Consider the following 288358-nt stretch of genomic DNA (forward strand, 5'->3'; position numbering starts at 1 on the left):
GTACTGAGCACTTTTAAAGTATTTTCTGCGTGATTAATACATGTACACCGTTCAAAAACCTGATGCCCTGTAAATGGATACCGTGACCTGTGAATGACAGAACAATATTTCCATCAACCTCTTGGAAGATTTCAGCACGAAATATACCAATTCTTGTGTTTATTACTGCAGTTACATCGCATTTCACTTCCTGGATGTTAAAACATAGGCAGCTGACGTCTTGTGTGCAGATAGTGGTAACGATTTCAGATATCGTTCTTTTGACTTAGTTATAGAAATGTTACACAAAATGATTATCTGTAATGTTAGGACAAGCCTACAAAAGTTTAAGATGAAGTTTTTTTAAGAGAAGCTTAAGTTTAGATTTCATTTTCTGCTTACGTGATTAGTGAGGATAAATTGCGTAAAAAGAGCTACAAAACTTTGCTAATACTATGGTGGAGGTCATGTAATTTCTTGGATATAAAGCGATATGTTGCGGGGTGCGGAAATAAAACAACACGTTCATGCCTCGAATTGAGGCTTTGCATTTCTTTTTCGAAAGGTGTGGGAAGTGTCGCACGTTTTTACACGTCTTTTTATTCAGAAAATGCCCCTCTCGAAGATTTTTACGTAATCTACGTTGACTGTATAAGCTGCGCTGTCATCCGCCATCGCTATGCTGCAAAAGGTGAGTGCTAGAGTGCTAGACAATTCTGAATAAAGTTTTGAAATGGCGACCACTAACCGTGATTACCACCAATAGCATTGCTTTGATAAACAGCGCGTGTACCCTTTTCATCTCGTATTGGGCCAAAAGTAATGATTCTTCCCTTACTGAAAGTACTTCACATTGCCCAGATACAAAGAGGACCAGATTCCAGGGCAGAATTCAAAGAATAGTGTTCGCATTTAAACAAACACAGCCTGAATATTTTTCGGCCCGTGGGCCAAAATAAAACACGTGCTATCACCAACTATGTAGGACGTTGTGGTAGAAGCTACGGTATTCTTTTGAGAGTAAGTAAGACTCTACGCAAAAGTTTCATGCAGATGCTTTTCTTTTTTGACATGCCTTAGCACATGTTTCTTTATATTAATGCAGATCCCAGAAACAACGCCATATAGATGGCTTGGTTTTAAATTATCTGCTGGCGGAAGCGTAACAGAATGTTTAGGTGCACCGTCATATGTAGAATCAGCATAATGGCCTGTACTGGTGTTCATTGTACGGTGGCCACCAAGTACGAAGCAGTTTTGTTTATCACCTCGAGTTACGGGACGTGGTGCTGTTACGATATTTTTTTTTTGTAACAGCGGCCTGCACTGTAGGGACCACATTGATCTTGGAGTCTTTTGGCGTATTACAATCAGCAGAGAAATATGACCGCATTCGTCTTTCTGCTTTCTTGTTAGCCCAGCTGAAACTATAATCTAATACATCAAGAATTTGTTGGTAATGCAGTTTCCTAGAAAGTTGGTCAGGAGTAGTGCGAAAAGGCTAATTCACTGAAACAAGACGACTGGTCTAAGTAGTTCAAAAGTAAATAAATTTCGACTGGCAACTAGCAGGACCATCCCAATCAACTTTCTATGTGACAAAAGCGAGTCTTTTCGCCACGTACACATGATCCCATGAATACCAATATATATAGATGGTCCTGCCCACAACAAACGACGCCTGAAACTATGGCGCGTCTGTAAGGTGCATGCACCCTTTGCAACCCTCTACAGCAGCGAGTTATGCACTTATTTTGGCATGCACGTTTTCATCAGAGAAGTATCATGTTCAACCAAACTGATTATTAAACACGGGTGTGAACGCTGACGTCTGTGAAATCGTTTATCTGACTTTTGTGGACAATTAAATAGTTTTCGGCATTACAGTTATGGACATCACGACCAGGTCACTAATTGTTCACCAGTCTATCACAGAGCTTTTCAAAAGAATTTCATCGAAACAGCTTAATTACAATAGGAACATTACCTAAAGGTGCTAGTTAGTGGCACGAACCGTGTAAACAATGCTACTGCAGATTTAGGGCATGAATGTGGGAAATTTTTAGAAAACAGAGAAAGGCCAGTAGATTTGCGATCATCTCGCTAAAATCTGCTTTGTTACTTTCACTTACTTCCTTCTGCTTAATTTCTTTAAATCTGGCTTTACTTGAATAGGTCATGGATGTTCGCTCTGGCGCCGTAGAGGAAATCTGCAAGAACCAAACGACTCCTGCGACTTCATTTACGACGAGAACTGTGGCTCTTCGCCCAAGTACCAGGTTTAAAACACTCGGACATGCGATTTCTAGCCGGAAGATTGCTTCAAAGACAGTGACGGCACATCTGCTGAGATTCGAGCTTATAGCTTCCCTATTGTATTAGTTGTCATTAAGCTTTCATTGTATGTTCTAAGTTTTACGAAAATATTTCTTGGGGCGCAATATTCCAAATACTAAACTAGATGATTTTTCTAATTCTCTCACCGTGTGTTGTTCATTTCAAGTATTTTACCTTCATGTCATTATTCTTCAAGCAAGATACGAGTAGCAGGTAATCCAAGCCAAATACGTCTGCATTTTTGACATGCATAACAAAGCTTAAAAATCTGACAACTACGTTACTTTCTAAAGCGAAATTTGAGTGCAGCTCATCTACTGTTTCAGCTTTTCGAAAGATTCAGGCAAAGAATTCGAGCAAGACATATGAGTGCAACTGCAGACAACTTGTTATTTTTCACACAGTTTCCTTCTTCAAGAAACACTCCACTAACAGTACTTAATTTTCAAGAAGCCCGCGGTCGGAGAAATACATGGATATACTCGACTTAATGCGCCAATGCCTGGTTCTTAAAGACGAGATCTGTGCAAGTATTTCGTGAGGTTGTCACAGCCGTCGGAGGTGTTACGAGCGAGAGGAACGGTGGTGGTAAACTTTAATAAATTTTGAGCCGTATCTTAGGCTATTCTTGGATTGGCTCTTGGTCTGGTAAAGTGGCCGGCAGTCGGTGACGTCCGGCGACTTCTAAAGCCCAGCCCACCAGCTGTTTTTGTAGAGCTGAGTCGGAGCTCGACACCGCGACCTTCTATCGCTCGAGTTCAGTGAGTTGCCACTCTGATGGCGACTGAAACGGGGAGTATATGTAGAGTATGTGGTGGAAATCAGATCTTGGGGCTCCACATTGGGCACACTTTGCGGAGAACAGCCCTGGTTGCAGTAGTGCTAAATGGGCGGCAGAGAAAAAGCTGTGAGATTGTAGATGGCGCCACATCACCTGCTCTAATTTATTGAGTGATCTATGAGGCGGAGGTTGGTGAAGTCGTTGCTTCCGCTAGTGGAGGGAAATCTCGTGGTATGTGATCATTTGCTCACGGGCTCTCCTTTTCTCGGCGGCCCAGTGGTTGGCTGAGAGGAATTGAAAATTTTTAAGGGCCACGGCATGCGTTCCCCCTTTGGCGAAGCTGCTGATCGCTGTTTTTGGGTCACTAAATACGAGTTTGGCAGTGGTGGAGGAGACTACAAGGGCAATTGCAGCTTCTTCGGCTTCTAGCGAGGTGTAGGTTAAGACCAATAAAGCTGCTAGAGGTGAAAGATTGTGGCCCATTGCGCTAATGGCGAAGGCCGGTTGAGTGGTGTATGCCGCGGCATCTACGTAGACAGTCTCTGTGTGTTGGTTATATCACTTTAGTATTGCCTGGGCTCTTTCAGCGTGTCAAGCTTGTTGGTTGACTGGGTGCATGATTTTGGGAGTGGATGCACTGTTATAAGCTTTTGGTTGACCCCGGGGGTGGGCTATGTAAGTCGGAGAGTGCTGATGGGGTTAAGACCCAGGCTCTTAATGATCTTGGCTCTTAATGACTGCTCTTAAAATAGAAAGCAAAAATCCAGTTACTATTTTGTGCACAATATAAAAAGGCGCATGGCGGAGCACATATGAACGTAGATTTTTCACATCCCCGTTCACCGCTTTGCCCTTGCAGCGATTCAAGTGCAGCTGTGGAGCACAGTTACAGTCGTCGCAATTCAAGCTCATCGTTTCTGGAGAAGAACGTGTGTGTGTGTGTTTAATATTTCAAGCTATAGCGCGCTGTATGCATTGCAGAAAAACTTCACCACGCACTCTGCTGTCAGAGAACCGTCAGTACAACGTTCGTTTTGAACTTTATGCTTCAGCGTGAAAAATTCGAGGACCGAAACGTTTTCCTCCTGAACTATTCTAGCCAGCACGTACGAAGCGGGCATACCTATTCCAATTTTTGCGGACTGTATTCTTCACAGAAAATTTTTATATTCCGCAATTTCGTGAACTTCCGCGTATTTTACCGGCGCAACTTTCGTCTGATAGGCGTAGCATTACAAAAAATTCTAGGTACTGTACCCGCACACCTCATTTCTTCGTTTAGACCTCGTTTAACTACCGGAATCTGTTCTCGTTCTGCACTGGAGACTTCCGTGTGCGGACTTCCCGGTCGTGGGTACGGCTACTCAACCACGGTTACTCCGTGCTTCTAGGGCGCTTCCATACCAGTTCACTTTTGACTTCCGCAGGTAACTGAGGCTTCAATTCCTGGTAATAATCAAGAACGGTTCATTCCCTGAAATTCTAGAACATGTTTATTAGTGCAAGAATATTCTGATGTTACTAATTTAAGCATGTGGCGAGAAATGGACTTCGCTTTAAAAGTTACACAGGTACGTGACCTGCTGATTATGAACCAAGTGTACTATTTTGTTCGTTTATAGCGAAAGCATTGCTAGAAATATTACAAGAAAAGTCGGTTGCGTGCCCTCGCGTGCGTAAGCTCGCAGATGCGGCAGAAAAAACGCAGCGATGTTACACTTCAGGAAATAAGGCACTACAAAACGCACGATACGAAAGAGGACGCCGATACAGCCCCAAACTTCAAACTCTTTATTCATAGAACGAAGAACATGCATTTATACAACGGAGAACTGCCCACATTCAATTCTTTAGGTGTTTTTCAGAAGCAGCCACTTATCATACCGCACTAGAGTGTTAGCATAGGAAATAAAATTCCCCCAAATACAGGTTGGTTGACAGATCCCTTACGCATATATCAGGCTTTTTCTTGACGCGAAACGCCTCAAGCATAAGCCTCGCCTTTTTGTTCTTGCTCCTGCCTAGAATCCTCGGTTCTCCGAGTCGTGCCTCCCACTTAGACGTGCCAATATCGTGGAGCAAATTAACTAAATTTGCACCATTTTCTACATTTTCGTCCTGCTCCCTAAGGCGGTCCTCAATGCATCGCTCCATTTGTCCAATATACGACATTTTACAACTCAAGGGGATCTCATGCACCACTACTACCACGCAGCGAACGCGGGCTGTCTCATGTTTTATCATGCAGCCGGACACTTCCGCGCGCAGATCAGAGGTTTCACTCTCAACAGCTTATTTGAGACTTAAAATAGCAACGGTACCTTGTGCCTATTCGCAACTTTCTTCAGATTATGCAAAGCTCTGTGCATACACGGCATACCTTCAAGTTTCATCATGGTCTGCCCATCTTCTAGCCTTTTTAGTTTCTGGAGGAGGGTTTCGGCTACTGCAGTTCAGACCACCGAAGGGAAGCCAGCTGCCAAAAGTTGGCCAACCTGATAATACAGAATATCCTGCATTTGGTGCTGCCATTACTTGGAGACGCTGACTGCAGTTATAAAGATACGATCGCCCGCTTCACAATTTTCGAATGGGCTGAGTCGAAGGGTAACAGTTCCCTGCTAGTTCGGGGGTAGTAGCCCCAACAAAAATTTCCCACCCGGACTGCAAGTTTTAAGTCTACGAACTACACCTCCTTTCTAGTTGGTAGCTCATGCGTAAAAATTCGGGCACGGCTTTTCTTGTTGCAAGCATTTGAAATTCTAGAAACCGGGATGAACTCCACAAGGGGCGGTACTCTCACCCCTGGTGTTCAATTTGGCTGTGAAAGATGTACCAGGCCTTCTCTCCGAAATCCCGGGCATGAAACACACATTGCATGCGGTTGATATCACTGTCTAGTGCAACTCCGGGAGTGACGCCGAGATCGAGGAGCGTCTTCAAGCAGCAGCGCACACGGTGGACCGGTACGCCAGAGAGTGAGGCCTCCAGTGTGCGCTGGAAAAGTCCGAGTAGCTAGTTCTGAGGAACCCGAACACTTCCCTAGCGAAGAACATCACGGTGTATATAGACAACCACCCAGTACAGAAACCCAAAGAGATCAAGATTCTAGGGGACTATATCCGGCAGGGGCGACAGAACACCACCACTATGAAGAAGCTTACAACAACCACCTAGGAAATACTCCGGAAGATACATCGTACCCGAAATAAGCACCATAGAATGAAGAAAAGGGATACCATCCGCTTACTGCAAACTTTCATGATCCATCGCATATTGTACGGCACGGTATTCCTTAAGCTCTTAAGGTCGGAAATTGAAAAGTTGAAATTGTAAGTAGGGAGTACTGTACAGTACACGGCTGAAGACAAAGGCATGAATGAGGCGATATAGGTCACGCTCCTTCATGCCTCTATGATGTCCCGAAACCCTGCGGATGAGGTGCGATATCGCGCCTGCAACCTGATTGAGTTTCTAGAGGGTAGTGGTGTTTTTACCATCGTTCTGGATGTGCAGGCCCAATACACGGAGGATGCCAACCACAGGTACCGGGTAACCATTCAATTCAATGACAATGGGGAGCGGGGAAAGCGGTGGTTCATAGGCCGGATGAGGAGCAGTTCGCACTTCTCTGGGGAGCAAGAGAGTCGAATGGTTCGTGGGTAATTTTGGGTGAGGGTGGCTGCTTCCTGTAAGGTGTTCTCTATGTCGCCGTCACTGCCGTGGGTGGTCCACAGGGTGATATCGTCGGCATAGAGAGTGTGCTTGAGGTGGGGAATAGTTGCCAATTTTCGGGCGAGGGGTATGAGGTAATGTTAAAGACAAAGGGGGAAAGGACGGACCCTTGAGGGCTGCCGATACTCTGAAGTGTGTAGGAGGGGGAAGAAAAAAGGCCGAAGTGTATCTCAGCCGTGCAGTCAGTCACGAATGCTTTGTGTAGGCGTACGTGCGCACACCCACATTCAAAGGGAACAGAGCAGTCATGATGGCCTGATGTTCAATGCAATCAAAAGCTTTGGAGAGATCCAAAGCTAAGACTGCCTTGGTGTGACCTGGAAGAAGCGGGTCGAAAATGTCGTGTGTGAGTTGCAGCATGGCGTCCTGTGCGGTTAGATGGGGGCGAAATCCCACCGTGCTATGCGGGTAAAGATTGTTGTCCGCCATGTGACTTGTGAGTCTCGCTAACACAACACGCTCGAGGAGCTTCCCGAGGCATGAGTTTAGCGAAATCGGGCGAAGGTTCTGGAGTGTAAGTGGTTTGTTGGGTTTAGGTATGAATATTGCCTTCGCGTGGCGCCAGGACTGCGGGAGGTTACCCTCCCTCCAGCACTGGTTGAAGTATTTCGTAATGTGGGTGATCGATTGGTCATCCAGATTACGGAGCATGGAGTTTGTGATTTGGTCTGCACGAGGTGCGGAGTTGGCGCGGAGAATCAGGAGGGCCGCTCTGACTTCCGTCTCCGTGATGTCGGTGTTGAGTGTGGGATTTGCTTGTCCTGTGTAGTGGGGTAGAGGTGTGGGGCCGCCTGGAGATCTGTACATGTTTTGAAGTGTTTCTTGGTGTGTCTTGTTGTGTGTGTGTGAAGTGTGAAGTGTGTCTTGCTGTGTTGCTGATTTGGTGCGCGTGGGGTCAATGAGGTGTCGGAGGAGCTGCCGTGCGCGTTTGCTGGACAGGTTTATGGCGATGCTGTCACATATCTGTCCCCAGTTGTATCGTCAGAACTCCTCAGAGTGCTGTTGGATTTTTGTCTGCAGCGCGGCCAGCCGCTTTTTAAGCGTTCTGTTGTGCTTGGTGCCTTTCCAGTGTTCCAGGATGCTGTGATAAGCCTCCCAGATGTGGGCTAGGCGTGTGTCAAGGGTAGGTGTTTCGGTTCTAGTTTTAATGTGTCGCGTGTTGTGGCGAACGTAATGCTTGAGTGACTGCACCCATGGATCGATGTCTGCGATGGGAGTGTCTGGGAGGGCGGTGCGTGCAGCGCGAAAGGCATCCCAGCTAATGAGTTTGTGTGTTGTATTTGCGTGACGGGATGGTTTATGCGGGACAGTGATTTGTATAATGTAATGATCACTGCCCAGTGTATGTTGTGTTCTGTTCCAGGTAACGCCGAGGATACAGCAGCTCAGCGTCAGGTCCGAACTGGTGTCCATGCTGACACTGTTGCCGATCTGCAGGAGCAGCTAGAGCCTGCGACCTCGGTGTGTGGTGGTTGTGTATCCCCAGTCAGTATGCTGACTGTTGAAGTCCCCACCGATGAGTAGGGGATGTTTCCCTGCTAGATGGTGCAGCTTTCGCAGAAGTGATTCTAGCGGGGCCATCGGCGGGGACGGGGGGTTGTATATGTTTCCTATAAATATAGAAGGAAGTGAATGTGTGTGATGTATAAGTTCCGTGATCAGCAGGGCGTCTCAGACGGGATGTCATGAGTTTTGTAGGTGAGGCTGCGGTGGATGACTGTGGACGCTCTGGGAGTGTTAGTGGTATCCGAGTGAGTAGATTTGTAGCTCGAGAGGGTTGCCCGGTGTGCAGTCTCCTGGAGAAGAAGTATGTGGGGCGTGGCTGTGATGGTGGGAAGGAGAAGTTGCAGAGGTGCGCGGTTTTCCCGGAAGCCGCGGCAGTTCCAAGTTAAAATGGGGAGATAATTGGTGTCCCCCCCCCGCCATATTGGATGGTGGAGGGATTGAGGAGGGTAGTAAGACGGGTGTCAATTGGTATGTGTAGCTCAGGAAAGGTGGTTTGTGCTTGCGGAGGCAGAATGGGGGGAGTGGAGGGGGTTTGAAGTTGGGTGAAACGATGGGTAAGATTATGTTCCAAGAGCTCCATTATCTTGGTAAGCATAGCGTCCATGTGCTGCTCAAGTTTTTCGGTGAGGGTGGCAGCAAGGTGATTGAATTTGGCCACGAGGCGGGCGTCTAGCTCTTTTAGTTTATGGTCAAATTTTGCATCGAGTGCTGCTAATTTAGCGTCTATTTCTGGGGGCACGGGAGGGGGTGTGGCGTCTGGGGTGCGCTGTTTCTTTGCAGGAGGGGTGCTCGAAGTGTCTGTTGATGATGAGGTGGGGTTAATGACAGGGGGTGCGGGTTGAGGGGGCATGGAGGGGGATGGGGTGATTAGGAGGGAGGAAAGGAGGCTTACCTCGCCACGCAAGGCCTTGAGTTCCTGGTCTCTCGGATCTGCCTCGGAGGACTGGGGTGGTGAGGGTTGACGGGTTGTTTTGCCGGAAACGCGGTCTGCCTAGGTGAGACGCGAGGCGTTCTTGCTGTCATTCTGCCGGGCTGTCAAAGGCGATCGGGAAGCCGTCGAGTTGCGTCCGCTGGCTGTGCTTGGTTGATCGCAGCGGGAAGGCCGCGATGTATTCGGAGGAGAGAGAGCGTTCCTCGGGGACGCTAGTTTGCGGCCCCTTGCCTTCCGGTCATATATTGACGAAGACGAAGCTGGCAGTGGCGTGGGACGGAGCGCTCGCGCTAAGCCAGCGGCCATTAAATCATCTCTTGTTCATGGTTCATCGCGCCTCATTCTTCGGCTTCCCGCCACGTTACATTTGGTGTGAGGTGCTGGGGTCCCTTCATCGCCATCCTGGTCGCGGAGCTTCTGTGTCCTGCGCCTGCCGTGACGTCGGCCGTGAGTGCCCTGTCCGCGCCGCCCGGCCATGCCCCAGCCCGCCAGACCTGAACCGACCTCGCCGCTCACCCCAGCCCCGTCCCCCGCCCGGACCACAAGACGCGACGACCCAAGACCCAACGGACCCAAGACCCACAAGACCCAAGACCCTGCCCGCGCATGAGGACACCGATCCCCTGCCCCTGCCGTTCGGTGCGTCCAAGGGCCTCGGCCGTCAGCTCCTGGCACCCTACGGCCCGGATGCTTCGTGGACCGGGACTCATTCCCTCATCTGTCTCATCGTGGCGGCCAGCACTGCACCATCTTCTACATACTGTTCAACCCCGCACTCAAGACCATCGCCACTTCGCCGTCTGTTCGTCACCGATCGAGACGATCGCCGGAGGCCCCGGGTAGTGTGACGAAGACGAAGATGGCAGTGGCGCGGGAGGGAGCGCTCTCGCTAGGCCAGCGGCCATTAAATCATCTCTTGTTCATGGTTCATCGCACCTCATTCTTCGGCTGGCCGCCACGTTACAATATGAGAGCCTCCACAGAGAATGCAGCTGGGGGTGCATGAGGGCACATCTTCCTTTGGATGGGACTGCCCACAGCGGGGGCACTTATGGGATCTTGGGTGGACGCACACATCCGCCCGGTGACCTGGGACGCGGCAGTTCGTGCAGGCGTTTATATGCCCTCGGTACGGTGTGCACCTGTGGAGGGCTCCTCCATAAAGAACGGCGCGTGGGACAGGTCCAACTACTGCGTACTGCGTACTAAGGTAGCTGGTGAACGCTTCGGTGGGTGTTCCGGCCGCCGGCTTGCGTCGGTGGCCGGTGTTCGAGCTTTGGACGTGCCCTATTGTTAAGGTGTCCTTCGGCTGGCGGGCGCCTCAATATGGTGAGCCAGCCACCTACAAAGGCTCTTGCCTTTGATGTTGTCGTCCCTGAGGGGGCTAGTCCGCAGGATGTCGTCGATGCGACAGCCTCCGTTGTTGGATTGGAGGAAGTGTACTGCGTCCAGCACTTCGGTGGACGCAACTACCAAGTGACCGTGAAAAGTGAAGCCGCTATGGCTACAATCGTTGAAGCTTCCTGCCTCACCATCGGCAAGGAACGCGTCGCCATCGTTCCCCTGAGCCCGCAGGTGACCCAGGTGACTGTTCTTTTTCTGCCCGCACGTGTACCCAGTGACGCCCTTGCCAAGGCTCTCTCCCCTTTTGGCAAGGTGCTGCACATTAGTCGCAGCGTCATGGGATCGCGTCCCACTGTCACCACCGGGACCCGCTACGTGCGGATTGAAATGAAGCGAGAGTCACCAGTACCCAACTACATCAAGGTCGCGGGCCACCGCGTCACGTGCGACTACAAGGGCATGCAGCGCGTTTGCCGGCGTTGCGGGTCCACTGCGCACTTCAGGGCACAGTGCACGGCTCCTTTCTGCGCCCGCTGTGGTGTCTTTGGGCACCAAGGCCAGGGTTGCGTGCTGCCATGTTGTCGTTGTGGTGATCCGCACGCTACTGTGGCGTGCGCTATCAAGCCCTCGTACTCGGAAGCTGCGGCCCGCCCTGCGCCCCCGCAGGCCGCTCAGGGAGCGGTTGAAGCCATCAAGGAGACCGGCGGATCCAACACCGCCGCCGTTACGGGTGCTTCCAATGCGTCTCAGCGTCGCTGCGTGGAACAGCCGGAGTCTGCTGTTGATGTGTCCAGTGCTGCACCAAGCGAGCAGACAGTAAAGGTACCTGCTGCGTCAGCCTCAGTCTCTCCGAGCGTCCCTGATGACACAGGGGCCGAGCCTACTGTGTCCCTGGAAAACTCTGAGGCCGGGAACGTGCCACCCTCGGATCCCGCGCTAGAACCCGCGGCCAGCGTTGCGGTTTTGAGCAGGGACGCCGACATAGCTGAGGTCGACGGTGACGACAGCAGCTTGACGTCCTCGGCCTCTTCAGTCAACCTCGTCATTGACGAGACTGTCATCGCGCCTGAGGAGGACCCGACGCCGCCGTCGCCGTCTTCGTCATCGCTTTTACGGGAGCCAAGATCATCTCCAGACGCTGACCCTGTGCAGTCGCCGTCCTCTTCTACATCGAGGATCAGCGCTAACACTTCTAGCGAACAGTCGTTGGATATTGAGATGGTCGCTTTAAGTTCGAGCTTAAAGCGTCCACATGCGTCGACTACGGACTCGGACAATTCTGCTGGTCGGCCAAGGAGGCCTCGTGCCTCCTCTGGTCCGACCCTCCGCAAAAAGTGAGGTGGTTTAGCGCCGTTCGCGGCGCGCTTTGTATTGCCTAAGCATCACGACTGTTCAGGTTTCATTTTTCATTTCCAAAATGACTAACCTTCAAATTATTACTCTTAACGTGCAGGGGTTCCGCAGTGTTTTGAAGCAGGCAACGGTGGTCGCATTCGCTCGTTCCTCGGGTTGCGATATCGTCTGCCTGCAAGAAACCAATTTTTTTCGTCTCAGTGACGTGTTGAAATACAAGCGTAGGTTTGGCGTCGATGCCTTCTTTTCGTACGCCAGCACGCGTTCTAGCGGCGTTGGCGTTCTTGTTTTGAACCGCTCACTGTTGCGCGATCATGTTATCTACGATGCGCTTGGACGCGTGTTGGCGTTCGACTGCACGTTTAACGCACTTCACTTGAGAATTCTTTGTATTTATGCGCCTGCGCATTCCAATTTTGTAAACGCATTCTTTAAAGATTTAGATGTGTATTTTCTTGGAGGGCGTAATGTTGTGATGTTGGGCGATTTCAACTGCGTGCTCGATACGGTGGCCGATGTGCAAGGCCCTGGTAGGGGTAGGCCAGGCTGGAATGCGCGTGAGTTGCGCCGCTTAGTGAACCATTTCATGCTCACGGACGCGTATGAGCTCCTCTATGGCAACGTCTTTGTGTGGACTTGGCGTCGCGGGTTATCGTCGAGTAGGCTAGACAGGGCGTACGTTCCGGCGAGCCTTTCGCGGTCAGTGTGTGTAGCTAATGTACTGACGCTGCCATCCTCGCCGGTGCACATATCAGTCCACCGCCCTTTTCTTCTATCAGTCACGGTTCCGACGCCTGCAGTATCACCTCATAGACCGTGGCGGTTGGATGTACGCATACTTCACGACGCCAGCACTAAAGACGGGCTCACACGGGTCTTGCGTTTTTCGGTTGTTGGGGCGGCGCCTGGTGACTGGGACCGTCTCAAGGAGCAGTGGCGTCACCATTGCGCCGCATCTGGTCGAGCCCTTAGGGCTCGCGTGTCAGATGAGGTGCATGTGGTGACGGCGAAGCTACGTATTGCTCAACGCACCCCGTCGCCTTCGTCGCTTATGTGCGCATGGAAAGAGGAGCTTTCGGAGCGCCTACAGCGTCTTTTACGTGCCTCCTCTCTGACAGCGGCTGCATGGCGTTGTCGACGCAGTCCAAGTGCTCATCCCGAGGTGCTTCGGTTGGCCCGCCAAGAGCTGTTGTACACTCAAGGTGCCCCTGCGTTTACATCTTCCGCCCGGGCTACGTCCCAACCAGGTGGCAGGAATTTCAGTGCGTTTTTTAGCCATTTCAGGAGTATTGCTCAGTCGGTCATTCTAGTCGATCGCAATGCCGTTTCCGCAGCCCCATTTTTAGCAGGCTTGCCGCAGGTTTCCACTGAACTCCATGACGGCCTTCTGGCTGTGCCAACAACAGATGAAATCAAGGAGGCGTTGGACTCCATGAAACGAGGCTCAGCGCCTGGTCCAGACGGCCTTCCTGTGGAGTTCTATTTAGAATTTTGGGATATTGTGGGCCCTATTTTCTCGGAAGTATTAAAAATATGCTTTACTGAGCACGTATTTCCTGAATCATTCAAAAGAGGCCGCATTGTCCTTATTCCTAAAAAGTCTCCTATGTCGACATGTCCGGCAGATTGGCGCCCTATCACCCTGCTAAATTCAGATTACAAAGTATTAGCAAAATTACTCGTTCGTCGTCTACGAGCTCTCCTCCCGTCACTTATTTCCTGCCACCAGGTTTGCTCCATTCCAGGCCGTGAAATACATAGTTTATCTTCTGTAACGCGAGACATCCTAGCGTATACTTTACGACGGCGCGCACAGGGTCTTCTTGTTTCTCTTGATCAGGAAAAGGCGTTCGACTTCTTAGAACACGAGTACATTTACGGGATGCTGGATGCTTTCGGCTTCCCACCTTCTTTCGTGCTTCTCATTAAAAAGATGTACAGAGATATTTCAAGCACTCTGTTCCTCGATGGCCGGGAAAGTACCGCATTTGATGTTCATGGCGGCGTCCGTCAAGGTTGTCCGCTCTCCCCCTTTTGTTTGTCTTAGCATTAGAGCCTTTCCACTTGGCAGTCAATCGCCACTCCTTTATTAGAGGTCTGGCTTTGCCAGGCAGCGAAGCGGTACGCGTCACTGCTTATGCAGACGACATCACTCTGTACTCAGCTGATGAACGCAGCCTGCTTGAAACTTTAAATGTTTTCCGTGAGTACGCCTCCTTGTCTGGGGCTGCTCTTAATTACTCGAAGAGTTGTTACTTTTTTGTGGGGTCTTCCCAGACTCGTATTACATCTTCAATACCTTTGCAGTGGTGCGCGCAGATGCGCATTTTAGGTGTTACCTACGACTGTGCTGGAATATGGAATGGTGTGTGGTCTTCGGTCGTCGAAGACATTACAGCTCGTGTGCGAAGGGCGCAGACATTCGAGTTGCCTCTGCTTGAGAGGCGCTACCTGGTTCAGTCCGTCATACTTGGTGCCTTCTGGTACCTCTGCTATACTGTTAAACCACCCCTCCGTGTCATAAGGCGAGTGCAGACTACAGTTTTTTCGTTCTTTTGGTCAGGCGGAACCGAGCTTGTGGCCCGTGCTGTTCTTGGACAACCACGAGAGAGAGGAGGGTTTGCCTTTCCAAATTTGTCCGTCACGTCCTCGCTGTTAGCGTTGAAGAGTATTTTGCGTATCCTGCTAGGAAACGCGTCTCCGGCGCGAATCCTGGCTCGGTACTTTGTGGGCCCTTCTTTACGCTTTTTGGATCCGGCGGCCCCTGTTAATCATGGACCCCAGTCAGAGCAACCCACCGCTTTCTACGCTTCATCAGTGGCCTTTTACAGGCATGTGAGAGCAGTAGCACCTGCTGTCAACATCGTTGCAGACCGTGTGGTGGACATTATGGGCACGCTATTGTTACCTGTTGTGCCGGCGTCTCGCCGCTCACCTATGCGCCGCGTTCAGTGGGCGCGTTTAGCGTCGACACCTCTCCCAGATCATCTACGTGACTTTGTCTGGAAACTTGGCTGGGCAGTGTTCCCTACTTGTGATCGGTTAGAGCGGTGGGGTGTGTTACGCTCCAGTACCTGTCCGAATTGCCCGCTCCCGGAATCTAATCGCCACGCTACAGTCACCTGTGTTGTAGCGCGTGTCTTTTGGCGCGCGGTTCATGCGGGATTTCGTGGGCAGGGCATTTCGTGCTTCGTCTCCCGCGGCCGCTTCCCCAGCGGCCGTTTTGCTCGCCTGTTAATAGTTGCAGGTCTTTTTAGTTTATGGCGCAGTCGATGCGCCGCGGTCGCTAGTGGCTTTCGACGCCGCGCTGTGTGGCCAATTCTCGGCCGTCTCCGACGGGAGCTGATCAGTTTTTTTGTCCGAGGAACTCTTTTTCTTGGATGAGGAAGAGTTTCTCCGACAATGGTCATGCCCATTTATTTCTGTTAATAACGGTCGTCTTGTCTTGGTTTTTAGGCCAAACTGGCGCTAAGGTCAACTTTTCAATGTTTCAATGTCTAATTATCGACTTTTCGCTCTTCTGTCAATCGGTATATATGCATTCCTATTTTACATTGCCCATTCCTGTTAGTTACTTAGAAATGTTTATGGTACCTCTTTAATTGGCTCACCTTACATGCTTAATGTCATGTGTTTTTGTAAATGTGAATGTATCCCGTAACCTTGGCATGTGCACATATGTAAATAAATTTTTTCTAAAAAAAAAAAAAAGTCCAACTCGGAAAGTGATTAAGATGGAACGCGTGGAGCCCATTTGGCGGGCGTCCACGATGGGGGTGTCTGGATTGCCGGTGATCAGGTCTTGCAGGAGCTCGGTCGGGGTCTCATTCTGATAAGCATTGGAGATGATTCCGCGTACTGCTCCATCCGGCGGGGCTATGTAAGCTGCGACGGCGATGTCCTTGCCTCGGTTTTTTATGCTTGTTACGCTAACCAGGCCAAGCGCGTCAGCTTTCAGGGGCGTGCTTACGGTGCACGTATTGTTTACGTGGTGTACCCTGATTTGTGTACGCGTTTGTTCGTGGAGCTAGGACGCCGCTTGGAGGATGGCTTCCCGTAGTTGTCGGGATGGAAGTACGTCCAGCTGCAGGCCGCCTCGTGATCTGAACACGACCTTGCAGTCTGCAGCAGGAAGCGGCGGCTGCTGCCGCGAACGCTGCGCAGCTGTGCGCGTTGCTTGCAAGTGCGCTGACTTTTTTAAGGCGTGCAGCCTTGGAGGCACCGGTAGCAGAGGCTGCGGCCTCCTGGCTTCGGGATGGTGAAAGGACATCCTTGGAGCGGACAGGAACACTAAGAATGTGCGTCCAGTCCCTTGGGTCGTAGTCGTGGGGGTTAAGAACCTCTCCCTGCACCTGCACCTCCACGATGGTGTTGGTGGAGGAAGCGTCCGACGCGGTAGGCCTAGCTCCCAGCGGAGCGAGGCTTAGCTCAGGCGAAGAGGTCACAAAGGAACGGCCGTGGGTGGCCGAAAAATGGCGTAGTCGGGCCAAAAATTGATGGTATGTGGCACTCACATTTGTAGTTCAGTGGGTGGTGAAATTTGGGCCGATGATGCTGGCGATTGGCGAATTCCGCTGTCCTTGTGCGGAGCCGATGTGGGGTGCGTCTCTACATTGGTCACGAACTTGCGATTTAGCTCTGGCGGTGCACCAAGGAGGCACAGAGACTGACCTTGAACCAATGCCTTTTTAACCCTTTACCGTTTTTTATTGGTCCTCTCAGAAATGGTAAAAAACATAAAAGAAAGAGAGAGGGTGCCTGGATGAGCAGATCTTTGCCAGGCTTAATGCCAGTTCCAGATAAAGGAAAAAGAAGTAAATGTGCAAAGGAAGAAGAAAAAAAATCACAGAAAATCAGAGCAGTAAAAAAACTCAAATGAAGCGGAAAAAAGGAACATCTATGTAAAAGTTAATCACAGGCAGACAGCCAAAGCACAGCGTGCAGTCCACAGAATAAATAATAATAAAAAAAGAGAAAGCCGAAGTCACAGCATAGTCATGGTCACAGTAACAGTCTAAACAAAGCACCGATTGCCGGCCGCAAAGGAAATCAGAAAAGTAAAAACATAATCCACGCAAAGCAAGACAAAACCAAAGTCACAATTACACAGTCAAGGACACACTCACAGTTTCACAGTAAAGAGCAGTAACCAGCCCACCACGAAAGCGCCTATGCCCTATAAAGGAGCACGGGGCTCTCCTGTGTGCAGAGCTAGTTGAAGATAAATTAAAGAAATGAGAGAATTCACCGTGAATAATTGTTTTGGTTTGGTTTATGGGGTTTTACGTCCCAAAGCGACTCAGGGTATGGGAGGTGCCGTTGTGAAGAGCTGCGGAAGTTTCGACCACCTGGGATTCTCAACGTGCACTGACATCGCACAGTACACGGGCCTCTAGAATTTCGCCTGCATCGAAATTCGACCGCGCGGGCGGGATCGAACCCGCGTCTTTCGGGTCAGCAGCCGAGCACTATAACCACCAGAAATTGTGCTACTTATGAGGTGAACCATTTGAAGGGGAAGAGCACAAGCAGCCGGGTCTCGGAGAAGGGGGATGTAAACAGCCGCGGCTGGCGGACGCCGCGCGCTCACCGCTCCATCTTGCATGACGTCACCCCACGCGCCTCGCCACGTAGCCGCCGCCGCCGTTTGGTATGACGTCACACCACTTGCCTCGTCGTTGCGCTCGCTTCCGCACGCTTCGCCAGCCGTGTCGCATGCCTGCTTTCGCTACGTATATTCTGGCATAGCCGAGCTAAGGCGCTGCCAATTTTTATTGCGAAAGCAATACTGCTAGCACTTTTCTGCCGTCGTTGGAGGTTGTTCCTTCGCTCCGGAGCAGCTGCGGCGCACGACCACGTGTCATCGTGACGTCACGACCAGAGGAGAGCAGGGGCCCCAGCTCGTCTCTTCGGCCGTAGTCGTTCGTTCGCTCAGCGCGGCGGCTACCACGTGACGGCCTCCTGGCCCGCCGCGTGTGGGCGCTCGCCAGGAGAGGGGTGCTCGCCAGGACAGTCACTCTTTCTGAGGCCCTAGGGTTTAAAGATAACAATGGTCATGTAAATAAATCTGCAGTGGAAGTCAGCAAAAAGCGATTGGAGGGTTGGTGGCTGAAAAGCAAAGATGTGGCATAAGGTTAAAATTGTAGGAAACCGTAAGTAAAGGTGATGGCGAATCTTAATGAGAATTGCCAACACAGTAAAGAAAAAAATAAAGAAAGAAAAGCTGAGCATGGTGGCAATCGCCACCACCCCGTTTCAAAGGGGGCGCTGCTTTTCATCCATTCATCCTAAACGGGGCGCCGCAGGCGCGCTCCGCTTAGTCATGTCTGTCGAGTTGAACAGTAGAAACCACGTTGTGTCCAGAGTAAATCCTTTAGTTGCACAAAGGGCGAAGCCATGCTAAACCACCAGCAGAGCCAAGCGCAGCCAGGGAGCTATTGCTTTCGCAATCACTGAGGCTTAACCAGAGCTAAACCACAGTTAATTTTTTTGAAGGAATTGGTGAGCGCTATAAAAACACGGAAAAGGGGACGAACACAAAAAAAGGGAACGAACACATTTTTTTTTTGATTGGGAGCTAGATAAAAAACATGCAACACTCTGGCGTAGACTGCAGACAAACACACTCTCCCCTCACCCCTTAGCCTAGCCCACTATCACCCCTCCTTTCCCACTTACTGCTTGCGCCCTATGCCTAGAACCCTTCGCCTCTTCTCAACACATCCTTTCCCTCTGCTCGTCGGACCCTCCCCCGCGGGACCTAGAGAACATCAAGACCTGGGAGGACTGGGAGACCCTGCGGCGCTCAGAGGACCTGGCCGTGCAGACCATCGCCACCGGCCGGGCTGCCAGTGTTGTGCGGGGACCCTGGGGCGTACCCCGAATCCCTGTTACAATAAACATTTTCTCTCTCTCTCTTCGCTCGCGTTTGCAATTGTGTTTACCAACACCCCCTCGCGCGCCCCTCAACAACCTCCTCGCAGTTGGGCTCAACCACGAGACTCGCCGCTCACCCAGGGCGGCGCCGCTCAAGCTAGCGTTAAGCCTGGATATCTCGAAGCGAAAAGCTGCTGTGATCCGCAATAAACACTAGGTAAATCACCAAATCACCACATTTTACAAATTCAGCCGCATGACACTGCCACCACCACACAGTATCTTGTCGCCCTTATCCAGCGCCACATGGCGACAATTACAGACAGGCTGTTTTATTTCCCCCACCGTCTCTTATGCTTTCACCCCACGTTTCCTCCTGATTGTACCACTGTGATGCCACAAGCGCCCTGCATCACTAGCGGCGGTTTGACGCTCGCTTGGAAAAAGAAGAAAAGAAAAAAAAGGAGAGACACGAGGCATGGCGGAAGCGGCGCGAGGAGACGAGCTCGGGGAACGGAGCAGGCGAGGTCACGGCTGAACGGCTTCTTGAACCCGGGTGACCAGGCCTGGGGAAGCTGTCCTCTCCCACAGCCCGTTGTGCTGTAAGCGGTGTGGGCAGGGCACTATTATTTTTATTTCTTTTGATGGCCCACACTAAAGCTTGTCCTCTCCCAGTTCAGGGCAACCAGGAGTCTGCTGTCTCCTGTCTCCTGCCTGCTTCTCGCTGCCTCGGAGAGCGGGCGCCGTGCCGGGCACAGGCAGGTGCTGCCTGCCCGGGGATCCTACCGGCCTTGCTGTCGGGTCGCGCCAGCCGTCCCGTGGCTGGAACCCCCTGCGGTGAAAGGGTGCCTTCCTGGCCGTGCCCGGGTGTCCAGACCTGGGCGGCCGTCTCCTCTCTGGCGCGTCGTCAGCGCCACTGGTGCTGGTGCTCTGCGCCCGACTTTCGGCCCCAGGGAGAACAGCCCTGCGGAGGTACTTGGCCCCGGCGCCTTTCTGGCGACGGGCAGCAGAATCTCACACCGGAGCCACTCCTGGACCCTCGGCCACACAGCTCCCTACCACTCAGTGACTGCTCCCCCGTTTTAAGTAAAACCTTTTTTGTTACATCCACAGACGTGCTCGGTCTGGGACGATTTTCTGGATCCTCCGGGGCCCCACCTCGGAGGACGCTCGAACCTGCTGGGGCCTTTTCTCCTCACAAATTTGGCGTCCGCTACGACAGGACCAGGCCGAGCAGCGTTAGCCAGTTAATGAAGTCTGTGAGACAGAATGAGTGCTGCGGATTTCCTCGCGGTAGGAGAGCGCTTGGGTTTGCAGGGACGCGAGTTGCGCGAGTGGGTAGAGGAGGAATTGCGCAAGGCACGAGAAGAGAGAGTTGCCGATCGGGAAGCCACAAAGCGGCGTTTGGAGCTCGAAGCACAGAACTTGGCGCTAGGAGCCCAGAACTTAGAGCGAGAAGCACAGAATTTAGAGCTTCGAGTTAGACCAGCGGAAAGAGAAAATCGTCCTCCTAATCCTAACGCTGAAAGTGCGGAACGCAGTGCCTCAACCGTTTTTCCCATTAGCCCACATGGCCTGATACCAACGTTTAATGAGGGACGAGATGATTTGGACGCGTATTTGAAGCATTTTGAACACGTCGCCACAGGGCAAGGGTGGCCGAAGGAGAAGTGGGCCACGGCCTTGAGCCTCTGTCTCGGCGGGGAAGCTCTTAAAGTCTTTGGTCGATTATCTCCAGAGGACTCCATGGATTATGAGAAAGCGAAACATGCCCTGCTACGAAGATTTCGTTTTACCGCTGAAGGCTATAGGGAGAGATTTCGGCAGAGCAAGCCTCACGATGACGAGACAGCCTCCCAGTACGCCACGAGGCTTTTCAGTTTCTTTGACCGCTGGGTAGAAATGCGGGGAGAAGGCCGCACCTTTGAGGTGGTGCGCGATATGATTGTTGCTGAGCAGTTTATGAACAACTGCCACAATCGTTTAGTATTTTTTTTACGAGAAAGGGATTGTAAAAAGGTTGAAATGATTGTTGATGCCGCCGACCATTTCCTGGAGGCTCAGAACCAGAATAACCTTGCAACTTTCAAAGACCGGAGTGAGCAGGGTTCAGTGAAACCTACCAACACGGTTCCTAATCCCAAGTCGCAAATTCTATGTTTCATCTGCGAGAAGGTCGGACACAGGTCTTCCGATTGCCGTTCGAAGCCGAAGGCCCCATATTGCACATTCTGCCGCAAGTCTGGACACGCCTTACAAACTTGCCGGCGCAGCAGTTCAAGTGACCGGGAGACATCCGCATGTTTCATGTCACCCCAAGGTTCTTGCCCTGATCAATAGGCGGAAAGAGAACGTTTACATGTCCAAGCAGCAGATTCTGTTCACAGACCCACTCCGCCGATTGCCAGTATGCCGGTGGTGCACGGGGAAGTGTTTGGACAAGGAGTGTCAGTGCTGCGGGACACTGGAAGTAACAGCATCGTGGTGCACCAGGCACTCGTGCCCGAGGCAGCTTATACTGGGAAAAGAGCGACATTGATTTTGGCGGATGGTTCCACCATCGAAGCTCCTAAGGCGGAGGTGATCCTCACATCACCGTACTTTACAGGCAAGGCCATTGCAAGGTGCCTACCGACGCCTTTGTACGACGTGTTAATTGGCAATGTCCCGGGTGCACGTGTTCCTTTCTTGGAGGACTCAAATAATTGTTCAACAGTCTTGGCGGACCAGGGGACCAATTTTTCACCGGCTACGCAGGCCAACGCTCCATGCACAGCTGTGGCGGCGAAAGCTTCAGAGCCTATCTTGGATCCCTCTCAGAGCGCGATCCACGTGTCTCGACCGGCGTTCCGCAAGAAACAAGAAGAGGACACTAGCTTAGACGTGCGTCGGAAGAAACTGGGGACAACCTTTTCTGGGAAAGCAGAGACGACCCACAACTTCCATCTGGTTGACGGCGTATTGTTCCGGACGTATCAAGTGTGCCCTGGCAAAACAGTTGAACAAGCGGTGGTTCCGAAGAGCTTGCGCCCTCAGGTCCTTGTGCAGGCGCATGAGAGTGCTCTCGCCGCTCATCAGGGTATGAAGAAAACTACAGCGAGAGTACTAGCTGACTTCTACTGGCCAGGGGTACAAGCCGACATCAAACGTTTTGTGAAGTCATGCAACGCCTGTCAGAGGACTGTGCCGAAAGGAAAACTGGGCAACGCTCCATTAGCACGTATGCCTATTATTTCCACACCTTTTGAGCGGGTGGCGGTAGACATCATTGGACCTTTAACTCCCACCTCATCTAGAGGGAACCGATACATCCTCACGTTGGTAGACTTTGCCACCAGGTTTCCCGATGCAGTAGCCCTTCCTGCCATCGGTTCAGCCACTGTGGCGGAAGGCCCTCTGGAAATGTTCTCCCGTATTGCGTTCCCACTGGAGGTTCTTTGTGATCGGGCTTCGTGCTTCACATCTGCACTTATGCGAGAAGTGAACGATTTGCTAGCTATAAAACATTTAAGTTCGACACCATACCATCCCATGTGCAACGGGCTTGTGGAGCGGTTTAATGGGACCTTGAAGAGCATGCTACAGAAGTTGCGCCAAGAACACCCCAAAGCATGGGACCGTTATCTTGCTCCACTGCTCTTCGCCTACAGAGAGGCACCACAAGCTAGCCTGGGGTTTTCCCCATTTGAGCTCATCTACGGTCGCCAAGTCCGAGGGTCACTCACCATTCTAAAAGAGCTCTGGACCGCCGGAAAACTGTCTGACACCGTCAGAACAACGTATGGTTATGTGCTAGACCTGAGGGAGCGTCTAGAAGGCACGCTGCAGCTCGCACACCAAAATTTAATGAGGGCGCAGAGGTCGCAGAAGATGTACTACGATAGACGCGCCTCTAATAGGAAACTGAAGGTTGGTGATCGAGCGCTGATCCTTCTACCCGCTTCCAATAACAAGCTGATCATGCATTGGAAAGGACCTTTTGTGGTCACAGGCCAAGAACGAAGTCGACTACTAGATCGACGTGGGTTCCAGCAAGAAGTTGTTTCACATAAACATGCTGAAACGCCATGAAGAGCACCAGCCAGTGAATGCCCTCCAAGCGTCATCATTCGTGGTCGTTGAGGAAGTGGAGGCAGAAACTCCACTGCCGACCCTCAGCAGAAATTGTGGTCCTGGTATTGGAGCTATCAAACGAGCTTGTACTTGTAACGAGCTCGGAATGAGACGCAGTTAGCCGCACTACATAGATCGCTGGAGGCTCACAGCGACATTTTTTTAGAGGTACCAGGCCGTACTCATTTGATTGAGTGCCACTTGTAATTAACGCTTGTCTTAAGAAACATGACCCTTTGAGAACTCTGTCGCTGTGACGTTCTTTTGACTGGTCGGGTAACCAATCTTTGTGTGTGAACTTCTTTCGGTGGTGTCTGTGCAGTTATGTTTTGTTGTGTATTTTGTGTGTTTGAAACACTGTCGACAGCCAGTGAACGGTGGTGCGCGTGTGAAAGTGTTCAGTGTGGTGTGGTGCAGTGCGCCGAACAGTGCTTTGTGCAAAAGTTTTTTTTTGTAAAAAAAAAACTTCTCGAAGGGGGGCCATATTTGTGATGCCACAAGCGCCCTGCATAACTAGCGGCGGCTTGACGCTCGCTTGGAAAAAGAAGAAGAGAAAAAAAGGAGAGACACGAGGCGTGGCGCAAGCGGCGCGAGGAGACGAGCTCGGGGAACGGAGCAGGCGAGGTCACGGCTGAACGGCTTCTTGAACCCGGGTGACCAGGCCTGGGGAAGCTGTCCTTGCCCAGTTCAGGCAACGAGGAGCCTGCTGTCTCCTGCGTGCGTCTCGCTGCCTCGGAGAGCGGGCGCCGTGCCGGGCACAGGCAGGTGCTGCCTGCCCGGGGATCCTACCGGCCTTGCTGTCGGGTCGCGCCTGCCGTCCCATGGCTGGAACCCCCTGCGGTGAAAGGGTGCCTTCCTGGCCGTGCCCGGGTGTCCAGCCCTGGGCGGCCGTCTCCTCTCTGGCGCGTCGTCAGCGCTACTGGTGCTGGTGCTCTGCGCCCGACTTCCGGCCGCAGGGAGAACAGCGCTGCGGAGGTACTTGGCCCCGGCGCCTTTCTGGCGACGGGCAGCAGAATCTCACACTGGAGCCACTCCTCGACCCTCGGCCACACAGCTCCCTACCATTCAGTGACTGCTCCCCCGTTTTAAGTAAAACCTTTTTTGTTACATCTACAGACGTGCTCGGTCTGGGACGATTTTCTGGATCCTCCGGGGCCCCACCCCGGAGGACGCTCGAACCTGCTGTGGCCTTTTCTCCTCACAACCACCTGTGGCGTGCCCAGATCCACACTTTTCCACTACCTTTGGGAATGTCCTTCCCCAAAGGCAGTACCCCCCCAACCCCAATCCCACTCATTCTTCCTGGGAGGCTGCTTTACGGACAGCTCAGCCAGCTGGCCAGAAATGGCTGGTGGATCGGGCTTTACGTGAAGCAGAAGCCCGTGGACTCCTGGACCAGTAGGGGACCACCCTGGAAGATTTTTGTCTTGTAATAAAGTTGTTTCCATCCATCCATAACAAAAGGCAAGATAACACTTTTAGTTGTTATTGTAAGCAAGGATTGTTAGTGAAATGTTTGCGTAGGATTCTTACAGAAATTTTGTGTAAATCTATATCTGATTTGTGAAATGAATTTGAAAGTGTTGGGAGTGTATATGGCACTTTTTGCTAGAATAACTTGCCCGCGCAGGGACCACCTTCCACGGTTCTTTGTAACGGGTAGGGTGGGAATGTGTGTTTTTGTCGAGCTTCACGGATCGATAAGGAAGAGTGTGGCGGTAATCAGTCAGCTAAGTAATTTTTGCTGCGTGTAGTATTCCTCGACAGTGTGTTTGTACACCCTCACCGCCTGTTCCGTCGAAGGAGCCGTCCATGGGATCTCCGGCGCCCGGTGTATAGTATCTCTGGCAGGCTGGTGAGCCACCTATCACCACCATCGTGGGCTCAGTAGTATGAGGGTGGCATCTAAGGCCGATCGGGTAGGGAAGGGGAGTACTCTTTTGTGGAAGTCACGCAGAGCTGCCTGCGAGTCTGTATAGACAACGTATGAAGGGATGAGGGGTTTATAGAGTAGATCGCGTTTTTGTTGCGTCTTGTCTCAAAATTCACATGCTTGTAATTACACATCTACGCCGGAGCACAATTCGCGAAGTAAGTCGAAATGCACCACGCATTCACTAGGTCCACTTTTATTACGTTCCAACCAACGAGCATTCGCAGCACCGGAGAAAGACGAAAGACGGCGGTCCTTTCGTTATTACGAAACAGGGTATACATCTCAGTCTGTCGAACAGCTGTCGGCGTCTTATTAGTTGTGAGTTCCTCGCGTCGTTAAATAAAAATTCACGGGGGCACTTTGTTGCGCTACAGCGCGGTAAGGCGAAAGCATTAAGCGTGGTGTGGCTGCTTGTGCCACTGACCTGTGATTCAAATGTTAAGCTTCGCCTCTAAAAGTGGAACGCCACAGCGTCTTGCAACGCTGCCAGGGAGTCCACAGAATGCCATCGCCCGTTCGGCTGTACGCTTTGCTCGTCGGTAAATTGGTCTTTGGGAAACGGAAATGTATCTTTTTTTTATTCGAGCTGTTTGCCATTAGGCATAATGAAAAAGGGAAAGAAAGTTATAAAAAATGGCTGAGGCTTAGCTAAGGTTAAGCCTAATCAGATGCGAAGCATATTGATGGCTAGGCTTGGTAAAGTTCCTCGCTTTGTTCTTCAGTTGTTGTAGAACGTTGTCGCCGAGCCGCATATTGAGCACGCCGCTTAGCCAGACGTTCATCCCGCTCTTCTTCGGTCTCTGTGGCACGCTGAAGCTTTCGCTTCTCGTTCAAATCAGCCTTGCTTCTAGGCGGCATCCCAACACCTGGCCGCCTCGTAAGTGCCCGGACAGCGAGGCAAGCTCAGCTTTACACCGCTGCTGTAGCGTCACGTGGTCAGCTGCAGCGCCTCTGATGTGGAGCCTCCACCGCCGCGGCCGACCGCGCGAGCAGGCAGCCCATCTCTCCTCTGCTGTGACGTCATGTTGCCACATGGTGTCACGTGGTCACGCTAAAGGTCAATGGTAGCTCCACCGCCGCGCTCGGCGGGCTGTAGTGTAGCTCTAGTAATATGCTTCGCATAAAACGAGTACAAACAAGCCTCGCTTAAAAAGCGGCAAAAGTTCGCGGTAAAGCGGAGGAAACGTATCCGTCTCGCATATCTAGGTGGACACCTGAAATACACCCTAACGGGAAGGGAATAAGATGGGAGTTAACGAAGACACCGCATTCACTACACGCGCCTTTGTTCATGCCACACCATCGAGCTCGCATGGCGGAGTGGTTAGCGTGCTCGTCTCGCACTCCGGAGACCCTGGCACGATTACCCAATTCGACCAATTTCCTACTCGGTTATATTTATTTATTTATTTTACCCTCAGGGCCTTGCAGGCATTACGGAGGGGAGTGGGCAGAAAATATAGAACAAAACAATGGAGAAAAGGGAAACGGGTACATAAAAGATTAGTCCTGTGTATACAATGTTAGCTAGACAAAATACATTAGTGCAGAACAAAATAGAGTTTACACAACACCCGCCAAAGCTTTGCGAAAGTTATTTACGTCAGTAATAGATACAATTTCAATTATTTATGTGGTCTGAGTAGAAAAATTAATTAGGCTAGTTGCTTAACTACTATCACTCAGTTAGTCATCATATCTCATGCAGTTATCATAGAATGCCTTAAATCACGTTTCTATATCATTCGAATGCCATCGATTAAGTAATGATTCACATACGCCCATATAAGGCACGTAACCGAAACGCGGGCACATCTGCCGACACGGCTGCTAACAGCAGTATGAGGCATTAAAGCCTTTCGCCTTAAAAAATCGTACCATGCCAACCGCTTACCGCATAATAATCGGATTGCTGTAATGCAATTCAGCGTTTCGTGCGGCATCAACCTACTGCGTTAAGTTAGAGCCTAGCTCATGGCAGTAATTCGAACCGGCAACCTGTGATCGGGGGAACCGTCGACTTAAAACCGGGGGCTGCGTATCATGTGCCGTTCGGGTGTCCGCCAAGGCAAGTGAGACTGTTACTGCGTCATTTGCTTTAGATCTGGAGAATTGGTACATTCGTGACGCCCTTGCATTTGACGGAAAGGTTGCTTCCAATGCAGTGGAGCCCTGAAGAGTTTTAGACATGGAGTGGATGCGAGCTTTGAATAAAAATGTTGCCATGACTCTTGCTGATGGCGTCACTGTTATTGACGTGCCTCATATTTCGGCAGTTTACGGTCTTCAGTGTCTAGTGTTAGTTCTAGGAAGGCCGCCCTTGTGTCTGCATTGCCGTATGGTCGGGCATATACGCAGTCACTGGCATACTCATTGATGCAATGACTGTCGGCGTTTTGGTCATATTACCGAGAAGTGGTTCCGCTTGGTTTGGTTTGGTTTATGAGGATAAACGTGTCAAAGAGATCAGGGCTATGAGAAACGCCGTAGTGAAGGGCTCCCGAAATTCCCACCACCTGTGGTTCTTAAACGTGCACGGCATCGTACAGTACACGGCCCCCTAGAATTTCGTCTCCATCGAAATTCAACCACCGATACAGAGGAGTGCGTCGTGTCGTACGCTTATAAACTCCACAGTGGCTCCGAAACCGTGCATGAAACATTGCAGGAGCATTTGCTGGTTTTCACATCGGTTTTGAATGCTGCTGGTGGCATGTCAGCTGTTGCACATATTGAACTAGCGACTTCTAGCTCTGCGTATGGTGTCGTTCCTGAGGTGCTACGTAAGCCCATCCAGTCTTCACAGATAGGCGACCTGTCTGCAGATGTCGATTGTCAATACCTGAAAAACAAGCATCGGAAATAAATAGCGTCACTGATGACGCTCTTGGTGTACGGGCCTTCGTTGTGCATGTGCCGCAGGAAGTATAAGCTGGAGGCGTAGCTGCAGCTTCGAGTCACTGCATTGCTGAGGTTCATATTACCACTGCGGTTGGTTACCATGGCAAACGTCCAGTAGTTGTTCTTCGAAACACTCAACATCTACAGGTTCCGGTATAGACAGAAACAGTTAAAGCTGCGCAGATTTCTTTTTCTGGCAGCCAGCTATACATTATCGCTGTTCAAGAGACTAAGTTAGAAAGTCAATTTGATACGGAGGCATCCCTGCAGCCCTTCTTAAATGATTGCAATGCATCTGTGTCGCACTCGGCAGGCTTTCGACGGGTTGCTTTCTCTTAGTTAAAAATAGTCTCTGTTTCTGTCTTTACGTACAAGGCTGACACAGAAGAGCTTCTGATATGTTTTGATTTTCACCTGCATGACAAATCATGGAGGTTCGTTAAAGTATATGCGTCCAATAATAAGTTGTTAACGAGCAGTTCATTCAAGGTATAGCAACACTTCTAGACTGTGATTGGTATGCGCTACTCATGGACGAATTTAACTGCGTCTGCGGCCCATGTGAGCGTGCAGGGGCCTAGCGAAAACGCCATTGAGAGCCCTGGTTTTTCATCAACGTTCACTGGAAATGCATGTCTAATTTTGCTGGATTGTCATCCACCTTCAGATACTACCCTTCATTTTTCATCCACCTTCAACTAAAGAGGAGCCTCACATTCACGTCTGGAGAGGATTCACGTTTCCGAAGATTTCCTTAAAAAGCGCATTTGTTGTGATACAATGCCTATCTCTTTATCCGTTGATGCCATGGTCAATGGCCGGATTGGAGACTGGCCACCCCAAGTTCCAGCCGCAGTGCGCACTATGGAAGCTTAATTATTTGTTGCTATTCTAGGAAGACTTCATGCAGCGAGTCAGGAGAGCTTTGATGTCTTGCTTGACCTTCAGAGTGCTAATATTTGGAGCATATGAGACATTTAAACAAGAATTTCGCGCCTTAGCTATTGAGATCGGCTCAATGAGGTCGTATTATAAACACGCTAAGGAGAAACGGTTACTTCAGAGCTTATATAATCTGCACGAAGGAAATGCAACTTTTAAGTGTCAGCTTCAAAATTCCGATGCGCAACACTTTCGTGTGGCCCGTGTTCAATCCAGCAGCAATTGTGCTTTGCACTCTGAGGAGCCAACTAGACAGGCTTTGGGGACGAGCGTCGCCACGTGGCTGCCAAGTTAGTCTCTGAGTTCTAATGTGTTGGTGTACCGGTACCACCTACAGATGCATTAGTGAATGAGCTCGCAAATCATTACGCCTCTTTTGTGCTGCCACTGCAAGCACACTTGATGAAGTTCATGTTGCGCGTTGGTTGTCTATGGTTACTCCACCTTCTGAAGATGAGCGTGCGGCGATAATGGTCTTTTAACCTTGGGTGATTTGGAAGTTGTAATTGATCGATTGCCCTTTTCAAAAACTGCTGGACCTGACGACCTTTCAGAGCACTTTTGCAAGACATTTAAATATGTTTTTCCTCGGTCCTCCCCAAAATGTTTGAGACCAGTATAAATATGGGATTTTTGCGCCGTAAGTTACCAAAAGCCACGTTGTCTTAATACCAAACACCGGTATAATGGGAAAACTACGATTCGTAGAGGGCTACAGGAAGATGACGCTTTCTAATGATGGTTACAAGATTTTCACATAATTGCTCTCAAATCTGCTACAGCTTCCAATGTCTACCTTGATTGGAAGTCATCAAATACGTGGCTTGAAGGGATGGTCAATAAATCTAACTCACATGTGCGCACACGGCGTTACAGTATTGCAATGAAACTCAAGAGGAACTAGGCGCTAGACGGAGTGTATCATTCACTCTTTTTTTTAATTACGTCAATATTCATTCAATCCTTTCATCTGGGCCCCCCGCGGTGGCTGAGTGGTTAAGGTGCTCGGCTAATGACCCGAAAGACACGCGTTTGATCTCGGCTGCGGTGACTGAATTTCGATGAAGGCGAAATTCTAAAGGCTCCTGTACTGTGCGATGTGAGTGCACGTTACAGAACCCCAGCTGGTCGAAGTTTCCGGAGCCCTTCACTACGGCGTTCCTCATAGCCTGAGTCGCTTTGGGACGCTAAACCTTAATAAACCAAACCGAACCAAACCTTCCTTCTGGGACACTGCTTTGTTACGAAAACTGTTCCAGGAGCTTGATTATAAATGGCTGCCCTCATAACCAGTCTCTATTCATTCATCTGTGAACGAATGCACCTCTCCAAAGTAGAGGACCATGAGGGACAAAAGCCTCATCATAGCACTGAAGAGCTGGCATGCGGCCTTTCCAGTAATGTGCACTATGCTTATAGGTACTCAAAGGAGCGCCAAAGTAATTGAGTGGCTTCCGTGTCCATTGCATACCAGCATATAAGGCATGTGTCGATCCCCACATTTCGGATCAGAGACCGCAACTCTTAGAAAGATCAATCTGAGCTCCAGACACTGTACCAAAGTCCTCCGTTAAACGAATAACCTCACTGATGCTTGGCTCATAGCAGAAAAACGCGAGGACATCAGCATAAGCCAATAACTGCAGTTCGTGAAAGATGATATATAATTCACTGGAGGCTTTACAGTTTAAAACACTGATGCAAACTGGCTCGAAGTATAGTGTGAACAGGAGCGGAGTGAAACACCGGCTAACTTTCGTTCAATTTTGGTGATTTCAAAGCGCACCTAATGGAATGTGTCCTTGATTACAAAAGCCATGTACATTGCAGGGCAGCATAATCAGCTACGAAGCATCAATGAGCATGCAGTGCAGTTGTTATTTCTTCAAACTATTCTGTGAATTCGCATTTCTTGATAAGATTATAAGCCTGATTATGCCCACTTCAGTGAAAATGCCTTTCCCATGTATCTCCAATTAACCCTGTCCTTCTACAGCTGCGGCCACCCTATCCCCGCAAAACAAGGTACAAGCAAGAAAATTTAAGTAAAATACTTCAACAATATTACTTTAGTTGCAAAATATAAATTGTAGGCTATAACAAATGGCAGATAGGGGGAATTTGAAATTATCTGGGGACCTTGTGGTTTCTGCCATGAATTTAAATCAGCGATAGATTTATTAAAGCAGGAGTTCAAACTACCTATCAACAGCCAAACCATTTCTTGAAAACACCTTCGCAGTTTCTGTCATCTCGATTCCTTTAAGATGCGAGCATTCTTTTGTCACAGAAAATGGGTCACGGCAAAGCGCTGCACAGCCTGCATCCCCAACAATAGCGCTCGTTGTAGATTGTAACGCTGCGATGAGAGGACTTGGAGCATGAGACGTGTTTTTCATCACATCGAGCATGGCAAGAGGTGGTGGTGGCGGTGAAAACCTTTTTATGAGAAGGCTTAAAAAAAACAAAATTATGCAGCAGCATTACGGGCGGCCTTCAGGCTGCCAGTTGTGGCGTCCAGGCCGTGCCGAGTCGCGACGTCCTCTGCCCAGGTCACCAGCCGCAGATCGAGATTCGGCTCGGTGCTGGACAAAGCAGCCCTCACTGCTGCACACTGCTTAGGTGCCAAGAGGCAGGGGGCAAGTGTGCTGGCCAAGAGAATAGGATATGATCGTAGTCGGCTCTTCGGCTGTCACATAAGCGGCAGGCCCGCGAGCATGCTCCGGGGTGGAGGAGGGCAAGACGTGTGAGGGTGAGAAAGGTGTAGGCCTGAATATGGCGCCACATGCGTTGGTGGTGCTGGGAAAGGGATTTGTGCGGAGAGGGCAAAGTGAGACGTGAGAGGCGGTAGTGCAAAGTAATGTCATGGTACGTGAGGAGCGCATCGCGCTTATCCACTCCCGGCGGCGGTGGGCTTGCGATCTCGATCATATCGCGAGCGATATAATTAGCCGCCTCGTTGCCAGGATGGGCCGCGGGAGCAGGCACCCAAACGATTTGGATTGGGCGAAAGGGGATGGTGTTTGAACGTCAGATGCCGATGACCGAGGGTGCCACCCGTCCAACCGCGTAGTTGCAGACCGCAGGCTTGGTGTCACTGAAAATGTATTCCGCGGAAGTCTTCGTGATGGCAAGGGCATTAGGTACCCCCTCGGCGTCTACAGAGGTCATAGTGTAGACTGAGGCAGTCAGAATGGGTCGGAGAGAGTTGTCAGTGACTGCAAGGGCGTAGGCTGGGTAGCGGCTGTACGGGGCTGCATCCACATAAGCCACGGCAGGTTTCCGACCGTACTCACGCCAAAGCGCGGAGGCTCGCGCTGCTCTGCGGGAGTGGTGGTGTTCAGGATTCATATGTTTAGACAGGAAATGAATGGTTAGGAGGGTGACACATGCGAAGGGATGGGTAGTGAGGTGGGAAGGAGGATAGGGGGGGAGGGCTTAAGGGAGGAGAGAAGTGCGCTACCTGGACAGGTGCGGGAGAGCTGTGCCGTACGATGGGCCTTCGTCAGCTCCGTAAGGAAGTTGTGGACACCCATGGTCACATGTCGAGCCGTCGAGGTAGCTATGGAAAGGAATAGGGCCGACTTATAGGCCTGGCGAAGGAGGATGTTGACTTTGCCCTCCTCGGTGCCAGAAAGGAAGAGGTAAGGAAGTGAATAGATGAAGCGGCTTAGAACAAAGGCCTGGATCAAGCGGCGGCGGTCATGTTCGCGCATGTCGTGGTGGCGGCTGGCAATGCGGCATATGAGGCGGATAGTCTGGTGGTCTTCGGGAATGATGGAGAAATATCATCCGTGACTGCGGCGACCTGAAGCAGTACTCGGAACGGGCAAGCAATACGTAACAAAAGGCTTTTCGAAAAGCGCGATGTGGTGATATAGCAATAAAAAGAAGTCTAGGAAGCCAGCGTGGTAGAGGGGAAATGTCGTGTGGCATTGGACGTAGTAGTCCCGCTATGTGACCTGCTAGGCTTTTGGTCGGGAGCGTGCTAGCGAGTGGGCATTATCAGCATGGTTAATCGAGACGTTTCTTATTCTGAATGAGGAGCAGCAGCGCTCCTCATTCATAGGACAAATGGCGGTACATAAGCAAGAAAGGTGAATAACTGACAGTGACAAGGCGAATGGAGATGTGTGCGAATATAACATATGGGGGAGCAATATCCTAGTCACTCTAGGCCACCAAAACGTACGCTGCGAGCATGTCTAAAAGAGTGCGGTTGAGGCGTTAGATTAGCCCGTTTGAGTTGCGGCCATATGGAGTGCTAATGTTTTGTAAAAAAGGAGAGGACAGTGTAGTCAATTTGAGAGCCAACGCGAAGGCAAACTGTCAACAACAGGTTTAAGGGAAGGGCTATAAGATAGAATGCAGTGGTTCAGAGCAAGTCGTTACGAGGAAAGTCGCAAGATCAGTAAGAGTCTTGATGGAAAGTGATGGTTTCATTGCATAGCGTGTAGCAGACTCTGTGGCAAGGGCAACGCATCACTTTTCCAAGGTGGACTCAGAGAACCGACTAAGAAAGTTTAAGCCGGAACGGTAGAAAGTTTTCGCTACGAAGAAAGCAGTTTAGCATGCACGCTGAGATAGTTGCGAAGTGTTTTCTCTGATGGCGAGCGCAGTCCTCGTGAGAATTATAAGTTCTCTTGTGGATGCGTTGATGAGCGGCCAGAGGCTTTCATTTCCTGCGATGTTTCAGTTGCGATGTTTGAGTTCACGCTCACTCAGAGAAATCCCCTTTTAGGGTAAGTTGTTAAAAGCTGATTGCCTATTAAAGGTGTTGCCCGCTCAAAACTTTCATAGTAGTAGAAGTAGTAGGGTCGTCAGGCGGGTCTATTTAAACTTGAAGCGTGCTAGCTGTGTAGTGCCGTAGCTTATAGCTACGAATCGCAAATACGAGGTAAAATTAATTTTTAGAACTTAGCGTTTCTGTTGTACAAAGTAGCAGCATGGTAGGACAGGTACTGGCGGGTGGAGTGCAAAGTAAGTGCGATTTTGTAAGAATTAGGCAGTTCACAGTATTTAATATTTCACTCCTATATTACGCTCCGAGTAGTAACGACTGATATCTATACCTCTCCTTTAGTTGTAGCAATTTCAGTTTTAGATATTTATAGTATTCTATTCCTGTCGTCGCTGATGCATAACAAATTCTTGCCCATGGGATGTTTCATTGAACGGACCCAAAACTATGTAGGCAGATTTCACTTTGCTAATCTAGTTAAACAATTGTCATTAAGTTCAACCTTGAAAAGTTTCTTCCACGCTTACTACCACCCGCAAAATATCTACACCTTTCTTCTTTTATAAAGTCTATCACATTTTATCCCCTAGGACAGCAGTAATCATGCCACTTCACCTGACCTCCAGCCGGATCACGCACACTGTAGCTGTTTATCTCTCATATGCCCGAACGTCAACCAATCCCAACTTCCTTTTTGGGAGGAAAGCCACAATCTTGAAACATCTTTCCGCAAACATCAACCTTCACTGTAACCTCACCTACTTCAAACCTGAATCGAACAACATTCTGTCAACCACTCATAGCCCACCAGTTATGTAAAACCCACCACCAATGAGGAACGTTGCGCCTCTGGGAATTGTTCGTCAATTTTTCTCTCACGGGCAACAATGCTATCGACGACGCCAGATTTTCAGCGACATGGAACCTTTGACGCAATCGCATCAGTTCATAAATACATATTCAAAATCACCCGGTCACGGAATCGCACAAAGATCCAAATGGCACTCAGCGGTGCATCTCTCTTGCGACCAGCGTTTCACTGCGGCTTATTCCTTACTGTTACTGGCGTTGCAAGCCTCTTCTGTCCCTGACATTAATTTGTTAGGTGACCACTTTGACTGGTAGAGGTCGCTGGTGAATGAAAAAGATTCATGTCTGGATAATCTCTTCTATTTAAATTCCACCAACTGGCGCTATCGGACTTTTTACTGCTGTGAGTTTGCTCCACAGGAAGCATTTTTGAAAATAATACTTCTGGATTACGTTCCAAACATATTTATTCTTGCGCAAAGATGAGGGTGTGAAGACAGAGTATTAGTAGAAAAACAAACGATTTTGTTCTTGCCGTACTTTAGTTATATTTGGTCTCCCTATAAACTTCCGATTATTTATCATCTGATCTCCGATTTATTAAGAACACATCACAGCTCGTCCACAGCATTTCGGATAAGGACCACTTCCGATAAATACCTGAGTGCATTTCGGGTCATCAGATAAGTGGCATCTGCAAAAAAGGCACAGTCATTACGCTGTCAGAACCGAAGGCACATGCCGTTGTTTAAACTGCGTTTTCTAATCGAAGGGGAGACAGAGTATACAAAATTCACAAATGTTTCATCAATTGCTTAGGGGACATTTAAATGACTCCTTTGCGCTTTGCGTTTCTTGCCCATGAACTCGGCATTTCGAACTGCAATTGCTTCAAGGGATGACTAGACAATTAAAACATTTTCAGTAATCGAAACATCAAATGCAGCCAAACTGGTCGCATACTTGTAGCTTTATATCGTTAATTTATAAATAATTGTATTTCCAGTTATGCAATAATGTTTTCGAGTACTTGCAAATAACGCTACGCAAAACAACAGTGGCGTAAACACTTTGAAAGAAAGTGCGGAAGCTTTAAGCCTCACTTCTGTGCAATAAGGCAATTAGGGTAATTTTAGTTCCCTGTCCTCATAGAAGTAAGTTGAATTCCAGCATGCAGAATTACATCAAAACTTGCCCTGCAAAAATTTTCTAGGCACCATTGGTAATCTACGACGAAAATTCGACACCTTAGTTGTGCTTGTCAATGTCTCAGAATTCACTTTCAAACTATAAACCAGACAAAGGTGCTTTGTTGTGGAATTCGAGCGGATGCGAGGCAGATGTCGTCCAGAGAGTGCAATGTGAGAAAATCAGAATAAAATTTATTCACTAGACTGCGTAATTTATCGCTAACTATGCTCTTGATGTTCATCACAAAAAGGCGGCACTGCAGCCAGCACCAACATTGACGTCACCATTTCATTGTAATGCTATGATGATGGTGCTCTGCCATGCGAATCACACGGAATCCTCCATGCGATAGCTGCACAACAAACACAATTGACTCACCATTTTACGACCACTGCAAGGAAATAAAATGTAATTTTCCTAATTTACAGGCCATATTCTGCTCCGATTGTTTGAGACGAGACAGATGCGGACCCGTGGATTACAAAAAAAAATTGAAATTAAAAGTTTTTAGGCTTGCACCAGGCAAGATATAATTTTGCAGTGGGTAAAGCTTTGTCTATTTCGCAACACTAAAACTGGATATCTAAAAAGACATCTTATGTCTCAAGAATGCAACGTGCAGAAACTTAATGTTTACGATACCTCTCTTGCAGCACAATCTACATTCCATCAATATTTCGTTATTATCTTTGGCAATACGAGCTCGCCTTAAAAAATAATAGCAGTTGGTACAAGTATCTATGTCCTGTTTGCTAGAATGTGCGTTTGATCACCAGCATGGCGAAGGCGGTTAAACAAGCGCACGATCATCTCGAGTACTCGTGCACCCACACCTTCCAGCATTCTCTATTTCCTTAACCATTCACCTCGTATGCAAAATTATTAAACTGCTAGCTGCGCGAATGCGCAATCTTCGTTCTGCTGAAAGCTCTAGGGTACATACATTAGCTCAAGGGTATAAGCTAGCGTGTCGGGGCAGCCGCCGCTGCCGTTTGCTCTCATTACTTCTCCCTCTCTCCTCTCCGATGCACAGTAGCGGTGCACAGCTAGAGTGTCGGGGCCGCCGGCACGCCAGCTGTGCGTAGTGACGTCACTTGCTCCTCGCGCATGCTCAGTATGGTCGTGCAATAGCACGCGAAACGGCGAGAGTGGGCGTCGCAGCTCACCCAACAATATGTGGCTACGCGCAGATGCTACTTTCGCAATCCTCTAGGTTCAACCAAAGCTAAACCACAAAAAAAAAATGTTTCTCTCTCCCTTCGCGTTTCTTTCCTCCCTGCGATCGCAGACCTGGGTAGCGGGCGGCGACATTTACTCTCCTCCCTCCCTGTTCCGCTTGAGCATTTTCTTTCTTTTTTTTAGGTGCTCTTCCCTCCCACATCGTTTGCTTGTTGGTTTGTTTCGTGTGTTTTGTTGCAGGAGGCTAGCGGCTCGGTGAAATTACCAGGATTTAAGACATTTACACAGCCAGAGATTGATCGAGGGGGCGTATCGAGCGTCTTCACGGCCGTGTTAGTCCATCGCAACACCACAGTGATTCAACATACCATAGATAGCAGCAGGGAGGACGACGTCCTGCTGGAGATTTTGCCCAAAAGAAAGGACGATAAGAGTCTATTTGTTCTTAATGTATACTCTTCTTCAAAAGATAAGGGGGTGGGCTTGCCAGACCTTCTGATAAAGACGCAACGGCTAGCGGCTAGGTCTCAACTCATCGTGGTGGGAGATTTCAATGCGCCTCATCCGGAGTGGGGCTACATCCGAGCCAGCCCGAAGGGAAATAAGCTTTGGAAGGTTGCCCAGGACCTGCGATGGCCAATCTTGAACAACCCGCTAGATCATACCAGGATAGGCAACAGCGTGAGCATAGACATCTCTCCACACCTCACATTTGTGAATGGTATCAGGGATGCAAAGTGGGTAAACACGGGACAGCCACTAGGAAGTGATCACTATATCCTTTCCACGATATTTAGTGCTGCTAAGCAGAAAGACACGGTGAAAGGAACTCGAGTGACGGACTGGGACCGATTTCGGCAATACAGGAATGACACAGTGAACGGGGAAATCGAGGACTTAGGAGCCTGGATTGACACGCTCAAGCAGGCCGCGAAGAGTACCGCAGAAGAGGTTCCGACGGAGGAGGAGGGCTTTACGGCGGACTCTAGATTGTTACACATGCGGGAAGCACATGTGAGTCTCCTTCGGAGGTGGAGGAAACAAAGGCATAATGGTGTCCTCCGTAGGAAGACGCCCAAGCTAGAACGAGAAATCGAAACCTACACATTGGAGTTGCAATGCAAACAGTGGGGCAGATTTGTGACCGGATGAATGGGCAATTCGGATGCAAAAAATCATGGCAGTTGTTGAGGCACCTTTTAGACTCGACGGCAACCAAATCTGCGCAGAAGGGGCAAATGGCTAGGTTAGTGCATCGGTATCAAGGCACGATTGGGGAATTTATACATGAACTCCGAAGTCGTTACATAAACAGAGAGGCGGGCGGTTGCTTGCCGGATTACTCGGGAGAGGAAAACCTTGAATTGGATGCAGACTTTAAGGTGGCGGAGGTGGAGTTTACAATGGGCCAGCTTCGTACCACGTCAGCAGCGGGTCCAGACGGGGGTTACTATTAAAATGCTGAGGAACCTGGATTTCAAGTCAGTGGGGGCACTCACAAATTTGATGAATAAATATTGGGCGGCCGGGGAGATTCCGCCAGAGTGGAAGCATGCTAGGATTACATTTATTCCTAAAGCAGAGAAGAAGCTCTGCATTGAGAATCTGTGTCCAATCTCGCTAACGTCGTGCTCGGCCAAATTGATGGAGCATGTAGTCCTGAACAGGCTTCAGGGTTATGTAGAGGACAGTGAGTTGATACCTGAAACAATGATTGGCTTCAGGGCTAATTTATCGACGCAGGACGTCACGTTACAGCTCAAAAAAGACGTGGTTGATCCTGGGTACGGCACGGGCACCAAGGCTATCTTGGGGCTCGACCTCACTAAGGCCTTTGACAATGTTACCCATGAGGCAATATTGAGGAACCTATCGGACATAGGACCGGGGGGTAGAACCTTCCGGTACATCAGATCGTTTCTGGAGGGTAGGACTGCGGAGATTGTAGTCGGAGAAATAAAATCGGATCCCTTCCCATTGGGGGACAGGGGGACAAGGGTCGGTATTATCGCCCTTCCTATTTAATCTCGCCTTGATCAAGATACCACCCAGGCTGCAAGGGATATTGGGACTTAAACATACATTTTATGCGGATGACATTACTCTATGGGTAACAAGAGGCAGTGACGCACAATTGGAAGAAACTCTACAACAGGCGGTGGATATTGTGGAGGAGCTAGCAGGGGAAGCAGGGCTCTCGTGCTCTCAGCCCAAGTCCGAGCTTTTTGTGCTGAGGGATAAACCAAGAGGGATACATGCGAGGCACTTATGCCGCCACCACCTTTAGAGGTGAAAGTGGGGGAGCACCGGTCGCTGAGGTCCAAACGATCAGGATCCTTCCTGGGTATGTATCTGCAGACTAACAGGAAGAATAGTGAGTCCTTGCAAAGGCTTAAAAATACGGTCAATGCTACCGTGCGGCTAATCAGGAGAATCGCCAATCGTAAGAGAGGTGTTAAGGAAAAAGACTTGTGTAAGCTAGTGCAGGCATTTGTGCTCAGTAGAATAGTGTATGCGACGCCTTATTTGAAGTTGGACGCGGCGGAAAAAGGAAAGATGGAGGCTCTGATTAGGCAGGCGTATAAAGCGGCCCTTGGGTTGCCTCAGAATGCGTCTACCGAAAGGCTGCTGGGATTAGAGGTGCACAACACCCTAGAAGAACTACGGGAGGCGCACTTGGTGATGCAGCTCGGTAGGCTTTCAAAAACAAAAGCAGGAAGGGACATATTGGAAAGGATCGGCATTGGAGTTGACGTTCCAGCCGGTGACACGAAAATTCAGATGAGGCGGGAAATGCACAAGGGCTTGTACATAAAACCTTTGCCCAACAACATGCATCCCAATCATCATGAGGACCGCAGGAAGGCAAGAGCCAAAGCTTTACATTCTAAGTACGGGAAGTACAACGGGGCAGTCTATGTAGATGTCGCCGAGTATAAAGACAAGGATGCATTTGCAATTGCGGTGGTGGACGGGCGGGGACGCTTGATCGCCTCTGGATCAGTCAAAACCCGCTCCCCAGAAACTGCAGAGGAAGCGGCGAAAGCACTCGCTATGAGTAGTAGTAATGCTGACCTGATCTTCAGCGATTCAAATACAGCCATCCGAAATTTGGCAAGGGGCAGAATATCTGTCACAGCAGCGCGGTTGCTGAATCGGGCCACGGAGCGAGGGATTACGGATGCGGAAATTGTCTGGGTACCTGCACACTCTGGGAACCCTGGGAACGAGACGGCTCACATGAATGCTCGAGGTTTCGTCAGCCGAGTAGGTGAACCGGACGTCTCGGGAAGGTCCACGAGAGATGCGCTGGTATCCTTTCATGACATTACTAATCATTTCAGACTTGAGCGGAGGATTTACCCACCCCCGGACAAGCAATTGGTGAAGGCGCAGGAATGCGTCTGGCGACGATTGCAGACTAGATGTTTCTTCAACCGATACGTGTTGAGCAAAATCTACCCGGACATTCAGCCGGAGTGCAAATGGTGTCACGAATTGGCAACCTATGACCACATATTATGAAGCTGTAGCATAGCACCGCCACCGGCGGGCATTATGTGTGATCCTTCACTCGAGCAGTGGGAGGCCGTGTTGGCCAGCTCAGACCCGGTCGTCCAGACCAGGGCCGTGGAGTGGGCCACCCAGGTCGCCGTCAGCCATGGGTTGATGGCCATCTAACACGGACTCGTCCACACATGCTCTGTGACGAAAATAAATTTTTTCCATCCATGTTTCGTGTGTCGAACACCTTTGTCTCTCTCTCTCTCTCTCTCTCTGTGTGTGTGTGTGTGTGTGTGTGTGTGTGTGTGTGTGTGTGTGTGTGTGTGTGTGTGTGTGTGTGTGTGTGTGTGTGTGTGTGTGTGTGTGTGTGTGTGTGTGTGTGTGTGCGTGCGTGCGTGCGTGCGTGCGTGCGTGCGTGCGTGCGTGCGTGCGTGCGTGCGTGCGTGCGTGTGTGTGTGTGTGTGTGTGTGTGTGTGTGTGTGTGTGTGTGTGTGTGTGTGTGTGTGTGTGTGTGTGTGTGTGTGTGTGTGTGTGTGTGTGTGTGTGTGTGTGTGTGTGTGTGTGTGTGTGTGTGTGTGTGTGTGTGTGTGTGTGTGTGTGTGTGTGTGTCCGCTGCACCACTTGGACAGGAGGGGTGGGGAGACACAAGGGTCTTTGAATGGAGAGATTGCACAATTCCGTATATAATGTTACGCGGCGGCCAGCCGAAGAATGAGACGTGGTGAACCATGGCTATGAGATGATTTAATGGCCGCTGGCCTAGCGCGGGCGCTCCGTCCCGCGCCACTGTCAGCTTCGTCTTCGTCACACTTCCCGGGGCCTCCGAGCGATCGTCCCGATCGGTGACGAACAGACGGCGAAATGGCGATGGTCTTGAGTGAAGGATCGAACAGGATGTAGAAGATGGTGCAGTGCTGGCCGCCACGATGAGAGAGATGAGAGAATGAGTCCCGGTCCACGAAGCATCCGGGCCGGAGGGTGCCAGGAGCTGACGGCCGAGGGCCTTGGACGCACCGGACGGCAGGGGCAGGGGGGCGGTGTCTTCACGTGTGGGTCTTCGGTCTTGGGTCGGTAGGGTCTCGGGTCGGTGGGGTCTCGGGTCGGTCGGGTCTCGGGTCGGTGGGGTGTTGGGTCGTCGTGTCTTGTGGTCCGGGCGGGGGACGGGGCTGGGGTGAGCGGCGAGGTCGGTTCAGGTCGGACGGGCTGGGGCATGGCCGGGCGGCGCGGACCAGGCACTCACGGCCGACGTCCGCGGCAGGCGCAGGACACCGAAGCTCCGGGACCAGGATGGCGATGAAGGGACCCCAGCACCTCACACCAAATGTTACGCGGCGGCCTGCCGAAGAATGAGACGTGGTGAACCATGGCTATGAGATGATTTAATGGGCGCTGGCATAGCGCGGGCGCTCCGTCCCGCGTCACTGTCAGCTTCGTCTTCGTCACAATATGAACATTAATCCATTTTCGCAATCCGAACAACAGCTATCCCTGAGAACGATTTCAAGACCCGAACCATAGAGAAAGGCGCACCTAATTGGCATTTGGCCCAGCCAGGAAAATTGGCCATCATTTTTTTTGCCGCTGATGTGCGGGTGCTCTTGAGACGCGGGCTTTCAGTTGCCGTCGGGACGCGGATCCGCTGTCGCCTACCGGCCGGAGCAATGAAGAGACGGCGGGTGGATAAGGAGCAGCGTGAAAAAAGGTATATGTATTCGCATAATTACTAGCAGCGAGAAGCACAATACATGGCACGATGTAACACAAGAGGAAATGACACAAAGGAGACGGGAGCCCTTAGAGTCGGCACAGACTCCCGCCCCTTTTCGTCAAATCAGGAGCGTCCAGGTGGCTTATGGGCCTGGTTGGCTTGAATACCATCCCTGTTAATTTCCCTGTAGCTGTCCGGCCTATACGCACAACGCGCTCCACGAATTCGACGCGCGGGATCGGAGATGCAGGCTTGGACGCCATCCTTGGGGAGCGTCTCGGTAGCTGTCCGGCCAAACGCGCAACACTCTCCACGAAGACAACGCGCAGGCTCGTTGAGACGCAGGCCTGGACGCCATCCTTGGGAGCGTTCCGGTGTTGGAAAACCACGTTCACAACAGTGCGTAGCTTTCTGTTTCCCGTTTATTTGTAATACCTGGCTACAATTGCTGCCATTCCAGGATATTCCGCCGACTTGCCATACTTAAAATTGGAAGTTCTTGTTACCGCTCTCTTTTTCACCTAGCAAAAAGACCTGGAAGTTTACAAGCTATAAATTTGCGAGGTAGAAGCAGACCTTGGTCAGGAGCACAGTAGTTGACATTTTTGACGTGCTGCCTGCAGTCTTCGTCATTTGCTGCGAACGATCGACGCTGTTCCATATATGAAGCAACTTTTAAGTCTCGCGTTTTAGTTTCCCTTATTGAATTGCTAAGCGAAGTGATGCCAGTATCGAACAAAGAATTATTTCTTACAGAACATCAGTTTGATAAAAAATGACAGCTCTTTCTCTTAGATGCGAGTAGGAGAAGTCCGATAGAGTAAGGGGAGGACGACTCAGCCTCTACGATCGCAGCACTGAGAAGCGTGGCTGATGTCGCAGTGGATACCGTATGAATGTGTCCTATCGCGTATGTTATAGAAGACTGACAGACCTGTTATTGGATTGACGGCGCGTTGATGATAGAGCAGCCTTCATGTACTGCGAACAGAAAGTGTCATGGTGTGAGAAGTTGCAGGAGTGTTATGACAGGAATGATTTACAACCGCAAAGGACACAATGTAGTGGTGAGTTAAGTGAAGTGTTTGCGTTCACTTTTTTTTCGTAGAGATCATGCGAAGCTTCTTTCACGTCGAGGGGGTGAAGAGAAAACTGATATTCGAATTTATTTTCGTGGCCATCAAAAGCTTCAGGTTTGACCAATCGCTATCAGTTCAGTAAACGTCATACATCTTGAAGGTTTCCGGTAACCATACGATGCGAAATAGAGCAGCCTGGTCTTATCGCGAGCGTCACACTGTCAGCAGACTGCCAAACGCAGTCAACTTTAAATAACGGTTCGGCGGTCGACAGAATACTTTCGCACTTGTCAGTGACCCTAAAGGAAACATTTGCCACCGTTGTTTCCAATGTGCTTTATTTCCAGAGAAATTTAGGCGACCAAACGTGAGTACGTCAAGCTCATATCTTGATTCATTCGAGCAGATTTTCTATAAAGTTGTCTTTTACACTGAATGCGGCCTTGTGAGACGAATTTTTCTCTTCAACTGCAAGTTATCGTCCAGATTTGGTGCTAATAGAAAGTACTATCAGTGCAGCGCACACTCGTTAACGCTGATAAAATCTGGCCTTTTGGCTAGCAGATCATATATTAAGAAGCATTTCGCACAAGGTCTCAAAAATAACCAAACAAAATGTCTTACTTTTTTGTTAAGAGAACTCCGTCCCTGCACAAATATCGCACACATGGACTAGAAACGTTGATATTCATTCCATTTTCCAAAGAGGTGCTGTCTGGTAGCTTGCAGTCGACTGCAACAACAGGAATGCAGTATTAATTTCATTAAATAATTATTAATATCCCAAACGCCCCTAATAAGGTATAACCTCTCAACTTAACTCATTCACAAAGAAATGCAGACTGGAAAAGGAACCGTCAACTTCACCAGAAATCTCCTATATATAGCGAAGTAAACGCTTCGGACCGATGTTTTTCTAGAGTGATTTTCCTTCACTGGTGTTTTCCCTTTTTATAGAGGTTGGACAAAGATTGCGTAAGCGAGAAACGAACAATGAGCACAGAAATAAGTAGTTAGAAATAAAAATAAAAGCAAACATAAAGAAATCAGCATGGGTAGCAAAAAAAGGGAAGCTGGACCCGCACGAAAAAATAGAGTGCGCAGAACATGTGAGGAGTGGGAAATACAGAGAGAGAGAGAGGGGGACTCTTTAATGAAATACAGAGAATTTAGCCGGCGTTTCAATATCGCTGGCATGCTACTCTGCGTAGGGAGGGGAATTTGGGAGATAGACAGAAGGAGAGCAGCGTGGAAGAGGGAAAAGAAAAAAAAAAACGAAGATAAAATGCGGTCATGAAATGGGTACTAAGGATGCAATGGCGAGTATTGATGTAACCTATGGAGTGATGGAGTGCATAGTCCGATAAATGGGCTGACGAAGTTCACTGCATGAAGAATGCATGAAGGTAACGTACAAGTGAATTTAGAGCTTATCGAGATGTCCAATGTTCTTTAAATATGTAAAAAGAAAGTTCATTGCAAGTCTCTGTTGCCTGAAGCAGGCTAAGGGACCTAAAACTTCGTCTATTGTTAGGGGCACTGAGCAGAGCTTCTGCATGCAATGTTCATAGTACGCACGCTCGTTAGCATACGAAGGGCATTAAAGCAGGATATGTTCCACATTTTCTATCGAGGCACAGTTGTCACAGTGCGGGCTGTTCATTTGTCCAAAACTGTATCGCAAGCCGTTTGTATATGCAGCATTCGGACGAAGTCGGTGACAAAGTGTTTCCAGTTGTCGAGGAATTCTGGGTGAGAGTCTTGATCTAAGATGTGGGTCGATTGAGTGAAGAAATTGGGACTGATGTGTCGGCAAACTCCAAAGCCGATACGTTTCTAAGCAAAACTTTTAGCCATTTGGGACGCATCAGATTTCAATATTTAGATGGGTCCTCTCCTTTGTTAAACTTTATATGCTTGCTAACTGACTGGCGTGTCGAGCTGAGTTAAGGTGGTCGAGAGGGTGCATGGCCGTGCAGCAACCTTAGTGGAAAAATGTGGGAACTTGTCACTCCTCCTGGCCTCGAGGGCGGAGGGTAAAAATCTTGACCCAACAACAGAGGGAGCAGAAGAAAAACAAGCCTAAAGTAGTGTGTTTTGTCTGCATTGGGCAATAGTGTACCCGCCACTAGTATAGCCGCTGATGTTGGACTGTGAGATGAAGCGAAAAAAAAATCAAGGGTGTGAGGTACCCGAAGGAATGTTACCAGTCAAAAGGCAGGAAATAGAAATGAAAAAAGGAAAAAAAGAGAGAGCTATGTGGCCTTCGCGAGGTCACAAGATGAGGCAAACGGGGGGCTGGAATTAACTGCCCACATGTGGCATGCTGAAGAGGTACGACCTCAGACGACGTAGTAAGGGGTTATTTGTGTATTTCTGTAAGTCTGCGGCCTATGAGGTGAGGTGAGATGAGGATGCAGAGCCTTTCGTTATTCGTTAATGCCCCCTCGCATAGTGTTAAATTTATCAAAAAATATCATTCTCGTTGCTTGCGCCCATAAGCAACGAGTGCACGCCCACACAGGCACACACGCACGCACACATCCTGGCTGCATCCTCCGAAAATACATGTGGTACTGAAAGTACGCAGGAAAAGCAACCTTTGTAGTGGACGTAACTAGGCGAGAAAGCCAATTTTGTCGAGCCACAGCGCCATGGGTGTTCATGTTTTTGAAGTTCTAAAAACTGATATGGCTGTTACTAACGGCCGGCTACAGATCTCTAAGTGCCATCAGACGCCAAACTCGAATAGTTAAAAACTTAATTATTAGAAATCAGTTAACCAGCTTAATAATTAAAATGATTCACCGGTTTTCTGCTGTCCGCCAGCCTGAAAATCTCATACCGCAAAAGACATAATTTTATTCTAGAGTGCCTATTGTTGAAAATTTTTGAACGGGTTTGCTTATAGACCCGGTACATCTATCCCGACTGTGAAATTACAATTCTTCTCATTTCAGTTGCAGAAGTACTTCCCAACTTTATACTTTTATTTTTTATAATTACTGCCTTTTCACACCAAAATATAGTCACAACCGAAATATTACTCACAGGAGCCGCGGCAAAACGTAACCATCACTGTAAAGCTCAGAAACGTCCACAGCATTTTTGGTTCTTCCTCACTGCCGCATCTTTGTCACCTGCACAAACAAGAAAAATTTATGGTTATCCATTCTGAAGCATCGCTAAAAGCGCACCCGAAAAAGCAGCGTGATATATATCCAAAAATTTCTTAAACCATATACTTCTTTTTAAATATTCTTTGTCTCTCGCGAGAGCATGCTCATTTACGCAACATAGGCTAGCAGCGCTCATATTCAACACACCACACACGAGGCAAATATCTGTGCGCCGACTCCCAATCAAGTGATAGCAGTGACGCACCCGCATCATGAACCACTTTTTCGAGGAGTGGTGAAACTGCCTTGCATTTGCGCTCATGTCTATGTTTTGTTTTGTGTTCTGCAGTCGTCGCTACTTGCATTTTGAAATCGCTCGTAGGAGGCCTCAAGAAAAAACAGCTGTCGGTACGAGAGCCATACTCACGCACGTGCCGTCGGAATCAGCAGGGTACGGACCATGCTACTAGGCCTAATTAGGTATAAAAAGACCCATAAAAACGCAGCAGGCAGCTGTCACACAAAACTTTAATTAAGATCTCATATCTTAACTTAGTGACAAGGAAAGTAACTTTCTCCTGCATGCATTCCGCCATAGCACTGATGATGATGTTGAATTTTAATGGCGGGTAAGGAGCTTGAGCCAAAAATCGCAGTGGCAGAAGAAAATTTTCTTTCGACTATGTGTGGACACTGGCCAATTTTTCATTTATTTAACCGCAGAGAAGCCGAGAACTGGACAAAGAGTAAAGTGGGGTCCAGGTTTTCGTGGCTGGCCACCCTGTGGCGCTGCAGATTGAAGCCCGCATTTGAGGCGGATGCACTAACCACGCAAAAGAGAAACTGCCTCCGGTTCATGTGGCAGCATCCTAGTATACCCAGCACTGAAATAATACCTCTTACAACCAGTTACATCTTCTTTTTCTGCTTCAGTTAAGTCTGCAAGGTCATATGACCTGTTACTGACATTTACGAAGCCCACGAACGCTCTACCTTCCCTGCGGCGTTCTTTACTCAAGTTTTATCTGGGCTTTATGATTGCAAACATGTACATAACATCCTAAAAGGCCGAAACAATCCCTGCTAATATGCGATACCCCGCGTCCTTGAGCTCGTTCGCCTGGAGAAGGAAAATTCCACCTTAATTTTGCATTAGTTACGGAAAACAGGGGTTTCAGTAGTATCGACAACGCAGATCCAGTGGCAAATTGTAAGTGTAAATTGGTTTTTGAAGAATGGAAATTGTGCAGTACCTATCTCACAAACGTCGGTGGACACCTGAACCGCGCCATAAGGGATGGGAGGAAGCGGAGATGTGAGAGAAGAACTAGACTATAGCTAATGTCTATACCATGTCTTCTCATTTCTGGACAGGGCCCCTTCTACTTTCCCTTTTTTGCCCAGCCCAAGAGCGAAACTCGGCTGTAGTTTTGAATGGACGCAGTCGAACTAAACGAGAGCTTTCAAAGAAAACTGGAGGGTACACGTGTTATTTTTAATGTCTTAATGCCCCTATATGCGCAGTTGGCTGTTCATAGATCATGGGAGTCCTCATGCTATTACTGGCGCACTTGTGCACCGTATGAACGACGAGTCATTGCCCTGCTATGGCACGTGCTGGCACCAGCGGAGCTTGTAAGACTGAACCTCTCGCGTCCAGTCAGTTATATATTTTATTGCTATCTGCCATGGTGGTCAGATTGCTCACAATCCGGGGGGCATTGATGATGCCGTGAGGTCGCATGACCTACGGTGGCCCACATAAATCTCTTCTCCGCAGATTATCGCTCACAGCGCCGCCGACAGCGGCGTCGAATTTTCTGCACAGGAGGAGATTTCATGCTGTTGCATTAAAACATAAACCATTTCGTATTATGCACTATCCTCTGACCTTCTTGCTTAGTAAAAGAAATATAGCAGCTTGACGGTACAGTACGTTTTCTTAATGGGAGACGAAAAAATATTTGGGGTTGTCCTTCACGTTACAATGCAATGTCAGTAGATTTCACTACGACGTCGATCATAGACCGAGTCGCTTTGGGTCGTTATATCTCTACAAACTGAAGAACTAGCATTTTGAATTCTTTTTTTTTTGTAAGATGCGATGTAGAGATCTGTCCCACACGGTTTTCCAACACAGGAGAACTTCATTTTTGAGGAAAGGAAATCGCGAAGGCTTTGTCTCACATCTCAGTGGGCAGCCTAACCACACCGTAAGAAAAGGGCGAAGGTGGGAATGAAAGAAAAGGGAGAGAGAAATTGCCTCACATTTCGGTGGACGCCCGAACTGAAGTGAGCAAGGTGAGAGTGGAAGAAGAGAGAAGGAGTTGCTGTAGTGGTCGTGGTGGTGGTAAAAACATTTATTTAGAAGGGACAGGAGGTATGTTTAGAGGAGCCCGTAAAGGACCGATCCTTACAAATACTAGGTGGAGGTCTTTAGTTTGGGATCCCAGTGGCGGTGGCCGCCGGCATGGCGCGCCCGACTAAGGCTCGTTGGGCCTGTAAGTCGCGGCAGACGATCAGGGTCGCCTCCCTGTCCTCCCAGGTTGGGTTGTGGATGGGATGAATGGCTAGGTTGGAGGGGAAGGCCCACACCATGTCATAGGTGTTATAGGTGTCATAGGTGTCATGTCATTGAGCCCCCCGTTAAAGGAGGGCTCAAAATGTTTTACTGCTTCCGGGAACAGCAATGTATTTGTGAGAAGGCGAAGGAGCCAGTCATCAGATCAACGTGTAGTGGTCGTGGTGGAGGTGAAATTTTATCGAGAGAGAGTTTGTAGGAAAAGATGTCCGTTCACATTAGTGGAGTCCTTAGTCCAGGACCACGTACTCGCGCCCGTTGGACAGACCTATTTGAGACTCCAGCCCCAAGTCGTTGGCATGGCTGCTTCAGTAGCCTCTAGGGAAGAAGTGTTTGGGGTAAGGGTTGGATTCTCCTGACAAGCCCAAACCATTAAAAAGCTGTCGGACACTTCCCCACAGTGAGGGCAACGCCCATAAATTTTCTGGTCAAAATGTTTAGCTGTTCCAGGACACAACTAATTGTTGGCCTGTAGACGCCTCACATTCGCCCATCGGCTATAGTCAGGCCCCTAGCAGCGACCGGATAAAGTCGATGCCGTTCGCAATAGTATTCCAGAACTTCCCTAACAGCAGAAGCGGTTGCCCAGCCTCTGATATAGAGGGGCCTGGATGGCATGCCCGGTAGATATGCTCTAGGGCGGGCGCATCCACAGCCTCGTCACCGATAAAGCCGTGATGACCCGGAGTGCAAATTATGTGTTTGAAGTGTCCGATACCCTTACTGCCAACTTTAGAATATAGTAGGCTAAAACTGAAACCTCGCCAGCCAGGTAGTGTCAGACGCACATCTGTAGCGATTACATTTGAATTCTGGTCCGATGCGTCAAGTGCAATGGCCACCTCCTCGCCCTGCGCTCAATTTAAAGCTCGATATCAGTAGTTCACCGCGACGAACACATTAACGGCCTCCCATATCGGGCCGCAGTGGAGGGCTCCGGTATAATTCTGACCACCTGAGGATTTTTAACGTGCACTGACATCTCACAGCACAAGGCCACCTTTGCGTTTCACCTCCATCGAAAAGTGGCCTCCGCGGTCGGGTTCGAACCCAGGTACTCCGGCTCAGAAACAAAGTGCCCTAACCAGTGAACCACTGCGACGGTTTGAATCCAGGTGATAATTGTATTTGCGGCAGAATTTTGTTCCCACCTCAGCCCCTAAAGAAATGTTTTTCGATGCAATATTTTCTCTCGCTGTCTCCCATGACGCCCACGCACAACCTGGTTACCCTTTCTGCCTGTCTGAAGTAACCTTCGTATACCGCATCTCTACACCAGAATAGGTCTGGTATCATTGCACTTGGCGTTAAACCACGCACATCTCTGCTCTCATGGTTTACTGAATACTTGGCAACAGTATAATTTCTGTCCTAGATGGATGGACGGAGGCTAAGAGAGTCCACTGTGGGGCACCGGGGCCACAGGGGACTTTCACATGGTCCCCTGTGGCCAGGGATCCAGCAATTGGCTCACTGTCGGCCTTTCTCTTTCCTCTATATTTTCCAGTTTGTGAGATTGTCTATAAATTTGCTATTTTCAATTAAATACTTTTTTTTGGACCCCCAACTGCTAATCTTTCATAAACGCCCTCCTGTGGAAGCACCAATATTTCAATTGCTTATGGCTTAACTTCTGTCCCACATTCATTCACATAACATTCGTTATCTGAAAACTCTAGGGCACCTGGGAGAGTGACTGCGCCTGCATTGACATCCGGATCGGTACTTCCACATTCTAGTATAAGACGTTTAATAGCTTCTACAGATTCATTGCTCTCCTATGCGACGTCAGAGCATGTCGACGAACCCCAGGTGGTCGAAATTTCCGGAGCCCTTCACTACGGCGTCCCACATAGCCTGCGCCGCTTTGGGAAGTTAAGCCCCCGTAAACCATAAAACTCAAATAAAGCGAGTGCCAGAGCAAAAAAAAAGAGTTTAACGTAGACATGAAGGGGAGCGTTCTTTCTTTTTCTTTTACTTTCTTGTAGAGCGTGAGAATTTCGCAGCTAAGCACGTGTGGGAACTGCGCCGACAAAGCACGGGCGAAGGAAAGGACAAGTCGACACGAGCGATGAATATAAATAATAAATATTGCTCCGGGAAAGAATATATTTACGCAAGCGAAGGGAACAGCTGCGAGCGGCACCGAACACAGCCCAAACTTTGTTGTCTTCGTCTCCGTCTACCCACTTCAGGACCCCGGCTGCTGAAACGCCGTTTCGGCATTAAGGTGGCAAAGTATGAGCGTCTCGGTAAGGGTTAAGGTGGCAGACGTGGGCGATGTCGGTGGTGGGGCCAGAGGACGGTGGCAGGGACGCAAGGGGAGCAATTTCATAGTTCACGTCGGTGACGCGGAGCCCCACACGGTACGGGCGACGGTACTGAGAAAGAAGCTTCTAGGAGAGACCGACGCTGCGAGACGGCGTCCAGAGAAGGACGAGTGATCCGGAGTTATATTCGACTGCCCGGTGGCGGCGGTCGCAGGCGACCTTCTGGGAAGTTTGAGAGGCATGGAGCCGCCTACGGGCTATTTGGCGCGCCAGAGTGGCGTGGGCGATGCCGTCCCGAGCGTAAGCAGTGGTGGTGACCTAAGAAGGCTGCATGAGTGTGTCCAAAGGTAAAGTGGGGTGCCTACGAAACAAAAGGTAGAAAGGGGAATAGCCTGTTCTGGCATGAAGGGAAGAGTTATACGCAAGCGTCACCTAAGGCAAGGCTGCGTCCTAATCTCGGTGGCCTGGCGAGACGTACATGGCTAACATGTTGGTGAGCGTGCAGTTAAACCTGTAGTTCAACCGTTGCGGTTTTGGTTGAATATGTTGCGAGAAAGAATATATTTACAGATATTTACACAGTCGAAGGAAACAGCTGCGAGCGACACCGAGAAACAGCCAGAACTTCGATGTCGTCTTCGTCTCCTCCAACTCATTCCATCGCTCATTCTACCGCTTCAGTTTTTCAGAAGATGAAGAAGTAAAAACAAGGGGTTTTTTTATTAGTAAAGATTTATACTTTCACAACTGAAAGAAATAGGTCGGTATTTAGGCGCAAGCGGACTGAACAGCAATGATGACATAACGTACTACATTGTAGACCTCAATGATACTTGAAATCATTTAATTAAGTAAGTAAACTTTTTATTTTGAATTGAGGGAGAAAGTTGTAATGCGAAATCAAATGTCGTCAGTAAAATAACTGACACTGCACTATCTCTAGAGCAAGGTTCAAAATATTTAACATCAACAATACCCATCCGGGATCTCGTTGACTTGGCTTTCTCGGGTTCTTTCCCGATGTATAAATAAAGTGTCGGTAGCATTTCTAAGGAAGAAAATACGAACTACGTTTGCAAATTAATGATACTGTAGCAGCTATCTTGATTTCGGTAGCGATACTATGCGTATCGACGCTATTTTATAAATATGCAACATTGATAAGGCCCCTCTAATACCTTTGAAACGTGTAAACTCGACGTTCGATATTTCGACCGCCATTGTTCAGAAAGAAAATATAAAAACCAAGCTCACTTTTAGTGATAAAGGCGTTCAAGTTCGCACTATATTCTTGCGGCCAAACATTCAAAATTAGCTATTATTGCGTTTTCATCAAATAACTTTCTGTATAATGAGCGTTATCAACTACATAATGTCCGCCTTTCCGTACAGTACACCACCAGAGTCCAAACCGACGTATACCCCCCAGTTGTTGAAAGCAAAATCTGAAAACTCTATGAAATTACCTCTTTATACATTTATAATCAATAATAAACAAAAAAAGAGGCTCTATCTAAGCCAACATAATGGAGCCTAAAATAAAACCAGAAAGGCGGAATTATTAAACGTTTCAACACGCCAACTGTTTCTTAGTGGGCTGGAAAAACTGCCTGCAAGCATAATGAGAATAGATATTTGAGATTTCTGTGGCGTAGATTGCCTCGTGCACCTACGTTTCTGCGTGCTTCTAATGGAGAGTGCAGAGCTTGGATTCCGGCAAATTACGGGCATGTTCTTAAAACCGATCGCATTTTTCGCAAATGAAGCATCAAGCTGGCAACGTTTGTGAACTGAATCCTTCTAAAAAATCAAACTGTACATATATGTGTTATGGGCAGCTAGAATGTCTGGCTTCGCTTCAAAAGACATCACTTTTTTTTATTACTAGTACTTTTTAATGGTAGTATCTGGTGAAAAAGCGTGCACTTTGTCGAACTGCGCATTTGTCCTTACTCTCCTCAGGCACTGATCGCATCTGACAAGGAATGCTATTTGTTCAATGCTGCCGAGTGATCGTGCCTACCTCACAAATAAAGCCCAGGCGAAGAAAACGAGGAAGAATTCGGCATGATGTCACTTATTGAAACTCTCCAAAATATTGAGTGCCTCGGAAAGACAGGAATGCGTTAACTGGTTCGCAGTAATAACTATGTGCCTCAAATAGCACTGACGGAGCCGCGCCTATTGGCGCGTTCGAAGAAACTGTTGAGAGGAATGCACGCACTTTCAACTCCAACCTCTTTTTGATGAAAGAATGTGCTAAGGAATTTCCTTTTCATTCTAGTTCTAATTCTGCCCTCGATTCTATTCCGACTGGCCTTGGGCATCGGCAGCATCGTGTGATCAGCGCGCAGGTTTTTGAGGCTCATATGCTTGCTAGTGAAACGAAAGTGTAATACTGATGCCATAGCTATTAATAATGTCGTCGTTTCAACAGCTCTTCCATCAATACCCCGATATCGAACCAAAAGGCGCTTCGTCTGTGGACTACGCTGCTCTTGTTCACTGGAGCGACTCAGGGTGATATCGCATGGGCAGCGCGCATCCTGAACTACGTCCGTGAAACTGGCCCGCTACCGCCGTATGTACAAGCCTATAGCGGCCACTGGCTTCCCCCCTTCAGCCACAAGCTTGAAATTTGTCATTTGTTTAAAATTAAAGTCTTTGTGGACTAGGCAGGGAATCTGCATGAAATGTTCGGAACTGCGAAGCGCTTTATCGTTGGAGCGAAAGAGAACTGCGCGAAGACGACGGGAAAAAAGAAGGCACAAATGCACACACACAAAGCGGAGACTTTCAACTGACTTTATTTAGCGAAAGCAGGGTGCTTATAAAGGCTATCACAGCAAACACGCTTTTATGTTCAAAAGTCCGGAATTTGCATTGGGTCTTCAGTTGCTCCAGTGCTGTGTGACGTTTTTATGCCTTTTTTAGACAGACGCTTAGAAAAAGAGCTTTTAAAGCACCCTGTATCACGTGTGTTTCGTTATGTCGATGACTTTCTAGTAATTTTAGAAAATATTTATAGCCATGACCTTGACAGTGCTGCCATTAACATTCTTAACACCTTCTCCTCGGAGGGGCAAGGCTTGCTTTTTACTCATGAACTGACAACGGACAACCGCCTGCTAGTAAAACGTGGCATCATCATGTCTGCCTGCCTCTCTGCCCTGCAGAAATCCTGTACCCACACCATGTCATCCAGTTTTAAATGTAAAGTTGAGCGCCTTCTTTCTGCTGGCTATCCCCGCCATCTACTTCTTGGCACCTGCGAAAGCCTGCTTCAAAGACTAAAATCTTCACATGAAAAAGATAAAAGACGCTCGTAACTCAAGCCACCATTTGTCATGCCGTATTTTCATTGCCTTTCCCATAACATCAAGAAGGTAGTGGAAAGGTATGGGATTCGCGTTGTTTTTTTGGCACCCTACGAACTGAAAAAAGTGTGCCCTCTACTGACTGGAACAAGAAAGGAACCCATCACTTGCAAGAAGAACCACCGGAACAAGTTCACAAAATGTGTTTCCGAAGTTGTTTATGAAATACCTCTGTCACGCGGTCGTTCCTACATAGGCCAGACTGGCCGTTGTTTTAATGAGCGCGCTTTGGAACACAGGCGATCCCTCAGCAGCGGCACTGGCAGCAATCTACCCTTGCATTGTAAGAGCTGCGACACCTGAAACTGTTCTCCTTACCTGGAAGAAACAAAGTTCCGTTCTAAGCCCAAAACAAAAACCGAAAGAGAAGTTATAGAGGCTTTCTTCATTTCCAAAAGGGGCGATAAGTGTGTTAGCGCGCCTCCTTTATCTCTTTCAAGGCAAGAGATCAATTTCATAGATGGACACATCCGAGCTATTCATGGGTCGTAACCATACGTGGTCTTGTTGACACTGTCATTGCCATACGCACGTTGCCTTTTCTTCTGCTTGTCTCCTTGTTTGCTGTGATAGCCTTTATAAACACCCTGCTTTCGGTGAATAGAGTCAGTTGCAAGTCTGCGCTTTGTGTGTGTGTATTCGTGCCTTCTTTTGTCCCGTCGTCTTCGCGCAGTTCTGTTTCGCTTTAACCACGAACCGAGTAGCCCAACATCATGTCTCGCTTTATCGTGGGATATCGGAATATGCACGGAGCTAAATATTTTCATTCAGTCATTGCGCTTTTCAATCATTGCACTTATAGAGCTCATAAGCCAAGATGAAATAATTTGAGACCATGAAAGGTTGGAACGGTAAAAAGAATTCCGTGATGAAATCAGTTGCGTTGTTACCTCAAGAACTTCCACATTGCAATTTTCTCGCAAGTTTCGATCCTCGTTAAAAGAAGTGGTTCGGTCATACCAGTGTGCTTATGTAGACGTGGAAATGTTGCATAAACCCAAAACTAACTAGCTAGTTTGCATGTGCAAATAATTTGGGAATTTATACATCCCTACCTTTACACTCCTAATAGTACAATTGCATCCGGTTGTGAGGCCCTGCTTTGCGGAGACCTGTAGACAGAAGACGATATTCCCTCCAAAATCGCGATATTACCACTGACCATTTGGTGAGAATCAAGGTTAAGTGCATTTTGCAAAGCCTGCAGCCCGCAAGACGGGACACGACTAATATCCAGTTCATTGTTTCTCCACGGCCATTTATTTCTATTTGGTATTAATACAAAAGCAGGCATAAAACCTAACAGGCGCACCTTTTTTCTCTATACAATTGCCGCATGCAAGTACAGCTGTGATGCAGCATCTGCTTCATGAAGTATGCCAAATCATAGTCTCTCATGCCCTTTTTTCCGGGTTCAAAAGTTGCATATACTTTGTATTCACACAACTAGGTTAACACCAAGCTAAACTTGGCAACATACAGGAATAAAAAAAATGACCCAGAGTAAGCAGCTGCTTAGAAAAACAGCAGGATATCATGGCTTAGGGTAACTGACAATAACTTCACTTCACTTCACTTTATTTCCTTAAAGACCCCACTTTGGGGGTATTACATAAGGGGTGGGAGTACAAATATAGGTTGAATATGATTGCTTACATGATATTTATGAAATGCATATTTAAATTGTTCACAAAACTTGATTGGCAGGTGATGGCATCAACGTCGTGGGGAAGGCCATTCCAGTCTTTAGCAGTGCGAAGAAAAAAGGATGCGGAAAAAGTGACGGTGCGGGCGCGTTGGCATGACACTTGCAGTGGATGGCCGGTGCGATGAGATATGCGAGCGGGCGGTGTGATATAGGGTTGCTGTCCGAGGGAACTGTAAAAAAACTTATGAAACAGACTAAGAGAAGCAATGCGACGACGATGGGCAAGAGTTGATAAACCTGATTGTCGTTTAAGTGACGATACACTGATGTCGTATGAATAGGCAGAATGAATGAACCTTGTGGCGCGATTTTGGACAGATTCTAGTGAACTGATGAGATATGCTTGTTGCGGGCTCCAGATAGCAGATGCGTATTCTAGTTTTGGTCGAATGAGTGATTGGTAGGCGAGAAGTTTAATACTTTGAGGGGCGTGCCGTAGATGACGTTTCAAAAAACCCAATGACCGGTTAGCTGATGCGATGATGTTCGTTACATGAGAACGCCAGGAGAGATCCTGGCACAAGGTGACACCTAGGTACTTGTATGAGTATACAGATTCTAGTGGAACGTTAGCAACTGAGTAAGGGAAAATATGGGGGTTACACCGGCGGTGAAAAGATACGAGTTTACATTTGTTAGGATTAAGCGACATTAGCCAGTCATCACACCAGGCATGCACTGTGTCAATGTCGTTTTGGAGCTGTGATTGGTCAAAGGTGTTAGAAATCGTGTGGTAAATAACGCAGTCGTCTGCAAACAGACGAACATTCCAAACCAGGTTTGAGGGTAAGTCGTTAATATATATTAAGAATAGGAGGGGAGCAAGTACAGAACATTGGGGTACGCCTGATGTTACTGGAAGAGGGTTGGAACTCTGGCTGTTAACGAGAACAAACTGGGAGCGGTTAGAAAGGAATTCTTCGATCCACAATAAGACGTTAGGATGCAGTTTTAGCATGGTTAGTTTTAGCAGTAAACGCCTATGGGGAACTTTATCAAATGCTTTAGCAAAGTCTAGAAAAATAGCGTCAGTTTGTAAATTTAGGTCGAGGTTAGAGTGAACGTCATGAAGAAAGACGGCCAGTTGAGTTTCACATGACAAACCCTTGCGAAACCCGTGTTGTGAGGGATGAAAGAAGTTGTTAGCGTCAAGAAAGTCCATGATTTGAGAATAGATGACGTGCTCCATGATTTTGCAAGGTATGCTGGTTAATGATATCGGACGGTAATTTAAAGGAGAATCTTTGTTACCGGACTTAAAGACGGGAATGACCTTTCCCACTTTCCAGTCATCCGGAATGGAACCTGTAGAAAGCGACTGTGAAAATAATAACAATAAGTACATTGCAGAAATATTCTTAGTGTTGCGCAGTATTTTGGAGTTAATTTCGTCGACGCCGGCCGATGATGAAGTTTTAAGGTGTTCAATGAGCGAAGAAATGCCGGCTTCAGAAAACGCGATAGCAGGCATGCTGGACTCTATATTGACGGCGAAAGTTGCAGTTGGTGGGTGAATTTCATTAGTGAACACAGATGAAAAGGCGTTATTAAAAATGTCAGCACACTCAATGTCATCAGCTTCTTCTCCAGACTCTTTAGTTAGAGTGATGGTATGTGCCGGGTGTTCACTTATGACCTGCCAAAACTTTCTGGGATTGGAAGTCAACAATTTGGGGAGGTCGTTGTGAAGGAAAGAGTATTTTGCGTTGCGAATTGCTGATAGGTAGGTGTGTTCGGCTGTATAGTATTTTTCCCATGCGCACTCGTCGTATTGCTTTAATTTTGCCGCACGGAAAAGGCGCTTCTTTTTATTGTCGAGTCTTTTTATCGTTTTGGTATACCATGGCTTCTGGCGGTCCGAGTGGAAACTTATTTTGGGGATGTATCTATCGGTTAGTTCGCTAACCTTTTTCTTAAAACGGGACCAATTATCATTTACTGAATGATCGTGAAAAGATGCTTCAAATGTTGTGAGATATTGGTTTAATTCAAGACTAAAGGCTTCATAGTTTCCTTTGTCGTATAGGCGAATAGTTTTGTTTTGATTCTGGCGTCGTGATGGGTGGAACTCAAATGTGGCGTGGATTACTTTATGGTCGCTGATTTCGCGTAGATAAGTGATAGATGAGAGGGCTTCCGGGTGGGTAGTCAGGATTAGATCTAGGATGTTTGCAACGCGGGTCGGTTCAGATACCACTTGAGTTAAGTTGAAGTTTAGGCAGACCTCGATAAAATCATTCGCTTCCCTGTTGCCGACTGCTGTCTGTGTCTGCCAGTTGATTTCTGGAAAATTGAAGTCTCCAAAAAGAACGATATGCGCTTTTGGGTATTTCCTCGTTAATTGGCTGATCACGTCGTTAAGAATTCGAGAGAAATCGGAGTTGGTATTTGGCGCTCTATAACAAACGCCCAACAGTACGGTTTGGGGCGCAGCGCGACAAAGTAGCCATAGTATCTCAAGGTCTGATGGAATATTAATAACTGTACACGAGAACTGATTGTTAACTGTGATGAAAACGCCTCCACCTCGAGCGGATGTGCGATCTTTGCGAAAAAGGTTAAAATTCGGTAAGTCAGCAAGAACTTCAGTATCGGTGATGCCATTAGTGAGCCATGTTTCGGTAAGTATCAGCAAGTTACTAGCAGATGAACACACAAGATTGGAGATGATTTCGCGTTTCGGAAGAAAACTACGTATGTTTGTGAAAATCGCCGAAAAGGAAAGATTAGGCTGGGGGGTGGCAGGTATATGAGCGGCTGGGGGCTGGCGGCGCAGCAACCGCTATGGTATCTCTTTTACAGATTGCGATGGTTCGTCGAAGATATATCGTCGGGTACCGATGAACAGGGTTTTGTATCGCAAAGAAAAACGGTTAGTCTTGCTTTTGGCAAATGTAACTAGGTGTTTGCGCACATTGCGAACGCGGCGTGAAAAATCTTCACCGACGGAGTAGTCAGTGTCCTTGAATTTGCGGCCGTTAGCTAGAATTTCGTCCTTCGTTTTGAAAAGTGCGAATTTGGCAATTAACGGACGACAGCGATCAGGTTCGTGGCGCCCAAGACGGTGAGTGCGGTCTGTTGTTTTGGGGTCGAGGGTGATGTCCAAAAATTCAGAGCAATGGCGAATTAGTAGCTTTTCAGAGTCGGCCCACGTTTCAGATGGGTCAGGGTCCGGAATGTTGTAGAATATGAGGTTGTTTCTTCGTGATTGGTTTTCTGCTTCGTCTATGCGATCCTCGAGATCGCAGAGCTGGCGAGTTGCCTGGGCGGTGTGAGTAGTTAGGCCTTCAATCTCTGTGCGTAGTGACTGTATGGTTTGGTAATGACCTTCAAGAGCGCTGATGCGCCTGCTTAGATCAGAAATAAGATTGTCTGTTGTTAGTAACTGGTTTTTGAGGTCTGTAACTTCCGTGATTAATGTCGACTGACCGGCGGACAATTTTTTAAGTTCCGTAAGTACAGTTTCGAGTGAGGCAGGGCCGGGGTTAGTCTCTACGTCGCCGGACAACAAAAGCAAGGAAATAATGACATCAGAACACTCAGTGACAATGGCAAGGCAGCACTGCGGGCTCGGCAGCTGTATCAAAAAGTAATCACTAGATTTCTTAGCGTAAAGACAACATGGCTTACTAACCTGCATGGCGAGGCAGAACGGGTTAAGCGACCGCATTGTAGCACAGCCACCGAGCACACAAAGCGACGCCGGTGGCCGAAGCTGCTTAAAAGCTGGAGCGGAAGAGGATGTTGATGGCGATGGTGTTTCCAACTGTCTGTCGAGGGTGCAGCGCACTGGTGAGGTCAGCGCACGATCGGGCGAAGCGGTGATGGCGCAAGGCTGGCACATATCGGGTCGGTTGAGAGCGGGCGTCCATTCCGGCGAGATGTCCGGTGGACAGGCAGCCAGAGGGGCGGGGAAAAGCATGGTAATCCAGAGGGGAGCGATCACCTGCATGGCGAGGCAGAACGGTTTAAGCGACCGCATTGTAGCACAGCCACCGAGCCCACAAAGCGACGCCGGTGGCCGAAGCTGCTTAAAAGCTGGAGCGGAAGAGGATGTTGATGGCGATGGTGTTTCCAACTGTCTGTCGAGGGTGCAGTGCACTGGTGAGGTCAGCGCACGATCGGGCGAAGCGGTGATGGCGCAAGGCTGGCACATATCGGGTCGGTTGAGAGCGGGCGTCCATTCCGGCGAGATGTCCGGTGGACAGGCAGCCAGAGGGGCGGGGAAAAGCATGGTAATCCAGAGGGGAGCGATCACCTGCATGGCGAGGCAGAACGGGTTAAGCGACCGCATTGTAGCACAGCCACCGAGCCCACTCGCGTGAAAGCGAAAAACCTCACCCTTTTCCTGCTCACCACGCACAAAGCATGAAGTCCTCCACATGTTCCGTTGCGCGGCACGTATTATACGCTTAGAACATCTCTATTGGATCTCGCCAACCATAGTTAAGTGTAGCCGAAACACAGGTTAGTACCTCGCTGCTCGGCACAAATACATTTCCTTTCTTGCATTATACTCTCACTGTCGACCGACTGCAAAGGGAACACTACATCGCTTTGATAGTGAAGTACTCACCACTCTTTACCTTTCAAGTTTTCCTGCTCGCAGAATCGCCTCTAATCCGACTAATCTGGAAAAATCTGAATTCTAAACGCTACCAGATGCGACCCGCTTGGAAAGCCTGACGACACCGACGTTTCGGGGTGACCCCCGACAGATCGGTTGGCAGCCGGCTCCATGTAGAACGGCTTACCCCTCTACGACAGTTGGATAAGCGGGATATATGCTGGAACCCGGCAACGCTTTTTCTTCAGATAAAACTCAGATTTCAGAATGAAGCACTGATCGTTAACGTTATTTCAGGCCACCTACATCGATAACCCCTTACACTGTAAAAGAGAAAAATGGCGTACTGGCATGTCACATACACTCGTTTCCGAGTTTTTACGTGCAGGAAAAGAACAGCCCTCGGCAGAAGCAACATGCTGTGAGCGCTTTCTCGAAGCGTGGAATAAAATTCTAGTCCGCCTGGTAGCAGTCAAGAGAGAGTGCTTGTAACTGTACTTGAGGCAGTCTAGATCCTTTAATTTGGCAAATAAGTAAACAGGACTGACAAAAGCGCCCTATAGCAGTGTCACGGCTCGGTAAGCGCCCCAGGATTCAGCCCGTAAGGAACCGATCCGTACAAGCACTAGGTGCAGGTCCCTAGTTCGGGACCCCAGAGGCGACGGCCGCCGCCCGGGCGCGCCCGACTAAGGCTTGTTGGCCCTGTAAGTCGTGGCAGCCGAGCAGGGTGGCCTCCGAGTCCTCCCGGGTTGGGTTAGGGATGGGCGAAATAGCGGGGTTGGAGCGGCAGGCCCACACCATTTGATAGGTGTCCGAAGACACTGCACTACAGTGCGGGCAGCTGCCGCTAAAGGAGGGGCCAAATTGTTTAGTACTGCCGGCACAGCAATGTATTGGTGAGAAGGCTGCAAAGGAGCCCACGTACTATCGAGAGCAAAAGTAACAGACCCCTGCCAGCGCGTGCCGATCCGCGCCGAACTGCATGCGAGCGCCGCCTGACGAAGCGCTCCTGGTGACGAGACCAGCGCAGCGGCGCGCGCCCATCCCGAGGAGCGCACGCATTGCGCCCACTGCGCCCATCTTGGCGCCCATCTTGGCGTTTCGATGGAGGCGAAACGCAACAAACTGGCTGTGGCTTAGCTAAGGTTAAGCCTGGATACCTCGAAGCGAAAAGCTGTGGCGATGCTCGTGGTTTTTCTTAAGGTTATACTTACGGTTACACTTACGGTATAGCTTTCTGGTTTCTTCGAAACCTATTGCCTTAGCTGCACGAAGTTTGTACCGAGGCGGAGGAGGAGACACACGTGTAGTAAATACGGTGCTGTCTTATAAGGTTGTTTCAGAGACACGCACTGTGGTGGACATTCTTTTCGGGTGTACACAAAGATAGAGACAGGCATTTGCTTTCTTTAAAAGCGATTTTCATTTTATTTCATTTTCTTTAGGGCGGTGGCTCAGTGGTAAGGCGCCCGTCTACGGAGCCGGAGTACCCTTGTTGCAACCCGACCGCGGCGGCCGCGTTTCGAAGGAGGCGAAATGCAAGAGGCGCCCGTGTGCTGTGCGATGTCAGTGCACGTTAAAGATCCCCAGGTGGTGGGAAGGAAGGGAAAACTTTATTTACACTAATGGTTTTTCCTGCTGTTTGGGGTCATCTTCAGAGACGTCTTGGTTCTACCACCAGGAGCCTTCTCTGTCGAAGTCGTCCGCCTCTAATCAGTGGTCGGTTGCCCTCAGTCCAGGGCTCCGCTGGCCACTGCCGCCCGTTGAGCTCGCTGCACCAGACCTTGTTGGTCTTCACAGCGCTCGCTGGACAACAGTCTGCCGCACTCGTGTTTTGTATTTTGGGGACCACGTGTATGTTTTGGCAGGCCCATGTGATGTGGTATAGAGTAGGTTTTTCGTCGCACCAGGGACATTTGTCCATGTATATCGTAGGGTGCATTTTGTTTATTATATGTAGGCTTGGGAAAGAGCCTGTTTGTAAATGTCTCCAAGTGACAGCTTCCTCTCTGCTGAGAGATTTGTGCAGTGGGGGATATCGCATTCTTCTGCCTCTATAGTTGAAGTTATTCCGGAGACTTTCACTACGGCACCTCTTCCTCTCTTTCTTCTTTCACTCCCACCTTCCTCCCTTCTCTTACGGCGCGGTTCAGGTGTGTGCCGAGATATGCGACACATATACTGCGCCATTTCCTTTTCTCAAAAAGCAATTTCCCATTTACCCTTACGGCGTGGTTCGGGTATCCACCAAGATATGAGAGAGACAGGCGTCGTTTACGACGCGGTTCCGGTGTCCACCGAGATATCTGTTTCCTGGCGCACTGTTTGTCTTTCATTTATTTTTTTATTTCTGAGATTTTCTTTCCGTCACGACTTTTTTTTTATTTTTTGTTTATGTCAGCGGTGGGGGCGACAACGGCGGCCACCTGCGCCGTGCATGGCGTCACTCGGTTTCGCGCATGCACAGAAGTGGAAAACCTGGGCTCCGGCTCACGCGAAGCGCGGTGTTGACTATCCTAGTGAAGCTTTTCGCTTCAAAACGCCCTTGTTCTTAGTTTGGTTTATTGGGGGCTTAACGTCCCAAAGCAACTCAGGCTGAAAGGGACGCCGTAGTGAAGGGCTCTGGAAATCTCACCACCTGGGGTTCTTTAACGTGCACTGACATCGCACAGTACACGGGCCTCTAGAATTTCTCCTTTATTGAAATTCGGCCACTGCGGCCCGGATCGCACCCAAGTCTTTCGGGTCGGCAGCCGAGCGCCGCAACCACTGAGCCACCACGGCGGGGCGCGCTCTTGTGCTGTGTGGTGTCAGTGCCCGTTAAAGATCCCCAGGTTGTCGAAATAATTGAGACCTCCACTACAACACCTCTTTCTCTCCTCCTTTCCTCCTACCTTCCTCCCTTCCTTTCCGGTGTAGTTCAGGTGTGTACCGAGATACGTGGAACAGGTACTGCACCATTTTCTTTCCCCCTAAAAAACCGATTTTCGAACAAAAATTGGCTCTGGTTTGACCGATGGCCATCGTGGCAGCATGGCCAAGCAACGGCGCGGCCAAGCAACGGACGGCGGCATCTCTGAGTCACCCGCGTAGCGGAGTAATCGGCGGTGGCCTCAGCGCCGCAGCTGTGCGCCACGTAACCTCACACCTCCTGGAGAATGTACTGCTAGCGCAGCGCCGGCGGAACCTCTGAGTCACCCACGCAGTGGAGGAGTCGGCGGCGTCTTCGCGCTGCCATGACGTCACTCGCTGCTCGAGCATGCGCAGTTGGGGCTCTCCGGGGCTCCTTGAAATCCCTCACACCTAGCGTAGTGTTGCTTCCGCAATAAAATTTACCTTAACGGCGCCCGATCAAGCATCGGCACTGAAGTCGCCTTCCATAGTGATGGAGTGGAAGGTTATCCCTACACCGTTTGGCTTGAACAGGAAAATTCTGATCGCAAAACTGGGCACTGCGGCTGAGCTCACTATGTTACTATGTTCCGGGCAATGTCACTACGTTGCGCTCTACTCTTAAAATAGGAATTATTTTCAATAACAACTTTACGCGGAAACAACTTGCAGTGCTGTAAATTTTCTCTCCGGTGCTTTCATTAAAGGGATTTCAAATTCTGGAAGAAAAAATCGCACCCAGGCCAGCAAGACCTGGTACGCTGTTTAATATGAAGAGCAGCGCCAATATTAGTTCACGTTGTCTTCATTAACAGTGCACATCCGGAGCTCACGAGGCTGCCAGCCTTGCAATAGTAGACTCCTTTCAGTGCCTTTTGATGTATTACTTTGTTCATTTTTTGTGTAAGGCCGCATGAACTGCGCATTTGAGTGCTGCATTCCGTTTTTTTTTTTTGGTGTTTAGCAGCTTTGCGTTGTTGTTAGTCTTTGCGTGCTACCCCACCCCCACTCTACCCGAGAGGACTGGGAGGCTGCCCTGCTCGGCTGCTCAACTCTCCAGGACCAACGAGCCCTGGTGACAAGAGCCCGGGCCGACGCGGAGGCCACAGGGTTCCCGGACTAGGGATCCCTCCTAGAGATTGTGAGGGCCGGGCCCTTCAGGCACGGTCCAAGCAATACCTCTCTTGTATATAGTATAAAAAAATGTTTTACGCCACCCCCACCCACCCGGCATATTGTCTATAGGCCAGTGTATTGTGTATAGTGTATAGGCCAGATTTGTGTATCTGCCGTAGCTATCTGTGTCTTGCAGTTTTTATCAGTGCTTTTGTATCAACCCCTCCGAAGGGAGGGGGGGGGGCGCTCTGCCGGTACACAATAAACTTCTCTTTGTGTACTACGTGTTTTGGACACACACGTTGCTTGTGATTGTGTGTGTGCGCATTGGGCGACATCTGTCACCGTAATGTGTTTTAAGCATGAAATGCTTTTAGCTGCCGTTGTCGGCAGTGTGGGGACTTCACGCCGAGACCGAGAGCCAACAGCCGGGCAATGAATTCCACTCATCCGGGAACAGAAACGAGATCATCCGGGCCTCGTACGAGATTTAACGAGACCTTAAGCCCTCCTACAGGACCGGCATAAAAGCGCCGGTAGCTTCGCGCCGAACGGGTGGTGGCGTTCATCCCTTCCTTTACGGTGTGGTTCGGGTGTCCACCGAGATGACAGAGAATTACTGCGCCATTTCCTTTCCTCAAAAGCCTTGCGTTCAAAGGGCAAGACATCGCGCCGAACGGGTGGTGCCGTTCTTCCCTTCCTGTACGGTGGGGTTCGGGTGTCAACCGAGGTGACAGGGAAATAGTGCGTAATTTCCTTTCCTCAAAAAGCGTCGCGTTCAAAGGGCAAGGCACCGCGCCGAACGGGTGGTGGCGTTCCGTGGACTGCCTCGCAGCGCTAGAACACGGTGTCGCGTTCCACTCCTCAAGGCGTAGCTTAAACGTCATTAATTAGTAGTTAATTAGTATTTAGTCATTAATAAGTAATTAGTCACTAATTAGTAATTTGTCATTAATTATTGATCAATTATATGTGACTATATCCAATGGTGACGTCACCAGTGTCACATACGCCTTGTGGTACAAATAACCGAGGATTGAAAACGACGATTACAAAGATGAAAGGCATACAGAAACCGGATACAGCTGACGAGGCAGGGCGGCAGAGATTCCCCAGACACTCACAGTCAACGATTGCGTCCACATGGACCAGTGCACAGAATGTGTAGTGTGGTGTGGTGTGTTGAAAACTAGACCCATTTCAAGATTTTGACTAGTAACATCTACAACCAATGTGTTATGCCCCTAAACATTTCATGCTTACTCTACTCTCGGTTACGGGAGAGCAGAGATTTTTTCTGTTTTGTAGTGGGACGCCTATCCCTTTTAAGCTCCTGGGTCCAAATAAACTTCTATTCAGTGACCTTACATGCTTAGTGTTATGTGTTGTAAATTTCAATGTGTCTGGTAACCTTGGCATGTGTAGCTATCTAAAAAATCGACTGTAGTTTAGTTCTAGTTAAACCTAGAGGATCGAGAAAGTAACAGCTGCGCGCAGCCATATATTGTGGCATGAGCTACATTGCCCACAGTCTCCCTTGCGGCGCACGCGAGCTCTCCTTTTCAATTCTCCGACATGTTATCAGGCATGCGACAGAGCTGGCGAAGAGACCGGAGGCGAGCACAACGACGATGGATGGATGGAAAAAACTTTATTGTCAATAAATTGGTGTTCGTGACCCCTACGGGTCACTGGGCGCCGTGGTCGATCCTTGGTTCAGGATGCCGCACTTGACTGCTGCCATCGTGGCTCGGCGCACAAGGAATCGTTGCGCTTTCTCGTCCTCGCTGGCCAGCAAGTGCTCCCACTGCATCACACTCGGGTGAGGCAAGCGATGTTACGTCATACCAAACTGCGGCGGCGGCTCCGCGGCAGGCGCGCGGTGTGACGTCATGCCAGATGGCGCGGCGAGCGCGGCGTCCGTCAGCTGCGGCGGTTGCTAGGCAACGGCTCAGCATCGGTCTCTGCGCCTCCTCGGAGCACCGCCATAGCGAAATCGCCCTGTGGGCATTGCGACCAAGCCCGCTTGCACCCAGAGCTGAATTGGCGCTGTACTGCGCCCTGCGCAGGGGAAAGGGATGCAGGGATGCAGGAAAGGGATGCGCCCTGCGCATCCCTTTCCTGTCCTCTTTTCGCTATCTTCCTTGGAATTATAGCTTCAGATATCACCACAGCTACGCGTCGCCTGTCCACATCCGCGGCGGTGGCTCTCTGGTACAGGCGCTCGTCTATCCTCAAGTCTTGAAATATACACCCTGGCGGTTGAAAAGCGACCTGACCGTGGCGTTTGTAAACAAAACGTGGTCTGATTAAAAACGGTCGTGACACTGACCCGACAATGTTCTAACGTCGAAAATAACGAGAACGGGATTATTGAAACGCGAGTGCGAGCACACAGGTCACATGCAGCACCGGTTTCAGCGGCCACCGATGAAGACGACACCAAGGAGGATCCTGGTTGGGCCCTCCATGCCCTACAGCATGTTCGTTACCAACTAAAGGGAGCTCTTACCGCGATTTGGAACTGAAAAAAACGCTGCTATTGGAATGTTGCGTGCGGCTCAGTGCTCTTCTCGTGTTTCATATGATGTTAACAAACGGCAATGGAAACGAAAATTCAAACATTTAAAGGGGCGCTGGTACCTTTTTTTATTTATTTATTTATGAATACTGCGATCTTGTACACAAGATCATAGCAGGTGGGAAAAAATGTATTAAGATACAAAAATACAGACACATACGAACAAAACAGAATTGCACATAGAATTGCACATAGAACAAAACAGAATTGCACATAGAAAAATCAGGAAGAAAAATACCGGGGCAAATACCTTGTGCTTGCTCTAAAGTGAAAGTCCGTTCAGAAGTTATACTGTGGCATGTAACTTCCTTCATAGTATGCTTGGTTTGATGCACCGTTGATTACAGCGTAATTCACAGCGAGCATCGAAGCTTCAGAGATAGACAGCGAAATTTAACTCCATCTGTAATTCGCTGTTTTAAGAGAACGGCATAAAAGCTGGAAATTTAAAGACACAAGCGTTTATTATATAAACCGAAAACTTCAGTTTACCTTACAATCCGCGAATGACAATTTCTTGAGCAGAATCAGCTGAGACCGGTCATTAATGCGACTCACAAAACGGAAAGTGATGCAAAGGCTACGGACGAAAAATTTTGCTGAATGCGACGCGCGTACAGCTACAATAGGCAGGCATAGACAATACGCCCGACAGGACAATAGGCGGGCATCCGTAGAACATGCCGCCTCATGTCGTTATGTCTCCGGCGCCCGAGAGCGTGCGCACGCCGACGCAATTGAGAGTCCTGAACGAGTTCTCCTTGTCCTCCTTTAGCTGTCACTTCAAACTTTGCCACGACCTGCCGCCAAAGTTGAAGGAGAGCATAAAAAATTACGAAGAATAAGAAAAAATGGCACAAAACTAGATGTGTGAGTGATGAAGAACACGCAGTACCTATTAAATATATAGCCTTGACGTGCCGAAATGGGCAGGAGCAATTTCGAGCGGCATATGAATGGCGACGATCAATACTGTGTCCTGAACGTGTTCTGGAGCAGGCGTTGAGCGCGGACAACACAGCTCTGAATCGGAAGCGTCGTCTTGTGCACCTGCCTGCTCCATACTGCACCATAGCTCCCAGAGGTAGCTTCGAGATTTGCCAAGGCCGAGCCTGCTTCTACCGTATCAACGGCTTCATAACCTCTGGCCCTGCCGCTACGCTCCGACGACCGGTGACGCCATTCGACAAGGTCGACGTTCGCCTGTAGGTGTGAAACTCAGTTGGATTTCTTTTCAATTGTTTCAATAATTGAACAGCGCTGGTCATCATTATATACGATTCTTTCGTTATGTTTTTTTTTTTTGAAAATGAAGAATCGCTGTTGTATTTCTTTTTGCAGGTCTTCTGAGCGTGAGTATTCTTTGCACGCGTAGCAGCGTGCTCTCATTTACTAAGTGTTCGAGTTTCATACCTCAGTATTGCTTTCTGTGAGTGTCTGCGGGCTAACACTGTAGGTCATGCTAATTCCCTCGCCAGAACGGCTTGGCTGAACCTCGAAACAACCAAACCAACCGATAACCTAGCTTTCACGCGTACTCTTGCATGGCGCTACACGACGACCACGCCGAGCCTATTGCTGAGTCCCCGCACCCAAAAACGTTTCTGCACGGAACTTTAGTCATCCGCTAAACAGGCTGCTGTGCCTGCAAGATCGACAGAGGGCTGAAAATTGAGTAGAAAATAATGTTTGGCGCAAACGAACATGACGCATTTTTGTTTTGAAAAGCTCTTTAGCGCAGCACAAGACGAAAGTGCAAAGATCAGGAGCGAACAGTACGGTCGCTATTTCAACAACCTTTATTCATCACGAAGAGCTTATTTATGCGCCAGAAAAAAAGACATAATGGAACAGTGACTATTAGTTACACAAGCGAGTTTTTATTGTAGGGGAAAATGGACCGTGTGCCTACACACGTGCGGACTCAACCATTTAGCTTTGATCATCTCACGCGTTATCCTTTCCCTTCTCTTTCCTAAAACAACAGATTTTTCAAAAAGTGGCTTGCAGTTTTTTCACTCGCACGAGAGTAGGTGATCGACTAGTGTTCATCCTCGTCTGTTTGTGGTGTTGCGAGCATGTTCTATGAGGCGCTGGATTAAGCATCTTCCTGTCTGGCCGATAGTTTTTTATCTCAGATAACAAGGGAATCTGATAGATGAAGCTTTTCCCACACGTGGCTAAAAATTCCGTGGTTTTGTTGTGAATCCAAGCACAATTCTGTTGCTAGTTTTTCCTAATTTGACATAACGTAGCAAGTTTTTTTAGGGCACAGAACACGACAGAGGTATTCGTTCATTGAGCATTTCTTCTTCAGGCCCCGCCGCGGTGGCTCAGTTGTTACGGCGCTCAGCCGCTGACCCGAAAGACGCAGGTTCGATTCCGGCAGCGATGGGCGAATTTCGAACCAGGTGAAATTCTAGAGGACCGTGTACTTTGCGATGTCAGTGCACGTTAAGGAACCTCAGCTGGTGAAAATTTCCGCAGCCCTTCACTACTGCGTCCCTCATAGCTTGAGTCGCTTTGGATGTTAAAACCCTAATAAACCAATTCATTTTTCTTCAGATTGTCGGAAATCTTGTGCAGATAGGGAAGTACAACAAAACACTTCCGTTCGCAAGGAAGCTGGGGTGTATGACAGTGTTTTTCCGGTTTAAGTTTGTTGAGCAGCTTTTCTGCAGTAGACGCCCTAACATAATCAGAGTAACCAGCGCTAACTACTGCGCGTCTTCGTGTTTTCGTCTTCTGCTGCGCTACAGTGTTGTATAACACTATGAACCACAAGAGTACAAAGCCACACTACTGTATTTTTGTTCAGCACTTAAAATAAAAACCTAAATATGTGCATTTCATAAAACTGTAAGTGTAATATCTCCTCTAATACAATATCTTAAGTATTATACCAGGACATTAGTGGCTTCATTTGACGGACTATGCACTCCATCACTCCATAGGTTACATCAATACTCGCCATTGCATCCTTAGTACCCATTTCATGGCCGCATTTTATCTTCGTTTTTTTTACCTCTTCCACTCTGCTCTCCTGTCTTTATCTCCCAAATTCCCCTCCCTACGCAGAGTAGCATGCCAGCGATCTTTAAACGCCGGCTAAATTCTCTGCTCTTCATTAAAGAGTCTGTCTCTCTCTCTCTCTCTCTCCTTTGGCACGCGTTTGGTTCCTTCTTAGGGCGCTCTACATGGATAGTGAAGAATTAACGTTGCTTCTAGCACGTAACTGCATCAGTTTGCGACACATGGAGCATTACGCACTTAGTGGCGATTAAAAGTTCCGACGAAGGTGTGCGCTGACCGATCACAATTATTTATTTCTGAAATTGCGAACAGATTTTGCAACGAAATTTGTTTGCTCGCTTAAAGAAATACCTCACAGAAATAACGGCAGACTTTGCACCAGAAACCTCCTAGATTACTCGGCACTATCAGTTCAAGTACTGATTGACCAGGGGTGGCGTAATCAGTCCAATCACAGCCGATGGACGTTGTATTTTCGTAGAGACATTGTCCCTTCGATTGTAACCAGATGTCCGTATATTACGTCCCTAAGGTTATCGCAGTGTTTTGATAAAGCCGTGTACAGTCGAAAACCTGATTGAAGTGGTTCTGAAACGAATTCCTTATCGGCCTGACTTGCGACCACAAATAACTGGTTTACTCAGTGCCGGCTGCAGCTACAAACGCGCTCTGTGGTCGACGAAGCACAGAATCATCGCCGCTATTGGCAGCTCTCAGTATAAATCTGGCGTAGAATTTTCGGGACACGTCGCGAAGGGCAACCACAACAAGCTCGAACAACGTACAATCAGCGCGTTCGGCTCTGATAGTTCGAGATGCATTGTCATGCATCACATGTCACAATAAAGTGATAAAGCCGGCTGCGCCCTCTCTATGAAGCGTAAAAGAATATTGTGCAGCATCGGCTTATTACTGTTTGTCTCAGACGGGTCGGTCCGATACTTCATAACGAAAACAAAATGTGAATAAAAACCTCCGGGACAGAAACACATAGTCTGCAATAGCGCACATGAAATGGCTTTAAACGTATGTACGTACGTCATGCGCATCTTTTCGTGAGCGCCGTCGATTCGATACTGACTCTCCATCAGGAACGACTTCATTTCCTACTTCACCTAATTTGGATGTCCCGTGTATGGGGAAAAGTTATGACACAAAAATTTTTATCTGTCTCAGCGGCCGTTCAATTAATTCGAAACCAAGCTACAAACGCTTGGTTTTGACACTGAGAAAAAGCAGCGTGTTTGCCATGTACAAAAGTATGTAAAGCTCATTTCAAAGGGTTACACTTCCGAAACTGCATGCCTTTCGATATGTCAATATGGCCTGCAGATTTTGGGAAATGGTACATGATTCTAGTTACTTTTTTTTATAAAGCCATGTGAGGGCTTCGATATGTTAATTCTCTAACTTTTCTCTCCTCTACCAGTGCCGCTTTGCCATCGTTCCAGAGAAGATGATCGTCAAGGCACCTGTCATTCTGCTTGTTGCCACCATTATCGTCATTACCGAGGCTTATAAATGTACTCCCTCGGGATGTCGTCACTTCTGTCGTCCATTCGGTTCCAAAAAAGGGTGGTGCGTTCATAACAAATGCGTGTGCGTGAACCCTCCTATCAGTCGAAGAGATGCCAGTTTCCGTTCTTTCAAGCGCCTCCCTCTTGGAATTAGCCTAAATAAATGAAATAACAATAAAGAACCAGCTTTTTCCTCACTCCATGGTTGGCTGCTTTTCTAATGCTTCTTTATTTTGTGCATAAATCCTTAAATATAGGGTAGAAAATCACAACAGACCACTCGAACCTCTTGAGTGCGTGTCAAGAAGAGGTGTCGCAATTTTGACAGGAAAAGGTGGTACTGGTTAAAGACATTCAAATTCAATTTCTTTATTTACATTTCAAAGCACAAAAAGATGTGTCCAACATTCTCTGGACCCGTAGCCGTAGGCTAATCATGGGTCTAAAAAATTAAATACTATCATGCAGACACTCCAATACAATACAATTGTAACTTGTAACAGCAGGGGGAAATACATATACATGAATACAAGTGCAGATATTAAAAGAAAAAGGCATCACAAGGAGATATCCTATAATTAAAAAATCGTCGTTGATGTCCAAGAAAAGAAACAAAAAGAAACGAATGCTCGCAGCAGGTTGAGTAAGCGTTAGCTTACAGTATGCATGTGCCGAAAGATTCTTGCAGCATGTGCCAAGCTAGGTGCACACTAAAAAAATCGATTTGAGGGCTCCGTCGCTGTTGACAAGCATTGCCGAAGACTTAGTTTCTGTGACCTGAACCCGTTTGCCAAATACTCCATCGAACCCTCTCCTTGACCGCTTTTTCCGCTACACCCTTTCTGATGAGACGATATGACAAATTTTGCAAAATCTAAAAACCAAATCTGAAACTGGTTAAAATATAGCGCAAATGCATGGTTTTTTCTCTTGGTCACTTCAGTTTGAAATATATTGCTACATAGTAAGTAATCAGCCCGTCTTAATTATCATCATTCTACACCGAAAATGTGTCGATTGCAGAAGAAAGACCTCTCTGGGTGACTTACAATTAACCTTTCCAGGACTTCTACCCGTCTTTCAATCGCCCCAAAGTTACTAAAAAGCAATCCTCGACCGTACACAAGGCACACTTCTGTTACCTGCTCATTATTGCGGGATCCACACCGCTGCCCTGTCATATTGTTGCTAACGTTATTTTGCCAGCCCGTAGTAATAAATCGATTCGTTATTCATAACCTGATCTTAATACATTCGTCTACGGAGAGCCTTCTGTTCAATAGCACGGCTACGCAGCGCCGCGACAGATAGTGATACACCTTCCTTGAAGTAGACAAGTTCATGCCACGACGCATCACGGCCAGCTCGCCTGAATACTTCACTACTCCGTACTACGGACTGTCGAATGATGCACCAGGCTCCTCTTCTTGACCTAGGTAAGCAATATGCTCCCCGAAGAATTTGAATACTTCGCAAACCGCGCTTCAGGAAACAGTTGTAATGCAGATGGCAGACAGCGCTGGAACTGTGTCTCCGAGAACAGGAAACGCATTGGCATGAAGCACCGAGACATCAATGAAGGTCGACAGAGCAGTTACTGAAGTTGACCGTACTGCTGTAAAAAGACAATACTTTGGGTAATGTGATGCGTAGAGCGTGGCAGCACCATGAATTTAGTACTGAAGACGTGGCCAGCCATCACTACAATTAAATAATGCTGGCTACATTTAAATGTACATAGTCACTACATTTACATAATATGTACCAAATAGCTTAGCTCTCTGTTTTATTAATATTTACGTAACAAAAACAAATTGTAACATATGGCTCTCTCCCGTCTCCCCGAAATATCACAGCACTATCCCTACAGATTATTATTTTCGGACTGAGACGATCCTCCAAAGCTAAAATCATCACCGACTCTGTGGCACAAGTCTCCTCAAAAGCCAAACCGTAATTTCTGCCAGCTAAAACTTCAGGCCGGTTCTCTAACATAGTGGCTTGTAGAGGAATTGGCAATACCGATAACCTTGCAAAAGCAACACCATAGACCCCACCTTCTAACTTAGCATTAGCGGTGAACGACGTTGAGGAAAAGGGGCTGTTGGGAGTGTCGAGTAGTGAAGGTCAAGCTTCCGCATTTAAAGTGGGGCGAGGATTTGGCTAATGTTCATGTTAGCGTGAAATATGATCCCGGTGGCGCCAGAAGCCAGAGTATCGCCCAAATGATTCACCGCAAGTAGCCTACAAAAGCGTTAGCGTTTAGTAGGGGCTAATTGAAGGACACAAAATATGCAGGAAAACAAATGCACTCGCTCCGCGGCCCAAGGAAACTCAACGCTCAAACTAGGGGAACAACACAGTAGCATTCGCACTCAGCAACAAAGGGACACAAGACGCTCCAACAAACTGCGCGACAACATTCGATCCTCAACGCTATACGAATAACACGGCCGGCTTTCTTGCAGCCACTAACGCCAGGTGCTGTAACGCTGCCAGTAGACCCACGTGAAGGAGCCTGGAATGACGCCGCTCCCGCAGACTGGATACCATCGCTGTCTCCCCATCGGCTAGCTCGTGCCGCACGAACCCCGAAGTAGGCGTTCAGCGCTCCCGCGCTGGTCTCCCCCGTGGACCCGTGTGTTAGTAGGCAGTGTTAGCTGAGCATTTTTACGGCCAGCGGGGCGGAGCGGGCGAGCGAATACACCAGCGGAGAAGCGCGCTAGAAAAGAGTTTTAGCCGGGCGGATCGCCCGTCTTCTAGAGCGGACTAGAGTCGAATTGCTCTGCTTCTCCACCTATCAGTCACAATTCAAGTTAGAATGAAAAGAATATCAATTAAGCCAGCTAATAATGCGCTGAAACTTTTTAGTAAAGGTAGATTCTGCCTATCACTCTCTGGAGAGGGCTTCGCTGCGGGCGTAAGCTCCGCTCCGAAAAAACGCTGTCCGGCCCAGCGACGAGCGCATGCGCAGTGGCGTCTTCGCTCATCCGCTCCACTCCGATGGCCGCAAAAACGCTCAGCTAAAACTGTCTAGTCACTGGGGCTTTATGTAGCTGCTCACGGGATCGCACGCGGGCCTATCGCGCGGCGGGCGAAGAACTTGTCTGACATGCGCGGTGTTGTTGCACTTGCACGCATTACAATAGAATAGATTATCTCTTCCGCCGAGTATCTCTTTGTGCTCCCAGTGCTAGGCAAGCGACCTCGATAAGATTATTTTCGCGCCAGGCGGTGCAGATGCTCAAATGCAGCGAAAGTACTTGTCAAAACGTGCATCGTAGTATCTTCAGTAACTTGATGCATTTCGAAAGAGAATTGCCAGATCATGGGCTGTTGAAGGCCGGCGGGCGTTTCCATTCGTTTTTTTTTGCGTGTGTGAGGCTTCTCTTCGCAAGGTCTGTAGCGCAGCGTTAGAGCATACCAACATTAGATACCCCACAAGTGTAGTCGCATGTTTTAGGCACGCAGTTCGCAAGCTCTCCACCTACGAAGACTCGAATCCTGCCAGCCAGAACCGAAAAGAACGGCGCCAGTGAACAGCTTGCGGCCGCTATTACGTTGACAAAGGGTGCGCGTTTCCTCCAGTCGAGGAGCATAGGGAACCATTGAACCGTGAGAAACTTAAGACAGCTCCTGAAATGGCTTCTAAGATGGCGGCTACGCAACTTCTAAATCTCGACTTTCTGCTCGTCGGCTACAGCCCTGGTCTACTGGCACGGCTGGATAATGAACGCGTATCGTGGCTGCCCAGGCTGAAAGAAACGCCGCCGCATAATGTCGTTTGTGCTATCTTCAACGCTGTGCAAGCTGCTGAAGGCGATGAATGTTGCCTCCGGCGCGTAGCTTGGCTGCGCTGCTGGGTGTTGCCGTTTCAACGCCTGGAGGCGCTGAAACTTCATCTCCTTATGACTTTGCCGGTTTGGGACGAGTGTCTCGGGCTGCTGGGGAGAATGGCGGCTGCGTTGGGGGTCGGTGAACGCAAAGCACCACTCGGTTGGAGAATGCATGGAAAGGCACTCACTGCCTGCTTCTTTATCGAAGTGCCGGGAGGCCTGCCTTTTGAGCAGAGTGCTGTGTTCGTGGTCCTGTGGCCGGAGCGTCCATTCCTGGCAGTCCACTACAAGGGAGTCAACACTGAGCAGAGAGTTCGCATTGCTTTGCGCGTGACACTCGGTTACGATCCTAAACACATCAACGACTTGAATCCTGACACCATCAACGACGCCTGTGGAATCGTCGACCGTCTTTTGAAGAATGCCCATGCTGACGTTTCTGCTGCTGCTTCAGACGAAGAAGGCAAGTGCATAGTTATTTTTTCTATTTCCCTCTTTCGTGACCCATTTATCATTTGAAAAGTGTTTCGAAAAGAGAATTAAATTATTCCGCATCTCCGACGGAGCATTGTAGTAAACAGCTCATCGACTCAAAACTCTCGCGACTGTTAAGGGAAATCTTTGTGAGGAGTGAAACGATAATCTATAGAAGCACTGTATTCGCATAATTGTGCACATGACGACGGGATTTTAACACATTTAAAGTTTGCACATATAAATTAACAATTCTATTTCTATTTTAACTCAGACAGTTCATGATTCACTGCATTTGTAAACGTTCTACTAAGTTTAGCAGTGATTTATTCTCGGGCGTTCATTTCAGGACAGGAATGCATTAAGTAATTGATGGGCGTCTTGAGTTTTGCTAACGCCCTTTCGGAACCACAGTAACACTCCTCCCTTTAAGCATTTGTTTTGATTACGAAAGTGAACTTCAAAATAAATCTCTGGACGTGATCAGACGTAAGAATACATAGTAATTGTTCACAGTGTTTAATCCTGAAAAGTTTGGTGAATTTTTGAAGTGAATATCTGTAGAGTGGTTCAGGCTGTAATACGCAGCGAGTTGTAACTTCGTCTGGCCTGATTTCAAGAATTCTAGCGTGCGTAAAAAAATAGTACATACGATCGACAGCAGCAGCGCCAAAACATCCGCCAGTTGTTCTTTGGTGTATCATGGACACAAGTAAGGTGAGACTGCTTAGCTGATTTCCAACTATGGAGCCGCCGGATAAGGTAGCACTTTCAGAGGCAATCCCACATGCTACGAAATAGTCTTTGAGGAATGGCCTGCTTCACAAATGACTCAATCATTGCGAAATAAAGGTTTCTTATTTTAATATTGTCCGTTCCTATAGTTAACAGACAGGCACTGCGTGATTAAGGCTATACAATTTGCAGGTTATACATGTAAAAAAGTTGAAATGTCGCGATTTGTAAGGCTAACGATGCGAACTGCGCACAATTCTTCTAAGTGTCGCTGAACACGGCGCACACTTCACTACGCTTATTCGTGTAGTTTGGAAATACTCGCGCTGTGCTTGTTGATACATATTGATGCGCTTGTTGCATGCCTTGATCCTGGGGCCTATGGGCCTGGAGCAAAAAGTATAGGAAGTTTTGTTTTTCACTGCTTAAGCTGTTAGTCTTGATTTAGACTTGTAGCAGTGCATTCTACTGTACAATTTACAGCGTCAGCAGCAAGGTCAATGTGGTTACTGAATTATTTATTGGGAATTGTTCAGCATTTCATTTAACGCGCCGTATCTTCAACCGTTCCAGGCAGCAAAAAGGGTATAATGCTCTACACTTTTAGGGGAAATGAAGCAGAGGGAAAATGCGAATGGTAAGAGAGACAAGGTGTGAAGCGATTAGCTTGGGAGGTAATGGGGAGAGCGAGGAATGCGCAACTAAATTGTGGTTCCACAGCAGAATGCAAGCTACATGGCAGAAGCAAAGGTATAGCAACTTTCGCAAATTCGTCTTCATCGCCGGTAAGCCTAGTTGCAGAAATTTTTTGTAATCGAAAATTCAGCAGTACAGGTGCCCCAAAAGTAATACGGAGCACGCGAGCGGTGGCCGAAATGGAAAAAAGCTGCATGCCAGCGCGCTCTATCAGCAGATGCGCGGCAAAGAGCGAAGGGGCGGCGGCACATCCGGCGTACCGATCTAGATAACTTGATGCTCGCGTTATCGCCACCACGAGCGAAGTTGCGCTGCTACCATCAGTGCTCGCTAGGGGCGCTTTCAATACATCATGCAAGGGTTTGTTGTTTGTCCGCGCCGTGTAGAAAGTGGCGTTCGGCAGACTGCATTTTTTGTTTTTCAGGAATGCCACTATATTCAGCCTGCGAGACCGCCGTGGTTCGCTCTTCGCTTCGCGGCGAGTTTGTGACCATGAAAACAGAGCAAATTTCACCGCATTTGCAAAAACGTTGCTCGAGTGCTTATACTCGTCACCGCACAAACTCGCCGCTATGTGTAGCACAAACTTCGGCTGTTCCGCAGACAAAGATAATGCAGTTCCTGGCGAAGCATAAAGCGCACGGTGTCGATGGCAAATATTACTGCACGGCCCGGACGAGCAACAAACCATGAGGTATTGAAAGCACCCCTGGCGGGCAGTAATGGTAGCAGCGCAGCTTCGATCGTTGAGGCGATAACGCGAGCATCAAGTTATTGAGATGGGTCAGCCGGATGTGCCGACGCCCCTTCGCTCTTTGCCGCACATCTACTGATAGAGCGCGCTGGCATGCAGTTTTTTCCATTTCGGCCACAGCTCGCGTGCTCCGTATTACTTTTGGGGCACCTGCACATACTCTACACCGTGTGCGAACAGTTCGCCTAAAATTAAGGCATCTTTTTCGTATCGATTTACGAATGCTGGTCATATAACGTTGCGAATCGCAGCCACTGCCGATTTCTGGTGCCAATTCTTTCTTCATGTGTCGGTGTTGCCCGATTTGCCGTTTAATGATCCGTGCGTGAAAGCAGAACACGCCGATAACGATCTCCGGTCTCCCTACGTTGTTAAAATTCCAACGTTAGAGCACAATCACGAATAGTTATTCAGCATGAAACGCATGCCTGAGGTGTGCGCAGAGCTGTCGGTCTTGAAATTATTTTTCTTTGCTGTTATTAGAAAAGTCTCTTTTTTTGAATCGAGCATCCTGAACATTTATTCATTTTGAAAAAAAAAATTTCGTGGTAACGGCAGGCGGTGTTGTATCTGCAGGTGAAGCTTTGTAAACATTTTACATGACTATTGCGCAAATAAACTTGAACGTGAGTATCGCGCAACTCTAATGAAGACCTCCGGCTATTTTTATGCCGCCGTGGTCTGCTGTACCGAACTCGGCAGATTCGACCGAATAGTTTGAGCATAACCGTTGTGCGCTGAAGGTGTCTGGTTCGATGCCCAGTGCCACAACCGGGTGGCCATCGCCGTCGAATGGGTACAGTTTATTCCTGGCCTAATGCTCGCCTTCATTGGAGTGAAATGCACGTAAAATGGGTCTGTCACTCCACCGTGCGTAGGCGAAAAACTTCTCGTATCATGGTATCCTAGCTCCATTATAAGCCGTCAACTACTCGATCTACACATAATTATCAGTTGCAACGCGCGAAACGATGGCCTCATCACTTCTCAATCTAAGTGGGGCTCCCACAAGCGTCTTACTTAAAAAAGAGGGAGACAAAAAGCACTTGGCCACCCATTAGAGCTTCTTGGCATCATGTTACATTGACTCTTCTGAAGATGGCACGCAGCGCAATGTCTTCATACTGCATCAGCTTGCAAAAGCTTCTGAGGCCCCAATAGCTGTTGCCACAACGTTATTACATGTGAAACAACCTGCAACCCAGCGTATATTCCCACGCAAGCAAAACAAATAATCCAGCGTGCGTGCGTTTTGTGACAGCTTGAGCACGGCCGTATTTGTTGAGTGTTTCATTTGACCTTAATACTTCACCATTCACCTGCATTAACATATCCCTCTGAAAATACCTAAGTGTTCCCCCAAAATAATTTATCCGCGTGGGTGGAGATTGATTCAGAAATCCTCTTTGTATCGCACGCTAGTTGCGTGCGGCATTTTGTTCTGCCAGCAGCGTTGTCCATGAGGTGAATTTTAACTATTTGCTAAGACTTTCTGTATGTCGCAGCAAAAGAGAATTTATCCTAAGGCAAAAGCAGCGTTCCACCCCGAGGGGTTTCGGACTCATAAACATCTTACATGCACAATTATGATAAAAGTTTTGAGGTCCTAATTCTTAACCCCAAAAAGTCAAGTATATGACCATCGTTCATTTTGCAAACCGATAATTCGTAATATACACGCCGTGAGTACGGGCACAGAGATCCATTGCTTCCCTTGCTGACAACTTTCTAAGGCCGAGGTACAATTAAAAAATGCAATTAGAAAAATTTTTCATAGGCAGTTCTCACTCGAAGATTTTTTTTTACATCCTTCTCCTACCAATTCCAGGAGGTCAAAGTGAGCGTGCTGTTCTCGTATGCGACAAGTGTGGCAGACGATTCCCATCCCGGCGAAAACAGGACTGGCACCTGTGGCACGAACACCCCTAGGAAGGAGTGCAGCACGAATGGAACATCGATGACGAGTTCTCTTCTTGAACCGAATAATAGAAGCTGCGCCAATGCTCATTCAGAACCTATTCAAGCTCGACTTCGTTGGCCACAACCTGTTATTTCTGCAAACGTGACAATGATGTTTATCAAATAAAGAATTTTTATGCAGCCTTGGTGGCTAGGCGCTTGTCAGCCTGTTGCAAAAAAAAAATGTATGAGGAGATGAGGAAAGTGCGGGAAAAAACGCCCGCACCGGAAGTAGGCTCCACGCTAGCGCTTTACGCCTAAACCAGGTCTTCTTATTTATGGTAAAGGCCAGATGAGAATAAAAAAAATCTGCAAAAACAAAAATACTACGCACACAGGCTGCGTGCGCCAGCTTGAAAGTAAAAAGAAATCTTTTTTTTTGTATTCAGCTTGACACACTCTGGGAACAACGACTGAATAGAAAGAAAAGTTCGCACCTTCGAGGACAGACAGTAAACGTCCATTTTCCTGCTTGACAACTTAACTTATTATGCAGTGTATATTTTGTGGCCACACGCAACTCTGGTGGAGAACTCCCTTCCATGTTCTGCGGAGTTCGGCACAGGCTACCTTCCAGCTGGCGTTGAGTGTTTAACGGCAGACTTTTGACCCTTCATCGCCTTATGTGCGAATTTCTTCTGTCAAGCTCCGTGACGCTTTAGGTATCTGATGGTCAAGAGTTTGTTGCAGATGTTGTGCTTGGTAGTTGATAACTACAATAAGCTACAGTCTAAATACCGCCAGGTGGCGGATAACTACAAAGCTAATCAACCCTAGCGCAAACTATCAGCTCCTCGCTTCATCCATGGTGGGCGGCGATAAGGCTTCAAATGATGCGTGAACAAGCAGACGAAATTCACCGGAAGAAGTTAAAAGCAGAGTGAATCAGCATGAGGTTGCTGGAAAAGTGAAGCGCTAGTCTTCAAATGAATTACTCGGAAATGCTGAGCCGCTGAATAAGCACAAGCGAAAACCGCTTACTCTCAGCGAAAATTGAAGCATGTGGCCAAGGGTGACGCTAGCGAACTTGAAAGGAGCAAAAAAAGAAACATTTCTGAGAAGATTTCATGCCACGCAGATAAAAGGCCAAGTCGGTGCAGCGTGAGGAAAAGTCGAGTTAATGCGCGATCTTTAATAGCTGGCTGAAACATAGCAGAGCGCGTGTCCATTAAAGAGCCAATAGAAAAGACCAGTTGGCGGAAAGATGGAACAAGTTTTCTTTTATTTACGAGAGTACACGCGGGAAAGAAATGGCAGTTTCTTAGCTCAGCTAGGCCAGGATATACGCAGCGAAAGCAGTTTCCTCTACTGACACTGAGCAGCGACTCGCCATCGTTGTCGTTCAGCAGCTTGGCGGCGTCTCTTCGCGAGACGTTTCTCTCGTTCTTAGGGCGTCTCGGCATCCCACTTAGCATTTCTCGCCTCGTTTTCACGCTGCAGACTGGCCTTGTACCATGCGACGACTTCTGGATCGGAAGACTTAATTTCACGCAGCCTGTACTGCTGCTGTGACGAGCACGGCCGCTTTCCTTTCATGATGAGCGTCTGAGGAGCGAGCGCGTCACTTCCGGCTTATATCCAAGCTGCGCGGCACGACTCAGCGCATGCGCAGTGTGGCGCAGCGGCCGCAGAGCCATGCTTACCATAGTACTGGTTGGCTAGGTTATGGCGCATGCGCGGCAGTGGTGTTTTGCAGGAACCACAAAATGTGCTCCTGCTAGCCTAGTGTACCTTTCGCTACAGAAAACGTAGAAAGTCGTCCGTTAACGCTGCTACAAGTTAGAGGCAATATGCCTGAACGCTAAGGGGAAGAAAATTAAAATACTGTGACGGGACAAAAACAGAAGTGGCTGATTGAAGGGGCGCTTACGTGTGAAGGTGCATTGAGATTTATCAACACACAATAGAAAAAGCGATGGGTATGAGTATCAAAATGCGGATAGTCAAATCAATAATTTGCACAGCTGTAGAGGAGCAAAATTAGAGGAATTCAGGTTAGCGCTGCAGAACAGATATTTGGCTCCGAAGAAGAAAATTTTAATTTTTAAAGAATGAACAATAATTTCAGAGCTGTCAATACGGAGTGCGCAGTAGAAGTAGGCGGTTAGATGGTTCGACAGGATACCGACAAGCTATCTCCGGAGACGAAAGATCTGATTAACACCAAGGCGTGAAAGCGTCTAATCCTACCAACAGATTAGAAGTGGCAGGTCTATCGAAGTTGATAAATGAGCGTGAGGTAGCCGACATGAGGAAATTTTTATGGAGAAAATCGAGCATGCTGTAAAGAATGGGTGTATTCTAAAATTAGTGAAAACTAGGCATAGGTAAAAAAAAAAGATGTATGCGCTAAGAGACAAAGTGGGCAAGGTCATTAGCAATATGGATAAGATAGTTAGAGCAGCTGAAGAGTTATACATATATCCACACAGCAGGCAATGTAATCACAGAGAGTAGAGTACTGCAAATGTCCATCTTGCAAGTAACGAAAAAGGAAATAAAGAAAGCCCTGCGAGCAATGGAAAGTGGTAAAGCAGGTGGTGAGGATCCCGCAACAGCAGATCTCTTGAAGGACGAAGGAGAGATTGTAGTGGAAAAACTAGGCACACTGTAAACGCCAAGTCCTATCACCTCGAGCTTACCAGAAACTTCGAAGAACCCTAACATTATCTTAATTCATAAGAAAGGAGATGTCAGGGACTTCAAAAATTACAGACCGATCAGTTTACTGTCAGTGAAGTTCGCGGTCCTGTACTTTGTTTGCCGCATCCGGTCGCATTATTGGAATGCCCATTACGTTCTCTCTTTGGCCCTCCGCGCAACCGCACAGAAGGGGGAGAGCTCAATCCAGCGGGATACGGGGGGGGGGGGGGGGGGGGGGGCGCCGGAAGGCGCCGTTACGGGAAAGGTCAAACTCCCCTAATGGACGGAGTCGTTAGGTCGCATCTCGCGTCACAGTGCGTGGCTTTTGTGCCATGTCTGCAGCGGCATGCTTTGACATATTGTCACGCTAGCTGCAGGCATGAGGAGCGACGATGAGAAACAGATGGATTGAAGTGGCTTTCCTGGAACTTGGGTCAACCGGACGTTGAGGTAATCTGCATCATGGGAAAGTGAGAGTGTTCGCGAAGCTCGCAGCAGGAGAGAAAAATCGGGATGGCGGAAAGTGTACATACGATATGTGTACGGTTTCGCGATGAGCTACCTTCTTTCCCTAATCATTATTTGGTTGTGTTTTCCTTTCCCCAATGTGTTATTGGGTGGATGTTTGTACAGTACCTGATTGGTCATTCTCCCCACCGAGGGAGGGCACAAAGGGTTTAAAACCAGCGCTTTCGGGAGGACCGAGGGCTGGTTTCGTCACGTAGAACTACGAGCCAGTCAAGTGTAAATATGTTTTCTCCTTGCTCGTATCTTCCTTTGTGCTTTTAATTGTTATAAAAAGTTAACCTGTCCAGAAGTGTCCTCTTGCAATGTGATTGAGCAATTCAAATCTGCAAGACGTCAAGCAACCTACAACATTCATCCTTTGTGTAATTTTCCTCTACGAGGTCTTAAGAGAGGATTTCAACTGGCGCAGCCGTAGAGTGGACATTTTAACTCTGTCTCTTGCCTACAGGGTATTTACTGAGGTTATCGCAAATACAATCAGCATAATCTTAAACTTCAATCAGCAAAATAATCAGGCAGGCTTTCGTAAAGGATACCGACAATAGGCATATCCACACTATCAATCAGGTGATAGAGAAATGTGCAGAATACAACCAACCCCTATATAAGAGTGTAGTATTCATTGATTACGAAGAAGCATTTGACTGAGTGCAAACCTCAGCACTCATGCAGGCATTGTGGAATCAATGTGTAGAAAGAGTGTTATTTGAAAATACTGGAAGATATCTATATCGACTGCACAGCTGCCATAGTTCTTCATAAAGTGAGTAATAAAATTCCAGTGAGCAAGGGTGTCAGACAGGGAGACGTGATCTCGCCAATGCTATTCGCCACCGGTTCTCAGGAGGTGTTCCGAGGCTTGGATTGGGAACAGTTGGGGATAACAGTTAATGGAGAATATGAAAGTAATTAGAGATTCCCTGATGACATTGCCTTGCTAAGTCACTCAGGAGATGAGCTCTAAAGCATGGTCAATGAGTAAGACAGGCACAGCAGAACGGTAGGTCTTATAAAACACTTAAAAATCCAAAGCAATGTTCAACAGTCTCGGAAGGCAACAGCAGTTCACAATTGGTAGCGAAGTGCCGGAAGTGGTACTTAGGGCAGGTAGTGGCTGCTGATCCAGATTATGAGCGGGAAATAACTAAAAAATTAATTATCGGGCAGAGCGCATGTGGCAGGTTATGTGATATCATAAATGACAGTATACCGATATCCCTCGAAAGAAAATATGCAACTGCTGTATGTTACCAGTGCTCACCTACGGGGTAAAAACGCAGGCGACAAGAACTGGCGCAGGCGACAGGAACTGAAAAGAAACACCTGTTCTGCAACACGCAGCAATAAAACCGGTTAATGACATGCAAAGATGGAGTGATATATCCTATACCCCCCTTCTAAACATGGTGAACAATTTTTCAGGGGGTGCTTAGTGTGGTTAGCCAACTTTCGGACAGGACGACTTATCTTCGTGAAAGCAAAGACGCAAGCAATTGCTTTTCTCGGAACGTTGGCAGTTTTCACACCAGGGCCGCCTCTTCCTTTACAGCCAAGGCCACCCTTCGCGTTAAAGGATGCAGTAAAACTTCTACGGTATCAAGGCGGAAATTGAAGAGCTGTGGCTTTGAAAAAGTTCCTTTTTGCAGGTGTTCGCTGCATCAACTAGAAGGACATGGCTGTAGGCCAGTTGGTAGGACGTCGTTCGGAGCAATACCGCAAAACAGGACGAGATCAAGCAGGCGACAACAAACGGAGCACTGCGTCGTCGCCTCTCTCTGTCCCGCCCTGTTTTGTGGTTGTGTTCCTCACGAGGTCACTGCATCAACTGGACAGCGGAGCAAAAATGCGGAGACAAGGCAAACGATGCACAAAGGTTCATCTCGTCCTTTTACTCGGCGTTCAGCTGGACGGCGGCATTTTCGTAACAGTCATTAACCCTATAAACTTTCCGTATACCTGGAAGCGCTGATCCAGCCGTTGGCTCACGCAAATTGAATCAATTATTAAGCGATGGTAAAGGCGACTAGAGTGTTGAAAACTGCCGCCAAAAACACTCTTCTTCGAACTGTACGCATTATTGGCACTAGCGGGTTTTATTCGCCACTCATACGTGTCATCACCATTCCAAAGTGGCGCACGAGTGTTGGAAACTATTTCGTTTAAAAATACTGGTGTTATCTGACGCGACCTGATACAACAGTGGTACGACGGCACAAATTCGGCGCGAGAAAAATTAGACGGGGAGCTGTCCTTTCTTGGTCGGCGTCTTCAGGATGCGTCGTCTCATTACAGGCTTTCCTAATTGGAGCAGGAAAAATGGCAAGAAGAAACAGCACGAAAGTTATAAAGGAACAAATGGTGACTCAAGGGTGACTTCAAAACCTTTCTAGTCTACAGCCTCGATCAATACTGCTGCAAACCCTATAATGACTGAGCGTCATCCGATATTTTCAATAATGTATTCATGAATATTGTCTCTTCTTCTGCGATTCATCGTTATTGCAACCTTTTAGTTCATCTTATCACCACACTCTGACACAGTGTTACTGATTGTTCCCCTCCCGGGCTTTTCTTTACCCTTTTTGAAATATTATAGTGCCATACGGCTACTGCGCACTTTTGTTTTATTGCTTTGAGCTTAATCAAGGCCGTATCAAAAATATCTTTCGCAATTTATTTGATTGTTTTAGTAACCCAAAAAAACAAAAATATTTTACATTTTTGCCATATTTCTCATGGCACACGGAGGGGATTTAAAGGCTAGTAGAGAATCTTCCTGATGATGAGGTGCGTAGCGCTAAAACGGAGTTTTAGCGCTACGCACGTCAACGGAGCGCTAAAACGGGTAGCGGAGTTTTTTTTTTTTCCTTTATTGCTGGCAAGGCGGAGTGGTTAGCATGCTCGTCTCGCACTCCGGAGACCGGGGTTCGATTTTCGAACTCGACCAATTTCCTACGTGGTTTTATTTATTTACCTGGGTTGACTGGAAGGGTTAATTAGCCTAATTGGTAATTAAGCAATTAACTAAACTCAGTCCCACTTACTTGGAGCATCACTATATGATCCCTTTAATTGTTTGTATGGTTACTAGCCAAAGTACAATTGGCCCCGTTTGAAATTCGCGCACTTTGACGTCACGACAGTTTCGACCCATTGAAAAGTGTGACATTCCTGTCGACAACTCCTGCTTACAACGATAAGGCATTAAAGGCTTCCGCCTTAATACGGTGCTGTCTTAGAAGGTTGCATTAGAAACATGTACTGTGGTGTGCATTCCTTTCGGGTGTACACCAAGATATGAGAGACAGGCATTTGCTTTCCTTAAAAGCAATTTTCATTTCATTTCATTTTCCTTAGGGCCCTTACAGCGTGGTTCGAGTATCTACCGAGATATGGGAGGGATAGGCGTCGTTTCATATTTTTAAAACCAATTTTATTTTCATTTTACGGCGCGGTTCGGGTGTCCACCGAGATATGAGAGTTCATCGTTTTCATTCTTTTTTTTAATTTGTAATGTTTTATTTCTGTTATGTTTTTTATTTATGTTTATGTGAGCGGTGGCGGCGGCGACGGCGGCCCCCTGCACCGTACGTGACGACACTCGGTTTCGCGAATACACAGAGGTGGCAAATCTGGGCACCGGCTCACGAAGCGCGGTGTTGACTAGCCTAGTCAAGCTTTTTGTTTCAAAACGCCCTTTTTCTTGGTTTGGTTTATTGGGGTTTAACGTCCCAAACCTACTCAGGCTATGAGGGACGCCGTATTGAAGGGCTCCGAAAATTTCAACCACCTGGGGTTCTTTAACGTGCACTGACATCGCACAGTAAGCGTGGCTTTCAGAATTCTGCCTTCATCGAAATTCGGCCACCGCGGACGGGATCGAACGCGCGTCTTTCGGGTCGAGAGCCGAGCGCCGCAACCACTGAGCCACCGCGGCGGGGCGTGCTCTTGTGCTGTGCGGTATCAGTGCACGTTAATGATCCCCAGGTTGTTGAAATAATTCAGACTTCCACTACAGCGCCTTTTTCTCGCCTTCTTTGACTCCTACCTTTCTCCCTTCCCTTCCGGCGCGGTTCAGGCGTGTACCGAGATACACGGAACAGGTACTGCGCCATTTTCATTCCCCAAAAAAACCGATTTACCAACAAAAATTGGCTGTGGTTTGACCAGTGACCATCCCGACGGCATCGCCATTGCCGACGGCATGGCCATGAAGTGGCCATGGCGCAGCAGTCGCAGGGGCGGCGGCATCTCTGAGCGTAGCGGAGGAATCGGCGGTGGCCCCAGCGCCGCAGCTCTGCGCCATGTGACGTCACTCCTCCTGGTGAATGCACTGGGCTTCTTCGATTATCCGCCTCTGGCAGCCCGCGGGTTGCCTGCGGGCTGCCCGAGCGCGCTCGATTGTCTCGGGTTGCTCCGCCCACTTCCGGTGGCTGCCCGGAACGCGTTCGTTTTTCTCTGGCTGGGCGGTTTCGGGCTGCCAGCCGGCGGCCAGACTCGCCAGGACGATTTTGTGCTGGCAGCGCTCGGGCAGCTAGCAGACGACAGAGAGGTGTATGGTAGCGGGAAGTTCGCGAGGCCATTTTTATAAGGACTAGAAGGACCGCTGTTCTTCATGCGATGTTTTGCGCGATGCAGACGCTTGTTTCGACTAGGCCACGGTGCATATCGACTGTGTCGCCTGCAATGGCACCTTTTGCGGTAGCTCTCGCTGTTCATTAATATGTTTTGCGTGCGTATGCGCGATCATATTTCGATCGTCTCACCACATCGCAAGCACAATTGCTCGCTTCATATTTCGATCGCATACTGCTGATTCACAAAATATTTCGGCTGTTAATTTCGTGCGCCCGGCGGATATTGCGATGGTTTTTGAGGCCTTTCACCAGAGAAGCCGGATTCCAGTTCCGAGTACGCGTTCAGACGCGCGCATATATGCATGTGCTGAACGTGTTTTACGAATTATTGGTTGAGCGCGATACGGGAGCGTATGGTCTTCATTGCGTTTGGAGCAGTGCAAAAGTGGATATGCTTTGAAAAACGCTTGACTGAAACATGTCCTTTATTTAAAAGCCCTCAAGAGCACATTGCTCGAGACACCTCTGCGGGCATATATATGTGGCCACAAAGAATTGTCGCGCCGACCAAGTGCTGATTCTGTCGTCGCCAACTGTTATGCAGCTTCATGCTCGGGCCTTCTGCCACATATGCTCAAAATATCTGAGAAGTACCGCAGGCATGCACCTCGCGTTTGGCTGCTTTAAAAAAAAAGAGATAATATGAGCTCTAGCGCTGATCGTCATGCAAACACGCAACACGCAATAATCCGAGAGTACGGCTTGTCGTTTGATAAACAACGCACGGGCAGTTTTTCCGTCCTATGTGGTGTCGACTGAAACGCGTTAGATTGCGATTGCTCATCGCATGCTTTTGAGGATTTCTTGAAACTTACACAGTGCACCGAAGGCACACGCTCGCGTTATCGTTTCCGATGTATACGAGTGCGAGCTTGATCAGCTGCATGTCCTGCAGTCTGCGGCACGCAGCCCTCAATAACTGCAAGTCGTTGTTTGGGATACCAAGCAGCCTATTTCTACCGTACGCGTGCGTAGGTGGTGGTGTAAAACATTTATTCATACTATATACAGAGGTATTGCTTGGATCGTGCCTGAAGGGCCCGGCCCTCACAATCACTAGGAGGGATCCCTAGTCCGGGACCCCTGTGGCCTCCGCGGCGGCCCGGGCTCTTGTCACCAGGGCTCGTTGGTCCTGGAGAGTTGAGCAGCCGAGCAGGGCAGCCTCCCAGTCCTATCGGGTGGTGGTGGGGTGGGAAAGCAGGATTGGCAGGGCATGCCCACACCATGCGATACGTGTCCGCAAACACTTCCCCACAGTGTGGACACTCGCCCGAAAAAGCCGAATTGAAATGTTTGAGCACTGCCGGGCACAGTACCGTGTTGGTGTAGAGGCGAAGTAGCCAACGCTCCTCTGCCTTATTGAGGCCTTTACAGGGGGGTGGGTGTCGGCCGTGAGCGTTTTGGTACAGGAGAGAGATCTCCCGAAAAGTAATAGCCGGATTAAAATCAGTAGCCGGATCAGGCGGCGAGAGAGGCGATGCCCGGTGGTTAAGCGCGCGGGCGGTAGTGTCCGCTACCTTATTTCCCTCTATCCCCGCATGTGCTGGGGCCCAGATGATGGTGCGCCGGGTTGGGAAATCCCGGTACTCACATCTGTGTAAAAGTTCAGAGGGCACTTTGGCACACTCAACTGCTTCAAGGCGGAAGCCTTTCCTGGAGCACTGTTAGGCATTGACTGAGAGACTGTTTGTTATTGACTAGTGTTTTATTTGGCTGTATACTTGAACTGCGCATTAAAACTACACACTTTCAGAGGCGCGTTTCACTTCTCCCCTAGTGCGTCTCTTTATCTGCTTCTTCGACTTCGGCTGTATCCACGACTTCCTCAAAGTTTAGGTCGGGGGAGATTTCCGCAGATGTCTCATGCCCGGTGAATTCTTTATGTTTGATCGGGTCTACGTCGACTACTACCGCCTTGTGGTCACTGAAGTGGAGTGATATGTGGTCTAGATCTTTGACGCTGGGGTGGGTTCTGAAGACTAAATCCAAGCAGCTTCCGTACTTGGTGGTAGCTTTGTCCCGTGGAGTAGACAAGTGCAGACCCAGAGATTTCTGCATTCCATCCAGGAAGTCTTGATGCGTTCTGGCATCCTGGTTGAAGTCTCCTACCACTATCATTGGGCCAAACTTGAACCAGCTTGGTAGCACTCGTCCCATGAATTCATGGCCAGCCCGTTGGGATATGTGAGGTGACAAGTAGACGCACACCACGTTAAGTCCACTTTCGAGCTTGACACCGCACACTTCCCCCACATCAAAGTGCAAGTCGTCAAACTGTAGCGGTGTTAGGTTGACGTCTGGGTGCGCGTAAATGGCAACTCCCGCTGCTTGGTTGGAAGCACGACTTGCCCCTGTAACGTAGTGAAAGCCTTTGATCTCAACTGGTGCCACCAAGGGATTCATCCATGTTTCAGTTAGACAGAGAACCTTGCACCGAGCCAAGATATGGTCATGTGCGACGTCTTGACCGTGTAGCGACAGTGAACGTACATTCACACAAGCTAGTGGAGGCTGTGATGCTTCCATGATCGCATTGCACCGCTGGGTGATTGTAGTCAAGCGATGCTCGTTTAGACGCCTGAACTCGTCCATGAGGCTGCGGTTTGGGTTGCTAGTCAAGCCGTGGCGGAACTTGGCCGTGCTCGTCGGCAAATTTGTTTTTGAGGAAAGGAAATGAATCTGTCTCGCATATCTCAGTGACACCTGAACCTCACCGGAAGAAGGGAGGGACATGAGAGTGAACGAAGACACCGTATTCAGTACACGCGGCTTTGAAAATGGTTTTTTTGAGGAAAGGAAATGTATCTGTCTCGCATATATCGGTGGACACCTGAACCTCATCCGAAGAAGGGAGGGACATGAGAGTGAACGAAGACACCGTATTCAGTACAAGCTCCTTTGAAAATGTTTTTTTTTGAGGAAAGGAAATGAATCTGTCTCGCATATCTCGGTGGACACCTGAACCTCACCGGAAGAAGGGAGGGACATAAGAGTGAACGAAGACACCGTTTTCAGTACACGCGCCTTTAAAGATGGTTTTTTGAGGAAAGGAAATGAATCTGTCTCGCATATCTCGGTGGACACCTGACCCTCACCGGAAGAAGGGAGGGACATTAGAGTGAACGAAGACACCGTATTCAGTACACGCGCCTTTGAAAATGTTTTTTTTGAGGAAAGGAAATGTATCTGTCTCTCATATCTCGGTGTACACCTAAACCTCGCCGTAACGGGAAGGGAGGAAGATGGGATTGAACGAAGACACCGTACTCACTAGACGCGCCTTTGTTCATTCCAAATCATCGAGCTGGCATGGCGAAGTGGTAGCGTGCTCGTCTCGCACTCCGGAGACCGGGGTTCGATTCTCAAGCTCGGAAAATTTCCTACTCTGTTTTATTTGTTTATCTGGTCTGACTAGAAAGGCTAATTGGTTAAGTAAGTCCCACTAACTTGGAGCATCACTATACGATCCCTTTAATTGGTTGCATGGTTAGTAGCCAAAGTGCAATTGACCCCCTTTGAAATTCGCGCACTGTGACGTCACGACCGTTTCGACCAACTGAAAAGCGTGACATTTTCTGTCGACAACTGCTGCTTACAACGATGAGGCATTAAAGGCTTCCGCCTTAAAATTTGGAAAGCACGATCTGGAATTTGGCCCTGTTCAAAATTGCGGCAAGCTTCTCTAGAGTCGGTGATAATGACTCGGGACGCTGGATCCGCAGCTGCAAGTGCGATAGCAACTTCCTCCGCGAATGTATTGTTGGGGGCACGGAAGGTGAGGCCCTGAACTGGGTTGTTTTGGTGGACAACGGCAGCCGTGTACCAACCCCCATGGTGTGGACCTGCCGCGTCCGTGTAAAATACCCCTGGTGGAGCACCATACTGTCTGGAAATGGCCTCCGCTCGCGCGAGGCGGCGGCCATCATGGGCATCTTTTATCATGTTATTGGGGAGGGGGCGAACCTTTAGTGCGAAGCGCCAGGCCTCGGGCATGGATACCCGCTTGTCCTCTTGGGTTGTGTAATTGATGTGGAGACGGGTCAGTAGGCGGCTATCCGCACGTGTTTTGCTTAACCGCAAGTATTGATTGCTGAGATGAGCCTCGCGCAGCTCCCCAAAGGTGTTCGTCATCCCCAGGCCGAGGAGACGTTGGTTGGATGTTGCAATTGGGAGGTCGAGAGCACTCATAGATTTTTCGGAGAATCACTTCGAAAGCGTTCTCATCGCATTTGCGCAGGTGGAGGTACGGTGCCGAATACAGGATTCGACTGGTTACGAATGCGTTGGACAGCCGCAGGGCGTCTTTGCATCGCAACCCCCCTCGTTTGTTTGATACCCGGCGGACCATACGGCCCACCTGATCCCCCACCTTGCGGAGTTTCTTCAGCGTGATGTCAATCTTGCGGTTCTTTTGTATGTAGAGTCCCAATACTCTGATTTCATCGTGTTCAGGTATCGGGCCAGTAAGCAGGGAGAGGGCAATTTTGGTTGTGCACCTTGGATTGGGACGTATGTGCACGAATTCCGATTTGCTCGGGGAGCACTCAAGGCCGCAGCGGTGTGCATAATCGTCCACAATAGCCGCCGCTTGCTGCAGGTTGGCCTCGATTTCTCCAACCGAACCGTGTGTTGCCCAGAGGGTGATGTCGTCCGCGTACAGGGCATGCTGCACACCTGGGACCTCCCCCAGCAGGGTAGGTAGCTTCATCATGGCCAGATTGAAGAGAAGAGGCGAGAGGACTGCTCCCTGTGGAGTCCCTCGCGTACCAAGTTGGTACGGGCCATGTTCACTGTCTTGGAGTCGGAGATATGATTGCCGATCTGTGAGGAATTGCTTGATGTATTGGAATGTGTTGTTCCCACAGTTCATTTGGGACAGGTGGGAGAGGATGATATCATGAGTAACATTGTCGAAAGCCCCCCGCAAGTCCAATGCTAGGACCACCTTGCCGTCGCTAGGGTGCTCGACGGGATCAAGAATCTCTCTATGAAGTCGCAGCAGCACATCCTGTGCGGACCGGTGTGGGCGGAACCCGTACATGGTGTCTGCAAAGGCGTTGTGCGTTTCTAGGTAGGTGGATAGTCTGTCACGGACCATGGTCTCCATCAACTTTCTCACACAAGAAGTGAGAGATATGGGCCGGAAGTTGTCAGTGTTGAGAGGTTTGCCTGGTTTGGGTATGAATGTGACGAGAGCCGTCTTCCAATCCACTGGGAGAGGCGTACCTCCCGTCCAGACGGCATTGAAGTATTCGAGCTGCCGCTCGTAGGCCGGTTCGGGTAGGTTAGCGAAAAGTTTCACAGTTACCTTGTCCCTGCCCGGTGCTGTCCCTCGTTTCATTTTGGCCAGGGCCGCTTTGAGGTCGTGAAGCTGCGTAGCAATGAGACGCAGAACGCGAAGCGAGAGAGAGCATCTGGCCTCTGTGATCCGCGACATGCTTGCCGCCGTGATTGCCTGCAGGCTGGTTCCGGTGGCCGCCAGCCCTCGTGACCATGATGCGTTTTCCTGTCAGAGGCGAACTTGCGGGCCGCCAGCGGGCTGCCCGAGCGCGGTTAATCGAAGAAGCCCACTGCTGGCACAGCGCCGACGGCTCCTCCGAGTCACCCTCGCAGCGGAGGAGTCGGCGGCGGATTCGCGCTGCTCTGACGTTACTAGCTACTCGGGCATGGGCAGTTGGGGCTCTCCGGGGCTCCGCGAAATCGCTCACACTTAGCGTAGTGTTTGGTTCCGCAAAACATTTTACCGCAACCATTGCCCGATCAAGCATCAGCACTGCAGCGGCCTGCCATAGTGGTGGAGTGGAAAGTTACCCCTACACCCTTTGGCTTGAACAGAAAATTCTGATGGCAAAACTGGCCACTGCGGCTGAGCCCACTATGTCACTATCTTGCGGCTGACGTCACTATGTTGCGCTCTACTGTTCAGATAGGAATTATTTTCAATAACAACTGTACGCGGAAACAACTTCCAGTGTTCTAAGTTTTCTCTCCGGTGCTTTCATTAAAGGGATTTCAAATTCTGAATGAGCAAATCGCAGCCTAGCCAACAAGAGCTGGTACGCTGTTTAGTATTAAGATCAGCGTCAATATTAGTTCCGGTTGACTTCATTAACGGTGCACACCGGGAACGCCCGTTTACTACATACTGTTTATGGTTAATTGGCGTGTCTTACATGTCTTGTAAATGTCAACGTATCTGGTAACCTTGGCATGTGTACATATGTAAAAAATTGGCTATGGTTTAGCTCTGGTTAAACCTGGAGGATTGCGAAAGCAACATCTGCGCGTAGCAATATATTGTTGCGTGAGCTACGTTGCCACAGTGTCGCTTGCGGCGCACGTGAGCTCTCCTTTCCGATTCTCCGACATGTTTTCAGGCAAGCGACAGAGCTGGCGAAGGGACCGGAGGCGAGCGCAACGACGAGGCAAACGATGTTACGTCATACCAAGCGGCGGCGGCGGCTCCGTGTTGATTCGCGCGGTGTGACGTCATGCCAGATGGCGCTGCGAGCGCGCGGCGTCCGCCAGCTGCGGCTATTGCTAGGCAACGGCTCAACGTCGGTCTCTGTGCCTCCTCGGAGCACCGTCATAGCGAAACCACCCTGCGGCCATTGCGACCAGATTTTTTTACCCTCGCACGCAGGCTGCGGGCGCGCTCCTACTCTCGACACGAGTCGCCATCTGTCGGCGCGCGCGGCCCGAGGGACTGCGGGTCGCGCCGGCGCCGCGCGTAGAACGCATGTTTCAGTGTTCGCCTCTGCCGTTGTTGTGCTTCATCAGCTAACGTATGAGGGTGTGTGCTGTGCGTCACTACTCACATTTTCCCTCTTCCAGACAGTACTGCGGTTATCTTGCGCGCAGTTACTCGTTAACGTGACATCCGAGGGTAGTCGACCAGGTAGTGTACGGACTGGAAACCGGCGCTTCTAAGCAGATTTCTGCGCTGTCGTGTCGTTTGTTGTCGCCTTTTACGTGCGATATCATCTATGATAATTTTATGCATCAGAATGTATATCTACTGATTTGACTCAGTGGAGTATAGTAACTGGATAGGCGAGCTGCAGACTGAAGGTTGTCCCGACGGAGCGCGTGTTTTCGATCACCAGTACGTGTTAGGCATCCTTGCGCTGAACTTGCTCTTGTTCCCATTAAACACATTTCATGACACGATTGTAAGCACGACCGCTACCGATTTCAGCTGCTTTTTCCGCACGCATGTCAGAGGGATCTGGGGGGTAAAGGTTTATCTATACTATCTTTCTGCTGTTGGTATCTACACAAGTTTGGTTTGCTTTATTAAGGTTTTACGTCCCAAAGCGACTCAGGCTATGAGGGACGCCGTAGTGAAGGGCTCCGGAAATTTCGACCACCTGGGGTTCTTTAACGTGTACTGACATCGAACAGTACACGGGCCTCTAGAATTTCGCCTCCATCGAAATTCGGCCGCCGCGGCCGTGATCGAGCCCGCGTCTTTTGGGCCAGAGCCGAGAGCCGTAACCACTGAGCCACCGCAGCGGTGCGGTATCTACCTTATTCATACGAAAATACTATGCGCGATTTCATTACATTTTCTACACTTAGCCAAACGGCTACGCAACGCTCTCACACGCGGCGAGAGCTCCTGAATCAAATAACGCGACTTCGAACCTCAGAATTAGTGAAAGCTGGATTAGCTGCTCATATCTATTCAAGCTTTGATAAATTAAGCGAAAGTACGTTTTTATGCACCAGGTTGCATAAACCATGACAAAATTTGTTTTCTGTTGGCACTGCGACTCAGTTGAGCTCACAGGGGTAATTTGTTGATAACTGGCGCGGCGACAAGAAGGCTCTGTTTGTGGAGGGGGGCTTTATGGCCGGCCGGCAGGAAGGAATAAGAGTGCATGGGAATTGGAACTGCATGCTAGCCGCACATCTAATGCTTGATATTGAACAAAAATTTTCTTTGCGGTGGAGCACCAAGACGGAATTCGATATAAGCACGAGCGCGTTCTAAGCGCCGGCACAATTAATCTGAATGTCAAACTAAATGTCATTAAAATACGTCAATGTTATCGCTTTGATAACGTAAATACTCCTGCAACACAGCCACGCAGCGGTAGTATGCTCGACAATGTTTTTTTAGCGCCCGAAGCGCGGCTATATGCAGGCGCGGCCGCGGGACTGCCGCAGCCCCGCAGTCCCCAAAGAAACGCCCGCACCGCGGAGCGACAGTCGGCGCAAAATGGCCGCGCCCGGGAGAGGTTCAAAATTCTGGTCTATATGGTGTTATACAAGCGCGGAGGAACAACAAAGCGGGGGTTGCATATGCCAGTTCATGCAAGAGCACTAAGACCGCCATCTCTTCTCGACTGCTGTGTGTTAAGCATGATCGATTATGCTGCATTCACTCCCTCCTTTTACCCAGAGCTGATTTGGCGCTGTACAACCTCCCTGCGCATCCGTTTGCTGTCCTTTTGCTATCCTCCTTGCAGTTATAGCCTCAGGTATCACCACAGCTAGGCGTCGCTTGTCCACATCGCGGCGGTGGCTCTCTGGTTAGGGCGCTCTTCTATCGTCGAGTGTTGAAATACATACCCTGGCGGTTGCAAAGCGACCTTACCGTGACGTTTGCAAACAAAACGTAGCCTGACTAAAGAGCGGTCGGGACGCTGACACGCGATAATGCTTAAACGTGGAAAATAACGAGAACGGGATAATTGAAAAGCGAGTGCGAGCACACAGGTTACACGCAACACCGGTTGCAGCGGCCACCGAAGAAGACGGCATCAAGGAGGATCCTGGTTAGGCCAACTTTATGCCCTACAGCAGGTTCGTTACCAACTAAAGGGAGCTCTTACCACGCCGTGGAACTGAACATAAACTCTGCTATTGGAATGTTGTGTGCGGTTCAGTGGTCTTCTCGTGTTTCATATGGTGTTAACAGAAGGCAATGGAAGTCAAAATTCAAACATTAAAAGTGGCGCTGGTAACTTGTGGCTGCGCTCAAGTGACAGTCTGTCTAAAAGTTATACTGTGGCATACAACCTCATTTATATTATGCTTGTTTGCTGCACCGTTGAGTACAGCGTAATTCACAGCGAGCATCGAACTTTCAGAGATAGACCGCGAAATGTAAGTGCATCCGTAATTGGCTGTTTTAAAACAACGGCATAAAAGCTGTAAACTTGAAGAGACAAGTGTTTATTGCATAAACGAAAAACTTCAGTTTACGTAACAATTCGTCAATAACAACTTCTTGAGCTCAATCCGCAAAGACGTAGAGCTACAAGAGACGGGCATAAACAATGCGCCCGACAAGACAATAGGCGGGCATCCGTAGAACACACCGCCTCATGTCGTTATGTCTCCGGCGCCCGAGAACGTGCGCACGCCGACGCAATTAGTCCTGAACGAGCGATCCTTGCCTTCGTCTAGCTGTCACTTCAAAATTTGCCACGACCTACTGCCAAAGTTGAAAGCGAGGAGGAAAAAAAACGACCAATAAGAAAAATGACATAAAACTAGCCAGGTGGCTCAAGAAGAACACGCAGTACCTATGAAAAGGAGAGCCTTGACGTACCCAAATGAGGAGGGAGCAATTTCTAGTGGCATATAAATTGCGACGATCAAGACTGTGTCCTGGACGTGTGTTGAAAGAAGCGTTGAGCACGGTCCACACAGTTCTCAATCGGAACCGTCACGTTGTACTCCTGACTGCACCATACTGGAGCGTAGGTTCCAGAGGCAGTTTAGACATTGTCCAGGGCTGAGCGTTATTCTACCGTGCCAACGACATCACAACCGCTGGCCCTGCCGCTACTCTCTGAGTACCGGCGACGCCAATCGACAAGGACGGCGTTTACCTGTAGGAGCAGCACTAAGTAGGATTTCCTCTGAATTCTTTCAGTATTGAAAAGCGCTGGTCATCATTATTTAGGATGTTTTCGTTAAGTTTGTTTCTGGAACGCGAAAAACCGCTGTTATATTTTTTTATTTTGCAGGTTTTCAGCGGGAAACTGTTCTTTGTTTTAGAGTTTCATACCTCAGTATTGTTTTCTGCCAATGTTAAGGGGCTAACGCTTTAGGTCATGCACATTCCCTCGCCAGAACGGCTTGGCTGAACCTCGGACAATCAAAGCAACCGATAACCCAGCTTTCACGCGTACGCTCGCTAGGCGCAACACGACGACCACGGCGAGCCTATCACTCAGACCCTGCACCCAAAAACGTTCCTGCACAGGAACTTTAGTCATCCGCTAAACAGGCTGCTTTGTCTGCAAGATCGTCCGTGAGCTGAAAATTAAGGAGAAAACAATATTGGCGCAAACAAACATGACGTATTTTTGTTTTGAAAAGCACGGCAGCGCAGCAGAAGACGAAAGCGCAAAGAGCAGAAGCGAACACCGTGGTCGCTATTTCAACAACTTTTATTCTTCACCAGCTGCTTATTTAAGTGCCAGAAAAAAGATATGTGTAACCATTTCTGCGAACAGTGTCGATTACTTACAAAAGCGAGTTTTTATTGCAGTGGAAAATGAAGATGTGCTTACAAACAAGCGGCCTGAACTATTTATCTTTTCATCTTCGATGATCTCACGCGTTATTCTTCCCCTGCTCTTTCCTAAAAACAACGCATTTTACAAAAAGAGGTTTCCACACCTTTCACTTGTAAGAGAGAGCGTGATCGACTAGTGATCCTCCTCGTCCGTTTCTGACGTTGCGAGCATGTTCAATGAGGCGCTGGATTAAGAATCCTTATGTCTGGCCGATATTTTTTTCCCAGATGACAACGGAACTTGATAAATGCAACTTTTCCCCACGTGACGTACATATTCTGTGGTTTTGTTGTGAATCCAGGAACTTTTCTGTTCCTAGTTTTTCCTAATTTGACGTAACGTAGCAAGTTTCTTTGGGGCTGAGAACACGACTGTTGTATTCGCGCATTGACCATTTTTCTTCAGATTGTGGGAAATGATGTGCAGATAGAGAAATACAATACAGTGCTTCCGTTCACAAGGAAGCTGGGGCGTATGACATTGTTTAGGCGGCGTGAGTTTCTTGAGCAGCTTTTCCGCAACAGACACTTGAACATGATCGGAGTAACCAGCGCTTGTTACTGCGCATCTTTTAGGTTTTCATCTTCCGTTGCGCTACAGCGTTTTACAACGCTATTAACCAACAAGCGTACAAATAATTTCTCTCATTAAGTATTTGAAGTATTATGCCAGGTCATTAGTGGCTTCCTTTGGCATACGTTTGGTTCCTTCTCAGGGCGGTCCACAAGGATAGTAAAGAATTCACGTTTGTGCCAACACGTAATTGCGTCAGTTTACAAACATGGAGCATTAAGCGGTCAGTGGCGATTAAAAGTTCCGACGAAGGTGTATGCTGACCATTCGCAATGAATTGTTTCACAAATAGTGAACATTTTTCAACACAACTTATTTGCTCGTTAAAGAAATTCCTCACGGAAATAACGGCTAGACTTTGCACCAGAAACCTCCTAGGTCACTCGGCACTATCAGTTGAAGCTGTGACTCACCAGGAGTGGCATAATCAGACCAGACACAGCATATCGAAGATGTATTTTCACAGAGACATTGTCCCTTCGATTGTAACCAGATATCCGTATATTACACCCCTAAGATTATCGCGGTGTTTTGATAAAGCCGTGGGCAGTTAAAAAGCTGATTGAAGTGGTTCTGAAACGAATTCCTTATTCGCATGACTTGCGCCCACACAACTGGGTTACTCGGTGCCAGCTGCAGCTACAAACATGCTCGGCTGTCGCCGAAGCACAGAATCATCGCCGCTGTTGGCAGCTCTCAGTATAAATCTGGCGTAGAATTTTCGAATCACGGTGCGAAAGTTAACCACAACAACCTTGAACAACGTACTATCAGCGCGTGCGGCTCTGATCGTTCGAGATGCATTGTCGCAGATCACACTTCACAACAAAGTGATAAAGCCGGCTACGCCCTCTCTTTCAAGCATGAACAAATATTCTGAAGCATCGAATCATTACTGTCAGTCTCTGAAGCGTCGGTCCGATACTTCATAACGAAAACAAAATGGGAATAAAAACCACCGGGACAGAAACACAAAGCCTGCTGTAGCGCACATTAAATGGCTTTAAACGTATGTCATGGGCACCTTTTCGTGAGCGCCGTCGATGGGATTCTGACTCTCCATCAGGAACGACTTTATTGCCTAGATCACCTAATCTGGATGTACCGTGCATGGGCAAAAGTTATGACACAAAAATTTTCATCTCTCTCAGCGGCAGTTCACTTAATCTGAAACCAAGTTAGAAACGCTTGGTTTTGACACTAAGAAAAAGCAGTGTGTTTGCCGTGTACAAAAGTATGTAAAGTTCATTTCGAAGGGTTAAACTTTCGAAAATGCAAGCCTTACATATGTCAATATGGCCTGCAGATTTTGAGAAATGGTATGATGTGATTCGAGTAACTTTTTTTTTATACAGCCATGTGAGGGCTTCGAGATGTTAATTCTACAACTTTTCTCTCCTCTACCAGTGCTGCTTTGCCATCGTTCCAGAGAAGATGATCGTCAAGGCACCTGTAATTCTGCTTGTTGCCACCATTATCGTCATTACCGAGGCTTATAAATGTACTCCCTCAGGATGTCGTCACTTCTGCCGTCCATTTGGTTCCAAAAAAGGGTGGTGCGTTCATAACAAATGCGTGTGCGTAAACCCTCCTATCAGTCGAAGAGATGCCAGTTTCCGTTCTTTCAAGGACCTCCCTCTTGGAATTAGCCTAAATAAATGAAATAACAATAAAGAACCAACTTTTTCCTGACTCCACGCTTGGCCGCTTTTTGAATACTTCTTTACTTTGAGCATAAATCCTTAAATATAGGGTAGAAAATCACAACAGACCACTCGAACCTCTTGAGTGCGTGCCAAGAGGAGGTGTCGCAATTTTGACAGACAAAGGTGGTACTGGTTAAAGACCTTCAAATTCAAATTCTTTATTTCCATTTCAGAGTACAAAAAGGTGTGTCCAACACTCTCTGGAGCCGTAGCCGTAGGCTAGTCATTGGTTCATAAAATTAAATACTATCACGCAGACACTCCAATAAAATACAATTGGAACCTGAAACAGCGGGGGGAGATACATATACATGAATACAAGTGCAGATATTAAAAGAAAAAGGCATCACAAGGAGATATTCTGTAATTAAAAAATCGTCGTTGATGTCCAAGAAAATCAACAAAAAGAAACGAATGCTCGCAGCAGGTTGAGTAAGCGTTAGCTTACAGTACGCATGTGCCGAAAAAATTTTTTCCCGAAAGATTCTTGCAGCATGTGCCAAGCTAGGTGTACACTAAAAAAATCGATTTGAGTGGCTCCGTCGCTGTTGACAAGCATTGCTGAAGACTTAGTTTGTGTGACCTGAAGCCGTTTGCCAAATACTCCATCCAACCCTCTCCTTGACCCCTTTTTCCGCTACACCCTTTCTGATGAGATATGAAAAATGTTGCAAAATCTAAAAAGCAAATCTGAAACTGGTTAAAATATGGCGCAAATGCATGGTTTTTTTCTCTTGGTCATTTGAGTTTGAAATATATTCTACTTAGTAAGTAGTGAACGCGTCTTAATTATCGCCATTCTATACCAAAAATGTGTCGATTGCAGAAGAAAGACCTCTCTGGGTGACTTACAGTTAACCTTTTCGGGACTTCTACCCGTCTTTCAATCTCCTCAAAGTTACTAAAAAGCAATCCTCGACCGTACACAAGGCACACTTCTGTTACCTGCTCTTTATTGCGGGATCCACACCGTTGCCCTGTCATATTTTTGCACAACGTTATTTTGCCAGCTCGTAGTAATATAGCGAATCGTTATTCATAACCTGATCTTAATGCATTCCTCTACGGAGAGCCTTCTGTTCAATCGCGCGGCTACGCAGCGCCGCGACAGATAGTGGTACACCTTCCTCGAAGTAGACACGTTCATGCCACGACGCATCACGACTACCTCGTCCGAATACTGCACTACTCCGTACTTCAGACTCTGCTGATGCACCAGGTTTCCCTTCTTGACACAGGTAAGTATTCTGCTCCACCAAGCGTTTGATTGCATCACAAACTGCGCTTCAGGAAACATTTGTAATGCAGATAAGAGAGAGCACTGGAACTGGGTCTCCGAGAACAGGAAACGCATTGGGATGAAGCAGCGAGACATCAATGAAAGTCGACAGAGCCGTTAATGAAGTTCCGCCGCACTGTTGCAAAAAGTCAACACCCTGGATGATGTAATGCGTAGAGCGTGGGAGCACCATGAATTAAGTGGTGAAGACGTTGCCAGCCGTCAATTCATTTACATAACAAAAACAAATTGGAGTATATGGCTCCACGAAATATGACCATGCTATCCCTACAGATTAATATTTTGTGATTGAGACCATTCTCGAACGCTAAAAGGATCACCGACTCTGTGGCATCAGCGTCCTCAAACGACAAAACGTAATTTCCCCCAGTTATCACTACAAGCCGGTTCTCTACCACACTGGCGAGCATAGGAATTAGCAATACGTTGACCTTACGAGCGCAACACCACAGACCACACCCGCCAACTTGCCATTGACGGTGAACAACGTTCAGGAAAAGGGGAAGGTTGGTAGCGTGGAGTAGCGAAGGTCAGTCTGCGGTCAGAAGCAGGGGAGTCGGTCCATATTAATGCGTAACCGTAGTGGCCCGGAAGGCCTAAAGGTTTTATCACAAACTTCCGTACTGAAAGTGGGACAAGGATTTGGCTATGGTCCATGTTAGAGTGAAATATGACACCGGCGGCGGCAAAAGTTAGGGTATCATCCAAGCGATTCACCGCAAGTAGCCTAAAACAGCGTTTTAACGCGAAAGCGTTAAGGGCCCCATGTCCCAGAAAAGCAGGTGTCGTCGTCGGCTTCAATGGCCGTGAGCAAAAAATCTCAGAAGCATTAATAAATCACACCGAGTAGGAAATTGGTCGATTTGAAGAAACGAACAACGGCCTCCGGAGTGCCAGACGAGCACGCCAGCTCGATGGTTTCGAATCAACAAAGGCTCGTCTAATGAATACGGTGTTGTCTTATACGGGTGCTTTAGAGACATCGACTGTCATGTATATTAGTATTAATGGGCATGGAAATCACACACGTCGCAGAAAAGCGAGTAGAAATGTATGTTTCCGCTACTTTTGCTCTTCGCTAAAACCACTCCTTCCTCCTCCTCCTCGCAAGTACGGCACTGCCCCAACAGATAGCGCGCGATGGCAGCGCCTCCCGCTCGTCTCGTTTGGGCGCAGTGGGGCCGTTCGGGGACGCAGGAATCACGCGGTGAGCCATAGAGAAAGATATTGGTAAAGAGCGGACACTCCCATAGGGCCCAGCGGCCCATTTGACTGCAGCGCACCAAGCGGGCGGAGTCTCATAACATCCGGTTTCGGTTTCAACGCGCGCAGTTTGAATGGCTGCATGCGCTGCGCCTCGCTACCTGGGACGACTTCCGGTTCCGGTTTCAGGGGCGCGCGGTTTGAATGTTAGCATACGCCGCGCCCCGCTGCGCCGTTGGCAGCGTATAATTAAATAGATTTCGAGTGCTTTTGACCAGTCATGAACGCAGCTGCTTCACAGCCTTTGCCAAATATTAGCACTCCACAAAAGACACCAGGTTTTGAGTGAAATGAGAACATTTATTTTGTGCAACATGAACAAAGCCGTGGGATGCGGAAGATGGTTCCTGGCCTCCTGCTCAAGGTGATCCTGTTGCGGCACCACGGCACACAGCAGGTGTTGCCGACGGGTGGCATCACCTGAAAAATTCGCAAGTATGGTCATTCTCAGTCACCTTATATTGTAACTCTGTAAACAATGAAAAGGTGCGAAAGCGGCGAGGGAACGAAATTACGAGCGGAGTAAACATGTTTTTGCGAAACTCGCGTGCTGAACGTCGTTGCGCAAAGTACAATACACATACCGTACTACACGGCAGATACCAATCAGCTTTTTGCAAGCATTTCTACATTCCCCGACGTTATTGTCTACCTTCTAAAACCTAGGTGGACAGCAGAGTACGCGGTTTGTTCGAGAATATTTCGTACAAAGACGGCCACAACACGGACTACGAACCAGAAGTACACAATGTGTTAGGGGCACTGAGAAATACACGGGTGCAACGTATGTTTTAAGAAGCATAGAAAATTAAACTATCGACGCAACAGTTCTTGGTTTTCAAGCTCTTTAGAGTTTAGAAAGCCCGACGCGTTGCCTTTTTTTGCCGGTTTTCAAAAGCGCATCCCTGTGTTGTCAATGCACGGGCGAAATGTGCGTTTCCACGAGCGTAGATAACGGACTCTTTTTCACGTACTACATACATACATACGTACTACAAGAGTAAGGTTTTTGAGCTTTTCGTGCGTCAACTTTTTTTTCCACCAGTCTTGAAAACTACGGTCCCGTACTTGCTGCGCGGGAACGGTCGTCTTCGCCGTTCGCCCACTTTCAAAAAAGTACATTTTAACCTTACACCGACAAATGTCACCCATAAGAAGTTACATATTGTCGGGGGCCATACAAAAACGTGACGTCCCGAGAAAGCGCGAAACCAAGCAAAACTAACCGATAGGCACAGCGCGTCGGGCCACAGGCCGTGGGCAGGTTTTTTTTTTTTGTTTCTACGCACCGACCGGCGAGGCTGCATCATGCAGCATCATTCCTCCCGCCGCTCCCGCCACGGCGTAGCATGACACAGCGTGCGCGCGCCCTTCACAACTGCGCCGGCGTACTAAGCTAGAGTGCTCGAAATGCAGCGTAATTTTGCATAAAGTGCTTGAAATGTAGCGTACTTTTGCAAAAACAAAACATTCCTTCCTTGACGTTGTCACAAACTGCAAGAATGCCGTGAACAACAGCCGGCTGGCCACAGAGCGAGCGCGCCGCTTCACGAACAGCAGACAGGCAACGGCGGCCGGCGCGGCCGCCTAAATTGCATGCAATACAGCGTACTTCCACAAAAAAACATTTCTCACCTTGCCGCCGTCATAAACAGGAGGAGTTCTGCGTCGAAGGGCAAGAGAGACGAAAAAAATTGCGGTCTGCCCGCACGAACAAATACGCCGCACGCTTTCACGCGCACAAAACAGCCCCCACGACGCTCCGTTGTCTGCCACTCGGATGGGTCTGAGCCGCCGCGCCGGCTACCCGCCCGCGCGCGCGCGCGCGTTTAGAGACTGGTGGCGCCATCCTGGAGTTGGAAGTTTATCTAATGGAGGAGGAGGATTGCGCGTCATTTCCTGGGGCCAGATTTCGCCGAGTGTCCGCTCTTTACCAATATCTTTCTCTATGGGTGAGCGGCGAACAACGCGGCGCTCATCCAAGGCGCGCTCACCACGAAGCTTGCGGCCTGCTGTGATTTGTCCAATTGGCAAGGCGTCGCGCCGAGCAGGCGATGGCATTCCGTGAAGTTCCTGGCAGCGTTACAAGAAGCTGTTGCGTTTCACTCTTGAAGGTGAAGCTAAAGCGTCCTCCAAATTTTTCTTAGGGGCTGATTGGCACAAATATACACACACAAATATAAACACGAAAACACATGTGCTCACTCCGCGGTCCAAGCGAAGTTAACGCTCAAACTAGGGGAACAACACAGTAGCATCCGCACTTCGCAACGTAGGGACACAAGCCACTCCAACAAACTGTGCGGCAGCATTCGACTCTCAACGCTACACGAGTGACACAGCCGCCGGTTTTGCAGCCACTCACGCCAGGTACTGCTGCAACCCTGCCAGTAGACTGACGTAAAGGAGCCGCGAAGGACGCCGCTCCCGCAGAATGGAAACGATCAAAGTCTCGCCGGCGGCTGGCCCATGCCGCCCGAACCACGAAGCACACGTTCAGCGGTCCCGCGCTGGTCTCTCCGCGGACCCGTGGGTTAGTCACTGAGCCTTTATCTAACCCCTCACGGGATAGCGCGCATGCTTATCACGCTGCCGGCGAAGAACTTGCCAGACATGCGTGGTGTTGATGCACTTGCATGCACAACAACAGAATAGATTGCCTGTTCCGCCCGTTATCGCTTTATCTCCCAAAGCTAGGGCAAGAGCGCTCGACAAGATTATTTCGCGCCAGGCGGTGCAGATGCGCAAATGCAGCTAAAGTAGTGATCAAAACGTGCATCGTATTATTATCAGTAGCTTCGTGCATTTCAAAAAGTGATAAGCTGTTAAAGGCAAGAGGGCGTCTACGTTCGTTTATTTTTGTGTGTGTTTGAGGCTTCCCTTCGAAGGGTCTGCAGCGCAGCATTAGAGCATGCCAGTATTAGATACCCCGCAAGTGTAGTCGCAAGTTTCAGGCACACAGTTTGCAAGCTCTGCACGTACTGAAGACTCGAATCCTGCCGGCCAGAACCGAAAAGAACGGCGCCAGTGAACAGCTTGCGGCCGTTATTACGTTGACAAGGGGTGTGCGTTTCCACCAGTCGGTGAAGGCAGGGAACCATTGACCCGTGAAAACCTCAAGACAGCTCCTGAAATGGCTTCTAAGATGGCGGCTACACAGCTTCTAAATCTCGACTTTCTGCTCGTCAGCTACAGTCCTGTTCTACTCGCACGCCTGGATAATGAACATGTATCGTGGCTGCCCCGGCTGCAAGAAACGCCGCCGCACAATGTTGTTTGTACCATCTGCAACGCTGTGCAAGCTGCTGAAGGCTATGAATGTTGCCTCCGGCGCGTAGGTTGGCTGCGCTGCTGGGTGTTGCCGTTTCAACGCCTGGAGGTGCTGAAACTTCATCTCCTTATGACTTCGCCGGTTTGGGACGAGTGTCTCGGGCTGCTGGGGAGAATGGCGGCTGCGTTGGGGGTCGGTGAACGCAAAGCACCACTCGGTTGGAGAATGCACGGAAAAGCTCTCACTGCCTGCTTCTTTATCGAAGTTCCGGGAGGCCTGCCTCTTGAGCAGAGTGCTGTTTTCGTGGTCTTGTGGCCGAAGCGGCCATTCCTGGCAGTCCACTACCAGGGGATCACCACCGAGCAGAGAGTTTGCATCGCTTTGCGTGAGACACTCGGTTACGATCCTGAACAGATCAACGACTTGAATCCTGAAAACATCGACGACGCCTGTGGCATCGTCGACAGTTTCGTGCTCGAGTCCTCAAAGAAACAACACTACCTTAGTTTCCTAGGGCCCCGGCATTATTTGGTGAATTCCCATGCTGAAATTTCTGCAGCTGCTTCAGACGAGGGAGGCAAGTGCACATTTATTTTTTCTATTTCCCGCTTTCATGAGCCATTTCTCCTTTCAAAAAGTTTTCGAAAAGAAAATGAAATTATTGCGCCTCTCCGAGGGGGCATTGTGGTAAACAGCTCATAGACGGCTCAAAACTTCCGACTCTTGAGGGAAAGCTTTTTGAGGAGTGAAAGGATAATTTATGCAAGCGCTGTGTCTACATGATTGTGCACCCGGCGATGGGTTTCAACACATTGAAAGTTTTCACATATGAATTTAAACTTGCATTTCTATTTTCATTCAGACAGTTCTTCAAGCACTGCATTTGTAAACGTTCTGCCAAGCTTTACAATGATTTATTCTCGGACGTTTATTTCAGGAGAGGAATACATTAAGTGATTGATGGACTCCTTGAGTTTTGCTAACGCTTTTTCGGAACCACAGTGACGCTCCCTTTAAGTATTTGTTTCGATCCCGAAAGTGAACTTTAAAATAAGTCTTCGGACGTGATCAGAATTAGGATTACATAGTAATTGTTCACAGTATATAGTCATGAAAAGTTCGCTGAACATTTGAAGGGAATATCTGTGGAGTGGTTCGGGCTTTAATATCTGCCATTGCTTTTGCGACCTATAACTTCGCCGGGTCTTATTTCAGGAATTCTAGCGCGCAAAAAAAAATAGTACATATGATTTACAGCAGCAGCGCCGAAACATCCCCTTGTTGTTCTTTGGTGTATCATGGACACATGTAAGTGAACACCGGCTGGCTGATTATCCAACTGAAGATAAGCGATAGAAGCGCAGAGTAAGGTGGCACTTTCAGACACAATCCCACAACCTACAAGGGAGCGCTTGAGGTATGGCCTGCTTAAAAAAGGATCAACCCTTTGCGAGATAAAGGTTTCTTGTTTTGATGTGGGCCGTTCCTATAGTTAACAGACAGGCATAGTGCGTGATTTACGGTGTGCAAATCGCCGGTTATACGTGTTTAAAAGTTCAAATTTCGTGATATGTAGGCTATCGATGCGAACTGTACACAGTTATTCTTCTGTGGCTAAACACGACGCAAACTTCACACAACGCTTATTCTTGCAATTTGGAGAGATACTCGCGCTGTGCTTGCTGATATATATTGATGAGCTTGCTGCATGCCTTGATTTTGTTTTTTTTGTTACTGTTTAAGCTGCTAAATCTCTTGGTGTAGTTATGTAGTAGTGCATTGCATTGTAGCATCTACAGCGTCAGCAGCAAGATCAATGTTTTTACTGAATAATTTATCAGTAATTATTCAGTATTTCAAATAACATGCCGTACCTTCAGCCATTTCTGGTAGCAGAAAATAAATAATGCACTACATTTTAGGAGATATGAAGCAGAGGGAAAATGCGAACTGTACGAGAGACAAGGTGTGAAATGATTGGCTTGTGGGGTAATTGTGAGAAAAGCGGATTGCGCAACTGAATTGTGGTTCCACAGCAGAATGCAAACTACATGGCAGAAGCAAAGGTATAACAACTTTCGCAGATTCGGGTTCTTCGCTGGTAAGCACAGCTGTACATAATTTTTTAACCAAAATTCAGCAGTGCGGACCATACACCGGGTCCGGAAAGTGCATCGGAAATTGAGATATCTTATCCGTATCGTTTTACGAATGCTTGGTCATATTAAGTTGCGAACCGCAGCCACTGCCAATTTTTCGTGCCGATTGTTGCTTCATGTGTCGGTGTTGCCCGATTTTCCGTTCAATACTCCGTGCGTGAAGGTAGAACATGCTGGAAACGAGCACCGGTCTCCCTACGAGTTAAAATTTCAACGTTGGAGCACCGTCTCGCATAGTTATTCAGCATGAAACGCATGCCTGAGGTGTGCGCAGAGCTCGTGTTCTTGAAATTATTTTTCTTTGTTGTTATTAGAAAAAAACCTTCTTTTTAATCGAGCAGCCTGAATTTGTAATTATCTTGCAAAAATTTTCGTGTTAACGGCAGGCAGATTTGTATCTGCTGGTGAAGCTTTAAAAACATTTTAAATTAGTTTTCCGCAAATAAACTTTTTACTTGGGTATCGCGCAACTGTAATTAAGATCTGAGGGTATTTTTGTGCTGCTGTGGTCTGCTGTCCCGAACGCCGCAGATTCGACCGCGTAGTTTGAGCGTAAACGTCGTGCACGGGAGGTGCCAGGCTTGATTCCCAGTGCCACAAACGGGTAGCCATCGACTACGAATGGGAACAGTTTTTGCCTAGCCTGATGCTCGGCTTCAGTCTAGTGAAATGCACGTAAACGGATCTTTCACTCTACGTTGTGTAGGCGAAAAACTTCTCGTGCCGTGTTATCCTAACTCCATTACAAGCCGTCAATTACTCTACACATAATTATCAGTTGCAACACGCGAAACGATGGCCGGATCACTTCTCGAACTCATCGGGGCTCCGACAAGCGTGTTACTTAAAAAGGAGGGAGAAAAGGCTTGTGCCTTCTCAACACCCTCCCCCCCCCCCCCCCCCACCAGCCACCCTCCCTGGGAGCAAATGGATGGAAACCATGCCCGTAATTGATTGCGAAACACTACTCTGTTCTATTGGACTTTATTCTCACTGTCAAGCAAACCCTCCGGGAGCAACTACTGAAGCCATGCCCGTAATTGATTGCGAAACACTACTGTGTTCTATTGGACTTTATTCTCACCTTCAAGCAAACTCCCTGGGAGCAACTACCGCAATTGATTGCGAAACACTACCATGTTTCCTTGAACTTCCTTCTCCCCTTAAAAGCGCCTTCTTGCTTCTGCTTTTCGCCCACCCACTGCGGAATCTTGGCATCATGTTACATTGTCTCTTGTGAAGATGGCACGCACCGCAATATCTCAACAATGCATCTGCTTGTAAAAGCTTCTGAAGCCTTAACAGCTGTTGTCACCACGTTATTACATGTGAAACAGCCAGCGATTCTCCCTATATTGCCACGTATCATCGTAGTGTTTGTTCGTTCATGCTCAAGGCTGCAGGAAAGGGCTGTTATCATTTTTGTTCGTGACGCGAGAAGCGACCAGTCTAATCTCGATTGATCGCAGCCATGAAAGGCTGCATCTAGGTTTTTCCAGATTACTGTAGATGATCTTGTCCTGCTATCTGGAAGTTTCCTTGCCGGCTTTAAATTGAGCGATGCCGCGAGCAGCGGACATTGGTAGTTCGACGACCGCCGAGCACGCCTGTTGCTTACGCCGCCGCCGAGTGATTCAGTTCTTTTGAGGGCGCAAGTCAGCCCAAATAAAGAGCTTCGTTTACAAGTCTTTCTGGTGTCTTCCTGACCGCTGGACTGCCGTCACTACAACGTGACAATATTACCACGCAATGAAAGCAAATAATAAACCTTGCACTTCCGGAATCCAGCCTTCATGTGTGGTGCAGCAACCTGAACGCGATCCGATGTGTTGACTTTTATTTCATCTTAATACTGTACCAGTCACCTACAATATCATATCTCTCTCGAAATGCCCATGTGTTCCACCAAAATATTTTATTAAGAACGGCGGAAGTCGACTCAAGAAATCCTCTCTTTGTATAGTACGCTACTCGCGTACCGCACTCTTTCTGCCAGCAAGGTTTGTCCACGAGGGAAGACCACCTGTCTGCTACGACTTTCTGGGTATCGCCACAAAACAGAATTAATCCCGAGGCAAAAACTGCGTTCCGCCCCGGAGAAGTTCTGCACTCATAAACATCATACATGCATAAGTAGGATTAAAATTTTGAAGTCCTAACTCTGAACAACCTAAAAAAAAGACACATATATGCCTTTGCTCATTTCGAAAACCTACATTTCACAATATACTCGCCCAGAGTACCGGCAGAGAGGTCCTTTGGTCCTCTTGTTTTTAGTTTTTTAAGGCCGAGGAACAATTCAAAAAGCAGTTCCAAAAACTTTTATTTTAGGGAATTAGGGTTCTTAAATTCCTTATTTTGCCTTTTTCAGCAGGTGAAAGTGGGCGTGCTGTTATCATCTGTGACAAGTGTGGCAGACGCTTCTCATCACGGCGAAAACAGGACTGGCACCTGTGGCACGAGCACCCCTAGCAAGAAGTGGAGCACCAATGGAACATCGATGGCGAGTTCTGTCCTTGAACCGATCAAGAGGAGCGGCACCAATGTTCATTTGGCACCTGTTCATACTCAACCTACTTGGACACAAGTTTTTATTTCTGCAAAAGTGACAATGATATTTATCCAATAAAAATTTTTTATGCATTTTGGTGGCTAGGCTCTCTCAGCCTCTTGCAAAAAATTAGTGCATGAGGTGAGGTGGAAAGTGGGGAAAAAAAGTACCCGCACGCGGAACTGGCTCCACGCTAGCACTTTAGGCTGAAACCAGGTCTTCTTATTTATGGTAAAGGCAAGGTGAGAATAAAAAAAAAAGCTGCAAAAACGAAACTACTACGCACACGGGCTAGGCGCGCCTGCTTCAAAGTAATGAACTGCTTTTCGCAATCAGCTAAAGACACCCTGGGAACAACGACTCTGAATTGAAAGAAAAGTTCGCCACCTTGAGGGATAGAAATTAATCACCCAGTTTTCTGCTTGAAAGCTTCATTTATTATGCAGCGCATATTTTGTTGCCACACGCAACTCCGATGAAGAACTCCGTTCGAAGTTCTGCGCAGTTCGGCACAGTCAGCCTGCCTTCTGGCGTTGAGCGCTTAACCGCCGACTTTTGACCCTTTCTTCGCCTGCTGGGCCAATTTCTTACGTCAAGCTCTGTGGCGCCTTCGGTATCGGATGGTCACGAGTTTGTTGCAGATGTTGTGATTTCGAGATCATAACTACAATGAGCCATATTTTAAATAACGCCCAGCGTTAATAACCCCACAAGAGCCAAATATAAGCTGGTCGCTTCATTCAGGGTGCGCAGCGATAAGGCTTCAAATGATGCGTGATCAAGCAGAAGAAATAGATCGAAAGAAGCTTTAACGAGAGTGGACCACCACGAGGTTGATGGAAAAAAGAGCAGCGATAGTCTTCAAATTATTTACACGAAAACGCTGAGCCGCTGTATAAGCACACGCGAAGACCGCCTTCTAGTAGCGAAAAAAATTCAGGGGGCACTTTGTTGTCCGAAAGTGTGGTGAGGCTGAAACCTTAAGCGCGGTGTTGCTGCTTGTGTCACTGATGTGTGGTTAAGATGTTAAGCTTTGCCTCTGAGGGTCGAACGCGACAGCGTCTTGCAACGCTGCCAGGGAGTACACAGAACGCCACCGCCCGTTCGGCTCTACGCCTTCCTCGTCGGTAAATTGGTTTTTGAGGAAAGAAAATGTATCTGTCTCACATACTTCGGTGGACACCTGAACTTCTCCGTAACGGGAAGGGAGGAAGACAGAAGTGAACGAAGGAACGAAGACACCGTATTCACTAGACGCGCCTTTGTTACTCGAAACCATCGAGCTGGCATGGCGGAGTGGTTAGCGTGCCTGTGTCGCACTCCAGAGACCCTGGCTCGATTCCCCAACTGGACCAATTTCCTACCCTGTTTTATTTATTCATCTGCTCTGACTAGAAAGGTTAATTAGGCTAATTTGTTAATAAAGCAATTATTTAAACTCATTCCAACTTACTTGGAGCATCACTATACGATCCCTTTAATTGGTTGCATGGTTACTAGCCAAAGTACAATTGGCCTCGTTTGAAATTCGCGCACTGTTACGTCATGATCATTTCGACCAGTTGAAACAAGGCCAGCGTAGCTACGGCGGCCACCCGAGGTCTCGCTTTGTCTGTCGGAATGTGTCTTTCGCTACAAGAGAAATGCGTATGAGAATATCAAAATGAGGAAAGTAAACAATTTGCCCTGATGCCGCGCTCTCGCCGATCCAACTCGCACAAAAGTGATGTGGGCTCCTGGCCACCAGGGTCTACGAGGCAATGAGGCCGCTGATGCGGCCGCCCGAGCGCTCACACACCGGGGTCCTCACCCTAGCTCTCCTGGCTCACAAGGTCATAAACGGCTTCTGCGGTTCCGCGAAATCCTAATTCATTATTGCGACAGCCACCGTGTCTACACGGCACCTGCCAAGGGGCTGAGTAAGGCGGAGGAGCGAACTCTGCGGCGCCTGTAGACAGGAACCCTTCTCTGTCCTGCCATAGCAAAACAATTCGATCCGAGCACAGATGGGCGCTGCCCGCACTGTGGAGAGATCTGCGATATCTTTCACATGGTGTGGGCATGTACTCAGAATCTTCACCTTCCCCCTTCCCCCACCCCCACCCGAGAGGCATGGGAGACTGCCCTCCTTAACTGCTCCATACTGGAGTCCCAAAGGGCTCTGGTCAAGCGGGCGCGAGACGAGGCCTCGTCGTGCGGTGTCCCGGACTAAGGATACCGACCATGCAGCAGGGTTTTTTGACCCTCAAGCTCTTTGATTAAAGTTTTTCACCACCACCACCACCCTGATGCCGAAGAGGCAAATTAGAGAAATTATGCTATCACTGCAGAGCAGATATTCGGCTCTAATTTAGGAAAAAAGTTGTAATGTTCGAAGAATGCACAATGATTTTACAGCTGTCAGTACGGAGTGCGCAGTAGTGGGCGTTGGGATGGTTCGATAGGATACCAGCAAGCTATCTCAGGAGATGAAAGATCTGATTAAGAAACACCAAGGCATGAAAGCATCTGATCCTACGGACAAATTAGAACTGGCAGAGCTAATGAAGTTGGTAAATGAGTGCGAGGTAGCCGACAAGAGAAAGTTTATTATGAAGAAAATCGAGCATGCTCTAAAGACCAGAAGTATCCTTAAATTAGTGGAGTAAACAAGGTATAGGTAAAAACCAGACGTATGCGCTAAGAAACAAAGTGGGCAATGTCATTAGCAATATGGATACGATAGTTAAAACAGCCGAGGAGTTCTACATATATCTATACAGAACACAATGTAATCACAGAGAGTACAGCACCGGAAGACTCTACACAAATCTATACAACATTCAACGCATTCACATAGAGTAGAGCACTGCAATGGGACATCACGTAAGTAACGAAAAAGGAAATAATGCCCTGCGAGCAATGCAAAGGGGCAAAGCAGGTGGTGAGGATCAGGTAACAGCAGATCTCTTGGAGGACGAAGGGGTGATTGGGCTAGAGAAACTAGGCACAGTGCATATGGAATGTCTTATGACCTCGAGCGTACCAGAAGCTTGGAAGAACCATAACATTATCTTAATTCATAGGAAAGGAGACGTCAGGATCATGAATGGCAGTGCTGCTGAACAGGATCATGAGAGGGAAATAACTAGAAGAATTGGGATCCGGTAGGGCGCATGTGGCAGGTTCTCTGAGATCATGATTGGTTTGGTTTATGGGGTTTAACGTCCCAAAGCAACTAAGGCTATGAGAGACGCCGTAGTAGAGGGCTCCGGAAATTTCGACCACCTGGGGTTCTTTAACGTGCACTGACATTGCTCAGTACACGGGCCTCTAGAATTTCACCTCCAAAGAAATTCAACCGCCGCGGCCGGAATCGAACCCGCGTCTTTCGGGTCAGCAGCCGAGCACCATAACTACTGAGCCACCGCGGCGGTTGAATGACACTTTACCAATATCCCTCAAAAGAAAGTATACAACTGCAGTATGTTACCGGTGCTCACGTACGCGGCTATAACGTGGAGGCTAACGAAAAGGGTTAAGCCTAAGTAACAAAACACCCAGCGAGCTATGGAAAGACCATGGATGGGTGTACCGTCACGAGCCCGGAAGCGGGAAGAGTGGCTAAGAAAACAGGCGCGGTTCAATAATTTCCTAGTCGAAATCAAGAGGAAGCAATGGCTTTGGCAGATGTAATGCAAAGACAAGACAACTGCTAGTCCTTAAGGGTAACGAACAGGATTCCAAGGGACGACAAAAGTAGTAGTGGGTGGCAGAAAGTTATTTGGGCGGATGAGAATTAGAAGTTAGCGTAGATACGGTGCCACACTGACAAAGCAGACAGTTAATTGGAGAGACACGATTGAGGCCTTTGCCTTGCAGTAGGTGTATTCAGGCTGATGATGATGATGACAAAAGAAAAAAAACAGCAGAGCTAGAAGAGTTTAGGCATAAAGACTTTTTCTTTTCTTCACATCCAATCAAATGCGCTGGAATTTCTCGCCAAGGGGCAACGAGCCCGTTAACGTATAGAAATCTGCTGGCAATAGGTCATGAAAATAAACATAGCACAGTCACCGATAACATTTCTGTAATAATGTCAGGTGAACAAAAGCAGAGCAAAAGCTTTTCAAGCCAAGTGTTCAGGCAGACAAAGAATAGCCACAAAATCTTCCATTTTCTCTAATGAAAAGTGTTAAGATATCACACACGATAAAAAAACACCTCAGCTGAAGTAAGAATTTAACCTTAGATGCACAAAGTTTCCTACTATCTTAAGAATAATGGAAAGGTATCAAAGGCAGACGTGATATTTTGAGCCACTGAGTACCTGCTTCGGCTTTGCCGAAGCGCAAGCGACATAAACTGAAAAGAATTACCTGTTCTGCAACACGTCACAACAAACCCGTTTCGTGACATGCATGGACGGTGTGATCTCTCCTGTACCGCTCTTCTAAACATGTGAACAAGTGTTGAGGGGGTGCCTAGTGTGGTTTGGCGAACTTTCGGAAAGGACGATTCGCCTTCGTCAAAGCAAAGACGCAAACAATTGCTTTTCTCGGAACATTGTCACTTTTCAAACCAGGCCTGCCTGCTTCATTACAGTCCAGGAGACCCTTCGCGAAAAAGGATGTAGTGAAACTCCGACCGTACTTAGATGAAAATTGAAGAGCTGCGGCTTTAAAAAAGTTCCTTTTTGGAGGTATTCGCTGCAGCAATTAGAAGGACATGGCTGTAGGCCAGATGGTAGGACGTCATGAGGAGCAAAACCGCAAACAGGACGGAACAGAGGCAGGCGACAACACAAAGGCCACAACAAAGGGCGCACTGTGTCACGTCGCATGCCTCTGTCCCGTCTTGTTTTGCGGTTTTGCTCCTCACGAGGTCGCTGCACCACTCGACAGCGAAGCAAAACTGCGGAGACGAGGCAAAATAAACACGAAGGCTCACGTCGTGGTTTTACTGCGTGTTCAGCTGAACGGCGGCATTTTCGTAACAGTATGCAACCCTATTACCCTTTCGCAGACATGGAAGCGCTGATCCAGCCGGTGGCTGACGCAGATTCCCTCATTTATTAAACGGCGGAAAACGCGACTACACTGTTGAAAACTGCCCTAGGCCACAAACATTCTTTTAACTGTATACAACCATCTGAACTGGCGGGGTTTATTCGCCACTCATACGTGACATCACCATTCGGCAGTGGCACACGAATGTTGGAATCTATTTCGTGTAAAATTACTGGCGTTCTCTGTGACGACCTGATACAATGGCGGTACGACGGTGCAATTCTGGGGTGAGAGAAACTATATGGGGAGCGTGCTTTCTTCGTCGGCGTCTTCAGGATGCGTCATCTCATTACGGGCTGTCCTAATTGTAGCAGGAAAAAATGGAAAAAGAAACAGCACGGAAATTATAAGCAACAAATGGTGACAGAAGGGTGAATTGAATTAAGCTTTCTAACCGACAGCCTCGAGCAATACAATAAGCAGCCAGCCCCATAGTGACTGAGCGTCATCCCATTTTTTAATAATTTAATTATATTTTTTTTCTCTTCTCCAATGCATGCTTACTGCAATCTTTTAATCCATCTTATCCCGATACTCTGACACTTTCAGCGCTACTGAATGTTCCCTTACCAGTGCTTTTCTTTACCTTTCTTTTAATATGGTAGTGCCGCATGGCCGCTGCGCACTTTTGTTTTACTGCTTTGTGTTTATTCAGTGCTGCATCAAAAAATATCCTTCACAATTTATTTTATTTTTTAGTAACCAAGAAGCGGAAGATATTTTACGCTTTCATGATATTTCTCATGTCTCAAGTACGAAAGGTAAATGTTTGTACAGAATCTTCCTGATGATGACGTGTATAGCGATAAAAACACCGGCAAGGGCCACAGGTGCCAAAACTTTCCTGAAGACTTTCTGTGAACGGGAATAGTAGCAAGCTTGATTAGAAACTCTTGCTTTCTCGTCAGGGGTGAATGGTACGAAACAGTCGCCCGTAAAGCCTGTTTTTTAGCCGAAATTTCGGAGCGCGTGCGCTTTTCAGGCTGTGTGTTGTAAGGCCTAGCGATGTTTAATTGAATACTCAGACGATGCCTAATATGGCGTCCTCCTAGCGCCAACCTGTCGGCACGTTTACTGCTCCATGATAATGTTCTGTAAAACCTAAATTCGCCAAAATAAATTAAAGTTGTGAGTGGCGCTCTGTCCCGTTTTCATGTCTTGTTTGTGTGTGTCTGGTTTTTGGCGCCTTTAAATTTCACGTGAGGATGACCTTGGTCAAACCTAGCATAGAAACAGCCCCTGCACAAATGAAAGGGCATTGCACATCGCCGCCTTCGTCAAATTCCATCTACGGCGCAAACAGATCATATCAGAGCTTAACCTTAGTCCATTATCATCACTACATATTCCAGCAGTGAGCCCATCAGGCTAAACTCATGCTTCCGCCCGTCTGTTCGAGTTAACAGCGTTAAAACGCTACCATTTGTTTTTTACTCACACACGCTGATTTTACGAAACATTGTACCAATTGTAGGGATGAAGGCTACTTGATGACAAATGAAACTTCTTTTCTATTACCTGCTCTCGGCTCAAGCTGAACTTTCAATCGTATCAGTTGAAGAGCAAAAGTGAATTCTTCAGCGACAATTGCTATTAGAACTGAGGTCAGGATACATATAGTAACATTCTAGAGCATAATATGCTGGCTGCATGTGAACAACGACGTTGACACCTTCGACGCAACAGCCGTCGTGGTAGCTCAGTGGTTGTGTTGCTCGGCTGCTGACCCGAAAGACGCGGGTTCGATCCCGGCCGTGGAGGCCAAATTTCTAAATTCTACAAACCCGTGTACTTGGCGACGTCAGATTACGTTAAAAAACCTCAGGTGGTTGAAATTTTCGATGCGCTTCTCAAAGGCGTTTCTCATAGCCTGAATCACTTTGAGAGTTTAAAACCCCATAAACTAAAGCGAACCAAACTTTCGACGCAACTCGACCCGCTCTGATAGGACAGTGGCGGCGTTAGCGCCTTTTAGAAGATGGGAACGATCTCAGCTTAAGCCATGCCCGGTGGTAGATGTGCTTGGAGGGAAACTGAAATATCTGAGGTCGGTGAAACTATCAAGAGCAGAGGAAATGGCCTTGCCTATTCACAGGTTGTCTAGGACATCCAGGCGGTTGTCACTCCCGCCAGAGTAGTTCGGCAAGGCTCGCTGCTCCGCTGCGTGCAAGAGTGAGACATTATTATCAAGCTCAGTAGGCTCGGAACAAGTTGGTAGCAATGCGCGCGGCCAAGCTGGAGCTTACCCCAGCTCTTCAATTACAACACTCGCGACACGCCGTTTGGAAACTCGTGAATCTGCGTGGCCACATTCGGCAACCATGGAATGGCACCGTCCACAGATGGGCATTCGCCTGTCACTCTGGTGCCGATTTTGGCTTGTTGTGCGGCATAAAGATAGGTAAACAGCGCAGTAGGTACAATCGCAGCCGTTATCGGTAATGCCCTACTCCTTATATACCTCTTTGCATGCTTGTTAACTACACCGATTAGGAGTGTCCACACGGCACCAGTTGTGTAACAGTCGGCGCACTTAATTCGCGTCTGGCATAAGCACTCTAAGTAGATAATTTTTTTTTGTCGCGTTTCCGTGGGCAGTTTTCGTCGTTCATCTCTAGTGATTATCGAGCGGTAAGGAGAATGTAATTAAAAACAGTCTCATGAATTTTGCTGTGCGCACGAAAGGAGCTAAAGGAAAGCCTTCGAAATTTTTCCGGTTTCTTTCTACCAAGCTATGTGAGTGAAACACTGCGAATACTTCTGTGGATAAAAACTCGTGCTTCTGCGAGGGCTGTCGTAGTCCACGCGACGTAGGAGGAAGACTGGAAACATCTATGGCGAAATTTCGCCAATGTAGCGAAATGCAGTTTTGTTGTAGTTTTCTTCCTTAGGGTTGTTACACCAAATAGTAATCAATTCATACAACCTCTCTCTGACGTTCTACAATCCATTCGTACAGCGAAACTGCTAACTGAATACGTACGTATTCTTTTATTTAGATCGCTGCTTTGGAGTGTGCATGGTGGACTTAAGGAGACGGCATACCTTCAACCACAGTATCGGGGGCCTCTGCAAAGACAAGGAACTGTTGTACTCCTCTGCGGATGTTCTTGTGAACTGCAAGCAACGCAAAGAAAGATGCATCCATGGTTAAAGCAACACAAAATCAAATTAGACGCTAAATGCACTCATGCGAACGCACCAGTGCTCTATAGCAAAGCCAAATGAGATGTGTGCTCCTGGAATGAGCGTCGCCCTCCCATATTGCTGAAATGAACTGTTCACGCTTAGAGGAACACAGACCATGCACAATCTAATTTTCATGAGCGGTGCATTTCATGGAATGATTCGGGACTTGCTGTTAACTCTGCACCAATGTTGATACAGTAAAAGAGGCAGAAACAAACGAAAAGGAGCACGCTACAGAAGAGTAGCCTTCAACCGTGTTCTGCTGCGCAATTAGTAAGCCATGCCCAAGAAATTAGCAGGAAGCGTTAAACGGACCGAACAACCAGCCGGCTTCTCTCCTCTCCTTTCTCAGGGCACGGTGAAGTTTGCATCACGTGAAGGCCTAGATTTTTTTGTATAAGCGTAGCTTGCTGGACGAGTCGGTGCACTGCATCGGGTAGAGACGCCAGCCGAACAGGACCCGTACAGCGTCGTCCATGTGAACTCCTTCTCTTCTGTACGCGTCATGTTCTGCTTGTTTCTCTACTCAGGGCCGAGGGTTAGCCTCGGCCAACTAAATGTGTCTTGGTCTTCACGTCGGTTATATATTTCATGATGTGTTTTTTTTTTCGCGTATAATAGCTGCTTCTTGCCGGTTTCCAATGGAGCAACAACTTAGAGGCTACTAGAAAAGGCTTCCACCTAAACTATGGGCAACGGAGATAATTATGGAAAGAAAAATCTGTATTGTAACGTTAGGAGAGGACGAGAGAAAAATGCCTTTCGGAATCAAACACGTGTTAATGACATTACAGTCGAAGTCAGGAGAAAGATATAGGTTTGGACAGAGCATGCATTGCAGAAACAAGATAACCGATTGTCTTTTATGGTTTGCTGACTCGATAAAAAGAGGAGCAATCGTAGCAGGGGGCAGTAGAAAGTTAAGTGGGCGGATGAGATTAAGAGGTTTTCGGGGAGAGGGTGGCAGCGGCTGGCGCGCCATTGAGTTTATTGTAAAGATATGTGAGGGGCGTTTGCCCTGGAGTACGCATAGTAAGGTTGGTAATGAAACGTGGATAAGCCGGGACCCTTTCCGCGCCTACATGCAGCTTCCGGATTGACGATATTTAGCAGCCTTTGCCTTTAAATTTATGCGTGACACTTTTTGTATTAATATGTGAGCTACGTCTTTCGGATAACAATCGTGTTCTGTTAATCAAGGTTACAACAAAAAAGTCACGTAGTTTCGTTCAGACCTGCCAGAAATAGTTTTTTCCGTAGTGTTATCCACTTCATAACGAAAGTCTTTAGAACACAATTTACTAAAAATGATGCTGCAAAGATGAGCAGAATTGTACGTGCGGCTGTGTGCGTAGTTAGGCCTGCACCCCATGAATGAATTGCGCTGCAGCACTCTGTGGAAGCCTTTTTAATTTCCGCAATGCTTGTAATCACAATTTGTTATAAGCACAAATACGGGATCATGAGGCAAGTTTACTTTAAATGCACTTGTGCCTATAGAATAAAAAAGGGCAGATTCTGCTCTGTCAACTGGAGCAGATGAGTTTGATAATAGAGATGAGGTAGCAGTGATCAAGCAGATGAGAGTGATCAAAAATAGGTTCCGCAATGGTTAGCAATGTTTTCAAATATGCTGTCAGATATGACTTTTTCTGTCCCCTCACTGTTGTTTTACTTTAGCCATCCATCTCTAAACTGTTTCTTGCTATTCTGTGAAATATGAAAGTGGTGGTTGTAATCGGTAGAATAAAAAAGGCACCGCGTGTGGGGATCCGGCAGTAAGCAAAGAGGCAGAACACTTTCCACATCGTAAACAATAATGGCCGCCACGTATCGCAACAAACGCAGTTTCACGCTATCTGCAATTGACAATCAGGTTTATCGTAAGAGTTATCGTGACAGTAGAAATGGTAATCATTTAGCTTGCCTCTCCGTCTTTGTCGAGAAATGCAAGCACCTATGACAACCGAGAGATAAGCGTTCTTTAAAAACAACTTGCAGCCATGTCGTCGAGTTCCCAAAACATCAAAGGTCGAAAATAAGTCTAAGCCAATCAACATGAATGGAGTCGGTAACGGTGTTTCGAGAAGGACGTTTGTAGGCTGTTTTGCGCCGTGGTGAACCCAACTGTAGTAGTTTTGAGAGTTCTCTAAGAACCGATGCTGGCGGAATCGCCGGCTGAGATAATGCAGAATCGCATCAGTGAATGTCGGGCGTCTGTCCAATCTGAAAACTCACTTCACCGCCCACTTCGAGTTTATGCACGGCATGCACCCTGCGCGGAATAGTTCCTGCGCAGAACTGAGGTGAACTGTGCCCGTTTCCTCAGCAGGGTAGACTGGCTGGCCGCTGTGAACAGAAGGCACACTAGGTCTGATATCGAACCTTTTTGTGGGGTGATCTTATGGAAGAATATCATTGCGGCGCTATCATCTTCCGCGCTGGTGTTCCCCTCTCCTGTCGTGCCTTCAACTGGAACAGAGAAATAAAAGCGAGATAATAAGGTACTGGCATAGTGAAACGCACGCACATTTTGGCGATTATGTTTGATAAGTGGTTTAGTAAATTTGTGCAAGCAACGAACGACTAAAACATAGCACTCTGCTCGCAAAACCAGTGAAAAAGAAACGCGAAATAAACACGTAAAACAACGAAACAATGCCATCTCGAAGGAGAAAAACTGCTGTGACATCTTGTTCAAGAATACTTCCTCACGTCGTTTGGAGAAAGTTGCGATATTGTCTTGGTAAACCCTACCTGATATATATCCTAAGAATGCGGAGAAAATGAACCAAGAGAGCCACGAGAGAGAGCCCACATCACGAAGTTTTCAGCAATATGTTGTCTAGCTAAATAGCATCGTATAAGTGGCGCAAAATTGTAGTCGAAGATTTTTCCCGCGAGGCATCATGATCCTTTCTTTTTGCGTGTGTGAGTACTGCAAATGCTAAATATATTTCCGCTCTCTTCTAGTACTTACCTGTTTAGCAGTCTAAAATGTCAGTTAAACAGAACAATTTAAGAGTATAAATGGCGTCTATTATCTCCTTCCCATCTCCTAAAAATACAGCTGCCTACGTGAACAAATGAAATCGCATATTTTTGATAACTTTTTCGGGAACTCACTAAAATTGCATGACTAAGAAAAAAGCCAAAGTATTGAAATTGGCTTTCCTAGAAAATGATTCTGACCTGAAATGTTTCTGGTGTCAAATCTCTTTTAAGGCTTATTCAATCGGGACAACCTCAATTCTGACTTCAAGCAGCGCAGAGTATGTACCGGGTGTTTTAAGAAAAACTAAGTTATTTGCAAAAATAAGCTTTTTGAGGTAAAAATATTAATCAATCACCTTTATTTCCTTTGAGAAGGAAGAGTGCGGGACTAAAAGCTCGGAGAGCTTGACGAGGTCCCGACCCCTTACTAGTTAGCAAACAGCAAGATGACGGCCAGTCATACATCAAAGTTACAAAACAGACAATATCAAAGACACACTAAAAAAAGGCAAACGCAAAAGAAACTCAAACAAAAATGCCGGTACAAATAATTAACAGTATCAACAGAAGCTGTCGCGAACAAAATGAAATTATTTTAGTCTTGCAAAAAAACAAGTTGGCAAAAGTGTTTGACGATGTCGTTTTGGTTACAGGTGGGATCAAACTCCACACGGTTTAGTAAATTTAGCAATGAGGGCAATGTGTAAGATAATGATTGTTCATCGTAGGATGTCCTAGGGGTGGGCACGGACCATATTTCTTTGTATCTGGTTTGACGATCACTTGTGTTCACCTGTAGTCCTACAAGACAAATTGCATAATCCATATGAAATTTAACGAAAGCTTTATAGCGTACAATCAACCTATAATTGTATAAACAAAATACAGGAAGAATATCAAACTTTGAAAAAAGAGGCTTCGTGGAGAAAGTGTAATGTACATCAGCAATATAACGCACTGCTCTCTTCTGCAGTAAATGTAGCCTGCGTAAATTGGTCACACCAGTTGTGCCCCACACCATGTTACAGTACTGCATCAGAGATAGCACTAAAGCATTGTAAAACATAAGTTTCACTTTAGAAGGGATAAAGCGCCGCACACGCGCAATGGCACCAATTGCAGATGACAACTTAGATTGGAGGTAGTCGATATGCTCATTCCAGGTAAGATGCTTTGAAAAATGTACTCCAAGACTATTTATAGAGTCCACCATCTCTGGCTGTTGGGAGCCAAGAAACAAATCCATCTGTTCTGTCAGCACTTTGCCTCTAGGCGTATACAAAATTACTTTCGTTTTAGTGGGATTTATTTTCAAACAATTCACCTCAGCCCAGACCTTTAAATCAGCCAGCGTCTTGTTATCCTTGCTTTCAATATCTTTGCACAAACTGCCTGTAATAAACAGTGCTGTGTGATCAGCATAAGAAATAACCGAAGAATTTTCTGTGCAGTGTACAATGTCATTTACGTAGATTAAAAATAAAAGCGGCCCTAAAATGCTTCCTTGCGGCACACCAACATTAACCGGTTTCATTGCGGAAGCGGCATTGTTGGCATCTACAAATTGATTTCTGAAAGAAAGGTAAGATTTAAAAAGCGCATGTGCTATTCCCCGCACACCGTAATTTTCTAATTTGTTGAGAAGGATAGAATGATTGATCAAATCAAATGCCTTAGAGAAATCAATGTATATTCCTAATGCCATGTGCTTACGACTGAATGCATCTATAATAACTTTTTTGAGTGAGGAGGGCTGTTTCGGTAGAGCGGTGCTGTCCGAAACCATGCTGAAAGTCATGAAGCAGGTTGTGGCGATTAAAAAATGATAGTAATCTTTCGTGCATTAGTTTCTCAATACCTTTTGAAAATACTGGAATGACTGAAATCGGCCGATAATTAGTTAGGTCAGTCTTATAACCGCGCTTAAAGACTGGAACAACGCGGGCAATTTGCATTTTCTTAGGGAATACACCCGTAGACAATATTATGTTATAGATATGGGTAAGGACCGGGCTGATAATATCGAGCACATACATATTATGACTTTCGCGGCATGGTATTGCCAGGGTTAGCGGACAACACACAACCGTTGAATCATTCTCAGTAGGAGGCTGTTAACTAATTCTAATAGTTACCTTTTTGACAAAAAGAGTTATGCGCCTGGTCGGAATTAGAGATTTGTAGCCGATCATTATAACCGCCATACCAGTTTTTAGACTTTCGAAATCACGACTTCCCTCGGCGCTGTTGGACTTCCCAGTAGGGGGCCGTGGAGTATGGACGCACCCCACATCGGCTCCACACAAAGACGACGGAAATCACCAATTGCCGGCATCATCGGCCCAGATTTCACCACCCACTGATCTTTAAAGGTGAGCGCCGCACGCCATCACTTTTTGGCACACTCTTTATGCCGACGATATGACCCTGTGGACCACCCACGGATGTGACGGCGGCATAGAGAACACCTTATAGTAAGCAGCCACACTCACCCAAAATTACGCACGGACCATCGGACTGTCTTGCTCACCAGAGAAGTCCGACATGCTCCTCATCCGGCCTAAGAACCACCGCTGTCCCTGCTCCCCATTGCCATTGAACTGAACGGTGACCCGGTACCTGATGTTGGCACCCTCCTTGTACTGGGCCTGCACATCCACAATGATGACAAAAACACCACCACCCTCAAGAAACTCAGGCAGGTTGTAGGTGCGATATTGCACCTCGTCCGAAGGGTTTCGGGACATAGCAGAGGCATGAAGGAGCGCGACCTATGTCGCCACATTCACGCCTTTGTACTCAGCCGTGTGCTGTACACTACCCCATACTTACAACTATCCAAACATGACATAAACGCTTTGGATGCTTTGATTCGCAAGGCGTTCAAGGTAGCACCTCATCTTCCCCTCAACACACCCACAGACAGATTAATAGGCATGGGTCTCCACAACACGATCGGGGAACTAGTGGAGGCCCACCGACAGGCCCAATGCATAAGGCTCACACAAACCTCCAAAGGTCGGTATATCCTTGACTCCCTCGGAATCAGAATACCGGCCAATAAACCAACTCTCCTCGCCATCCCACGACCCCTTCACAGGGAGCTCCTCATCAGGCCGCTGCCGAGGAATATGCACCCTTCCCACCATGACAGCCCGTGCGAAGGCCCTCCGTGGAGCGTACGGCTCCGAGCTGGACGCCGTATGGGTGGAAGCTGCCTGCACGGGTGATCAAGTGAGAGCAGCTGTGGTGGACTCCTCTTTCTCCACGCTCCTCACACTACCTCTCACTCCAGACACCTCCACAGAGGCTGCAGAGGAAGCCGCCGTTGCACTTACTAGCACCCGCACGGAAGCCCGGTACATTTTAAGTGACTCTAAAACTGCGATTCTAAATTTTGCTCGCGGCCAACTCCATGTCCTTGCTTTTGGCATACTGCACTTGCCCGATTCACCCCCCCCCCCCCCCCCCGCCAAGTCGAGCTGATATGGGTGCCAGCGCACTCCGGGAATCCCGGAAACGAGGCCGCCAACCTTTTAGCCCGAGGTTCTTTAAACCGGGCTCAGATGCCCTCGGATAGGGGATTCACGAAGGAGCGCATGCACTCATTCAGCGAGCTGAGGCATACAGAGCCTCACGCCAGCTCTACCCCCCGCCCCACCCCTCCCTTGATAATAAACAAGCAACACTCTGGCGCAGACTACAGACACACTCTCTCCTCTCACCCCATACCCTATCCCACTATCATCCCTCCTTCCCCACTCCTGCTTGTGCCCTATGACCAGAACCCTTCGCCTCTTCCTTCCGCTTTCTTTCCCTCTGCCGGGCGGACCCTGCCCTGCGGGACCTAGAGTACCTATACACCTGGGAGGACTGGCAGACCTTGCTGCGCTCGGAGGACCCGGTCGTGCAGACCATCGCCACCGGCCGGGCTGCCAGTGTTATGGACCTTAGGAACATAAACACTTCAGTGCAGTGGGGTCGTGCGGGGACCCTGGGGCGTGCCGCGAATTCCTCTGACAATAAAGTTTCTCTCTCTCTCTCTCGGCGCTGTGGCTCGAAAAAATTTGGCTATTTCGACTAGGTACCTGCACCTGAGGGGTTTCTTTGAGCTGTATCCCCTAATTTCGATTCGCTTGTGTGTCACCAGTGCAGTGTTCTTTTCTAACGGCCACTCGCCCACCTTCGCGCGCCGTAACAACCTAACACGCCCCCCCCCCCCCCCCACCCCCACGGCGGGCCCGCACCCTCCTCTTGTTCTACGAAGCCACTCCCTTCTGTAGATGCTTCATCGTTCCCTCTGTTTGTTGGCCCACCAGTCGGCTTCCGGCCCAATTGAAGCTTGTCGCACCCTCTTGAGTGTTAGTCTAAAAGTATTGCGTGCATCTTTTGCTTTACTAAGGTGAAAGCCTTTTATGGCTCATACTCGCGGCCAAGGTAACGTCCGATGTAACGCTGTCTTCTACGAATAACGCGGCAACTGATCAGGATAGGAGATAACGAAAGCTACCATCAGATTTAGGGGACAAAATGTAACCTCGACGCCAAGTTTGATGACTTTAGAGTGATTAGTTAATTAATTATAGCCAATATATGAAAAAACAAAGAAAGCAATGAAATGCGTCGATAGAGCGGGGACGTCGATATAGCGACAGAAACGGTGTGACGTCACATTGAACGGAAGTCGTCAGACCACAGTGAAAATTATCACAGCATGGGCCGAAAAACGCCGGCTTTGTGTCAAATGAGACTGAAAATGTGTAATTAATCGTAATTAGTACTTAATATCCCCGAAAGATCTATAAACCAGGTAAAATCTGCTAAAAAGGGAGAAAAAGTGGATGATGGCGTCACATTAGACGAAAGGACGTCGAAGCAGTGTGATCCGCCGCCAAGCAACAACTGCCAACGCGCTGCGCAAGCGCAGTGTGACGTCACCGCTTCCTTTCGCCACGCTCTCTCCTCTGTCGTGAAATGAATTCACGCGCTGGAATTCAATTCAGTGCAATGAGTCGAAAACGGCTTTCGCCTTCCCGCACTTAAGAGATTTCTAAGTGCCTCCAACGAAATTTTGAAAACAGTGAGCGGACACACTTTGCCAGCATTCTCTTCGAATGAGTACTTTGGCATGATGTAGCCGGAATTTCTTGGGCCGCAGTACCGATGCTAATAGCCTACCAAAAATTCTAAAAACTGATATGGCGGTTACTAACTACCGGCTACAAATCTCTAATTCAGACCAGGCGCAGAATAGTTAAAAAGTAAATGTCTGGAAATTAGTAAACCAGCCTACAAGTCAACACAATTTACCGGTTTTATGGCACGGCACACCCTGGCAATACCATGTCGCCCATGCCTATATTTAACTGAAGAATCCTATTTTCAAGATACATAGTGTTCTCTGAAATACCCGGTATGAATAAGAACAATATTCATAATATTATAAAGGTTCCAATGTTTTTCAGTTGATGTGGAACTTTTATATCCATAATTCAATAAACGCAGCTGCTGGGTCTGGCCGCTCACAAAAGCAGTTTTCCGGAAAACTTGTGCACGGAAGTTGTATACTTACTTTGGGCGTCGCCGCTCGTAGTGGTCTTAGTCTCGTCGGCTGCAAAAAAAAGGATAGGATGGAACATGATGCCTCCAGATGACAAAACTGGGCAGCGAGCGCTATGTGTGTTGCCTTTTCTCGCGTAGGTACTTTTATTCTTCTTGTTATCTTGGAACGCGATGTAAAAAGAAACATGAAATCTTGTATCAGCGCGGATACTGAAAAAGTATAATATTGTTTATTGGTCTTTCATTACATATAATGGAGGAGGTAAGGCAAAAAGCTGCGTACGCAGCTTGACTAAGGCCTTATCCCCTCAAAGGCAAAACAGCAGTGAACACAGACCGAACACCTATGGGAAGCGAATATGGGAAGCGAGACGCAGTCTCACCAAAAGTCTCAGCGACTCACTTAGGGGAACTCTAGGCACGGCCAGAACCTGGAATCACTTAAAAGCACTAATCGATCCGACCAAAATAAAATCAGAAAACAATAAAGCCATCCACCGGTTCATCCACTCCTTCGAGGGTTCAGACATCGCCCTACTGGAGAAGGCACGAGAAAAATTTTTCGGCGATCACAACCCCCCGCGATACCAAGGAACGTATCGAGGAGCCGAAAACGAGAAACTCGACCGCCCCATAACTGTGGAAGAGGTTTACGCGGCCATAAGAAACACCACCAGAAACACGGCAGCCGGAGCGGACAGAATCGACAACGCCCTAATCCGCAACCTGAGCGACGACCTCATAAAAGAGCTCGTCACCTTTCTTAACAAACATTGGGAGGCGTAGACGGTTCCCGAAGATTGGAAACACGCCGAAGTAATAATGATACCTAAACCTGGTAAAAAGCTACAAATTGAAAACCTCAGGCCTATATCACTCACGTCGTGCCTTGGCAAGCTTTACGAACGTGTTGTAACTTTCAGATTGCAAAATTACATGGAAGACAACGACTGTGTACCACATACCATGTTCGGCTTCAGAGCGAAGCTCTCGACGCAGGACGTTCTCCTCCAAATACAAGAAGATGTCCTGCGAAACGTACCTCGGACGGGAGAAAATGTCATAATGGCCCTGGACATCAAGGGGCATTCGATAACGTCAGCCACGAAGCGATCCTTACGGGCCTAGACAACCTCGATTGCGGACGCAGAATCCACGGCTTCGTCAAAGCCTTCCTGTCCGATAGAACTGCCACCATCGGCATAGGAGACCTTCGATCGGGAAAAATTCGCACTCCAAACAAAGGAACACCCCAAGGGTCAGGTATCTCACCCCTACTCTTCAACATAGCTATGATAGGCCTCGCTCGAAAACTAGAGAACATCGAAGGCATCAGGCATGTAATGTATGCTGACGATATAACAGTCTGGACAAACACGGGCTGTCTCGGAGAGAAGGAAGAAAGGCTACAGCAAGCGGCCTCTTGTGTAGAGCAATACCTCGCAGAAAGAGGACTCGCATGCTCGACCGAGAAATCGGAACTGCTGAGAGTCTGGAGAGGCAAGCAAAACCGGACCGTCCCAACCAACGAGGACCTAAAACTCAACGTCTACCTAGAAGGGACGCCCATACCCGAAAAGACAACAATAAGAATTTTGGGCATGTGGGTTCAATCCAACCAGCGCAGTATTCACACTTTTACCCTACTGAAAGCAACAACGCTACAAGTCGCACGCATGATCACCCGCATCAACAACAGGCGACATGGCATGCGTGAAGAAGACACACTAAAACTAGTCAGAAGCCTAGTAGTTAGTCGAATCATCTACAGCCTACCGTACCAGTGCCTCAATAAAAATGAAATACAAAGAGCGGATGCCCTGCTAAACAAAGCGTATAAGACAGCGCTTCGACTACCACGCAACACGTCTACAGAAAAACTCATGGCCCTGGGATTACACAACACCTTTGAGGAGCTACGAGAGGCGCAGCTTGAGTCGCAAAAACTGACGCTGTTGCAAACAACGACAGGAAGAGCGCTCCTGCAGAGGCTCGGATACCGCGAGCAGATGCGAGAAATGTCGAGGACGGCAACGATCCCCGACGAGCTTCGCAAGACCCTCACGGTAGCGCCAATACCAAAAAACATGGATCCCAGCCTCCATCGAGGCAGAAGAGAAGCGAGGGCCGAATTCATCGAGAAATATACGCTCCTCAAGCCACGACCGTGTATACAGACGCGTCTTGGAGAGGAGGAGATACCAAAATCGCTGTAGCGGCGGTGGTCGATTCGTCTTTACGCGAAATGGCCAGCGCGTCTCTCCGAGGCTGCACAGCTGCAGAGTCTGAGGAAGTACCCGTTGCTCTAGCGGTGGCGGAGGGCTATAGAACCGGGTGGTCACTAACAATATTTACGGACTCTCAAACAGCCTGCCGAAATTACATGAATGGCAGGATAGGTCGTCACGCGCTCCGTATACTCCTCGCAGCGAGTGACAGAATTAAAAACCGGGAAGAACAAAACGACAAGATCCGACACAAAATTGTGTGGGTACCGGGGCACACGGGGGTGGCAGGGAACCGAGAGGCCGACAGGATAGCTCGAGGATACATTACTTTCCGAGCTTCCAACGAGACCGCGGAAGTCGCGCCAGCACTCAGGGAATACTCGGCCATACTACAAAACTATAAAGGCAGAAGAATGCGATATCCCCCACCGCACAAATCTCTCAGCAGAGAGGAACCTGTCACTTGGAGACAATTACAAACAGGCGCTTTCCCAAACCTACATATACTAAACAAAATGCACCCTACGGTATACACGAACAAATGTCCCTGGTGCGACGAAAAACCTACACTATACCACATCACATGGGCCTGCCAAAACATAGACGTGGTCCCCAAAATACAAAACCCGAGTGCGGAGCAGTGGGAGACTCTGCTGTCCAGCGACCGCTGCGAAGACCAACAAGGTCTGGTACAGCGAGCTCAACGGGCGGCAGTGGCCAGCGGAGCCCTGGACTGAGGGCAACCGACCACTGATTAGAGGCGGACGACTTCGACAGAGAAGGCTCTTGAATGTAGAACCAAGACGTCTCTGAAGATGCCCCCAAACCGCAGGAAAAGCCATTAGTGTAAATAAAGTTTTCCCTTCCTTCCTTCTCGCCTAGGTACTTTTATTCTTCTTTTTATCTTGGAACGCGATGTAAAAAGAAACATGAAATCTTGTATCAGCGCGGATACTGAAAACGTATAATATTGTTTATTGGTCTTTCATTACATATAATGGAGGAGGTAAGGCAAAAAGCTGCGTACGCACTTGAATAAGGTCTTATCCTCTCAAAGGCAAAACAGCAGTGAACATAGACCGAACACCTTGGATTCATCTACACCCAGGTAAAAAACTAAGGCAAATGAAACCGCACTAAAACACCTAATTTTCTCAACGGTTTACTGTCGCAGTGAAGCAAACATTCACACCGTTTGACATTTCAAGTTCCTTCAATTTTGTTCAAGCAGGTTACTGATGACCTTCTGGACTAAAGAATGTAAATGTGTGTTCCCTTTGGTGGGCAGGTTGGTCGAGCCAAGTTCACAACTATGTATACTGCCTTTGGGTTCCTTCAGTTAGGGTATTTTCTATTTTAGCATGTTTTTCTTTCTGGATTCTGATTTGGGAAAGAAAAGAGTTCGCAGATAAGACGGTTTTTTTTTGTTTCATTTAGTGATAGAGATATTCCGTCAGCCACAAGAACCAAGCCCTACATACCACGAGGGACACTTTTCTCAGGCATACAGTTTTTGCGCTCTATATGTGAAACTTCCTGGTAAGACTGGCCTATTACTGCCATAGCGTTGCTCAGTAGGTTTCGTTTTACCTGCGAGCGCCGCACAATTTACAAAACGCAACAAAATCGACTACCTTCAGAGGCTTTACTCCTACTAACAAAATTCTGTTCTTATGGCTCGCGGAGCAATATCGGCAGTGGGGAAGGTTGTGAACACTAAATAAAACACGACAAGAAAGCACTGGGTTTACCTTCCTTTCTCCCTTTATTGAAAATGCATGCGGCACGCGAGTCGCAAATAAAAAGCAGCGGTTTCTCATGGCTCACTGGGTTCTGCTGGCCGCTTGTCACTTTTTACAGATCATTTAAAACGAGCCAAAAGCGCACAGATGTGACTGCTGTTTTGTTCTTGGAGGCAGCGAAAGTGTGTTCTATAAACGAGACTTCAAAATAAAATAGCACCTTGAAATGAAGGCCTTTTACAATTTCCCAAGATCTATAAAACGTATCCTACCGCAAGACCCTTCGTGTCTCCACGGATGAGGTGGAACCAAATGAAAAAGAATATTGAAGCGAAAAGCTTCACTACGAGGGTCGGAGCCGAGCTTCGCGTATGCCGTATGCTGCGACCGAGTGACGTCACGGAAAGGAAACGATGCCTGTCTCTCTCATATCTCGGTGTACACCCGACCCGCGCCGTAAGGGCGTTAAGGAAAATGAAATTACGTTAAAATTGGTTTTAAGGGAAGGAAATGCCTGTCTCTTAACATCGTGGTGTACACTCGAAATGAATGGACACCACAGTACATGTGTCTAAAGCACTCTTCGAAGACAGCACCGTATTCACTAGACGCGCCTATAAAACCGCGCCGATTACCGCCTCCTCCTCCGCCTCCGCACAGGCAGTGTGTGGACGGCCGAACGCCTCCACCGTTATCGTGGTGCTCCCGGTGCATTGTGAGCGAACTGCGGCAGCCATGACGTCAAACCAAGCGTAACTGAAGCTTTTCGCTTATATATCCAGGCTTTACCAGAGCTAAGCTACAGCCTATTTTTTTTCAGATACATTGATGAACAATTTAGGAGAAAAGGCAATGACTTTCTGGCTGCACCAAAACAAAGCTACGTGTTTTGGTGCAGCCGGTGGTTTGACAGAAGTCCGTCACATTAGCCAATATTACTCAGTAAAGTTAGGGTCAATGATCGAGTCAAATTCACAGACGTTTTGGAACCGCATGCAGGCTTGCAGAACCCTTAGCAAATTATGTGCTTCTGTCTACGTGAGTAACCAAGACTTCAAACAATGTGTCGTCGTCAGTTCCGTCACTTTCTTTAGTTCTGATTTATAGATATTCTGGTCTCTTCCTTGACTTGCTGACAACCAGCAAGGTGACGCGGTTTTTTTGATGGCCTACTGAATTTCCCTCTTTTGTCTTTAATTTTCTTTGAATGCGCTACAAAGATTTATTTTTGATGGCGAAAAACGTATCTATTTTACGATATTTTTGCACTTGATTGCTTGCTCAGGCATGCATTTTTCAGCACAAGTAAAAATATCAGTAATGCTTGAAACATATTCCTTCGAGCACATGAAATGACATTGAAGGCCGGGTAGATCAGGTAATAACTGTCAATAGACAGTAAATTATCATCTGAATTTCATGGTATCTGCTTGTGCAGAGCCCGTCAAATCAAAAATAGACCCGCAAAAAACTGCGGCACATGAAAATCACGCGCTCTTATTGCAATAATATTAATTCCGCGCGTTCAGTTCACACAGCAGGAAGCAGACCAATAAGCTACCGCAAACGTCTGTGAATTGCGTAAATTTCGTCGGAAACACTTCCCCTCCGAAGCCTTTTTAATTATGTCCAGGAGAATCAGATTCATCCAAGCATCCACACCGCCAATGGGACGGCATCAGTTGGGATGCCTGACTAGGCATCCCAACTCGTGTTTGTAAGGGACCCCCAACACCATTTCTTATGATTAAATAAATGTTTTCACCAACACCACCACCTCTCCAAATAGAAAATATTTTTCAGCTGATTGCTTTTCTACGAAAATTGATGTTATGTACGAAATAAAGCCACGGAAATCTGAAAAAAATTGTTTCGCATGACCGGCCTGAAACACCATAGCCATAACCACTCACGCTAATTCCCTGACTTGCTCATGTGAACGTTTTCTTATTCGAAACTGAACTGCCGCAGGAATAAAGGAACATTTACAGATCCGCGGTGTTCAAGCCAAGTTTGGAAACCAGACCAAAGACCACATTTGACATTTCGTTTTTAAAGTATGGCCCTTCCACACACCTCTCGGATGATTATCGAGCGATGCTTAACAGTGGATTGTTTCAGAGTGCTGTTATCAGCGAGTGGGCTTTCCCCATTAGTTGGAGGTCAGGAGCTATCGAACTCAGCTTCAGAAAGAAAGCTACGAGTTCACCTAGATTCATGTTGAAGCCCCACAGACATGAGGAAACAGTTTCTCTGTCTCCGAAATGAAAAATTTTGTGACACTCATGCGTCGACGTGTTCCGTCGCGATAATTCATTTCGACGAATTCTTCGGTCTGGCGTCCATCGTCCAAGCATGGCTTTTACCGTTCTGCTGCGGTGCACAGCAGTAGAGTGAAAGCCATCAAAAACATGCGTTCTTTTCTTGCCTTTCTCCTCACGTCCAACCTATTTGAAGTTTAATTTAATTCGGGGTAGGTTTAGGTTTGACTACGAGTAAAGCGGCGTGGCTTGTCCGCTTCTCTCAAGTCCCTCAGCCAGATGAAGGCTTAGGGGCTCGATGAGGGTAAAGGGGGTTGACAGACGGATTAGGTACGGTGCAGATTTTAACGAGGCAGTGTCGCAGTAAAACCGGCATCATTTACCATTAGTGGAAGATCCGCGAAAAATTCCGAGATCTCCAACGTAGCTGCATCGTGGGCCACATGGGTCACTTTATCTTGTGGCGTCATCGCAACCCGACTACCGGACTGTGAGCAAACTGCCCACACTGGCAGGTGGCAATTAAAGTAATCAGTGCCCGCGAAAGGCTGCCCGGCTAAAGCACCCTCTGTCGCACAAGCCCCGGCAGTGGCAGCACCTGACATCGCAGGGCAATAGCGCAGTGCTTAACCGCTCCGCAACTGCACCAGGAGTTGTACAAGTACTCCCAGGGATCTGTGAATGTTAGGTAGCGAATAAACTACAGAATAAACATTATTTCATCTCTACTGTTTGTCCTTTTGGTGTGTTTCATGATATACAGCGAACTGTGAAAAAGACGTGCATCCGTGTAGTTTTGCACAACAGGGCCGAAACCGGGCTTAATGTTTAAACTAAATGTTGCCGCGGAGATATTGGTGCAAAGGAGGTCACTCACACTGCGTGACCTTGTAGACGATGAAGCCGACTGCGCCCAGCACGACAGCGGCGAAGGCGACCAGGCCTCCGATGGTGATGATCATGGAGGCGGCCGACTTGTTCTCGCTGTCCGACTTGCCCGCCGAGCTGGCGCTGCTGGCGCTCCTGCAGTCACGTCATCTGCGCTGTCATTTGAACTCGACAGAAGAGCAGTCCTCCCGGACTACCGCATTTGCACCGTACCCAAGAGTATCCAGTGCCTCTCATACAAAAAACCCACCCGGTTACCTATGGCTTGCTCGTAGCACTGAGGAAATCTGTTTCTCTTGTAATTGTATTCTTGGAACGTCCTAAGCGCTTGCTTTTTGTAGAGAAATTAATTTTCTGGTTAGACTCAAAAGAAAAAATAACAACGAGCTCATGCAGTCAGGTGCCTATTTTCCCGACTGCACAAAAGAACCGCGGATGCGACGAAGGTTGGGCGAATTGCAGTGTTACACTTGACCGGTAAAACGCTACAACTCACTCATAAAAGGGAAATGAGTGGCCTAATGCGGGTAAGCGCCAGGGTTGCTAGTTTTCATGGCCATTCAGGTGCGAATCAGTGAGTGGCCATAAAAGGGCTAAGTGTTGCATAACGCGAGAAACCGCCTGTACCGAAGAGATTGTGAATGAAACTTCGCTTTCACCAATACACATCTCCGTGGCAACAAATGTGCGTTGCATGATCTATTCTGATGATCTTCAAGTACAGAACTGAAATTGCTGCCAAGTATTTTCGCGCTTCTACTTACTGCCCTCACCCTTCTCCTTGCTATGTACATTACTTCGCTATAATATTAAAAAAAAAACGAAAGGCTATTCTGTTGCCTATGTGGCATCAAGGTATTTAGCCCTGGAAAGATGACGCTTTATCTAAAGATTTGCTGAAAAATTGTTGGTAGTGAGAAGTCAGTCTTTGTTTTTTCTTGCGCTTTCTATCCATCTATCTTTCAGATAGGAAGTGGCTCAAGATCTGTTACCCTATTACTTAACATCGCATATAAATAAGCATGCCACTAAGTCCTTCTTGCTCTTAGTTACAGTTGGATTCCGTGATATCTTTGCGTGAAATCTCAAAAAAAGAACTAAGGAATAATTCTCGTTTCTATCTCTCATGCTTTCAGCCTAACTTATTTTGTTTGAACCATGAGGTTTATTTTGTATTTATTTGCTTTTCTGTTACGTTTAGAGCATAGATGTTTTTCTAATGCAAGAGCGATGATATGCATTCAGTTCGGAAGTGTTTGGTTCGGTGGTTTGGTTCGGTTTGGTTTATTAGGGTTTAACGTCCCGAAGCAACTAAGCTAAGAGAGACGCCGTAGTGAAGGACTCCGGAAATTTCGACCACCTGGGGTTCTTTAACATGCACTGACATTGCACAGCACACGGGCCTCTACAATTTCACCTCCATCGAAATTCGGCCGCCGCGGCCGGGATCGAACCCGCGTCTTTCGGGTGAGCAGCCGAGCGCCGTAACCACTGAGCCACCGCGGCGGGGTGCACGTGGCCCAGGCGCATTCCGATAACCAGTATATACCCTTCCTCTATGCCGGACTTGTTTGACTCACACTGATAAAAAACGTCGAAATTATGGATGGCTAAAATAGTCCTAGATAGAGACTTCAGTTGTCCGAATAAAGTGCCATTTCAAAGGACCTGTTGGAGTCACTTGTCGGAGGAGTTCCTCCAACGCACGATCGAGGTGCCCCAACTCATGCACGACAATAATGACAGAGCGCTGAAGGGGGCATTCAACAAGCTGAATAAAGGCATTCGACGCCCTACAAAGAAAATCGGAAGATCACAATGGGCTATAATTTGAGCTAGTTTTAGTGCACTTTTTCAATGACAGCAATATCGCGAGCCACGGGAGCATTTTTCGTACACATGATATGGGGTCCCTGTGAGCTTCATGTGGGTATTTTGGGCTGGTGTAACCCCTCCAAGGCCTTTGTCGGCCCCTTGTGGGTAACATGTGGGCAAGCCCTGACTAGGCTTGCGCCACTTGAGATCACATGGGTCCTATACCGGCTCTGCAAGCGCTAACTAAGCCCGATTTCTTATATCCAGCCCACACGGGTGAGGGCAGACGCAAGAAAAGCGTGGAATTTATGGAATAAAAATGTGGGCTTGTCCGAATAGGGCTGCTGGTAAAATAATTGTTATGGGATAGGCATTGGCCTTGACGGGGCTAGAAAGCTAGCGAGCAGGCATGATGCCCACATCAGTCAGTTGTGAGGCGCTGGCTAATATGCAACGCAAAGGTGGGCCGCTATAAGTCGTTCATGGTCCCCTGTGGGGCAGAGAGGAGGGCGTACCCACATGGTCCCAATGAGGGATTCTTGAGGAAAGATGCCTCGCAAGAGACTTGCTTTACGCAGGAAGTGCCGTGGTTAGCCCCTGAGTGCGGATGTGCCCGGCTAATGCCCTAATCGGTCCTTTCTCGGGTACTTCACAGCAGTTGTAACTAAGTCTGACCTGTTAGAGATAAGTCTGGGCTGTCCCTAATGGGCCTGCCGGTGGAAAATTGCTGTAGTTCTGCATAGACTGCGACGTGGCTGGAAATCGCGTTTCCTGCTTTCTTCTACTTCCCCCATTGTCGGCTTCTTCAGAAGAGTAGGCAACATAAGTGCAATTTCTATGAAGGAAGAAGCGTGGCATGCTTAAACGTGTTTAAACGTGGCATGGTGACTAGCTGTGGGTTAGACCTCCTGATCTCTTTATTTGGGCCTTAATGTGATCCACAGAATTTAAAGTGAACAATCTTTAAATCATCCATCCTCAGGGGTCGAACTCCATACGATATGGTGTTGAGCGTCGTTATTTTGCATCTGTTATTCATTTCCTCATGTGCATCACACTTTGAACATCTTGAAACTTTGCAAAAGAGAAACATAAAGGGACCCCGTCGAGATCCGCTGGCACCCGCGAGGAATCAAGTATATTTATTCAAGACCGAACACCTCTGATCTTTTCGCCTTAACAAAGTACAATTAATACGCATTGTGGAAGCCTCAGCCTCGTAGACGGCTGTCTCCTTCTGCAACGAGTTCCAAATTGTGTGAGACTGGTTCTTACTTAGCCCTTAGCACTCTTAGTGTCAGATCTATTAAACTCCTTAGAACCATCTTCGTTATTTAATAGCCCCAATGGCACGTTCATAATTTCTTGTGTTTGAGAAAGGCAGGATACTCTATGGAGCTTATGCAGACATTTACATTCTAAAATTTTGGAATAAAATATACACACCAACCGGCAAGAGTTCACCCATGGCTATGTGTACAGGAACACAGCAGCTAACGTAGCGGCGTTTCATATTCATTACTTGAACACTGACTTCTCTGCCTTGACTCGAGTCGTGTCCTCCACAGCAGCTGAATGCAGTCCGTTTGAAGCGGCCTCACGAAAGCTAAGGCCTTCTCTCTGTGTCAACGTTTTGTCATCCTCACAGATTCTAAATCTGCCTGTCACAAGTTAGAGCTTGTCATCTAGACTACTAGTAGCAGAAGACCTTTATTCGGCCAAAATTTACAGGCCGAGCATCTGGACCGCCTGGGCGACCAGAAGTCGCTGTTCTTCCTCCCCTTCAGCGCCAAGCCAGTCGAGTCAGGTGGTGATGGATAAAAAAGGTGGGGGGTAGGAACCCGACTTCTGAGCAGCCGGGCAATAGAAGACGCAATGGGCAAGGTCCGCATAGATACAGGGGCAGTTGGGACAGGAAGGGTCCAATCGATAGCGACAGAGAAAGAGGCGAGACGGGGTGATGACTGCATTCATTTGAACGTGCCGAAGAAGGCGAGCCTCCGGCACTGTGAGTGATGGATGAGGGGGTGGGGGGCGGGGGGTAAAGGCGTTTGTCGAGGCGGAGCTTGAGGTAGACCTCTTTTATGGTGCGGCGAATCATCTAGACTAAAGATATCTGCTCTTGGTCAAAATCAGCTCAACAGATGCTTCTCAATATGTTTTAAACGGGTACCTTCGCACAAAGGTACCTTGGTCAATGAGGCCGTTAACAGCCTCACCCGTGCAGGGCTCTCTCAATATATGCAAGAATTTTTCCAAGAAACGGTGCTGAGACCATTTAGATGCGGATGCTATCCATCCAAACACCTGACCGTTCTGTTCTTCATGTGGGGTACTCAGGCCCTTAGAATATCACCTTAACATGTGTTCATGCCTAAACGGTAGGTGGTGTCTCCTACTTGCTTTAATCAAGGCTGAAGGAACGCCACACTGTTAATTCGAGACATTCCTTAGTGACCAAAAAATAGTAATAGACACTGAGGGCGTCACCGCTTCCTATGTTATTTTTTCGATACGCGCAGCTGGATTGCGCGCGGTGGACAGTACCGGTCGATTACTGCAGTGGGCGATTCTTTGCGTGACGATGTAGATATGCCAGGACAGAGATCTGTGCCTCAGATTCTCGACGTTCATTGTTATCTAAACAACCCAACGGTATAAAAATAGTTGTGAGAGTAATCGCTAGGCTAGCTAATCTCACCAGGCACTTCCAACAACGTCCAGCCAACAGAAACAGAATTCTCGTTTGAGAGGTGCCACTGCGTGCTTAGATGTGAGTTGTTAGCATTGCCCTTTTTTGTATGAGCATTGTCGATGACAGCATGATGGGTAGGAAACGATACCACCAAAGTAAATAGAGCACAAGCCCTCTACATTCCACTTTCCATCCAGTATAAAAACCTGCACTTAATCCGCTGGTTCCGAAAGTGCTTGGCGCAAATGGTGGAAAACAAAAGCATTTACCTGGTCGCTTACTTACCCTCGGGCTGACTTCCGCTGCACCATGATTGAGTCCGGTGGTCTCTTTCCTTTGCTGGGTGCCCCGTCGTCGGCTCCGGCATCCTCGTCCTCCTCATCTTCCTCTTTTTTGCCTCCCTTTCCAACATCCTCCTCCTCACTCATAGCCCACACCTAGCTCTGCACCCAGGAGGACAGAGGCGGCGTTGCCTGGCGAACAAGAGTGTGTCACGAAGCACACGAAGGTTAGAGAGCTTGCCCCGCAGGTAACACGCAACAAAATCTGTTCTGGAGACGATAGTTAACCGTGCATGCTTGCCGCTTTAAGCTTCTCCGAATAATAGAAGTGAGAAGAGGATGGCAAAAAGAAGGAAGCATGCGGGGCGCATTGTAACGAGCACTGTTTTTTTCACATTTTGGGGAATCTGACCATGCCTATAACTTAAAACTCTGACGGCGAAGAAAAAGTTCTTCAAAATCTAAGCATTCATTTTGAATGTAACTTTACGAGATTACGTGTTATTGGCTTTTGGGTCCAAGTTTCATAATTAAATTCTCAACAATCCTGAGCAAAAGGAATGCGAAAAAAGTCACGTGTAATCAGCACAGCACTCTGCAAGCACCTCGAGAACGTTAACGCACCTATGCCCTAATAGCAAATTTGCGTAAAAATCTGATTATTTTGAGTTATTTATTTGTTTGATTTTGCTGAAAGACTTGCACCTGCCTAGCAGATTTGGTGGCTCAAAAGTGGTTAGGTACATTTTTAATTGAAGGACGCTTCTACATTATGAAAATACGGCCCTGCCTGAGATAGATTTGCTTGTTTTTACAGCATTCATCCGGCCTCTGATATTTACAAGTAGGTGTCTCAATAACAATAACATGCAATTCTTATAACTCGCCTTCAATTTATCACTGTGCCATGTCTAATGGCGTAGCAGCCCATATCTAATAAGACCCTCCTCCCCATGACGCCACCAATTCCAAATTAGTGAATAGAGGAATCATCACCTTCAGATTCAGAAATGCGCACAGAAAATGATGCGCTCCTCTTTATAGCCGCAGGTCTTGATGGGGACGCCACCAATTCCAAATTAGTGAATAGAGGAATCATCACCTTCAGATTCAGAAATGCGCACAGAAAATGATGCGCTCCTCTTTATAGCCGCAGGTCTTGATGCCGATCTCGCTTATTCTAGGCGCACGGCACTAACCGTAGTCTTGGATTTTGACGATCAGCGCAATAAGAATGGTTGGATTTGTCAAATAAAATTTATCGAATTATGATCAATTATGAATTAGCGCCAGTGTTCCCCACGGGTGGAACAGCCTCTGACGGGTTGAGAGCGTGAGACCAGGTGGCGCGATCCAATATATCAGCCAGCGCGTTTCGCGCTTACTCCCGTTCTACACTTTCGGTCCATTTCACGAATCAGTGCTGCGCAATGAAACCCATGTCCATTCTCCCCACCTATCAAATCTGATCTGCAATCGCGCTTGTGTGTTTCCATTCTGTCAACGATGCAGCCCACCACCTATTTGCCTTCCGTCCTGGTTGATGTGAGTGCTTTTAAAATGGAGATCGTTGCAAATCATCTCATCAATAAACCTGTGTATGTGCTGAAAAACATCGTGATGAGAAATAGTCAATTATTGGTGCGATGCGATAATTTATTTTTGCAATAAAGAAATAGACGAGTAAAGTTGGATATGTACTAATTGGCTTAATGATTTTCACTTGCATCCTGGGATACGATCCAAAAGGCAACATAACCCCTAGGAGAAAATGAGAAGTGCTTGAGCGGTATAAATAATGAAGCAAACAAAAAATGAAAGGTGTCCAAGTAAAAGTTGGACTCGAGCTGTTATTCTGCACATTATAAGGCAGCGTTCTAACCTATTCCACCAAAGAAGGAACGTAAATGTGTATGATAATTGTGCACTTACACATTCTGAGAAATATTGCATACTTCGCTAGATGTATTAACTAGGTTTGTGCGCTGTACCGTTGACGCTCCGGAAACACCCGTCCCTCGTTCTCCCCTCACATCGCATCTCTCTTCTTCCCTCTCCACCTTTCACTCTGCCTCCCTCCTATTCCCGGAAGAAAAAAGCGGGATTTTATTCCCTCCACTCTGCCCGCTCCCACCTGAGATGTCAAAGGCCAAAGCCGACCAGAAGAAAATCAAATACCATTAAGAAGCTAAAGTATTACGCATCAATGCTATTTACGTGAGAGAGTGAGCGTTGCCTTAGTGTTTCACCGGGACGGAGGGGCCACTGCCGCTCCCGGATTGAAACCCTGCTCATGTGGTCCCGTCAATCGGAGTGTGAAATGCCGCAAGCCAACTCTAGCCGCCAGATTTAATCCAGCAGTCATAGTGTACACCGCGAACTCCCTGCCCAGTCTTCCCCACCGGCCCCCCGTCACCACCAACCTTATTTTCGTCTTTCCTCAGCCACTTTCTCGGTCTCTTCTCTCATTTGAAGGTGGTTGAGGTATTCTGTCTCCATACTGTCCACCCGGCATATGTCCCCTCCCATGCTCTCCATATAATTCTGGGATTTTCCTCGATACGCTTGAAACCTGTCAACCTAGGCTTAAAACGGAAAGACGAACATATTATTGAAACTCGGGTTTCTGTTGCTAAAATAGAACATAATAAGACAGTCATTTGTATGCATAAATCGTTTCAGTCACAGCCAGAAAAAGATTGTCACTCGTGTAGAAATATGACTTTTTTCTGCACCAATTAAACTTTGTAGGATGAAATCGATAAAGAATTTCAAAGACCAAATGCCACGGGGAGTCACCCTGAAGTGCCATGATCTGTTTTGTCTTTCACTGTTAGGTTTGATACTCTGTACTGCTACCTTAAAGAAACTACACGTCAGGCAAATAGGTGGATGGCCAATGAGTTGCTGCTCGGACAACGCAGCAATCTGCAACAATCGGTTCTAAAAGGCTATCTCTGTAGGAAAAGAAACCGCTAGCCTCCACTGTTCACAAATCCGTGTGTAATTTCAAAGAATAAGCGAAAAGCGGAAGGGATTGTTGGAGCATTTGCACTTAAGAAAAAAGGAAATCTCAGTGACCACCTCCCGGTTATCACGAACAAAATTCAGGTGACATATCCGGCATAGCGTGCGCCAGTACGGTGGCGCGTATCACTTTCCCACCATTTTCTGCTAGCTTCCGGAGTAATTTCCTATCGCATGTTGGAGTGGTTATCACAAGAGACACGTGCAATAAAACTTCACCAGTAGTGTCGCAATCAACCCGCATGTTTCTTTCATGGAGTGCTTCGTTTGTTCCAATGGTTTGAATTGGGGACGCCATTGTTTACATTCAGCTTGGTCGTACACAACGTAGAACGCTCCTTAGCGACACTTGACCGATATACTTTTCAGTTATCGTTGAAGGTCGTTTTTATTCATACTTCACGTAATTTGCTTTCAAGTGAAAATGATCGATCAACTTGAGAGGCTGATACAGCGTCCGAAATTTGGCGTTCTGAGGAAATACGTTTAGTGGTACTTTCTAATGCACAAATTCTTCGAGGCGGCAGGTATTGTTGACGTGGCAAAGTATGACACACTTTTAGTGTTTGAGGCGAACAGTTATTCATGCGAAAAATTAGAAGTAATGGCAGTAGCGGAAATGCAGAAAGTCTCCGCGAGCTGTCAATAAGCATCCTGCTTAGTTAGCTAGCGGTTAGCTTCTTATAGACTTTGGCGCCTCATTGTAATGATTCCTTTTAACCTGGTCGTCAAGGAGACCAGTAATTGTCTAGGATTTCTAAAAAGGAATTTCTGTCGGCGCAGCACCGCGAGTAAGGCTATAGTAACTCTAAAAAGGCTCTCGACGAAGTCTGCCCTCGAGATGCATGAAGGTCATGGTCATACCTTCGATGAGCACAGTCCGCGACGAGCACGAGGACACCCTACTCAGCGGCGAGCGTGTCGCATGCGCTCTCACCTGTAACCTGAGAGTGCTGCCGGGCCTCTTAAGCTGTGCTTTCAGGAAAACTTGTCGTGTTCTCGACCCTGACGCAATACATGCACGGTAATACTGACCAAGAAAGCGCGCAGCTTGAACGACAGAACCAAATGGGTGTTGTGAGTTGAAATAACCTACGTCAAATCAAGAGCATTACAGACAAAAGCCCGTAATCTGTCTCCGTGACACTGCACATTAGCTGATTACAATATCTCCAGTGTCTGTGGAGATCTGAAGGGAGTGGTCTCTGAGTGAACAGCTTCGAAGACGACACCGTCCTCACTGCGCTGCTGTAGTGTTACTCTGTCACTGAAAAGACGGCAGGCAATTGTGAGTGAAAGTGGCACTCACGTTCGTAAGGCTCTGGCGGGCAACCTGGCGATGCAGTTCGGTGCGTCGCTGCGCAGAAGAATCTCCTCCTTCTTCTTCTTCTCCTCGGTTAGCAGGAGAATCAGTGTTTCTTCTTCCTCACCTTTCTTGTACATACATAGTGCCTGGTTTGTGCGCTTTGTTACCATTACTCTATATATGGCATGCAGTCCCGCAAGCCCTTACAACTGCCGTTGAAGAAGGCAGGGGAAAACCTGAGGTTGCTTGAGCCAACGGTTCGACAAGAGGACAAGTCCTCTTGTCGAAACGTTGGCTCAAGCAACCTGAGGTTTTCCCCTCCCTTGTTCATTTTGTGATCGTCAAGGACCACCTACCACACCTTCTCTCTACCATGAACTGCCGTTGAAGTACTTTTTGTAGACTCTGGGCCAGAGCCTCCGCGAAGAAAAGGCTCCTGCGTCCCTCCGTCGATGTCATGGACATTCCCTCATTGAGCCATCTGCTGCGTGACCTTGGAACGAAAAGCTCAAGATGCGATGCCCACTCTTAGTGTAAGGCGTTGGAAGTGGGCTTGATAAACGAGCCGAGGCTTCAACACAGAGCGAACTACTTTTCGAGCCATATTAAAGAATGCACCACCTGTTCTCTGGGCAATTCGACGGAACAGGTGCAGCGTACTGGCGGCCTTCAGATCGAACCCAGGGTGCTGCAGAACCAGAGCTGTCCAGGCCCACACCTAGCACCCGCATCGACGATGCCGTAGTAAGGAGTTTGCCGTTCAAGGACAGCTGTATAGGTGTGAGCAAAAGGCGGCGTCCACCTCATCGGTTTGTGATATACATAAAGTTTGCGTTTTCAACCTACAGCGCCAGGTCTACCTCGGTGCTCCACTGAGAGGTCTTGTCAGGAGCGCTCTGAAGGCATACTTCTTAGTGGTTTAAGTCCATGTGTCTTACCAAACGGTGTCATCGTACGCATACACCAAATACAAAACATCCCGAATAGTAGCCAGTTGCCTTGACAAAAGAGGCAAAGCGATGCTAAGTAATACTGAAGCCAGCACTGATGGGGCAATAATCCAGTTGGAATTAAGCGCCGTAGGCACTGCAAAACGTCGCGTTAGGTTTTTTGGTGTCTGCTTCTTCGTGATTTCGGTCTGATTGTTGGTGCTTACCGCCTTACTGTGATGCGTAAAAAGGTGTCTAATGAACGCAGTCTGTTTACCTACGTAACTACAATCCTTTCCAGAATCTGTGCTGCAGACTGTTGCCTGCAGCACTAGTTTCTGCTCTACAAAAACGCCCACTCTTCTGTACACCTCGTTCACAATATAATGATAACTTCTGCTGCGGTTTAACTGCAGGTACCTGCTATAAAAGACCACAGTAACCCAACGAAATGGCAGACTGGTTCTCTCTTTGCACTGCTGATCCGATTCGGTTTCTGTTCGGCGGCTGTATTTTGGGGCATCTCGTTGCTCATCTCCTGTTTCAAGGGTGTTAAACACCAGAATTTGCAGCATACAGAAGACCGGAGTGCTCATGGAGTGAATGCAAAATGCATCGGTACCGCAACTCAGCAAAGAAATCTTAATATCTCAGCTGTGATTACACGAACAAGGCAGTTTCAAATTACTTAGAAGAAAACAACCGCGAATTTTTAAAAAACGTTACAAGTACAAGCTGACATAATTAGCTCACAGCTGTGAACTGGGATAAAGATATCCAATGATATATTAACGCTGAGCACGTCACCCTGCTGAACTTCATGAGTATCAGGAACAGCATAAATATTATATCAATATTTTTTTTTCATTTGATGCTCCGAGACATGTACCGCCGTTATGAAAATTTTATAGCCCAATCGACGTGTGTCCCTGCTTTACACAAAGGTAGCACAGTTATATTTATTATACTCGACATTTTAAGCTTCCGAGGTAACGTGGCTGGATCCGCTCCAGTTCTAGGCAATGCTGAAAATGTATTCAATTTTTATAACCTTTCCACTAAACTTGGATTCCATGCTGACGTGTAAATAACTGGGCGAGTTGTTTTCGCTTCCCTGGTACCACATACTAACAGGGCAAATGAAGTGCTGTTTCAGGCGGCGAAATTTGTCTTACAGTTTCGCTGCAAAAGAAAAAAAGTGAGGTGGCATATGCCTCGCGTACCATTTTCTTGTGATTATTATTTTCGCCCAATGCCCCCATTGCCAATTACGCAAGCCCTGGCCCCAAATCGGATTTGGAACTCGGTCACTTGAAGTCAGAGCTGACCGCTCTCCTTAGAGCGGCAGGGAAGGAAGGATCTCCCCGCAGTGACCCAAGGGCCTAATCCCGGACATCCACGGCGCATGAGTGCAGTAGCGATTGCTTCGTAACCTCCTAATTAGCGCCGCTTTGTGCGTTCTCTGCAGAATCTAGGGGAATGTCATCATAGCTATGACAACCCGTTAGTAAACTGTGACGTTGGCGTAGATCTGTTCCTTTCACCTGCACAACTACGAGTTCGTAGCAGCCGGCGTTTTGAATTCAACACGCAGGACGGTTTTCGGAACAGCTCTAAGGCGTCGCTGAAAGGCGAGGCGAGCACGGCAGATCTGCCGCACATATTTGATCGCCTCCCTCGAGATATCCTCAAATTCCCGCCTTAAGACGCTCCTTCATGCGTAGCAAGGCGCGCGAATTTCCGCCACGTCGAGAGCGCACGGCCCCCGAATCAGGTGCCAACCTGGGCAGCATTTGCCACCGGCAGTTGGGTTGTCTCAACCCACAGCCTCCCAACTCAGGCAGGCCGCACGACTGTGCTATGCCGCCATGGAGCTGGTACTTCGTACAGGAATACAGGCCACTTATATAGGAGAAAGGTGAACGCTTGAAGATGTCTAACAAAGAAATTCTTGATTCGGTTTACTGTTTTCTTTCATTTTATCTCGCGATGTGCATCGCGTATAAAGACAGGGCAGAATGAATCGAGCCTGAAGAATAACAAGTGGGGCGATCAGGATCGGTAGCTAAAATTAAATGAGATGAGCGAGCGTGAACGACGAAAAACAAGCGGGATAGGAGAAGAGACAGACGCTGAAAGCAAAGTTTCCTGTTCTGTGCTTGTAACCACGAGGCGAGCTGGCTCATTGGAGGACGAGTTTATGCAATCGTTTTTTTTTAAGGTTGATGAATCCTGCCTTACTGCACAGGTAATTTTCATTGTTCTTACCAAGAAGGACCCTCGCTTGGTTTTAAGGCACTTTGCGTAAAGAAGATCGGTGTTAATGTTATCCTAATTGAAATCAAGAGGGAGAAGTGGGCTTGGGCAGGGCCTGTAATGCGAAGGCAAGATAACTGCTGGTCCTTGAGGGTAACGGAGTGGATTCCAAGCGAAGGCAAGCGTACCAGGGGCGGCGGAAAGTTAGGTAGGGGGATGAGATTAAGAAATATTCGGGAATACGGTGATCGCAACTGGTGAAGGACATGGTTAATTGGAGAGACATGGGCGAGGCCTTTGCCCTGCAGTGGGCGTAGTCATGCCGATGATGATGATGAGATTGCCACTTACGCATGAGGGCCATATACGTAATTAGACAGCGTCATGTCATGCATCACGTGACCACATAAACTGTTTTTTTCAGTGATGGTAAGCCAGAATTTAAAAAAAAGTGTGTCTTGAGGCATTGAGATGACTTTTTCTAGCGTTCGAGCGACGGCTTTGCCGCAGATCGAGAAACAGGTTAATAACCTTTTCTCTTAACCGCGTTCAGTAGTTATAATGATAAGCTTTTCAGCCATTATTTTTCGCAAGATTGCTTCAAATGGAAATTTTGGGCGGCCATTTTCTGAGAGCCACACCATATTTTAGTATTCAGCAAATGTGATTAGCCTAGCCCCAGTAGCACTACATAGTCTCTCCGTCAACCTCTGCTTTTGAAAAGCGCGCCCTTTCTGTGAGCGTGAAGAGTTTTGAGTCGACCGACGTCATTCCATGGCTCGCGCATAAGGTACGCTTCTTCTCCCCTAACTGCCATGCCTAACTGCCTAACTGCAAGCGGCGAGAGCACCGCAGTGCTAGCGGTGTAGACAAGGTGAAATGGGCCAAGAGTCTGAGAGCGACGCGCAGCGGTGGACATTACTATGCAGCGGGATTTTCTGAAAAGTCATGAGGCACTAAAATTTCCAGTCACAGCACCAGGTGACCTCACATTTTCTAAATTTAAGAAAATATTCAAGGCTATTGCTAACTTCCCGCTAAAAAATCATCAGTTGCAATCAATTGCCAAAGTGCAGTAGTTCGAAAATTTCAATATTAGAAAGTAGGAAGCCACCTTACAAGTTACCTTCATTCCCCAGATTTACAGTGTCTGCCTGCACTAGTATAACAACGCCGCATGAGCAGTCTCCTAACTTCTCAAAGTCTGGTTGTGAATATTTTCTCGCAAGGGCAATTAAAAAACGGTATGTGACGAACTCATGGGCTTTGTGCGGATCTCCAGCCCAGGCCCAAAACAATGTCAATGCTGCATGTAAGAAAACCACCGACATTATATTTTCTGCTACAAGGCTCAGCGCAGGGTATTTTTAAACTTTTCATCTAGTTGTTTCGGCAAAATAATTAGAAAAATTTGTGATGTTCTTTTTACCTTGAAGCTCGTTAAAATAACTGAGACCTTTCTTATTACTAACACCCGTGACAAAGGCTTTATCACTGCTTTAAGTTCACTGCTTAACAAAGAGATAACATTCTTAGATAGCAGAGGTAAAGTTTGCTGTACGTCATATTTGCATTTCCTCGGAAAATCGGCAGCTGTTTACTCAGTTGGTCTACCCATCTCTTTAGTATCTAACTGTGCCTTGCTTGCAATACTTTTTTACCCGGTTGACTGGCTGTTTTATGGCTTTTGTGAGCTGTTTTACATATTCTTCACTTGACACTGGTTTTGCTACGATGAGTAGGTTTTACTTGTTCAGCGGTATTTTTTTGTGTTTTTTGTATTTTTGTTTATTTATGGACGCTGCCTTTGGTAAGATATATTTGAAATTCACTTAGTTGAATTATTCACCTCATGAATCTGCAATCTTTTTTGTTTATTATACGGGGGAGATGTGTGGTATATGTTTCGATGTGATGATACCCGAGTGCACATTTGGCGGTGGAATGCTGACATGAAATGCACACGTGTCGGCATCTTTTACTTTTGCGATCGCCCTCAATGGTAGAAATGTTGCAGCCTTCTATCAAGTAAACCTGTTGGAAGTCGCTCTGCACATGTCGCATGTGTTTCTTCGTTGTGGCCTGTCTGCCTCGCACAAGTACGTACCTTAATAAACAAAGGACCTTGTTTACACGTGGCCATGGGGGTTTTCATTCGTGGGGTTTTAAATAGGGTCTTCATACTGAGGTTGAAAGCCCGATTAGGGTAACAAGAGTGTGTAGTAGGGAGAAACTTAGGATGGGGAGCGTGAATATTGCCCAGGCACGATCCAGGAAAATAGGATTCACAAGTTGACTCTGAAAATTGTGTAAAAAAAATAGGCCACTTTAGCTCAAAAATATTCCGGGGTTTGGAGCGTGGAGAGATAGCGAACGTCGGCTTGAAAGGCTGTGGTCCAGCTGAGGCAGCCAGGATGTGTTTCCACTCCCTTGTTCACTTTCTGTTTGTCAGGAAATCATCTGCCTGCCCTTTCTGTAGAATTAATTAAGCTGTGAGGGGATTTCTCTTCCTTCCACTTCCTTTCATGTTTTAGGTTGCCTGAATGTAAACTTCTTCTGCTAAGGTCTTGCGAAAGATCTCAGTATCAATAAATAAAGTAAAATGAACTTACGATGGCTGCCTGTCACTTCTCGGAGACGTTACAGCGTGTGTTACATTTTGAGATGGAAGGTGTTGATGCTATTTTAGGGCATTACACACTTCACCTTAGCGCTTAGTTCGGCATCTTATAATTAAGTGGATGGGGGTGAATTGTACAGCCCCGTGTACTGTGCGATATCAGTGAATGTTAATGAACCCAAGGTAGAAATGTGTAGTAGTACACTGCAGCGTCCGTCATAGCCTCTGCCAAGTTGGTATATTGCAACCCATAAATCCACCATAAGTATACTGCACCGCGGACGAAAATAGCTGCCAAAAGATCAGCGCAGCACTGGTGCATCCCCGGTGTCACCACACCCACTACTCGCCAGGCAGCCAGCGTAGCGAATCAGGTGCGCGCAGCGCCCTTCCTCGGGAGCCTGTGGTGGCCATCGGAAAAGCGCCTCTGCGCCGCCGATCTGCCCACTGCGCAGCATTCTACAGCTTTATACCTTGATGGCGCTATATCACCGGCCAGCCACCGCAGATCTGATGGTACATTTCACTGCAGTCGCCGCCACAGATGGAGCACCTCTTTTTAGAGGCTCTTCCTCTCCGCTTTTCTGTGCATGCTCTCGCGGTACCGACCTGCTTCGCTGTGGCCAGCTGTCGCTCTCTTCACTATCGCAGCACTTTCATTCTACGCAGTGCTCCTGAATCATTCCTGAAAATTGCCGACGGCCATACTAAATATAACTCTATTTTTCTTATTCAACTTTCCTTTGGTTATCACTTCTCGAGCTTGTACTCCAGCCATCTAGCCCTCTTTATAATCGTACTTGTTAATATTGTCTTTCTAGGTTCTTGCTCAGATTTTACTTTAGCGGGACGATGTCCTTGGCCCAACTTTGACCGTCGCCTTGATATGTACAGAGCAGCAGCAGGGGATTAAAATCCAGAGGCTGTACGCAATGAAAACGAACAGAAGAACGAACGCGTTCAACTGACCAATCAATCTGCCTAATATCTGTTCGAGACTTTATTTTCGAGACTTGAATGTTTTCCGCAAAGATAATCTTTTGAACCTAGCTGGATTCAGGTGAAAACGCATCAATATACAGGAGTGGCTGTTCTCAAGCTCGTTTCCGGATGAGATGAAGTTTACTAGGATACTTTGGCGGCAACTGGCAAACGACTGGGTTAATTGGAGACATGGGAGAGGCCTTTCCCCTGCAGTGCTCATATTCAGGCTGATCATTATGGGGACGATTTGGCGCTGCAGCACCCAAACTCCACTTCCATCGATATCTCAAGAAGCTTGTGTTCTTTGTGCGAAACAGAAACTTTCTTTTTGTTCTAAAGAAATAATAACGCCGCATGTGGGAATTTTAATGGTACATCAGAACTTGTCGTAACCGTAGGAGCAAGAGAACTTCATAGCCGCCTCCAGATTCGCGCCATAAACCAAAGAAGTGGCGTCATGATTAAATTTGCTTCTCACAATCCTATTTCATGCAGCTACGTGCTCGACTCTTCAAAATTTGGACCCACCAACAAGAATTCTACATTTTGCAGCGAAGGATAGATCATGAAAACAGCTTAAAAAGGCCGATTTCTTTGAGCGTGTGATATAGACGATTGGGGACTCCTGAGCAGCAGTCATGCGCATTTCTTCGTGAACTCTGACATTAGTCCCAGCGTTCATACAATGGCCTTTCGTTTTAAGCAATGCATCAATGTCAAAGTGTTAAGTTGATGGTGTCGCCGGCCGCTGGGTCTCATTGCGACATTTCGAAACTATAACTTTCGCTTACGAATTGTACTGAGCAACCGTACGAAGTAATGGAGTTGCATGTTGTGAAGGGTCTGGAAGCGTCAGACAATAGGGAAAATTATAAGATGTTCACATCACTGCCCTCACCAGAATTGAAATAGAACTGCGAGGTGCGCTCTCGCGCATTGACTGTGTATGTGGATCTGGACAGTGGTTTATAGCAAAATCATTTTAAGTGGTAGAAAAAAGCTGGGTGTATGAAGGCGGTCATGCGCTTCATCTCAACGGACTTATTTGGTGAATAGATAGCTTACTGAGCCAACAAGCCGATGATACGCTTCCTGTAGAAAATAGAATACCAGATTTCAGGCAAATCTGTGTTTCTGGACATGGAACGGTAATGTAGGTGATTAGTGAGAAGGCAACTGTGAACACGTACGCTAATACCTCTCGCAAGTTGATGTGGTGCAGGATTGACTGGAAAAGTCAACAAAAGAAAGCAATAACTTGGGTCGACTGCTAATTTGCCCTCGCTCACAAAAAATAGAGGTCCTAACGATGAAATCAGCATAGTAACCGCTGGTTGAAAACAAAAGCATAGTTCATATATTTCAGCGTGCCCTTAAAATGAAGTAGTCGTAGGAATATAAGGAGATGTCTCTTCGTGTTGTATGAACAAAGAGTAAGGAAGTTATACTTAGCGCAAGGATACATACCATACCGTATCTGCTCCAATGCAACACGAAATGTATACCGTATACACATACGTAAAGTCACCCCTGGCATACGTTCACATTCTAGGCACAAAATGCATAGAAAGGCACAAAACGCGCATTATTAAACTCGCTCAAGTACAGCTTTTACTGGCGTGTGGATCGACCTGCTGCTTCAAAATAACGCACTCCAGACGGTGTTCAAAGAATACGCGGACCATGGTCAGGCCGAGTCCCGAACCCTGTGCAAATGCAAAAAAGGAACAGCAAACGACGCCATTGAGAGAGCATCATTTACTGACAAATACTTGCATCATAAGCTAAGATTGCGTGGTCTCTGTAACCGCAAATTGATGTAAGTCACCTTGGAGGAATCGAGTACTCGCGTGAGCGTCGAATGATTGCCGCCGGAACAGCGTACGGCAAGCGAAAGTGCCGTGTGACCGACGCTTCAGGCAGCGAATCTGTTCAGCGCCTCCACACGGTGGTGCTTTCCTGCCAATTTCTTGACGGAATATCATGGCGTTCAGTTTGGCTTCAAGCGTATACGGTGTTCTGCAACAAGAAGCAGTCGGTAACTCAGGAACTGCAAGAATCCTGGAAATAGACAAGTCGACGTTAAGGGGATGGATGAGGCATCACAATTAGTCGTTCATTTGCAAAAATACGAGAAAATGGTTTCAGGGACATGAGGCAGGCCGCTAACCTGAGTTCGAGTGACCTCTGGCTGTCTTCACCGATGCACATCGTTCCCTGACTCCTTGGTGTGAGCACTGAAATACTTCAAAGCAAAGCTAAGCACGTGAACTTGCACGAGATATGGTTTGGCGCCATAATAATGCAAGGCATCGGGCAATTGGATTCAGCAGGTCACGCGAGCGGCCGGGTTTTCCCTTCGACGTGCTACATCGATTTGTCAGAAGCTACCCGAGGACTGAGGTTCTAAAGCTAGTGAGGTTTAACGGTTTCTCTGTGACCGCCGGTCTACCAGCATGTCATATGAACACACCGGCAATGCCGATCAAAGCCTTTTATTCATTGACATGCCGTAGACTAGGAGAATTCACAAGTCTGGTGAAGAAGAAGTTCGCATCAGAAGCATTGGAAATAAAGAAAAAATGAATAACATTTATGCTGGCATGTTTGGTTGATGTCCACAAGCTTCCTGTCGTCAAAACGTTTCGCGGGAAGACTACGCAGAAAAAAAAACACAGTCTAACTATGTTATCGTAGGCTGCTACGAAAAGGTTTGGATGGACGATGAACTCATAACAGGATGGATTTGAAGCATTTGGCTTTTAGGGAGAGGTGCATTGCGGCGTCTGGAATCTACACTGCTGTTGAAGTATTTACCAGGGCACCTCATATCTGGTGTTAAAAAAAACTGCGTGACCGAACGCATCCGATTGTTGCACCTGGTGGCATGACATCCATTCTTCAGGCACTGCACGTTTGCCTCAACAAACGGATCGAAGATCGCTTAAGACAGATCTCATGGGACTGGATTGTATGCAGATTTACGTCAACACCTGCAAGCAGATTAAAATGTGCGAGTGTATCTACTATTCTTCAGTAGATTTATGCTGCTTCGAGCGCGGTGCCTCAGAGAAATCGTCTACCGAGAATTTAAGAAATGCTTTGTTACAAATGCACTCAACAGAATTGAGGACGACATGCTTTTGGAGGCAAGAAATGAAAAAAGCGCAGTCCACGTGCGCTGACGACAGCGACGGCAACAACAGATGCGATTACGGAGACTAGACATACGAATGCATTTGCAGGTACTTAACAAAATATCACTTTACACTTGTTATAGCTTCGGTTTCTTCAGTAATTTTTGGGCTCTATAGTTTCTCGCGTTAGGTTCACGCTCTATTTTTCGTCTTTTTCTCTGACGGGACAAGGAGTTGATCATCGCCTCACAATCATGTCCTCTTTTCCTCGTGTCGCGCCCCAAATTCGGCCCTCGCTTTAAAATAATGGAGGCGTTACAATACATTAAATGCAGCGATATTGCAGTAGTCAATTTGCCGACCTGCAGTGGTGTAGCAATCTGAATCAGCGGTTTTCTAGCATAAAATTCATTACCATGCAGTGTCTATTGTGCTAATAGAGAACATACATTTTCTCTGCATTAACTCGAGAAGACCGTTCGGAGTAGAAAAAATGGATACATTAAGATTCAAATTGGCCTTGCGCAGCAAGATCTACGTTCTATCAAAACGCGAAATGAACATATTCTGGTGTAATCAGAGTGCAATAACGTGTAAGCAAGAAGCAAGGTGGGTTGGGAGCTTAGTTCGTCAGGTACACTGTTCAACAGAGGAAAACAGCGCTAAACACTCAAGAGTAAGATAAGCAAAGGGCGCTCGTCATTCGTCTGACACCATTGCTGGCTGTCCGACACAAAGTTCAAGCACTCGCCAGTTACACACTACTGTAACTACACACTCGCCAATTACAACACTACTCCGGACTCAAATGTGCTGCTGCTGTCTGTAGATTAACTTGTGGTGATGCAATGGTTTAAGAGAGAGAGAACATTCTTTAATGAAAAGCAGAGCTTCTAGCCGGCGTGAATATCCGCTCACACGCTACTCTGCGCAGAGGCGGGAATAATTGAGTAAAGATGGATGAAGGGTGTTGTAAGGTATCGGTAGGGTTCGCGGGGGTCATCGGAACGCGGCTGGGGGCACTCAAAGCGGAGCGTCTCCTTTCTTGGAACGCGGCCGCTCGCGAACGCGCCGGGAAGTACGGGTGTCCACCCGACACGGGGTACCGAGCACGAATGTATATTTGTGTTTATTTTCATTTGACACGACCGTGCGCTTGGGTTTGTGGAAAGGGCGTTTTGCCCTACGGAAGCTGGAGGGCTGGCCAGGCTCTCGATAAACCAATCATGTGAACATCGTAACATGATTGGAAGCCACCAAATGTGGGCCGGGCCTTTAAGTCTTTAAAACTGGGCCCCGGAGCCGGAAGCGGGGTTCTGCGCTAAGGTGAGATGCTACGCATCTTCGGCCACGCCGAGTAGGGGCCTCCCCTAGTATTAGCCAGATCCACCTTTTGTTGTTTGTCCTTTTGCTGCTTAATTTTGTCTCTAGTGCCTGAACTTGTATCTATTGCAAAATATCTGTGCATAAACTTCAAGTATTCGCCTTACCCCTGCGTCTGAACTCATCGCGAGACCGTCTCGGACGGGGCACCCCTGGTGCGAAGATCAAGCTTCAGTCTTCCAGTTAAACAAACCCGTCTCTGGCGGGGGCACCTCCGGTGCGAAGAAGAAAAGAACCTGAAATTTACTGGCGCAGCCGACAGGATCCTGCGGCCATCGGAAGACGACGCAGGAGGAAGACTGAGGGCAGGGAGAAAGGCGACGGTCAGGCGACAGCAGCGTTCGAGAAAGGACCTGCGGAGAGACGGCGGCAAGGACGCAAGGACCACGGCAGTAGTCCAGCGACGCGAGACTGCGTCCGGTCAAGGATAAAAACGCGTCGACAACTCGACGGTCACCGGCGGGTCGCAGCAAGTGACGACAGTGGGCACAGGACCAGCGGCGTACGGCAGTTCATCGCAGCGTCCGGTGAAAGTGGCGGTGGACTGCGACGCCAAGGAGCTGGCAATGCGGATCGACGCATCGAAACTGTGAGTTTCCTTCGTCGCATTGTTAGCGTCCCTGTGCATGTATTCGAGCTGGTAGGACAGTTGAGGGATACAGACGGCGGTATGGAGAGTTATCCATGCCGGCCCTCACTCGATGTGAGGTACCAGGTTGAGTTAGCGAAGGCGCGCTTAGCGGACCTTCAGGCTCAACTTGCGAAAGTAAATGGCGGAAAGGCGCTGCTTCGCGAGGAAGAACCTCAGGATGTTAAGTATGTCTTGAAGGTTATAGAAGCAAGACGCCAGCAGGTAGAGCTCGAGATCTCTCAGGTCAAGGAGAGTAGAAGAGCCAGTCAATCAGCCACGGAGAACTGCTCTGAGTCCCGAGAGATGAGGCCGCCTGTGCTGGAAGACAAATACTTATGCTGCTCAAGCACAGGTGGAGGAAAGAGCAGTCAGGTCGCTGTAGGTAATCAGCCGATATGCGCGGACGCCTCTTTGTTGGGAAATGCCGCAGAGAGCGAAAACGAGATTTCTGAAGGAATCACAGCTTCGCCACTGCGGGCGGCTAGCAAAGAAAAAGAGCAGCCCAATTCTGATGGTCTAGGGACAGTCGAGACCAAATTGTCCGAAACCAAGCAGGAGAGTGATCTAATTCCTGCAGGCTCTATGACTAAGATTGTGACCTCCGACACGGAGCTAGTAACCGGTGAAAATCTGGCGTTGCTGCAAACACACACTGTGTCGGCCATAGGGCATGAAGTGCCCCGTAGCGTTCCTGGTGACAACAGCTCTACATCCGAGGCAGAGAGCGGAGGTGGGCCCGCTGGGCCGACCGGGCAGAGCGCCGCGCAGTTGTCGAACGCACCCGGTGTGTGCCCGGCCAGGTCAGTCGAGGACCCGGAAATGAGTGGCGACCTGCCGCAAGGCAAGCTCGGGTCAAGTGACTGTCAGGGAGCTCATGGAGCCTCGGAGTTAGACGATGCCACGAAGCCGGCAAATGCCTATCAAGCAGGGAACGGCAACATCAGTGTTTTCCCGAGCAGGAACGAGGCAAATGGCTTTAAGCGAGGCGAAGTGCCAGGAGGCAGGTGCGAGGCTTTCATGTTGAAAGTCGGTACGTGGAACATTGCGTTCCGCGGTGCAGGTCGCCAAATCAAGCGTAGCGGGACTGGCCGCATTGGTATGGTTAGACGGGGCAAGGGCTATGCTCCTTACGCAGCCCGCAGTTGGTACCGGCGCGCCAGAGAGAGCAGGCCCTCAGGTGCGTCGTGTGGTCAGAGATTTGGACCCATCCAGGATCAGGATGTTGTTTTCGATCCTGGAGGGCAGCAATTTTTGAATTCTTGCCCTGCTATGGCACCAGCCTAATGAGCCGAGTGGCAGTTAGGCGTTAATTGTGTTGAGACGCGTAGTGGCTCGAACCCACACAAGGACGCTCGGTGCGACTAAGGAGGCTCACGTGGCCACTTACGGACGTCGTGAGAGTGCTACTGAGCGCTCAAGTTGCGAGTGTCTGTGTGTGTGCGTGTGCTCGTTCGCGAGCAGGACGAGGGTGTCTACTTGGTGGTGGTGAACTGGGTGCAACCCACCAACTTGGACGCTGTGTTACGGCGCACGGCAGGCATGCCACTGGGTGTATTTAAGTGTGCATTTTGAGTAATGTTGTGTTGGTGCCCGTGTACAGTGTTGTTTTTGGTTTTGTTGGTGCAACTGGTCGCAGCGCGACAGCTTGGACTTCGGTGAATGTGCTGGTTTTACAGGTGTGAAACGCTCATTTGAATGTGTACGTTTTGTTTATGTTATGTCACCCGAAGGGTAGTTTCGTGTCAGAAACCGATCCCTTTTGTTTGTAATTCTAAAAGTGCCATTGGAGCCCTTTGTAGAATCTTGGGAAGGGCGTGTAAGGTATCGGTAGCGTTCGCGGGGGTCATCGGAACGCGGCTGGGGGCACTCAAAGCGGAGCGTCTCCTTTCTTGGAACGCGGCCGCTCGCGAACGCGCCGGGAAGTACGGGTGTCCACCCGACACGGGGTACCGAGCACGAATGTATATTTGTGTTTATTTTCATTTGACACGACCGTGCGTTTGGGTTTGTGGAAAGGGCGTTTTGCCCTACGGAAGCTGGAGGGCTGGCCAGGCTCTCGATAAACCAATCATGTGAACATCGTAACATGATTGGAAGCCACCAAATGTGGGCCGGGCCTTTAAGTCTTTAAAACTGGGCCCCGGAGCCGGAAGCGGGGTTCTGCGCTAAGGTGAGATGCTACGCATCTTCGGCCACGCCGAGTAGGGGCCTCCCCTAGTATTAGCCAGTTCCACCTTTTTGTTCTTTGTTCTTTTTGCTGCTTAATGTGTCTAGTGCCTTAACTTGTATCTGTTGTAAATACAGTACATAAAATTTGAAGTGTTCGCCTTACCCCTGCGTCTCAACTGAACACAAGACCGTCTCTGACGGGCACCCCTGGTGCGAAGAGCTTCAGTCTTCGAGTTGAAACCAACCCGTCTCTGGCGGGGCACCCCTGGTGCAAGGAGAGTAGAAGAACCTGAAATTTACTTACACTGTAGTGTAAGGAAAGAAGATAGAGAACCTGTGAAACTTTACTGGTGTAGAAAAGAGTGCAGTGATTAAGAGGGTTGCAACACAATAGTTCACTGCATGATGGCTTCTTTGGGTGAGACCGAAGTCAAGTCCTGGGTATGATTTAAAATACATAATAATGTGTAAAAATAAAGCATGTTCGTCAGAGATACTGTTCGCCATGAGAAAACAGCACTAAACTCTGAGGAATAAGACGCGCAAAGCGCACTCTTTGTTCGTCCGACACAGTTCCTGTCTTTCTTAAAGCCAGTCTAAACGCATTACATATACAACACTACTCTAGCTTTAAATGCGCTTCTGCTGTGTGTAAATTAACTTGTGTCGACAGAATATTTAGGAATATACCATGCATTTATGTTTTACTAGAAAGACGGTTTAGACATATTTAACCTTAGACTTTTTAAACCTCACCGAGAAGCAACCAGATGTATTTTTCTTCCACAACAGGATCAAGAAAGAGCGCATCTGTTTGCCCTGGGCACAAAATTCTGTACCTCATCAATCAGGCGAGGGCATTGTCTCATTCTGCATAGCGTGCCAAGTCGTCACTGATGCCAAAACACATGTCGTACGCTCACAGAGCAGCACCGTTTGCTGCCGATCCTTTCAGACGGAAAACACTTGTGAAAAAACAAGACGTCTTGCAGCATTATTTACCAAAGTGCGCAGTGACATCTGCACTTCCCAAGCATAGTTACCCATGATAATCATCCGGTTTCTAATCCTGTGTATTATAATAATCCCTATATTTGCTTTTACTTTCACTGCACTCTACCTCCGCTATTACGCTGCAAATCTGGTCAAAAAATGGCCAAGAGCGGTGCGAGCAGTTTTAACGAGAGCAACTCCTGCTATTAGTTATCTGATAGCACCGGGACATCTTAGCTCATGGACGGCCAACGCAACGTCTCTTGTCGTCGGCGTCGTCACAAGCGCTGACCATTTCGATCACCGTTCAGCTATTCTTGAAACCTGGGGAGCGTGATTGCAGAGAATGGACTTCAAGGTGCCCTTTCTCCTGGGCGAAAGTGGAGACGAGGTGCTACAGAGACGGATTCTCGAAGAGAACACCGTTCACGGAGACATCCTGCAAGGCCAGTTTTCTAATTCTTATCAAAAACTCACCTACAAGACCGTTATGCTGATCCGCGGGGGGGGGGGGGGGGGCAATTTCTGCGGCGAATCAGAGTTCGTCATGAAGATTGACGATGATGTGCTTCTGAGCGTGTGGGATTTAGCTTTATTTCTTAGGCGTCTGCGAGGAGTCAAGTGCGCGATGGGGGGCGGCTGTACCATGGGTTTAAGCCCGTTCGGAACAGAACATGCTGCAAATTTACATGCGGCAAAAGAAAGCTTTCCGTTACATTGCCAATGTTGACTTCCATGCCCCTACTGATCACTTATTTTCGCACTACCAGATTATACCAGTCCATAGCTTGTACCGATATTACTTAGCAACCAGATACAAGAAATCTCTACAATATGATAATCGAGCGTTTGTAGACTTGACCTGCCTCACTCAAACTGTACCGGCTTATACCCTGCGATATACAGAAAAATGGTTTATTCCTTTTCGTCGCACCAACTACAGCAATCAGATGCTACGTTATAATATGCCACACCTATTAAACCAATTACAGTCCATAATATCGATATTTCCAAAAGCAGCTTGCGCGAAATTAAAGCTGCCTTTAAATAAGCAACAAAAGGCTGTTAAGTATATTCTTTGTTTTCTGATGCATAAATATCTTGCATGTATAACTGTGTCTGTGTAAAAAGTTTTGTCTGTAGCGTTTGACCGATCTTCCGATGTTTGTTGCTGTATGCCATGTAAAAGGGGGTCCGGGGGTCCCTCAAGTGATCTGCGATTACTTTTTACCCGGACCTACCCACATCTATGATGTAAGTAAAACAAACTTCAAACTTCAAACGTCCAAGTGGTACTGTCTAAGGAAATTTACGCGCCAGATACCTAGAATGACTTTTTGTCGGGGACTGTAATATCTCTTCTCTTCGGATAGCATTCATTTTCTGGCAAAAGCAGCGTATGACCAGCCTTTTTACGTCCTGGAAGATGTGTACCTCACTGGATTCATTGGGGAAAGAATGGAAATCAGGCGTGTCAGTGAACAGGATTTTTTCTCTAAGAAGCAGCCGTACCGGATGCCGTGTGTCGTACCAAGGGTGGTAACATCCAACAAGTGGACCCCTGCGCAGCTTAGAATTGCGTGGAAGAACGCAGTTTCGCGCATAAATATACGATTGTGCGGATGAATAAAAAAGAAATGAAGGATTTCATAGCGCATGTGTCAGCAATCACTGCATGAAACTTACCAGTCACGTTATTCAGATCTTGTACGGCATATGTAATTTCGCATTCATATTGATAACGTATTGGTTGGCTCTCTAAATGCAATAAATGCCTATCTTGTGTTTGATATACAGTTTGCCCATGAAAATGGAGGAACTTCAAAACCCTAAATTTTTTTCTGGCGACGCTACATAATTTGCATTCAGACTGCTTTGTTATCGCTTTGTAGACACGTTGTCATAACAGACCTCACCAAAGTAAGCAGCTTTCTAGAGGATGAACGAGTTATCACCTGCATCGTTAGAAGTATTCCTAAACGGTTAGGGCGATCAAGGTGTATTTAAATCTCATTAAAAGAAAACAAACAAATAAGTTTAAGAGAGCTTAAAGCTGTTTCTTTGCGAAGGCCTGTATTTTCGGGAACGTAGCGGCAAAACCACTCCAAAAACAAGCATAATATACAACATACAAATCTCGTGTTATATACATTTACGAGTGGCACATTGAGCAAATGTTTCCAGAAACTGTCAATATCTAAAGCCAAAACTAAATATCTGTAACTGCTAAGAGGAAGAAACAACCGAAAAAAAAAACAAATAGACTTAATTTCCAACTAAATGTTGATAAATATAAAAATCGCTGGAAAAGAGACACACAATTTCAGACACAAGGCACGAAGAAAATACGTATCTTTCAGAACGGACAGAGCGAGCGAAAACGTTTAGTTAGCATAGATTAATTCGCGGGAGCCTAGTGGTCGAGGCCCCTAGTCCAGGGCTCCTCTGGCGGCAGCTTTCTTGCGGACTAGCTGGATGACCCAGGCTTGCTGGTCCAGGTTGTCGCTGGTCAGGGCCACCCACTTCTTCTTCGTCGGGTGTGACAATATTAACGTTTTGTACGGTTTATCCTGGCATTCCCAGAATGTATGGTAGAGCGTGGATCTTGCTCCACCCCATGGAAATAATGGAAAACGCAGAGGAACCCCCAAAATGAGAAAAAAGAAGGCTAGACAGTGCGTTTTATTTCTGTTTCCCCTGAACCTGTGGTTTGCGCTGCCTTTGACAATAATTAAGCTGTGCCTACTTGCCCGAAATTCGGTCTTAACACAAATTATACGTACATGACAACCACATACACTACGAGATAACTAAATGAAATCCATTACACGTATCATTTTCTTTAATGATTTTTTTATTTATGACTCTCCGTCCTCTAGCCGACTCATTTCAGTGTGGAGATGGTGAAACTCCCCCATCTGAACAGTGCCAAGAAGAGAAATTCTCGGCGTTACCTTAAAAAGCGCGTGTTACGACGTAACACACGACCTCATTCTCGACAATTTAGCCTCGTCTCTCTGCGGATAGCGCACAAACTATTACATACGACCTTTCCTTGGAGACCGCACGGCCACTATATGCCTCAGGGAGTATCGCTGGAAGCAGATAAAGCAAAGCTCCGGCTCAACATGCAGGTGCAGGAACACGACACCGCAAAAGAGAGCTGTTGCCATTGCCACCACCTGAAAATCACTTGACACGTTGAATGAGGTCTTTAAAATGTAGACCTGCGTTAGCAGACTCGCAAGCGGTACGTCGGGCGTACGCTTGTGGCCTATTATAAATACAGGGGTTAAGGATCCTCTAGTAGTGTTCCACACACTCACTTCTAGTTATTCAAATAGTCCAGATACCAAGCAACGCTTCCCTTCCAGGAAACGAGCACAAAAGTGTGTTAGGCCGTGACCTGGCCCGCCGGGCATGTGGGGGACTTACAGACGGAGAGAGAGAGAGAGTAAGCTTTATTCATACAACATAATAGACTGCGCCTAAACCTCGGGGCCGGGCACCAGGGATCGGGCGGTCAGGTTAGGTGCAGGCCGGAAGCTCTTGACTCCTGGCGGCATCTTCAGCGTGTCGCACTGCTTTTAGGTGTTTTTTGTTGCTTTCCATAAGCGTCTCCCATGATGACTTGGTTGTTATAATAAATTGTTATAGCATTTTAATTGTTATAATAGTATATAATTGCTGTTGTAATAAAAGTTCCACGCGCGGAACATTTATTAGACAGACATCTTAGAACTCTAGACACTCTAGAGAAGCTCGATCTCCCAACACACACACACCTCCCTCAGGAAAGTGGAAGCCAAATCCTGCAGCACCTTCAGACGCACTCTCTCCCAAACCAATACCAACAAAACTCCTTTTTTCCCACACCATAATCTTATTATTGCCCAACAAGCTGCAGACCTACAACCACACTCCTCCACTCCCCTTTCGGGTTAGCCGAACCCTGCAGAATACTTGCCTCCCGTCCTCCACCAAAGTTTCTCCTCTTGGGAGGCTGCTCTCTCGAGCACAAACCTATAAGTGCCAGCAAGGGCTAATCCAGCGGGTACATAGGATAATAACTGCCGAGGGTATCTTCGACTCAGGATACCGATGAAGACGGCGATCAACTGCAGCCCTTTTCTTCAATAGTTTTTCTTTTCTCCTCCTCCAGTGTATTAGTGTAAGTGCTTGCCGGTAAGTACTAAATTTGGAAACATCCAGCCAGCATAAAGCATGGAGTGAGAAAAGCTGGAGTCGACAAGCCAGTGATTTACCCCTCTGCTCCTTATTAAATGTTTTCGCTTTTTTGTGATGGCACGGTGTTGCAAATATAGAAAGAATTGCCCAGCTAGAAAACCTATGCGTGCCACTGCCTCGCTTTAAATGCAGGAGACTGCGCACAGTAACGCGTCCACGCCACCTATTGTTATCAACATAACACCGGAAATTGCAGTATCGTGGCCTCCTCACTATCTATCTAGTCACATTATCTTTCTATACAAAGTCGCAGCCGAGCAGCGCAAACGCGAGAATTATTAACATTATGAAGATGTAATAATTTAGTTAAGTCATTGTTTAGAATGCAATGTACCTCAACACGCCTCCTGTTCACTGGAAGACATTCTCGTGCTTTGCATTGTACATTGTCTCCTTCATCCAGTAATAATGGTATGAAAGTAATAAGTGCGCTTCGAGCCGTGTGGCGTTAGTTGCACTGATAAGGGCGCTGCATTTGTTGCCGTGGAAAACGTTGCGCAAGGAACATGGCACTAGAGCTATAGGCGTTGGCGTCGAAAACTTTGGTGGAGAAACGCGGTACTGAAGAAGAGGCGGCCTGCGTAAATTAGATGAATTGGTATTGAGGATGAAAAAGTTGAAGAGACGAATAACTGGCAACCTTGTTCCCTGGAAACCTGAATAGCACTTTCAGGTACGTGGCGGTGGTATCCACCAGCGAAAATCTGTGCTTTCGCAAAATATTTTGTGCTTAGCAATGCTGAAGCTGCATCAACTTTTACCTTTTTTTAGCCTTATTAATGACAACTCGCACCCTCTCGTTAATTGCTTAAAAATAATCCATGTTGACCGCTATATATTTATTGGCCGTGAGTTCCACATTTATTTCTCTTATTTCTCATAATCTAACCTCCCTAACCTCACTAAGCCCTATGTCATCCTATTTAAAACACTCTAGTTTCTCGATGCGCACTCCTAGGCTAGCCATACAGAAAACGTTCTGTCGATAAACATTGCCAGGTTAAGTTTCCTTTGGTAGCCTGTCCGGAGTAAGATATACTTATAACACATCCTTGCGCAACAGCTCTGGCAGCCACCTTAGCCGGCTGCTCCGCTCTCACCGTGAACCGAGGGCTGAATGTCATTTGGTGTATTCATTTATCAGGCTGTCGCCAAGTGCTGCACCAGCCTGACCAAATCCTCTTGTAGTCAGCGAGTGCGGTGTCGGCTGTGGGCACTGAGATCAGGCTGGACACTTGGCCTCATTGCGAAATTTCATCGTAATGCGCAATTCTCTCTTTTTTTTTGTCCGGCGAAGAATTACGCATTGCTGGAATTTTAACAGCGGCCTTGAACTGGAGGCTGCCGCTTTTTTGATAGGGTATCGCTGCATCATTTGAAAATCCAATTCACTTGAACCGGCACTCTAGCTATGTGGGTATCACCTCTTGAGATATTTCCAAATTACTTACCAAATCACCATATTTAACTTCTATCAATTGTTCGCAAACTAAAGATTCACGTTCAAGTCTTGTTGAGAAACATGTCGCAAGCTTCTCCTTCCTACGAGGTAGAGCGAACCGCCTGTGACAACGTTAGCAGCATTGCAGTCATCATAATGGGTGCACCTACGAAGCCTCAGCCTAAAACGCAAGTGATCCTAGTTCTCCAGTGTGCCTCAAGGCTGCTGTGGCCGCAGCCTCTTGATAGGCGGAACCCTAAAATCGACAATAACCATACTTTGGTAGCTTTGATTGTTGTCCGCCTCCCCCCCCCCATGCGTAGTGATCAAACGCGGCTCATTGACCTAAGGGCAAAGTGCTATAACCCACAGCATAAGGTTATGCAAACAAGGAAAGGGGAATGAGGGGCTCGTTATAAATATGAGAGAAGCCAACAGCCACAGAAACCAAGGAGCACAGGGGATTTTTTTTTGGCGTTCTACGTCACACCAGCGGTAAGTCAGGACGTTCCACGTCCGCCGCTTACGAACGTGGGTGGCTCTGATGAACACTCTCAAGGTTAGGTTATTTGTAAACATAAATACCCCCGAAAGCAGAAGGTTTGACAGCCGTCGCCATAGCTCAGAGGTAGAGCACCAGACGCGTAATTCGGAGGTCGTGGGTTCGGATCCCACCGGCGGCATGTGGTTGTTTTTTCTTCTGCCTTTCTAATAAATTAGCTTTAAGCAACAGTAATATTCTTACTTGATCAACACCACAAAAAAAATTCAAAAAAAAAATCCCCTGTGCTCCTTGGTTTCTGTGGCTGTTGGCTTCTCTCATAAGCATAAGGTTATGTATCCTCCATCTTGCTTTTCGTTACGGGAGTCTTTACGACACTCAAGCCACTCAATTTTATTGCTCTCGTTGCTGGTTATTCCCTTGATTTCATGCTCTTGAAGTCTTCATTACATTATTATTTCATCTGTTCGTACCATGCTAAAATTTCTCCATGTGATTCTAGAATAAATCAATAAAAAGAAACATTGTTTTTACGTCAGGCACACATACCTGAGATATAAAAGGCGCAGAATAGACCGTGACTGTTAAGACCGTGACTGTTGCTAAGGGATACATGCAATTAGTTGTTTTTACGAAAGGACGAGGATACTGGCAATGCAGAAACACAGGCTGCGACCAATTAAAAAATACCAGCAATAACAGCGCCCCAAAGAAACAGCGGCCTGTTTCCCATTCTTTTACTCTGCATTCGTACAAACAGGAGTTGCCGCTGCAGGCGTGGGCTCTTTGGAGAGCTAACCGCATCACTACAAGGAGCACAAAAGCAAGGCTTCGTAAAAGCTGGCCGTGGTTGCTTCCTGTAAATAAATGCTTCTTTAGTTGCAGTTGAATTGTAAAGTATCATGCTACATCATGGCTATCACGTAATATTATCCAATAGGTTATAGTGTAATTATTAAAAGGCAAAATCACCCCGACGCAATCACCGAGTGCTCAAGAGAAACAAAATCAAATGCATCGTCCTTCACTAATGGCGGCGCGCGTCTCTGGTTTATATAAATTTCAAATATAAGTGAAACAGAGCGTACCATGTAGAAGCCGAAGGTTCGAAGCTCACAAGCTCCTGCGTCATGGAGGGCTGATATTAGCAGGACAACACTTTTTTTTACTAGAGTGACCCTCAAGGCGAGGAAACGTGAACGTGTGTGATATAAGGGAAGGATGAAAACGCTGTACGACAAAACGAAATGCAAGAACCTGTTGAGTTCCCTTGCGCAAGAAAAGAGTTTTTTCAGAACGTATCTTGAGAAAGTCCTCCTGTTGAGAGCACTGTTGATGTTAAGCATACTCGCATGAATTTTATACCCAGATAACCCTACCGGTGCTCTGGACGCTGCAATCTTCGTAGTGCATCTCGACTTTTTGTCTGCTGAGAAACTTCAAAGTTGTGCCTTCTTGGTGCAACTTTGCGGTTTCCTGCAAAGACGGGCAAAAGATTACGCGTGCTTAAGAGGTACGGTCACTGAAACCTCAGTACTGAGGCTTAAATTGCGAGCCCTATGCAACACATTTCTTAACAGCTGGGCAATAAGAAGAGGGTGGCCCTCGCTGCGAAGGCGGTCGCTGTCTGAGCGAGCAATTGCATTCAAGACGTTGGGCCCAAAGTTGAATCGAAGCGCAAGCTCTATGATGACAATTATTCGCCAGTAAGTACAACAGTTTTGTAGCCTGATCAGACGTGTGGTCTGAGGGGCCGTCCAATTAAAACTTACCTATGCATTGCCCAAGCAGTTTCTCAGTTTCGTAGGAACAGTCAGGAACAAGCGGCAATGCTTTTATTTTAAATTGCGAAGGCCTTTGATTGTATTGGGTACAATTTCCTGTTATTAATTTTAAAGCATAAGCTGGTTCTCTTGTGTACGAAGGAATACGTCTTTGCTACAATAATTGCTCCACCAGCTTGACTCTGAACAGTTGTCTTCCTGGACCCGAGTGCATCATTTCTCCTGTGAAGTAGGGGTTTGCAGTATCACCACGCAGCGCTCTACTTACAGCCGCTGTTATTGAGCATTCTGCATAGTAGTGCCACAGCAGGTTTCCGTAACCTATAGATAGACAACTACAGGTAGTTTCCGCAGATGCCTAGCGTTTTTCACCATAGACCAAAGTATCATCGATGATGTTGTTCACTGCAGTGAGCAGTCTGGCACAGTTTCAGGAGCCACGATGAACCGTTCCAAAAGCTGTTGTCTGTGGCCTGGATTGTGGGGATTTACACTAGCTGAATATGCTTGCGTTACACGGATGCATATATCGACAGGCACCTTGGCACCCTATTGAGCTCCGAGATGCAGTGCTCGAGACAACAAAAGAAAATAAGGAAGAATTCAGAAACGTCACACGAGCTTTAGCTATTCGGCCTCACCACCGCCTTCCCTGCTTTCCCTTGTTCCGTTCGCAACAAAAACCTGCTTACCTCGCTTTTCCTGTCGACATTTTTTCCCTACCTTACTGCTTCTCCGTGTCTCTGTCGTGCCACTCCCAGCCCTCTTCTCCGCAGAAGAGGAGGTTCCGCTCCGGCCGCCTTTCGGTACTGTCACCGCTTCTCGGCTTCTTTTCATGCGCAACAAGCGCCCAAGAGCTCACCTCTTATGTACAGCGTTTCCTAAAGGTGAGCGCTTTCCAACCGCTACAACCATTACTAGATCCAGTCCTCACTTCTGACCGCACCGACGTCGTAAAGTTCGCTCCTCGCCAGCCGCCGCGCTGGGCCTCGCCTCGCTCGAGGCTAGGCCTATCACCGGCAGCGCACCTACCCCAACAGCCATGGAGGTGCAAGCGCAGGGCGACAACCTCGACCCTGAAACGTCCAGACCCAGTGAGTGGACCGCAGTACTCCGCGCATACCAGGTTCGAGAACCAAGCCCGAATACCCTGGTTGGACCCACACAAACAGCCGTGTCCGCCGTCGGTGCTCAGGCCGAGGCTGCCCCTGCGCCCTTTAAGCCGACGTACCGTGCTCAACAGCAACAGCTGCGCGTGTCGCACGCAGTCTCGCAGCGAAGTAAACACCTTGCTTCACTCCCGCCCGGCACTATACGGGTAGTTTTTCGACCGAGAGGCGGGCTCGCTTTGAACGGAGCCATGGCGCAGCCCCTTATGCAAGCCCTGCAAGTCACCGCCGATGGCCGGGACCTAGGGGACATTCACCTCCGGATCCATCCTACGAATAACACATTCACCGTCGCTACCCACCAGGAGACAACCGCCCTGCACCTCGTCCAACTCAAGGAAGTGGTGCTCCAAGGAACCAGTTACCCTATCGCCGCCTACATCGCACCGCCGCCAGCAGCGGTACGTGGAGTCATCTCGCAGGCCTACTGGGCGGAAACCCCGGAGCAGATGCTACGAGACCTCCAGACCCGCAACCCGGACGCTGATATTATCGCAGCACGCAGAATGGGGAGGACGCTCTCCATATTAATCACTTTTGCGCATGGACCAGTCCCTCATACCATACGCTACATGAGTGTGGTTTATAGATGCACGGCGTACAAGGGCAGTCCAGATGCCTGCACCAACTGTCGCCGACCGGGCCACAGATATGATGTCTGCCCCCACCCCAAGACTGGTCTCTGCACGCGGTGCGGGGACAACCATGACCCGCAAGCTGTTCCTTCCTGCATCCCGATCTGCATTCTGTGTGGGGGCGAGCACCTCACGGGTACCGGCTCATGCAAGGCAAGACATACAACTCCGAAACAACGCTGCCCGCCGCCACAGAAAACAAAGCCCTTTAGCAAGAAGGACTTTCCCCCGCTGCAAACGACCCTTCCCACTACCTCTACGTGGGCCTCCAAGCCCGCCAGGACTCATTCGCCGATCTCCCAGGACCACGAAGTGACTGCTCTGCGGGAAGAGGTAAGGCAGCTCAAGGCAGCCATCTCTACCTCCACCCGCGCTGTACCCCCAACTCCTCCACCCTCATCCTCTCCACCCACCTCGCCACCTGTCGAACCTCCTTCGAAAAAGAGGAGGCCTGATGAGACGCCAGCACAACCCATAGACTTGGAAGCAAAATTTCAGGACTTCGCCAAAAACTTAGAATCTAGGCTCGCAGAGCGCATTACTGCACAGGTCACTGCACAGTGCCAAATTCTGATTGAAACTACAATTACCCGTTTAATGGATACTGTCATAACTAGCATCATGGCCAAGGTAGAGGAGCGTTTACCTCTCCTTGTTCATAGCCTCTCACCGGCCTCTCCTCCCACAGTGCCACCCTCCACACCCCTCCTTCGCCCCTCCACCCTACAGCATGGCCCCTCCGACGGACCATAATTCTTTACATATTATTCAATGGAACTGCAGGGGCTTTCGGCGTAAGCGCGATCCTCTGCTGCAGATTATCGCTACCTCCTCATCCCCACCAGACATCATCGCAATTCAGGACGCAAACGTTTGCAAACAACTTCCAGGATACGCTCTTATCCCCTCGGACTCTACTGATCTTCCTCGGGTGGTTACATACGTCTGTAACTCTTTGCATTACATGGAACACACAATTACCACACCTATCGCTCACACCTTCATCGAAATTTTACCTCCAACCCCTGCTCAATCTCCCTTGTTCGTTCTTAACTGCTATCTTCTACCACGGCAGCCAGTTAATCTACTCCCTCCACTCCTCAAATCCGTGACGCAATTGGCTGGATCAAATCCCCTACTCATTGCCGGTGACTTCAACTGCGCACACGTGGACTGGGGCTATCGGCGCACAAACCACAGAGGCACAGTTCTCTGCAATGAAATGATGGTGCTCCACTTGTCCATCTTTAATGATTTCAGCCTGCCTACGCGGGTTGGTAACAGTGTTACTACAGATACCAGCCCAGATCTCACGCTTGGAAGAAATGTGGCCCACCTGCAGTGGGAAAGAACCCAAACCACACTAGGCAGCGACCACCACCTAATTCGCATAACACTAAGCTATCGCCGCCCTCAGCGCAAATTTACCGTTAGACAAACTAATTGGGACCAGCTACGAAAATTTCGCCAGGAACATGTACAGTCAACACAGGTACCCTTCGACCTAGACAGCTGGACTACCCAGTTACAGGAGGACATTCGCCAACATACCCAAACGCTAGACACTACCCCAGACACCCCCGTAATTGACAGTAAGCTCGCGCACCTCCTTCAAGCTCAAGAACGCATAACACACAGATGGAAAACTCAAAAACACAATAGGAAACTAAAACTCAAACTGGCACAGCTTCAGACCCAAATAGAACACCACAGTATCACTCTTTGCAAAGCTAACTGGAATCAGATTTGTGACAATCTCCGCGGCAATCTCTCCACAACCCGTGCCTGGCACCTCTTACGCCACATGCTAGACCCCACGAAATCTAAAACCCAGACACGCATTAGCATTCGCCGCCTTACTCATAACCACAGGCAGGACACGAACGCCTTCCTCGCCCAGGTGAAATCAACATATACCACCCCAGGTGACCCTTGCAAGCACCCCGAGTACACGGGTCCACCTCAACCCCAGCTTGACGCCCCTATTACAGAGGCGGAATTTCGGGCAGCCCTTTTGAAATTACGCAATACTGCACCCGGGGAAGATCAAATTACCAATGCTGCCATCCGAAACCTTGACGATGCCTCCATATCTCATCTAGTCACCCACTTTAACGAGTGCTGGAAGTCAGGTACACTCCCTGCCACCTGGAAGCATGGAAAAATCATATTTATTCCTAAACCCCACAAACCCATCAACATAGAGAATATCCGACCAATTTCTCTGACATCTTGTCTCGGCAAGGCATTCTAACACATAATTCTTGACCGACTAACCACGTACATGGAAGACAACCACCTTTTTCCGCACAGCATGGTGGGCTTTCGTGCGCATCTATCAGCACAGGATGCCCTACTACAAATTACACATGACGTGCTTGATGACACGATCCCCCACCTCACTAAAGCTATTCTGGCGGTAGACCTCACAAAGGCATTTGACAGGATTCGACACGATGCCATTTTGCGAGAACTACAGGCACTACAGGTAGGCTCAAATACCTACAACTACGTTCGCGCCTTTCTCTCGGGCCGCACTGCCTCCCTGAACATAGCTGAGCTGAGCACACCACCTTATACACTCGGCGAACTTGGAACACCCCAAGGCGCGGTCCTCTCCCCCCTTCTATTTAATATTGCTCTCATCCCCCTAGCTCATAAACTCGCTTTCATCCCACACCTAAGGCATACCTTGTACGCTGATGATATTACGGCATGGACCACTCACGGATCTGATGGAGAAATTGAGGAAACTCTTCAATTAGCAGCTGACACCATCTCCGCTCATGCGTCATCTATTGGGTTCGAATGCTCCCCCTCTAAATCCGCGCTTCTCCTCATAAGACCGAAATCTGCAGCTAATTCGCCCATTCAAATCACTTTACAAGGAACCCCTATCCCCGTCAGCCCCACCCTCCGTATCCTTGGCCTTTACTTGCAGGATTCCGGACGCAATGATCATACCCTTAAAACACTCAAGGCCTCCACGCAATCCGTGTTGCAACTTCTACGCCGCGTATCCTCCCTGCACAAAGGTTTAGACGAAGCGGATAGCATGAAAGTAGTGCATGCTTTTACACTTAGCCGCATTTTATACGCCACCCCATATCTTAGCTGAACCGCATAGAAACAGAGCGAGTGAACGCCATGATTCGTCTAGCAACCAAGGCAGCCTTAAACCTACCCCGCAGCACTAGCACAGCCAAGCTCCTTGAATTAGGCATGCATAACACCATTCAGGAACTAGTAGACGCGCACCTTCAGACACAGTATCTAAGACTTGCCGCGAGCGCAACTGGCAGGCATATCCTCGCTTCCCTTCGCATCAACATTCCCGCTAATCAGACATCCCTTATAGCCATTCCTCGACACATTCATACCCCCCTCGTTGTGAAACCCCTTCCCCGGAACATTCATCCCCAGTACCACATCCCTCGCCGCATGGCTCGCGCTACGGCCCTACACAAGTATTACGGACAAGCCCAGGACGCCATTTGGGTAGACGCCGCGTGCACAACTCATGAAGCTGTAGCAGTTGGTTACAATCCAGCCCTAGAACAGCCCCTCACACACCGCCTTCCCTCGGGCTGTACGTCTGAGGAGGCAGAGGAAACCGCCATCGCCCTAGCCCTTGTACATTCCAATGCAAACTACATCTTTAGCGACTCCAAAACGGCTCTGTTCAACTTCGCGAGAGGCAGGATTCACGCCCCTGCTTGGAAGTTGTTGAACACCCCCTCCAAAAACTTACCACGCAGGGTAGAGCTCCAGTGGGTGCCGGCTCACTCTGGGAATCCAGGAAACGAGGCTGCCGATAAATTGGCCCGAGGTTTGATTTGCCGGGCTCAGGACGGCCTCGGTCCAGGTTTCTCGAGAGAGCGGGCGCACACCTTTGCAGAGCTCACGCAAATGCCCCGCTTGGACCGTCGGACTTACCCTCCTCCACACCCCTCCCTTACCCATTCCCAACAGATCCTCTGGAAACGCCTCCAGACCCGCTCTCTCTCATCCCCTCAGCTGCTATCTCTCTACAGTGGCACCTCCCCTGCATGCACCCTGTGCGGCGACCCTCACGCCACACTCTCCCACATCCTTTTCGGCTGCCCTGCTGATCCTCCCCCGCAGGGACAGCCCGCGTTATCAAGTTGGGAGGACTGGGAGGTCGTGCTCTCGTCTCCGGACCCGCCATCGCAGCTTGCTGCGGTGCTTCGGGGTGCCGACGTCATGGACAAACACCGCATGAACGTTACGACGTAGAGTGGGACCGTGCGGTGGTCCAGGGACCCAAGGGGGGTCTAAACACACTTGCGATGATAAAGTTTTTCTCTCTCTCTCTCCGCAATCCCGAGGAGGTGCACACTCTCGAACTCACTACCGAACATTCTTAGCCACCCTCCTACCCACCGTCTCACGCGACGGGTCGACGCAGTAGCAGGAACGCTCTGATATTAAGGCGAAAGCCTTTAATGTCGCATCGTTGTAAGCAGCAGTTGTCGACAGAAATCTCACGCTTTTCAGTTGGTTGAAACGGTCGTGACGTCATAGTGCGCAAATTTCAAACGGGGCCAATTGTACTTTGGATAGTGACCATGCAACCAATTGAAGGGATCGTATAGTGATGCTCCAAGTGGGACTGAGCTTAGTTAATTGCTTAATTACCCAATTAGCCTAACTAACTTTTCTAGTCAGGCCGTATAAATAAATTAAACCGAGTAGGAAATTGGTCGAGCTCGGGAATCGAACCCCGGTCTTCGGCGTGCAAGACCAGCATGCTATCCACTCCGCCATTCCAGCGCGATGGTTTGGAATGAACAAAGGCGCGTCTAGTGAATACGGCGTCTTCGCTCACTCCCATCCTCCTCCCTTTCCTCCTGGCGAGGTTTAGGTGTCCACCGAGGTATGAGAGACAGATACATTTCCTTTCCTCAAAAACCAATTTACTGACGAGGGAGGCGTAGAACCGAATGGGCGATGGCGTTCTATGGACTCCCTGGCAGCGTTGCAAGACGCTGTCGCGTTCCACTCTTAGAGGCGAAGCTTAACATCTTAACCACACATCAGTGACCACAATTTAGGTAAAAAAAGTGCCCCCCTGAATTTTGACGGCTGTCCATCGAGATATGCGAGGCAGTTACTGCGTAATTTCCTTTCCTCAAGTACAATTTTCATTTTCTTCATTACAGGCCCTCTTTGGCTTCTTTCACTCCCACTTCCTTCCTTCCTCTACGGTGCGATTCAGGTGTCCACCGAGATGACAGAGAATTACTGCGCCATTTCCTTTCCTCAAAAAGCGTTGGGTTCAAAGGGCAAGGCATCGCGCCGAACGGGTAGTGGCGTTGCGTGGACTCCTTGGAAGCGCTACAGCACGTTGTCGCGTTCCACTCGTAAAGGCGAAACATAAGCGTCATTAATTAGCAGCGAATTAGTATTCAGGCATTGATCAGTAATTCAGCATTAATTAGTGATTTGTCATTACTTAGTAATTAGTACTCGATTATACGTGACGCCACCAGTGCCACAGAAGCAGCGAAAGTGGTGCGGAAAACGCTTTCGCCTCTGCGCACTTTAGACAGTCAAAGTGCCCCCTGAATTATTACTCCCTGTTCGCTGTGTCCCGACACGGTGCGGCGACGTCATGCAGAAGTACTCCCCGACTTTTCAGCTTTGCTTTGAGAGACGTTCTTCTCTTTCCCTGTAGTTGGGTTGAGAATGAGGCAACAAATGAAGGCGCGAAAAGACGCGCTGGCGCTCGCCCATCCACGTCGACTTTGTGTCATACTGCGTTGTGCGCGTTTCCTCGCGTTCCCTTGAGCAATGTGTTGTTGAAGGTAACAGCGGAATCCTACACGTACGTCGAGTGTTTAGATGGTGGAATGCTGTCGCTCCTGTCCCAGCGATGAAGGACTTCGCTCCAACAGACGCGAGTGGTAAACAATAACATTCTCTGATGTTTGTCTGATGCCACGTCGGTGAAAAAAGATTTTATGATGGTGACGTCGGGGTGCTAACATAATATGCACGGAGTTGAAATCAATCTGTTGTTTGACTACTAGCTCTGCTTCGGTTGTATGCTCGACGTCAAAGGAAACTTTCGAACACTTCAGCGTCTTTTTTAACCAGCCATTTGTATATTGTAAAGCATTGAGGGGGTCACAGTGTCCCAGAAGAACCAAATATCGCAAAAATTTCTTCAAGCTCCATACTGAAATTTTTTGTCATGACTGTAATGGGGTATATTTGCCGCAATTGCCGCAGTGCTGTACTTGCATGACTGTAATGCTGTATGCGCGCGAGAGCAATCGGCGAGAAGTGTCCTGAGGGGGAGTGGCCCAAGGCCCTGAACAGAAATCTCGCATCCATGCTGCGAAATGTGCCGTAATTAAAGGAGGATGTCTACGCAAGCATTGGAATCGTCCGACCAAAAGTTCATAGCAGCCCACAACAGCGGTGGAACAATGTTACGATGCAGATATGGAAAAGATTATTGATTCAAATACCAAAGAGGTGAGAGAGATGCACTATACATTTCCTATGCATGGGGCCAGGCGTCATGTGAGGCCTAGCTTGTATGTGTCCTCTCGTTCGTCATGTCTTCCTTAGTGCACCATTATTTCATTTTAAGTCATGTGACGTTCAACTTCTGCTAGCTGAGATTCTCTGTAGTGCCTTCTCCTCTTTTTCCTTTATTTGCCGTTTCTTTCGTATTTCTCAGCGATTACCAATCTAGAATCAGAAAACACAAAACTGGTCCACAAGCGAAGATGGATGTTTTTGCCGGTGAGCCTGGCATCTGTTAGCTCATGTGCGCTTGGCATTTGGGGTAGCCTTTTGGATCCCCGGTGCACTGCCACCTCAGCCCCCCTGCAGGTCCCCTCTTCGAAGCTCATTACTGCCAATCTGGGTCCCACGAGAGACCGAGGAAAGGTCCGGTAATCTTTTTATGCATGAAGGCTGGTGCTATGTAGCAAGCCCACTGGGCCGCCCTTCTACATCCACCCGATGCCGAGTAACAAATCCCACTCATATCCCGAGTACGGCCCGCATGGGCGGCTCGTGCCGTGCCCACAACTGACTGAAAATCAGGGCCCCATATGTGCTACTTGCCAACCATGCATTTGATTTGTATTAAAGAGCAGGTTTTAGAGAAGTTTAACCTTAGACCTTCTAAACTAGCACGACAAAGAGCCACATATATTTTCGTCTACAGCCTACTAAAGAAAGAACACATTTGTGCCTCGTGTGCACAAATTTTTTTGCCTCATCAATCAGAATGCGAGGGCATTCTGCATAGCGTGCCAGCTCGTCTCTAACGTCTAAATATATATCAGACGGTCACAAACCAGCCACGTTTACAGCCGGTCGCTTCGGAACTAAAACCCTTGTGAAGAACGAAGCCGTTTAGCAACCATATGTTTACCATCGCACGCAGTTAGAATATGCATGTCCCAAGCAGAGGAACCCTCATAACCATTCGGTTCTTAATCATCTGCCTTATAATAATCAGTGTATTTACTTTCACTGCACTCTATCTGCGCTATTGCACTTCACTGCTGGGCAAAGAATCGTCAAGAGCGGCGCCGGCAGTTTCAACGAGAACAACTCCCACCATTAGTTACTTGACGGCACCAGGACATCTTTGCGCATGGACGTCCAACGCAACGTCTCTTGTCGTCGGCGTCGTCACAAGCGCTGACCATTTCGATCACCGTTCAGCTATTCGGGAAACCTGGGGTGCGGGATTGCGAAGAATGAACTTCAAGGTGCTCTTTCTCTTGGGCGAAAGTGGAAACGAGGTGATACAGAGACGGATTCTCGAAGAGAACACGGTTCACGGAGACATCCTTCAAGGCCAGTTTGCTGATTCTTATGAAAACCTCACCTACAAGACTGTTATGCTGATCCGCTGGGCGCACAATTTCTGCCGCGAAGCAGAGTTCGTCATGAAGATTGACGATGATATGCTTCTGAGCGTGTGGGATTTAGCTGTAAGTCTTAGGCGTCTGCGAGGAGTCAAGCTCACGATGTGGGGACAGCTCTACCAAGGTGGGAAGCCGGTTCGGCAGAAAACGTCCAAGTGGTACGTGTCTAAAGAAATTTATGTACCAGATACTTACCCTGACTTTTTGTCGGGAACTGCGTATCTCATCTCCGCGGATAGCATTCCTTTTCTGGCAAAAGCAACATATGACCAGCCTTTTTACTTCCTGGAAGATGTCTACCTCACTGGGTTAATTGCGGAAAGAATGCAAATTAGGCGAGTCAGTGAACAGGGTTTTTTCACTGTGAAACAGCCGTACCAGAAGCCGTGCGCCGTACCAAGGGTGGTAACATCTCATTGGTGGACCCCTGCGGAGCTGAGAATTGCGTGGAAGAACGCCGTTTCGCGCCTACATCTACGATTGTGCAAATAATAAAAGAAATATAAAGAGTTGCATTGCACATGTTTAATCACTCATTCCATCCATCCTGTTTCACATCATCTCTATCTTCCCATTCTTTAAATTGACCTTTTATCTGGCTTTCCGGATCCAAGAAATACCATATGTTGAGCTTGCTTTGGAGTTGCCCACAAAAACGATGAAACATTGAAACCCTAACTTGATTTCTGCCGGCGGTAAATATTCTGACCTGCGTCCCGAATATGCCAGTGCCCTTGCCAGCCTTTTGCGGTCGTACAGCGACATTTTTGATTTCGGTCACGGATCCCTGGGCCAAACGTCCGTCGTCACACATCGCATAGATACTGGAGATGCCCGCCCTGTTCACCGACGGCCTTACAGAGTTGCTCTTTCAGAACGCCATATCATTCAGGAAGAAGTGGACAAAATGTTGGCCAGCAACATTATTGAGCCATCGAGCAGCCCCTGGGCGTCTCCGGTAGTACTTGTCAAAAAGAAAGACAACGGCTGGAGGTTTTGCGTAGATTATCGACACCTCAACAAGATCACAAAGAAAGACGTGTACCCTCTTCCTAGGATCGATGACGCCCTCGACTGCCTGCATGGTGCCAACTACTTCTCCTCCATCGATCTCCGTTCTGGATATTGGCAGATCTCTGTTGACGAACGAGATCGTGAGAAGACGGCTTTTGTCACCCCGGATGGACTCTACCAATTCAAGGTGATGCCTTTCGGCTTATGTAATGCCCCTGCGACCTTCGAGCGCATGATGGACTCCTTACTACGCGGGTTCAAATGGACCACATGTCTGTGCTACCTCGATGACGTCATCGTATTTTCATCAACCTTTGAGGGCCACCTCCATCGTCTTTCGGCTATTCTTGGCGTCTTCCGACGAGCTGGCCTTCAGTTGAACTCCAAGAAGTGTAGCTTTGGTCGCCGGGAACTCAAGATCCTCGGACATTTGGTCAACACCCATGGCATACAGCCGGACCCCGACAAAATTCGCGCTGTAAGTGGTTTTCCTCCACCGAAATCTAGCAGCGACGTGCGTAGCTTCCTCGGACTTTGCTCATACTTCCGGCGATTTGTACCAAACTTCGCGGAAATCGCCCGTCCACTCACGCAGCTTCTGAAAAAAGAGGTCTCCTTTTCCTGGGGCCACGAACACTCGGCCGCCTTCGCCGCTCTTATTGCCCACCTCACCCGTCCGCCTGTGTTGGCTCACTTCAATCCATCAGCACCCACAGAAGTACGCACCGACGCAAGTGGTCATGGCATTGGTGCCGTTCTCGCACAACGTCAGCTCGGCTCCCCTCGCGTCATCGCCTATGCCAGCCGACTCCTCTCTAAGGCCGAACAGAATTATTCCATCACTGAACGTGAGTGCTTAGCCCTAGTCTGGGCCATTACGAAGTTCCGCCCTTACTTGTATGGGCGGCCATTCACAGTAGTCACTGACCACCACGCCTTGTGTTGGCTTTCTACACTCAAAGACCCTACTGGCCGCCTTGGACGTTGGGCCTTGCGCCTTCAAGAGTACAATTTTTCAGTAGTTTATAAGTCTGGCCAGTTGCACCGAGACGCCGATTGCCTGTCCCGTCATCCAGTCGACCCGCCAAGCCAACCTGAATGCTACAATGACGATTTCGTGCTCTCTATTTCTGACTTTTCCAACATTTACCGTGAGCAACGCCAGGACCCTCAGCTTCGCGAAATTATCAGTCGCCTCTGCGCCGATCGCCATGACCCTGCCCTTCGTTTGTTTGCGCTCCGCGACGGCACCTTATACCGGCACAATATGCGACCTGATGGCCCTGACCTTCTACTAGTCGTCCCTCAGCACCTACGCAAAGCCGTCCTTGAACAGCTTCACGACGTTCCGACAGCGGGTCATCTAGGCGTCTCTCGCACATATGACAGTGTGCGCCGTCGGTTTTTTTGGCCAGGCCTCTACCGCACAGTCCGCCGATACGTGGCTGCTTGTGACCGCTGTCAACGCCGGAAAAAGCCATTAGTTTTACCAGCTGGACTTCTGCAGCCGATCGACATCCCCATAGACCCCTTTTCTCGCGTGGGTCTGGACCTTCTAGGGCCTTTTCCGCTCTCCGCATCGGGGAACAAATGGATTGCGGTGGCCACTGATTACACCACACGCTACGCGGTCACACGAGCAATACCAACCAGTTGTGCAACCGATGTCGCTGCTTTCCTCCTCAACGACGTTATACTCGTCCATGGAGCTCCCCGCCAACTGCTCACCGACCGTGGCCGTTGCTTTCTTGCGCGTATAGTCGACGAGATCCTACGGTTGTGCAACGTTCGTCATTCTTTCACGACTGCCTACCATCCACAGACGAACGGGCTTACCGAACGCCTTAACCGGACATTAACTGATATGCTGTCTATGTACGTGTCTGATGACCACCGCGACTGGGACATCACGCTGCCATTTGTGACATTTGCATACAATTCGTCGCGTCACAACACTTCCGGCTACTCCCCCTTCTATCTTCTATACGGCCGTGACCCTCTGCTTCCATTCGACAGCCTGCTCCCTCCAGTCGCCACTGCCAGCTCATACGCCCGTGACGCCATAGCTCGAGCTGACGTTGCCCGCGTTGTTGCTCGCAACCGACTCACAGCCTCCCAGCACTCCCAGAAACGTCGCTATGATTCCTGTCATCGCAACACCGAGTATTCTTGCGGCTCTCTCGTGCTGCTTTGGACCCCAGCTCGCCGCGTTGGCCTCTCGGAAAAACTTTTGCCACGATATACAGGCCCCTACCGTATTTTACGACAAGTGACTCCAGTGACATGCGAAATTGTGCCCTTGCATCCCGCACGCCATACCTCCACACCTCGCACTGAGACGGTCCATGTTGCACGCCTCAAGCCGTACTACACGGACCCTGGTTTGGACGCTAGTACGCACCGGGACGGTGCTTTTCAGCCGGCGGGGTAGTGTTACATTAGGCGGTGCATGCATAAGGAAGGAAGAAGAAGAAGCTCTTGAGTTTTTGTGAAGAAGACGACGGTCGAGCAGTGTCGGCTGGTGCCTGCAGTAAACGCCTGTGGTTTTAAAGCCCTGTTTTCCGTGTCCGCTCTCTGCAATCCCAAGCGGAACTACCCCGTAACAATATTTTCCATTCACACCGATTTGTTGCTATTTCGAAGACATGTTTCCATAAGAGAACAATGCCATATTAAGTAGCTTTCTTGGGGATGGGCTGCGTTGCTATCAGCGTCGTTGGTAGTATTCTTTGGCGCTTAGTGAGATCAAGTGTATTGCTATTTGCTAACAAAAATAAAACGAACAAACCAAAGAGAGCTAAAGCTGTTTCTTTACAATAGCCTGTCATTACAGGACAAATGGAGCAAAAAATTTGTTGAAACAAACATTATGACGTAAAACACAGAAATGTCGTGCTATACTTTAACGCGCTGCAAATTAAAAAAACTTGCTAGCAGAAATTGTCAACGTGTGTACCAAAAACAATAAAAAAATATCTATAAAAGTTTGTCACAGAAAGAACCGAAAGGTATCACTAAATTGATCTCTCAATTAGAAGTTGCTAAAGTTAAGAACCGCTGGTAAACGACGAATTGGTTTCAGGAAACAAGGCATGCAGAAATAATGTATCTTTGACAGTCGAAAAATACCCAACAAACCAAAACAAAGCAGAGAGATTGAGCGTTGTGTTTTATAGTTTGTCTGAACCTGTATTTTGCGTTGCCTTTTACAATAATTAGGATGTACCAACTGAGCAAAATTTCGCTCTTACCAGAAATAATGCATGACAACCACAAACATTAGATGTAACTATCTAAAAAGCTTAAGACGGGGACTGTTTTTTAATGATTTCTTACCTCTGACTATCCGTCCTCTAGTACACCCTTTACATTTTGGTGATGGCGAACTTCCCTAAATGTACCTTCCAAAAACGAAAAATCATTGTATTTACCTAAAGAATGTCCTATACAACGTGGAACACGACCTAATTCCCCACAATCTAGCCTCGTCTGGCTGCCGAAAGCGCACAAACCGCTACATTCTACCTTTTATGCGAGACCGCGCGGCCACTACAGGCTTCAGGGAGCACAGCTCGATGTAGGTGAAACATCTCAGATTTAATAAACACGGGCAGCAGCAGGACAGCGCGAGAAACACCATGCGGTTCGCATCTTCGCTTTGCCATGCGCTTCGCATCTATCGACCAGTAGAATGAGGACATAAAAATCTGGACCGTCTGAACACAGTCACAAGCGGCCCGTGGGGAATACGCATCTGTCGCGTTATCAGTACGGGTGCGACCCATCCTCCAGCACTGCTCCACGGACACATCTCACTTGATCGGAATCGTTCGGACACCAGGCCATGCTTCGCTTTCAGGAAACGAGTGGGCAACTGTGCTCGGCCGAGAGCTGACCCGCCCGGCACGGGGGATATACAGGCGAAGAGACTAAATTATCAAGACCGCCACGCACAGAGGCTTCATCATACGCACCCATCCTAGAACACTACATGCACTAGAAAAGCACACTCCCTCCACCCACGCACACAAATCCCTCAGCAGAGCGGACACATTTGCCTGCAGCTAGCTTAAGACGCACACTTTCCCAAGCCACTACCAGAAAACTTCTTTCTCGGACAATATTCTAGATAGCGTCTAACATACAGAAGGCCTACAGACGCACTCCCCCGCTCCCTATGGAAATGCCCTAACACACCGCAATACCAACCACCCATCCTCCACTTCACTTTCTCCTCTTGGGAGGTGGCTTTCTCCAGCGTAGACCCATAAGACCACCAACAGATGGTCGAGTGGTTGCACAGCATAGTAACAGCCAACGGTATCTTCTACAAAGGACACATCCCAAAGAGCATGGCCACCTACTACCAATCCTATGGGTAAAAAGTTGTGCCTCCTCTTGTGTATTAGTGCAACCGCACGCCGGCAGCTGCTAAACTTTGAAACGCCGAGCCAGCATAAAGCACGAAGTGGGAAAACTGGTGCCGTCATGCCACTGATTTTGCTGTCTACTCCTTCTTTATGATGCAGTGATGTTGCAAATTTAAAGGACAGAATTGTTCAACTTGTTGATTTAACTGATGGTCATAATGTATACTGTATTTTGCCAGCAATTTCAAAAGGCTGAATTTTGCAGGAGACTACAAGGTAGGTGAATTATTTCACCAGTTATTATTACTCTCCAAAGTAATGTCTGCCACCGAGATACGGATTGTATGCGTAGAGAGCTAATCTTAGAGCAGAGAAGGACAAATTAGCTTTGCATCTTGGAAATGTGGCTGCAGGAGAAAGGCAAACGGGACCATACCATCCAGCTCTTGGAACACTCCACGAAACAGATATGCAGGATGTTAAGCCGGATTACGAACAAGAGAAAAGGGGTGAAGGAACGAGATGCGTTACGGATCACTTCTGCGCTCATCATACCGAGGATGACGTACGCGCTTCCGTACCTACAACCTAACAAAGGGCAAAAGAACAAAATGGAAACATGCATCAGAAGGGCGTATAAGCAAGCTTTAGGCGTCATGACCTGCGCCTCGACAGAGAAGCTGATGAACATGGGGGTGTACGGCACCTATGAGGAGCACAGCGAAACCATGCTCAGATTTCAAATGGAAAGACTTAAAAGAACAGCCGCTGGCCGCGCACTACTGGTCAAGCTAGGATACCCGGCAGAAGACGAGGGCGAAGACAAGACAGACATTGACAGCCAAATTAGGAGCACTTTCTTGGTTAAACCAGTGCCCAGAAATATGGACCCCAAGAACCACGAAGGAAGACGGGCGGCGAGATCATTGGAGTTGGACAGGTTCCTAAAGAAGAAACATATGGTTCTGTATGTTGACGCGTCCAAGTACAGAGCGAAGGAAAACGCTAGGGCGGTAGCAGTAGTGAACGCCAATGGGAATATAGTTACTGGTGCATCAGTGCGCACAAGGACAACACAAGCAGCGGAAGAGATCGCCATAGCTCTAGCCCTGACTGGAGCCAATCGGCAGGGACTGAGTTACTGGATAGCGACGGATTCTCAGGCTGCAGCAAGGGCATACAGAGATGGAAGGATCGGCCGAAAAGCCGCGAGTATCCTCTTCGAACAAAAACAACACAGACATGGATTAAACAACACAAGCATTCAACACACCATCATTTGGGTCCCTGACACTGGGGTTGAGGGAAATCTCATGGCAGACACCGTTGTCCGAGGGTTCACGAACCGGAGGGCGGGTTTGCCGGTCGAACCCTTCAGCACGCCAGAATCTTACGGGGAGGCAATGAAGGCGTTGTTGGGAGCGCGCAAGAAGTACTCGGCTCCGGCGGATATCCTCGACAGAGAGCAGGCCACCACGCTCAGACGACTACAAACAGACACCTACCCAAGCAGAGCCATGTATCACAAAATGTGGCCGAACAGATACGCGAAAGAGTGCGTGTGGTGTGGGGGCTACGCCACAACGTACCACGCCACCTGGGGCTGCGAAAAAAGCCCTTTACTACCAAAGGTAAATAGCCCTAGTCTAGAGCAGTGGGAGGCCCTCCTGGCTGACTCCAACCCGAGCACACAGCTTATGCTGGTGACGAGGGCCAAGGCAGCGGCGGAGGCCAACGGGATCCTGGGCTAGGGAAGACCGACCACTGAAGCTCCACATCTATCTATCCCCATCCCCCTACTCCCTAACTCTTCCTTTTGAAAAAAAAAAATAAATGTTTTCACTACTACTACTAGACACTGGAGGATAAAAATTTCACGCTTTCAGTAAACGGTATATTTGCCTGCAGCTCGACTCGGTCTGCCCTGTAACTTGTGTATTTTAATATAGTTGATATCTGTGGAATTTCCCTGTACCAAAAGATAGGAATGCCGATTTTAAGCAACGAGCGACGACTCCAGCAATATATATACTTAGCTTTCCTCAAATTTTTAACAACTTTATTCAAGTTCACTCAGGGGACTTTAGGGCAAGTGATTTACTCGCGCTGTACAAATAAAGAAAGTTCGTTCCCGTATCGTGCACATTTGTTGCAACCGCATCGGTTGTGACATTACACGCCGACGAGTACTAGCCGCGTACTAGCATGTACGAGCATGTGTAGGTCAGAGTAGGATGCGTGTGGATTGCCGCCCTAGTGATAAAATGCGAAAATATGAAGGGCTGGTGTGAGGAATTCCTCGATATTATCGGCAGGAAGAGTGAACCAAACATCGATTCTAATGAAAGAACTGAGTTCTTACTCAAGGGAAGACTCCAGTGCGAAATCTAACTGTTGACCTATATATCTGGATCGCACCATCTTTACAAAATAAAAATTGGCTGGGGTTCAACCCTGCAGTCCTTGTATACAGTGTGGATGCAATTTTAAGCATGGTCATATACAGTTTGCTGTGGTTTAATGATTATTTGCTACATCCTTCGTCAACGCACCCTGTCGACGTTCTTGATAATCAAAAAATAATCAGATTCAATCAGACGTCGAGGATACACAGCCGAAGCACTGCTTTCAGCGCGCGACCGCTCAATGGCTCTCTACGAAAGTAAAGCAACGCTTCGCGCTTTTTATCTTATCCGATGAGCGGCGAGTCACGTGGCTCCGCGCAACGGCGAGGTGAGCGTTGAATGACGTTGTTCAACAGAGTTGAGAAGCTGAGCGAACGACGGCGAATTTACGCACCACAGCTGCGCCAAGGCGCGGTGAGTAACATAGTATGATATCAACGCTCCGCCGCTTGAAGCTCATTCTTCAGAGTGACATGACCTTGAGGTTCTGCATGTAAGTGGTAGAGGTTCCGCCCTAAAAGTCTTTTCAGCTTCCGCAAAAAATCTTTTAGGCAGAGTGGGATGCACCAGTGTTCCCGCCTGTAGGCTACATGTGTCACGCATAGAAAATACAAGATTTGGGCGAGGGTACATTTGCCATTGCCACCTATTCCGCGCTTGTATCGTACATAATAGACAGAAACAGGCTAAGTGTGGGCTGTGCAATGGCGAAGCATGCAGTGTGTGCATGCATGCAAGACGCCCGGCTATATGATTGTCAGTTGCTGGCAGCCGCAGCAGGTGCTCTCCCTGCGGCGCCCTGACAAAGCCAAGGCCGCTGTGTGCGGGCAATCGGCTGGTATATTACCGCCTGCAGCCTTCGTAAGACCTGCGCAGATTACTCTGGGCTTTAGAATAAAGAAACATCATGCGCCATTGCCGTACAACAACTACCAACAGCCCCACGTACTACAGCTGTGCACGGGAAGAGTTGACATTGTCATATTTACCCAGCCTGCGCATCCTACTTCGGATGAAAAGGGGCTAAACGCGCCCAAATACCAAGACCTTGTATCTTGCACTCCAATGAAGAGGTGCTGTTTGAATGTCATAATTAGAATAAAACTCCCTTCTTTACCTGAGATGTTCTGGTGCTTCATTGCACTTATCGCATTGCATTTTTGGTGGTGTTCTACGGACGCCGCTGAGAAAGTGGCCATCATAACGTTTCTTCACTGTTTCAACACACCTCACTTACGCCAGCACTACAAGCGCTTTCTTCTTCTCCATTAAAAATGGGGCGCATGGCTTCGGGACTGATTGATGAACATGCAAGCCTTCGTCGACTGCGCCAGAGACCGCAGAAGCTTTGTTAGTGTCGTCGTTCATTGCAGCAGCTTTCTTAACGTCCGTTAGCCGACGCCTTTAGCGACGCGCCATTGAAGACAAAGTAAATTCTTGTTCTCATGCCGGCATTCTTTTCATTTCCTGTGCTCCAAGTGATCGCCCTTTGACTTGACCAGTGAAAGATGACATGCACCATCAGAAAAGGCCCCGCCCTTCACCCTACAAGGAAGTGATACCAATCAAAAATCGTCCAGAGCCTTTCTATCGACAAACGAGAAGAGGCTAACTCAGTGGTGCGGGCATCTTTGGGTGTTGCCAAAAGGGCGACGCTTCGGGTTTGCGAATAGATGCAGCGCTCGAGAGAACAACAGCCACAAAAAACCACTCAGAAACATCACACGAGCGGCATGTCTTTGCGCATATTGTTTCTCAAGCTTTGCTATTTCGCCTCACCACGCCTCACCCCACCTCCCTGCTTTTTCTGGGTCCCCTCGCAGCAAAAAACATGCTTATTGCATTTTTTGTAGCACCCTTTGTTCCTGCCCCTAAGCTCCTCTGTGTCTCTATTCTGTCGCTGCCAGCCCCCTTTCCCGAAATGGACAGGATGTGCTCACTCTAAAACCCACTACCGACAATTTTTAATCGCCCTACCGCCCACCATCCTACGCGACGCTTCTACGGAGTGGGGAGGAGGCTCTAATTCTACTACTTCCTTACTGTGTCCCGTCACTGCATGCTGACGTCATGAAGAAGTTCTCCGCGCCGCTTCAGCCTTGATTGGAGCAATGTTTTTCTCCTTTCGTGCGGTTGGCTTGAGAGTGAGGAAAAGGGAGCGGCGAAAAGACGCGCTGGCACTCGCGCATCCTCGTCGACCCTCTGTCGTAAAGTTTTGTGCGCATTTCATCGTGTTTCCTTGAGCAATCCGATATCGAAAATCACAGCGCCGTCCTACGCGTACGTCGAGTGAAAGAGTGGTGAAACCCTGTCGTTCCTGTCTCAGTTCTGAACGGCTTCTCTCCAACAGACGCGAGTGGTGAACTAGATACCACTGAGAGCTTACCACATTCGCTGACGTTTGAGCGGTGACGGCCATGATGGTGAAGAAAGATTTTATGACGGTGGCGTCAGTGTGCTATGACGTGAGTACGCATTTTAAGTCACTCTGTTTTTTAACTTCTGGCTCTGCTTCGGTTATATGCTCGGTGTCACCGGATACTTTAAAAGAGTTCAGCGCCTTTCTTTAACCAGCCATTAGTAGATTGTAGGGGATAGAGGGGATCTCAGCGGCCCACAAAAACAAAGTATCCCAAAATTTTCTTCCAGTTGCATTCCGATATTTCTCGTCCTTCAAAATAACATGACTGGAATTTGTTTTATGTTTTTTATTATTTTTACAGAGGCTTATGCTGTATACTTGCGAGTGCAATAAGCGAGAAGGGTCATGAGGGGGACCGCTGAAGGCCCTGAACAAACATCTCGCATCGGTGCGAGTGAATGTGGTGTAAATAAAGCAGGGTGTCTACGCAAGAGTTGGAATCGTCCGTGCAAAAGTTTATAGCAGGGCAAACCAGTGGTGTAATATTGCTATGCAGATATGCAAAACAAGACTGTTTCAATACAAAAGAGGTGAGAAAGATTCAGAATATTGAGCATTGCCCTGGCATAGGGCCAGGCGTCACCTGACGCCTAGCTCTTTAGTCCTGATTTCTTTTGTGCGCCATAATTTCTTTTTAAGTCATGTGACGTTCAACTTCCGCTACGTGAGAACCTCCCTAGTGCCTTCTCCTGTTTTTAATTTTTATGTCTTTTCTTTCGTATTTCTCAGCGATCATCAGTCCCGAACAAGAGAAAACAAAACTGGTTCAGAAGCGAAAATGCACGGTTTTGCCTGTGGGCCTGGCATGGGCGATCCCTTGTGCGCTTGGCATTTGGGGTACCCTTGTGGGTCCCCGCTGCATGCCCCCTTAGCCCCCTTGCAGGTCGCCGAAGCTCACTGCTGCTAATTTGGGTCCCACAAGGGACCGAGAAAAGGTCGCTTAATCTTTTTCAGCATGAAGGCCGCAAAGGTCCCTTGCTGGTGCTATGTAGCAAGCCGACTAGGCTGCCATTGCGGGTCCGCCCTGTGCCGAGTAACAAATCCCGATGCCGAGTAACAGATGCCGAGTAACAAATCCAGTAACAATTTGTGTTACGGGGCAACCATGTTTTTGCTGGATTAAAAAGCAGGTTTTAGAGGTATGTAAAGTTAGACATCTTAAATCAGTACGACAAAAATCCACATATATTTCCATCTAGTCTAAGAAGGAAAAAGCGCATTTGTTTCTCGTATCCACAATTTTTTTCATTTTTTTGCTTCATCAATCAGAATACGAGGGCATTCTGTATATCGTGCCAACTTGTCAATGATGTCTAAATATATATCATACGGTCACAGAGAAGCTGCATTTACAGCCGGTCGTTTCAGTAGCAAAACACTTGTCAAGAACAAAGCCGCCTATCAACTTTATACTTAGCATCTCGCGCAGTTAGAATATGCACTTCCCAAGCCAAGTAACCACGATTATCATTCGGTTCTTAACCATCTCTCTTATAATATTCACTATATTTACTTTCACTGCACTCTACACTTCAAACATGGGCATACAGTGGCCACAAGCCGCGCCGTCAGATTCAACGAGAGCAACTCCCATCATTAGTTTGGTGATAGCGACGGGAGACCATTGCTCATGGACGTTCAATAGAACCTCTCTTTTCGTCATCGTCGTCGCAAACGCTGACCATTTCGATCACCGTTCCGCTATTTGGGAAACCTGGGGAGCGGCATTGCGGAGAATGAACTTCAAGGTACTCTTTCTCCTGGGCGAGAGCGGAGGCGAGGTGCTACAGAGACGGAATCTCAAAGAGAACAGCATTCACGGAGACATCCTGCAAGGCCAGTTTGCTGATTCTTATGAAAACCTCACCTACAAGACAGTTATGCTCATCTGCTGGGCCAACAATTTCTGCGGTGAAGCAGAGTTCGTCATGAAGATTGGCGGTGATGTGCTTCTGAGCGTGTGGGATTTAGCTGCAGTTCTTAGCCGTCTGCGAGGAGTCAAGCGATCTGCTTAAGATTGCTACACTGAAGGAGGCTTTGTAATGCTTTGTCCTTCATAGTTAAGTAAAGATCACTGAGTACCAGAGCAATGGAAGAACATATACATATGCCTTTTTTATGAACAAAAAGTTAACCATTCCATTCTGCAAATGTAGACCTTAAGTACACAGAAAGTAGCTCGAGAAAGACGGCAGCTTAAATGCAATTCTGTGGTCCATCCGTGGCCCTTCCGGATAAGTAATCTCGTTTCCTTGCAACAGCTCTGCAGTCATGTTCTCCTGCTCGTTCCCTGCTGCGATTGTATATGTTTCGTGTCTTATTCTTCTTGTTGTTTTTGATGCCATGAATATATTTACCAATGTGTCAGAGCAGTATAATTTCTGTTCTTAGTCAGCGCCTGTGTCTCGTCTCCCCTTTCTGCGTCCCTAATAAAGTTTGCGCTGTTTGAGTGTGATGGAAAACCAACTAGCTGGTGATGTGTACTGCAAGTTCGTTTCTAGTACATCGAGCATCTCTTCTTTTGCCTTAAGACGCGCACTTTGCCAAACCACTACCAGAAAACTTGTTTCGCACACAGTATTCTAGATAGTGCCCAACATGCAGAAGGCCTACACCCATACTCCTCCGCTCCCTATGCAAAATGCCCGAACCACCAATATCCCATTTCACTTTCTTCTCTTGAGAGACTGCTCTCTCCAGCATAGGCGCATAAGACCACCAACAGATCGTCGAGAGGTTGCACAGGATAGTAACAGCCAACAGTGTCTTCGACTAAGGACACCTCCCAAAGAGCACGGCGACCTACTACCAATCCATTGGGTAAACAGCTGTGCCTCTTACTCTTGTGTATTAGAATAAGCGCATGCCGGCAGCTGCGAAACTTTGGAATGCCGAGCCACCATAAAACACGGAGTGGAAAAAGTTAGTGCCGTCATCCCATTGATCTGCCTTCCTACTCCGTCTTTACGATGGAGCGAAGTTTTAAATTTAAAAGAAAGAGTTAGTCAACTTGTTCGCATAACTCATGGACTTAATATATACTCTATTTTGCAAGCAATTTCTGAAAGCTCAATTTTGGTAGGTGATACAAGGTAGGTGATATACTGCGTCAGTTATTATTACTCCCCCAAGTCACGTCTGGCACCGTGATAAGGACTGTACGCGTACAGAGCTAGTTTTAGTGTAGATTCATTCATCTGTTTAAGATATAGGTTGATGAAAATTTTACGCTCTTAATGAACGGTATGTTATCTCAGGCTTGGCTTTCTTTTTCCTGTAACTTGCGCAATCTAAAATAGTTGATATCTGTGATAGTTCCCTGCACCAACAGACACTAATGCGAATTGGAACCAACAAGCGAGAAGTCCAGGAATATATGTACATAGTTTAGCTCAAATTTTCCACAACTTTATTTTATTCCACTCAGTTAGGGTAGTTTAGGCACATGACTGACGTGCGCTGTACAAGGAGAACGTTCATTGCCTTTTCAAGCACATTTGTTGCAACCGCGCCAAATATTCAAATATCAGAAATTACTGTAGTAGGTGCATTGAAGCACTGAATTAATATAGTCAAAATATGAAAGCGTCAGGTACAACCTGCACTTCTTGGACTATGCAACGACTTAGAGCTAGGCACAAATCCTCGACGCCTCCGCAAGGGGAGATCTCTGGCACCAGTCGATACTGATTCCACAACACTCGAAAAAAACATAGCCAACCTCAAACACCCAGAAATCTTGATTTGTTTACCTCTTTATAAAAACTAAGCAGCTGTCCATTGAAACGAATAGAAAGAAATCAGTATTGTTATGAAAAAAATTCAAGAGGCACTTTGTTGACCTAAAGTGCGATGAGGCGAAAGCATTTACCACGGTGTTTCTGCCTGTGTCACTGACTTGTGGTTAATATGTTAATTAAGTACACAATTGTTTGTTAAATGCTGTAGACACTGGAGGGCGTTTGGGAGGCATTCCTCTGGTTCGACGCCTTTCTGCATACACTCTCCAGCGTCCTAGACCAGGAGAACTACATGAGCGTTGGCAGAAAGTAGCGTAGCCATTAGCATGTTGGGCTGCGGAACGGAAGGATGGCGGTTCGAATCCTGTCATGCACAAAGTTTTTTTCTTCTGGTCTGACGAGAAAAAGCGTGACAGCGACCACGATGAGGCGTGAAAGGCTTTTGCCTTAATAAGCTACGCTTAAGACCATGCACCAAATGTCTCCTATGTACGCCTTCTGTCTGCACGCGTGAAGCAGATACTTTGAACCGGAACCGAAGTGCCATACAAACGTCGCGTGCTGCTTCCAAACCTGCATGGAAACTGCAACAAGGCTTAAAAAATTACAATTACGGCGTCCCTTATAGCCTCGGTCACTTTGGGATGTTGCAGCCGATAAAACCATGATAAGTATATTGCAACGCGTGCGAAAATAACTGCCAACAAAACGGCGCAGCGCTGGTGCAGTCCCGGTATCTCCCCATCCGCTACTCGCCGGTAAGCGAACGTTGCGTATTATTTGTACGCACTTGAAGGAATTCGTGAGCGCTAAAAAACACGGAAAAGGGACGAACACACAGGACGAAGCGCTTTCTAACAACCGCTAACAACAACAGTAGATTTTTTTACTTTAATTTGTACGCAGCGCCCTTCCTCGGGAGCCTGTGGTGGTCATCGCAAAAGCGTCTCGCTGCCGCGGCTCCGCAGACTTCCCAGTATTCTAGACCGCTTTACATGGATGGTGCTATACCACGGGTCTTCCGCCGCCTAGCTTCTGACGGTGCATTTCGTTCTTGTCGCCGCCACAAATTGAGCACCTCTCTATTAGTCGTACCATTCGTCGCCGCTTCTCTCTGCATGCTCTCGCGCCACCAACCTGCCCCACTGTGCACAGCTGTGCTCTTCGTTCGCTCTCTTTGCTATTGAAAAATTTTCTTCTCCGCAGTGCTCCTATTTTGTTCAGCGGTTTCCGCCGGTAGCGAAGCTGTATCTAGGAATGGTCGCGTAATGGCTGCGCTCCAGAAAACTCCCGATGACCATACTAGATATAAGGTTATTTCACTTACTTAACTGAACTGCGAACTGACCTCTAGCTTGTATCGCAGGTATCTTTGAACGGTCCATATTAATGTTAACTTTATAGGCTCTTCCTCAGTTTTTACTTCTGTGGGACGATGTGCTTGACCCAACTTTGACCGTCGCCTTGATCTCTACAGAGCAGCAGCTGATGATCGAAAGCCGTAAACTGTGTGCGATGAGAACTTACAGAAAAACAAATTTTTGACAAAAAATGATACACTCGCATATTTGCCGCAAAGATAATCTCTCGACCCTAGGTGGATTCAGAAGAAAACGATTTAATATACAGAAGTGGCTGTTCTCAAGGTAGTTTTTCGAATTAGCATCTATTATTTGGCGCTGCAGTGACCAGGGACCACCTACTTCAATATCTCAAGAAGCCTGAATTCATCGTGCAAAACTAAAGCATACTTCTTGATCTCAAAAGATAATAACGCAGCATGTGGGGCTTCGATTGGTGTATCAAAACTTCTCTCAATCGTATGATCAAAGTACATGTTAGCCGCCTCTAGATTCGCGCCATAAACCCAACAAGTGCCGTCATGAATAAGCCTGCTTCCTACAGTCTTGTGTCTAGCTGCTACGAACTCCACGCTACCAAAATTGGGTTCACCAGCAATAATTGCGCATTTTACAACGAAGGATACAGCACGTAATCAATTTAAAATGGCTGATTTCTGTAAGCACGTCATTTAAACGATTGGGGAGTGCTGAGCAGACGCCATGCGCATCTCTTCGTGAACTCTGCCATTAGTCCCAGCGTTCAGAAATTGACCTTTCTTTTTAAGCAAGGCATTAATGTCAATGTCGTAAGCAGATGGTGTCGCCTAACGCGCGACCTCCTCGCGACATTTAGAAGCTATAACTGTCGCTTACGAATTGTACTGAGCAAGCGTACGAAATGAGTTTTAATACCTAGAAGGGTAAGAAGCAACAGAGAATACGGAAATTTATAGGAGGTTCACACCACTGGCTTCACCAAAATTGAATCAGAACTGTGATGTGTGATGCCTAACTGTGATTGTATGTGTGGATGTGGACAGTGATTTATAGCAAAAATAATATTTAGGTTAGAATAAAGCTGGGTGTATGAAGGCGGTCACCCGCTGCATTTGAACGGAATTATTTGGTGGATAGACAGCTTACGGAGCCAGCAAGCCGAGGATACGCTTCCTGCGGAAAGTAGAATACCTGATTTCAGGCAAAGCCATGCTTCTGGACATAAAAGGATAATGTGGATGATTAGTGAGAACGCAACTGTGAAGACGTATGCTAATAGCTCTCGCAAGCTCCTGTGGTGCACGAGTGACTGCAAAAGTCATCAAAAGAAAGCAATAACTTGGGCCTACCATTAATTTGCTCCCGTGCACAAAAAATAGAGCTCCTAACAATGCATTCAGTATAGCATCATAACCGCTTGCTTAACGCAAAATTTTAGTGCACATATAGCAGCGTGGCATTAAACTGAAATACCCGTAGGATTATTAGCAGGTGTCTATTCGTGTAGGATGAACAAAAAGTAAGGAATTCAAGTGAAGCTGAAGGCAACATACTATACCGTATTTACTCTAATGCAACGCGATGCTTATACCATACACGCAAATTTAAAGTCACCCCCGGCATACTTTCAAATTCTAGGGCAAAATATGGAAAAAAAGCGCACCAGACGATCAATGGCAGCTTTTACTGCCGTGTGGATCGAACTGCTGCTCCAAATCGCGCAATACAAATGGCGTTAAAAGAATAAGTGGGCCCTGGCCAGGGCGAGATTCGAGCCTTGTGCAAATGCAAAAAGAAAGGAACAGCAAACGACGCCGATGAGAGACCACCATTTATTTACAAATACTTACATCATAAAGTAATATTGAGTGGCCTCTGTAACCGCAAAATGATGTAAGTCACGTTGGAGGGATCGAGCACGCCCGTGAGCGTCGAATGATTGCCACCGCAGCAGCGTGCGACAAGCGAAAGTGTCTTGTGACCAACGCTTCAGGCAGCGAATGGGTTTAGTGCCTCCACACACTGGTCTTTTCCTGCCTGTTTAATATGCCTACTTTCAAAATGAAATGTACTGGCGTTCCGTATAAGTAGGCTTCAAACGTAACGGTGTTATACAACACGAAACAGTCGGTAACTCAGCAACTGCTAGAACCCTGGAGATCAACGAATCGACGTTAGGGGGACGGATGAAGCATCGCCATAAGTCGTTCAATTGCAACAATACAAGAAAAGGGGTTCAGCGTCATGAGACAGGCCGCTTACCTGAGCAGGAGTGGCTTCTTGTGGTCTTCAGCGATGGACAACGTTTCCAAATTCTTGGTTTGAGCACCGGAAAACGTACTTCAATGCAAAGCCCGTGAACTTGCAGAAGACATGGTTTCGCACCGTACTTATTCGAAGCACCGCGCGGTGCTACACCGCAGGTCACGCGAAGGATTGTTTTTTTCCTTGGATGTGCTGCATTGATTTGTCAGAACCTACACGAGGACTGAGAGTCTAAACATCGTGAGTTTCAGCGGTATGTCTATGATCTCCGGCGCTCTACCAGCATGTCATTAGAACACATCGCCTATACCGATGAAACGCCCGTATTCATTGACATGCCGAAGACTAGGAGACTTTACCAGTCTGCTGAACAAGTTCGCCTTAGAAGCATTCGAAACGAAAAACTGGCAGTGCCTTAACTCGACTATGCCAGGATATACGTAGCGAAAACGTTTAGCCAGTCGTGCGGCACGCTGTTCCTCTATTTCCTTGGTGATTCGTTTCCTGTTCATCTCGTTCCAGGCCTCCCTCTGCTTAGCAGACTTGTAGCCGTATATAATGCCTCAACTGTGGTTGCGGCGCACGCGAGCTCTGTTTTTCAGTCCTCCGACATGGTATCAAGCATGGGGCACAACTGGCGTAGCGAGCGGAGGTGAGCGCAACGACAAGGCAAGCGGTGTGACGTCACACCAAACGGCGGCGGCTCCGCGGCTAGGCGCGCGGTGTGACGTCATGCCAGATGGCGCGGCGAGCGCACGTTGTCCACCAGCTGCGGCGGTTTCTAGGCAACGGCGCAAGGTCGGTCTCTTTGCCTCCTCGGAGCACCGCCACAGCGAAGTCGCAAGTTCGTGGCCGATGTAGCTTTCGCTCCAAAAATTAAATGACAGTTATGCTGGCATGTTTGTGTTATGGCCACAAGCTAGCTCTGTTCAAAACGCGGGAAGACTATCCAGAAAAAAGCATTGCCTAACTATGTTATCGTACGCTGTTACGAAAAGATTTAGATGGACTGTGAACTCATCAGAGGTTGGATTTGCAGCGTGGTTCTATGGCCAGGTCCATTGCTGCATCTGGAATCTACAATGGTGCTGGATTCTTTCCCAGAACACCTGCTATCCTGTGTGAAAGAAAAGCTGCAGCGTGACCGAACGCATCTGATTGTTACACCAGGTGGCGTGACGTCCATTCTTCAGGATCAGCACGTTTGCCTCAAAAAACCGTTCAAAGATCACTTAGGACAGATCTCACGGGACTGGAATATATGCAGATGTACCTGAACACCTGTAAGAAGATAAAATGCTGAGTGTATCTACTGTTCCCCAGTGGATTTCAACAGCGTGGTACCGGGCGCCACAGAGAAATGGTCTACCGAGCATTTAAGAAATGCTCCCTTTCAAATGCACTCGACGGAAGTGAGGACGACCTGCTGTTGGAGACAGCAAATGACAAAGCGGAATCCGCGTGCGCTGAAGACAGAGATGACAATAACAGGGGCGAGTGCGAATACAAGACATACGAATTTCGGCCGTTTTGCAGGTACATATTAATGTTTTTCTTGAGACTTAGTATAGCTTCCGTTTCTTGAGTAACATATGTGTACTATAGTTTGTGGTGTTAGCTTCATTATCTATTTTTTGTCTTTTTCTCTCCACGAAGTTCATCATCATCTTCAGAACACCACGAAGTTCATCATCTCCCTACAATCATGTTCTTTCTTCCTCTCTCCCGCACGCCAAAACTCGACCCTCACTTTAAAATTAAGATCGGGTTACAATACGGAGGGTACAGCAATATTGCAGTAGTCAGTTTGCCGACCTGCAATTGGGTAGCAGGCTGAGTCTGCTGTTCTCCAGCAAAAAATTTTTCCCCATTCAGTGTCGATTGTGCTATGGAGAATTCACAGTTTCTCTGATTTCTGCATTAACTCCAGAAGACCGCTCGGAATCACAAAAATAGGTATCATAAAAATGAAATTGGCCTTGTGCAGCAAGCTCTTAAGATTTATTAAAATGCCAAATGATCGTATTCTAATCTAATCAAAGTGGAATAACGAATAAGCAAGGAGCAATGTCGATTGAGCGCTTAGTTTGTCAGGTATACTGTTCAACCGGGGAAACATCACTAAACTCTCAAGAATAAGATATGTAAAGGGCACTCATCGACCGTCGGACACCATTCCTCTCTGGCCGATCCCATGTTACAGCACACAACGTGTACAACACTACTCCGGCCTTAAATGGGCTGCCGCTGTGTGTGGATTAACTTGTGGTGACGCAATGTTTCACGAGAGACAGAAAGAGAGAGCTGTTTAATGAAAAGCAGAGATTTCAGCCGGCGTGAATATGCGCTTGCATGCTACTGTATGTAGGGGAGTAAAGATCGAAGAAGTATGGTAGAAAAGAGAGCAGTGATTAAGAGGATTGTGGCACTATAGTTATCTGCATGATGGCTTCTTTGGATGAGACCAAAGTAATGTTGTGTGCATGTTTTTCAAAATAAAATGTTTTAAAAGAAACAATGTTCGTCTGGTATACTGTTCGTAAGGGGAAAACAGCGTTAAAGTCGCCAGAATAAGGCACGTAAAAGGCACTCGTTGTTCGTCCGACACCATTGCCGTCTTTTTGACACCAAGTCCAAACACATGATATATACAACACTACTGCGGCCTTAAATGTTCTGCTGCTGCGTACAGATTAACTTGTGGCGACGCAATATTTTGAAATAAACCATGCATTTGTAATAAGGGAGTAATTACTCATTGACATCCACTCGAGCGCAACCATACGGCTACAAAGGAAAGCTATACAGCTTTCTCAGAAACTTCGTAGTTTCCCTTATTACAAATCTCCTCCACCTTAGGGGATTCCCTAAACATTTGACCAACGCAGTTCCCACTTTGAGTTATTGATCAATTTGCTCTCGCCCTACCATAAGCTTGTCGTCCCGGTTAGCTCAATTGGTAGAGCGACTGCTCCGGTGAGGCGGTGGTCCCGGGTTCGAACCCCGGACCAGGACGAATTTTTCTTTAACTACGAAGTTTCTGAGAAAGCTGTATAGGTTTCCTTTGTAGCCGTATGGCTGCGCTCGGGTAGATGTCAATGAGTAATTACTCCCTTATTACAAATCAACTCCACCTTGGGGGATTCCCCTAAACATTTGACCAAACCATGCATTTATGTTTTATTAGAAACCCGGTTTAGGCGATATTTAACCTTAGACAGTTTAAACCTCTACGACAAGCAACCCTATAATTTGTCGTCTAGAGTCTGATAAAGAAAGCGCGCATCTGTTTTCCCCCTGCACGAAATTCTGTACCTCATCAATCAGGCGAGGGCATTGTCTCATTCTGCATAGCGTGCCAAGTCGTCACCGATGTAAAAATATATGTCGTACGCTCAGAGAGCAGCACCATTTGCTGCCGGTCGTGTCAGAAGGAAAACACTTTTCGACAACGAAGCCGTCCAGCAGCTTTATTTACCAGCGTGCGCAGTGAGATCTGCACTTCTGAACTACAGTTACCCATGATAATCATTCGTTTTCTAATCGTGTGTCTTATAATAATCGCCATATTTGCTTTCGCTTTCCCTGCACTCTATCTTCGCTATTACACTGCAAATCTTGTCAAAGAATGGCCAAGAGCGGCGCCGGCAGTTTCAACAAGAGCGACGCCCGCCACTAATTACGTGATAGCACCGGGACATCTTTGCTCATGGACGGCCAATACAACCTCTCTTTTCGTCGGCGTCGTCACAAGCGCTCACCATTTCGTTCACCGTTCAGCTGTTCGGGAAACCTGGGGAGCGGTATTACGGAGAATGGACTTCAAGGTGCTCTTTCTCCTGGGCGAAAGTGGAGACGAGGTGATACAGAGACGGATTCTCGAAGAGAACACCATTCACGGAGATATCCTGCAAGGACAGTTTGCTTATTCTTATGAAAACCTCACCTACAAGACTGTTATGCTGATCCGTTGGGCGAACAGTTTCTGCCGCGAAGCAGAGTTCGTCATGAAGATTGACGATGATATGCTTCTGAGCGTGTGGGATTTAGCTTTTGTTCTTAGGCGTCTGCGAGGAGTCAAGCGCACGATGTGGGGACGGCTCTACCATGGTTTCAAGCCGGTTAGGAACAGAAAGTCCAAGTGGTACGTGTCTAAGCAAATTTATGCATCAGATACTTACCCTGACTTTTTGTCGGGGACTGCATACCTCATCTCCGCAGATAGCATTCCTTTTCTGGCAAGAGCAACGTATGACCAGCCTTTTTACGTCCTCGAAGATGTCTACCTCACTGGGTTCATTGGGGAAATAATGCAAATTAGGCGTGTCAGTGAACAGGGTTTTTTCTCGAAGAAGCAGCCGTACCGGCAGCCGTGCGCCGTGCCAAGAGTGGTAACATCCCACAAGTGGACCCCTGCGCAGCTCAGAATTGCGTGGAAGAACGCAGTTTCTCGCATAAATCTCCGATTCTGTGGAGGAAGAAAAAGTAAATAAAGGTTTTCATAGCGCATGTGCCACCAGTCACTCCATACAACATACCACTCGCGTTGTTTAAATCTTGCACAACGTCTGCAATTTCGCATTGATATTAATAACGTCTGACTGGCTTCCTAGATGCAATAAAAGCCGTTTCTCGTGCTTAATATACAGTAATGCTGAACCTGCACCAGTTTTTACCTCCTATAGTCTTAATCACGACAATTGGCACCCTCTCGTTAATAGTCTAAAAGCCATCCATGTTGACTGCTATTAAATATTGGAAATCAATTTCAGATTTATTTCCCATCTCGGCTAATCCGCTACCCCGTAATCTAACCTCCCTAACCTCAGTGAGCCCTATGACATCCTATTTAAAACAGTCGTGTCTCGATGCGCACTCCTAGACTAGCCATACTGAAAATGTTCTATGGATAAACGTTGCCAGGTTAGGTTTCCTTTAGAAGCCAGTCCGGAGTAAGATATGCTTATCACTCATCCTTGCATCACAGCTCTGGCCTCCACCTTAGACGGGTGGTCCGCACTCACCGTGGACGGAGGGCTCAATGTCAGTTTGTGTATTCAAACATTAGGCAGTCGCCAAGTGCTACATCAAGGTGACCAAATCCTCTTGTGGAGAGCGCGTGCGTTGTTGGCTGTAGGTACTGAGATCAGGCCGCACATTTGGCCTCAATGCGAAATGCCATCGTGATGCGCACGTCTTTTTTCTTTTTGTCCGGCCGAGAATTACGCATCGCCGGAATTTGAACAGCGGTCTTCTTGAACTGGAGGCTGACGCTTTCCCTCTAGGCTATCGCTGCATCATTTGACAATCTGATTCAGTTGAGCCGGCTCTCTAGCTATATGGGTACTCGCCTAGTTAGATATTTCCAAATTACTTCCCAGAGCACCATATTCAATTTCTATCTCTTGTTCACAAAATAAAGATCCATATTCAGGTCTTGCCGATAAACATGTTGCAACCTTCTCCTTGCTACAAGATAGAGCGAACAGCCTGTGACAACGTTAGCAGCATTGCAGTCATCGTAATGTGTGTTCGTAAGAAGCCTCAGCCGAAAACGCAAGTGCTACAAGCTCTACATTATGGTGTGCCTCAATGCTGTGGCCGCAGTCTGTTGCGAAGCGGAACCTTAAAATCGAAAATAGCCATTCTTTGGTTCCTTTCAATGTTGTTATCTCCCCCCTCCCCTCCCCCAATGCATTGCTATCAAACGCGGCTCATTCGCCTTTGGTGAAAGTGCTATATTAAACAGAAAAAGGTATCCATCGTCAATCCTGTCTTTTTTTATGGGAGTCTTTCTGGCACTCAAGCCAGGTTATGTTGTATAGCTCTCGTTGTTGGTTATTCCCTTAATTTCATACTATTTAAGTCTTCATTACCAGATTTTTTTTTCATGTGTTCGTACCATGCTAAAATTTCTCCACGTGATTCTAGAATCAACCAATAAATAAAAACACTGGATGTTTTGTATGTCAGGCGCACATACCTGGGATATAAAAACCACAGAATAATGTAAATCACTTTCATTAAGCATTCACATCATTCTGGTCGACGTACGGGCCATACCGTGACTGGTGATAAGAAATACCAGCGCTCAGTGGTTTTTTCGAATGGCGAGGATACTGGCAGTGGGGAAACACATGCTGCCAGAAGTTCAAAAATACCAGCAATAACCGCGCCCCAAAAAAACAATGGTCTGTTTCCCATTCTTTTGCTCTGCATTCGTAAAAACAGAAGTTTTCTCTGTATGCGTAGGCTCTTAGGAGCGCTAACCGCATCACTATAATGTGCACAAAAGCAAGGCTTCGCATGCACTGGCGGTTGCTGCTTCCTGTAAAGAACAGCGTTTCCTCGTTGCAGTGAAATTGTACAGTATTATGCTACATCATGGATTTGACGTAAGGATATTCATTGTGTTATAGCGCAATTATTAAAACGCAAAATCACTGACACGCATTCAGCGCGTGCGCAAGAGAAACAAATTAAAATGCTTTGTCCGTCACTAATAGCTGCGCGCGTCTCTGGTTTATAGAAATTTCAAGGACAAGTGAAGCGGAGCGTACCACGTAGGAGCCCAAGATTTGAAGTTTACAAGCTTCTTCATCATGGAGCGCTGATATTAGCAGGAGCGCACTTTTTTTTACTAGAGTCACTCTCAAGGCGAGGAAAGGTGAACGTGTGAGATATAAGGGAACGAATAAAACGCTCTATGACGAAACGCAATGCAAAAACCGGTTCAGTTCGCTTGGGAAAGATTAGTTTCCTCAGAGCGTATCTTGCGAAAGTGCGCCTGATGTGAGCTCTGTCGATGTTAAGGATACTCGCGTTAATTTTGTACCCGCATAAACTTTCCGTTGTTCTGGACGTGGCAATCTTGGTAGTTCATCTCGACTTTTTGTCTCCTGAGCAACTTCCCTACTCCAAAGAAGGTCTCCTCCAAAAAAGGGAAAAAAAATTGCGCCTGCTTAAGAGGCCGGTCACTACAACCTCAGTACTGAGACTTGAAGTACCAGCCCTACTCAACACATTTATTAGGAGCCAGCCAATATGCATAGGGTGGACCTCACTGCAAAGGTACTCGCTGTCCAAATGCATTCAAGACGTTGTCCCGAAATTGGAATCGAAAGGCAAGCACTATGATGACAATTATTCGCCAATAAGTACAATAAGTATAACAGCTTTGTAGCCTCCTCAGACGTGTGGTCTGCGGGGCCGTGCCGTTCCAACTCGCCTACATATTGCCCGAGCACTTCCTCAGTTTTGTAGCAATTGTCAGGAACAAGCGGCAATGCTTCTAAATGAAATTGTTAAGGCCTTTGATCATATCAGGCACAATTTTCTGTTGCCAATTTTAGACCATATGCTGGTTCTATTGTGTACGAAGGAATACGACTTTGCCAAAATAATTGCTCCACCAGCTTTACTCTGAATAGTGGTCCTTCACAACCCTTGTACATCTTCTCTCCTGTGAAGTAGGGGTTTCCAGTATAGCCACGCGGCGCTCTACTTATAGCCGCTATTATTGAGCATTCTGCATTGTAGTGCCACTGGAGGCTTCCGTAGCCTATAGATAGAGAAATGTAGGTAGTTTCTGCAGATGCCTAGCGTTTTTCAACGTAGCACATGCTATCATGGATGAAGTAGTTCGCTGCTGTGAGCAGTCTGGCACAGTTTCAGGAGCCAAGGTGAACCGTTCCAATAGCTGTTGTCTGTGGCTTGGGTTGTGGGGATTTACACCAGCTGAATACCGACAAGTACCTTGGCGCCCCACTAAGCTCCGAGATGCAGCGCTCGAGAGAACTAAAGGAAATAAAGAACAACTCAGAAAAGTCACACTAGGGGCACATCTTATAACAAATTGTTTTGCAAGCTTTAGTTCTTTCACCTCACCACCGCCTTCCCTGCTTTTCCTTGTTCCGTTCGCAAGAAAAACTGTTCATCCCTCTTTTCCGGTCGGCATTTCCTGTCACCTTTTCTGTCGGCATTTTTTCCCTGCCCTACTTATCCTCCCTGTCTCTGTCGTGCCACTCCAGCCCTCTTCTCCACAACACATTCTCAAACCCACTACCGAACATTCTTAACCGCCCCCCTCACCCACGGTTCCATGCGACGCTTAGACGAAGTGGCGGGGAGGCTCTGATATTAATTCTTGTTCGCTGTGTTCCGATACAGTGCGTCGTCGTCATGCAGACGTGCTCCCTCGACTTTTCAGCTTTCCTTTGAGAGAGGTTCTTCTCTTCCCCTGTGGTTGGGTTGAGAGTGAAGCGATAAATGGAGCGGCGAAAAGACGCGCTGGCATTCGCCCGTCCTCGTCGAACTTGTGTGGTACGGAGTTGTGCGCATTTCTTCGCGTTTCCTTGAGCATTCTGTGATCGAACATAACAGCGGAACCGTACGCGTACATCGAGCGTTAGGAAGAACAAACCCTGTCGTTCCTGTCTCAATGATGAAGGACTTCGCTCCAACAGACGCGAGTGGTGAACTATAACATTCTCTGATGCTTCTCTGATGCCACGACGGTGAAAAAGGGCTTCATGATGGCGACGTCGGGGTGGTAACGCAATGTGTACGCATTTGAAATCCCTCTGTTGTTTAACTACTGGCTCCGCCTCGGTTATATGCGCGACGTCAAAGGAAACTTTCCAACAGTTCAGCGTCTTTCTTTAACCAGCCATCTGTAGATTGTAGACCGTCCCAGGAGGACCAAATATCGCAAAAATTTCTTCCAGTTGCGCACCAAAATTTCTTGTCCTTCAAGGTAACATGACTGGAATTAGTTTTATGGTTTGCATTATTTTTTTACAGAGGCATGTGCTGTATACGTGCGAGAGCAATCAGCGAGAAGTGTCCTGAGGGGAAGCGGCCTAAGGCCGTGAAAAATTATGTTACGCGGGTGCTGCGGAATGTGCCGTAAATAAAGGAGGAGGTCCATGGAAGCATTGGAATCGTCCGAGCAAAAGTTTATAGCAGCCCACAACAGTAGTGGAAGGATGTTACGATGCAGGTGTGCAAAACATTATTGCTTCAAACACCAGAGAGGTGAGATAGATGCACAATACATTTCCCATGCATACGCGTCGTGTGACGCCTAGCTTGTATGTGTCTTCTTGTTCGTCCTGTCTTCTTAAGAGCGCCATTATTTCTTTTTACATCATGTGGCGTTCATCTTCCGCTATACGTGAGATTCACGATAGTGCTTTCTCCTCCTTTTCGTTATTTTTTCTTTTCTTTCGCATTTCCCAGCGATTAGCAATCCAGAATAAGTAAAGACAAAACTGTTACAGAAGCGAAAATGGACGGTTGTGCCTGTGAGCGTGACATCTGTTAGCCCGTGTGCGATTGGCATTTGGAGTAGCCTTGTGGGTGCCCGCGGCGCTGCCACCTTAGTCCCCTGAAGGTCCCCTCTGGGAAGCTCTTTACTGCCAATCTGCGTGCTACAAGGGACCGTGGAAAGGTCCCGTAATCTTTTTATGCATGAACACCATAAGGGTCCCCTGTTTGTGCTGTGTAGCAAGCCCACTGGGCCGCCCTGCTAGGTCCACCCGATGCCGAGTAACAAATCTCACTCACACCCCGAATATGGCCCGCATGGGTAGCTCGTGCCGGTCCCAGAAGTGACCGCAAATTAGAGCACTATTTTTGCTACTGGCAACCATGTATTTGTTTTGTATTAAAAAGCAGGCTTTAGAGAATTTAACCTTAGACCTTCTAAACCCCTAGGACAAAGAGCCACATATATTTTCCCCTACAGCCTAATAAAGAAAGGGCGCCTTTCTGCCTCGTGTGCACAAATTTTTTTGCCTCATCAATCAGAATGCGCGGGCATTCTGCACAGCGTGCCAGCTAGTCCCTAACGTCTAAATATATACGTCATACGGCTGCACAGCAGCCGCATTTACAACGGTCGCTTCAGAACTAAAACACTTGTGCAGAACGAAGCAGTTTAGCAACCTTATATTTACCATCGCACGCAGTTAGAATATGCATTTCCCAAGCAGAGGAAACCTCATAACCATTCGGTTCTTAATCATCTGCCTTATAATAATCAGTGTATTTGCTTTCACTGCACTCTATCTGCGCTATTGCACTTCACTGCTGGGCAAAGAATGGCCAAGAGCGGAGCCAGCGGTTTCAACGAGCGCAACTCCCACCATTAGTTACGTGACGGCACCGGGACATCTTTGCTCATGGACGTCCAACGCAACGTCTCTTGTCGTCGGCGTCGTCACAAGCGCTGACCATTTCGATCACCGTTCAGCTATTCGGGAAACCTGGGGAGCGGCATTGCGGAGAATGAACTTCAAGGTGCTCTTTCTCCTGGGCGAACGTGGAGGTGAGGTGCTACAGAGACGGATTCTCGAAGAGAACACCGTTCACGGAGACATCCTGCAGGGCCAGTTTGTAGATTCTTATCGAAACCTCACCTACAAGACTGTTATGCTGATCCGCTGGGCGCTCAACTTCTGCCGCGATGCAGAGTTCGTCATGAAGATTGACGATGATGTGCTTCTGAGCGTGTGGGATTTAGCTGTAGTTCTTAGGCATCTGCGAGGAATCAAGCGCACAATGTGGGGACGGCTGTACCATGGGTTCGAGCCGGTACGGAACAGGACGTCCAAGTGGTACGTGTCTAAGGAAATTTATGCACCAGATACCTACCCTGACTTTTTGTCGGGGACTGCATATCTCATCTCCGCGGATAGCATTCCTTTTCTGGCAAAAGCTACGTATGACCAACCTTTTTACTTCCTGGAAGATGTGTACCTCACTGGGTTAATTGCGGAAAGAATGCAAATTAGGCGAGTCAGTGAACAGGGTTTTTTCTCGATGAAACAGCCGTACCATAAGCCGTGCGCCGTATCAAGGGTTATAACGTCACACGAGTGGACCCCTGCGCAGCTTAGACTTGCGTGGAAGAATGCAGTTTCACGCCTAGATCTACAATTGTGCGAAGGAATAAAAGAAAAATAAAGGGTTGCGTGCCACATGCTTCACCACTCACTCGATCTATCTTACCAATCACGTTCTTGAAATTTTTCGCGTCGTCTCGATTTTCCCATTTTGATCACTCACGTTTTCGCTGGCTCTCCAGATCCAAGAAATTAGCTATGATGTGCTTGATTTGAAGCTTACCCACAAAAACGGTGAAACATCGCAAGCCTAACTTATTTTCTGCCGACGGTAAATAATTTACATTCAGACAGCTTTGCTATTATTTTGTAGACATGTTTTCACAGCAGAACTGTGCCAAAGTAACTAGCTCTCTAGTGGATGGTCTGCGTTCCTATTGGCGTCGCTGGCAGTGTTTAGCGCTTAGTGAGATTAAGTGTATTTCAACTTCTTTACAAAAATAAAACAAAGAAGCCAAAGCCAGCTTAAGCTGTTACTTTACAATGGCCTGTCATTACAGGAATATTGCGGCAAAACATTTGTGCAAACAAACATTTTGACGTACAACCTAGAAATGTTGTGCTTAAAGATTAACGTGCTGCAAATGAAAAAAAAAATGACTGGGAGTGATTGTGAAAGTGTGAAAAAAAAAACAAAGCAAAATATCTATAAAAGTTAGACACCGAAAAAACCTATAAGATATAAATAAACAGAACGGTCAGTTACAAGTTGTAAAAGGTAAGAAACGCTGGTAAACCAGGCATTGATTTCCGGAACAAGGCATGAACAAATAATATATCTTTGAGAGTCGAAAATGCCCATCAAACAAAAAAAAAAGCAGTTAGCGGGCTGTGGTATATACTTCCTCTGACCCTGTACTTTTACAATAACCTTTTACAATAATTATGCGCACAAACTGATCCAAGTTTGTTTCTTAAAACAAATAATGCATGACAACCTCTAACATTAGAAGTAGCTATCTAGTAAAGCTTTACATGTGTTCTGTTCTTTAATAATTTCTTACCACTGATAATCCGTCCTCTAGTACACTCTTTACATTGTGGCGATGGCGGAACTACCCCAGCTGCACCGTCCAAAAAAGAAAAATCCTCGCATTTACCTGAAGGAAGTCTTTTACAACGTTGAACACGACTTAATTCTTGACAATCCAGCCTCGTCGCGCTGCGGACAGCGTCGAAACTACTACATACGACGATCTTTAATGCGTGACCACGCGGCCACTGCAGGCTTCTGAGAGCGCCGCTCGATGTAAATGAAGCATCTCAGATTCAATAAACAAGCGCTGCAGCAGGACAGCGCAAGAAAGACCTGTTGTCTTTGACATGCTCTTCAAATCTCTCGACCAGTAGAAAGAGGACATACAAATCTAGACTGGCTGAGCTGAGTCACCAGCGGCCCGTGGGACATACGTTGGTGGCGGATTATCAATAAAGATGCGACACATCCTCCAACACTGCTTCACGGACACACCTCACCTGATCGGAATTGTCCGGACACCAGACGACGGTTCCCTTCCAGGAAACGAGTTCGGAACTGCGCTCGGCCGAGGGTTGACACGCTGGACACGAGCGGATTTACAGCCGAAGACAATAACTTATCAACCCCGCCCCGAACCGAGTACCATACGCACCCACCCTAGAACACTAGAGGCGCTAGAGAAGCACACTCCCACCTCCCACACACGCACACAAGTCCGTCAGCAGACTGACCCAGCCTGCAGCTAGCTCATGACGCACACTTTCCCCAAACACTACCAGAACACTTCTTTCCCACACAATATACGAAATAGTGCCCAACATACAGAAGTCCTACACCCACACTCATCCGCTACATATGGAAATGCCCAAACCAACCGCAATACGAACCACCCATCCTCCACTTCACGTTCTCCTCTTGGCAAGCGGCTTTTTCCAGCGTAGACCCATGAGAACACAAACAGATGGTCGCGTGGTTGCACAGGATAGTAACAGCCAACGGTGTCTTCGACTAAGGACATCGCCCAAATAGCGTGGCGGCCTAGTACAAATTCATTGGGTAAACAGTGCCGGCAGCTGCTAAACATTGAAATGCCGAGCCAGCATAATGCACGGAGTGAGAAAAGCAGGTGTGGTCACGCCAGTGATTTACCGGTCCGTTCCTTCTCTACGATGAAGAGATGTTCCAGTTTAAAAAAAAATATTATTGTTCAACTTGTTAGTTTAACTCATGGACGCAATGTACACTGCATTTTGCAAGCAATTTCTGAAAGCCGAATTTGGTACGAGGCTGTAGGGTAGGTGACATACAGCATCAGTTATTATTACTACACAATGTCACCTCTGGAACCGAGATACGGATTCCCCGCGTAGAGGCCTAGTTTTAGTGTTGATTCGCTGAAGTGCTTTAGACACTGGAAGATAAAAATTTCACGCTTTCAGTGAACGGTATTTTTGCCAGTAGCTCGGCTTGGTTTGTCCTGTAACTTGTGTAATTTAAAATGGTTGACACCTGTGCCAGTGCCCCACACGAAAAGATATGAATGCTGATTTAAAGCAACGAGCGAACCATCCAGGATTGTATGCCTTTAACCTTCCCCAAATCTTTAACACCTTTATTCAAGTTCATTCACTTAGGGGCTTTAGGGCAGGTGATTTACGCGCGCTGTACAAAGAGAACTTTCGTTCCCGTATCGAGCCGATTTGTTGCAACCGCATCGGTTGTCACATCGCTTCTGTGACGAGTACTAGATACATACCAGCATGTACTAGCTTGTGTAGGTCAGAGTAGGATGTGTGTGGATCATCGCCCCAGTGAACATCGAAGAAATATGAGGGACAGTTTCGGGGACTTCATCTGCATGAACTGTAGGAAGGGTGAACGAAATGTTGATGCTAATGCAAGATCTGAGTTCGTGCGCAAGGCATGACTCCAATGCGAAATCAAACTGTTTAGCGTTATATTGTCACGGCTTGACGTACAGGCCGGCGGCGAGAACGGGTGAAGACAGAGAGCACAGAACAAAACAGGCAGGTCCACCAGCAGCAACGTCGTCGTCGGCGCGCCGCAATCGCTACTCGTCTTTTTCTTCCACTCGCGACACTACCTCCCCCTATAAAGAAGCATCGTCCCGATGCTAGCACGGAAGCAAGAGCACAGGAAGGAAAACCACACACGCGCCCAGCAACTCCTGCTGGCCAGTGTAAAAGGGAGTGGTAAAATCAGTTCGGGTCCAGGCGATCATCGCGCGTAATACGGTTTAAGCCGCACTACGTGCACTATTTCAGGGCGGGGTGAACGACGTGATGACGGTCGGGTTCCTTCGGGCAGCACCTCGTAATTAAGTTCACCGAGGCGGCGAACAACTGTATACGGGCCGAAGTAGCGCTTCATGAGTTTTTCGGAGAGACCTCGACGGCGCACCGGTGTCCACACCCAGACCTTGTCTCCAGGGTAAAAATGGACGTCGCGTCGACGGAGATTGTACCGACGAGCGTCGGCATGTTGTTGATGTTGGGTACGGAGTCTGGCGAGTTGCCGAGCTTCTTCTGCGCGCTCGCAGACTAGTCGGGCATCATCGGCGACGTCGACAGGTGGCTCGTGCGGTAGCATAGCGTCAAGCATCGTGGTGACCTGTCTTCCATGTACCAGCTGGAAAGGGGACATACCTGTCGTCTCCTGGACAGCGGTATTATAAGCGAATGTAACGTAGGGCAGTACCGCGTCCCAACTGCGGTGGGCGACATCCACGTACATGGCGATCATGTCGGCCATGGTCTTGTTCAGCCGCTCCGTCAGCCCATTCGTTTGCGGATGGTACGCAGTAGTTCGGCGGTGGCTGGTGCAGCTGAGACGGAGGATCTCCTGTGTGAGCTTGGCCAGAAACGCGGCACCCCGGTCAGTGATCAAAACGGCAGGGGCACCGTGACGGAGCACAATGCACTCAATAAAAAATTGGGCTGCCTCAACAGCTGTCGCCGACGGAAGTGCTCGGGACTCCGCGTATCGTGTTAGGTAGTCCGTCGCTATGATAACGTACCTGTTGCCCGACCGCGACGTTGGGAATGGACCAAGAAAATCCATTCCGACAGTGTGGAACGGAACAGGCGGTGGTTCGAGTGGTTGGAGAAGGCCAGCTGGTCGTATGGGCGGTGTTTTGCGCCTTTGACACTCTCGACAAGTTCTTATGTAGTGACGGACGTACTTAGGAAGTGTCGGCCAGTAGTACCGTTCTCGAATACGTGAAAGTGTTCGGCTGTAGCCAAGGTGACCAGCTGTAGGATCGTCATGGCAAGCTTGGACGACCTCGGCGCGCAGGTCTTCCGGCACAACAAGGAGCCACGACCTCGGGCTGCTGTCGAAGTTCTGCTTGTACAATACACCATGCATTATCTTGAATGTCGGCAGTATGCGCTGGAAAATGCGAGGCACCGCAGCTTAGTGGCCTTCCAAGTGCGCCATCAGCTGATCAAGCTGAGGATCACTGCGTTGCCGAGCAGCCATATCTGCCATGTCCAATGCCCCAAGGAAGCCGTCCTCTTCGTCATTTTCGCCTCCCGGTGCCGGCTCCACGGGGGCTCGAGACAAGCAGTCAGCATCATGGTGTTTGCGGCCGGACCTGTAGGTGATGGTGACGTCGTACTCCTGTAGCCGAAGGCTCCACCGAGCAAGGCGGCCTGCTGGATGCTTAATATTGGCGAGCCAGCACAGCGAATGGTGATCGGTGACGACACGAAAAGGGCGACCGTACAGATAGGGCCGGAATTTGGTGATGGCCCAGATGACAGCGAGGCACTCTTTCTCAGTTGTCGAGTAATTGCCCTCCGCCTGCGAAAGAGCTCGGCTGGCATACGCAATAACCCTCTCAGCGCCGTCCTGGAATTGCACCAGCACTGCTCCTAGTCCTTTGTTGCTGGCGTCCGTGTGGAGTTCAGTGTCGGCGTCTTGATCAAAATGGCCTAGTATGGGGGATGTTGCAAGGGCGTGTTTTAATTGGCGGAATGCTGATTGTTGCTCCTCGGTCCACTCAAAGACAACGTTATCCTTCGTCAGGCGGTAAAGTGGCGCCGCGATCTGGGCAAAGTTCCGTACGAAACGTCGGAAGTATGCGCAGAGACCAAGAAAGCTTCTGACGGTCTTCTTGTCCGACGGTGGAGGGAAGGATGCGACGGCGGCCGTTTTCTCGGGGTCTGGCTTCACACCCACTTGGCTGACGATGTGACCAAGGAACTTTAGTTCACTGTATGCGAACCGGCACTTCGAAGGCTTGAGCGTGAGTCCGGCGTTCAGAATAGCTTGAAGAACCGCTTCAAGACGCACCAGATGGTCTGCGAAAGTGCTTGAGAAGATGACAACGTCATCCAGATACACGAGACATGTCTGCCACTTTAGACCGGCGAGCACAGTATCCATGACTCGTTGAAATGTCGCGGGCGCTGTACACAGGCCAAACGGCATCACCTTAAACTCGTAGAGGCCATCCGGGGTTATAAATGCAGTCTTTTCGCGGTCGCGCTCATCCACTTCAATTTGCCAGTATCCACTCTTCAAGTCGATGGACGAAAAATAGCGGGCATGACGAAGACGGTCTAGGGTGTCGTCGATGCGGGGTAGTGGATACACGTCCTTCTTGGTCACCTTGTTGAGTCGCCGGTAGTCGACGCAAAATCGTAGGGTCCCGTCTTTTTTCTTCACTAGTACTACAGGTGCGGACCACGGACTGTTGGATGGTTGGATGACGTCGTCCTTTATCATTTCGCGCACTTGCTCCTGTATGGTTTCCCTTTCCTTCAAGGAAACGCGGTACGGCGGCTGACGAATCGGGTGCGTTGCGGTGTCGACAATAATTCGATGCTTGGCGACGGGTGTCTGGCGAACTCGGGATGTCGTCGCGAAACAGTTATTGTACCGATGCAAAAGAGAGAGCAGTTCACGTGTTTGGGAAGGCTCAAGTTTGGGGTCGATATCCAGGGGCAACGTTGCAGGGTCTCGAGACTCGGGCGGGGCCGCCTCTGTAGGCAGCGCAACAGCTTCACGAACGCCGCTAAGTTCTTCCATTTGGGCTATAACTGACCCTTTTGTCAGGTGCTGCGGCTCGTTCCTGAAGTTGGTCACGAAGATGTTGGCACACCCTCGTCGAACATTTGCGACCCCTCGCGCAACACCAATGCCACGCGTAAGTAACAGCTGGACACTGCCTTCCAGAACGCCTTCTCCACATGCTGTTGTATCGGCTCGGACCGGCAGGAAAACTGTCGACAACGGCGGCAAGTGGACATGGTCGGCATCAACTTTCATCGCAAAGCCTGTGGCCCGAGGCGGTACTGGCGATGAAGAACGTGCGCGGAGGGTCAACCTGTTCTGCCCTATGTCGATTACGGCGCCATATTCACGGAGAAAATCTATGCCCAGAATAACATCTTTAGAGGAATTCTCCAATATCACGAATGTGGCGGGGCACGTCTCACCGTGGATCTCGACGCGGGCAGTGCACTTGCCAACAGGGTTTACGATGTGGCCTCCCGCGGTACGTATGGGCGGTCCGTCCCACTGGGTGGTAACCTTGCGAAGACGCCGAGAGAAACTTCCGCTGAAGACCGAGTAATCGGCGCCGGTGTCCACAAGCGCCGTTACGTCGCGTCCGTCGATCAGAATGTGCACATTGCTAGAGGTTACAAAACGATTCGCGCTTCCAAGGATGCCATCGGTCGAGCTGGGACATTCCAACGTAGGCGGAGGTTCTTTACTTCGTGCGACTCCGGCAACGCCACCTCCAGGCGTAGCCGTACTCAGTTTTCCCGAAGTGGCGAAAGGCTCTCACGGCGAGACCCGCGAGAAGGGGATGGTGGGCGGCGAGGTGGCGGCGACCGGGAGGTGCGAGGAGAAGCTATAACCGGTGATGGAGAACGTCGAAGGTAGTCTTGTATGTCGCGGGGCTGTTCACCGTAGCGGGGGCACGGATCAGCCCGGTTAAAACCCCTTAGGCCAAGCTCGCGGTATGGACAGGAGCGATACATGTGGTCAGGCTCACCGCAGTGAAAACACAATGGTCGCCGGTCCGCAGTCCTCCAGATGTCGGTTTTCCTGCGTCTCGGCGGTCCCAGGCGGGCATCAGACGGGTGCAGGAACTCGCGGCGTTGAAGGCCAGAATCGGGAGCGCTCTGGACTTGGCGATGGGCGGGAGGCGGACGACGAACTGCGGCGGCGTAGCTCAGAGTTGGTGGGTCGGCTGCAGCTACAATTGGGACGTCTTCTGGCGCCAGCGTGTGTCGCAGTTCCTCGCCAACGGCCGACGCGATGGAGACAGAGGCGGGCTGCTCAGGAGAAGGGAAGAGCTTTTTCAGCTCCTCGCGGATGACGTCGCGAATTATTTCTCGAACATCGGCTAGACCAACTCCGCCCAGGCCAGACGAGGCAAGACTTGAGACGGCAGGAAGGGCGCTCAGTCTCTGAAAGTGACTGGTTCTTGTCGCCAATGCGTGCTCGATATTTGTAGCTTCGGCGACAAATCCGGCTACTGTGGTCGGAGGATTGCGTATGAGGCCTCCAAAGATGTCATTCCGGACACCCCTCATCAACGCCCGTACCTTTTTCTCCTCAGTAGCCCGCGGGTCGGCGCGGGCACTCAGACGCAGCACGTCTTCGACGAAGCTCCTGACGCTTTCGGTGGGTCCCTGGATGCGAGCGTGGAGCAGATCTTCTGCTTGCTGTCGCCGGTGTTGGTTCGCGAACGTGCGCACCAGTTCGCTCTTGCATGTCTCCCATGATGTTAAAGAAGCCTCATGGTTCTCAAACCAATACTTTGCTGTGGCTTCCAGGGAGAAGTACAGATTCTGCAGGCATTGGTCGGGAGTCCACCCGTTATGTCGAGCTACTCTTTCATAGTGCTGGACCCAGTCTTCAACATCGTCGAGGCCATCGCCACGGAACGGGACGACAGATCTTGGAGTGACAGGCACGTAGACGATCCTCGACGCAATCGCGGGGTCGGTTTGTTGTGACTGGGACGCCATGGTGACGTTGGCTGTCCTAGATGTCCGCGATCCCTCGGGCAAGAGTCCGAATTCCGGCGCTTGGCCTTGCTGACGTCGGCTAGCGCGAGTCTCAGTTTCTGCCGAGGGCTCCTCCAAGAAAACTCGACGGCCAGGACTTAGGACGGGGCTCGAACTACGAGGCGGGGTGCGCTGCATGAGATGCGTTACCCAGCACCTGCACCAAATGTCACGGCTTGACGTACAGGCCGGCGGCGAGAACGGGTGAAGACAGAGAGCACAGAACAAAACAGGCAGGTCCACCAGCAGCAACGTCGTCGTCGGCGCGCCGCAATCGCTACTCGTCTTTTTCTTCCACTCGCGACAATATCTGGATCGCACAATCATTGCAAAAAAAAAAATTGGCTGGGGTTCAACCCTGTGGAACCCAGTTTACAAAGCGTATGCTGTTTTAAGCATGGTCACATACGGTTTGCGGTGGTTTAATGCTTCTATGCTCTATCCATCGTCAACGCGCCGTGTCGATGTTCTTGATAATCAAAATAATCAGATTCAATCAGACGTCGAGGATACACAGCCGAAGCACTGCTTTCAACGCGCGACTGCTCAATGGCTCTCTACGAACGTAAAGCAACTCTTCGCGCTTTTTATCTTATCTGATGAGCGGCGAGTCACGTGGCTCCGTGAAACGGCGAGGTGAGCTTTGAATAACGTTGTTGAACACAGTTGAGAAGGCGAGGGAACGACGCCGAATTTACGCACCACAGCTGCGCCGAGGCGCGGCGAGTCACATAGTATGATATCAACGCTTCGCTGCTTGAAGCTCATTCTTCAGAGTTGAATGACCTTGATGTTCTTCATGTGAGGAGTAGAGCTTCCGCCCTAAAAGTCTTTTCAGCTCCCGCGAAAAATCTTGCATGCAGAGTTGATCGATCGTTTAGGGGGTGTCTTGGTGTACAAGCCGTCAATCCCGCGGTTTTGGAAGAAATTGCTGTGTTTGGGATGTCACGGATTATTTTGCTGCCTGTGCAGGTGTGATTTCAGGCTACGACTTGCCAATATATTCCGCTGTGTGGTTCATAATAAACTGTCCAAGTTGAAGCTCGTGTGTTACATCTCTTTCCTTACTGTCCGCATCTTGTTGGGCGCTTAAACCTTCTTGTCATTTCTAAAAAGTGCAAGCACTTGAAGACATTCGGAACAAACCAAGCTCTTCAAAATCCCCTTCTGGTGAGTTCGTCAAATGTGGGCGGTCCGCATAGTGCGCAAGATCAACAAGAGTGCATGCTTACCAAAGGGGAACGGCAAATTGACACAGTAATATATTATTTATTGGGACTGCAACTAATACCCGCAGCCATCTCGTTATAAAACAATGAGGGGGTCCTTGGAAGGAGAATCGTACTTCAGAAGGGTTCCCGACTTGCAGGCTGAGGTGCGGTTCTAGCTTCGTTGCGAAGCCAGACCCGATATAATGTACAGGAGCGCACGCCGTGGCTCTCACGTGCGCGCCACCTTCCACAAACCAAGTCCTCCATGGCGGCTTAAACTTCGACTCGTTTCGCTGACCATAACCATGGCTGGTACGCAGGACTGCACAAGTTCTGAGCTCGCTCGAGCTTTATTTGAGTGTGGAGTCGGCCGCTAGCGAACTAAAACAACGCGAAACACAAGATAGCAGCAGTTGGCACTTGCGATGGGAAAGCTGGAGACACGCATGATTGGCTACCTTGGTAAGTGCAAACGTCAGTAGCACTTCCAGGTATGTCTCGGTGGTTTCCGTCAGTGAAAAACTGTTTTCGCACAATATTACGTGCATATAATTGCTAAACAAACTGCAATTTTTACCTTATATTTATATGAGTCGCGTTGACTGGCACCTTTCGCTAATGCTACAAAAATCCTCCATGTTGCCCGCGCTATTTTTTTTAATCATAATCCCAAGCCTGGGTGACTACTCTCGGCTAATCTACAATAGAATAGTACCAGCCCACATTTTGGCCGTGTATTCGCCTTCACTTTTATAATACCCTCGCTAAGCCTTATGACATCGTATGTAAATGAAAATAATCTAGTTTATCGACCAGCACTGCTAGACTAGGCACATTGGATAACGTTTTATCGTTAAGCTTTGCCAGGTTTAGATTGCAATGTTAGCCTTGTCGGGAGCATCCACTGACTGTTTTTAGCATCCACCGTTGGGCTACAGCTGTAGTTGACACGTGATTCGATTGCTATGCGCCCGACTGTTAAATGGCGTATCGATACAGGAGGTTGTCGCCAAGTACTACATCATGGTGAACAAATCCTCTTCTGGTGAGCGAGTACTTTGTCGGCTGTTGTTACTGAGATCAAGCCGCGCCTCAGGCCTGTTTATCGAATTACATGGCCATGCGTATTTTGTTTTATGCTGTGCAGAATTTCGCATCGCTGGGAAGCGAATAGCGGTGTTCCTGAACGGGGGGCTGAGGTTTTACCTCTACGCTGTAGCTGCTTCTTCTTGAACTGGGGACTAACGCTTTACCTCTACGCTGTTGCTGCTTCACTTGAAATTGTAGTTCACTAAAAACCGCACTATATGAGTATCACCTATGGTGAGATATTTCCAAATTGCGTAACAAAGCATCATATTCAACTTCTGTGCGTTTTTACAAAATTATGGTCCAGTGCTCCACACAATTTCCAATTTATGGGCTAGTGGAAAATATGTTGCAACCTTCTGATCGCTGCAATTTAGGTATAACTGGCTGTGACCACGTTAGGAGCATAGCAGTCGCTTTAAGAAATGCACGTATGAAGCTTCAACCCTAAACGTAACTGCTCCTAGCTCTCCATTGCAGTGTTGCGCAAGGCAGCGGCCCCAGCCTCATGTTAGGCGGAACCATAAAATAGACAATCACCTGCCTTTGGCAGCTTCGATTGTCAACACCCCCGATGAATTGCGCTCAGACGTGGCTCATTGCCCTCTAGGCAAAGTGCTATCCACAGCTGAATAAGGCGAAAGAAAAACGCTGCTGTCTTCTCGTTATTGGAGCCTTTGTGTCACTCAAGCTAGGTAAAGTTTTATTGCGCTTATTGCTGGTTTTTCACTTAATTGCATGCTGCTGACGCCTCTGTTAGAGTACTTTTTCTTGCATGTGCTCGTAGCATGCTAAAATTTCTTCACGAGATTTTAGAATCAGTCAGTAAATAAATAAATATATTATTTCTTCACTATTGGAGGTACACATACTCAAGATATAAAAAAAAACACAGAATGATATATATCACATTTTATTAAGCGTTCAAATCATTGTAGTCACAGGATGGGCTAGGCCGTGACTGATGCTAATCAATGCCAGCAATAAGTAGATGCGACGAAAGGACGAGCTTGCTGGCATTGCTGAAACACACGTTGCCGTGACTTCAAAAATACCAGCAATAACAGCGGCCAACAAAGCAACGGCCTGTTTCCCATTCCTTGACTCTGCATTCGTACAAACAGGAGTTGTCGCTGCAGGCGTGGGCTTTTTGGAGCGCTAACAGCATCACCATAAGGAGCACGAAAGCAAGACTTCGCACGGACTGGCGGCTGCAGCTGCCTATAAACAAAAATGTTTCCTTAGTTGCAGTGAAATGGTACATTATTACGCTACATTATGTCTCTCACGTAAATGATATTCACTGGGTGACATTGTAAAGAATAAAAGACAAATTCACTCAGACGCTTTCATCGCGTGCGCAAGAGAAGCAAAACCAAATGCACCGTCCGTCACTAATGTCTGCGCTAGTCTCTGCTTTATAGAAATTTCAAGGCCAAGTGAAGCGGAGCGCTGCACGTAGGAGCCAAACGCAACCTTCGAAGGTGAGAAGCTCGTGCGTCATTACAGCCCTGATATTAGCTGGACAGGACTTCTTGTTACTCGAGTCACTCTCAAAGCTAAAAAAATACACACGACACTTTGACTCTCTACAGTGCTGCAAGGCGAAAGCCTTTCCTGGCACACTGTTTATTTTTATTTATTTTGTCTTTTTTAATTCCATTTTATTGTTTTATTTTTGTTTGTTTTCTTATTTTTATTTTTATTTCTTTCATTTACGGAACCCAAGCATTCATAAGATTTGCCTTTATTTATGCCGAAACCCTGAGCCTTCGTGGCGGAGTGGTAGCGTCTCCACTTCAAATGCTGAAGGCCCTGGTTCGACTCCCATCTTCGACACAGGTTTTTTTATTTAAGTAGTGAGGCCGTAACGCGGACACACTTGCTAAGACAACTTAGTCACGACAGTATGAGGCACTAAAGGCTTCCGCCTTAGAGAGAGAGAGAGAGAGAGAGAAAAGGACGGAAAGGCAGGGAGGTTAACCAGGCGATGCCCAGTTGGCTACCCTACACTTGGGGAGGGGAACAAAGGGGAAAAAAGGAAAAAAGCGGCAAGGAAATGAGTTGTCTAAGTGTCCAGCGACCACTATGTCACAGAGACAGAGGGCGCGCACTGAAAACTTCAATATTATAGGCGGGAATGCAACCCCGAGTCCCTTAAGAAAGTCAGGAGCGCTTTCACCGCTTTCCGTTGTCTGGAAGGTTGTGTCCAAGGCACCAGAGCGTTAGACTCTGTTAAAGGACGCGAGTCCAAGCGGAGCAGAGAAGCACTTAGGAGGCCGCGCTCTCGCTCAAAACGAGGGCAGTCACAGAGGAGGTGGCTGATCGTCTCGTCACAACCGCACTGGTCACACGCAGGAGAGTCAGCCATTGCGATGAGATGGGAATAGGCGTTTGTGAACGCCACTCCCAGCCACAGGCGGTACAACAGCGTAGTATCACCGCGGGGGAGGCCGAATGGTATATGATGTTGGAGGAAGAGGTTTAAGTGATGCGAGGGGGGTGACCAACCTCCAGGGGCAGACCACGACGTTACAGTCAGGTTTCGGGCGCGCAGTTGAAGGTGCCTTGCTCCGTCAGCTCTTGTCAGTGGTATGCGGACAGTGTTGGTTGCATCGTGAGCCGATCGAGCAGCATCGTCAGCTAAGGCGTTACCAACAATGCCGCTATGGCCTGGTACCCACTGGAAGATGATTTCATGATCTTGTTCGATTGCCTGGTGGTGCAGATATCGTATCTCCGCTGTAAGTTGCTCATGGTCGCTATGTCTCAAGGCAGATTGAAGACATTGTAGGGCAGCTTTTGAATCACAGAAAACAGCCCATTTTTGAGGTGATTGTTGAGAGATATACTGTACCGCCGCAAGAAGTGCGGCCAACTCTGCTCCAGTAGAGGTAGTCCGATGCGAAATTTGTTGGTGAATTTGAGTCTGTCGCGCAGGAACGACCACAGCGCAGGCGGAACTAGTAGAGGTTACTGATCCATCCGTATAGACGTGAGTACGGTCCGAATAATCGAAGTGGAGCATGGGCAGTGTCAGTTGCTTAATGGCTGGCGACGATAAATTTGACTTCTTCGCTATCCCCGGAAAAGCAAGGCGCACACATGGGAGCCGCATACACCACAGAGGAGAGGGAGGTAGTGCTGCCGGGGTGAACTGTTGTGGGATCGACGACTGTTGCGTCGTTATGACCTTTGCAAATGCAGAATGTGGTCTCTGCAGTGGCAAAGGCGCAAGGTGATGTTGTGGAATCCTTGAGATATGACGTATGTGCATTCGCAAGCAGTCTAGAACAACATAAGTAGAGATCGGGCGGTCTTTGGCGAGTGCAATGCTACCCAGTGTTGATGCGCTCCGAGGGAGACCTAGGCATGTGCGAAGGGCCTGACCCTGTACTGACTGGAGGGCACGCATGTTAGTTTTGCACGTGTTTGAGAGTACAGGTGTACTGTACCGCAAACATCCGACAAATAGAGCTCTGTACAACTCCATCATTGACTGGACCGACGAGCCCCATGATTTTCCACCTAGAAAGCGGAGTAAATGAGCGATAGATGTTAGCTTTTTTATCAGTAGAGTGCAATGCGGGCTCCATGATAAATTGCGGTCGATCAGGATCCCTAGGAAACGATGAGTTTTGCTGTAAGAAATGACTTGACCGTCGATGCGTACCGGATATGGAGTCATACATTTACGTGTAAATGCTACTAGCGTGCACTTTTCCTGTGAAACGCTGAGACCTTGCTTCTGGAGATAGGAAGAAGTGATCGATGCTGCCCGCTGAAGTCTTGCACGCACCTGGGGACGCGTCACAGAGGAGGCCCAAATGCAGTCATCGGCGTACATACACACCTGGACGGTGTTGGGGAGGTTCTCAGGGAGGGCGATGAGAGTCAGATTAAACAATGTAGGGCTAAGGACACCGCCCTGGGGCACGCCACGGTAGGTGTAATGCGCAGGCGTCGGGCCATCTTCACATTGGATAAAAAATGATCTTTTGGACAGATAGCTCTCTATCCACGCAAACATTCGACCACCGATGCCCACAGTTTCCAGCGCATCAAGGATGGTCTCATGGGTCACGTTGTCGTAGGCACCTTTTACATCCAGAAAGAGTGCCACTGACAAACGTTTCAAGCGCTTCTGTTGTTGAACCGTGGATACAAGATCAACGACGTTGTCAATAGAAGAGCGACCCCGCCTGAAGCCGGCCATAGCGTCGGGGTATATTTTGTAGTGCTCGAGGTACCACTCAAGGCGCGACAAAATCATTTTCTCCATGACCTTTCCTACGCAACTGGCCAAAGCTATTTGCCTATACGATGAGAGCTCGAGCGGAGATTTCCCTGGTTTGAGTAGGGGTATCAATCGACTCGACTTCCATTCTTGAGGAACAGCACCGTCGAGCCAAGAGTCGTTGTAACGTTTGAGGAGCTCTTCTCGCGCGTCGTGGCCAAGGTGGGACAGCGCAGCATATGTGATTCCATCTGGCCCTGGTGAAGACGAACGCCGACATCCTGCAAGAGCAGCGTCCAGTTCCTCGCGAGAAAAAAGGACATCCATGGCTGAGACCCGTGAGGCAGGAGGAACACGCCGGGAACTCGAAGCAGTTGGTACACCAGCAATTTTCCTGCAGTAGTCCGTTGCTACCTCAGACTGCTGTCGATCTTGATAGAAAGCCAACGCATAGAAGGGTTGTCTTTGCTGCGGAAGCGTACGGAGGCCCCGCACAGTACGCCATATGAGGGACATGGGCTTGCGGGGATCCAAGTGCTGACAAAAGGACCTCCAGCGCTAGTTCGCCAGCTGATCCATTCTTCGTTTAATTTTTTTTCTGCGTACGTCTCGCCTCCCGTAGATCATTTAGGCACTTGGTTCGTCTGTATCGCTTTTCTGCTCGCCGCCGAAGAGCACGCAGGCGTTCTAGTTCAATATCAAAATCACTGCGTATTCGTGAGGACGTGATGTGACTTCTCGCAACGTTCATAGCATTAGCTATAGTGTGCTCCAGCCTGCCAGTGAGGGCTTCTTTGCTCGTCTCCTCCAAATGTTTTCGAAATACTGCCCCAGTCAATTCGCGCGAGTTGGGCTGGGGAGGACGCACCAAGGCCGTTTATTTTGAGGTAGGTAGGAATGTGGTCACTTCCATGGGTCTCAACATCACAAAACCAGCGAACACTTCGTTGCAACGACCTTGAGACTAATGTCAGGTCCAGGCAGCTGCTGTAGTGACAGCCGCGCAGGTATGTCGGACTGCCGTCATTCATAACATACAGATCATTGTCGGAAGCAAATAACGCCAGATGCCTTCCTTTGGCGTTAATTCTGGTGCTTCCCCATAGCAAATGGTGGGCGTTAAAATCGCCAGTAATGATTCAAGGAGCCCGGATTTGTTCCATGATGGCCTTCAGCCTTTCGCAGTCTAATTGAGAGGAGGGTGACACATATGCTGCAATCAGTGTGAATTCTAGCGTTTTTGTCTTGATTAAGAAACACGCGCATTGATTGTCATTGTGAGGTGGAACTGAGCAGCAAACATACGTCATGTCAGTGTGGAGGTATACCAAGACTTGGCTGCGCTCCCCGCATGTAGGGGCGAAAAAAGATTCGTACCCGGAGAGCCTGATTGCTTCTGATAATTTCGGCTCGCAGATTATCAATATCGGGAAGTAGTTAGTGAATACGTAAGGACGAAAACTTGACATTCGCGACCTCAGACCTCTTGCGTTCCATCGGAAGATCGTGGCGCCTCTGACTTCCTCACGAAAGGAGGGAAGGTGGCCAGCCATTATGAATTAAAGTCCTTGAAGGGCTGAACCCAGGGAGTCCAGCACTAGTAAAACGCTTCGAGCAGTTGCGGATTGCAGAGCCTGTAGGAGAGGCCGAATTGCGTTGACCACGGTCTTTAGAATCACGAGGGTTTGGCGGTCTTGCTCCGGGAGCCCGTCTGCAGCGGCCGACGTGCTCAGCGATGGGAGCTTACGTGGAGGGGCCTCAGGAGGACATAATGGCGGAAGCGCTGGCCAAGGATCGGAACCTGATGACATCTGGCCACCCTTGTCCACAGAGGGCGGACGGAGCACACTGGGGCGAGGTGGAACAGGAGGTGGAGGAGGGTGAGCAGGAGGCGCCAACAGCGCGTCGTTGCGGCTGTCATTGGCAGCAGCCTGTCTGGATTTCCTCTTGCGTCGGGCACGTCTCTTGCGAATGATCGCGGCGGCTTCGCGATGCGTCGAGTTGTCTCGGACCATTTGTCTTAGGACAGCACGCTCTTCTTTTAGCCGCGGGCAGTCTCTAGATGAGGCGGCATAGGGAGCGTTGCAGTTTGAACACCTGAGAATTTGTGCTGTGCATGTCTCAGAATCATGAGGCTCGGCACACCGGGAACACACACTCGCGTTGCCGCTGACTCCGCTAACATGACCCAGTTTCATACAATTCGTGCATTGTAGGGGCTTTGGTATGAATGGCCGAACTGCGTGACGAAAAAGGCCTACCTTCACATGTGACGGAAGGCTGTCGCCTTTGAAGACAATCTTGACAAAGCGAGATTTCCCAAGACGTGAAACTCGGAGAATCACGGTGTCTTCGTTTCCTGGCTTCACAAGTAAGGGCAGATCTTCTTGCGTGATCGTCTCATTGACGTCATAGATGACGCCAGAAGAAATGTCCTCGCTGAGCGGGATAACTGTACGGACCGACATGCCTCCGAGTTCAGTGATGGCCCGCAGTGATTCGAGTGCTGGCGCATGATGGACGTCAACTGCAACAACGTTTTTGCGCGAGTTCACACGAACGTCTTTAATTTCGTTCGGCACAAGGGCCTCAAGTTGCATTGAGACAGCTTGCCTGTTAAGCCGCCTCATGTGGGATCGATGCGCAGGCAGGATGAGAATAGTATGCTTCGATGCTTGGCCAGTTGTCTTCACCGTGGACTGGCTCGATGAGGAGCTGGCTCTTAATAGTCTTCTTTTTGTCCTGCGGCTGAGGTATGTCTCAAATTCGCCTTCGGTACTGTCCTCGCTGAAGTACTCTATGGTGTCCTCGCTGTCGGGGTCACTGGGAAGGCTGCACCGCTTCCTCGAAGAACTCGAGGAAGGAGCCGGCAGTCTGGTCGGATGCCCAGGAGGATCCACATCCATCGCCGTATGACGGGGGCGGCGTCCCCGCAATACACACACAAAATACACTAAAAAACGCTGGAGACGGATAGAAAGCGATTCCACAAGGATGCACTTCGTCGCCTTAAAAACGTGATTATGGGCAGATGAGCAAATGAATTTTGCGCTCTAGGTCAGAACTGAATGCAAGAGCCTGTTCAGTCCGCGTACGCAAGATCTGAGTATTTTCAGAGCGTGCCTAGAGAAAGTGTGAGCCTGCGACAGCTTTCTACATGTTAAGGATGCGCGCACGAATTTTATACCCGGTTATCCTTACTGGTGATCTGGATGTGGCACTCTTGGCAATTCATGGCAACTTTGTGTCCTCTGGGCAACTTCCAAGTTTTGCCTCCTTGGCGTAACTTTACGATTTCCTGCAAAGGACGAAACAATATGCGCCTGCCTAAGAGGTACAGTGACCGCAATCTGAGCCCTGATGACTGAAGTGCCAGCCCTATGCACACAATTTTTAGCAGCGGGCCACCAAGAAAAAGGTTGACCTCACAGCAAAGGCATTTGCTGCCTGTGCTAAGTGCTAGCTAATGTATTCTAGACGGTTGGCCGAAAGCGCGATTGAAATGCACTCCCTAGCTTCACATTTATTCGCCATGAAATAAAGCTCTTCTGTGGCGAGATCACAATGTGGTTTGAGGGCCTTTTATATTCAAACTAACATACATATGTACCGAACAGTCACATAGTTCTGTTGCAGCGATCTCGAACAGCTGGGAATGCTTCATATTGACCTTGTTGAGGGGTTTGATCATATCGGGCACAATTATATGTTGCCAGTTTCAGACGATCTAATGTTGGCTCAGTTGTCTACGAAGGAATACGTCTTTGTTATAATAGTTGCTCTGCCAACTTCATTCGGAATAGCTGTATTTCACAACCCTGTCCATCTTCTCGTTTGGGAAATAGGGGCAAATCCATTTGGCTCACTGCTTAGAGCCCCTATTGCTGAGTATTCTGCGAGTGGTGTCATTCGAAGTTTCCGTCCTCAATATATTCACCTCGAAGTTACTTGTGCAGATGATCTATTGTTTTTCTGCGTAGACCAGCCTAGCGTAGACGAATATTTTCGCTTAGCTGAGCAGTTCCGCAGAGTTTCGGGAGCCCAGATTAGTCGTTCTAAGATTGGTGGTCTCTGGCTTGGATTGTGAGGATTTACACTACCTTAATATGCTGGGCTTGCTCGTGCGTGCGTACCGACAATTACGTTGATGCCCCATTAAGCTGGTACAGTCACAGTAGACACTTGAAAATATCGTCTGCCGGCTACAGCGCTTTAATCAGAAACTTGTACCACATGGTCTGTAAAGGTTTAGCAAGGCTAGCACCTGTAATTTCTTTCTAGCAACACAATTTATTGCGTTTTATAGATTATTCACTGCGACTGGACTTGTAGTCACCGCTCCGCAGAGTTTTTGCAACTTTTCCTTGGGGTTCTTGCATGGAACTCATGCCAATAGGATAGGAACCTTGAATTTTGTTTAAAGAAAATGAAGCAGAAATTTTCACATATCATGGTGGAGACCCGAACTGCGCCGTAAGGGAAGAAAGGAAGGTGGGAGTGAAAGAAGAACTAGAGAAATATGCGCCGTTTAATCTTTTTGGACCTGTCAGCGCGGGCCGGCTCACTTTACTCCATATTTATTTCCGTGAGATTGCAGCCCCATTTCTTGTTTTTCGCCACACTTCCATCTCGATGCCTCGAGCATTTTTGCAGACAAATTTCGATAATGCTTTACCATCGCTTAAGTGTTCCCTAACTACTCTGACTGTTTTTGTTTATCAAGGTTTTGCATCATGCGTATTCTCCTGTGCGCTTTCTCGGCAGTCCTTTTTTGAACAGAGTTCTCATATTCAGTGGCGCAAAAACGTATGTACAAAGAGTTAATTACGATTCTATTCCCTCCTCTTATTTACTACTTAATGTGCTTTGGATTACTGGGACATGGGGCTGTGAGGCGGATGCGAAAACTGTTACTTTACTTTCACATTGCACTAACACTTTCTTTCGCAGGCTGCATAAAGAAACATTGCCGGTTAAAGCTTGTATTCAGAAAAAGGACATTTTTTGTCTTTTGCGAAAGGCCGCTTTTTAGATGTTCTGGGAATAATTGAGCATTGCGTCATCAATTATAAGGACTCTATTCTGTTCTAGGGTGTCTTGCAAACGACCTTGAAAAAGCGAATTTGTTTCTCTTCTCATACCATACGAAACCACATCTTAACATAATATGTTGTTGAACCGCTTGATAAGATTTTTTTTCTGATGGTCCTACACCGCTTATGAAAAACAGGAATGATGAACCAGCACTGTCTATCAGTTGTTTCGACGGAACCTCATTTCTGCCAGATTCTTATTCATCTGAGAGAAGTGCGTGAGAGGCACAATATTTGAGAAATACTGACATCAAGCAATAATTTATTTTCAAAACAACGTTTCAGGACCATCTCAGAGCCTTCTTCATGGGTGTTGAAATGTAAGCAGGCACCAGCAAGGAGGGTGTGTTAATAAAGGGGAACCCGGGTGAACTTCGCCTGTTTCTGTTGGCTCCCATTTAAGTCACCCCTGAAAAAGAGATCGAGGTCTCTCGAAACATGTGGTTCAAAATGTGTTATTGTTTGGCGTAAGTATTTCTGAACTTCTGCTTCAAAAACCCAACCAGGCGGACTTCCGTCGAAGTTGTTCTCCTCCAAATGAACAGAGAGACTTTAAACAACTATTGCACATGCTCTTTGTTCAGTGCTCAGCTTTACCTCCCGTCTTCTGCTCTCTTGTTCAGCCTCTTTGGAGATGTCGTTAATGCCTTTTGCTAAAATATTTGCAACTATTTCATGCACACAGAACATAATTTCAGTGTAGTAAATACCGTGTTAAAAACTCGGTTTTTTCCTTCTTGTGGTTCAGTACTCGCCTCGAAATCCGAATGGTCTTCGTTCAACCCCCTGCGCTTAAGAAAGAATTTTGATTCTTTCTGCTTTCGGCTGCACGCTTCACTATCTCATGGTCTTACTGACACCATGCCCCGATATGGTGACTTAAGTGACGAATCCTTGTCATCGAGCACAACGTACGGCGGCTTTTGTATTAATGCGACATATAAGGCTGTCGCCGTAAAAATATTACTGCCAGCATTCACAACCTGATTTAGCGTGGACTATAGCATGTAAATAACGCAACAACGGCCGCAACCACAGGTAAGTAATGTCACCCAATTTCCTAAATTACTCAAGCACAATCTTGGGTGTACAGCACGCACACGGTGGAGTGTTCGCAGGGCTAAATTTTGACTGAAAGATTTTGTAACAAAACCTGGCGCGCCTTATAACTACCCCGCAGCTGCCATATTCGCCACTTGACAATAATAGGTACTCTTATGCGCACATTCAGAAACGTGCCTTAAGAATAATAAACAAGTCTAACCGTTATGAACACAGCAAACCGTTATTCTGCAAGTCAATGATCCTTCCATTTGATTCATTGTACCGATAAAAAATCTCTGTACGTATTCACAACATAGTAAGAGACAACCGCCCTTTTCATGCATCAATACTTCATCTCCCGCTTCGGTCCACTAGAAACCTCTCTTTCGGCAAATTCAACCTCCCTCCCATCCGCAATGTATATGGTGAGCGTTTAGTGCAGTCTGCTGGGGTAAAAATTTGGAACGCGATACCCATTTCTCTTCAAAACTGACACAATTTTGCTGGTATGTTTAAAAAACACTTAATTGAAATAATTGATGTAACCTGAAATTCTTTTTTCGTCACAGTTTTCTGTTATTATGTACTCTGTATGTAACACGATAGTTTTTACTAACACTTGATGTCCGAAAGTTCTTTTTGCGTGTCATGTTTTCAAAGCTATTTTCTTTCTTTTGCCGCGCCGAATGTTATCTACCAGTGTTATATAGACTGTTTTGCTTTTAATCTTGTACTACGCTTACGCTTTTCTGTATATGTCCGCCGTTTTTGAATTGGCTTCTACGTATTTCGTGTACTTGGACCCGAACTAGCCGCTGGCTATGGGTCCAAAAAGTGTTTGTATTTATTGTAAAAGAAATTCGAAAATAAATTGATCTTGAAATTGAAATTGAAAATTGAAAATTGAAATTGATGTGATTCGTGCTTTCGGAGAAAAAACTAAGGTCTCTTTTCTGTCCAGAGAAAGACACGTGGTTTTTTTTCGGTATTTTTTTTGCTCTTACTCTCCTGACCGGGCGCACACATTCGCAGCCTGGCTTTAGCAAAGACATTTACGGTAACTTGAGACGCGACTTCTTTCTTGGATCGCACCGCCCCTTCCCCTCTTCTACGTCAATTCATGTTCCCAATCGATATGGGATAAAATGCTATGCCACCTATTAAACAATCAGCGAAGTGATGGTAGCAGAATCGCAGTGTCAGTATTGCAAAATTTCGTGACAAAATTACACACGAATTTTCTTGAAACATCGGCCAATATTTAAAAAAATACCTTGTATTCCTCCCCTATAAATTGTACTAATAGACAAAAACCTGATAGTTTAAATATTGTACACCCCGCAATCTGAAAGCGACACGTAGAACCTGCACTTCTTGGACTATGCATGTATTCGCACTTCCGAGAAACGGCGCCACTAACTCACTGGTGCAATAGACTGCACGGTCTTGCCCCTCCCGTGCGTTTTACTCGCTCGTATTCTGGCTTCACAGCTGATATCCGGCCATCGACTCAGAGCTACGCTTGCACCGCCAACGCCTATGCGAGGGCAGATCTCTTGCGTGTGCGTTAGGCGGTACTGATTACACAACACTAAAAAAATAAAGAACGCAGCCGCCCTCAAACACCCGGAAATCTTGATTTATATACCTCCTCATCAAAATTAAGCAGCTGTCCAAGGGAGCGAATAGAAAGAAGTCAGTATGCGTATAATAATTTTACTCTGTCTAGACATACCTAGACCCGTATATGATGCGCGAAGTCTGTGAGCTGAGGTATATAGTATATAATGGGACGCTCCACCAACCGAAAATATTTGCCTCAACCAGATGAAAAAGAAATTTCCGTCGCAATAAATTAGCACCTGTGCAAGCTTGCTCTCACACCAGTCTCAGCTAACGGAACTGAGCTGTACAACTGGTCCTAATAAAATTCCTGCGCTTTGCCGTTGCTCATTGACTTAAGTTACTCTTAAAGCCGCCAAGTAATCCCGACATAGGAATACCTTTATTTATTTGATATTTTGCGCCATGTTCAAAATCTTGCGTAAGGGGTATCCCCAAGATGAATTTATAAAGCGAATTCGGAACGTGCCAGCAGCGGAACTAAAAGAACAAGCACTGGAAATTAAACAGCTCAGCGTAATATTTCCACCTTACACATTTCACTTTAGACATTTCTGCACAGCGCGTACCGCAGCCGCTACCGCTTAGCGCATAGAGAATCGCTCCACTGCGCCCCCACAAGCGGTTCCTACGCGGCAAGTTAGCCAGCAGCTGACAGGGATCTGGTGGAATCCTTTTGGGAGTCTCCACGTGAGCAATGATGGCGTGCATTACAATCTCAGCGGTAACAGCAGCGGCAAGCGTTGCGCTCAATATCTGCATTAACTTTATAGATGCACCTTCCTTCCAAGTCACTAACTTTTCGTCGAAGTGGGCATTGCTTGTTGGAAGTTTTTTTTCCCCCAATACTTCATGAACTGAGCACTCAGGCTCAAGGTGACCACATCTACTGGGCGGTTGCAATGGCGTTGACATTCCAAGATGAGAGGTGAACGTTCAGTGGAAGAAAGTAGAGCAGAGTCGATCTTGGAACAAGTGGAAGTTACTAATATCAGAGCTGAAATTCCAGAACAAATGAACGTGTTCAGGACACGCAATGCGGAGAGAATCCCCAATATTTCTTAAGTGTAGCGCTATGGATCATATTGCAAAAGAAATGCCGCGCAGGGAAGGACGAACCTGAAAGGTGACTGCAGCAGGAGGAGGTTAGGTTTAAATTGATGTCTAGGGAGGGGCCTTTTTTTTCTAGTGCTCTAGGGTAGGCTGATGTTTCGGAAAATTTCACTTAACTCAATTTAGTAAGGAAATACTATGATCAATTCGATATGAAGTAAGAAGCACAGGTCGCACAGTAACGCCTCATTGTGCTATAGAGTTCGGCCGGTCTTGCATTTTTTATGTCACTGTGGGTGCTACTATAGCTTACTTTGAGCAGCGTACATTTTTTTTAAAATGCGGTTTTTACTTTTTAGCTGATTACTAGTCACAGTAATAGAGATACACTATAGAATGACAGGAAATAAAGTAGATTTCACATAATAACACTTACGGCAGAAAGCACCTCAGTTCCACACTTCTTTGCCCTATGGTGTAGCTTATCGCACTCCTCTAGTCTTCACCTTAAGAATCGACCGAACCTTCTAGCCGCTCCCTGCACGTACTATTTATACCTCTCGTCCACCGGTGCTCCGACCTTCGCACGTGCGCGGTTTCCTGTTTTCATGTCGACAACGGGTACGTGCCCACATCGGCTACAAGGATTCACTTTCTTCGATCGTAATGGACGCATAATAAAAAATTAATGAACTACAATGACGGCATCGTTAGCATAGGGAAGACCTTTGAAAACAATAATGAATTCTGGTCCTTCTATTTTAATATGATTACTTCATTGCTCTTATAAAGCTCAATATTTTGAGTTTTTTCTTTGTTGGGAAAAGTGAAGTATTATTATATTTTAATCATCCTCTCGAAGTTGGAAATAGTGATTTCTAACGAGCAAATTTTATCAGTAAACAAGCCCACTCTCAACACTTCGTGATGAAACTTCCTAGTGATGCAACGTTTAGTTGCTGAAGTACCGGCCTAGATTCCCAGTAGTGGTAGCAGCTTTTTAATGCAGTTAGGGTGCAGAAACTTCGCTGCGGTGCGCGAAGTCAGTGCATATCCACTTTTGCAAGCGCTATAATTAGAACTGTCTACAGATATTTAAAACGTGGAAATACTTCGTTTATAATGCCATACTAGCTTTTGTCCAGTCTTCCTTCAGACAACAATCACTTGCGTCTGACAGAAACCCGAAATGGCCGCTTAATTTTCTCCGCTTGTTTACTATTTCTGTTCATGTAGTTTAAAATTGTTTTACAAATAACCAACATTCTATTAGGGTATTCGTGCGATATGTGCATGAGTGGACCTAACGCATTGTTTTAGCTAGAAGTGAGACCATAGCAGATCAGGCGAAAACTGGCTTGGTACACAAGAAAAGGTTTATGGTTGGTTTATAGGGGTTTCCCGTCCCAAAGCAACTTAGGCTATGAGGGACGCCTAGTGAAGGGCTCTGGAAACTTCCACCAGACATCGCACTGTACACGGGCTTCTAGAATTTCGCGTCCATCGAAATTCGACCGCCGTCGCCGGGATCAAACTCGCGTCTTTCGGGTCAGCAGCCGACCAAATTTCTGCACTTTCATAATTTTTTCTGTAATCTGTAAAAATAATATATTCCATATTATAATCACTAGTTGTCACCTAAAAGAAGAGTTTGACGGCATTTGTATAGCCACTGCGAACTTTATAAAAATTTAAGTAGTGCAGTAAAGTTTGCCGCTGATTTATTTTGCTTGCTCATTAACGCAACGCCTGCAGCTTCAGCTCTGCCGGGAAGGCTGCTAAACGCAGCGAAGGTTTCGGATGTCTCCAGACGGCCAGCATACATCCGGCCCTCTTAGAACGGTATCAGGTTCACTTCTTCGGTAAGTGTTTGCACGCGCTTTATATCAGTTTTACAGTTCTGAGGTAACGTGCATGTCGGCGAGCGGAAACATAGACAACGCCTTTTTTTTTTCGAATAGAAGCGCTCCAAAATTATGTCAGGGAAATTTGATTGTAAATTTCTCACATTTCATATTTGCGTATTCACTGTCTTATGCAGACAATAATGGGAATGGCACTGTGTTGAAAGCCTTCACACCATAAATATTCTGTTTTCTCGAGACTGGCTCCGATGTGGCTTCACCAGACTTCGGGGAGTTGAAGAGCTGTCAGAAACCCATTGCGGCGGATGAGATTCAAATGTGTAAAGCACAATTATGATCAGCGATAGTCTTGTACCTGTTTTTTTTTACTAGGCGTAGATAGGTGCAGTAATATGAGAAAGCAAACGGTTTGATCTAATGGCAGCGGCAAATGCACTGCACGAGATAATTAATCATTTGCACGCTTTCGTAGTGATCAAATACTCACAACTTCCTATTTTGCAACAGATTTCCTTCTCCCTTAAATATTGATACATGCATTCGAAGAAGAGACAGAAGTAGTGCATGCACTAGAAGAGGAAGAAGTTAGTTGGCTCTCTCGCGCGCGCTCGAACCACTGGGTGACCGCCGCAGGTTTTTCGTCTCTGCGCGGGTGTTCTTTTTGGCGTTGCACGCTACAGTTTGGTGGAGCAGTGCTGGGTACGCTTCCCGACCTGCAAACTCCGTACAGCGTCACTACGGACCTCACACCGGTTCACCAGCGACCCAGCCGCTGTCTCCGCGGAGAGTCGCCTGAATTTGGGCCCCTTCCCCCGCCAACAAGGACGACGCAGCCTCGACCGCCGAGTCCAACTGACATGGCCACTGACACCAGGACCCAGCCGCCGATCCAGCCTCTACCGTCGAGTCCAACTGCCATGGCCGCTGACACCAGGCCCCTGGCGCCGATCCTTTGCCACCCACCGCGAACACCGCCATCTTTTCACGGTGACGTGTTCGAAGACGCTGAGGACTGGCTGGAGACGTTCGAGCGGGTCGCACGCTACAACGGCTGGTGCGACGAGCGCAAGCTGAATAACGTCTACTTTGCCCTGGAAGAGTCTGCTCGGACGTGGTTTGAAAACCACGAGGCTACACTTCCCACCTGGGAGACGTTTTGCCGGAGTCTCCTGGCTACGTTCCCCAACGCTGACCGCCGGGAGAAGGCTGAAGCTGCGCTGCACTCCCGAAATCAGCGCACGAACGAAAGCGTGCGCATGTACACCGAAGACATGGCCCGTCTTTTCAAGCGCGCCGACCCCAACATGACAGAGGAGAAGAAGCTGCGCCATCTCATGCGTGGGGTTAAGCAGGAGCTGTTCGCGGGCCTCGTGCGCAACCCACCCCGCACGGTGGCGGAATTTCTAACCGAGGCGACCACGATGGAGACGACGCTGCAACAACGGGCCCGCCAGTACAACCGGGACATCAACTGCATGGTGCCCGAAGGCTTTTCGTCGTGTCTCGGCGGCAGTGCAGACACCTTGCATGAACTAATTCGCTCCGTTGTCCGGGAGGAACTGCAACGGATCCATCTGCCTCAGGTTGCACCTGCGCCGCTGGCAGCGCTGTCCGAAGTTGTCAGGGACGAGGTGCGACAGGCTGCGCAGGCACCTCCTGTCCCCGAAGCGCCATCCCGGTTCGATGACCGACCCACGTACGCATCTGTTGTACGTCGCACGACAGGCTACGGTCCCATTGCCCCAACGCCTGGCGTGAGCAACATCGGCACATGTCACGCAAGCGTGCCTGGCTACGGTGTGACCCCGTCGACCTCCGTGAGTAACATCGCCACGTATTCTGCAACCGCATCTGCTACAGCTGGGCCACGCCCTCGCAAGTCGGATTTGTGGCGTACACCGGACCGCAGGCCTCTCTGCTACCACTGTGGGGAGCCTGGTCACCTCTACCGCGCCTGTCCGTACCGCCAAGTGGGCCTTCGCGGTTTCCATCCCGACGCACCCTGCCCTCAGAACGGCGAACGACCGCATGAGATTGCACAGCATCTCTGGGCACGCCAGAACCCTGCCTACTCTGGAAGGCGCGAGTCCCGTTCCCCTTCGCCTCTCCGTTATCGCTCTTCCAGCCCTGGCCGCCAGAGTAGCTCTGCTGGCCGTCGCTCGCCGAGTCCGCGTCGGGAAAACTAACACCAGCGACCTCTGGAGGCAAGGCCGCTGACGTCGGGACGTGTCAAGATCCTCCATCGCGGAACCCTCGAGCCGACGATACCCGGACAGAGATAGGCAGCGACAGTATCAGATACGCTGCATCCGATTTGCGTGTGACAATTGATGGCACTGACATTACCGCGCTGCTCGATACCGGTGCTGATTACTCTGTTATGAGCCGTGCCTTCGCTGGAGAACTTAAGAAGGTTCTGACACCGTGGACGGGGACCCCCATTCGCACCGCTGGTGGCCACCTAATTTCCCCTGTGGGCAAGTGCACGGCTAGAGTTGGGATTAGTGGTTTTACGTACGTTGGTGAATTTGTCGTACTCCCCGAGTGTTCCAGAGACTTGATTCTGGGGATCGACTTCCTGCAGTCGAACGGCGCTGTGATTGACTTTCAGGAGGCACGTGTCACGTTCTCGACCAAACAGGCCGTGGCGCGCTTTGACTCCCGCGATCCCTGCAGCAACGCTCTGCGCATTGTCGAGAACGACGTCACGGTGCCGCCGCGGTGCAGTGTTCTGGTGCTCGTGCGGAACGACCTCTTTCATGACTACGAGGGCCTAGCGGACAGCCATAGTCCACTGCTGCTTAAGCGGGGACTTGCCGTTGCAAGAGGTCTCGTCCAACTACGTGACGGCCGCACCCACGTCCTCCTGACTAACTTTGCCAACGAATATCAGCACCTGGCCAAAGGCATGGCTATTGCCTTCCTCCACGACGTTGCTGAGGTTCCAGGTTTGTGCACCGTGGCAGGACCCTCTCCGGAGTATGCTGGCCCACATCACGTTCTTCAGTCAGTCAGAATAAATCCTGCCTTGCCGTCGGTTCAGAGGGATCTTCTGTCGGCCCTCTTGGCAGAATTTGCGGACTGTTTCGCTACGTGCTCGAAGGTCGGCCGACCTCCACTCGCCAAGCATCGTATCATCACTGACGAGACTACGCGACCCGTCTGCCAGCGCCCATATCGTGTTTCCCCGGTGGAGAGAGAAGCCATTCAGAATCAGGTTGCCGAGATGCTTGCAGACGATGTCATTCAGCCGTCCACCAGTCCGTGGGCATCGCCTGTGGTTCTTGTCAAAAGAAGGACAATACTCTGCGTTTCTGCGTGGACTACAGGAAACTTAACAGCGTGACCAAAAAGGACGTTTACCCGCTGCCCAGGATAGATGACGCGCTCGACCGATTGCGGAACGCCAGATACTTCTCGTCATTGGATCTTAAAAGCGGGTACTGGCAAATCGAAGTGGACGAGAGAGACCGGGAGAAGACGGCTTTCGTGACGCCTGACGGCCTCTATGAGTTTAAAGTGCTCCCATTTGGTCTGTGCTCAGCACCGGCCACTTTCCAACGCATGATGGACACTGTCCTCTCCGGCTTGAAATGGCAGTCCTGCCTGGTGTACCTGGACGATGTCGTTATATTTTCGCCCACCTTTGACCAACACTTGGAGCGGTTGCGCATTGTGCTACAAGCGCTCAAATCCGCGCAACTCACCATCAAAGCCGAGAAATGCCATTTTGGCTTTGAGGAACTTCGCTTTCTTGGTCACGTTGTCAGCGCACAAGGTGTTCGCCCGGACCCTGACAAGACTGCTGCCGTCTCAGGTTTTCCACGCCCAACTGACAAGAAGGCCGTTCGCCGGTTTTTAGGCCTGTGCTCCTATTATAGGCGCTTTATTCAAGATTTCTCGAAAATCGCGGAACCGCTGAACGCACTGACCCGTGACGACACGCCCTTCCTGTGGGGGACCGACGAAGAGGCTGCGTTTGTCGAGCTTCGCAGCCGTCTGCAAAGCACTCCGATACTCGGCCATTTCGACGAGCATGCTGCCACGGACATCCACACTGACGCCAGCAATGTTGGCCTTGGTGCAGTACTGATCCAGTGGCAAGACGGTGCAGAACGGGTCATCAGTTATGCTAGTCGGACACTTACGCGCTCCGAGACCAATTATTCTACGACGGAGAAAGAATGTCTTGCAGTGATATGGGCCATCTGCAAGTTCCGACCGTACCTCTACGGACGACCCTTCCGTGTGGTAAGCGACCACCACTCCTTATGCTGGCTGGCGAGCCTCAAAGACCCCTCAGGACGCTTGGCTAGATGGAGCTTACGCTTGCAAGAATACGACTTGACAGTAGTTTACAAGTCTGGCCGCAAGCATCAGGATGCGGATTGTCTGTCGCGCGCGCCTATCCCAATCAATACCGAAGAAACCACCGATGATTTTCCTTTCCTGGACTCTGTTAGTACCACCCAAATGGCGCAGCTTCAGAGGGCGGACACGGAGTTGGCGCCGCTCATCGATTACCTCGAAGGCAGTGAAGCTCCCATTCCGCGTGTTTTTCTTCGAGGGCTTCACACCTTCACTTTACGGTCTGGTGTTCTCTACAAGCGCAACTTTGCCAACAGCGAAGAAGCGTTCCTACTTGTCGTACCATCACAGCTGCGGTCTGAGATCTTGAGTGCCTGTCATGATGCACCATCCGCCGGCCACCTTGGAGTCAGCCGTACACTCGCGCGGATTAGACAAAAGTATTATTGGCCCAGGTTACTCCCATCGGTGCAGGCCTACGTCAAAACATGCCGTGAAGGCCAACGTCGGAAGACTCCTCCATTGAAACCGGCCGGATTTCTTCACCCCGTCGATCCACCGAAGACCCCTTTCCATCAAGTGGGCATGGACCTCCTTGGCCCATTTCCGAAGTCTTCGTCTGGAAAGCGTTGGATAGTCGTTGCGACTGACTACCTCACACGCTACGCTGAGACCACGTCTCTTGCCAAAGGCACTGCTGCTGAAGTGGCGCAGTTCTTCGTCCACAACATAGTCTTGCGTCATGGAGCACCCGCCGTTGTTGTTACTGACCGGGGAACTGCTTTCACGGCCCGCTTAACCCAGTCCGTGATGACTCTGACGCACACGAGCCACCGACGTGCTACGGCGTATCACCCGCAGACAAACGGGTTGGTAGAGCGACTCAACCGCACACTAGTCGACATGCTATCAATCTACGTTGACGTCGAGCATCGAACTTGGGACGCCATTCTGCCGTACGTAACGTTTGCGTACAACACCGCCCTGCAGGAAACAACCCGACTGACCCCCTTTCAGCTTGTCTTCGGTCGCCAGGTGACCACTCCGTTGGATGCTATGTTGCTCGTCGACCCTTACTGCGACTCTGACGCTGACATCGACGTAGATACCTTCGTTCAGCGTGCTGAGGAAGCGCGTCAACTGGCCCGCCTGCGCATCCACCGTCAACAGGAGGCTGCCGCCACTAAGTACAACTGTGGACGCCGTTTCGTCAGTTATGCTCCCGGCGACCTTGTGTGGATTTGGATACCTGTTCGTCGCCGCGGGCTCTCTGAAAAGCTGCTGCGCCGATACTTCGGCCCTTACGAAGTAGTGCGCCGCATCAGTGATGTGACTTATGCAGTTGCTCCCGCCCCGACAGCTTGTTCATCGCGCCGGTCGCACCGAACTGAAGTCGTACACGTTGGTCGCATGAAGCCTTACCACGACCGGCTACCTGACTGAACTGCGGTCCACTGCAGCTGTGTTCTACCCTTTCGCTGACTTTTCTCTCCTAGCCGCATCGTGTCGATGCTGCAGAAGAGGGGGGCAGTGATACATGCATTCGAAGAAGAGACAGAAGTAGTGCATGCACTAGAAGAGGAAGAAGTTAGTTGGCTCTCTCGCGCGCGCTCGAACCACTGGGTGACCGCCGCAGGTTTTTCGTCTCTGCGCGGGTGTTCTTTTTGGCGTTGCACGCTACAATATTATATCTGTTTCAGCGATATCTTAAAAGACATAGAGCGCACACTGAATGTCCTAAATATCCTATACTTAATCTCTGACTTAAAACAACATTCATTTCATAAGTTCGTTAAGAAAAAAATTGGCGCGGACTTAACTTTGGTTAAGCCTGGTAAGTTGCAAAAGCAGGTGTTTTATACCGCATATGCAGCGCTTCTAGTGGGAAGAGCGCGGCGCGCCGTGCCAAGCGGCCGCCGTTACCCGACGAGCCGAGTTGGTAGCCCGTCTCTCACTCCTGGTATGACGTCACGCCATAACATCACTAGCGCCTCTAGCGGGAGGAGCGCGACGCGCCGTGCCAAGCGGCCACGAGTGACGTCACGTTGTGACTTCACTCGGCATGGTATGACTTCAGGGGTCATTCTAAAGGTCAAACGTTCCAAGCGGTCGCCGCTACGCGAAAGGCCGTTCTTGGGGGTAGTATTGCTTTCGCAATAAAACAGGCGCACACCAGAGCGCGTCACCTAACTACACAAGATCGTTCACTGTTCTTCCAGGCACCCTTTTTGTGCTTCGAAGTGCATATTGGAAGTTAATAGAACCATCTATTAAAGTTGTTCTTTTGAGGGCAGATACAGAAAGGTTGAAAACTTCAATTAAAAAAAAATAACGACTGCAACAGTTTGCACTAACTTTCTTGGCCCACATCACTCTTTGTCATTGGAAGAATTTATGGGGCAGTTTCCAAAACATATGATAGTGTGCTGTGTTAATATATCATTAAGTTATTTAGAGGCAGTGATTTTTCGACATTTACAAAATTTTGTTTTAAAGAAAACAGTAGGAGATGCGTTACATACGTGGATCTGAAATATTAGATGAATAAATTAGGCAAAATAACAAAAATTGTTATTTTCTGTCTCCGGCAGAAAATTTGTATAGCGAAATCCAACATCATGAACATGAAAGGTGAGCCGATTGAAAAATTTTGTTATAGGCAATGTGGTTCGAAAGAATGAACAGCAAACAACAAATATGAAAGCTACTCAATTAGCGCTTCTGCGTTGCATCTTTATAAAATGGTGCTGGTTGCATTCTAATGCAGCAAATACAGGTGCCGATTGTGTATGTCGTGACCTAGAAGTAGTTAGCGTGATTTCAGAAGTAATACTAAACACAGCGTCATATTTAATAAATATGCGACGTGGGTAATCCAACTCAAACGAGCAACGAGCTAACACTCAACGAGCTACAGATAACAGTCTATGAAGAATATAAATGTTGGGATTTTGCACTAGCAGTTTGCCCCAGACTGCATGTTATAAATTTCTAGAGCGAATTATAGAAACACATGATCCTCTTTTTTCGAAAACCCACTTCCGGGGTGCTCATTTCTGTCGCCTAAAGAAAGCCCAGAAAATTTGAACTGAACGGCGTTAATGCTCTCTTGCGCAACTGTTTTGTGACACTGTAAACCGTTTTTCGAAGGAAAGATGCGTGCGCGTTGGCCAATGGAAAGGAAAGCCTTTTTTTTCAGAATTCAAGGTCATTGAAGAACTCAATTATATGAAGCTTCCAGGCAAAGCAAGAAAACTATTTTTCCGCTATGATTTAAAATAGTGACATAATCGACTATTAAAACCGCTACGATGCGGAGGCTTCTCATTGCGTCAGAGAAGTGCGGGAAAACTTGTAGTGACTTCATTGTTGCTGAAATTTCAGATGTCCGCTGCCTTCACCTGCTGTTCGTCGTCCGATGACCCCAAACAATGTTTAATGAGGTTTGCCCTTGATGGCATTGGTTTTCTGCCATGAAACAACCGCTTCTTCGCTGCAAACGCTGCTGCTGCATTTGCCCTTCACTGGGGACTGCACAGCAGCCTCCGCAATTACGCCACCATTTCATATACTTCCACAAAACGATTTCGCAGGCTTTCCCTCTATGTTTCACACATACATCTCTATTAAACTAATCAAATTCAAAACATTCTAATTTGCCGTTTAAATTGCGCAGCTGCTGCTCTCTTCGAAAGGATTAACGGAGATAACAAATTATAGCTAGGCTACCATTGCGTACATTGCATTGTGATGAATGAAAGAAATCATCTGAATTGGCATACGGCGGCCTCACCGTTCCGTTACGAGAAGGCGCCACACGCATTAAATGGTTTGGTTGGTTTGGTTTGGTTTATTATTTATTTATTTATTTATTTATTTATTTATTTATTTATTTATTTATTTATTTATTTATTTATTTATTTATTTATTTATTTATTTATTTATTTATTTATTTATTTATTTATTTATTTATTTATTTATTTATTTACACAGTACTGCTAGCCTCTAGGTGAGGCTGTAAGCAGGAGCGGGAGAGGAAAAAACAACATAAGTGACATCAAATCAAGGCAAAACAAATCAAGGCACAACACGCTGCCTTCATAACAAATTAGATGCACTCACGAGCAAAAATAGATGATGCAAAGTTGCGTGCAGAAACACAAAACAATCGCAACAACACTCCGTAATCATCAGTTACAATTTGACATCATTCATAAATGCTTCAGTAGTAGGGCATTCTACAATGCTGGCCGGAAGCCGGTTCCACTCACGGGCAGGTTTCGGAAAAAAGAGTTAGCGAAGGTTTGAGTGTGACAGGAATAATCTTTGTTTTTTGCTATGATGCGATCGGGTGGTTCGTCGGTGTCCAGGCTCTATGTAATCATGTCTTCGGATACCTAGTTTATCATGAAACAGCAAGTGCATGTATTTTAATCGATCATACTGACGCCGTTTTTGTAAATTGTCTAAACCTGCCTTTTTTACTAGAGTACTCGCGGAAGTACGCCAGCTATATGATCGGTATATAAACCTAGCTGCTTTCTTTTGTACAGATTCGAGCTTGTCTATGTTGCCACGAGTGTGTGGGTCCCAAACAATTGATCCATATTATAGTACTTGTCGAACTAAGGTTTTGTACGCTATTAGTTTAACTTCGTTTGTACATTGTCGCAGAGTTCTTCTTTTAACGTCCCAAAGCAACTAAGGCTACGAGAGACGCCGTAGTGGAGGGCTCCGGAAATTTCGACCACCTGGAGTTCTTTAACTTGCATGACATTGCACTGTACACGGGCCTCTAGAATTTCTCCTCCAAAGAAATTCAACTGCCGCGGCCGGGATCGAACCCGCGTCTTTCGGGTCAGCAGCCGAGCACAATAACCACTGAGCCACCGCGGCGGCCACGCATTAAATGTTCCGAGCGAAGGTGCGGAGATGAAGGGTGATCTACTGTCATGTCGAACACGCGGAGTAATAACCTCACTCTTTGGAACATCTGTGTGATGGAGGCAGCCGTGCATCCTATGGGATGTAGGCGAAGTAGGGCCTGGAGGTTGCTCCTCGTCGTCTGCCACTTTGTTCTGATGAGCAGCCGGGGCTAAAGCAAGGGCAGTTAGAGCGCGACCACGCGCACCCGTGTTCATGCCTAGAGTGGATCCCCCTGCAGTACACTCAGACCACAAGTGACTGCTACATCAGCCGCTCACTTCGATGCATTGAGCGCATCCCTTGTTCGTTCAATTTGCGGTTGAGCGCGCCTGTGTTGAGTAGCTAAGTTCTCTGTCATGGAGATTATTAGATTTTATGCGGCTTTTATTTTTCTTGTAAAAGGAACCAAGCGGCAGGTACTTTGTTATAATTATCTCAATTGGCTTTTCCCATATTCCATTTAAAAGGTAAGGGCGGTGTCTGTGGAGTAGAATGAATATTATAAATTTTTCAAAAGTAATCTCAGCTAAGAATGTACAGCTCCAACGGAAAAAGATTAGCGCAAGTGACTCACGACCGGAGCGGAAAAATTGCGAGACGCGGCGCTATTGTAGCCGTATGCGCAAACAGCGATAGTGCCAGGCACATTCCACTTTCTAAAGTGGGGGTGGCCGAGAGAAAGCAGTCCATCCGAAAGCAGGCACTGCCACGCATTACTTTTGACAGCGCCTCCCCACTTTTGATAGTGCATCCCCAGCACATTTTTAAAGGAAACGGTTGTAAAGATAACGTTGCTTGTCACACCAGCGCAAGAAATAAATAAATAAAGCGAAATTATGTGCTTAGCCACCGTAGCACAAGGTTTGGCTGATAAGACATCTACAGGCGTTCATTTAAAATGTTGCATTTCTGATGGGCGAATGTATAGGTGGGCTGCTTTCTACCGGCCACCCCCGCTTGAGGAAATTGAATATCCGTGGCACTCTCGCTATCGGTGTACTCGACAATAATAGCGCCGCGTGTCGCGATTTTGTCGCTCCGGTCATGATTCACTTGTGTCATTCTTTTTCCGTTGCAGCTGCACACAGGCAAAATATAAAGCGGTTCTAACCGCTACAATTTCATTCAAAAAATCTAAATTTAGTTATAAGACGACGGTTACAAACCACTAAGCTATTCATAATTTTTAATTGAACTCTGTGCGACTTTCGTAAAACTTAAGCTGCAGAGCTATACAACATCTGCGCCGGCGGTGTCTATACATTAAAAAAGGACCGCAATTAATACAGAAAATTGTTCTGGCAAATTCTCTTGGCAGATAATTCATCGATGCGACTTTTTGATACGAAGTTAGCATACATTCTGAAAAGAAGGTTTCACATTTCACATGCATTGCAACGTTTATCAATTTGGCACTTAGATCCGCGAAGGTATGCTATTGGTGCTTCGCAACTACACAGATGCATGCGGAGATGTTAGGCGAGAAATTAAACACAACACAATAATTGCTCTCGCTTTAAACTCAAGGGAAGGAACGATACAGTCGATTGATGATTGCACACACACTACCGATGTTATGCATACTGTTCTTACTTTGTTGCGGCGCAAGTTACTGGTGTGGAAAAGGACAAAGAAATTCCGTCATATCGAGGTGCTTGTTCTGCAAAAATAACCTAAAACGTTGTGTCTATTGTGAATGAAGTGATCTACAGTACGTCACTGTTTCGTATGGGCAGCAGTTTTGGAATAGTTTATGGCCTTATGTGTGGACTTTTATCTGTGTCATTAGCGGTGTTACAGGTTCGCTTATTAGTAACATAGTTTACGAAAGCGGAATCATGCGTCTCCAAAACTTTTATTGAGAGATAATCAGGCCTTTTCCCTCATCTTCGTTTGAAACACTGATTTGAAACTATTAGGTAAATATCAGAGCTCCTTTCCAGGGACGTTCTCGCGAAAGACCACTTTAACAGCAATGTACTGTCTATATATTATGTATGAGAACATCAATAGAACACAAAATGCGGGAATAAGTAGAACATTTATTGAGGACATAAATGTGCTTTCTTCTCCGTCCAGTTAGAGCCGCTATTTTTGGCCCCTAGTGGTGATGTAGACTGCACGTGCTTGTAGAGTGGGCTGTTCCTGGTCCTCTAGGGGAGCTTTACCGCTACTTACTGTTTCTGCTAGAGGACGTGTCTTCACATGGAAGACTGCTGTGCAGTGATCATTGGTAGGGGTCAGCTAGGGTCTTCATACCCATTAGAAATGACCGGTGAGGACGAGAGAGCTCGGGCCATGGAGAATGACAAGGTTCACAAAGAAAATCCCCGAAATCTTTTTCATAGGCATGCAGATTGGTAAACGGGTGGGAAAAGAGTAACCTGGCGTTCGTGAAAAGCGCCTGCAAAAATTGCACTCCCTCACAGGAGGACCAAAATACATTCATATACTCGCCCTTAAAATACTGAAAATATGACACAATACGAGAGGAAAAGAGGGGAACTGGACAGACGTGAATAGTTTACCTAACAACAGGGCCATAACTAAACACAAAAATAGAGGCCGAGTATTGGGACACTGAAGGATTGGTAACGAGCAATAACAGCATGCTCAGCATTTGACTGCGATATTTGGGTATCAAACTGATTCAGCGGCCACCGGAAATGATTATTTAAGAGAGCGAGGACTTTTCGTACCACTTCTGAGTTAACAGCGAACATTCGTAAATCACTTCAGTTCAACGTATGTACAAACAACGCCATAGCTGGCGTGCTCTTTCTCGCGTGAGCAACAGCATTCTCCGAATACTGCTTAAGGGAGATGACACTTTGGGGTCATTTTCAAGAACTTTTTTTATTACACCTAACCCAATACAACGACCCATCCAGGTGCGCACCGCACGCTACCAAAGCTCCACATCGGGCGCAAGAAATTAAACAATTTTTTCCTTGTGGGAACATCATCATGGCTGCATACCGGGCTGCTCTAATCATAAAATCGTTCCCCTTCACTCCCCGCTGCACCACGTGACCTTCTACTTCATCATCCCCCCCCCCCCCCACGCTCCTCCCACGAGACTCTTTGCCCTCGGCGGTTTACCTTGCTGCTTGGTGGCTTTATTCGGTCAGGAGGAAGATACTGTCATGGTAGTCAAAAAAGGTTGTTATATTTAATAAAAATAAGTTAAGAAAAACGAGTATTAGCATTTAGAGATCTCGAGGAACAAATGTAAAGCGTTTTTTTCGCAGGCATTCGTTTTGCGACTCTGGCTTATTGAAAGTTACGAGAGGATTCATATTCATCATCATCAGCCTGACTACGCAAACTGCAACGCACAGACCTCTCCCATGTGTCTACAAATAACCCTGTTCTTTGCGAGCTGCGGCCACCCTATTCCCGCACGCTTCTTAACCTCATCCGCCCACATAACTTTCTGCCGCCCCCGACTACGCTTGCCTTCTCTTGGAATCCACTCCGTTACCCTTAAGGACCAGCGGTTATCGCGCCTTCGCGTTGCATGGCCTGTCCATGCCATTTTCTTTCTCTTGATTTGGACTCGGATGCCATTAACCAGCGCTTGTTGGCTGACCCACTCCATCCGCTTCCGATCTCTGAACGTTACACCTGATATTTTTGTTTCCATAGCTCACTGCGTTCTCGTTAACTTCGTTTCGTTAGCCTCCGCTGTTCTGCCTCATAGGTGACTACCGGAAAAAAGAGCTGCTGTATACTTTTCTCTTGAGGAATATTGGTAAACTGCCATTCATGATCTGAGAGAACCTGCAATGTGCGCTCCACTCCATATTGATCCTTCTTTTATTTCACTGTCATAATCGGAGGATTATATGAGCAATAAAATATATATCAGAGACTCCATGTTCTCCTTGGCATCGTCCCTCCAAGGTGGATACAATGTACTAAAACTGAGGATTAAAAATGACTAACATTTACTACCGCACAGACACACGAATCATGAGTGTAGGATAAAATGCTGAAGTTCATTAAAACTACGACAAGTTTAATTTAAATTTTCCAAACTTCCTTTGGGGGGTTATTGCAGTTTCAGCCTGAAGTATGTTATGTTTCACGCTTATATTCAGCCTTCTCCCTTCGATATAAAAACGCGATAGAGTTAAGCTGCCCGTTGTGCAGATAATTTGGTCACGTGACCTGCCACAAAGATCATGTGTCCTTGTGACGTCATTATAGGCTGCGAACCGTGCCATCTGGAAGCCTGCTCACTTGATTGATAGCAAACTGATAACTATAGAGGTGACAGATTGTTGATTGGCCGTGATAGGTTGTTAGTGGAGAACATGCCGCGTCTCCAAAGATACCTTAGTGACTCTGTTTGAAGAAGCCACCCACCGGGGCTTTGGCGCGGCGCTTAAGAGCTGTGCCACTGCGCCAGGAGCTGTGTGAGTTCTCCCCCGGCTGCAGCGGAGGACATCCTCTACGACAGCTGAGCTTCACGGCATTAAGGAAGCTGTTTCTTACATCCTGCGCCGAACCGCCGGCCGTTGGGTTATCTTCACCGATTCAAAAGCATCTCTGCAGATCCTGGCCAACCTGCTGAAGAGAACGAATCACCAGCCAGTTTCCCTCGACATCGGGTATATACATCATTTAGCTATTGCCGCAGGCCACTGCATAACATTTCAGTGGGTACCTGCTCACTGTGGCATTCTGGCTAATGAAAAAGCAGATGAAGCGGCCCGTAAGGGCCATCAACATCGGAGATACATTCGAACTTTTTTCACGAAATTGGGTGCGTCCCAAATGGCTAAAAGTTTTGCTTACGAAGAAACGTATCGGCTTTGGAGTTTGCCGACACATCAGTACCAATTTCTTCACTCAGTCGACCCACATCTTAGATCAAGACTCTCACCCAGAATTCCTCGACAACTGGAAACACTTTATCACCGACTTCGTCTGAATTCTGCATATACAAACGGCTTGCGATACCGTTTTGGACAAACGAACAGTCCGCATTGTGACAATTGTGCCTCTATAGAAACTGTGGAACATATCCTACTTGTGTGCCCTGCGTATGCTAACGAGCGTGCGTACTATGAATATTGCATGCAGAAGCTCTGCCCAGTGCCCCTAACAATGGACAAAGTTTTAGGTCCCTTAGCCTGCTTCAGGCAACAGAGACTTGCAATGAACTTTCTTTTTACATATTTAAAAGACATTGGACATCTTGATAAGCTCTAAATTCACTTGCACGTTACCTTCATGCATTCTTCATGCAGTGAACTTCGTCAGCCCATTTGTCGGACTATGCGCTCCATCATTCCATAGGTTACATCAATACTCGCCATTGCATCCTTAGTACCCATTTCATGGCCGCATTTTATCTTCGTTTTTTTTTTACCTCTTCCACGCTGCTCTCCTTCTGTCTTTTTCTCCCGAATTCCCATTCCTACGCAGAGTAGCATGCCAGCGATTTTTAAACGCCGGCTAAATTCTCTGCATTTCATTAAAGAGTCTCTCTCTCTCTCTCTCCCCGCGATCAATGAATGTAAAGTAGAGATTGACTGTGTTTGCAAAGTGATACGGACAGAGGACCCCAGGCTGCTGGTAGGACGCTCTAACATTGCCACCTGATTTCTCGAAGGCGAAGCTTAAATATCCCCTCAATTTTTTTTCGCCTGGAGTTGCATTGCAGCACATACACAACAATGTATGCCGATTAGACAAACCCAGGCTTTACGACGAACATGATAGGCCTGACCTAGCCGTAGTAGCCATGGTGTCGCAATGTAAATGCCGGTCTTGCGTCACAGCCTAGAGCACAAACTTATTTTTTGCGGGTTAATCTATCCAAACCAGCATGCAGTGAACTATTTCTGAAGTACGCGTGGCACCTATCTGCAACCCTTGGTGCCTTAGCGAAGAATAACTGTGCAGCGTTAAGAACCTCTTGTAGTAGAAAATCCATCGTCATCGTCATAGATGTCGTTGACAGTGAGCGGATATTCCACGCAAAACATACCGAGAGAAGGCACCTAGCAGATAGGTGGACCACTTAGGTGACGCAGCCTTACGACACCATCCGAACCTGCCCCCCGGATCATGAGCAAACTACCCACTGTGGCAGGTAAATTAATGTTAGGTTGCGAAGGGTTGTAAAGGAAAAGCAACAGTCTGAATTTAAAATCAGGTTGAACATTTCACCCCCCCCCCTAATATTTGCAAGCGCTTATCTGTGCGTGGAGTGAGCGTACGGCTTCAAATGCATTCACGTCAACAATAAAAGCAACCGGCAGGTAATAGGTTGGTTTATAGTTTATAGGGGTTTAACGTCCCAAAGCGGCTCAGGCTATTAGAGAAGCCGAAGTGAAGGGCTCCGGTAATTTGGACCACCATGTAATAACCCGTCAAAAAATAGAGAGTGGTTTAGTTCTTGCATACCTATTTAGACAGAGCGAAAGCTCCAATACACTTGCCTACGCTTGGTTAGAAGCTTGAAACGCCTCGCAGGTGTTTCAACACACTCATCCGAGGTGAAACTGCATGCGAGAGCACTGTCAGCTATTTAATCAAGCACTGGGTCACGTGCATAATCACATGACTGCATCTGGCGAAGTTGCCGTCGGCACACCGTGGTCCCAGCTGTGGCGCGGCGACGGTCGGAGCAGCTGCGCAGCCGCTGCAGCTACGGCTAGTCACGTGGTCTGACGCCACAGCCACATCTCCGGCGCTCCTCCTGCTAAGGTAAAACCGCAACACCCAATGACATTGACGTGCATTTGATTCTCAAATTAAAATATATATTCGTATTAAAACATTCATTTTAGGAACGATGCTAAAGGCAGCTTGGATATTACTTTACAAAATCCTGCCTCTTCTATAACTCGAATTCAGCCACATGCAAATATTGATGATTGTAAGGCGTGAGTGACATTGTTTTCATAAAATATCCACTAATGTACATAAATCAAACTATGATCATAATTATGTATTTTTTACCTTCTGAGCCTTTTTGCCAGACGGCGAGCAATGCAGAGCATGATGTTACGAGGGGATTTTAGTGGGTTCAGATGCCGCATTGAAGGCATTTTTCGCGCCATTTATGAACGTGACGTAGGTTCTAAGGTCACACGAAGCAAATACTTACTGAATACCCTGGTGCCTAAAACATCCCTTATGTATGTAAGGATGCAGCGCCCCAAGATGTGCGTATGTGATTGAGACCATAATTTGCAGCTGACCTCGAAAGACTGCACTAATTGCATATCATTCAATAGGTAGTGCTGTTCCTTTTTCCTTTAACTTTGATGGCGGAGAAACTCTTATAGGCCGTTAAATACGGACACACTCGATATTCAAAGTTCGGAAGCCAGCATAATGCGAAGTCACGTTTTCTCTAATGGTAAGCTAGTTTTGTTGGGCGTTATTATAAATCGTTATTTTATTTCCGGCTCAAGCTTTCCATCTCATCATAACCTCACATAAGAGAAGTTTATTTGTACTCACGATCAAAAAGGGACCTCCGTCCCTCTACAAAAACAAAGATACATTGCGGCAACTGATGTCGCCCTATGCACACACACTCACAGGGAACGCAAGTGTCCAAAAACAAAGAGCGTCCAAGAAAGTTCTAGTGGGTCCATACGCGGGGGAAGCACGCCGGGTTGAAAACCGCGCACAAAAACCCGCGCACGAACAACGCGCTCCACACACGCGCGCTACACGCGCGCGCCAGACTTAATATAGCAGGGGCCGCACCGTAACACGGCCCCTGCCTACGACGATGAAGCTGGTAGACCAGCGCCGAAGGAACTGGTGCTCCTCCAGCGACACGAGGTCCACGCACGCCTGGGCCAACATGCGCGCACGCACCCGCCGCAACATGAGGTACATGGCCCTCTGCGGCCGTCCTTGTAGAGCCGCTGCACTTCTCTGTTGCCACAGTACGAACGCCCCGACACAAAGAAGCATACGCACAAAAGGGTCGCGGAACCTTGAATTGGGGCCAAGGGTCGCCCCGAACATTCGCGACATAAGGACCCAAAATGTCCTAGCTACCGAACACTCAAAGATCGCGTGTGGCAAGGTCTCTACAAGTCCGCACTGTGGACATCGGGAGGAGGGGGCCACGCCCCAAGCCGCTAGGCGATCTGCCATAGGCAGTCTTAATGCAGTCGACCACAGTTTCCGCAGCTGTGCAAAGGTCGAAATTGCGCTAGGACTGGAGCGCAAGGCGAACGGCAGGGGCGATGCCAGTGAGCATCGATTGTGTCCTTCTGCAGCAATACTTGTGTGCCACCTTTCCGCGGCCTTACACGCGTTGCTGCCTTCCGCAATCAGGGGACCGCCTTGTTCTTATCAAGGCGAAATCCTTTAATGCCTCATACTGTCGTTAGGAGACGCGCCGGCAGCCGTGTCGACAGACGTGTCGGCAGCCGTGTCGGCAGATTGGTCCGCCTTTCGGCGTACCACTGCTTAAAAAAGAAACTGCGCCGAGGGTGGGAATCAAACCAGGGCCTTTGGTATTTGAAGCGGAGACGCTACCACTCCGCCACGAAGGCGCAAAGTTCGAGCATGAATAAAGGCGCATCTAGTGAATGCATGAGTTTCATAAATGACATAAAAGGAATAAAGTCAAGAAAAGGATAAGTAAGCACTAAAAATAAGAAAATAAACAAAAATAAAACAAAATAAAAATAAGATGTGAAAGTAAAAATAAAAACAATAAAAACAATAACAATAAAAAGAAATAAAGAAACAAAATATGAAAAATAAAAAGTCAATAAAAAACAAACACTGCGCCAGGAAACGCTTTCGCATTGCAGCAGTTTAGAGAGTCAAAGTGACCCCTGAATTTTTTGCTTACGTGCTGCGCCTTGTGCAAGCATTGCTTTCATCGAACTAGATGCGCGACCATTACACACGCTATTAATCACGTCCAAACGCATCTCAGATGCTCTCTTCGGGTCTTTGTAGAGAAAAATTTCCGATAAGGTCTGTTCAAGCGTTTATTGCATCCTCGTTTAATAAGCAGTCACAAAAATTTCCACATAGCACCGGGAAGGCAGTGAGTGGTTAGCGATAACTTATCACAATGCAAGCAAGGATTGACTTCAGAAAATCCAGCAAAAACAGTAGCCAAATAGACAGTGGCCCCTATTCCAGCTGTACATTTTGCAATGCCATATGCATCCATGACTGTTGCAGTCAGCTTTGCATTTTTGGAAGGTTAACAACAGCAGCACAAGAAACAGCGCCAGGGCGAAGCTTGAAACGCTCAGCGATTGCATCGCACCTAGAAAGAAAAATGTGCACCTTTTATGTAAAGAAAACATAATTGGAACTTCCGTTCTGTAGCAAATTCTGTACAAGATTTGTTTTGCGCCGGACTTTACATTTAAACTCTTATATATTAATAAAGCGCCTCTTGTTAAGTTTGCTGAAAGTGCGATCTATAATATTATTTAGCAGAATGGCGAACTGCTTTGCACATGCAAGGAATGAAAACCCTACGAAAAATTTTGTTTTGCTTTTACTTTAGTTGCATGCAAAGAGTGAGATGCTTTGAATGCTTCACCTGAAGATCCATTTTCACCTACTTTGGAAGTCATGGAGGAGAGGGCATTCAAAAGAGAGCAACAGCACACAGGGACAAGAAATAACAAACATGAGGGCTAACTACCAACAGTTTACTGTAAACCACGAGGCAGTAATAATTGAAGGAAAAAAGAGAACTGAGAAGGATCCAGCCTCCATATTTTGCAACAGTGCAGTCAGCTGTCAACATTTAACAGTTTACCGGGTGACCATTGTGAAGAAGGAATGGCTTTACTAATTTGAGCGCGTGGCCGTTCAGTTTTGTGAGGACCAGAGAAAATATAGGCACGTTTCCTTCACTCTGGTAGGCACAGCCAGGATATTGTACGAAAACCACGTAGCTTCCCTGGTGACGTGGAAATCATTCATCAAGACTTTCACGAGTGTAATTTGAAAAGAAAGAGCGCAGCTGCAGCTGCAGCCGCGTTTCGAACAGTCAGTTGCGAGAGTGACTGCTTTTATAGAAGGGAGGAAGCATGTCCTCTCACGTATCGATCCTGAAATGGGACAGGAGACGATGGCGGAACATTTAATGCGAGATGTTCAAGAGGCACTTTTTGCTGGGCTCAAGCGAAATCGACCTAAGAACGCCGCCGGATTCATCAATGAAGCGACCATGATTGATAAACCCCTGGGCTCAAAAAGCGAAATCCTCAATTTTCGGGCAAAAAATGCCTCAATATTAGCCCTTCCTCCGAAAAATATCATTTAAGTAAAGACAATGCGCGTTCTCAAATAGGCTATTTCGCTCACCTAATTAGTCCAACCCGACCAGTAAAATGTAATCGCAGAAGGAAAATGCTTAACTCTTATGAGAGTTTAAATATTGCCTGCAGCACGCCAATCCTGTCAGACAACACCTGCGCTTGGAGAAAGGTACACTAAAGCGCTACATCCTAGAAACATTACCGAGCCACTGCTTATGCGCCAAGCATAAAGGCCTCCCGTAAAGGCCCCTTCCTCCTAAAAAAAAAAACATTTTCTGTGGATTTATGTGGCTGTGTGGTGAAAGTTGTACCACGAAAAACTGCTTGCCGATACACCTGCACGAAACTACTTATGACTGTGTATAGCAGTTTCTTATGGCAATAGCATTAGCACTGAACAACCCGCAGAGTTCTACCCAGTTGTTGCTATCAGTTGATATGCGGAAGTTTTAAGTTTCATTAAGCAGGCGGAACGTCTGTTGATACCGAAACATAGATGATAATCAAGCCATTTAGTATGGTAACAACAAGTATGCATACACCTCTATAAGATTGTTTCGTAGAAAAACGCAAGCATTACCTTGTCTGTGTTGTTCTCGATCGCTGATTTATAGGGACTGAGGAAAAGCAGGCTTCAATATGTTGATGTAGGAAATACTCTAGCGTCTTATTTCTGCGGTTCCTATGGAAAATGCTGGAAGATTCTTTGCAGCCACCGAAGAAGATTCAAAATTCAAATTCTACTAAGCAGGAATATTTCAAGATTTTCTTACTTGCGTGACATAAACTGAATCGTCGCAAAGCATTTGAAAACGGTTCACGCTTCAAAACTTCAAAGCCTTTATAAAATATGACGGAGCCTTTCAGTTCTCCTCTACTTTTAGAGAACTCTTGGGACACATTTTATGAGTGCTAAAGCTAAGAAAGGTGCGCATCGAAAGTGTTTTTTTTTTCTTAGTATGCACGTTTCACGTACACTTCTCATCTCGCTTAGCATTCCCAGGATTCTTGCTCATAAAAGAGGGCCAAAAACTACCATCACAAAGAAAGGCAGAAAATGGAGAAGCGTTTCTTTTCCGCCCTCCTTTATTATCTTGCGCCGTTCGTCTTGAGCTGCTTTACTTGCACAAATGTATACTAACTCCACTAAATTTATGTCTTGCTATACACGTAGTAGCCAACTTTCAATCTAACGCGCGCTGGTAATACGCATGCGCTGCTAATGGGGCAAGGAAGCCGAGGCACCAAGGCTCGTGGTATAGTTTTCTAAAGGCAAGGTATTAAAATTCAAGAGCACACAGCAGCTTGATGTTCTGGGCTTTTGAGCAATTCATACAAACAATCACCGAGCCGGAAGTAACAGCTGACAAAGTAGCAGAAGCAAAGCAACCGCAACCCGAACCTCACTGCAATACTTTACTGACATCGATATGGTTTTAATTGTTATGAGGGTTATGATTTTAATCGCTTTACAAGCCGGTTGTATTTGTCTATTAAAATATGTGCGACCATTCACAGACGTAAACAGCTAGTTTGCACAAAGAGACAAAAAACTGCTGCACAAAATTTCGAACCGGGGTAGTAAATGGCATTCCACTAACCTGTGCCGAAGTGTACATAGGCCAGGTGGGATGATGCTTTAATGTCAGGAACGAGGAGCACTTCTTCGAGGTAATTAAGAGCTCCGGAGGACACCTTTCCGATTATTGCAATCAGTCTAACCACACCTGTCATCCTTTAATAGTGAGTACGAAGTTCCTGGTGATGGGAAAGAATAAATCTGAAAGAAAAGTCATCAAGGCATACCAAGTTGAGAGGGCAGGCGACTCATGTGTCAGCACAAAGCCACTTACGTAGCCTGAAAAAGAAATGTCTTTCCTAGATCATGCCCAAACAGTGTTTCCGCGATCTTGCACATGATTGCGTCGATGGAGCTCCCATCTTTCCTCGGTACGCAGGACGAATACACCTCCATGCTTTCATAAGATTCATCTTATTTATTCATTTATTTATTTATAGATACTGCAATATTGTTCAGATCATAGCAGGGTGAGACAAAACAAAATACAAGCATATAACAATCAAATTCATAACATTTCCAGCCACTTTTTAAACAGCAGTAAAGACTTATGGTTTGGTTTAGTCTGGTTTGGTTTGGTTTATGGGGTTTAACGTCCCAAAGCGACTGAGGCTATGAGAGACGCCGTAGTGGAGGGCTCCGGAAATTTCGACCACCTGGGGTTCTTTAACGTGCACTGACATCGTATAGTACACGGGCCTCTAGAATGATTAACAGTCTCGCTATTAAGTTTCATCCAATCAGTAATTGCCCTCGGAAAAAAAGAATATTTAGAGCAGTTATTTCGCACGTTCAAAGGAGTTATTTTTAGTGCAAGCCTTTGTCTCGTGTTATAACGTGAAGAGTACGAAAAATAATTATAAGTATCAACTTTATAATGTCCTTTTATAAGCTGGAAGAAAAACTTTAATCGACAAACACGATTACGCTCAACGACAGGGGGTAACCCACTTAGCCTCACGAGCTCACTTACAGATGCACGGCCATATGAGTTAAAAACAAATCTAGCTACTTTATGCTGTATTCGCTCTAATTTATGAATGTTTGTTAAGGTGAAAGGGTCCCAAATGATCACGGCATATTCTAATAACGGACGGATGAGGGAATTGTACGCCAACAGACGAACACTAGGTGGGGATGCCTTTAGTGATCGCGAGGAATAAATTACTTCGCGTCATAGAAGGCAATGAACTCTTCCCCCCCTGTTATGGTTGGGTTCAGGCCTGAGTTTTCGGCCCGAGACGATTTCCTGGTCGCGCAAGAATTGTTTACCAGCATCCCCAGAGGTAAAAAACATCTCATCTTAAAGGACGCCTACGACAACATATGTACGAGGCGATCCTTCAAGCCATAAATAGCCTTAGCGGCAGAGAAAAGGTCTTTTCTATATTTAATGTGCGTATATGTAATTTATAAAATGTGGCGCGTGTCATACAAACCTGTCTTTCTCTTTTTTAAAGTCAGGCTAAGTAAAAAGTCGAGAATATAATTATTCCAATGGTCTTATGTGTGCATTAAACTGTGTATGGCGGCAGTCTGAAGAGGTCCAGGTAGGCCACAAGGAAAAAAAAGTACATTTTTTTCCTGTTTTACCCTTGCGTAACGCCAGATATTTTTTTTTTGTCATTATTCAGCGACTCATAGGCTTTCGTGCCCTTTAGTAAAGCAAGAGCCGTTTCCTTTCGAAACCAAGTGGAAAGCAGGCAGGTCCGACTTCTTTTGTGTTTTCTCTCGCTGGCATTTGAGAATAGTATGAAGTGACCTCTAAAGCACCTTGAGCATACGCTATGCTTAGTTGATTTTTTTAGCATCGAGGGTATAAACAACGTTTAGTATGTTTCACTGAATGTGCTTGTATTGCCTCTCTGTCTGTTCTGGTATTGCCTCCTAGGAGGCGCGTGGCTCTTCGCTCCTGTCTGGTTGTTTGGATTTTTTTTTATTTGTAATGTACAAATAGAGTGGTATAATGGGGCCGCTTGCAATGCAATTCGAAATTTTTTCTATCAACCTTGCTCCATGTCATGGGCTCCATCTGAAAGGTCCTTACACTTTGCTTCTGCAAAAGAGCGAGGTGATGAATGAGCCTTTTGGGCACAAAAACTGAGCAAAATTTACATCTTTACTGCGTAGTTTCTGCTTTCCAGAAAATACCTAACCTAGCGCTTCTGCACAATAGTCTCATAGAGGACATCTAAAAGTCGGGTTCTGCGTCACCTGTGAGGGCGCACAAAAAATGATTACTTATAACGAGAGGTCCGAAAAGCCACATTTGACGCAGCTCTTAGGATTGGCGACGACCGCCAGGCCCGAGGTAACCTTCTGAGGGTATTCTGCATGTGGGCAGAGTCGTGCGTTGGTAAATAAACGATCTAGATGAAACTTCCTTTTTCTACTGCACTGTTTAAGGAGCGTAAAAGGCCGCAAAGAAAGCCAGTGAAACGAAGTGAGCGGGAAAGAGACCTAAAATTGGCACGCGTTGACAACGTGACTGATGGCTGCTAACCTAATGTTTCATGCGTGTTCCTTGCAGGATAAAAAGAAAACTGATGCTTTCTCTGCGTTAGCTTGGACATCTCCAGATGTTGATAATTGTTCTGTTCACTCTAGTATTATAAAAGTACAAATAACAGCCGGATGATTTGTTCTCTCGGGACAGATTTTAGTTTCTGTTCAACAAGATTGGCAAAATTCTAAGCGGTCCTTTTCCTTCTAGAAGAAATATTTTGATAAAAAGTTACTAAGCAATTACTAAGCAAAAGTTACTAAGCAAAAGCTACATGCAATCATCACCCCCGGACGCGAAATTCGGAGGTCGCGGGTTCGGATGCCACTGGCAGCATGTGGTTTTTCTTCTGCTTTTAATATTAACCCTTTTATAACAACTACAAAGTTAAAGGAAGAGACATCCCCTATGCACCTTTGTTTTTGTTGCTGTTGACGTCCGTCATTTGGCGTAACAAGCACGTCTTTTCATTAACTTGTCTGCTGAGTAGTTCATCGAGGGGCTTGTATCTGGCAGTCTTGATGCCCTAGGTAGCGTAAGAGGGTTCTCGCACAGCTTCCGCCCCCACCATTTACCAGGTTCTTACGTGGAAATCGCGGCAATGCAGGACGCACTACGTCCGCCGATATGGAGGACGAAGGCGCTGGTAAACGCTGTCAAGGTTCGCTTACTCTACACATACTCCCAAAAGCAGCATCTTGCACAGGTATCGCCGCAACGCAGTTGGTAGAGCACCGGATGCGAAATTCGAAGTTCATAGTTTCTGATCCCACCGGCGGCTTGCGGTTGCTTTCTGTTCTGCTTTTGTTAATCTGCAATTGATAAAAAGTACATAAAAAGGCATTCCCTATGCAACTTGGTTGTGTTCGCTGTCGGCTTCCTTTATTTCTATTAAGTTTTTGAGCGATTTGAACATGTCGCAAGCAGCGGTGAATGCTTTGAAATCTATGAATTACCCAGAGCTTAGATATACACAGTCCGTTGAGTTCCAAAAAAGACTCATTATTGGACCAGTTGAGTTCAGGACAGTTTTTGCCAAGTATCTGCTCTATCGATTAAGGAAGAGTCGATTGTCTACGGCAATACCACATATCAGTTCTGGACATTTCATGTCAATTAAGAGGAGAACGGCTTCTTACTGTGAAGGGTTTAACGCTCAGTTGTGGAGTGAGCGGCGTCAGCAACATTATGGACGTCAATGACGCAGAAAGCAGGCTCGATGGCATCAACTGCTAATACTTTTGGAGACATCCAAATGCATTTGGAAATATGGCAGTGGAATTTACACTCGTTTAATAAAAAAATGACCCACGTTATATAACTCTTCATTCCGAACTGCCATACTTCACCCGACGTCATCTGCCTTTAAGAAATAGGAGTGCAATCCGCCACCCTAACAGGCTACTAGAGAAATTTTGATCCTGATTCATCACGCGTCACTGTGCATGTATCAAAATCCATAGCCACTGTGGCCCACCCTGCCTCAGTTACCGGGATTGACAACATATTGCTGGAAGTCCTTCAACAAATGCGGGGTGAAACACAGCACCGTTATATTGAACCTTCATAGCCCACCTCGTGCGCAACATCAACAGTTTAGAAACGTACTCCAGGAATGTGCTCGAACAGCAGGCAAAAACCAGCTTGTAGTAGTTAGCGACCTGAACGCGCCCCGTACGGCCTGGGGGTATACATAGGACGCCAGAAAACGCACTTTGTCGTTTTAAGCAGGAGAGAGGGAAGGCCTAAAGCTAGTCACGTACTTTATGACGCCAACCAAAATCGGTAACAGCGCATGTATAAACACCACTCCTGATCTATCTTTCACAAAGAACGCTACTAACGTCGCACGGACCAACCTCGGTGAGACCATAGGGAGCGATCATTACATCCTGAGTACAGCAGTATCCGCTCCCAAGCCCAGATGTATCATATGGGATGCGATGATCACTAATTGGAAAGCGTTTCGTAAATGCCCCCCCCCCCCCCCCCCCCCCCCCCCCCCCCCCCCCCCCCCCCCCTTAAGGAAGGATCATCAACATGACAGAGTAGACGCAACACATACGAGATTCTGATGCTTCCGCTGCACGGCCGCCACTCCCCAGGTCGAGCGAAATCTCCTACAGTTGTAGGAAACGGGAAAGAAACCCAAAAGACATTGGAAACTGCAGAGACTGAATAATCAACTCTGCCAGCGCCTTGCTCCGATTCCGGAGGAAACACAGCAATATTCTACTCAATTTGTCCTACAAAATTGGGCACAGTGCTGTTCCGTCTTGAAAGGAACTTTCAGTACTGCTCAAACCTTGCCCATTCTAAGCATTCTTATTGGACCCGAAAAAGCCAAATAGGCCAGGATTCGTACATTCTAAACAATAGCTCAACACTTTCGCGGGACCGAGAAGGAGCTCGAGGACGCTTTGTGGACGCGTTACATTAGCGACACTCGAATACGACCTTGCACAACCACCTACAACGGTCTTCCAAGCCCCAATAACAACAGCCGCGGTGCAAGCCTCATACCCTGCACCGCAGCGCAACACTGCCCCTAGCGCGGATAAAATCACAAACGCTATTATTCGTAACCTCAATCATGTGCGTATCAAAACCATCACCGACAACTTCAATGATGAACACTGGGAGGAGGGCATTGTACCTCAGGATCCCAAGCGCGGCAAGTGGCCGTCATTTGATTCCCTCCGGGCCCGCTACCCTAGCATCATATTTAGGAAAACTCTACGAGCGGGGGTCATCCACACCCGCCTCCAAAATTATATTGAAGACAATGATCTCTTCCCCCTACTACGGTTGGATTCAGGCCAGGGCGTTGGACACAAGACGCCTTCGTGCTCCTGCCAGCAGAAGTGCTTACTAACATCCCCAGAGGTAAAGAACATCTGGTCTTGGCCTTACACATAAAGGGCGCCTTCGACAGCATATCCCACGAGGCGATCCTTCAAGCCATAAATGACCTTAACGGCGGAGAATAGGTCTTTGCCTACGTGCGTACTTTTCCCACGCGCTGCATAGCCATGATAGACATCGGTCAAACCTGCTCCGACGTCAACGATATGCCACACAAATGCACACCCCAGGGAGCTATTATTTCTCCCCTGATTTTCAACATTGCGATGCTAATGCTGTCGCGTGCACTACACGGACTTCCAAATGTAGGCTTTACCATATATGTGGATGATATAACTGTATGGGCCACAGAGGGGTCCCTGTGTCAAAAAGAAACCACCCTACAATCAGGATCCCGGATCGTAGAGGACTTCGCCTCTCAAAGCGGCCTCCACTGCACCCGGAAGAAATCGAGGTCATACGAGTACATTACCCGAGATACGGCTCTCCATGTGCCATCAACCTCACGATCAAGGTTGAAGCCATCAGGGAAGTTAAGCTGAACCGTATTCTTGGTCTTTGGATACAGAGCAACCTCCGTGTTACCCACACCGTCCAGACTCTAAAAACCACCGCAAGCCAGATAGCTCGCATGATCAGCCGCATTACCAAGCATCGCCAAGCAAATTGAGAAGACTCTCTTCGGCTGGTGCAAGCACCGGTACTTAGTCGAATCATATACGGACTGCATTTTCACGCGCTAACAGAGAGACGAGCAGTGAGTTGGCACCGTCATAAGGGGGGTAAGCAAAATGGCCCTTAACCTTCCTCAAAACACCTTGACGCGGCGTCTCACCGCACTAGGACTCTTCAACACATTTACAGAGCTAACAGAAGCCATTCATGCATCTGAAACACTAAGACTTCAGACCACCCAAGCTGGACAAGCTATTATACGCCGAATAGGCTAAGTTGCAAGCGTTCGCGCACTAGATACTCATCCTCTCTAGAAAAATAACACAAAAAATACATGAGCGCGGCCCGGATATCGAAATATATGCTTACAGACAGGCAGACGACGAGCGCGAGTATCCCACCTACGCAGACGCCTAGCCAATTCCCCGAACGTGGTTTATGTTGGCGCCGCAGCATACCCAGACCATTCTAAATATGCAGTAGCGGCAGTGGACCATAACTTCTCCACTATATTTACTGCTTCTGTAAGATTCAAAACACCAGCAGCCATGGAGACAACCGCCGTGGCTATTGTCATTAGGCATTGCTAGTTCGAAGGCCAAAGCGCTCATGTGATAAACTCGCAACAAGCGTGTCGAAACTTCCTGAGAGGCCGAGTTTCCAAGCACGTCAGCCGGCTCATGGGCACTACAACCCTCACCAAGCACCACCAAATCACCTGGAACCCAGGCCACGAGGGACTGGAGGTTAATGAGAGGGCACATGCTGTTGCTCGAGGCGTCATCAACCGAGCGGGGCGACAAACGATGCCCGCTTTTACCCCTCTATCTTCTGGGTATAACGATGTCTCGAGTTTAAGAATCTTCATAGAAGACACTTCCCTCCACCTCATAGCATTTTAGACACGTCAGACGCCGTCTCTTGGCAGCAGATACGGACGAACACATTCGCAAACCTTCATACACCACATCTCAAACACTCATCTCGCTCTACAGATGGAAAACACATCTTTTTAGTGGTGGGAGGTGCTGCTGACCAGAGATATCCTGGTGGACCAACGGGCCCTCATACAACATGTCCGCAGGGCAGCTGAAGCCAATGGAGCCCTCGAATGAGGACCCCACAAAAAAGTTCGCCTCACTCGCCTTCACTTTATTAAAGTTTTTCCTCTTCCTCCTTTTCTTCTACAGCATGCAAGCACTAGTGCATCGATCGCGGAAGTACAGCCGGCCAAATCTTTAGCTGGTGTGCGCGACGGCCGCTTTTTCTGTACTCCTGCGCTTCGGAATGAAGCAGACTTGCGGAAACCTCAATATTAAGCCCGGGCTTAGTGAGCCTGTGCTTAAATTTGATATTTTCTAAAGTTTGCTCCGTCATAAGCTGCAGGAGCACGGAAAACGCGGTCGTCGCGCACGCTAAAGATTTTGCCGGCTGTACATCAATATGGGTGGTGAACATCTTGAAAATAAATTGTTTCTCTCAAAGAAGATAATTCACACCGATTAATAGGTTACAGACCAGGAGGCAAAATATAACGTACATTCCTCGTACAAAAGCTGGAACATAAAAGAATGGTGAGGGGCACGAGTTCCCGTTAAAGGGAAATAAACTGTGCATATACCACAGAGAAGTTGAGCATTTGCCTCAGTAATGACATTTTTTCACAGGGGCCTCGGCACAGAGAGTAAAAAAGAACAGCGTATAGATGCTAACTTTCAATTTTATTTTCACATGGCTGTCTTTTGTATAAATATTACTATGTAATCTAAAGAAAGAGCCGAGAAAGCCGGAGAGTCTCATCTTCATATCATGATAGCCATAAACAGGAAAGAAAGAACACTCTATAAGAACTGAAACTATTGTTGTTGCAAGAAGCACGCGTAATTAAATTTATTGTTCGCGCCAACCTAGAGATAAAGGCTCAGATTTTCAGAAAATACACAGAGAATTTAATCCCCAATAAGACATCCAGCCGCGGGGTCAACGCTGTGCCAAGCCAACGATAACAATCAGGATGAAACCAAAGTGTGAGCTCAAATGGCTGAAGAGAATATGTAACGCGACCCGCACTATCATGGCTATGCCTTAAGATTAAAAATATTAAGGCCAAGTTAAAAAAAAATGGCAGTGGTTTAGCTCTAGTTAAACCTGGTAAATCGCGTTAACAATGTTTGCCGCATTCTTCTGGAGATTGTTCGGCGCGTTGCCTTCGCCTGGTAGCATTGCGGCGTTCCTGAGCAGTCAGGTGTTGAGATTCATCGGTGACCGATGACGTGGAAGCACTCTGCGAGGTAGAACGTTGTCGCCAAGCTGCATCCTTAGCACGACGCTTTGCAAGACTTTCTTCACGCTCTTCTGGCGTCTCTTGTGCACGTTGTCGCTTTCTCGCTTCTTCCTGTCGCTGCAACCTCTCCTTAGAGGACTGCATAGCAAAGCCTTCAAGCCAAGGCAGGCGCGCATTTATACACGTTTTACAGCGCGGGAGCATGGGCGCCCCATATTTAATCACGTGACCATTCCTCCACGCTGCCAGGAAGTCCACAGAACGCCATCGTCCGTTCGGCTGTACGCCTTACTCGTCGGTAGATTTTTTTGTGTGGAAAGGAAATGTATCTGTCTCGCATATCTCGGTGACACCTGAACCCCGCCGTAACGGGAAGGGAAGAAGATAGGGGTGAACGAAGACAACGTATTCACTCGAGCTGGCATGGCGGAGTGATTAGCATGCTCGTCTCGCCCTCTGGAGACCCTGGTTCGATTCCTCAACTCAACCAGTTTCCTACTCGGTGTTATTTATTTATGTGGTCTGACTAGAATTTAGGCTAAATGCTTAACCGATATCATTCGAATGCCATCGATGCACAGCGCGCCAATGCTGCTAACGCCGGCTTCGAAGGCCAGAAGTGGCGGACCTCCTAGTGGCGGCATCTCTCGTAGAAAGAGCAAACTGCTTGGCGCCGCTTCCGCGCGGCTGCCGACGGCGCTGCTATCTAGCGGAGCGCGGCTGAAGCAACGCTGTTCAAGGTCATCCGTCCCTACCGACCTGGGCTACGCGATGAGGTGATACCTGCAGTAGTATTGCTAACGCATTAGAGCAAAGAACCAACGACAGATATAAAACAACGAAAATCATACATATAAAACCCCCTAGAGCACGGAAGGTGAGGAAGAACGAATAGAAACTTGGTCGTTGCGAACATTTATGGACCTATATAAAGAGTTAGGCATCCTTTCTCCAGAGCAATAGGAGTATAATCACATTGCACTGGTTTCAGGCGCATAAACGAACACTGCATTGGAATGTTAAAAGGTTGAACTCCGCTTTAGCAAAAAGAGATGCATGGATCACTCCGCTGGATCAACTGTTTTTGCTTAACGATGTTCTGCTTCCTCATAGCTATTTAAGGGGCTTCCTGGTTGCTGTTCTAGGGTTTAGTTTTTAGTACTCATTTTCACTCGACTTCATCGTAGCCTGCTCTGATAAATTTATTGCCAATTTTAGCTTGTAGTTCGATTGTGTTCTTACTGAATGTCGAAAATTATAAATTGGTTTTGAAGAAAGGAAAAGACGCAGTAGCTGTCTCACATATCCCTGAGGATACCCGAACCACGCATTAAGGAAACGGACAAAGGAGGGTGTGAAATAAGAAAGCAAGAACTTAAAATTTACATTTAAGTTGTTTCTGGGGAAAGTAATTGGGCCGCGTTTTGATGGAGGTGAAACGCAACAGGCGCCCGTGTGCTGTTCGATGTAAGTGCACGTTAAAGATCCTCGGGTGGTCGAAATTATTCCGGAGACCTCCACTAGGGCAGCTCTTTCTCTCTTTCTTCTTTCACTGCCACACTCTCAATTTACCAATTTACCAGTATCTGTCTCGCATATCTCGGTGGACACTGAACCATGCTGTATGGGTAGGGATAAAGGAGGGAGTGAGAGAAGAAAGCAAGGAAGTGGTCGAAGGTTATTCTTGATTTTTTTTGAGCTAGCAGTAAGACGTACACTGAGCCGAAAAGCCCTTGTTCGTCCATTAGTTTGTGCGGCCCTCGGTCTGGCCTTGATGAGACTTAAGTACACACCTGGCAACCTATCCGCTGGATTATCAGCGAACTGCCCTCGGCGGAATGTTCAGTTCAAAGAATGACTGTGGCTAGACGCTCGTCGGGAAGAGCAACTTTTGTCGCAAAAGCCGCACAGGTGGCAGCACCTACCGTCGCGGAGGAGCGGCGCGTTCCTAGCCGTTGCACGATTGTGCAAGGAGTGGTACGAGGACTCCTAGGGGCATATGAGTCTTTCCCGACTTCGCGACTCATCCCGACTTTACACTCATATTTTTTTATTTATTTTAAATAAATAAATAAATAAATAAATAAATAAATAAATATCAGTGTAAAGTCAGGAATGACCAACTTCGTATATATGTGCATTATACCATTACTGCTGTCGCTTGATATTCTTATGGTGGAGCTTAAGTGCCCAAATGTTCTCCAAAACTCACTATGTCAGAAATATTTCAAGGCAAATAAGCTCTAGTCTTTTTCTTTGCCATTTCTTTCAACATAGCTGTTAAATTCTCCTTGCAGCGTAAGTCATAGGTGGTCTGTTTTCGCTTCCATCGTCTACATCTCAAGGCTCTAATGTACTTTTGCTTATTGCTTGTTACTTTGCTACATATACAAATGACTCCTCCGTAAAAAGAGAGTTAGAGCTTAGCGCTCTCAGTCGCGGTTATTTTCCAATTCTTCTTTGACTGGTGGTCCCCTTTTACTAGTAGTGACTGACCTTAAAGAAAACCATCTTGCACTTGTCGGCACCCACTGCTACGCGCGGCTCCGCTGCACACCATAATGACACTCGTACTTTCAACACGACGATCAGTTCAAAACAAAACGCTCAGAGGTCACCTACATAGCCGGTCGTAAATATAGACAATTTATATTGCCATGAAATCCATCGTATGTAAAGAGGGCTTTTTGTCTAGATTTCTTTTCGCCCATCCTAAAAACCGCATCTTTAAGTGGGTCATTTTTTTCAGCACCTCAAAAAATGAAAAGCTGTGTAAGATACCAAATCCGTGTCCAGTAAACAAGAAAATCAGCAAGGAGAAGCTTAAAGCGAAACTTTTTTGTGCGGAACGGGTTTTATATACTTTTCCAATGCAATGCGGTAAAATCTTCACAGACGAAACAGGGAGGTGTCTAAATCGAAGGCAACGCGAACACAACAAAAAGACGCAGGAAGTGGTAAAGGAAGTCTTGCGGAGAAATGACGGGAGTAGAAGCCAGGCGTTGCATTTGGATGTTAAATTAAATCAAGTTATCAAGTTAAATCAAGTTAAATTAAATCAAGTCGAATAAGCAAACACAGGACATCATGGTTTCCGCACAAATCTAAACTGCCGAGATTATTGCGTGAGCAGTACTTCTGTATTGCTTACTATACAGGAGATCGTGCTTTGTGATGGCGCGTTCAAAACGTAGAAAATTTGGTGTAGTTTTACATGCAGGATGATAGGAACGTGAGATGATATAGACCAACTGTCATGGTTTGCAAAACTTTGTATGTTTGCAAAGAATTAAAAGTCAGTTTAAATTTCGCACGCATGGTCTACTGTTCGTTTGGTGCAGTTTTCGAGAGCTTCATTTATCCCCACGTTCAAGCAGTTTGCCCAAACAGCCATCGTTATGTATCGCCAAAGGTGGGTTTGATGAAATGCCGTAACAAGCGTTTATTTGCGTGCAAAATTTTTTATATAAATGAAACATATTTACTCAAAGATCTGGCACGGCGCGGGTGCGTTAAGGGAGAAGTTGGGGTCCCATTTCATTAATTCTTTTGTGTTCAGCACACACCTAGAAATACGGAAGAAGATATTGGAAGAGCGCAAAAAACCTTATAGCAGCGTTCTATAACTCAATAATTGTAGCAACAGATAATAGCATTAACAGAATAGTTGGTTTGGTTTGGTTTGGTTTATGGGTTTAACGTCCCAAAGCGACTAAGGCTATGAGAGACACCGTAGCGGAGGACTCCGGAAATTTCGACCACCTGGGGTTCTCTAACGTGCACTGACATCGCACAGTACACGGGCGTCTAGAATTTCTCGTCGAAAGAAATTCAACCGCCGCGGCCGGCATCGAATTAATAGAATAGTTCTGTTTGTCCAACCAATGGACTACAGCAGAAACAAGCTGGCTTAAGCATTTTCCTGCTTTATATGACCGAGCCTTTTGAGGCACGACAGAGATTGTGCTTGAAGTAGATAGTGAGCCATGAGCATGCGAACATGGCAAAAAATAATAACCCGAAAGGGAGAACATGATGAAAATGAGCAGGCATACTAAAAGGAATAGACCTAATCTTGAAAGAGGCTATTCAACAAGGATAGTAGTAATAGTTTCATTTCAGTTCATTCTGAAACCATCCTAAATTGCTTATATAGCCTGATATGAAGGAACTACGAAGAAAACGTATATTAGAATTTTCGAGAGCATAGACACACCGCTACAAACAAAAGTTCTACCGCTTTTGGCAAGGCATCACAGTTGAAGAATGTTTCGCTTCCTCGAAGGATCGAACGCACCACCATTGGCTGCCCGAGGAGGTAATTCTATCACCGAATATTGTTAAGACAGCCAGCAGATGGTACGTTGGCCGGCCTAATTAATCAACTACTCTAAGTGTGAATGGTGTCAATGCATTTGAGGAAACCACCAAAATGAAGTAGGTTTTAAACTTCCAGTAATTACTAGTCACCTTGAACATCAGAACCACCACGAGGCAACAAAGACCACCATCACAGCTTGCTCTGAAACCTCACTGCAAAGAAAATAATTCATCCTATGAAATAAATCGAACTTGATACCCCCGCTTGTTCGGCGCAGCCGGAATCTAGTCCGGCGTGGGGACATCAATAATTAAATTAAATCATATAGGTTGTTGTAAAGCAACCCGGCTAATTAATTAAACACTTTGGACGAGCGACAAGCTTAACGCGCTGGTCCTTTTGGCAGGTGTGAAAAAAATTATAATTGAAATGAAAAGTATACGAAAGCTGTGCCCTCTTTGCCGAAGGTAACCGGGGATTGGTCCTTTGTTTTGCATTGTTTCTTAGCCGCGTAGCGAGGCACTTATGGCATCTCTTAAACTATGAATTTGTGTAAGGTAAGGTGAACTCTGCAGGTCAACCATACAGCGAATGGCATCGTTCCAGGATATACTAACCGAGTGACGGCTGAGGCGTTGGGACTCGAGCCAATTATCCAGACGTACGGCGACATATTAGAGCAGCTTAGTGGACTAAGAAGGATCTATTCCCCACCCTGTATCCAACTCGCTAAACAGCAGAATGTAAGTTGGAGAAAGCTCCATACGAACACTTATCCATGCTTATTTATTCTAAACAAGATACACCCCTCTGCATACAGTCCCGCATGCTCATTGTGCGGAGAGACAGCCACATTATACCACACCACATGGGGATGTCAACACAACTCTGCAGTCCCACTCATACAGAATGCCACGCCGGAATAGTGGGAGGTAGCGCTGTCCAGGTGAGAACCCAGTGATCAGTTTTCGCTTGTCAAACGGGCCCGGGATGCGGCAAACATTGCAGGAGTCCTGGACTGTTGTTGTTGGGGTGACTGGGGCGAAGGATGAAAAGAAAATTGCACGGGCCTGCCTACTGGCTCGAGCCGAGCCACCACCGCTGCCACGTGCAGATAGAGGAGAGTTAAAAGATCAGAGGAAAGAGAGAAAAAAAAAGACGCGCGTCGCAGCAACAACCGCGTCCGCCGAAGCGGACGCTGCTGAAAAAACAGATAAGCTGCCGAAGCCGCGATCACTCCCCCACCTCCCCGCGGAGTCCTGGACTGCAGACTGCACACATGAAGCCTCACAAGACGCTATGAGCAATGCAGAAACGCTTCGTTCCTCTCTCCCCCTTTCTCTGGAGCAGCATATTGTTTTATTTTATTGTATATGCCATTCTGAGAGGGAAGTAATGTGCCATAAATCATTTTTTCTACACAAGTTGTTGTCAATACATGTCATATGACAATACTGACCGTATTGAGCAGCTGGGAAGCCTTTTTATTGGTAGACACGGCTTTTCGCAACTTGAAATACATGCGCAGGGACTTGCCTACAAGTAGAAAAAACTAACATATTCATCTATTAATGCAAAACGTAAAGCAGATATTTTTGGGAGAAGAAAACCATCTCATTGTAAACTGACGTATTTCATGAGACTGGGCAAGGCATCCTTCGTTAGGGCTGACAATAGAAGCCAAATTCCTCCAAACAGGACCCGTATCAGTCGTTCGAAACCGGTAGAACCAACACTATATACGTCTTGAGCAATATTGCGAAATTATAAGTTCTTTGAGCGTGGTATGCTGAGAGAATGTTTCACTAGGTAAAGGTAACAAGACAGTCCTTTGGGCCCGTGCCGTGCGGAGTGGGATATTGCTTGTTTGGAGCGTAGGGAAGGGAGAATTTCGAGGCAGGGTACAGGGTGGCTAGTGCAGAGGAGTCCGCTCACCACTGAAGAGGGGACAAAAAAAACGTCACCTTCACTTTGCTGCCTTGTGTTTGGTGCATTGCCAGTACAGCATCAAACTGCAGGTGGCTACCGAGTGCCTCTGTGAAGTTAAATTAACCATGACGTCATGACACTCTGTCGAAGCCATTGGCATGAAGAAGGATAGCTGGGCGATTTCGCAATAAATGTTCATTCGAAATGGTGTAGCCTAAAACACGAAAAAGAAAAGTAGAAGAAGACACGCATGAGTGTTGCCTGTGCCTGCTTATTTTGACTTCCATCTGCTTCGAGCTGTACAATCCACAATAATCTGCACGGCCTCTTTTGAGGGGTATTTGACATTGCCTTCTCTCAAGATATCGCGGGCGTGTTCCTGCATCTTTGGGGTCGTGTTTGCTGAAGGGCATTGCAAATGCTTTTGATCGAGCTAATCTGTTCCGAAATTTTTAAAGGTTTGATTATCTGAACCTAGTCACAAGCACTCTTTCCGTCGATCGCATAATTTCGATACGCAGCACTGAGAGATAAGTGGACGCGAGGCAACTTTTCCTTTCGTGCCACTGAAATATCAGCAACTCCTCGTTGATTGTAACGTGCGTCATATACCTACGCCATTTCGGTTGACTTCTGTAGTGGCGCTAGCTCGGTGAGAAGGCATGCAAATGCTCACACATAGGCGGCAGGCGTAAATTGTGTCTCGCTGAGAGATTTTTGCCTGTGCACTTTTTCTCAAAAGGAGGTACCTAAAAAGAGCAGTATTTTACGAACGCCCTGCTCTCTGCTAGAAAACGATCCTATATGTTTTTTCTGTCGCTCTTAAAGTGCTTGTGACGCATCGCAACGCAGGCGATGACACTTCTACAAAAAAAAGTTACCAAAATTTGACCTCCCACGGCCGATAGAACGCGCTTTTCAAAGTTCTTAACACCACTCTGCGTTCTGGACTTCAGGAAGAAACGCCATTTCCTTGTAGACCAACGAAATGCGTCAAAAATTTCAATATTAGAAAGGACATCTACTCGACAGCTTACAAATGTGGAAATTTTACTTTTCGCTCGGAGGTCACTGTGAAATTGCAATAAAAAGTGGGAAAGGTCCCAACAGTGATACTTTGCGAGAGCCAGTCTACAAGGCAGTGTGACGACAATCGAGGTGACTCCCAGAACCATGCTCTTCAAGGAAGTAAAGGTTGTTTTCACAAAAAGAAACTGATATAGGGGAGAGCTGGGAGCGCATAAAAGCAGTTTGTGGGAGCAGACACGGCAGTGTGACAGTTTTTTATAGAACACAAGAGATGCTTCTTCCACACTTCGTCATTTTTCTGGGTGCATCATTCTATGCTACAGCTGAGAAAGGTGAGGTGCTGTGAATATGATTTAGGCTTCAAAATGAGCTTTTTTTGGCACTTAATCTGGAAAACGACATGCGTATCGGAGAAAAATTTTTGACGGCTTTTCGTGAGCATTTCGTTTGGTTGCTTTTTGAGAGGCAGAAGGAAATACCTGACTGTTTACTTCGTTGCCCATTAGTGTTCGTACTTTCGAGTGTACGCTTTAGTATTGTAAATTTTATGAATGCGATGTTGATTGCCTCAGGGCCTAAAAAGGTATGTAATGATAGATGAGGATGTCTAAATAAATGAGCGAAGGTTCGCTGATCTAATGAAATGTCTTCTATGTAATTTGCAAGGAGCAAGGGTTGCCCGAAGCGTCGCAGATGTCTATTTCTCGAACCGAAATTTTGGTTTCTGCGGATTCTGTGTTTGGGATTTTCGCAAGGGCTAAAAAATGTGTGCTCATTAGGGAGAACGAATCGAATTCAGCAACAATATTACTTGAGCGATCAGTGCAATAGCTATTTTCTAAAAAAGACAAAAAAATTACCACCGTCATGCATGGTCTTTCCCGCCCGCAATTTGTGTTTTCGAATAGTTGTTTGAAAAATGTGCCTCGTCCTAAAGTTCATCCGTTAGAGTATTGTTATCGGTGTTCCTCAGGAGCTCGAAATGCTAAATAGAGCCCACCAACACCTAGGACAACTCTTTCTAGCAGGAGGATACATCAGCAGAATACCGCGAATTTAGCATTTTTGTCTAGAACATATGCACGAAATAAAATCCTTCACTTGAGTGATACGATTAACTACAGGAACATTTACCGCACCTTCTGAACGCGGAAAATTTTATGTTCCTTATTGTTGTATAGTTATTAATGGCAGCATAAATTATCTAAGCCCTTCCCCCACGCTCGAAGCAAGTGAGTGAGTAACTGTACCTAGCTGAAACATCTCTGTCTTCAGCTTCACAAAGAGTGACCAACGAAACCAATCTCTAACAGCCTTTCCTTACCTGATGACAATTAGCGTCGCAACTACAAATGATGCTGTTGGGTCCCAAATCGGGTTTCTTTCAGAGCGCAGCGCGTCACGGGCTTCCTTGTTTACAGACGGCTACATAGAGATGCAGGTTTTTCCAGAAACTTTTCACCGCGAAATCAGCATTACACAAGCTTCCACAAAAAAAAAATGTTATTATGGGCATTCTGACCAAATGATTTTGTGAGCGCAGAGTGGTGCGATGGAGGTAGGGAATGATGGCCTATAAAAATGAAGACAACGAGAAAGAGTCGCTCTATTGCCTCTTTCACTGTATCTCTCTTCAATCCAAACTCATACCTCTTTTCACTCGCTGCCCTCCTTGTGGTAGGCTCCCCCGGTGTTGCTCTCCCGTGTGCTTTTCTTTTGCCTCTAGTATGTACAAATGTATAGCAACCTTTGTCTTCCAATTCTTGACCGATCCCCCAGTGTGGGTATGTGCCATCTTTCCAAAAGCTAAAAACAACTATAACATCACCTCCATAGCCGGAGAGGTATGAACTAGCGCTCGCATTGGTGTTGCCGCTGTCGGATCGAACAGTGGAGTGCGAGAATGGGAGGAAGAGCGCGGGGGAACAAGCTCTCGCATCGCAGCCGCTGCCCCAAGCAAGCGGATTAGGGTGGGAAGGAAAGCTAATGTGGAAGTCGCGCAGCTTCAGAATCCATTGCTAGAAATCCACGCTGAAGACATCGATGCGGGACAGCGAACTAGCACAGCCTGCCGTCTGCACGCTGAAGGCCAGTTCGACATGTCAGTGCACTCGCTGCTGTTGAGGGCGGCCTGGCTGCTGTGTTCGATGCGGCCGAGGGACCCCCCGAGCCTGTGTCCATATCGGGTCAAGGTGTCCGATACGTTGGCACTGGAGCAAACAGACCTACAGGCGGTATGCCGGACTGTACGTCGACCACCGCTGGCTGTGCATCAGTTGCGCGAATACAAGGCGATAGCCAACAGCATAGAGGCGCCATCATGGTCACAGATGGAAATGTTTGAAGCCTGCAGTTGCTGCTCCGAGCTGAAAGCCTACCGCTATCAACCATGGACACGCCAGGGAGGCCATCTTTGCCACATCGCAACCAACATGAAAGCTTGGAACAGTTTCTTCTGGGCCGTGGGGCTTGAAATATAAGAACGCGGCCTCGAAGCTCATCCTCGTTCAGGCGAGTGACGGCGCTTGCACGAGAAGCCTCAACATAACGAAAGACAGGCTCCAAGCCGCGACACTTCTGTACCATCTCCTGACAAAGCACCGGTGCGTTGGGGAAGTCACAATCAACGACGATATCCTCACCGGCCATGAAAAAATTATCTGCTCCGCAGTTCGCGACTCGCTGGCGCCCTTGCAGCGACTGTAATTTGCTTGACACGGTTCAAATCGCTCAACCTGTCCGTGAAGTTGCACGGCCACTTGATAGCCGATATTGCGCCACTCCTCGTCGAAACAGCTTCCTTGGAGACGCTTACAGCTTTGGAGGTCTGTGTGTATCCTGAGGACGCCAGCACCTTCCCCAGAGTATCGCGCACATGTCACTCGCGAAGAAAATTCTTTGCGGAGGCAGCCCGCTCTCTGGCTCAAGGATAACTCTAATTTTCATCGCAGACATGGTCACTTAATATAAATCGTACACATCTCATTGTTAGTACTATAATGATCCATTTTCATTTTCATACATTGCCCTCCTCTTGTGCACTCTTGCTGCTTTTATACCAATAAAGGTGCTTTCCATCCTTAAAAAAAAAGAAAAAAAGAAAAAAAGGGCCACAAATTGGGCTTATGCCGCACGAGGCGGACTTATGGTATTATCTAGAGATGCAAAAAAACACTCATATTATAAAAAAATATCAAAAAACAAATTTTAAATATTGCTGGTGACGCAGAACTGCCCCTGATAACATATACTCCCATGTCAGTGTTCTCTTTCTGTGTTTTATTTTATGGTTTTTGTGGCTACTACTTTATATTGTCGCTTTTCGGAGTTATGCGGGTAGCTTTTTCGTGATGTCTGCTTCCTATCATCTTTTATTCATCAAGTTCTCTTGAATAACTACCTTATTCGTTTCATAATCCCCTCTTTATTTGAGAGTCGGTGAAATAATAAAAATAACAAGCATATATAAAAAGTAGTGATATTAGAGCCTAACAACCTGACAAAAACTCTGTCCTGAAAGTTCAAGTACCTGCGCTGGCACATCATTTTTTTAGTCGTGCGTCGGTCCTTGGCATACGCGAATGAAATAGTGCAATTCCACTGGAAAAATCATCTGTCGCAGAGATACCGAAGCACTTCTTGTTGTTATCTTGCGATTAGTTAGATGTAACGTCAATCTCGGTGTCTAGGGCGTCGCACGTATTTAAGCTTCATAAAAAAATCGCTCGAAGAAATAGCGGTCCCGTTGAAACCAAGTGGCAGTCGGCCTTGCTAGACGATAAAGCCCGCGTATACAAGCAACAGAAAATTTCATCGTTTATAGTGTCGATAACCGACCGTCCCTTTGGGTAACGGAGTTAGTTCATAGGGGCGGGAAACAGCCGGAGATTGCAGACTTTAACTGAAAGCATGATACATCGAAGCCGCTTGGTTATGATGCAGAAATCTGAGGCCACACAAGGCTAGTTGAAGATCAGAAGGTAGTTCATTTCTACTGAGCAGTTGGGCTGATAAAGATGCTGTATTTTAGTCAGAAATGGCACAGTACACGATTTCTCGCTTTTATAGAGTTGGGAAACGCTACATTAATATACTGGAGATATCTCAGTGCCGCAATATCTATTTCTTTTTCCATCAATGCAGAGCATGGCATCGTCTACCCTAGACTTCTCACAGCGAGAGGAGAGAGTGGACAAACAGTATTGAAGATAAACGACAATATTGCGCTGAGCCTAGAAAAGAGTAAAGTGTTCTCTGGAGACTTTCTCTTATACAGCGAAGAAAATGGGGAACCAATCCACTATTACGTGAGTATACCTAAAGTCCTCCGAACAGAATCAGCACAAAACAAAATATAATCTTTCCTCTAAAACAAAGAATGTGTATTTTTTCTTACCCAGATGAAAGAAGACGATTACGAAAAAAATTTGTACCACGATGAGGAACATCAGGCCTCATTGTTGGTTGACACTGATGATGGCGTTCAAGTTGTGAGTATTTTCGCTCCATTTCCATGTAAGAATTCTACAGGCACTAAGCGCATAAACGCGATATACACGGTCGGTCAAAAGATTACAGTCAATAGGGCTTGCTTTTGAACAGTATTGACCGGCAGTTGCGACAACCTTGAAGCTCTAAATATCTGTAGACGGTAGAAAAGGTATCGATCTAACCTCTGGAAACTTTGATAATTTCATCGGCACCTTATATGCCACGAAAAAGACAAGAAAAGCAGACCTTGTGACCTGGGAGCTTTTGACCAGCCATGTACACTACAAGTGACACCTGTGAGATTTATTCTTCGTTGTTCTGCCTTAGTTTTAGTCCAATGGAAGCAACGCGCAACCATCGCAGAGAGAAAAGAGAGGTGTTATTAATGCGTTCGTTTATTTTAACCTCTTTCTTTAATGCACGTTTCTTTTGGGGCTACTTCTGAAATGCTTGCAAATAACTCGCCGACACGTTGTTTTTGTTTCTAGTTTGGTGCAGATGACCACTTGATATCAAATTCCTAAGCTTCGCGAACATCTGTTCGTAGTGTAAGGTGTGGGTTTACTTGGAGAAGCTTCGGAACGGGGGCAGGGCCAACGCAGTCCGAGAACACCTTGCCCAGTCGGGAGCGTGCGCTAGGCGATGGCCGTGCGGCTCGCGCGTATGTCCGTCTTCTTAACAATAGCCCGCGGGTAAAAGAGCTGGCATCCTAGTGACTTAAGGGGCGGACGAGACAGCAGGATTATAGTAAAGCTCTAGGGTGTCTTGCCGCGTTGGCAGTTTGGGCAAGTTGTACTTTCGACGCCAGTGGTATCGGAGGCGTAGGCTCATGTACGTCTTGAAAAGGCCCGCGTGACCACATTGTATGTCTGCGTGAAAACATGAGCAGAAGTTGGACTGTAGATGTCGAGGAATCACGAGGAGCCATTTTTGTCAGTCAGAATGATAATTACTTCGATAAGCAGGTTGTCTTGATTCTGAAATTGTGAAGCTTGACCGCACAGGGCGCACAATAGTGTAAATACCCATGGGTCCAAGAGAAAGTCGTCAAAAGCCCTAATCCAGGGGTCCTTGCGCTTTTCAGAAGACAGTGTAGTAATTTCGATAAACGGCGCAGGGGTGTCGATTTCGTAGAGGCTGGCAATTTCGGCTGCTAGCGGAGCCCTTGTGGTTGTTGCTGCCCGACCGGCAGACGACATGGATGTCATATTCTTGGAGATGCAGCGCTCGTCGAGGCAGGCGGCCGGAAGGATTTTTCAATGCATAAAGCCAGTAAAGGGCGTGATGAACCTTAAATGTCCATTGAAGAGGAATATGAACTCGTCTTTTGGCCGCGGGAACTCGATCTAGACGTTCCCAGCATTCTTAGAAACTTTGATTTATTATCCTGTGCGGAGGATTTTTCTAACTAAATCGGATGAACGTCCGGTTCCCGCCTTTTTTTTTTAATTCCGCACATACGGTGGGAGCAGTCGACCAACGCATAGAGTGCCTTTCAGGCAGTCGCGTGGCGACTTTGCTTTCGCTTTTATTTTGTTCCTTTTAGGTTTCCGTGAATAAATAGGTCTAGTCAGAGACTACATAGGTGCAAATTAGTCATAGGGAAATAAAAATACGCGTGGACTCATTGCTTCCGCCGATCTCTACGTATCACTCCGCCGATGGCAGAGTGTCAAGCCGCCACAGCACTGGGTGATAGGTTGGTCGACTCCTCCCACCGTTTGCGAGGAATTCAAACAAAGAAAGGCGGGAGCCTGACGTTAATCTCATTTAAATGATTGAAATCGGCAGCAAAGGTCAACAATTCGAAGTTTCCAGGAACGCTCGGAACGTGTAGATCGAATTCCAGCGGTAAAAATACGAATTCAGATTCCTTTTGAGTGCACCTTTAACATCTTAGAAAGGACGGCCGTACACGAAGGGAGCTAACTTCTCTAGGGCCCATAAAATAGCAAGTCACACTTTTTCGGTAGAAGAGTAGATTGACTCCGCCCTTGTAAGTATGTGGCTCCCATATGAAACTACATATTCCTCAAATCCACAGTTTCGTTGGGCGAGCACTGCACCGAGACCAAAGCCACTGGCATCCGTATGGGCTTCAGAAAGGGCCTGCGAGTCGAAATGGCACAATATGGGAGGGGCCGCGAGAAGTCGACGCCCGGTGTTGCAGGCGTCGTCACATGCGGCTCACGAAGCCCAATAATCGACATTGCTAACTAGCCGGTGAATCAAAGCGGCAGCAAATGGTGAAAATTTGCGAAAAAACGCCTAAAATAATAGCTCAGCCGTAGGAAGGTGCGGAGTTTCTTATTAATGGAAGGTTTAGGAAATGCAGTTTTAACGCAATCTCTGGCGTGGTCAGGGCGTACATCGTCCTTCAACACAACGTGAGCTAAAATTATAAGCTCACTGACATCAAAAGTGCATTTGTGAAGTTCAGCTGCAGGCCGGCGTATGTGACGCATATCAAAACGCGCTTCAGGCAAAAAACATATGCCTAAAAGTCGGGCGAAAAGATGACTATATTGCCTAGGCAGCATTGGCAGGCCTTCAACTTGAGGTCACATAAAACCGCATTCGCTCGAAAGTAGCAAGAGAGTTACACAGCCACAAAAGTTTTACCTTCAGCTCTTACACTAAGCTGCCGTCAGGGGTCACATACGCATTTTTTGACATGATGTGAAGCTGCCACTGGCATCTGCCAACAACCAAAGCGCAAATCAAGCGAAGGAACGAACACCGCGCCTTGGATACTGTCCAACCAGGAACGCGCACTAGATGACGGCCATGCAGCTAGCACATATGCCTCCCTTGTTCTGAAGAGTATTCATTTCAGAAGACTGTAATATCGCAACTTGAAAAGCACTTCCAAAATCTTCTCGTGATTCAGAATAAAAACCATCTCGGAAGTTCTCTGCCCGGCAGTAAAATATTTCCCACTTGAGTGATTAACACACTGGCAAAAGGGGCATGAAGAATGGAGTCATTTCTTTGAACTCACAAATATCAGGTCTTTTTCGTGTTCACATTCCCTACTCAGCACATGTGCTGAAGGTTTTTCAAGAACTTAACTTCACAGGTCAATTTCTGCTATGCGGCATTTACAACGAAAGCATAGTCTCTCCTTGGAAAGTCGTTGCAACATGATAATATTTATGCCCATGCTCTTTTTTTCAGGAAGGGATTGTTAGCAATACGCTTCGCATCAAGCCGCTGCCAGAAATGGCTCGATCTGACGAAGGCCACATTGCTCATTCGCTCTATGAAATAGAGCCGCGATCTGCTGGTGAACCTAATCACAGAGACTATGGTAATATATTGTTACGCTCACTAATCGCTAAATGAAAGAACCTCTTTTTATGTTTCATGGCGCAGCAAAACTACGGCCTTAAAGCACGAGCTAGCTTCTGAAAACTGCATTAACACCGAAGCATCCGCGGCGTAGCTATAAGTAACTGTAATCATCCAGTTGAACAGAAACAGTACAGCGACCGTAGCAAGTGTTTGCTGCGCTACACTGAAGGTGTTTAATTTTTTTTTGCACCCACTACCAAGCCGCCGGCCGCATTCAGAACACGTTGAAGCGCTAGAAAGGCGAGGCCGGTGATCATTCATTCCATCAGTGCTGAACAATTAAATCTTGTCGACGTTGTCCGACGAGGTAATGCCAGCAAGCAATATATATTTGAAAGGTTCGTATGGGGCTGAGATATAGGTGGAGTTCGTAACCTTTCCGAAGGCGTTTTATACTAATGGGAGAAGGTCGGAATGATAGGTTAGTTCTTCCTGTGTTTCGATGTTTTTTGGGAATGCCGAGCAACACAATATATAGCGCGAAGTATATAGAAAGCAGCAAAGACTAAAATTCCCCTAACTCAAACACAACATTACCGATGGCAATTGAGGCCGGTCCATTGTTGCTAGTGTTCATGCCTTTGATCTTACTGCTAATTATGTGCTGTGTCAGAATTCTGCAGAAGAGAAAAGAGGAAAAGCGAGACCATGCGCATTGTCTGGCTCGAAGAGCTAAAGAGGGTGAAATCGGGGAAGTTCAGTTGACAATAATTTTAAACTAATATTTGAGTTGGGATATCGCTTTCTCAGGGCCAGTCTAGGTTCCGCTATGCTTTCACAACATTTTTTTTTCTGCAGATACTCGCGAAGTCAGAAAAAACGATAAATTTGTTAACGCCTAGAAACAGAGCAGCCTCGCGCTAACACATATGCTGCTTGTCTCAAAGAAATAATTTGTTAAAATGCCATATTTTTTTCAGCTGTATATAACACCACTGGAGATAGCAACTACTCAAGAAATACTGCAGGTAAGAATTTTCCCGCAGAATGATGGGGTAGGTAATGGAAACAAAAATATAGTAAGCTCGGAGGTACTGCCACTTGCAAAAATTGAGAAAGGAAGCAAAAATGTTTCTAAATGTTTCTCTTCCCGAATTAAAATTTCTGCCCATGCCAGCAAAAAAACAAAACACGCAACCTTCACCAGTAAGCAGGGGTAACGCGAACTGCCCTGTAGTTTAACAATAGTATTCAACCTCAAATGTAAGATTAAGTAAGTCCACGTGAAGATTTTGGCCCATATGCAGGCACATTTATCCAAGACACAACACATCTTTTTCATAAATAGGCTTTTTGAGTTACATGACCGCTTTTTTCGGCGTAGCATTGTCAGTGGTTTAGTACCTCTGAAGGCGACTACAATGTGCTAACTAGTATGGTTAACTATCATACTTTTCGATATTACTGTTCGGCTGTTTAGTTATAGGGAGGAGCGTAGTAGCCCACCGTAAGTAATACCCATAAAAATTTTTCAGAAATTCGAAAACCCGGTTGTCTTCGTTGCTGCGGCCCAGGAAACTTTAGCTACGTTGCTATAAAATACATACGCTTTGAAGAAGCTTGCAGCCACAGCAACATCCCCACTGCGCGTTACGCGTCGAAATCGCCAAAATTTGTTCGGGCAAAAATATCAGGAAATGGCGTCAGAACTTTCTTGATGCGGCGGCAAAAATTAGCGTCCATAACTGATACAGCTGCTCCGGTGTCAATCAAGGCAAACGTCACAACACCATCGACTACTACATCAACGACATTGGCGGGGGACGTCAGAGGCCTTTTAAAGTTCGCCGAAGGCGCAGCTCTTGCCTCGGGAACTGCGCTCACTAGGTTTCCGCTTCGTTGGGGCTGACACGGCGTCGCATCGGGGAGATGGAACGGCGCCGCGGAGAATGGGAGCGGTGCGGCGTTGCGGACTGGTTGTCAATTATAAACGAAGATGGTGGCGAACTAGGCTGCATGCGGTAGTGCTGCGTGTACGGTCCGTATGCTGATGGCGTCATGACGGCAGTAGGCGAATAGGTATGATTGCGGCAGTAGGGAGCGACATGTCCAGCAACGCCACAGGCAAAACAAATGGGCCTGTTGTCGCGAGTGCGCCATGGGCGACCGTAGGGAAGGGGGGCCGGCGCCATGTGCGGCAACGATGGTGGGGCGGGAACCCGATAAGACCGAACAGGTTGCGGTGCCAAAGGCGGCAGATACTGTTGCGCCGGAGAGATTGCCCGAGAGATGTGGAGCCGGGCGGGACAGGACGGCGGCGTAGGTAAGCGGGGCAGCCACTGCCTGCTGAGGGACGGGTGGCACGGCATCCGCGATCTGCAAGCCGTCTGCGACCTGTGCCTGGATGGTCTGCTGAAAGGCCGGCGGAAGTGCTGGTGACGGAGCTGGAGGCGCATGCACGAGCGCGAGTTGACGTGCAACTTCTTCACGGATAAACCGTTTGACCTCCTGCATGAACTGGGGCTCTCCAGCGACCACGGCATCCGCGGATAGTACCTCGGCCTGTTGCAACGGGCGACGAGCGAGGATGCGTTGCTTGCGGAGCTCCTCGTAGCTCTGGCACAAGCTGATGACGGAGGCAACGGTGTCCGGCTGCCTGTCAAGAAGCATTTGAAAGGCGTCCTCGTCTATGCCTTTCATAATGTGCCGGATCTTATCGGCCTCAGGCATCTCAGAATTCACGCGTTTGCACAGGTCTACGACGTCTTCCACGTAGCTGGTGAACGTCTCACCCGGCTGCTGCGCCCGCTCACGCAAGCGCTGTTCAGCGCGGAGTTTGCGCACACCAGGACGGCCAAATACCTCGGCAAAGCTCGTTTTGAAAGCCGACCAGGTGGTTATGTCTGCTTCATGGTTGCGGAACCAGAGGTTAGCGACGTCAGCAAGGTAGAAAATAACGTTGTTAAGCTTCATGGTATCGTCCCAGCGGTTGTGCGTGCCTACCCGCTCGTAGGACGCCACCCAATCTTCGACATCACTGTCGCTTGTGCCGCTGAAGACAGCTGGGTCCCGCTGCCGAGGCATGCCAGCGCAGATAACACATGCTGGCGGTACCGATGGCGGCTGCGGTGGCGGCGGTGCTGTGTCTCTCGGCATCGGGGTGGTAACGGTGCCGTTTCTCAGCTCTAGGACGGGATCAGAGTCCACCTCCACCACTTGTAATGGGCTGTTCGGGCACAAAACACAAAGCACGGCACGGCACAAAGCACAAGGCGCGGAACGTCGTTCACCTACAGTCAGTGGCTCCAACAGCACCAACAGGAAGCGCGCGCTCGCCGAGAGCAGTCGCGCTTCCGCGCGGGCACTTCGTCGTCATCGCAATACATATATATATATATATATATATATTGTAGTGTAGCAGCCGCGCTCTCTTACTGTGATTAATATAAGATAAAGTCAGCAGAAATTGAAAAACATAACAAGTTTTAATTGACAACGTTTCGGCTGGAGGACCAGCCGAATATATATATATATATATATATATATATATATATATATATATATATATATATATATATATATATATATATATATATATATATATAGGTACAGTATTACGACAAACGCGACTGTTCTTTTAACGTTTATTTTTCCAACAGTTTCGGGAATGGTATTCCCTTCGTCAGGGCTGCCCTGACGAAGGGAATACCATTCCCGAAACTGTTGGCAAAATAAACGTTAAAAGAACAGTCGCGTTTGTCGTAATACTGTACCTATATATATATATATATATTGTAGTGTAGGAGCCGCGCTCTCTCACTGTGATGAATTGTGGTAGTGAAAGACGACGACGATCCTTATGTGTGTAGCTCGCTCGCAGCCCGAACGTTTGGCTGAACCTTTGCTGAACTTTGCAGAGCGACCTAGGTTCTCCTGAGTCACAACCCCCATCCTACAATATATATATATATATATATATATATATATATTCAGACAAGCCGGCCACGCTTTTTAAAATATAGGGCTGGTAAGGCACAGAGAAAGGTGCTGCGGCATAGTATTACGAATATTAGCGCACTTCAAAAAACTGGAGAATTAGGTTAGCTAGTGCACCGATTGACCATATTCTTATCATGATCATAATTATCAGCGTGACTGCGCCCACTGCAGAGCAAAGGCCTCTCTCATGTGTCTCCAATTAACCCATTCCTTTGCCAGCTGCGTCTACCGTATCCCCACAAACTTCTTGATCTCATCCCGCACCCTAACTTTCTGGCGCCCACAGCTACGTTTGCCTTTTCTTGGAATCTACTCCGTTACACTTGAGGACCAGCGGTTATCTTAACATCGCTTTACATGCCCTGCCCAACGCCATTTCTTCTTCTTGATTACGGCTAGGATTTCATTAATCGGCGTTTATTTCCTCACCCACTCTGCCCACTTGTGGTCTCTTCACGTTGCTCCTATCACATTTTCATTAGCCACCCCATTTTATTTCTACCACCTAGGTGAGCACCGGTAAGATACAGCTGTTACATACTTTTCTTCTGAGGAATATTGTTAAGCAGCCATTCATAATCTGAGAGAACCTGCCTAATGTGCTCCACCCCATTCTTATTCTTATAGTTATTTCCCTCTCATGATCCGGATCAGTAGCCACTACCTGCCCAAAGTACACGTGTTCCCTTACCGCTTCCATCACCTCCCTACCATTTGGAAACTATTCTCTTCCTAGACAGTTGAAGATTACTTTGGTTTTCTGCATGTTAATTTTTAACCCCACCATTCTGATCAGCCAGTCTAACTCACTGATCATGTTTTGCAGCTTATTGCCTGAGTGCCTTTGCAAGGCACTGTCAATAGCGAATCGCAAATTGCTTAGATATTCTCCATTAACTTTTATCTCCAACTATTCTCTTTCCAGACCTCGGAACACCTCGTGTAAACAGGCGATGATTAGCAATGGCGAGATCACGCCTCCCCGCCTGGCATTCTTGCTTATTGGAATTTTATTGCTGCTTTATGAAGTATTATGGTAGCTTTGTAGTTGTTATAGATATCTTCCACTGTTTTCAGATAAGGCTTCTACACCCCGATTCCGTATTGTCTGCAGGGGTGCTGCAGTTTCAACTGAGTTAAATGCCTTCTGTTAATGAGTGAACGCTACACATAGGGTTTAGTTATATTATGCGCATTACTCTATAACCTGAATGATATTGTGAATGTGATCTATGTTCGATTAACCTCTACTAAGACCTGCCTGATCATTTGGCAGATTGAAGTCTAAGGTTGTCATGACCCTATTAGCGATTACCTCAGTAAATACCTTGTAGGCAACTGACAGTAAGCTGATCGGTCTGTAAATTTTGATCTGCTTGACGTGCCCTTCCTTATAAATTCAGGTAATTTTAGCATTCTTCTAATATTCTGGTATAGTTGAGGTCACAAGGAATGGCGTATATAGGGTGGCTAGTTTATCTAGCACAATCTTCTCTCATCCTTTAAGAGATCCGCAGTTTCCTTATCCTCATCATCTCCTCTCTTCCTTTGCATTGCTCGCAAGGTTTTCTTTACTTCCTTCTTCTTTACTGGCGGGATGTCTTATTGCTGCGCTCTACTGCCATTTTCATTAATATGCCACATACAGTCGCTACTATATATATTTGTGTAGAAGGATTCAGCTACTTTAAACATATGATCCTTATTAGTAATGAAGTTGCCTTCATTGTGTCCTATCGGATAGGTCTCACTTTTATCTATGCTTAGTTTTCTCGTCACTGGTTTTAGGCTACCTCCTTTATTTGGACGATGCTCGATTTTTTCCATCTTAAAGTTCGTCTTGTCGGCTACCTTTCACTTCTTTATTAACTTTGATAGCCCTGCCACTTCTATTCTGTCGTTAGGGTAAGACGCTTTCATGCTTTGGCGCAACTTTCAACTATTACTGCCAGGCGGCTGAATGCAATCAGTGATTGTACCTAGCCGGCCGTTATTACTAACCATTTCAGTTTATAGAATTTTGAAAACGTGGTTACCCGCTTGGCTATTGCTCAACTAATTTGGGCCAGTTCTCACGCCATTCGGAGAACACGCGATTGCGGTAGGACGCCAAGCACGGTAAATAAAATCTCGACACTCTGTGACGCACGTACCACGTGACAGTCCGAGGCTCGCCCGTGCTCCACTGCTCTTCGCCACTGCACTGCTCCAGCGCGCGTGGGCCAGACATTGTCACGTTGTGCTTGAGTCGCGCAGTGGCGCAATTCTATTTGACATCGTTATGGACGTTCACCGAAGTGCAAGATTTTTTAATGGCATTGGAAAGGGGTTAAATATGCTTAACCACAATGGCGAGGCTAGTCGAGTTTTATGAATTCTAAAAACAGATACGTGTAACGGCCGGGTGAAAATCCAAATAACTGATTGCAATCTGGCGCCTAACGGCAATGGTTTAAAAGTTCACTACTAGTTTACAGGTCACCAGTTTCCCAGTTAACAAGGATCACCTGTTTTTCATGTCTTGTTCCACCTGGTTTCGCGTCTGTTACCGTAGCTTTAATAAATGTTCTTCTATTTCTTCTGTGCTGTTCAAAAGTTGTCGTTGAAAAAAGAAAGATGCAGTGCGTAGCTGTTTAACTTCAAGATGGACTCCAAAATTCTTGCAAGGCGGAATGAAGAGAGTGCAAAAAGAATGAAGGAAAGAGGCAGCCTAGTCGAGGGCTCCTGAATAAATTCGAAACACCTCGCGTTCTTTTACGTTTAATGTCATAAAACAGCACGTGGGTGTTTGCAATTTTATCGCTGGTAATGCTTCACCAGAAAGCTCACTGTCGGTCGACAGCTGTGGGGCTTCTGCTACAGACAAGGGTCTTACAGATGCGTAGGAAGAAGTTCAACGTCTTGTAATGCGCGCAAAAGCAAGACGGCTAAACGCAAAACTCCTAAAACGCCTGCAGCGATGCGAGACTAGTGTAGTACACGTGGCGAAGAAGGTCACATGGCGCTTAACATGCATTGCCCTCTCGACACGATGACGCACCACCCCTGATCACACGGGCTGCTAAAAGACACAAGTGGTGAGGGGACCTAAGCGCTCACTACTGATAAGAAAAGCTAAAGATAGTGAAATATCCTCAGGAATCTGATGCTGCAAGGACAATTTGAGAGACGGCCCGGAATAAGGTGCATATTTCCTGCATTCCATTTCTTTCTTATACATGACGTCGAGGACGTGACCAACAGTCAGTTTTTTAAAGGGTATCTTCTTCTAAATTACCACGTCAAAAAAGTTTCCATAGAACTATTGCTTTATAACATCACTTAATCAATTACATGTGGTGAGGTCAATTATAGATAAAAAATTAGCATAGTTTATGCAAGCGGCTGATTAACCCTGATCACAGAAGAGAGCTGAACATTTTTTTTATTTCAAACGAAAAGTGAATAGGGAAGGTGCAGAAGAAGTGGTTTGAACACAGCTCGACAGCGTTATATCGCCCCAAAAGGCAACAGTAACAGATTGCGTAATTCATGTTACAAGACTAAGAGCAGGCTATCGATTTCAAAAGCTACAAATACTGCATACAAGACTAAAAATTTCAAAGTTTTAAAGTTACAAAAGTTACAAAGTGAAAACTAAAAGAAGAGTAATAATTTAGAGGAAAAAATATGTTCTTTTTCTAAAAATGAAGATCGAATAAATTACACTTTCACAACAGTCATACACATGCTATGCAAAATGGTTATCTAAAGGGAAAAACTAATAACTACAACAAAGTGAAAAATGTTCGACACTGATTATTTCCATTACCACCACAAGTGTAGACTGTGACAAAGGAATATCTGAGAAATGCGGCTGTTTTTAAGCCATTCCACATACATGGTCTGTTCTGAAAGTAGTAGGACTGGTTTTTTCCTCGGCGAACGGGCGGACGAGAGGTGGTCTGCGCATGCAGGATCGTTGAAGGGGGATATTGGGTATGCTGGGGAAAATCGGCAGTCGGCTCTCGGCCGTTAAAAAGAGGAGGTCACTTGTACTGTGAACCCCTGTCGAAACGTCTCGTCACGCAGAATCGTCGAGCGTTTACTGCATCAGCGATACGCGATCAAATTTTGAGTAAATCTTGGTAAAACGGCCAAAGAGACTCACAACATGATGAAGGAGGCCTACGGTGACGCTTCCATGGGTAGATCAGGTGTTTTTGATAGGCACAAGCTTTTCCGAGAAGGTAAGGAAAGAGTGGAGGAAGACGACCGCTTCAGACGCCCTTCGACCAGCAAGACCAACGAAAATGTGTAGCGAGGGAAACATTTACTTAACAGTGATCTATCAGAATGATTGCTGATGACTTGAGCATTCCTGAAACCCAAGTTTTTGGGATCGTGACAGAAAACTTACCCATGAGGAAAGCGTGCGCGAAGTTGGTGCCGGGAGTGTTGTCAGAGGAGGAAAAGGCCAACCGGTAGGATCTTCGTCATCTGAATGAGGACCCCGATTTTTTGTCCTGCACAAGGCGGCAACGCTGTCTCAGCCCCCCTATAACCTCGACTTGGCCCTGCCAGACTTTTTTCTATTCCCGAGAATGAAATCGACGCTCGAGGGGAAACATCACGGATCGGTAGAGCTGGTTCAACAGGCCGTGACGAGGGAGCTAAACAGCATTCCGGTCCAGGCGTTCCTGGAGGCGTACGAAAATTGTAAAACTCATTAGCAGCAGTGAGTAGGTGCGGAAGGGTGCTACCTTGAAAAATTGTAATCGTTTGTACTATTCTCTTGAATAAATTTTGTTTAAAAAAATGAGTCCTACTACTTTCAGAACAGACCATGTATACGCCTTCCGAGTGGACGTAGGTAAGAATTTGTAGTAACGTTTGCGCGACTCTTTGTTGGTTGTTTGTTGGTCAGTATATTCGCGAAAAAGGGATGTTCCGGATACCTGGTGACAATAGGAGTAGACGCTGCCTGTGCACTCTATGTTTGCGTGGCTTAGAATTAAGTCAATTTTTTCCTTAATTGCTCGCTTGCATCATCTACTTCACTTGTTCTGTATATCACTAGCTTTTAGTACATTGTTCTTGAGTAAAAGTGGTTGAGTGTGATCCAAGTATGTAACATGTTCTACTGCTCGTATTGGATTCTTTCGCACTAGAACCAAGTTATGTACATTATTTAATGTCGGGTTCCTCCTATATGTGAGCAATAATCAAGCTGCGAATGGATTAGAGAATTTTACAGAAGTTTTTTACGCCAGTTGAAAACGAGTGAAGGCTCCTATTTACTATATGATATGATTTCTTGGACTTGTGCGGAAAAAATCTCGACCTGTTCGTTCCAAGCCATGTTATCGAAAGAATATTCTCAAAAAAACATCAAAAAGCCTTTTTTAAAAGGTAATTATATGATTTCACAGAGGCCAGAAGTGCAAAGGATTGTTTGTATCCAGAAATTCACCTTGTAGTGGATTCTGCTTACGCCGTGAACTTCAACTACGACAAACGAAGAATTACACTTTACTTGGCTGTGATGGTGAATGCAGTAAGTACGGCAACGAATTAAACATTTCCATTGAAATTTTGGATATAAAAAAGGGTGTTATTTATTGGACCATTGTTTTCTAATATTAATTGTTCCTAGTGAGTAGCGGTTCACAACACAATAAAGCTAACTTGTAAAGAATAGGCGCTTGATTCAAAAGGAACATCGCATTCTAGAATTCTCAGGAATCTTTCACTACCTTGGCTTTCGTACACCTCCCTGTACTAATAGCCGCTGTGAAAGGAAGTAACTATTTATTGATGGCTCTCTCTGAAACGATGCTGGAATTGTAAGGTTATTGCTATAGTAGGGCGAGCTTTCATTGTTCATGTAGTGCTTACCAAGAACCACTGTGGTGAGTAGGAGATGTGAAATGATAGTTGAAATCAAGCTTGATTTCCTGATCGGTTACCTAAAAATTTTCACATTTCATCAACAGGCAAACCTACGATACAAGAGTATCCAAAATCCACGAGTACAGCTCAGAATAGTGGCAATCACAATCTCCAAAACCGTGAGTAGGGTACTTTTACTCAAAAGCAATCAAAGGGTTAAGTTCCAGATTTCCAAAGTTAATGCGAAAGCCGTGCACAAAGCTCGAACTAGACGCCTAATGTCTGCATTAACATCAAGCTGATTACGATGGGGCACAAAATGGGTAGCTTCTTGCCCTGATGCCTTTGTCTACTTGGCCACTGCCACTGCCGCCAACAGCACGCATTCTAAAGCATGGTCACCCCACGGACCATTGGCCCAGGGACCACTGCGAACCAAGCATAGCATGAAGTTACATTTCCGCACTACGAGCTTAGAGCCTGGCACGTGGATTATTGAGGGCTGCATGAGAAAAGACGTTGCGCTCGCCTAATCGACTTAAAACCACCTGAAGAGGGGAAGCTTGAATGAATGAATACAAGGGGGCCTGACTTACGCATCTTCTTTTTATGTGGTGCTGGTGGTGGTGAAAAGCCTTTATTTAATAAATGAGGTGAGGCTCTTTAAAATGTCCCGCAATGGGTGGACTCCTTGTTCTGGGACGCCATTGGTCGAAGCCGCCAGCTTAGCCGTCTAGACCAAACCCTTTTGGGCCTGAAGGTCCGAGCAGCGAAGCAGGGCCGCCTCCCATTCTTCTCTGGTAGGGTAGGGGTGACAGTAGACAGCTGAGTTGCGCTGGCAAGCCCAAACCTTGTATTAGGTGTCAGCCACCTCCCCACAGTGTTTGAACCTGCCAGTGAACGAGGAATCTTAGTGTTTTAGTACTGCCGGGCACAGCGTTCGTTTACGTCCCTTTTTAGGGGCTGCGTACAGGCGATGCCTGTCCTTATAATAAGATGTGATATTTTTGAAGGAGAGTAAGGAGCCACCTTCAGGTTCCAGGTTCTCAGGAGCCAATTGGAACGTCCGGTGAATTAGTGCTCGGGCTACCGCGTCTGCAGCTTCGTTTCCCGCTAGGCCTTGATGGCCCGTCATCCAAACTATGCGGCGGGTAGTAGGATCGGTACCACGGCTGCAGTTCCTTAGTATTCGTTCAGCTAGTGGAGTTACCCAGCCAGCCTCACAAACGCAATATGCCGAACCCGGGTCTGTTATGATGTGTTTGTATTTTGAACCAGAAGCAGTTAGGGCGATGGCAACCACTTCAACTTGCGTTGTCTTCAAAGCGCGCGAGTTTGAAGTACCCTGACTCCTCAATGGTGGTCCAATGATCTGTCATCTGAATCTGTCTGAACCATAGCCTTTCCCGCTCACCTTTCGAGTATGTTATAATAAATGAGCCTAACGTTCTGCACCGGGAATGTTTGCACAGCCTGATAACTACTACTTGAGCGCTTGGGAACGTCTGAGAGAAAAACAAAAAAAAAAAGGATTGAGCGTCAAGTCCAGCACATAAAAAACACTGTTCTCAATGGCACGAAAATCACCACAAGCGTCTAAGGGAGATGAGGGGAATGTCCGGCTGAGAAAATCGGCTAATCATGAATCCGCCTCAGAGTTCGAGAGCAGCTGTGGAGACCACATGCGTTTCGTGCTCAAAGAACATAACCAGGCGCAGGTCGGTTAAAGCATGAAAGTCTCGAAGTTTTGCACAGAAAGGCCCTAAGAGCGGCTCTTGGGGTCCACATGCTCTCCTAAATTTGCAGTTCGCTATGAGTCTCTATCGAAACCTCTTAGCCTTGTCGCTTCGCAGAGGATATTAGGGCTACTTGGCCGCCTCAAAGAGACGGTAGCCGGGCGAGCCCTTCTAAAGCACGTTTAAAAGAGACCCAAGTATCCATTGTACATGGCTCTTAATACCCTTAGTTCGCTGGGTCTTAACGTTCGAGGTCGGAGGAAGAGGTTGGAAACACCTTGGTCATTTGCGAACCTCGACTGGTCGTTGACAATTCTTCCTCTTCGTGCTAAGCGGAGTTCTCGTTTGGCGGCAACAGGCTCGCTAGTATTGAAACACACACATTGCGTCTGAATACACTCCTCACCTTCAAAGTTTACTGATTGCTCTGTGGACAAGGCCAGAGGAGCTAGTGCTGCTGCTTTTCACATTCCCTCTCTGAAGTGTACCTGGTCTGTTCGCTTTACTGAAGTCGTGTCCTCCACAATGGCCGAAAGCGTTGCCATTCAGACGGCTCTCAAGAAGCTGGGATCTTGTACGGCTCAACCTGTTATCCTTTCGGAATCAAAATCTGCGCTGCAAAGGCTAGTGCGTGGTCTCACTACTGATGCTTTGTGTCTCTCAACGCTCTCTACGCTTTTTGCATAATCTGAGCAGCATAGGCTACTATATACACTTCCAATGAGTTCCCTCGCAGATAAGTGCCGTAGGCAACGAGATGGCGGAAAGTCTCCCATGTAGGGCGCTGTCTCGGAGCCCATCGAGAAAAGTTACTCAAGATTGCAAGAGTGTCCTCAGTGATACATTGTTGAGTATCTTCACTTTTTTGTGGGGCTCACCCAACAAACCATGTGTGGCCAAGGGTCTCCTAAGATCCCAAGCAACTTTACTGTATTGCAAACGCACGGGCTCTGCTCATACTCCTGCCGTGGATGTATAAGACCGGCCTGGCGTCGTTGTCTTCACAGTTCAGCGTGTAGTGTGTGCAAGGATATAGGACATTACTTAATGTGCTGTACTCTTTACAACGCGGAAAGGTGTTTGTTATTCGGTTTTCCCAAGAAGGCCGGACTGCCTCCCCTCTCTCTTCAGGACATTGTTTTCGCATGCTGGAAACAATTCAGCAGAAGTAAGGCTTGACGTCTTCTTTTAAAGTACTAACTGATCACGGACCTAGTCTCCACATTGTTACAGCAGGAGTGACTATTATTACTGTGCTTTTGACTTGGGTGCCTGATTATGGGATTTAGTTATTGTAGGTGCCGCTACGGTGGAGCATTAGCCGGCTGTAACCGCAAGGCTAACCCTACCTGTAGCCTACAGCATCTCAACGCAACTCAACTCTAGGGCAAAT

The 288358-nt window shown here is 47.6% G+C and overlaps 7 protein-coding genes and 2 long non-coding RNA genes across 11 annotated transcripts in view; 5 read left to right on the forward strand and 4 right to left on the reverse strand.

The window, feature by feature from the left end:
- Window positions 1–2264, forward strand: part of LOC149328782 (uncharacterized) — an 8902-nt gene extending 6638 nt beyond the window's left edge. The window contains exons 4-5 of the mRNA XM_089559090.1: window positions 587–670; window positions 2155–2264. Coding sequence (XP_089415216.1) covers window positions 587–670; window positions 2155–2264 — 194 coding nt within the window. The remainder of the gene's footprint in view (window positions 1–586; window positions 671–2154) is intronic.
- A 41305-nt stretch (window positions 2265–43569) lies between these two features.
- LOC149328783 (uncharacterized) lies at window positions 43570–107128 on the reverse strand. The gene is made up of 3 exons (XR_016285774.1): window positions 105715–107128; window positions 45998–46086; window positions 43570–43679 (listed from the first exon to the last, which is right to left on the reverse strand). It is a non-coding gene; the product is annotated as an uncharacterized LOC149328783 (long non-coding RNA).
- Window positions 58521–60295, reverse strand: LOC149328784 (uncharacterized). Its single transcript, XM_089561820.1, has 2 exons — window positions 59948–60295; window positions 58521–59635 (listed from the first exon to the last, which is right to left on the reverse strand). The coding sequence occupies exons 1-2, from the start codon at window positions 60293–60295 to the stop codon at window positions 58784–58786; spliced, it is 1200 nt and encodes a 399-aa protein (XP_089417946.1). The 3' UTR covers window positions 58521–58783.
- On the forward strand, window positions 74966–80307 carry LOC149328785 (uncharacterized). Its single transcript, XR_016285773.1, has 2 exons — window positions 74966–76006; window positions 80031–80307. It is a non-coding gene; the product is annotated as an uncharacterized LOC149328785 (long non-coding RNA).
- An 11277-nt stretch (window positions 107129–118405) lies between the features above and the next one.
- Window positions 118406–140188, reverse strand: LOC149328786 (uncharacterized). Its single transcript, XM_089559650.1, has 6 exons — window positions 140038–140188; window positions 135232–135377; window positions 128134–128172; window positions 121953–122039; window positions 119424–119495; window positions 118406–118538 (listed from the first exon to the last, which is right to left on the reverse strand). The coding sequence occupies exons 1-6, from the start codon at window positions 140178–140180 to the stop codon at window positions 118468–118470; spliced, it is 558 nt and encodes a 185-aa protein (XP_089415776.1). The 5' UTR covers window positions 140181–140188; the 3' UTR covers window positions 118406–118467.
- Window positions 140189–168485: 28297 nt separating this feature from the next.
- On the forward strand, window positions 168486–173504 carry LOC149328787 (uncharacterized). The gene is made up of 2 exons (XM_089561822.1): window positions 168486–169580; window positions 173373–173504. Exons 1-2 carry the CDS (start codon window positions 168486–168488, stop codon window positions 173502–173504), a joined length of 1227 nt encoding a protein of 408 aa, XP_089417948.1.
- Window positions 173505–198148: 24644 nt separating this feature from the next.
- The window catches only part of LOC149328788 (venom metalloproteinase antarease-like TtrivMP_A), a 105750-nt gene continuing 15540 nt past the window's right edge, over window positions 198149–288358 (forward strand). The window contains exons 1-7 of one of the 3 annotated variants that reach the window (XM_089561829.1): window positions 198149–198866; window positions 271718–271881; window positions 271975–272064; window positions 275243–275375; window positions 276340–276387; window positions 284770–284894; window positions 285334–285408. In XM_089561829.1, the coding sequence (XP_089417955.1) occupies window positions 198830–198866; window positions 271718–271881; window positions 271975–272064; window positions 275243–275375; window positions 276340–276387; window positions 284770–284894; window positions 285334–285408 (672 nt within the window). In that variant the 5' untranslated portion in view covers window positions 198149–198829. Of the gene's footprint in view, window positions 198867–267287; window positions 267907–271717; window positions 271882–271974; window positions 272065–275242; window positions 275376–276339; window positions 276388–284769; window positions 284895–285333; window positions 285409–288358 lie in introns of those variants that run through there. The other 2 variants (XM_089561827.1, XM_089561830.1) reach the window with 2 other exon arrangements.
- On the forward strand, window positions 204225–206536 carry LOC149328789 (beta-1,3-galactosyltransferase 1-like). The gene has a single exon (XM_089561823.1). The coding sequence runs from the start codon at window positions 204701–204703 to the stop codon at window positions 205688–205690; it is 990 nt and encodes a 329-aa protein (XP_089417949.1). The 5' UTR covers window positions 204225–204700; the 3' UTR covers window positions 205691–206536.
- Window positions 277243–278515, reverse strand: LOC149328790 (uncharacterized). The gene is made up of 2 exons (XM_089561139.1): window positions 277622–278515; window positions 277243–277386 (listed from the first exon to the last, which is right to left on the reverse strand). Exons 1-2 carry the CDS (start codon window positions 278513–278515, stop codon window positions 277243–277245), a joined length of 1038 nt encoding a protein of 345 aa, XP_089417265.1.

The sequence above is a fragment of the Amblyomma mixtum genome, chromosome 9, assembly GCF_055824585.1.
Source record: "Amblyomma mixtum isolate Tamu chromosome 9, ASM5582458v1, whole genome shotgun sequence".
In the NCBI taxonomy this organism is placed as follows: domain Eukaryota; kingdom Metazoa; phylum Arthropoda; class Arachnida; order Ixodida; family Ixodidae; genus Amblyomma; species Amblyomma mixtum.

Excerpts from the sequence above, each read along its gene's own strand:
- LOC149328784 (XM_089561820.1), bottom strand. The coding sequence starts at position 60,295 with ATGCGGTCGCTTAACCCGTTCTGCCTCGCCATGCAGGTGATCGCTCCC. Across the intron at positions 59,636-59,947 it reads CGTTCTGCCTCGCCATGCAG|GTTAGTAAGCCATGTTGTCT; the intron begins GTGATCGCTCCC and ends CTCGCCATGCAG.
- LOC149328786 (XM_089559650.1), bottom strand. The coding sequence starts at position 140,180 with ATGAGTGAGGAGGAGGATGTTGGAAAGGGAGGCAAAAAAGAGGAAGAT. Across the intron at positions 122,040-128,133 it reads TACGAGCGGCGACGCCCAAA|TTGAAGGCACGACAGGAGAG; the intron begins GTAAGTATACAA and ends TCTCTGTTCCAG. Across the intron at positions 118,539-119,423 it reads CCCCGATACTGTGGTTGAAG|CGGAGCAGCGAGCCTTGCCG; the intron begins GTATGCCGTCTC and ends TCTTGCACGCAG.
- LOC149328787 (XM_089561822.1), top strand. The coding sequence starts at position 168,486 with ATGGAGGTGCAAGCGCAGGGCGACAACCTCGACCCTGAAACGTCCAGA. Across the intron at positions 169,581-173,372 it reads TGACTGCTCTGCGGGAAGAG|GGACAGCCCGCGTTATCAAG; the intron begins GTAAGGCAGCTC and ends CCTCCCCCGCAG.
- LOC149328789 (XM_089561823.1), top strand. The coding sequence starts at position 204,701 with ATGCATTTCCCAAGCAGAGGAAACCTCATAACCATTCGGTTCTTAATC.
- LOC149328790 (XM_089561139.1), bottom strand. The coding sequence starts at position 278,515 with ATGCCGAGAGACACAGCACCGCCGCCACCGCAGCCGCCATCGGTACCG. Across the intron at positions 277,387-277,621 it reads GCAATCTCTCCGGCGCAACA|CACTACCGCATGCAGCCTAG; the intron begins GTATCTGCCGCC and ends CCGTACACGCAG.